This window comes from Carcharhinus amblyrhynchos, chromosome 4 (assembly GCF_965287045.1).
Source record: "Carcharhinus amblyrhynchos chromosome 4, sCarAmb.v2.hapA, whole genome shotgun sequence".
Taxonomy (NCBI): Eukaryota; Metazoa; Chordata; class Chondrichthyes; order Carcharhiniformes; family Carcharhinidae; genus Carcharhinus; species Carcharhinus amblyrhynchos.
This window is the reverse complement of record NC_137327.1, coordinates 139613194-139856986: the sequence shown is the minus strand read 5'-3', so window position 1 is coordinate 139856986 and position 243793 is coordinate 139613194. Positions and strand designations below refer to the sequence as shown.

The window sequence follows — 243793 nt, the reverse complement described above, 5'->3', positions numbered from 1 at the left end:
TAGGAAGAATGTGATTAAATTAGAAAGGATGCAAAGGAGATTCATCAGGATGTTGCCTGGGCTGGAAATGTTCAGCTATGAAGAGAGGCTGGTTAGGCTGGGGTTGTCTTCCTTAGAGTAGAGAAGGCTGAGGGGGGACTTTGAACATAGAACGTGGAAAAACTACAGCACAAACAGGCCCTTTGGCCCACAAGTTGCGCCGATTATATCTCTACCTACTAGGCTTACCTATAAGAACATAAGAAACACGAGCAGGAGTAGGCCATCTAACCTTCGAGCCTGCCCCACCATTCAATAAGATCATGGCTGATCTGAACTGGATCAGTTCCACTCAATCTTACTAAGTCCCATGTACTCATCCAGAAGTCTCTTAAAAGACCCGATTGAATTTGCCTCCACCACCACTGACGGCAGCCGATTCCACTCACCCACCACCCTCTGAGTGAAAAACTTACCCCTGACATCTCCTCTGTACCTACTCCCCAGCTCCTTAAACCTGTGTCCTCTCGTAGCGACCATTTCAGCCCTTGGAAAAAGCCTCTGAGAATCCACTCGATCAATACCTCTCATCATCTTATACACCTCTATCAGGTCACCCTCATCCTTTGTCTCTCCAAGGAGAAAAGACCGAGTTTCCTCAACCTATCCTCATAACGCATGCCTCCCAATCCAGACAACATCCTTGTAAATCTCCTTTGCACCCTTCCTATGGCTTCCACATCCTTCCTGTAATGAGGCGACCAGAACTGAGCACAGTACTCCAAGTGGGGTCTGACCAGGGTCTTATACAGCTGCAGCATTATCTCCCGACTCCTAAACTCAATTCCTCGATTGATGAAGGCCACTACACCATATGCCTTCTTAACCACATCCTCTACCTGCGATTTGATTGAGGTGAACAAAATTATGAGGGTCACAGATATGGTAGATAGGAAGAAGAGGCATCAATAACCAGAGGCCATAGATTAAAAGTAAAGGAGCAGGAAATTTAAATGGTATTTGAGGAAAATCTTTTCACCCAAGGGTGGTACGAATCTGGAACTCACTGCCTGAGAGGGTGTGGGAGGCGCAAACCCTCACAACATTTAAGAAGCATTCAGATGAGTATCTGAAACACTTGCCCACAAGACCACAGGCCAGGTGCTGACAAATGGAATTAATATAGATCAGTGTTCAATGAGCTGCAGTGACCACCCCCTGGTCCACCACCCCCTGGTCCATCACCCCCTGGGCCGTTACCCCCTGGTCCATCACCCCCTGGGCCGTTACCCCCTGGGCCGTTACCCCCTGGGCCGTTACCCCCTGGTCCATCACCCCCTGGGCCGTTACCCCCTGGTCCATCACCCCCTGGGCCGTTACCCCCTGGTCCATCACCCCCTGGGCCGTTACCCCCTGGTCCATCACCCCCTGGGCCGTTACCCCCTGGTCCATCACCCCCTGGGCCGTTACCCCCTGGGCCGTTACCCCCTGGGCCGTCACCCCCTGGGCCGTCACCCCCTGGGCCGTTACCCCCTGGGCCATCACCCCCTGGGCCGTTACCCCCTGGTCCATCACCCCCTGGGCCGTTACCCCCTGGGCCATCACCCCCTGGGCCATCAGCCCCTCGGCCATCACCCCCTGGGCCATCACCCCCTGAGCTGCAGTGACCACCCCCCGGGTCACACTGTCTTCAGTGATTTGGTTTTGGGACAGACTGAGTCACTCCCTCAGGATTGAGGAGGTTGGGACTGGTTTGTGAACCCGTTGCAGCCATAACACACTCACACCAACGAAGCAGCAACTCCTCCTGGCCGCAGGGGGCGCTGACCCTGGTTCCCGGGGAAAGGCTGAAGACCCGCCCACCCTGCTCTGATTGGCTATTCACTCCAACAGTCGATTGGTCTGTTTTCCCCGTTGATTGGTGTTTGCCTCACTGATTGGTTACTCTGGAACGCTGCCAGTTTCTCTCTCTTCTATTGGTTAGTTTTGCTGTGGCTCAGCTGTTTTCTCTTTCTCATTGGCCAACCTGACTGCCTGTCAGCAGCTGGCACTCTGATTGGTTATTGTGACAACGGTGCTCTCTCTGATTGGCCAGCCAGACTGTCCCTCAGCTCCTCTCTCTTTCTGATTGGTCAATGGCAGCGGAGGGCGGGCTCTGCTTCAGAGCGGTTGGAGCGGGAACCGGAGCCGGGCCTTTGCTGTGGTTTCTCGGCCGGGGATGTGGGCGAGGCCGAGGCCCAGGCCGCAGGTGTGTGTGTCAGGCCCAAGCGGCTGCTGGTTGCTCGTCGGCATGTCGTGCCCCAGCTCTGGAGCCCCGGTGTCGGTATGAGCGGCTGAGCCTCTGTCCCATGGCCCAGGAGAAGATGGAGCTGGAGCTGTCGCTCCCCCCGGCTCCCAGCGACGGCGGCGGCCTCAGGAGGTCCAACAGCGCGCCCATGATCAACGGCCTGAGGTAGGCCCAGGGCCCGGGTCCTGCTGCTGTCGTTATGGAAACAGAGTAGCTCGGGTGCACAACAAGATCCCACTCCATTGCTGAGTCCAGGAGGACAATTGGAAAAGAGCGGGGGAGCTTCTCCCCTTTCCCCCAGACCAATGTCAATCCCTCAACCAGTTGCACTAACATTAATTATCACATCCCTGTTTGTTGGTTCTTTCTGTGCACAAATTGGCAGCTGCATTTCCCACATTAAACAGTGACTGCACCTCAAATAATTCAGTTGGTATGAAGTCAGGAGCGTCCAGGAGGGTTTCTTGAAACAATGTAAATAGGCCAACTGGGGAAGGAGCCATATTAGGCCTGGTATTGGGGAATGAGTCCGGCCAGGTGATCAAAGTTTCAGTAGGAGAGCATTTTGGGAACAGTGATCATAATTCCGTAAGTTTTAAGGTGCTTGTGGATAAGGACAAGAGTGGTCATCGGGCAAAGGTGTTAAATTGGGGGAAGACTAACTACAACAACATTAGGCAGGATCTGGAGAGGGTAGATTGGGAGAAGCTGTTTGAGGATAAATCAACATCTGACATATGGGAATCTTTCAAATATCAGTTGATTGAAATCCAGGACCGGCATGTACCTGTGAAGATGAAGGATAAGTGTGGCAAGTATTGGGAATCCTGGATACTGAGGGATATTATGAGCCTTGTCAAAAAGGAAAAGGAAGCATTTGTAAGGTCTAAAAGGCTTAGGACAGGTGAAGCTCTTGAGGAATATAAAGAACGTAGGAAGAAACTTAAGGAAGGAGTTAGGAGGTCTAAAAGGGGTCAGGAAAAGTCCTTAGCAAACAGGAGGATTAAGGAAAATCCTAAGGCATTTTGTAAGTATGTAAAGAGCAAGAAGGTAGCCAGGGAAAGGGTTGGTTCACTCAAGGATAGTGGAGGCAACTTATGCTTGGAACCAGAGAAAATGGTCGAAATACTAAATGAATACTTTTTGATATTCACCAAAGAGAAGGACTTGGTGGATAAGGATTCTGGGTCATGTCAATATCAAAAAGTAGGTGGTGTTGGGCATCTTAAAAAGCTTTAAGTAGATAAGTCCCCAGGGCCTGATGAGATCTACCCCAGAGGGAGGCAAGGGCAGAAATTGCTGGGGCCTTGACAGAAATCTTTGTATCATCATTGGCTACAGATGAAATTCCAGAAGACTGAATAATAGCCAGTGTTGTCCATTGTTTAAAAAGGTCCCAGGAATAATCCAGGAAATTATAGGCTGGTGATCTTTATGTCAGTGATAGGGAAATTATTGGAAAAGATTGGCAGGTCATGCTGCAGCTGTACAGAACCTTAGATAGGCCTCATTTGGAATATTGTGTACAATTCTGGTTGTCACACGACTGGAAAACTGTGGATACTTTGGAGAGGGTATAGAAGAGGTTTACCAGCATGTTGCCTGGTTTGGAGGGTGTTAGCTATGAGGAGAGGTTGGATAAACTTGGTTTGTTCTCACAATGGTGAGGGAGGTTGAGGGGCGACCTGATAGAGGTCCACAAGATTATGAGTGGCAAGGACAGAGTGGATAGTCAGATGCTCTCTCCTAGAGTAGAAGAGTCAGGCACTAGGGGGCATAGATTTAATGTGTATGGGGAAAAGTTTAGAGGAGATGTATGAGGCAGGTTTTTTACACAGGCGATGGTGAATGTCTGGAACATGCCATCCGGGGAGGTGGTGGGAGCTGGTATGATAGTGGCATTTAAGGGGCAACTCGACAATACATGGAATGGAAGGATATGGACTCTATAGGTGCACATGGTTTTAGTTTAGGCAGACATCATGATCGGTGCAGGCCTGGACAGCCGAAGGGCCTGTTCCTGTGCTATACCGTTCTTTGTTATTCTAGAGATTGTGAAATATGTTTCTTATTTTCTCGATCTGATAGTTAACTTTTGCTTTACGTAGAAACATAGAAAATAGAAGTAAGAGTAGGTCCTTTGGCCCTTCAAACCTGCTCCGCCATTCATTGTAATCATGGCTGATCATCAGATTCAATACCCTGATCCTGTCTTCCCCTCTGCTTTTGAACTTATCATGACCAACAGAAGGATAGGTAGTAAGCTAACTGACCGTGATCTTTGTGCAACTATCAATTACTCTAGTGGGGAGAACTCAGAACAAGGGAGGGCATTGCTTTCTTCGGTGTTCATTCCAGGGAGTTCACAGGCCAATGGAAATCTGAAACTCTTCCCTCAAAATGCTGGAGGTTAATTGAAAATTTCTAGCCTGTAATTTTTGTTTATTAAAGATATTAACTTGCTTCACATAACAGTAAGTAGAAACAAATGACAAGGTTAACTTCAAAGAGGGGGTTAAAGGAGGAACTAATTGGTGGAGAGGTTCAGGAAAAGAATTCCAAAGTATAGTGCCCTGATTGTTGAAGGCAAGGTGGCCAATGTTGAAGAAGCGTTTGGTATGCACAAGAGGCCAAAATTAGAGAGCACAAAAGTCTTGAAGTACTGTAGGTGTTGTCCAAATTGTGGAATTGTATCTAATGTTGGACATTATGTAAGTGCAAACTGGTTGGGTACAGCCAAAGGAACACACAGTTTGATATGATTCGCCATCCATTGAGACATACAGCCTATATACCCGGCATCATAACAGCACTGAAATTCTCATACCACATTACTCACTTGTGTGACAGACAAACATCTTCCCCCATGCAGTATAGATTGTTGTTCCTTTTACTATTCACATTCTAGCAAATTTTGTTCTGTTGCATGCAAGGCAAATAGCTTCAATAGCATGTCTTGTTTCAGCATTCTAGTTTCAATTAATTTTTAAGGTTTTAAAGGGCGGCATGATAGCCCAATGGTTAGCATTTCTGCCTCACAGCACCAGGGACCCAGGTTCGATTCCTGGCTTGGATCACTGTGTGGAGTTTGCATGTTCTCCTCGTGTCTGCAGGTTTCCTCCGGGTGCTCTGGTTTCCTCCTACAGTCTGAAAGATGTGCTGGTAGGGTGCATTGACCCGACAGGCGCCTGAGTGTGGTAACTAGGGGAATTTCACAGTAACTTCTGTAACTTCATTGCAATGTTAATGTAAGCCTTACTTGTGACAAATAAGTTTCTACTTTGTTCTATAGCCTGGTAGGTAGGGATATGATCGGCGCAACTTGTGGGCCGAAGGGCCTGTTTGTGCTTTAGTTTTTCAATGTTCTATGTACTTTATCATTATCATCACAAGTAGGTTTACATTATCACTGCAATGAAGTTACTGTGAAAATCCCCTAGTCGCCACACTCCAGTGCCTGTTCGGGTACACTGAGGGAGAACTTAGTAGGGCCAATGCTCCTAACGTCTTTCAGCATTTTCAAACTGCATCCTAATTCAATACTTTGTTCATTCATAAGAACATAAGAACATAAGAAATAGGAGCAGGAGTAGGCCATCTGGCCCTTCGAGCCTGCCCCGCCATTCAATAAGATCATGGCTGATCTGTCGTGGCTCAGTTCCACTTTCCCGCCCTCTCCCCATAACCCTTAATCCCCTCTCTTATCAAAAACCCATCAACCCGCTTCTTAAAAATATTTAGCGAGGCAGCCTCCACCACTTCAACGGGCAGAGAATTCCAGAGATTCACCACCCTTTGAGTGAAGAAGTTCCTCCTCAACTCCGTTCTGAACCGCCCCCCCTTTATCTTGAGGCTGTGCCCCCTAGTCCTACTGTCTTTTTTGAGCGGGAAGAGTCTTTCCACCTCTATCCTATCCATCCCATTCATCATCTTATACGTCTCAATGAGATCTCCCCTCATTCTTCTAAACTCTAACGAGTACAAGCCTAGTTTATTCAGCCTCTCCTCATAGCTCAACCCCCTCAACTCCGGTATCAGCCTAGTAAACCTCCTCTGCACTCCCTCCAGGGCCAAAATATCCTTGCGCAGGTGCGGCGCCCAAAACTGCACACAGTACTCCAGCTGCGGCCTCACCAATGCCCTATACAGCTGCAGCAAGACCTCCCTACTTTTATATTCAATCCCCCTCGCTATGAAGGCCAGCATCCCATTCGCCTTCCTGACCACCTGCTGCACTTGCAGGCTGGGTTTTTGCGACTCATGCACAAGGACCCCGAGGTCCCTCTGCACCGTCGCCTGCTGCAGTTTTTCGCCACGTAAGTAATAGTCCTTCCTACCATTCTTCCTACCAAAGTGGACCACCTCACACTTGCCAACATTAAATTCCATTTGCCATTTCCTGGCCCATTCGCCCAGCCTATCTAGATCCTTCTGCAGACTCTCCACACCCTCCGCACAATTTGCCTTTCCCCCAATCTTGGTGTCATCAGCAAATTTCGACACCCTACACTCGGTTCCCTCCTCCAGATCATCTATATAAATGGTAAATAGCTGAGGCCCCAGCACCGACCCCTGGGGCACCCCACTAGTCACCAACCGCCAATCCGAATAGCACCCATTGACCCCCACTCTCTGCCTCCTATTTGACAACCAATCCTCTATCCACGCTAACACCCTACCCCCAACTCCATGTCCTCTGACCTTCTGCAGTAACCTCTTGTGAGGTACCTTATCAAACGCCTTCTGAAAATCCAGAAAGACCACATCCACCGGCTCTCCTCTATCCACCGCCCTAGACACATCCTCATAGAACTCCAGTAAATTTGTCAGACACGACTTCCCTTTAATGAAACCGTGTTGCGTCTGCCCTATCAAGCAATTCCCTTCAAGATGCCTCGCAATTTCCTCCTTAATGACGGATTCTAACATTTTACCTACCACAGACGTTAAACTAACCGGCCTGTAATTCCCCGCCTTTTGCCTGGCACCCTTCTTAAACAACGGCGTAACATTAGCCGTTTTCCAATCCTCCGGCACTTCCCCGGAATCCAGCGACGTCTGGAAAATAACCACCAAGGCATCCACTATCACCTCCGCCATTTCTTTCAGAACCCTCGGATGCATTCCATCCGGTCCTGGGGACTTGTCCACAATCAGCCCCTCCAGTCTGTCGCGCACCACCTCTCTAGTAACAGTAATGTCATTAAGACCCTCCAGTCCTACCACCTTTCCATCGCTAACACCCGGCAAATTATTCACGTCCTCCTCCGTGAAGACAGAAACAAAAAAGTTATTCAAGACCTTAGCCATATCCCCATCCCCTACCACTAGGTCCCCTTTCTCATCCGCTAAGGGACCAACGTTCACCCTAGCCAGCCTCTTCCTTTTTATATATTTATAAAAACTCTTGCTATCCTTTTTTATATTAAGCGCTAGCCCAGCTTCATAGTGTGAGAAACGGTCAGATACTCACTTTATGATTCCCCCCTTGAATCAAATACACGGATGAGTTCAGCTAACTGTCGGTTTATTCGATCTTGCAAGAAAGGGTGCCGTCCCGTGGGTACACACACCTTGCTTTACACAATCATAGTTTATATACATTTTTCCTAGATAACAATAGGACAGCCCTCCTTTCTTTATTGGTTACCACTCCTTAATCTCTTTACTGAGTGATCTCCTCCCTTGTTGACATCCCATTAACTCTAATCCAATCACCCCTTTTAAGGCTTAAATCGTTTTACCTCTCATCAATTCAGCTAACTCTTTTTCATTGTCCCGTAAATTGCTTACACATTTATTTTATATGGTGTAAATCTCTTTTAGGCTATGCTGAAGACCCCGGGCGCCTGCCAGTCTCATGTTTTTTTTCTTCTTTTTCTGCGTGTTTCATCATCTGCTGGTCTTAGCGTTTAACCCCTCAGGTTACACTAACGGTTCTGTCATGGTTTCCGCCCCAGATGGCTTGACTCAAAAATTACACTACCGCTACCATCCCTCACAATCCCCCCTGTTTTTCTTACGCTTTGTAATTTTTGACATTCTTCTGGTGTTCCAGGCGTTCCAGCAGGTCGAGGGCCTGTTCATCCAGAGTTTTATCGCCTAAGAGGCTTATCCTCTCTTCCGTCTCTAAATTCATATTTATCACTTTTCCATTCAGGACATCCCCCCTAGTCAGGGCTGTTTCGATTAGCCGCTGAGCCAACCCCCGAACACAAGGGATGATACAACACCCTAGGGCGGCCAATACCCCTGCCGTTACCATGAAAGAGACAAGGACGGACATTACTACTCCTTTCCATTTGCCGAACCAAGCTTCCAACCACCTAGTGAGATCTAGGTCTGTTCTCAGCTAGTTCATTAGCTAGGGTCGTTAGCCCTTCGAGGGCTCGGGTAATTGACCCATCGGGAGCTGTGTTATTTGGGATAAAGGTGCAGCATTCAGTTCCTATCATGACGCATACCCCCCCTTTCTCTGCTAGAATCATGTCCAGGGCTAACCTATTTTCCCAGGCCATTCTGCTGGTTGCGTCCAATTGTTCCGCTATCCCGCTTATCGCATTTCGGGTATAATTAACAAACCTCTGTTGATTATAATAGATATAGTTGATCCAATCTACATTCTTGTTGACAGTCACCCACCAGAACGGGGATTCAAATCCTGCTGCTATCTGGCTCCTGGCTTTGTACTCATCGGGGACCCCCCTAGGGACCCCTATGGCGTCCAGATATATTCGTTCATCAAAAGAACCCGGGAGGCTCCTTTTCCCTCGTTCTTTTCCACGGGGTCCCTGATGTTCGAATGCCAGGGTAAAGGGTACGGCCAATTGGATAAGTGCACAAGTGCCCTTCCATTTCTGAGGTAAAATGGGTCTCAAAGTCCTCCCCCCACAGTACCACCATAGATCAGCTCTAGGTACCTGGATTTGGGAGTAGTTTCCTCCCTCGGTGGTGTCGCTGACTTCCTTAACTGTTCCACACCTATCGAAGCTTCCCACTTCCCTGTCCAATCCATCCCCAGTCCGGGTGATACAGGTGTGATGTATCCCCGTTACTCCGGAAAAAGCGGGGGGGTTGAGACGCCCTGTTCAGTTTGATTGTGGGAAATGTCAGGCTCAAGGAGCGACAAGTGGGGTCTCCCCAAGCCTCTCTGTTTTGATACAGTTTCACCATACACTCCATTTCAGCTGGTTCTTTATCCCATCCCAGCGGGAATGGGACCACCTGGGGAGTTGGCCGGCTACTGGTGCACGCATAACAGTTACCTTTTCCGACACTTTGTACCGTATATTTGACCCATTCTATCCAGGTGTTCGCTTCCCTGAATCCCGTTTCTATTTCAATGGTCTCTCTTAAATCCTTTACCTCCACTACCCTGACTTCTCCCGAGACTCCCCGGCTAGGGGCGGAGGAGTTCCTGGTTTCGGCATTTTTGACTGTAACCCGCACACAACACAGGGCCGCCCCCACCCTCCCTGTGTGTTCCTTGATCTTGACCCCAAAAACTTGTCCGTCGAGGCCCTCCGTCCCACCGTCGTCTGACTTTTTTATGGTGAGGTAGAGGGGGTTACATTGGTTTAGCTTACAGTCTCTGGGAAAGATCTTCCGTGGAACCAGTGATACTTTCTCGCGAATCCTTAACTTAACGTCTTCATTTAACCCCCCTACTTGACAAGATTCTACTTTCCCCTGTTCATTTTTAGTACACTTTGGGTTCTTATCGAAGACAAGTAATTCTATTTCCCTCCCCTGGTATCCCTTCTGCCCCGTAAGGTCGTCTTTGCAGGGTACCATTCGACAGAGGTCGATCTCAATTACCTGTGCCTGGGGTGATTGGATTATAGTAAGGGAGTACACTTGGGCCGCCTGCCCAACACCTATGCCCCCATAGAGTAAACATATTATTAGTAACATCCCGCTATTGCCGTATATTGCCCAAATTAACATATCAAAAATCAAGTCCAATCAGTTCTTCGCGGTGTGGTGGCCAGGAGTAGACACTTCTTCTGCTGGTTCTGGCACCGGTCCTTTCACTCGAGTGTAATGCGTCCAGCCTTTCTCAGCCGTGCGGATAGCCGTTTCCGTGGTCAGAAGTACTAAGTAGGGACCATCCCAGATCGGTTCTAAAGTCCGGAGTTTCCAGTTCTTGATTAGGACCCAATGCCCTGGCTTGATGATGTGTATCGCAAACTCGAGAGGTGGTGTCTGTGCCAGGAGTCCCTGTTGGCGTAAATGAGATAGAGCAGACCCCAGGACCTCAACATATTTATGCACAAATACATCGCGGGACTCGAATGTGGGGAGTTCCCCTTTTGGCCCATTAAAGGGGAGACCGAACATTATTTCGTATGGGGACACCCCCAAGTCCCGCCGTGACTGCGTTCGTATTTGCAGCAAGGCAAGGGGAAGGCACTTGGTCCAGGGCAACCCGGTCTCCGTCCTGAGTTTTGTCAGCTGTTTTTTTAATAGTCTGATTCATTCTTTCCACCTTGCCCGAGGACGGGGGATGCCAAGGGGTGTGGAAATCCCAGCTTACCCCCACTGCCCGCACTATGTTCTGTAGGACAGTGGACGTAAACTGGCTCCCCTGGTCTGAATCGATGGCCCGGGGGAGTCCATATCGTGGGATAATTTGTTCGAGAAGGACCTTGCTAACCTGTGTCGCCGAGGCTATGGCGGTTGGGTACGCCTCAACCCACCCTGTCAAGTGGTCCACTATTACCAAAAGATATTTCAGGCGCCCTATGGGGGGGAGTTCGGTATAATCCACTTGGATATACTCGAAGGGCCTATAGGCTGGGCTTCTCCCTCCTTGCTTCGTATTCTGTCTCAGTCCTTTTTTATTTATCTTCCGACAAATTACACAATCTTTCGTGACTTGCTTAGCCACAGTGTATAAACCGGGATGTGCGTACTGACGCAGAAATGCATCGCACATCGCCTGTGTCCCCCAGTGTCCTCCCCGATGGAGATGACTAATTATGTCTCTGGTCATCGGTCGGTTTAATAGTTGTCGACCATCGGGTAATGTCCATTTCCCTCTTTCATCTTTCTGACCCCCAAGTGATTTTAGCTCGGCTTCTTCCTTTTCGCTAAATGCTGGTGTTTCTATTACTTCAGACACTTGGGGCACCCAGACCAAGCAGTCCACTATCTCCTCCTCCGTCCCTGCCAATTTTGCTTGTTCGTCCGCCAACTGGTTCCCCTTTGTCTCTATCCCATTGTCTCTCTGGTGTCCTTTTACATGGACCACAGCAATTTCCCGTGGCCCCAGCAGGTCTTTTAATATTTTAGTAACCAATTCCTCATGTATCAATTCTTTTCCCCTACTATTTATCATTCCCCTTTCCTTCCAAATTTTTCCAAAAGTGTGTACCACCCCGAACGCATACTTGGAGTCGGTGTAGATGGTCCCTATCAATCCCTCTAAGCCCTTGAGAGCCCGGTGTACAGCATATAATTCACATGTCTGGGCAGACCAGACATTAGGCAGTCGCCCCCTTTCTACCAAATTCCAGCCAGCTTCACTAATGATCGCGTATCCATTATGCCTTTTTCCGTTTACCACCCGGGAGGATCCATCTATATACCATCGCTTTCCAGTGTGAAGAGGGGAGTCCCTTAGATCCTCCCTTACCTTACTCTGGAGATCTATTATGTCCGAACAGCAATGTTCGAGTCCCTCGCCTTCTTCCCCCTTCCAGAGGAATTCAGCTGGGTTCTGACAGGAATTGACCTCTATCTTAAGATCGTCCCGATCTAGCAAAATGGCCTCATACTTCAAGATTCTTGAGTCCGTCAGCCATCTTCCAGCCCTCTGATTTAAAATGGTCCTAACCTGGTGGGGGGTAATGACCGTCAAGGGTGCCCCAAATGTCAGCTTCCTACTTTCTTCCACCAATTTGGCCGTGGCAGCCACCGCCTGGACACATTCTGGCCAGCCTCGGGAAACTGGGTCCAGTATCTTTGATAAGAATGCCACTGGCTTCCTTTTTCCCCCCCAATCTTGGGTTAAAACTCCGAGGGCGGTTCCCTGTTTGGCATTTACAAAGAGTCTGAATGTCTTACTGAAATCTGGCAAGCTCAAGACTGGCGCGGTCATCAATTTCTGTTTCAGGGTCTCAATTAGTTCCTCCTCTTTCTCGTCCCACTGGATTTTGTTAGGAGCCCCCTCTACAAGTTTTAGGTACAGACCCTTGGTTAGGGGGGCATAGTCGTCTATCCATAATCGGCAATAACCTAAGAGTCCCAAAAACATTCGTAGCTCTCTCTTAGTTCCCGGGAGTCCCAGTTCAACTATTCCCCTCACCCTTTCCGGACTTATTCTCTTCTGTCCCTGGCTTATCAAGTGTCCCAGATACTTAACCTCTCTTTCTGCATATTGGAGCTTCTTCTGGCTCACCCTTAGTCCCTGTCCTGCCAAATAATTCAGAAGGGTATTTGTTCCCGCTACGACCTCCGCTTCTGTGGGTCCGGACAACAGGAGGTCATCCACATACTGTATGAGTTTTAGGGCTGGGGAAAGGATCAGTCCCTCTAATACCTGCTCTAAAATCTGACCGAACAAATTTGGCGATTCGGTGAACCCCTGGGGAAGCACTGTCCAGCAGTATTGCTGCTTCCTGCCCATGTCAGGGTCCTCCCACTCGAAGGCGAATAAGTCTCTACTGGCCTCGTCCAACGGGCAGGCCCAGAAGGCGTCCTTTAAATCCACTACACTGAACCATTCAAGTCCTGGGAGTATCCGCCCTAGTATAGTGTATGGGTTCGGCACCACCGGGTGTCGTACCTGTACAATCTTATTGATTTCCCTCAAGTCTTGGACCATTCTGTAACTGCCGTCGGACTTTCGGACTGGCAAAATGGGAGAGTTATATCTCGACATACATGGTTCCACCAGCCCATCACTTATCAGATCTTTCATCACTTCTTTCAGGCCCTGTCTCCCTTCCCGGGAAATAGGATACTGACGTATCTTGACAGAGGGGCTCTGGGGCTTAAGATCAATTTTTACAGGCTGAATCGAGAGTCGCCCTCTGTTTCCCTTGGCCGTCCATACTCTAGAGTCTATACCCGTGAGTCGGTCCTCGCTAAGGTATGACATAGTTACCACCAGGTCTTCGTCGTCCCCTACATTTATTTGGAGCCCGAAGCGGATTATCAGGTCCCGCCCCAACAGACCATAGGGGAGATGAGGGAGGTGGAGGAGCTCTGCTAAAAGCTCCTCTTCCTCCCATTGTAGTACCTGTGGTTCAAATAGTTTCGCCCTAAATACCCCTCCCTTTACTCCTGATATGTTCAACATTTTAGTCTGGTACTTGGCTCCTGTAGGATAGATTGGGATTGAGGATCTGCCTGCCCGTGTCGACTAAAAATGTAACATCTTCCTTTTGTGGACCCACCTTTAAATTTACCAGGGGTTCTTGGTAGGTCCTTTTTCCGATTCTCCCCTGACCCCTCTAATCAACCTCACATTCCATTTCATAAATCCCTTCTCGTTCCTTCTTAAATTCAGGACACTCTCTTTTGAAGTGTCCCGGTTTCCCACAGTGGTAACACCCGGCCGCCCGGGGCCGCTCACCACCGTAAAATTCTCCTCGTCCTCTACCTCGGCCCCTCCTGGCCCCCCTTTCCTTCCAACCTCCCCTTGACCTTCCCCTACCTACTGTATATCCTTCATCCGTTATCCCGGTGGACTTACATACTTCCCTAACGGCTGCCACCATCATCTTTGCCTTCTGCTTTTCCTTTACAACCTCTCTCTGAACAAAGACCTTCTGCGCCTCCCGCAATAATTCCACCATGTCCTTCCCACTCCAATCCTCAATCTTTTGTAGTTTTCTCAGGATATCTGGCCAGGATTTCGTTACAAAATTAATTTTTAGCATTCCCTTTCCAATTTCATCATCAGGATCGATTCCTGAATATTTGCGGACAGACTCTCTCAGTCTGTCTAAGAACGTGCTGGGTGATTCATCTTTTCCTTGCCTAATATCAAATGCTTTTGCCACATTCTGCTGCTTGGGGACGCATGTCTGGATCCCCCGAATTATAAGATTCCGGAGATCCGACATGTTTGTCCGCCCTTCCTGGGTATTATGATTCCAATTTGGATCCTCAAGAGGGTATTTTTGATCTCCCCTGAGTTGTTCTTGCTGTTGGTGATCCCTATCCCAAATTTCCATGGCCCTATTTCGGATCATAACTCCTTCATCGTAGTTGAATAATATGCTCATTATGGCCCGGAGTTCCCCCCAAGTATACATGCTTGGACCCAGGAATTGGTCAAGTTGTGTCGCTACCGCAACAGGGTCCTCTAGGAGAGGGGGCAACTCCTTCCTAAGTTGTCGGATGTCTGCCGAGTTAAGAGGCACCACCACGAACCCTGTCTCTCTTTGTCCGAAGGGAACCTCCCTGAGAGGATGCATTTCCACCTCGGGCGCTGAAGCCCCATTATTCTGCTGTTGTTCCAGGGACTGTTTTATTACCAACCTCTCGGACCTTCGCAGACCCTCAACTGGGGGTCCGCCTCCTGTGCCGTTCTCAAGATTTATGAGATCTTCCCCTCGGGGCCCTTGGGCCCCATTATTATTTGGTTGATATGCAGGGGGTACATTTGGTACAGGAGGGGGTGGCGGCGGGAGGTTGTCAAGAGGGTCCCATTGCCCCGGTCTGCTCTGTGGGATCATTGGATACAGGGAGACTGGCTGTGGCGATCTACTCATCGCGCCCACCCAACAGGCAGCGTACTTACTTTCCTCGGGGTTAAAGGGTTGTTTACCATTAACATATAAATTTAATATCTGACAGACCCAATCCTCATCCGATCCATATTTTGGCCACAATACAGATGGTTTCCGGATTGGTTCCTTCATCCACACAAAACAACAATATTTTATCATAACCTTCTTTTTTAAGTCCTTAGTCTTTCGGTCCCCATCCCAATTTTCTAACTGTATCCCCAGAGGACTGTCGGGGGGTATTCCCTTTTCATCATTATTATTTCCCGGTTTCCCATCCTTACTCTTGGACGGTTTACCTCCCATGGTTAGTCTTCAGTTGTCGTCTTGGACACAAGTTAATTTATATGTGCCCTCAGATCAAACTGTCATAACCATAAAGTCGTCAAGGAAGAAAATGACTCTCACCCTTAATCAGCCGAATTCCCGGGAGAGAAATTTCTTACCTTGATCCGTGCACGGAGTTGTCCGACTTCTTCCAATGATGTGTATACCCCCTCACAGATTTCAGTCACAGTCCTAGCAGTCCTAGTGTATAGAAGTCATCCGTGTGATTTCCAGGGTCCAGAATTATCTCAACTGAGTGGTTTCAGATTCCCCTCCTCCCAGACCAAAACGACGTTTTTACGTGTAAATATACACTAGACGCGTCTTATTCCATCGATTTGGTCTAGTCGAGGGAAACCCCCGTTATAATTCCAGATCCCGGACGAGCCCCCAATTGTGAGAAACGGTCAGATACTCACTTTATGATTCCCCCCTTGAATCAAATACACGGATGAGTTCAGCTAACTGTCGGTTTATTCGATCTTGCAAGAAAGGGTGCCGTCCCGTGGGTACACACACCTTGCTTTACACAATCATAGTTTATATACATTTTTCCTAGATAACAATAGGACAGCCCTCCTTTCTTTATTGGTTACCACTCCTTAATCTCTTTACTGAGTGATCTCCTCCCTTGTTGACATCCCATTAACTCTAATCCAATCACCCCTTTTAAGGCTTAAATCGTTTTACCTCTCATCAATTCAGCTAACTCTTTTTCATTGTCCCGTAAATTGCTTACACATTTATTTTATATGGTGTAAATCTCTTTTAGGCTATGCTGAAGACCCCGGGCGCCTGCCAGTCTCATGTTTTTTTTCTTCTTTTTCTGCGTGTTTCATCATCTGCTGGTCTTAGCGTTTAACCCCTCAGGTTACACTAACGGTTCTGTCATGGTTTCCGCCCCAGATGGCTTGACTCAAAAATTACACTACCGCTACCATCCCTCACAATAGCTTCTTCTACCCTCCTTTATCAACTTTTTTGTCAATCTTTGTTGACATTTAAACCTTTCCCAATCCTCTTCTCGCCCACTGCTCTTAGCTACTCTAAATCATTCATGAGGGTGGATGAATTTTGGACTATTTCACTCCTCTCACTCTCTGGCTAGTATTTGGTAGTGAGCAGTATGTGGATAAACTGGATTATTCTTGTGGCAGAGAAGATTAAAAGGAGATTTGGCAAAGGTGTCCAAAATCATAAAGGATTTTTATAAAGTAAATGAGCAGAAACTTTTGACTGGTAGGAGATTAAACAAATTTAAGTTAAATTAAATTTTAATTTTAAAAAAAAAAGAATTTTGTTTTCTGCAGAGAGTTATAATTTGGAATGTAGTGGAAGCAGATTCGAAAGGAACGTCAAAAGATAATTATATAAATATTTGAAAGAGAGAATTTCAGGGCTGTGGGAAAAAGTAGTAGAACTGCACAGGTTCAGTGAGCCAAATGGCCTCTTAACGCTTTATAATTCTATGAATCCATATTTTGCAGTGCTGTATGAGGGAGCATACTGCAAATGATTGTTTGTGGGATGACCATCTTCATTGCTTTCATTTTCAGTTCATCCATTTGATGTTTTAAAGTTCATGTCAAGTGTAGTTAAGAATAATGTGTGATTTTAAGGCAGTTTTTGAACTTTTGCATCTGATGTTTGTAACGAGCAGTGCATCATATGTTGTTTGTGATGTCAGAACTGCCAAATTGCTGTATTGTTATGCAGCACCAATCTGCTTGAATATAGTTTCATGTATTTCACTGGAGGACGATTCTGTGAAGTGCTTCAAATAATTGACTGCAAAATGAAAGCTGAGCCCCAAAGAGAGTGAGTTACTCATAGTTTTGTCATAGCAGTGGGTTTAAGATTGGTTTTGAATGAGTGATGTGGAAGGGGTTTGAGGGTGGAGGGTTTTGGGAGGGTATTGCAGAAATGTAAAGGAAGTTTAGGGTGGCTGAGCTTAGAGCAGAGGATCTGGAGGTATTCAGGGCTGAGTAGACAAAGGGGTTAATGGTGAAGGGGCTTGGGACAGAGGGTGTTTAGGTGTAGCAGAGTTGAGAGGTTTGGGGGTTTAGGAAGGTAAACAGAGAAACCAGAAGCAGGAGTGGGCTGTTTGGCCCTTCGAGCTTTTCATTTTGAGCATGGCTAATCGTTGAATTCAATGTCCTGGTTTCCCCCCTTCCCTCCCTATATCCTTTGATCCTTTAGCCTGGAGAGCTATATCTAATTGTTTCTTGAAATCAGGCAATGTTTTGGCCTCAACTACATTCTGCGGTAGTGAATTCCACACATTCACCACCCACCAGGTGAAGAAATTTCTTCTCACCTCAGTTCTAAAATATTTACCTCATCCTCAAACTTTACCCCTAGTTCTGGAGTCCCCCCACCGTTGGGAACATTTTTCCTGAATCTACCCTGTCTAACCCTGTTGGAATTTTATAAGTTTCTATGTGATCCCCTCTCACTCTTCTAAACTCTAGTGAATATAATTCTAACCAATTTAGACTCTCCTATGCCAGGCCTGCCGTCCCAGGAATTAGCCTGGTAAACCTTCGCTGTACTCCCTCTATAGCAAAGACATCCTTCCTCAGATAAGAACACCAAAACTGCACACAGTACTGCAGGTGTGGCCTCACCAACTCCCTATAGAATTGCAGTAAAACATCCCTATTCCTGTACTCAAATCATCTCGCTATGAAGCCAACATACCATTTGCCTTCTTTACTGCCTGCTGTACCTGCGTGCTTATTTTCAGTGACTGATGCATGAGGACACCAAGATGTCACTGAGTATCTACTTCTCTAAGTTTACACCCAGTCAAGTAATAATCCGTTTTCCTATTGTTGTTGCCAATAACTCACATTTATCCCTGCAGAACCCCACTACCCCACTAGTCACTGACTGCCAATTAGAACAAGACCCATTTATGCCAACTCTTTGCTTCCTATCTGCTAACCAGCTTTCTATCCATCTCAAGATATTTACCTGCAATCCCATGTGCTTTAGCTTTACATAGTAGCTCGTTATGTGAAACCTTGTCGCAAGTCTAAATAAACCTCATCCGCTGGTTCTCCTCGGTCAACTCTACTAATTACATTCTCAAAGAATTCCAATAGATTCTTCAAACATGATTTTTCCCTTTGTAAATCCAGGCTTCGTCTGATTAAACTAATAAGGGAATTAAGGGTTATGGGGAGCGGGCGGGTAAGTGGAACTGAGCCCACTATCAGATCAGCCATGATCTAATTGAATGGCAGAGCAGGCTTAAGGGGCTAGATGGCCTACTCCTGCTCCTATTTCTTATATTTTTATGTAAACCACTGCCTTCTAAATGCTGAGTTATGAAATCCTTTATCAAGGAGCATTTGGGCTGGCCTGCTTGAAAGTGCAGCTTCTGGTGGGAGGGCATGTGCAAGTAGTTTTCATCAAAGGAAGTGTTTTGGTCGATAGTGCTGGAGACAGTTACAAAAATAATAATTCAAACATGAGGTTGGGATTTTAAATTTGTCCCTTGCGAACTGAGGTTCGTGAGGCTGGTTGGTGGATGAATGTAACTTGGTCCTAAACAGAGGGAAGGCACATTGAGTTGGGGATGGTACTTTGCACGGGTTGGTATGGAGCTGGATTTGGAAAGTTGATTCACATTTCTTGCTCAGGTTCTCTAAATAATTCAGCATGGTGGGGAAAATTCTATCTTTCTTTGGCATTTGATAAGGTACCTTAAAGATTATTACAAAAAATATTTGATTTGATTTATTATTGTTGTCACATATATTAACATACAGTGAAAAGTATTGTTTCTTGCGTGCTATACACACAAAACATACCGTTCATAGAGAAGGAAAGGAGGGGGTGCAGAATGTAGTGTTACAGTCATAGTTAGGGTGTAGAGAAAGATCAACTTAATGCAAGATAAGTCCATTCAAAAGTCTGATAGCAGCAGGGAAGAAGCTGTTCTTGAATCCATTGGTAAGTGACCTCTGACTTTTGTATCTTTTTCCCAAAGGAAGAAGATAGAAGAGAGAATATCCAGGGTGCGTGGGGTCCTTAATTATGCTGGCTGCTTTGTTGAGGCAGTGGGAAGTATAGACAGAGTCAATGGATGGGAGGATGGAATTGGAATTCAGTATGGGATAACATATCAGCATGGATAGAATTTTGACTGGCTATTAGAAAACACAAAGTAGACAGAAATGAGTCATTTTCTGATTGGCAGCATGTGTCAAGTTGTTTGACAGAAGGAACAGTGCTCTGGCCTCAACATTTTACAATTGTGAGGTTATGGGGATAAGGCCTGGGTAAGATGCTCTGTCAGAGAGTTGGTGCGGGCTTGATGGGCTGAATGGCCTCCTTCTGCATTGAAGGGTTTCTGTGATTCTATATAAATCATTTGGATGAAGGGACCAAAGTATGTATTCTACATTTACTGAATGCACAAAGATAGGGAGGAAAATAAAATTGTGAGGCCAGCAGGATTAAGGAAAATCCCAAATCTTTTTATATATGTATAAAAAAGAGGGAGAGGATTGGCCCACTCAAGGTCAGGGGAGGGAATCTGTGGAGCTGGAGGAAATTGGTGCGGTATTAAATGAGTACTTTGCATCAGTATTCACCAAAGGTAGGGACTTGATGAGTGATGTGTCTGGCAAAGGGTGTGTAGATAGGCTGATACTAGGAGATCACTAGGCTGATACTGGAGATGAGGGGGTTGGACTATGAAGAGAGACTAAATAGACTGGGTCTGTACTCGTTGGAGTTTAGAAGGATGAGGGGGATCTTATAGAGAAGTATAGGATAATGAAGGGGATGGATAGGGTAGAGGTCGAGAGACTCTTCCTGCTCAGAAAGGATAGCAGGACTAGAGGGCACAGCCTCAAGATAAGGTGGGGGGGGCTGCAGTTTAGAACGGAGTTGAGGAGGAACTTCTTCACTCAAAGGGTGGTGAATCTCTGGAATTCTCTGCCCATTGAAGTGGCGGAGGTTACCTCGCTAAATATATTTAAGACACGGGTAGCTAGGTTTTTGGTAGGCAAGGGAATTAAGGGTTATGGGGAGAAAGCAGGAAAGTGGAACTGAGCCACTTCAGATCAGCCATGATCTTATTGAATGGTGGGGCAGGCTCGAAGGGCTAGATGGCCTACTCCTGCACCTACTTCTTATGCTCTTATGTTCTGACTAGATGGTTTGAGTCATGTTGAGATCAAAAAGGAGGAGATATTAGGGGCCTTAAAAAGCATTAAGGTTGACAAGTCCCTAGGCCCTAATGGGATATAGTCTAGAATACTGAGAGGGGCAAGGGAGGAAATTGCTGGGCCTTGAGAGAAATCTTTGTATCCTCATTGGCTACAGGGGAGATCCCAGAGGACTGGAGAATAACCAAAGTTGTTCCTTTGTTTAAGAAGGGTTGCAAAGATAATCCAGGTGATTACAGGTCGGTGAGCCTTATATCAGTGGTAGGGAAATGATTGGAACGCATTTTTTGAGACAGGATTTACTTCCACTTGGAAATAAGTGGACATATTCGCGAGAGGCATAGTGAGTATAATCAAGGACCCCATGCACCCTGGACATTCTCTCTTCCACCTTCTTCTGCCAGGAAAAAGACGCAAAAGCCTGAGGTCACATACCGACCGACTCAAGAACAGCTTTTTCCCTGCTGCCATCAGATTTTTGAATGAACCTAGCTCGCACTAAGTTGATCTTTCTCTACATCCTAGCTATGACTGTAACACTACAACCTGCACCCTTTCCTTCTCCCCTGTGTACTGTATGAAACAGTGTGCTTTGTCTGCATTGTGTGCAAGAAACAATACTATAAGCTAATACATGTGACAATAATAAATCAAATCAAAATGTTGATTTGGCTGTTGTGCTGACAGGTGATTGTGGTTCCATCCTGTTACATGCAAGGTGGACGAGCATGCTCAGGATACTCTCTCTTGTTTAAGCTCTCGGGAACTTGTAGATCTGTATAATTTGCAGCATTGGTGGTCTTGACATCTACCGCATTGAGGAGATTCAGGGCTGCACAAGCGTCTCTTATCAAGCCCGAAAAAGACTGGGTTACAGATGATGTAAATTAGTGAGAAGATTTGTTTTCCATTGTTCCAGAGTAGTTCCAGAATCATGCCTATTACCGGAAGTCAGATTTCTCTCCGCCCATAGAGTGGTACATCCGCTGTTTGAAGCCAGATGTCTCTCAGCCACGGCACTTTGTGCGCCAGGGTCATAACACTGACTCTTGTGTCTCATTCCAAAGTGAAATCCAGGATCTTTGACAATATGTAATAAGCGTGGCTTTCTGTTGCCTTGGTGTGCAGTCTCGACCTTCTGAATCATCTTTGGGTACTTTGTGTGTTGAGATGTCTTGGCCTTGCACAGTTTGCCAAAGGGACCATTCTGTTGTGCTGAAAGTGTTAGTGAAATTGCAGGACCTTGATGTCCACAACACTGGCATAGTTGCTGTATGGGTCAATTGCTTCGTTTGACCTGGAGTGTCCTTGTTTCTGTGCTGACAACTAATTGGATTGTGGGGTTCTCTTTGTACTATGGTTTACTTTTGCCTCTTAAAGTACACCCATGCTGTCCTGTTCAGACTGCCAAACTTTCTGGATAGTGCTTTTGAGGATTAGATATTTTCAATTGCAGCATGCCTGAGTGTATCATCTGCTGTCTCTGTGACTATTTAACCTTGATAACAGATTTTAGATCTTTTATTCACACTCTTTAGCCATCCTGTACACATTATTAGTAAATGAGACAACAGGTTCTCCTGACTGCTGGATGTGTTTATTAAATTTAGCCCTTTCGATGATTTTGTTACTGATGTTCAAATAAACATCAAATGATTTTAGTACTTCAAATTTAGCAGATGAGTCATTGCTGTCCAACAATAATGTCATCTGCTACCGAGTAATGTGTTGAGCTTCTGTGTCTTTATTCAAACCTGAAGGAATCATATATCTAAGAAATCTTTTTCTCCAAGTTCCAAATCAAATGATTGATCTACATCTTGGTTAGGTCCAAATTGATCTGGAAGAGTGGATTTCTAATCCATGGTTAAAAAATTTTGAAGCATAGGTTCAGTTTTAGGAAGGTGCCGAAATTCAGTTTTGGTGTTATTGTCCCTTTGGAAACAAAGGGTTCGTCCATGCCCAACTACTCTTACAGGCTTCCACTGCAATGCTACTTATGTTAAAATTATTAAAAAATGGCTATTTGGATCAACTAGCCACAGACTTCTCCGTTTCAGCATTATGCTTCTGGAGTGTGAATGGGCAGAATGCTGGCCTATGCAGGTCTTCAAAGCTGATTGTTTAGTAATGATTTTTCTGAATTAATTCATTCATTTTACCCTTTTTTGGACTGAGCTCAGGCGCCACATGTTCAGGCATTGACTCAAGAATCTGTTATTTCCAGCAAAGTTTTTAAATGGTAATTTCTGACATTTGACCTATTTAAAAGATTCTCAGAACTTGTTTTATCTTGGAATTTTAAAGTTTTAACTCACCCCTGCTTGGTCTGCTGACTCTGTGCTCTGGGAATTGAAGCTGGATTTCAGTGAGGAATTTTACATTTCTGCTTTCAGCTTCCAAATCTTTCTTTGGAGATTTTCCCTAACAATTTTCCTCTGTGTTTCTGCTTCGAGCTTTTCTTCAGGTCAGAGGGCTTCATGGAATTTCTCTTATGCTCCTTGGGATTTCAGTTTTTCTCTTTATTTTTTGCAAGGTTTTGGGTTTTTCCAATTGCTGCCACCATTTTTTAGGGTGTTGAATACTTTTGGTACGTCTTTATGAAGTCTTAAGTAGATTAGCTGTATATATTTATTAACTACAAAAACTATGTACACACATATAAGAAAGAGGTATCACAGTTCGCTCAGAGGAGGTTTATTAGATTGTTACCTGAAATCAGATGATTGTCTTTTTGAGGAAATGTTGGACAGGCTGTGCTTGTTTTCACTGGAGTCTAGAAGAGCGAGGAATGACTTAATTGAAGTATGTGAGGTCCTGAGTGATTTTGAAAAAGTGGATGCAGAAATGATGGAGACAGTTCTCCCAAAAGTGCTGAATTGGCGAGAAAACTGGTCTCGATCATGATTGTTTTCCCGGAGTGCCCTGATGCACAGTCCAGACCCCAGCAGTGGTGAATCCCACCCCCGCCCCCCCCCCCCGCACCCTTCTTCCCTTCTCCCACCACAGCAGACCCCTGACCCCCCTCCCACCCCAGCCTGCCTCAGTCGCTGGCCTTACTCAAACCCAGATTGGTGCCCGTGCAGAATGGCAGTGGGACCTCCCATCCCCACCAATCACCCCCTAGGCCCAGCCCACAACTGGCCGCAACCCGTTGGCACTGCCCAATGCCTGACGGTCAGTGCCAAAGTGCCCCTTGGCATGGGCACTTTGTCTCTAGGGCAGTGATGTGGGCAGAGGCTGACACTGCCGGGGTGCCTATGCCCAGGAGGACCACACATCCGCCCAGACCGCCTGGGGGACCCTGATTGCCACCCCTTCAATCCGGCGAGGTCACCTGCTAGTTTCTTGAACGTGGGGAGCTATGTATTAGCAATTTTGAAAAACCTGAGGGTCGATAAGTCCTCTTGGCCAGATGGGATATATCCTAGGATTCTTTGGGAGGCAGGGGATGAGACTGCAGAGGCTTTGGCTTTGCTCTTTGATCACTGTCCATGGGGATAGTGCCAGAGGACTGGACAGTGGCGAATGTTGTTCCTCTGCTCAAGAAAGGAAATAGGAATGACTCTGGTAGTTATAGGCCAGTTAGTCTTACTTTGCTGGTCAGTAAGTTAATGGAAAAGATCCTGAGGAATAGGATTTACGACCATTTGGAAAGATGCAGCTTAATGCGGGATAGTCAGCACGGGTTCGTGAAGGGTAAGTCTTGCCTCACAAATTTGATTGAATTCTTTGAGGAGGAGCTAAGTGTGTACAAAGAACAAAGAACAACCCAGCATGGGAAACAGGCCCTTCGGCCCAACAAGCCCGCGCCGCCGCATCACCCTACACCTATTCTACCCTGCGTGTCTACGAATAGAACCCCTGACTTAGCCAGATTCAGGGGAGAATAGTGTCAATTTGGTAAAACCAATCAGCCTAAGAGCACATCTTTGGGGTGTGGGAGGAAACCGGAGCGCCCGGAGGAAACCCACGCATCCACAGGGAGAATGCACAAACTCCCACAGACACAGGCCCAAATCCATGTATCTGCACAGCTAGCAGTGCTAGTCACCGAGCTGTTGCGGCGCCCTTCTACCGGTCCAGGATCAAGCACACACACCGACACGAAGTACTAGGCCACTCCTGGAACCTCCAAGAGCAGCCCACGCACGACCCACCGTGTGCATGCCCCTCGTTTGACAACGAGGTGGACCTCCACCTGCGGAACAAAAGATAAAAACGTTAATCACAAGCCTGCCTTTCCGGTGTCTCCCGAGGTTCTAACCCTTATTTAATAACCCCTACCATAACCCTCCATCCTCGTTTCACTCATGTGCCTATCTAACTGAACCTTAAACGAGTCCAATGTTCCTGCCTCCACCACCCTACTCGGTAGCGCGTTCCATACCCCCACAACTCTCTGCGTAAAGAACCTTCCTCTCATATCCAAATTATATCTCTCCCCCCCTCACCCTTAAATCATGTCCTCATGATTTAGATGAAGGTAGAGCAGTTGATGTCATATACATGGATTTTAGTGAGTTGTTTGATAAGGTTCCCCATGGTCGGCTCATTGAAGAAAGTAAGGAGATGTGGGATAGAAGGAAATTTGTCAGATTGGATAAGTAACTGGCTATCTCATAGAAGACAGAGGGTGGTGGCGGTGGATGGAAAATTTTCAGACGTGCTGGGCCCTCTGCTGTTTGTGATTTTTATCAGTGACTTGGAGGAGGGGGCTGAAGGGTGGGTCAGTAAATTTGCTGATGACACCAAGATTGGTGGAGTATCGGTTGAGGTGGAGGCTGTTGTAGGCTGCAAAGAGACATTGATAGAATGCAGAGCTGGGTCGAAAAGTGGCAGATGGAGTTTAACCCAGATAAGTGCGAGGTGATTCATCTTGGTAGGACAAATTTGAATGTGGATTACAGAGCCAAGGCAGGATTCTGAGTAATGTAGAGGAACAGAGAGATCTTGGGGTTCATATCCACAGATCTCCGAAGGTTGCCACTCGAGTGGATAGAGCAGTGAAGAAGTCCCATAGTGTGTTAGCGTTTATTAACAGAGGGTTAGAGTTTAAGAGCTGTGGGGTTATGCTGCAACTGTACAGGAACTTGGTGAGACCACATTTGGAATATTGTGTTCAGTTCTGGTCACCTCACTAAAAGAAAGATGTGGAAGCATTGGAGAGAGTGCAGAGGAGATTTACCAGGATGCTGCCTGGTTTGGAGGGTAGGTCTTATGAGGAAGGGTTGAGGGAGCTGGGGCTTTTCTCTTTGGAGCGGACGAGGATGAGAAGCGACTTAATAGAGGTTTATTAGATGATGAAGGGGATTGATAGAGTGGACGCTCAGAGACTATTTCCTTGGGTGGATGTAGCTGTTACTAGGGGGCATAACTATAAGGTTCATAATGGGAGATATAGGAGGGATGTCCGAGTAGGATCTTTACTCAGCGAGTGGTTGGGGTGTGGAATGGACTGCCTGCTGTGAGAGTAGAGTTGGACACTTTAGGAACTTTCAAGTGGTTATTGGATAGGCACATGGAGCACTCCAGAATGATAGGGAGTGGGATAGCTTGATCTTGGTTTCGGACAAAGCTCGGCACAACATTGAGGGTAGAAGGGCCTGTACTGTTCTATGTTCTATGAGGCACTGGAGGCAGGGTCATTGAATATCTTGAGGAAGATGTAGCTAATCTTTTGATCTGCAAGGGAACCAAAGGTTATTAAGATTAGACTGGAATTAGAAACAGATCAGCTATGATCTTATTGAATGTTGGAGCAGGTGCGAGGGGCTGAATAGTCTACTTCTATTTTGTATATTCATAACTAGGAGCTGTCATTGTTTATCACCATCTGGGCAATGCTGTATTCACCTAATATGTGCCAAACTATTATACAACTCTTTTCAATTCTTAGATATACCGACTCCCTGAAGGTAAGGAAAGATTGTTTGAATTCTGACCAAAATGGCCTTTTCTGGACAGCAGAATTTGGAGTGTTGCAAACACACCAGTTGTACAGGTCCTGCAATGGAAGTCAGCAGTGAGGAGACTACAGTAACTTGTGATGGAGAACCCTGCAATTGATTGTCACACTAATAACCTTTTACATTTAGATTTGGTAGTGAAGGAATGTTGGTACTTGTGGATTGTAGTGTATAAGGATGTCTTGTTACATTTCTGCTAGTTGACTCATGTCCTGTCAAGTTTTATCCCTTCTATGGAACTAAACTGTCTCGCCTTCATCTAAGTAAGAAGCACCTCCAGTCTTTAGAACCAAATTTGATGCCTTTAAGAGCCCTTAATTATGCTGGCTTTTCATTCAAATTACATTCTTGCAATTTGACTAATAGCCTGAGCTGGTTGTGATTTTTGTCAAGCTTCCTGCTACCACTGTTTTTAAATGCAGATTTATATTGCCAGAAAAAAATACCATTAGAATGTTGTGTACCACATTCGAGCTGATCTAAGTGAGAACATTGGTGTGGAAGTTCCTTTGCCCTGCTCTGCACTCTGAAACTGGCAGATAACAAAGTGCCTCACAGTTTCGATGGCAGCAGGGAAGAAGCTGTTCTTGAATCGGTTGGTACGTGACCTCAGACTTTTGTATTTTTTTCCCGATGGAAGAAGGTGGAAGAGAGACTATCCGGGGCATATATGGTGCTTGATTATGCTGGCTGCTTTGCCGAGGCAACAAAAAGTGTAGACAGAGTCGATGGATGAGAGGCTGATTTGTGTGACGGACTGAGCTACATTCACAACCTTTTGTAGATTCTTGTAGTGGCCTTGGTCAGAACAGGAGCCATACCAAGCTGTGGTACATCTGTAAAGGACGCTCTCGATGGCGCATCTGTCAAAATTGGTGAGAGTCGCAGTGGACATGCCAAATTTCCTTAGCCTCCTAAGGAAAGTAGAGGCTTTGGTGGGCTTTCTTAACTATAGTATCAGCATGGGGGACCAGGACAGGTTGTTGGTGATTTGGATATCCAGAAACTTGAAGCACTCATTTCCACTTCATTCTCATTAATATAGACAGGGGCATATCTCCATTACGCTTCCTGAAGTTGATGACTATCTCCTTCATTTCACTGACATTGAAGGAGAGATTATTGCACTATTTCACAAGATTCTCTGTCTCTTTTCTGTGCTCTGTCTCATGGGCGGCATGGTAGCACAGTGGTGGGTGGCATGGTAGCACAGTGGTTAGCACTGCTGCTTCACGGCTCCAGGGTTCTGGGTTCGATTCCCGGCTCGGGTCGTGTCTGTGTGGAGTTTGCACATTCTCCTTGTGTCTGTGTGAGTTTCTTCCGGCTACTCCGATTTCCTCCCACAGTCCGAAGATGTGCAGGTTAGGTTGATTGGTCATGCTAAGAAATTGCCCCTTAGTGTCCTGGGATGATTAGGTTAGAAGGATTAGTGGGTACAATACATAGGCATATGGGGGTAGGGCCTAGGGTGGGATTATGTTCGGTGCAGACTCGATGGGTCAGAGGGCCTCTTTCTGCACTGTAGAGTTCTATGATTCTATGATTCATCATTTTTTAAGAACTGACCCACTATTGTGGTGGCATCAGCAAACTTGAGAATGGAATTTGAGTGGAATTTCAATAATACTTAGAAGGCTTTGGAAAAGTTCCCAAGTGGGAGACTGAAAGCGAAGGTAAGAGCCCATGGGACCCAAGGAAGTTTGGCAAGAAGCAAGATGCTGATGGTCGAGGGGCGTTTTTTGGACAGGAGGATTGTGTCCAGGGGGTCCTGCAAGGATCAGTGTTGAGGCCCTTCCTGTTTGTAGTTTATATAAATGCTTTTTTAGACTGGCCCAGATCAGGTAGAATCATAGAAAAATTACACCACAAACAGGCCCTTCGGCCCACAAGTTAAGAACTTAAGAACATAAGAAATAGGAGCAGGAGTAGGCCATCTAGCCCTTCGAGCCTGCCCCGCCATTCAATAAGATCATGGCTGATCTGAAGTGGATCAGTTCCACTTTCCCGCTTTTTCCCCATAACCTTTAATTCCCTTGTCTATCAGAAACCTACCTACCCGTGACTTAAATATATTCAGCGAGGTAGCCTCCACCACTCCAACGGGCAGAGAATTCCAGAGATTCACCACCCTTTGAGTGAAGAAGTTCCTCCTCAACTCTGATCTAAACTGCACCCCCCTTATCTTGAGGCTGTGCCCTCTAGTCCTGCTAAACTTTCAAAGCGGGAAGAATCTCTCTACCTCTACCCTATCTGTCCCCTTCATTATCTTATGTGTCTCTATAAGATTCCCCCCCTCAGCCTTCTAAACTCCAAAGAGTACAGACCCAGTCTATTCAGTCTCTCTTCATAGTCCAACCCCCTCATCTCCGGTATCAGCCTAGTGAACCTCCTCTGCACTCCCTCCAAGGTCAATATATACTTCCGCAAGTGCGGCGACCAAAACTGCACACAGTACTCCAGCTGTGGCCTCACCAGTACCCTGTACAGTTGCAGCAAGACCTCCCTACTTTTATATTCTATCCCCCTCGCTATAAAGGCCAACATTCCATTCGCCTTCTTGATCACCTGCTGCACCTGCAGACTAGGTTTTTGTGATTCGTGCACAAGGACCCCCAGGTCCCTCTGCACCGTAGCATGCTGCAGCTTTTCGCCTTTTAAATAATAATCCCTCCTACTATTATTTCTGCCAAAGTGGATAACTTCACACTTGCTAACATTATACTCAGCCAGGTCCTCGCCTACTCGCTCAGCCTATCCAGATCTCTCTGCAGACTTTCCACACCCTCCACGCAATTTGCTTTTCCACTCATCTTCGTGTCGTCAGCAAATTTTGTCACCCTACACTCAGCCCCCTCCTCCAGATCATCTGTGTAAATGGTAAACAGTTGAGGCCCCAGCACCGATCCCTGCGGCACTCCACTAGTCACCAACTGCCAACCAGAATAACACCCATTGAGGTTAGTTTAACGTCTGTTGTAGGTAAAATGTTAGAATCCGTCATCAAGGAGGAAATAGCGAGGCATCTTGAGGGGAATTGCTTGATAGAGCAGACGCAGCACGGTTTCGTTAAGGGGAAGTCGTGTCTGATGAATTTATTGGAGTTCTATGAGGATGTGTCCAGGGAGGTGGATAGAGGAGAGTCGGTGGACGTGGTCTTTCTTGATTTTCAGAAGGCGTTTGACAAGGTACCTCACAAGAGGTTATTGCAGAAGGTAAGGGGGCATGGAGTTGGGGGTAGGGTGTTAGCGTGGATAGAGGACTGGTTGTCAAATAGGAGGCAGAGAGTGGGGGTTAATGGGTGCTATTCGGATTGGCGGTTGGTGACTAGTGGAGTGCCTCAGGGGTCGGTGCTGGGGCCTCAGCTATTTACCATTTATATAGATGATCTGGAGGAGGGAACCGAGTGTATGGTGTCGAAATTTGCTGATGACACCAAGATTGGTGGAACGGCAAATTGCGCGGAGGGTGTGGAGAGTCTGCAGAAGGATCTAGATAGGCTGGGCGAATGGACCAGGAACTGGCAAATGGAATTTAATGTTGGCAAGTGCGAGGTGGTCCACTTTGGTAGGAATAATGGTAGGAAGGACTATTACTTACGTGGCGAAAAACTGCAGCAGGTGACGGTGCGGAGGGACCTTGGCGTCCTTGTGCATGAGTCACAAAAACCCAGCCTGCAGGTGCAGCAGGTGGTCAGGAAGGCTGATGGGATGCTGGCCTTCATAGCGAGGGGGATTGAATATAAAAGTAGGGAGGTCTTGCTGCAGCTGTATAGGGCATTGGTGAGGCCGCAGCTGGAGTACTGAGTGCAGTTTTGGTCGCCGCACTTACGCAAGGATATTTTGGCCTTGGAGGGAGTGCAGAGGAGGTTTACTAGGCTGATACCGGAGTTGAGGGGGTTGAGCTATGAGGAGAGGCTGAATAAACTAGGCTTGTACTCGTTAGAGTTTAGAAGAATGAGGGGAGATCTCATTGAGACATATAAGATGATGAATGGGATGGATAGGATAGAGGTGGAGAGACTCTTCCTGCTCAGAAAGGACAGTAGGACTAGGGGGCACAGCCTCAAGATAAAGCGGGGGTGGTTTAGAACTGAGTTAAGGAGGAACTTCTTCACTCAAAGGGTGGTGAATCTCTGGAATTCTCTGCCCGTTGAAGTGGTGGAGGCTGCCTCGCTAAATATTTTTAAGACACGGGTTGATGGGTTTTTGATAAGCGAGGGGATTAAGGGTTATGGGGAGAGGGCGGGAATGTGGAACTGAGCCACGACAGATCAGCCATGATCTTATTGAATGGCGGGGCAGGCTTGAAGGGCCAAATGGCCTACTCCTGCTCCTAGTTCTTATGTTCTTATTCCAACTCTCTGCTTCCTATTAGACAGCCAATCCTCTATCCACGCTAACATCTTACCCCCAACTCCATGCACCCTAACCTTCTGCAGCAACCTTTTGTGAGGCACCTTATCAAACGCGTTTTGGAAATCTAAAAACACCACATCCACTGGTTCCCCTCTATCTACCGCAAGTTGCGCTGATCATATCCCTACCTACTAGGCTTACCTAAAACCCTCAATCCTATTAAGTCCCATGTACTCATTCAGAAGTCTGTTAAAAGACCCTAACGAATTTGCCTCCTCCACCACCGATGACAGCTGATTCCACTCACCTACCACCCTCTGAGTGAAAAACTTACCCCTGACATCTCCTCTGTACCTACTCCCTAGTACCTTAAACCTGTGTCCTCTTGTGGCAGTCATTTCAGCCCTGGGGAAAAGCCTCTGAGAATCCACCTGATTAATACCCCTCATTATCTTATACACCTCTATCAGGTCTCCTCTCATCCTTTGTCTCTCTAAGAAAAGACCGAGCTCCCTCAGCCTGTCCTCATAAGGCATGCCACCCAACCCAGGCAACATCCTTGTAAATCTCCTCTGCACCCTTTCAATGGCTCCCACATCCTTCCTGAAGAATGAACGACCAGAACTGAGCACAGTACTCCAAGTGGGGTCTGACCAGGGTCTTATACAGCTGCAGCATTATCTCCCGACTCCTAAACTCAATTCCTCAATTGATGAAGGCCGGTACACCATATGCCTTCTTAACCACATCCTCTACCTGCGAGGCTGAATTGAGAGTCCTATGAACCCCGACCCCAAGTTCCTTCTGATCTTCCACACTGCTAAGAGTCTTACCCTTAATATTATATTCCTTCATCCCATGTGACCTGCCAAAATGTACCACCACACACTTATCTGCGTTGAAGTCCATCTGCCACTTCTCCGCCCAGTCTTGCATCCTATCTATATCACGCTGCAACTTCTGACATCCCTCCAAACTATCCACGACACCTCTGACCTGTTGAAGTGGTGGAGGCTACCTCGCTAAATATTTTTAAGAAGAGGGTTGATGGGTTTTTGATAAGAGAGGGGATTAAGGGTTATGGGGAGAGGGCGGGAATGTGGAACTGAGCCACGACAGATCAGCCATGATCTTATTGAATGGCGGGGCAGGCTCGAAGGGCCAGATGGCCTACTCCTGCTCCTATTTCTTATGTTCTTATGACCTTCGTGTCATCAGCAAACTTAGCAACTGTGAGAGGTATGGGGGTAGGGCCTGGTGGGATTGTGTTCGGTGCAGACTCAATGCGCCAAAGGGCCTCTCTCTGCACTGTAGGGTTCTATGATCTATGATCTTCTAACCCATCCCTCCACTTCCTCATCCAGGTCATTTATAAAAATCACAAACAGCAAGGGACCCAGAACAGATCCCTGGGGCACTCCACTGGTGACCGACCTCCATGCAGAAAAAGACCCATCTACAACCACTCTCTACCTTCTGCGGGCAAGCCAGTTCAGGATCCACAAGGCAACGTCCTCTTGGATCCCATGCCCCCTCACTTTCTCAGTAAGCCTTGCATGGGGGACCGTATTGAATGCCTTGCTGAAGCCCATATAAACTACATCCACCGCTATTTCTTCATCAAAGTGTTTAGTCACATTTTCAAAAAACTCAACCAGGCTTGTAAGACACGATCTGCCTTTAACAAAGCCGTGCTGACTACTTTTGATCATGCTATACTTCTCTAAATGTTCATAAATCCTGTCTCTCAGGATCTTTTCCATCAACTTACCAACCACTGAGGTTAGACTCACCAGTCAATAATTTCCTGGGCTATCTCTATTCCCTTTCTTGAATAAAGGAACCACATCCACAATCCTCCGGAACCTCTCCAGTCTCCATTGATGACACAAAGATCATTGCCAGGGGCTCTGCAATCTCCTCCCTCACCTCCCACAGTAACCTGGGGTACATCCCGTCCGGTCCCAGCGACTTATCTGTCTTGATGCTATTCAAAAGCTCCAACACATCTTCTTTCTTAATGTCCACATACTCAAGCTTTTAAGTTGGCCGCAAGCCTGCAGAACAACCACCAAGATCTTTTTCCACCGTGAATACCGAGGTAAAGTATTCTTTGAGCACCTCTGCTATTTCTACCGGTTCTATACAAACTTTCCCATGTCACATTTTATAGGTCCTATTCCTTCGTATCTCATCCTTTTACTCTTCACATATTTGTAGAACGCCTGAGGGTTTTCCTTAATCTTACAGCCAAGGTCTTCTCATGACCCGGACGAGCACTCAGATCCTATGCAAATCAACTGGTGGGGGTATTCATGGACATCTTTTATCCCTCCTTACACCGATCTGAAGTCCCTACTTCAAGAACATGGCCATCATCTCTGTACCAAAGAAAAGCCAGGCAGGGTGCCTTAATGACTATCCCCCAGTGGCTCTGACATCCGTCATTATGAAATGCTTTGAAAGGTTCATCATGGCATGAATCAATTCTGGCCTCTCAGATTGCCTGGATCACTACAATTCACCTTTCGCCACAACAGGTTCACAGCAGATGCCATCTCCCTGGCCCTGCTCTCAACCCTGGAAGATCTGAATGACAGACACTATGTCAGACTCCTATTTATTGACACAGAAACAAAAATGCTGGAAAACCTCAGCAGGTCTATCAGCATCTGTGGAGAGAGAATAGAGATGACGTTTCGAGTCTGGGTGACCCTTCATCAGAGCGGAGACCCTCTGTCAAAAGAACTGTCTCCAAGGATGCCGTCAGACTTACTAAGGTTATCCAGATTTTTCTGTTTTTGTTTCAGATTCCAGCATCTGCAGTATCTTGTCTTTATTCCTATTTATTGACCACAGCTCAGCCTTCAACACAATTATTTCTACCAAACTCATCTTCAAACTCCGTGGCCTAGGACTTGGCCCCTCCCTCTGAATTGGATCCTAGACTTCCTAACCCATGGGCTGATCAGTGGTAAATGGAATTCAATCCAGATAAGTATGAGATGATGCACTTTGCAGGACAAATAAGGAGGTTTAACCTTGATTGGCAGGGCGGAGGGGTGGGATTCTCAGTAGCAGGGAAGCAAATGAGGGTCTTACAGTCATAGAGTTGTACAGCACGGGTAAGAGGTCCTTCGGCCCAACTTGTCCATGCTGCCTCTTTTTTTTAAACCCCTAAGCTGTCCCAATTGCCTGCATTTGGCCTGTATCTCTCTATAACCATCTTACCCATGTAACTATCTAGTTGCTTTTTAAAAGACAAAATTGTACCTGCTCCTCCTACTACCTCTGGCAGCTTGTTCCAGACATTCAACATCCTGTGTGTGAAAAAATTGTTCCTCTGGACCCTTTTGTATCTCTTTCCTCTCACCTTAAACCTATGCCCTCTAGTTTTAGACTCCCCTACCTCTGGGAAAAGATATTGACTATCTAGTTGAGGAGCGATCTTACAGAGGTCTATAAGATCACTCTGTCCACCTGTGACACCACTTGCAAGGAGCTATGAACCTGTATTCCAAGAGCTCTTTGTTTTATAACTCTCCCCAATGCTCTACCATGAACTGAGTGAGTCTTGCCCTGGTTCAGTTTACCAAAATGCATCACCTCGCGTTTATCTAAATTAAACTCTCTCTGCCATTTATCAGCCCACTGGCCCAATTGATCAAGATCTCATTGCAGTCCGAGATAACCTTCTTCACTGTCCACTATGCCACCAATCTTGGTGTCATCTGCAAACTTACTAACCGTGTCTCCTAAATTCTCGTCCAAATCGTTAATATAAATGATAAATAACAGTGGACCAGCACCGATCCCTGAGGCACATTGATGGTCACAGGCCTCCAATTTGAAAAACAACCCTCTACAACCACCAAAAGGAAAAATGCTGGAAAATCTCAGCAGTTCTGGCAACATTTATAAGGAGAAAGAAGAGCTGATGTTTCAAGTCCAGATGAGCCTTTGTCGAAGAACCCCAGTCATCACTGACTGCCAATCTGAACAAGCTATATTTATGCCAACTCTTTGCTTCCTATTTGCTAACCAACTTTCTATCCATTTCAAGACATTACCTACAATCCCATGTGAGTTTAACTTTATAGTCTGTTATGTGAGACCTTGTTGAAAGACTTATGAAAGTCTAAATAAGCCACATCCACTGGTTCTCCTCCGTCACATCCTCAAAACAGTCCAATAGATTCATCAAGCATGATTTCCCTGTTGTAAATCCATGCTGACTTTGTCTGATTATACCACTGCCTTCCAAATGCTGAGATGTGAAATCCTTGATAATGGACTCTAGCAGTTTTCCCAGTACTGACGATAGGCTCACTGTCTATAATTCGCTGTTTTCTTTCTACCTCCCTTTTTGAACTGCAGGCTTACATTAGCTACTCTGCAATCTGTAGGAACTATTCTAGAGTTCAAGGAATTTTGAAAAATAACCACCAATGGATCTACCATTTCCAGGGCCACTTACTTAAGTACTCTGGGATGAAGATGATCAGGACCTGGAGATATATCCACCTACAATCTCATCAATTTTCCTAAAACCATTTGAGATATTGATAGGATGCAGAGCTGGGCAGAAAAGTGGCAGATGGAGTTTAACCCTGATAAGTGCGAGGTGATTCATTTTGGTAGGACAAACTTGAATGCAGATTACAGGGCCAACAGCAGGGTTCTAAGGAACGTGGAGGAACAGAGAGATCTTGGGGTTCATATCCACAAATCTCTGAAGGGTGCCACTCAAGTGGACAGAGCCATGAAGAAGGCTTATAGTGTGTTAGCGTTTATTAACAGGGGGTTTGAGTTTAAGAGCTGTGGGGTTATGCTGCAACTATACAGGACCTTGGTGAGACCACATTTGGAATATTGTGCTCAGTTCTGGTCACCTCACTATACGAAGGGTGTGGAAGCATTGGAGAGAATGCAGAGGAGATTTACCAGGATGCTGCCTGGTTTGGAGGGTAGATCTTATGCGGAAAGGTTGAGGGAGCTGGGGCTTTTCTCTTTGGAGCAGCGGAGGATGAGAGGCGACTTAATAGAGGTTTATAAGAAGATGAGAGGGATTGATGGAGTGGACGTGCAGAGACTATTTCCTCGGGTGGATGTAGCTGTTACTAGAGGGCATAACTATAAGGTTCATGGTGGGAGATATAGGAGGGATGTCTGAGGTAGATTCTTTACTCAGAGAGCGTTGGGATGTGGAAAAGACTGCCTGCTGTGATTGTGGAGTTAGACACTTTAGGAACTTTCAAGCGGTTATTGGATAGGCACATGGAGCACTCCAGACTTATAGGAAGGGGATAGCTTGATCTTGGGACTGGACGTAACTCGGCACAATATCGAGGGCCGAAGGGCCTGTACTGTGCTGTACTGTTCTATGTTCTATTTCTCTACTAATGCTGATTTCCTTCAGCTCCTCACTAAAACTTGTTTCTCTCAGCATTTCTTCTGACACGTTATTCATATCTTCCTTTGTGATGACTGAAGCAAAGTAGAAATTTAATTCCTTAGCCATTTCTTTATTCCCCATTACGAATTCTCCTGTTTCTGACTGCATGGGGTTATATTCTGTCTTGCTGGAGATGATGTGGGTATGCCGGCGTTGGACTGGCGTAAACACAGTAAAAAGTCTGACAACACCAGGTTTTAGTCCAACGTATTTATTTGATAATATACTCGCAAGCTTTCGGGTTAGCCCCTTCGTCAGGTGAATGGAGAGTTCTGGCCTCAGACAGAGCATATGCTTTATATGCTCTGTCTGAGGCCAGAACTCTCCATTCACCTGATGAAGGGGCTAACCCGAAAGCTTGCGAGTATATTATCAAATAAATAGGTTGGACTAAAACCTGGTGTTGTCAGACTTTTTGCTGGAGATGTTCATTGTCTGGTACTTACATGGTGTGAATGTTACTTGCTGCAAATCAAATTGAATAGCAGATCAAGCTCGAGAGGCTGAATGATCTCATGTTCCTATTTCTTTGTATTTGTATTTTTATTTGTATTCCTATTTGTGTCCTTTTTGCACCATTCATTTGGCTCTGGAGTGAATCCAGAATTTTAGGCTTCACTTTATGGAACCATAGAACATTACAGCACAGAAACAGGCCTTTTGGCCCTTCTTGGCTGTGCCAAACCATTTTTCTTCCTAGTCCCACTGACCTGCACCTGGACTGTATCCCTTCACACTCCTCTCATCCATGTACCCATCCAAGTTTTTCTTAAATGTTAAAAGTGAGCCCACATTTACCACTTCATATGGCAGCTCATTCCACACTCCCACCACTCTCTGTGTGAAGAAGCCCCCCCTAATATTCCTTTAAACTTTTCCCCTTCACCCTTAACCCGTGCCCTCTGGTTCTTTCCTCCCCTAGCCTCAGTGGAAAAAGCCTGCTTGCATTCACTCTATCTATACCCTCATAATTTTATTCACCACTATCAAATCTCCCCTCATTCTTCTACGCTCCAGGGAATAAAGTCCTAATCTATTCAACCTTTCTCTCTAACTCAGTTTCTCAAGTTCCGGCAACATCCTTGTAAACCTTCCCTGCACTCTTTCAACCTTATTAATATCCTTCCTGTAACTAGGTGACCAAAACTGCACGCAATATTCTAAATTCAGCCTCACCAATGCCTTATACAACCTCAACCCCAGTCCAACGTCAGCACATCCACATCATTATACAACCTCACCATAACATTCCAACTCTCATACTCAACACTTTGATTTATAAAGGCCAATGTTCCAAAAGCACTCTTTACGATCCTATCTACCTGTGACGCCACTTTTAGGGAATTATGTTTCTGTATTCCCAGATCCCTCTGTTCTGCTGCATTCTTCAGAGTCCTACCATTTAACTTGTATGTTTGACCTTGGTTTGTTCTTCCAAAGTGCAATACCTCACATTGTCTGCATTAAACTCCATCTGCCATTTTTCAGCCCATTTTTCTAGCTGGTCCAAATTCCTCTGCAAGCTTTGAACACCTTCCTCACTGTCCACTACACCTCCAATCTTTGTATCATCCGCAAATTTGCTGATCCAATTTACCACATTATCATCCAGATCATTGATATAGATGACAAACAACAATGGACCCAGCACTGATCCCTGTGGCACACCGCTAGTCACTGGCCTCCACTCAGAGAAGCAATTCTGTACAACCACTCTCTGGCTTCTTCCATTGAGCCAGTGTCTAATCCAATTTACTACCTCCCCATGTATACTTAGCGACTGAACCTTCCTAACTAACCTCCCATGCGGGACCTTCTCAAAGGCTTTGCTGAAATCCATGTAGACAACATCCACCGCCTTCTCTTCATCCACTTTCCTGGTAACCTCCTTGAAAAACTCTAATAGATTGGTCAAACATGACCTACCACGCACAAAGCCATGTTGACTCTCCCTAATAAGTGCCTGTCCATCCAAATATTTGTAGATCCTATCTCTTAGTACTCTTTCCAATAATTTACCTACTACTGACATCAAACTTACCAGCCTATAATTTCCTGGATTACTTTTTGAGTCTTTTTTAAACAACGGAACAACATGAGCTGTCCTCCAATCATCTGCCACCTCACCTGTGGATACCGACATTTTAAATATATCTGCCAGAGCCCCTGCAACTTCAACACTAGTCTCCTTCAAGGCCCGAGGGAATACCTTGTCCGGTCCTGGGAATTTGCTTCATGACAGCCAGCACCTCCTCCTCTTTAATCTGTATAGGTTCCATGACCTCCCTGCTTGTTTGCCTTATTTCATAGACTCCATGCCAGTTTCCTTAGTAAATATGGATATAAAAAACCCATTTAATATCTCCCCCATTTCTTTTGGTTCCATACATAGCTGACCACTCTGATCTTCAAGAGGACCAATTTTGTCCCTTACTATCCTTTTGCTGTTAATATACCTGGAGAAGCTTTTAGGATTATCCTTCACCTTGAATGCCAAAGCAACCTCATGTCTTTTAGCCCTCCTGATTTCTTTCTTAAGTAGTTTCTTGTACTTTTTATACTCCTCAAGCATCTTATTTGCTCCCTATTGCCAATAAATGTCATACATCTTTCTCTTCTTCTTTATCAGAGTTCCAATATCCCTCGAGAACCAAGGTTCCTTATTCCTATTCACTTGCCTTTAACTTTTTGAAGAAGTCTGTTCCAAACATTGTCTTTGAATGAGGAAGAACTGCCTATTAATAATTTGAACATGGCCTCTCGTCTTACACTTTTAATTTAATTGGAGGTGACTTTCTATACCTTTTCTATCTCTTATAGAACATAGAACAGTGCAGCACAGTACAGGCCCTTCAGCCCTCGATGTTGTGCTGAGCTATGTCCGAACCCAAGATCAAGCTGTCCTGCTCCCTGTCATTCTGGTGTGCTCCATGTGCCTATCCAATAACCACTTGAAAGTTCCTAAAGTGTCTGACTCCACTGTCACAGCAGGCAGTGCATCCCACACCCCAACCATTCTCTGAACAAAGAATCTTCCTCGGACATCCCTCCTATATCTCCCACCACGAACCTTATAGTTATGCCCCCTAGTAACAGCTACATCCACCCAAGGAAATAGAGTGGACATGCGGAGACTATCTATCCTCCTCATCATCTCATAAACCTCTGTTAAGTCGCTGCTCATCCTCCTCTGCTCTAAAGAGAAAAGCCCCAGCTCCCTCAACCTTTTCTCATAAGACCTACCCTCCAAACCAGGCAGCATCCTGGTAAATCTCCTCTGCACTCTCTCCAGTGCTCCCACATTCTTACTACAGTGAGGTGACCAGAACATAGAACATTACAGCGCAGAACAGGCCCTTCGGCCCACGATGTTGCGCCGACCAGTTAAAAAACAATGACCCACTAACCTAAACCAATCCCTTTTCGTCCATAAACCTATCCACGGATCTCTTAAACGCCCCCAAACTAGGCGCATTTACAACCGCAGCAGGCAGGGCATTCCAATCCCTCACCACCCTCTGGGTAAAGAACCTACCCCTGACATCCGTCCTATAACTACCCCCCCTTAATTTAAAGCCATGCCCCCTCGTGCTAGCTTTCTCCATCCGAGGAAAAAGGCTATCACTGTGCACCCTATCTAAACCTCTAATCATCTTATATGTTTCAATAAGATCCCCTCTTAGCCGCCTTCTTTCCAGCGAAAACAACCCCAAATCCCTCAGTCTCTCCTCATAGGACCTCCCCTCCATACCAGGCAACATCCTGGTAAACCTCCTCTGCACCCTCTCCAAAGCCTCCACATCCTTCCTGTAATGTGGGGACCAGAACTGCACACAATACTCCAAGTGCGGCCGCACCAGAGTTGTGTACAGTTGCAATGTGACGCTGCGACTCCTAAATTCAATCCCCCTACCAATAAACGCCAAGACACCGTATGCCTTCTTAACCACCCTATCTACTTGATTCCCAACTTTCAGGGATCTATGTACACATACACCTAGATCCCTCTGTTCATCCACACTATTCAAAGTCCTCCCGTTAGCCCTATACTCGACACATCTGTTATTCCTGCCAAAGTGAATTACCTCACACTTCTCCGCATTAAACTCCATCTGCCACTTCTCGGCCCAGCTCTGCAACCTGTCCAAGTCTTCCTGCAAACTATGACACCCTTCCTCACAATCTACCACACCTCCAACTTTGGTGTCATCAGCAAATTTACTAATCCACCCAACTATACCCTCATCCAGATCATTAATAAAAATTACAAACAGCAGTGGCCCCAAAACAGATCCCTGAGGCACACCACTCGTAACCGAACTCCATGACGAATATTTACCATCAACCACCACCCTCTGTCTCCTATCTGCTAGCCAATTCCTGATCCAAGTACCTAGATTACCCCCAATCCCATACATCTGCATTTTCTGCAGAAGCCTACCGTGGTGAACCTTATCAAACGCCTTACTAAAATCCATATATACCACGTCCACTGCCTTACCCCCATCCACCTCTTTGGTCACTTTTTCAAAAAACTCAATAAGGTTAGTAAGGCACGACCTACCCGCTACAAAACCATGCTGACTATCTCCAATCAATTCATTACTCTCCAAATAACTATAAATCCTATCCCTAATAATTTTTTCTAAAACCTTGCCCACAACAGAAGTGAGACTGCACACAATATTCCAAATGTGGTCTCACCAAGGTCCTGTATAGTTGCAGCATAACCCCACGGCTCTTAAACTCAAACCCCCGTTAATAAACGCCAACACTCTATAAGCCTTCTTCATGGCTCTATCAACTCGAGTGGTAACCTTCAGAGATCTGTGGATATGCTATCTATTCCTCCACATTCCCCAGAACCCTGCTGTTGACCCTGTTATCTGCATTCAAGTTTGTCCTCCCAAAATTAATCTCTCATTCCTCTCTGATGTCAAATTTTCAACCACTCAGTCCCAGACTGCAAAGACCATGCTTATGTGGAGTCAGCCTTCACACTGCTCTTGCTCCAGCATTAGAATCCTTTCCTTTTGTCATCTCCATGACCAAAACTGGGTACAGTGCTCATTTATAATTTTGTGACTTTGACTTGTATCGTGTTGTGGCTGTGTAGTTTAATGCTCCATTGTCTTTATTGAATGCAACTCTGTACTGGTTGGATGTGTTTGGTCTGAGGTGTTTATTTACTGTTTTATTATCATTATCCATCTTTGGGAAACAGTTTCAGTAAGTAACCGGTTAGCATTTACACAACAGGTTAAAGTCCAACAGGTTTGTTTGGTAGCACAAACGTTCGGAGCACTGCTCCTTCATCAGGTGAAAGCTCGTGCTACCAAACAAACCTGTTGGACTTTATCCTGGTGTTTTGAGACTTCTTACTGTGCCCACCCCGTCCAATGCCGGCAACTCAACGTCATGGTTAGCATTTAATCTCACATGTCAATGATTTCATTTTAAGCAGATATGACACAGTATTTTAAAAATCCTTTCTGTAAAGAATGATTAAGAAATGCTGAAACTTGAGCATTTTCTCTGAGGGTTAGTGTCTGATGTTAGTGGAATCTCACTCAGATTATTTCTGTTTGGCTGTTGTTTTATTTTAGTGACAACTCTCAGGTTTTTCAACCAGATGTCCTGCGCAATCGGAGGAACAGCACCACTGTCATGAACCGGCACAGTCAGGTAAAGACAATGTGTGTGTGTGTGACGGGGTGGGCGCGTGTGTGTGTGTGACGGGGTGGGCGCGTGTGTGTGTGTGACGGGGTGGGCGTGTGTGTCTGTGTGTGTGACGGGGTGGGCGCGTGTGTGTGTGTGTGTGTGACGGGGTGGGCGTGTGTGTGTGTGTGTGTGACGGGGTGGGCGCGTGTGTGTGTGTGTGACGGGGTGGGCGCGCGTGTGTGTGTGTGTGACGGGGTGGGCGCGCGTGTGTGTGTGTGTGACGGGGTGGGCGCGTGTGTGTGTGTGTGTGTGTGTGACGGGGTGGGCGTGTGTGTGACGGGGTGGGTGTGTGTGTGACGGGGTGGGCGTGTGTGTGTGTGACGTGGCGGGCGCGTGTGTGTGTGTGACGGGGTGGGCGCGTGTGTGTGTGTGACGGGGTGGGTGTGTGTGTGTGTGTGTGTGACGGGGTGGGCGTGTGTGTGTGTGTGTGTGACGGGGTGGGCGTGTGTGTGTGTGTGTGTGACGGGGTGGGCGTGTGTGTGTGTGTGTGACGGGGTGGGCGTGTGTGTGTGTGACGGGGTGGGCGTGTGTGTGTGTGACGTGGCAGGCGCGTGTGTGTGTGTGACGGGGCGGGCGCGTGTGTGTGTGTGTGACGGGGTGGGTGTGTGTGTGTGAGACGGGGTGGGTGTGTGTGTGTGACGGGGTGGGTGTGTGTGTGTGACGGGGTGGGCGCGTGTGTGTGTGACGGGGTGGGCGCGTGTGTGTGTGTGTGACGGGGTGGGCGCGTGTGTGTGACGGGGTGGGCGCGTGTGTGTGACGGGGTGGGCGCGTGTGTGTGTGTGTGACGGGGTGGGCGCGCGTGTGTGTGTGTGTGACGGGGTGGGCGCGCGTGTGTGTGTGTGTGACGGGGTGGGCGCGCGTGTGTGTGTGTGTGACGGGGTGGGCGCGCGTGTGTGTGTGTGTGACGGGGTGGGCGCGCGTGTGTGTGTGTGTGACGGGGTGGGCGCGCGTGTGTGTGTGTGTGACGGGGTGGGCGCGTGTGTGTGTGTGACGGGGTGGGCGTGTGTGTGTGACGGGGTGGGCGTGTGTGTGTGACGGGGTGGGCGTGTGTGTGTGACGGGGTGGGCGTGTGTGTGTGACGGGGTGGGCGTGTGTGTGTGACGGGGTGGACGTGTGTGTGTGTGACGGTGGGCGTGTGTGTGTGTGACGTGGTAGGTGTGTGTGTGTGACGGGGTGGGCGTGTGTGTGTGTGTGTGACAGGGTGGGCGTGTGTGTGTGTGACGTGGCAGGCGTGTGTGTGTGTGTGTGTGACGGGGTGGGCGCGTGTGTGTGTGTGACGGGGTGGGCGCGTGTGTGTGTGTGACGGGGTGGGCGCGTGTGTGTGTGACGGGGTGGGCGCGTGTGTGTGTGTGTGACGGGGTGGGCGCGTGTGTGTGTGACGGGGTGGGCGCGTGTGTGTGTGTGTGTGTGACGGGGTGGGCGCGTGTGTGTGTGTGTGTGACGGGGTGGGCGCGTGTGTGTGTGTGTGTGACGGGGTGGGCGTGTGTGTGTGACGGGGTGGGCGTGTGTGTGTGACGGGGTGGGCGTGTGTGTGTGACGGGGTGGGCGTGTGTGTGACGGGGTGGGCGTGTGTGTGACGGGGTGGGCGTGTGTGTGACGGGGTGGGCGTGTGTGTGTGACGGTGGGCGTGTGTGTGTGTGTGACGTGGTAGGCGTGTGTGTGTGAGTGTGACGGGGTGGGCGTGTGTGTGTGTGTGTGTGACGGGGTGGGCGTGTGTGTGTGTGTGACGGGGTGGGCGTGTGTGTGTGTGTGTGACGGGGTGGGCGTGTGTGTGTGTGTGTGACGGGGTGGGCGTGTGTGTGTGTGTGACGGGGTGGGCGTGTGTGTGTGTGACGTGGTAGGCGTGTGTGTGTGTGTGTGACGGGGTGGGCGTGTGTGTGTGTGTGACGTGGTAGGCGTGTGTGTGTGTGTGTGTGTGACGGGGTGGGCGTGTGTGTGTGTGACGGGGTGGGCGTGTGTGTGTGTGACGGGGTGGGCGTGTGTGTGTGTGACGGGGTGGGCGTGTGTGTGTGTGACGGGGCGGGCGTGTGTGTGTGAGACGGTGTGTGTGTGTGTGACGGGGTGGGCGTGTGTGTGTGTGTGTGTGACGGGGTGGGCGTGTGTGTGTGTGTGACGGGGTGGGCGTGTGTGTGTGTGTGACGGGGTGGGCGTGTGTGTGTGTGTGACGGGGTGGGCGTGTGTGTGTGTGACGGGTTGGGCGTGTGTGTGTGAGACGGTGTGTGTGTGTGTGACGGGGTGGGCGTGTGTGTGTGACGGGGTGGGCGTGTGTGTGTGTGTGACGGGGTGGGCGTGTGTGTGTGTGTGACGGGGTGGGCGTGTGTGTGTGTGTGACGGGGTGGGCGTGTGTGTGTGTGTGTGACGGGGTGGGCGCGTGTGTGTGTGTGACGGGGTGGGCGCGTGTGTGTGTGACGGGGTGGGCGCGTGTGTGTGTGACGGGGTGGGCGCGTGTGTGTGTGACGGGGTGGGCGCGTGTGTGTGTGACGGGGTGGGCGCGTGTGTGTGTGACGGGGTGGGCGCGTGTGTGTGTGTGACGGGGTGGGCGCGTGTGTGTGTGACGGGGTGGGCGCGTGTGTGTGTGTGACGGGGTGGGCGCGTGTGTGTGTGTGTGTGTGACGGGGTGGGCGTGTGTGTGTGACGGGGTGGGCGTGTGTGTGTGACGGGGTGGGCGTGTGTGTGTGTGTGTGTGACGGGGTGGGCGTGTGTGTGTGTGTGTGACGGGGTGGGCGTGTGTGTGTGTGTGTGACGGGGTGGGCGTGTGTGTGTGTGTGACGGGGTGGGCGTGTGTGTGTGTGTGACGGGGTGGGCGTGTGTGTGTGTGTGTGTGTGTGTGTGTGTGTGTGTGTGTGACGGGGTGGGCGTGTGTGTGTGTGTGTGTGTGTGACGGGGTGGGCGTGTGTGTGTGTGTGTGTGAGACGGGGTGGGTGTGTGTGTGTGACGGGGTGGGCGTGTGTGTGTGTGTCTGACGGGGCGTGCGTGTGTGACGGGGTGGGCGTGCGTGTGTGATGGGGTGGGCGTGTGTGTGTGTGTGACGGGGTGGGCGTGTGTGTGTGTGTGTGTGTGACGGGGTGGGCGTGTGTGTGTGTGTGTGACGGGGTGGGCGTGTGTGTGTGTGTGACGGGGTGGGGTGGGCGTGTGTGTGTGTGTGACGGGGGGGGCGTGTGTGTGTGTGTGTGTGACGGGGTGGGCGTGTGTGTGTGTGTGTGACGGGGTGGGCGCGTGTGTGTGTGTGACGGGGTGGGCGCGTGTGTGTGACGGGGTGGGCGCGTGTGTGTGACGGGGTGGGCGCGTGTGTGTGTGACGGGGTGGGCGTGTGTGTGTGACGGGGTGGGCGTGTGTGTGTGACGGGGTGGGCGTGTGTGTGTGACGGGGTGGGCGTGTGTGTGTGACGGGGTGGGCGTGTGTGTGTGACGGGGTGGGCGTGTGTGTGTGACGGGGTGGGCGTGTGTGTGTGACGGGGTGGGCGTGTGTGTGTGACGGGGTGGGCGTGTGTGTGTGACGGGGTGGGCGTGTGTGTGTGACGGGGTGGGCGTGTGTGTGTGACGGGGTGGGCGTGTGTGTGTGACGGGGTGGGCGTGTGTGTGACGGGGTGGGCGTGTGTGTGTGTGTGTGACGGGGTGGGCGTGTGTGTGTGTGTGACGGGGTGGGCGTGTGTGTGTGTGTGACGGGGTGGGCGTGTGTGTGTGTGTGTGTGACGGGGTGGGCGTGTGTGTGTGTGTGACGGGGTGGGCGTGTGTGTGTGTGTGACGGGGTGGGCGTGTGTGTGTGTGTGACGGGGTGGGCGTGTGTGTGTGTGTGACGGGGTGGGCGTGTGTGTGTGTGTGACGGGGTGGGCGTGTGTGTGTGACGGGGTGGGCGTGTGTGTGTGTGTGACGGGGTGGGCGTGTGTGTGTGTGTGACGGGGTGGGCGTGTGTGTGTGTGTGACGGGGTGGGCGTGTGTGTGTGACGGGGTGGGCGTGTGTGTGTGACGGGGTGGGCGTGTGTGTGTGACGGGGTGGGCGTGTGTGTGTGACGGGGTGGGCGTGTGTGTGTGTGTGACGGGGTGGGCGTGTGTGTGTGTGACGGGGTGGGCGTGTGTGTGTGACGGGGTGGGCGTGTGTGTGTGACGGGGTGGGCGCGTGTGTGTGTGTGTGTGACGGGGCGGGCGTGTGTGTGTGTGACGGGGCGGGCGTGTGTGTGTGTGACGGGGCGGGCGTGTGTGTGTGACGGGGCGGGCGTGTGTGTGTGACGGGGCGGGCGTGTGTGTGTGACGGGGTGGGCGTGTGTGTGTGACGGGGTGGGCGTGTGTGTGTGACGGGGTGGGCGTGTGTGTGTGACGGGGTGGGCGTGTGTGTGTGACGGGGTGGGCGTGTGTGTGTGACGGGGTGGGCGTGTGTGTGTCTGACGGGGCGTGCGTGTGTGTGACGGGGTGGGCGTGTGCGTGTGTGTGACGGGGCGGGCGTGTGCGTGTGTGTGACGGGGCGGGCGTGTGCGTGTGTGTGACGGGGCGGGCGTGTGCGTGTGTGTGACGGGGCGGGCGTGTGCGTGTGTGTGACGGGGCGGGCGTGTGTGTGTCTGACGGGGCGTGTGTGTGTGACGGGGTGGGCGTGTGCGTGTGTGTGACGGGGCGGGCGTGTGTGTGTGTGTCTGACGGGGCGTGTGTGTGTGACGGGGTGGGCGTGTGCGTGTGTGTGACGGGGCGGGCGTGTGCGTGTGTGTGACGGGGCGGGCGTGTGCGTGTGTGTGACGGGGCGGGCGTGTGTGTGTCTGACGGGGCGTGTGTGTGTGACGGGGTGGGCGTGTGCGTGTGTGTGACGGGGCGGGCGTGTGTGTGTGTGTCTGACGGGGCGTGTGTGTGTGACGGGGTGGGCGTGTGCGTGTGTGTGACGGGGCGGGCGTGTGCGTGTGTGTGACGGGGCGGGCGTGTGCGTGTGTGTGACGGGGCGGGCGTGTGCGTGTGTGTGACGGGGCGGGCGTGTGCGTGTGTGTGACGGGGCGGGCGTGTGCGTGTGTGTGACGGGGCGGGCGTGTGCGTGTGTGTGACGGGGCGGGCGTGTGCGTGTGTGTGACGGGGCGGGCGTGTGCGTGTGTGTGACGGGGCGGGCGTGTGCGTGTGTGTGACGGGGCGGGCGTGTGCGTGTGTGTGACGGGGCGGGCGTGTGCGTGTGTCTGACGGGGCGGGCGTGTGCGTGTGTCTGACGGGGCGGGCGTGTGCGTGTGTCTGACGGGGCGGGCGTGTGCGTGTGTGTGACGGGGCGGGCGTGTGCGTGTGTCTGACGGGGCGGGCGTGTGTGTGTATGTCTGACGGGGCGTGCGTGTGTGACGGGGCGGGCGTGTGCGTGTGTGTGACGGGGCGGGCGTGTGCGTGTGTGTGACGGGGCGGGCGTGTGCGTGTGTGTGACGGGGCGGGCGGGCGTGTGTGTGTGTGTGAGACGGCGTGCGTCCGTGCGCGCGCGCGACGGCGGGTGCGTGCGCGTGTGTGTGTGTGTGTGACGACGTGTATGTGTGCGCGCGCAATGACGGCTGTGTGTGTATGTGCTTGCACACATGCACGGCCAAGATTCCCCTGCTCAGGAAAATAAATTTTCAGATTAAATTTTCAGTTTCTGACCTGTCAAGCCCCTTCAATGGAATCATCTAAATTCCAGAAAATATCCACTCTGTTTACACAGCCTCCCATCCTAAGCCAACTCTCTCAGAAACATTTGCTGTCATATCCAATAGAATCACTCCAGTATAAGAGGAAGCCATTAAGCTGATGCCACTGCCTGTGGAGCAACCCAGTCAACCCTATTCACCTGGTTTATCCCTGTCGCCTTGCAAATTTATTTTCCTCGACTTTATTTTTAGTCTTTCATGGGATCATTGCCCATCCCTAATTGCCCTTGAGTAGGTGGTGAAGTACCTATTCAATTTTTTTTCCTCCGCCCTCGGAGGCAGTGAGTTCCGGTTCATAGAATCCATAGAATTACGGAATATAAGTGAAGAAGGATTTCCATTAATATCGAGACTGTATTGACCACAATCCCACCCAGGTCCTATCCCCATAACCCTATGCATTTACCCTCCTAGTCCCCCTAACACTATGGGGCAATTTTAGCATTGCCAATCCACCTAAATCGCACATCTTTGGACTGTGGGAGGAAACCCACACTGACACGAGGAGAACGTGCAAACTCCATACAGACAGTGACCCAAGCCGGGAATTGAACCCAGGTCTTTGGTGTTGGGAGGCAGCAGTGCTTACCACTCTGCCACCGAATTATTGCTACTCTGTGAAGGAAATAAAGTTTTCGCATTTCCCCTGCATCTCTTGCCTAAAACTGTAAATCTGCATCTCCTAGTTCTTGTATTATCAGCTAATGGGTATAGCATTTTTTACATAGAAACATAGAAGATAGGAGCAGGAAGACATCATTTGGCCCTTCCAGCCTGCTCCACCATTCATTACGATCGTGGCTGATCATCCAACTCAATAGCCTAATCCTGCTTTCTCCCATAACCTTTGATCCCATTCAATCCAAGTGTGTATTCAGCTGCCTCTTGGACTACTTCATCTAAACCTGTCATCATCATGTACAAGTATAACAAATTTATCCCCAATTTCCTTCAAGGTAAACCATCTCAGCTTCTTCAACCGAACCATATAGCTAAAATCTTTCATCTCAAATGCTTCTGTGGTAATTTCCTTTCACTCTGAAAGGACCTTGACATCCGTCCTAAAGTTTGGTGATCCAAGCTGGTTTTAATACTCTCCTATTACTCTGGCCTAACCAGAGTTTTATAAAGTTCAGCATAGCTTCCCTGCTTTTGTACTTAGTAATCCCATTTATAAAGCCAAATCTTGTATGTTTTGCTTGCTATCCTTCCAATATATCCTGCTGCCTTCAAAGATCGTTGCACATGAATTCCCGGCCTCTCTGCACCTGTACATTGAGATTGAGGATCAGCCATGATCATTTTGAATGACAGAACAGGCTCTGCATTAGCATTAGGGTTCCCAGACTTCTCTATTAAATTTCCTCTGCTGCTTGTCTGCCCATGGGGCATGGTGGTACAGTGGTTAGCACTGCTGCCTCACAGCACCAGTGACCTGAGATCGACTCATGGCTTGGGTGACTGTCTGTGTGGAGTCTGTATGTTCTCCCCGTAACTATGTGGGTTTCCTCTGGGTGCTCAGGTTTGCTTTGATCTGGAGCCACGCACATAGACCAGGTAAGGACAGCGTATTTCCTTCCCTAAAGGACAACAGTGAACCAGATGGATAAGTGATTGGTATCACCCTCACTGTTCATTGCACCTCTAGCTTTAAAGTTTATATTTTTAGTGTCACAAGAAGGGTTATGCTAAATGAAGTTACTGTGAAAATCCCCTAGTCACCACACTCCAGCTGGCACCTGTTTTGGTACACTGAGGGAGAATTTAGCATGGCCACCGCACCTAACCAGCGAGTCTTTTGGATTGTAGGCGGGAACCGGAGCGCGCACACAAGGAGAATGTGCAAACTCCGCACAGACAGTGACCCAAACTGGGAATCGATCCTGGGTTCCTGGTGTTGAGAGGCAGCAGTACTAACCACTGTGCCACCGTGCCACTGGTATTATCAGCAAATTTAAAAACTTTATACTGTATTTCAGTGCTCAGGTCATTTACCTAATCAAAATAGCATTGACCTTATCATTGGTTCTTGGGGGGAAATCAGTATTTTCAATCCTCCAGCCTGCAGAACAACCAATTATTGCTACTCGCTGTTTTCTCTCCCTAAACAGATGCTGATTCTCCTGTTCCATAAACCTCAGTTTTGTTCTTCAGTTTTTAAGGTGGTTCTTTGTCAGACACTTTCTTAAGGTCCATGTAGACAATGTCGACTTTATTCTCTGCATCCACCTTCTCTGTTGATTTGATTTATTATCGTCAAAAATATCAATTAGATTGGTCATGGTAGGCCTTTTACAAATCAATGCTAACTCTCCTTAGTTAATTCAAATTTCTCCAACCCCCATTTTTTAAATAAAACTTTAGTGGAAACAGTCTGACTAAATTTGAAATTGGCAAATGTCTTTACCTCGTCTGGCTTTTGCGTGACTCAAGACCAACAGCTTTTCATGAAAGAAGGGAGATTCTATGTGAGAGAAAATAATGAACTACAGAGTGGTTAGTCTAACTTCAGTTACTGGGAAATGCTGCAGCCTGTTATTAAGGAAGTTGTAACAATGCACACAAAAGCAAAGTATGATTCAAACAAGTAAAGATGATTCAACTAAAGGAAGATCCTGATTCACAAACTTATCGAGCTTTTTGAGGCTGTTTGCTGTTCCCCAGGGTTGACATTTAGTAATTTAAAAAATGGAATGTTAAAGTATTATATTTGTAATAAACTGCTTGCGTTCATCCCTCTACACTTCCATTCCCACCAGGAAGGCCTGAGAGCTCTTTGCTTTTTCCTCGAGCAGAGGCTTGAACAAACCCCATCCGTCACCACTCGCGTCCAAATGGCTGAACTTGTTTATAGTTTTTACAAATATGTAAAAAGGAAAAGAGTGGCAAAAGTGAATGTTGGACCTTTAAAAGATGAGAGGGGGGATTTAGTGGTGGTAAACGAGGAAATGGCTGAGGCCTTAAACAAATTTTTTGTGTCGGTCTTCACAGTGGAGGACACAAATAGCTTACCGAAAATTGACAGTCGTGGGACTGTAGGGGGTGAGGCCCTTAAAACAGTCACTATTACTGAAGAGGTAGTGCTGGGTAGGCTAATGGGACTAAAAGTTGACAAGTCCCTGGGCCCGGCTGGAATGCATCTCAGGGTACTGAAAGAAATGGCAGAAGTAATAGCAGATGCATTAGTTGTAATTTATGAAAATTCGCTGGACTCTGGGGAAGTGCCGGCTGAATGGAAAACAGCTAATGTGACGCTGCTGTTTGAAAAAGGAGGTAGACAAAAGGCGGGTAGCTACAGGCCGGTTAGCTTAATGTCTGTAGTTGGGAAAATGCTGGAATCCATCATTAAAGAAGAAATAGCAGGACCCCTGGAAAAGAATGGTTTGATCAAGCAGATGCAGCATGGATTCATGAAGGGAAAGTTCTGTTTGAAGAACTTACTGGATTTTTATGAAGATGTAACGAGTGCAGTTGACAGAAGGTGGATGTGGTGTTTTTAGATTTCCAGGAGGCATTCGATAAGGTGCCTCACAAAAGGTTGCTGCAGAAGATTAAGGTGCACAGAGTTGGGGGTAAAGTGTTAGCGTGGATTGAGGATTGACTATCTAAAAGGAAGCAGAGAGTTGGAATAAATGGGTGCTTTTCTGGTTGGCTGTTGGTGACTGGTGGCGTGCCGCAGGGATTGATGCTGGGGCCTCAACTGTTTACCATGTATGTAGATGATCTGGAGGAGGGGACCAAGTGTAGGGTAACAAAATTTGCTGATAACCCAAAGATGAGTGGGAAAGCAAATTGCATGGAGGACGTGGAAAGTCTGAAGAGAGATTTGGAAAGGCAGAGTGAGGAGGCGAGGATGTGGCAGATGGAGTATAACGTTGGCAAGTGTGAGGTTATCTGCTTTGGAAGGAATAGTAGTAAAGTGGACTATTATTTAAATGGTGATAAATTACAACATGCTACGGTGCAGAGGGACCTGGGGGTCCTTGTGCATGAATCGCAAAAACCCAGTCTGCAGGTGCAGCAGGTGATCAAGAAGGCAAATAGATTGTTGAACTTTATAGCGAGGGGGATAGAATATAAAAGCGGGGAGGTCTTGCTGCAATTGTACAGGGTACTGGTGAGGCTACAACTGGAGTACTATGTAGTTTTGGTCCCCTTACTTGTGAAAGGATATATTGGCCTTGGAGGGAGTACAGAGAAGTTTCACCAGATTGATACCGGAGATGAGGGGGTTAGCTTATGAAGAGAGATTGAGTAGATTCGGCCTGTACTCGTTGGAGTTTAGAAGGCTGAGGGGTGATGTTATAGAGACGTCTAAGATAATGAAGGGGCTTGATGGGGTGGAGGCAGAGAGATTCTTTCCACTTAGAAAAGAAACAAGAACTAGAGGGCACAGCCTCAAAATAAGAGAGAGTCAGTTCAGAACAGAGTTCAGAACTTCTTCTGTCAGAGGGTAGTGAATCTCTGGAATTCTCTGTCCATTGAAGCAGTGGAGGCTACCTCGTTGAAAATGTTTAAGTCACAGGTGGATAGATTTCTGATCAATAAGGGAATTAAGAGTTATGGGGAGCAGGCGGGAAGGTGGAACTGAACCACTGCAAGATCAGCCATGATTTTATTGAATGGCGGGACAGGCTCGAGGGGCTGGGTGGCCTACTCCTGCTCCTATTTCTTATGTTCTTATTTTTATTATCAGTGTCACAATAAAGCTTTCATTAATGAAATTCTCCTAGTTGCCATGCTCCAGCATCTGATGGGCCACACTTTGGAAGCATAGCACATAACAGCACAGAAACAGACCTTTTGGCCCTTCTAGGCTGTGCCAAGCCATTTTTTTGCCTAATCCCACTGGACCATATCCCTCCACACCCCTCTCATCCAAGTACCTGTCCAAGTTTTTCTTAAATGTTAAAAGTGAGCCCACATTTATCACTTCATCTGGCAGCTCATTCCACGCTCCCACCACTCTCTGTGTGAAGAAGCCTCTCCCTAATATTCCTTTAAACTTTTCCCCCTTCTTCCTTAACCCATGTCCTCTAGTTTTTTTCTCCCCTAGCCTCAGTGGAAAAAGCCTGCTTGCATTCACTCTACCTATACCCGTCATAATTTTATACACCTCTATCAAATCTCCCCTCATTCTTCTACGCTCCAGGGAATGAAGTCCTAGCCTATTCAACCTTTCTCTGTAACTCAGTTTCTCAAGTCCCGGCAACATCCTTGTAAACCTTCCCTGCACTCTTTCAACCTTATTAATATCCTTCCTGTAATTAGGTGACCAAAACTGTACACAATACTCTAAATTCGGCCTCACCAATGGCGGGGCAGGCTCGGGGGGCTGGATGGCCTGTTCCTGCTCCGATTTCTTATGTTCTTATGTTCTTATACAACCTCACCGTAACATTCTAACTCTTATACTCAATACTTTGATTTATAAAGGCCAATGTTCCAAAAGCACTCTTTACGACCCTATCTACCTGTGACGCCACTTTTAGGGAATTATGTATCTGTATTCCCAGATCCCTCTTTTCTACTGCACTCTCAGTGTCCCGCCATTTATTGAGGTACTGATCGGGTGGATTCTCAGAGGCTTTTTCCGAGGGCTGAAATGGTTGCCACGAGAGGACACAGATTTAAGGTGCTGGGGAGTAAATACAGAGGTGTCAGGGGTAAGTTTTTCACTCAGAGGATGGTAGGTGAGTGGAATCGGCTGCCGTCGGTGGTGGTGGAGGCAAATTCGATAGAGTCTTTTAAGAGACTTCTGTATGAGTACATGGGACTTAAAAGGATTGAGGGTTATACATACTAGGTTTACCTATAACCGTCAATTCTATTAAGTTCCATGTACAAATCCAGAAATCTCTTGAAAGACCCGATCGAATTTGCCTCTACCACCACCGACATAGAACATAGAACACTACAGCGCAGAACAGGCCCTTTGGCCCACGATGTTGCGCCGACCAGTTACAAAACAATGACCCACTAACCTAAACCAATCCCTTTTCGTCCATAAACCTATCCACGGATCTCTTAAACGCCCCCAAACTAGGCACATTTACAACTGCAGCAGGCAGGGCATTCCAATCCCTCACCACCCTCTGGGTAAAGAACCTACCCCTGACATCTGTCCTATAACTACCACCCCTTAATTTAAAGCCATGCCCCCTCGTGCTAGATTTCTCCATCAGAGGAAAAAGGCTATTACTATCAACCCTATCTAAACCTCTAATCATCTTATATGTTTCAATAAGATCCCCTCTTAGCTGCCTTCTTTCCAGCGAAAACAACCCCAAATCCCTCAGCCTCTCCTCATAGGACCTCCCCTCCATACCAGGCAACATCCTGGTAAACCTCCTCTGCACCCTCTCCAAAGACTCCACATCCTTCCTGTAATGTGGGGACCAGAACTGCACACAGTACTCCAAGTGCGGCCGCACCAGAGTTGTGTACAGTTGCAACATGACGCTGCGACTCCTAAATTCAATCCCCTTACCAATAAACGCCAAGACACCGTATGCCTTCTTAACTACCTTATCTACTTGACTCCCAACTTTCAGGGATCTATGTACACATACACCTAGATCCCTCTGCTCCTCCACACTATTCAAAGTCCTCCCGTTAGCCCTATACTCGACACATCTGTTATTCCTACCAAAGTGAATTACCTCACACTTCTCCGCATTAAACTCCATCCGCCACCTCTCGGCCCAGCTCTGCAACCTGTCTAAGTCTTCCTGCAAACTATGACACCCTTCATCACTATCTACCACACCTCCGACTTTGGTGTCATCAGCAAATTTACTAATCCACCCAACTATACCCTCATCCAGATCATTAATAAAAATTACAAACAGCAGTGGCCCCAAAACAGATCCCTGAGGCACACCACTCGTAACCGAACTCCATGATGAATATTTATCATCAACCACCACCCTCTGTCTCCTATCTGCTAGCCAATTCCTGATCCAATTCCCTAGATCACCCCCAATCCCATACATCTGCATTTTCTGCGGAAGCCTACCATGGTGAACCTTATCAAACGCCTTACTAAAATCCATATACACCATGTCCACTGCCTTACCCCCATCCACCTCTTTGGTCACTTTCTCAAAGAACTCAATAAGGTTAGTAAGGCACGACCTACCCTCCACAAAACCATGCTGACTATCTCCAATCAATTCATTACTCTCCAAATAACTATAAATCCTATCCCGAATAATTTTTTCTAAAACCTTGCCCACAACAGAAGTGAGACTTACCGGTCTATAATTCCCGGGGAAGTCTCTGTTCCCCTTCTTAAACAATGGGACAACATTCGCTAACCTCCAATCTTCCGGTACTATACCAGAGGCCAACGACGACCTGAAGATCAGAGCCAGAGGCTCAGCAATCACTTCTCTTGCCTCCCAGAGAATCCTGGGGTAAATCCCATCCGGACCAGGGGACTTATCTATTTTCAGACCCTCCAGAATATCTAGCACATCCTCCTTATCAACTGCAACACTGTCAATTCTACTCCCCTGCAACCCAGTGTCCTCCTCAGCTATATCCATGTCCCCCTGCGTGAACACCGAAGAGAAATATTGGTTCAATGCCTCTCCAATCTCCTCCGGTTCCACACATAACTTCCCTCTGCTGTCTATAACTGGCCCTAATCTTGCCCTAACCAACCTTCTGTTCTTGACATACCTATAGAACGCCTTAGGATTCTCCTTAACCCTATCAGCCAAAGTCTTCTCATGTCCTCTTTTAGCCCTTCTTAGCTCACTCTTCAACTCCCTCCTAGCCAATCGGCAGCTGTTTCCACTCACCCACCACCCTCTGAGTGAAAAACATATCCCTGACATCTCCTCTGTACCTACTCCCCAGCACCTTAAACCTGTGTCCTCTCATAGCAACCATTCCAGCCCTTGGAAATAGCCTCTGAGAATCCACCTGATCTATACCTCTCAACATCTTATACAATTCTATCAGGTCACCTCTCACGCTTTGTCTCTCTAAGGAGAAAAGACAGCTCCCTCAACCTATCCTCATAAGGCATGCCACCCTATCCAGACAACATCCTTGTAAATCCCTCCTGCATCCTTTCAATAGCTTCCATATCCTTCCTGTAATGAGGTGACCAGAACTGATCACAGTATTCCAAGAGAGGTCTGACTAGGACCATATAAAGCTGCAGCATTATCTCCCGACTCCTAAACTCAATCCCTCGATTGATGAAGGCCAGTACACCATATGCCTCTGATCTACGGGTAAGCGTTCTCCAAGACGGCCTTCACAACACATGACAGCGCAGAGTCACTAAGCAGAGACTGATAGCCAAGTTCTGCACACGTGAGAACGGCCTCAACCGGAATCTTGGGTTCATTCACACTACCTGAAGCCCCCAAAATGACTTGCCTGGGCTTGCAAAAACTCACTAACTGTCCTGGCTGGAGACAGTACACATCTCTTTAACCTGTGCTTAACTTCTCTCCACCCACATTGTCTGTACCTTTAAGACTTGATTACCTGTAAACACTCACATTCCAACATTATTTTGTCAATTGACTTTGTGTCTTTGTATGCCCTGTTTGTGAACATAGAACATAGAACATTACAGCGCAGAGCAGGCCCTTCGGCCCACGATGTTGCGCCGACCAGCTTTTTTTTAAAAAAAACACTGACCCACTAATCTAAACCAATCCCTTTTCGTCCATAAACCTATCCACAGATCTCTTAAACGCCCCCAAACTAGGCGCATTTACAACTGCAGCAGGCAGGGCATTCCAGTCCCTCACCACCCTCTGGGTAAAGAACCAACCCCTGACATCCGTCCTATAACTACCCCCCCTTAATTTAAAGCCATGCCCCCTTGTGCTAGCTTTCTCCATCCGAGGAAAAAGGCTATCACTATCCATCCTATCTAAACCTCTAATCATCTTATATGTTTCAATAAGATCCCCTCTTAGCCTCCTTCTTTCCAGCGAAAACAACCCCAAATCCCTCAGTCTCTCCTCATAGGACCTCCCCTCCATACCAGGCAACATCCTGGTAAACCTCCTCTGCACCCTCTCCAAAGCCTCCACGTCCTTCCTGTAATGTGGGGACCAGAACTGCACACAATACTCCAAGTGCGGCCGCACCAGAGTTGTGTACAGTTGCAACATGACGCTGCGACTCCTAAATTCAATCCCCCTACCAATAAACGCCAAGACACCGTATGCCTTCTTAACCACCTTATCTACTTGATTCCCAACTTTCAGGGATCTATGTACACATACACCTAGGTCCCTCTGCTCCTCCACACTATTCAAAGTCCTCCCGTTAGCCCTATACTCAACACATCTGTTACTCCTACCGAAATGAATTACCTCACACTTCTCCACATTCAACTCCATCCGCCACCTCGTGGCCCAGCTCTGCAACCTGTCTAAGTCACCCTGCAAACTATGACACCCTTCCTCACAATCTACCACACCTCTGACTTTGGTGTCATCAGCAAACTTACTAATCCACCCAACTATACCCTCATCCAGATCATTAATAAAAATTACAAACAGCAGTGGCCCCAAAACAGATCCCTGAGGCACACCACTCGTAACCGAACTCCATGACGAATATTTGCCATCAACCACCACCCTCTGTCTCCTATCTGCTAGCCAATTCCTGATCCAAGTACCTAGATTGCCCCCAATCCCATACATCTGCATTTTCTGCAGAAGCCTACCATGGTGAACCTTATCAAACGCCTTACTAAAATCCATATATACCACGTCAACTGCCTTACCCCCATCCACCTCTTTGGTCACTTTCTCAAAGAACTCAATAAGGTTAGTAAGGCACGACCTACCTGCTACAAAACCATGCTGACTGTCTCTAATCAATTCATTACTCTCCAAATAACTATAAATCCTATCCCTAATAATTCTTTCTAAAACCTTGCCCACAACAGAAGTAAGACTCACCGGTCTATAATTCCCAGGGAAGTCTCTGTTCCCCTTCTTAAACAATGGGACAACATTCGCTGTCCTCCAATCTTCCGGTACTATACCAGAGACCAACGATGACCTGAAGATCAGAGCCAGAGGCTCTGCAATCACCTCTCTTGCCTCCCAGAGAATCCTAGGGTAAATCCCGTCCGGCCCAGGGGACTTATCTATTTTCAAGCCCTCTAGAATATCCAGCACATCCCCGGTATCAACTGCAATACTGTCTATTTTACACCCCTGCACCCCAGTGTCCTCCTCAGCTACATTCGTGTCCCCCTGCGTGAACACCGAAGAGAAATATTGGTTCAATGCCTCTCCAATCTCTTCCGGTTCCACACACAACTTCCCTCTACTGTCTGTAACTGGCCCTAATCTTGCCCTAACCAACCTTCTGTTCTTGACATACCTATAGAACGCCTTAGGATTCTCCTTAATCCTATCAGCCAAAGTCATCTCATGTCCTCTTTTAGCCCTTCTTAACTCCCTCTTCAACTCCCTCCTAGCCAATCTAAAGCTTTCTAATGCACTACCTGAGTCCTCAAGCCTCATCCGAACATAAGCCTCCTTTTTCTTCCTAACCAACGAATCAACTTTTTTAGTACACCACGGTTCCCTAGCCCTACCAATTCCTCCTTGCCTGACAGGGACATACCTATCAGAGACCCGCAGTAGCTGCTCCTTGAAAAAACTCCACATTTCGGACGTTCCCAGTCCCTGTAATCTCCTCGTCCAACCTATGCTTCCTAATTCTCTCCTAATAGCCTCATAATTACCCTTCCCCCAGCTGAAACTACTGACCCGAGGTTCATGCCTATCCCTTTCCATCACTAAGGTGAACGTAACCGAATTGTGGTCACTATCACCAAAATGCACCCCAACTTCCAAGTCTAGCACCTGGTCTGGCTCATTACCCAACACCAAATCCAATATAGCCACACCTCTAGTTGGCCTATCTACATACTGAGTCAAAAAACCTTCCTGCACACTTTGAACAAAAACTGATCCCTCTAACGAGCTACAGCTATAGCAATTCCAATCAATATTAGTAAAGTTAAAGTCCCCCATAACAATTACCCTATTACTTTCACTCCTAACCAGGATCGTCTCCGCAATCCTTTCCTCAACCTCTCTAGAACTTTTAGGAGGTCTATAAAAGACTCCCAACAGGGTGACCTCTCCTCTCCTATTTCTAATCTCCGTCCATACTACCTCAACAGACAAGTCCTCATCAAACTTCCTCTCTGACACTGTGATACAGTCCTTGACCAATAATGCTACCCCTCCCCCCCTTCTACCTCCTTCTCTACTCCGACTAAAGCATTTGTACCCCGGGACCTGCAACATCCATTCCTGACCCTGCTCTATCCATGTCTCTGAAATGGCCACAACATCAAAGTCCCAGGTACTGATCCACGCTGCAAGTTCATCCACTTTATTGCGAATACTCCTCGCATTAAAGTATACGCATTTCAAACCCTGCTCTGCCCCACCCCCACAATGCCGTGCATTGCAGGCCCCATCTATGCCCCCCTCACTTTCACCCCCTCTACTCAGGATCCCACCCCCCCTCTGAATCAGGTTAAAACACTCAGCACAGCCTTCACAAAATTACCCCCCAGGATATTTGTTCCCCTCTGGTTCAGGTGTAAACCATCACTCTTATAGAGGTCCCACCTTACCCAGAATGAGCCCCAATTGCTCAAGTACTTGAACCCCTCCCTCCTGCACCATCCCCTCAGCCACAAGTTCAAACTTTCCCTCTCTCTATTCCTCTCTAAACTATCCCATGGCACAGGCAAGAGTCCAGAGATAACCACTCTGTCTGACTTGGCCTTTAGTTTCCACCCCAAATCCATGAATCTCTGCTTAATATCCCCTTCCCTTAGCCTCCCTATGTCATGTGTCCCCACATGAATTATAACTTGGGGTTGATCTCCCTCTCCCCTAAGAGTCTTGAATATCCTCTCTGATACATCCCGGACCCCAGCCCCGGTAGGCAACACACCAGCCCTGAGTCCCTACCATTACTACCGACTCTCCTATCCGTCCCCTTAACTGTGGAGTCCCCAATCACGAGGCCCAATCTTTTGCATCCCCTAACCACCTGAGCTTTTACAATAGGCTCACCCCCAGAGACCTGCTCCCTTTGGCTATCCCCAGTTGATTCCTCCTCAACTGTAGCATCCAGGGTCGAAAACCTATTTTGGAGGGGAACAGCCCCAGGGGATTGTCCCCCCACTTGCTTCTTTCCCCTCCTCTTGGCAGTGACCCAAGACTGATTTCTAGGAGTGACTATCTCCTTATAACTCCTATCAATGTCCACCTCTGCCTCCCGAATTATGCGGAGTTCCTCTAATTCCACCTCCAGCTCCTTTACACGCTCCTCCAGAAGCTTCAATCTAACACACTTCTTACAAGTAAAATCCCCTGAAACACTACTGGAGTCCCCTCACCACATACATCCCACAGGAGATGCAGCACACTGCCTGAACTGCCATCCCTGAAACAATTACCAGCAGAAAAAAAAACTTTCCCACACTTATAATTTAACAGAACTCCCGCTCACCTGACGAAGGAGCAGCGTTCCGAAAACTAGTGGCTTGTGCTACCAAATAAACCTGTTGGACTTTAACCTGGTGTTGTAAGATTTCTTACTGTGTTTATCCTAGTCCAACGCCGGCATCTTCACATCACTTCTATACCGAGCCAGTTCTGTTTTCATCTAGTTGGCCCACCCCGAATCCCACGTGATTTTAGTTTTTGTACCAGTCTGCCACGTGGGACCTTGGCAAATACCCTACTAAAGTCCACATAAACTACATCCGCAGCCATTCCATCAATTATCCTTGTCACCTCTTCAAAAAATTCACTCAAGTTGGTGAGACATGCTCTTTCCCATATAAAACCATTCTGCCTGTCACAAACTAGTCCATTTTCTCCCAAATGCGCAAATATCATGTCCCTCAGTTTCTTCTGCAAAAGCTCCCCCACCACTGACTTCAGGCTCACCGGGCTATAATTTCCTGGATTATCCCTGCTTCCTTTCTTAAACAGGGGAACAACATTGGTTATTCTCCAGTCCTCACTTGTGGTCAAAGAGGATTGCATCAATCCTAACTATGCCTGTCTCTTTATGAGCTATGTGGAACATCCCTGTTCCAGTTCTACTCCAGCCCCCTCCCGCAACTCTTCCATCGGTACATCGACAACTATTTCAGAGCCGCTTCAGGCTCTTGTCTGGACCTTGAAAAATTTATCAATTTCGCTTCCAATTTACGTTTCTCTATCACGTCCACACGGTCCATGGCTGATTCTTCTCTTTCCTTCCATGATCTCTGAGCCCATTTCTGGTGATAAACTGTCCACCAGTATCCATTTACAAGCCCATCGACTCCCACAGCTACTTTGAATACAGCTCTTCACACTCATATTCTGTAAGGAGTCCATCCCATTCTCTCGGTCCCTTTGCCTCTGCCACATCTGTTCTGATGATGTCACTTTCCAAAATAGCGTTGCTGATACGTCTTCCTTAATTGTGGTTTTCCGCCAACTGTGGTTGACGGGGCCTTCAACCACGTCCAATGCATCACTCGGACCACTGTTCTCACTCCCTCTCCTTCATCCCAGAACCAGGACAAGATCCCCCTTGGCCGCATGTTTCACCTCACCAGCCTCTGTGCTCAAAGGATTGTCCTCTGCCATGTCTGCCAACTCCAGCATGGTGCCACCACTCAACGCATCTTCCCCTCCCACCCACTGTTAGCATTCCACAGGGGCCATTATGGTCAATTCCTCCATTCCACCCAAAACTTCACCCACCACCCACAGCACGTTCCTATGCAATAGCAGAAGGTGTAACACCTGCCCCTTTGGCTCCTCCCTGCTCACCATCGCACAGCCCTTTCAAGTAAAGCAGTGTTTCACATGCACCTCCTTTAATTTGTTCTATTGCTGCTCCCAATGTGATCTTCCCTACATCGGACAGACCAAACGCAGACTGGATGACCACTTTGCAGAACATCTTCTGTCCATTCACTAGCAGGCCCCAGATCTTCCTGTCCCTTGCCATTTCAACACACCATCCTGCTCTCTTGTCCACATGTCCATCTTTGGTCTATTGCAATGTTTTAGTGAATCCAAAAGTAAACTGGAGGAACAGTATCTTGTCTTCTCAGGCACCTTGTAGCCTTCTAGACTGAACGTTGCATTCAACAACTTCAGGGCATGAATTCTCCTCGACCTCCACTCCATTGCCACTTGTTTCATTTCTTCTTTTCATCTTTTTAAACGATTTTTCTTATTTAATGTAATTTTTTTTTAAATTTCTTCCATCGTTTCATTTATCCACTTCTAAAATTTCACTTTTTATCTTCCTTCACAACCCCCCTGCCCCTACCTCCCCCACCCCATCAGGGCCATCTGCCATATTCCTCAGGCTGTCCTTTGACGTTCTGTCATTTACACATTCCGATCTTTTAATGGATGCTTTTAGCACCATTCCTAGCCTTTACCATCACCATTTATGTTTCCTTTGTCTTTTTGTCTCTGCCACCCCCATTAATTACAGCCTCTTCCCCGCCAACCACGACCCCCCCCCCGCACCCTTACAGAATGACTCGTTCTATTTCTCTTGTTTTAGCTCTGACTCAAAACATTAGCTGAATTCTCTCTTCACAGATAATGTCAGACGTGCTGAGATATTCCAGCATTTTCTGTTTCCTTTTTCAGATTCCGGCATCTGCGGTATTTTGCTGTTATTTTTGCATTTATCAGTGTTTATCTTTCTTTTGTTTTGTAGATTGTTCCTTCATCACCAGTTCGTATCCCCAGCAGCAGGCTGCATCAGATCAAACAGGTAATGCAGGTGCGCATGCACTTATTATCATTAAATTTGAGATCAGAGGGAACCTTCAGTACAAAGGGTCATTGGAACTGAAATGTTGGTTCGTTTCTTTCCGTACAGATGCTGCCAGACCTGCTGAGATTTTCTAGTATTTCCTGTTTTTATTTCAAAACTTTAACTTCTGCTTTACCTCTATCCTTTTCCATGGTAATGATATCTGGCTGCCAGCTGTCACTTCAGCCACTTGCCCTTCTTTGTTCTCATGACTAGGCCGAGAATTGCATGTGTTGTGATAGGGTTTGTCGCTAATTGGTTTAAAAGTTTTCCTGGACACGTTAAGCAGCACAGTGAGGTTGTGAGCGTGAGCAGGGGAAGAGAGCCTGGGTAAGATACTATGTCAAAGAGTTGGTGCAGAGTCAATGGGCCAAATGTCCTCTTCTGCATTACAGGGATTCTATAATTCTATGATTGCATGACTTTTTCTCCCTCAGTGTCCCTTGAATTTTTTGAGCCTCAGATGATATTGGGATAGTTAAAGTCTCCTACTGTTATTGCCCTCCTTTGCTCACAGGCAGAAAATCAATCTTCCTTTCACTATTTGTGGGGTCTGTAGTATATTCTTAGTAATGTGACTACTCTTTTTTTAATTTCTAAACTCAATCCATAAAGCCTCATTTGTTGACCTGTTTTAGTACATCGTCCCTTCTCACAACTGAAATTGATTCTTTAGTCATTGGTGCTATGCCCCCTCCTTTTTTGTCTCCGACTCTATCAAGTCTGAAGACTCTGTAACCAGGGATATTGAGCTGCCAAGTTTGCCTCCTTTAGCCAGGTTTCCATTATAGCAGTGGCATTGTGCTACCATATGTTTATCTGTGCCCTTAACTAATCTGCCTTGCTTATAATACTGCTTGCTTTGAAGTATTAACAGTTTAACCCTGTCAATTTCTGGATACTTTTCAAACATTGTTTCTCCTGTAGTTTCAAGTCTGTCACTACATCTTCTACATCAGTAACTAATGTTCTACTTCCATTTTCCTGATCTGATTTTGACCTATCTGAACCTATTCCTGGGATCACATATCCCATACTGGTTTAAATATTTCCCAGCACAACTAACAAAAGTCCTCGCTGTGCCTGAGTGCAGCCCATCCAGTTTGTACAGATCTCACATTCCCCAGAACTGGTCCCAGCACCTCAAGAATCTGAATCCTTTCTGATTACACCATCCTTCCAGCCATGCCTATCCTAGTTAGTCTATCCTCTTATTCCTGCTCTTGCTAGCACGTGGACCTGGGAGTAATCCTGTGATTACTACATTTGAGGTCCTGCATTTTAATTTATCTCCTAACTGCCTTTACTCAGCTTGCAGATCCTCATCCCTTAGTTTACCTGAGTCATGTACCAATGTGTACAAGGGCCATTGGGCTTTCCTATTCAACAACTCATTTTATAATAAACTAATAATTTTGCTGTTTCTTGAAGAAACTTGGTCATCAGATGTTCATTTTTAGATTGACCGTTTCAGAATGCCCTACCTGTGCTCCGTGACAATCCTGGACCCTGGCACCGAGGAGCAAACATACCATCCTTGATTCACATTTACTGCTACAGAATGTCTGCCTTCAACCCTAACTACTGAATCCCCTGTCACTATAGCCTCTCTGGGCAGCAGAGCTACTCACAGTGCTGTGAACTTGGCTGCTCGACTTTCCCTGAGAGGCCATCCTTCCAGCAATATCCAAAGTGGTATATCTGTTTGAGAGGCAGAGGGCCGCAAAGGTCTTCTATACTCACTTCCTGAGTCTTCTCCTATTCCTGATGATCACCCATTCCCTTTCTGCTTGTGGAATCCTCGCCTGCAGTGTGACAGTCTTGCTAAACATGTTATCTACAACTTGCTCAGTATCTCAGATGGTCCACAGTGAGTCCGCCTGCAGCACCAGCTCTGAAATTCAGTTAAAACAAAATTACAGCACAGGAACAGGCCCTTTGGCCCTCCAAGCCTGTACTGACCATGCTACCCGACTGAACTAAAACCCCCTACTCTTCCGGGGACCATATCCCTCTGTTTCCATCCTATTCATGTATTTGCCCAGTCGTCACTCTTAAAACTCATCGTCGTATCTGCTTCCACTACCTCCCCCGGCAGTGAGTTCCAGGCACCCACCACCCTCCATGTGAAACAAAAAACTTGCCTCGTACATCTTCTTTAAACCTTGCCCTTGCATCTTAAACCTTTGTTCCCGAGTAATTGACTCTTCCACCCTGGGAAAAAGCTTCTGACTATCCACTCTATCCATTCCCCTCATAATCTTGTAGACTTCTATCAGGGCACCCTCAACCTCTGTCGTTCCAGTGAGAACAAACCAAGTTCCTCCAACCTGTTCTCATAGCAAATGCCCTCCATACCAGGGCAACATCCTGGTAAATCTTTTCTGTATCCTCTCCAAAGTCTCCACATCCTGGTAGTGTGGTGACCAGAATTGAACACTATATTCCAAGTGCGGCCTAACAAAGGTTCTATAAAGCTGCAACATGACTTACCAATTTTTAAATTCAATGCTCTGACCAATAAAGGGAATCATGTCATATGCCTTTTTGACTACCTTCTCCACCCATGTTGCCACACTCAGTCCCTTTGCTTATCAATACTCTTAAGAGTTCTGCCATTTACTATATATTTTCAATCTGCATTACCTCACATTTGTCCGGATTAAACTCCATCTGCCATCTCTGCGCCCAAGTCTCCAACTGATATATATCCTGCTGTATCCTCTGACAGTCCTCCTTGCTGTACAAAATCCACCAACCTTTGTGTCATCTGCAAACGTACTAATCAAATCAGTTATATTTTCTTCCAAATTCTTTATACATATTACAAACAGCAAAGGTCCTGCACCGATCCCTGAGGAATGCCACTTGTCATGATGTGGAGATACTGGCGTTGGACTGGAGTGGAGAGTTCTCCACTCACCTGACGAAGGGGCAAACCCCAAAAGCTTACGGGTTTACTATCAAATAAACCTGTTGGACTTCAACCTGGTGTTGTGAGACTTCTTACTGTGAATGCCACTTGTCATAGCCCTCCATTCAGAAACGCACCCTTTTACTGCTACCCGATGTCTTCTATAACCGAGCCAGTATTTTATCCATCTTGCCAGCTCATCTCTGATCCTGTGCGACTTCACCTTCTGCACCAGTCTGCCATGAGGGACCTTGTCAAAGGCCTTACTGAAGTCCATGTAGACAATGTCCACTGCCCTACTCTCATCAAGTAACTTCATCACCTCCTTGAAAAATTTGATCATGTAAGCTAGAAGCTGCATTTGGCACATTTCCCGCACGCCCAGGAGGAGCATGTAATGGGTCTGAAGTCTCCTGCCACGATATCCCGCTCCATTAAGCTAATTACATTAGCTTAAAAAAAATTACATCGGCTAGGGGGCTTATTTACATTAGCTAGGAACATTGTTTCTTCTCAAACACATACATTACAATTGTACAGTACTATTCTGTGCTGCTTTTAAGAACATAAGAACATAAGAAATAGGAGCAGGAGTAGGCCATCTGGCCCTTCGAGCCTGCCCCGCCATTCAATAAGATCATGGCTGATCTGTCGTGGCTCAGTTCCACTTTCCCGCCCTCTCCCCATAACCCTTAATCCCCTCTCTTATCAAAAACCAATCAACCCGCTTCTTAAAAATATTTAGCGAGGCAGCCTCCACCACTTCAACGGGCAGAGAATTCCAGAGATTCACCACCCTTTGAGTGAAGAAGTTCCTCCTCAACTCCGTTCTGAACTGCCCCCCCTTTATCTTGAGGCTGTGCCCCCTAGTCCTACTGTCTTTTTTGAGCGGGAAGAGTCTTTCCACCTCTATCCTATCCATCCCATTCATCATCTTATACGTCTCAATGAGATCTCCCCTCATTCTTCTAAACTCTAACGAGTACAAGCCTAGTTTATTCAGCCTCTCCTCATAGCTCAACCCCCTCAACTCCGGTATCAGCCTAGTAAATTCATCCCTACCTCAATATTAAGCAATGAATTACTTTAATAAATTGAAAATACTCACCAGGGCTTACTCATCAATCTGCTGCTTTTTTTGGTCCCATGTCACTTTCTGAACTCCATACTCAAAACAATATCCTTCAGGAGTGCAGTGCAGTACTCCAGAGGTATTTCCAGTTAGCTTCACGGCCAAGAATGAGCTTTCCTGATCCATGTCAAAATGAGCACTTGACCACAAATTTAAACAAAAGGGCTGAGGAGAGCTAGGAGGGGGCATGAGAAGTCCTTGGCAGCTCGGATCAAGGAAAACCCTCCAGGCTTTTTACTCTTATGTGAGAAATAAAAGAATGACCAGGGTGCGGTTAGGGCCGGTCAAGGATAGTAGTGGGAATTTGTGTATGGAGTCAGAAGGGATAGGTGAGGATTGAATGAATACTTTACTCCAGTGTTCACTAAGGAGAGGGGTCATGTTTTTGAGGATGAGTGTGTGATTCTGGCTAATAGGATGGAGGAGGTAGATGTTCTGAGGGAAGATGTATTAGCAATTTTGAAAAACCTGAGGGTTGGTAAGTCCGCTAGGCCAGATGGAATATATTCTAGGATACTTTGGGAGGCAAGGGATGAGATTGCAGAGCCTTTGGCTTTGATCTTTGGGTCCTCACTGTCCACGGGGATTGTGCCAGAGGACTGGAGAGTGGCAAATGTTGTTCTTCTCTTCAAGAAAGGAAATAGGAATGATGCTGGTAATTATAGGCCAGTTAGTCTTATTTCAGTGGTCAGTAAGTTAATGGAAAAGGTCCTGAGGGATAGGATTTATGACCATTTGGAAAGATGCAGCTTAATGCGGGATAGTCAGCACAGTTTCATGAGGGGTAAGTCCTGCCTCACAAATTAAATTGAATTCTTTGAGGAGGTAACTAAGTATGTGGACGAAGGTAGAGCAGTTGATGTCATATACATGGATTTTAGTAAAGCGTTTGATAAGGTTCCCTATGGGAGGCTCATGAAGCTAAGGATGTGTGGGATTGAAGGAAATTTGGCCCATTGGATAAGTAACTGGCTATCTCATAGACAGAGAATGGCAGTGGAGGGGAAGTTTTCAGACTGGAGGCCAGTTACCAGCAGTGTACCACAGGGGTCAGTGCTGGGTCCTCTGCTATTTGTGATTTTTATCAATGACTTGGAAGAGGGGACTGAAGGGTGGGTTAGTAAATTTGCTGATGACACCAAGATTGGTGCAGTAGTGGATGAGGTAGGGGGCTCTTGCAGGCTGCAAAGAGACATTGACAGGATGCAGAGCTGGGCCGAAAAGTGGCAGATGGAGTTTAACCCTGATAAGTGCGAGGTGATTCATTTTGGTAGGACAAACTTGAATGCGGATTACAGGGTCAAAGGCAGGGTTCTGAGGAATGTGGAGGAACAGAGAGATCTTGGGGTTCATATTCTCAGATCTCTGAAGGTTGCCACTCAAGTGGATAGAGCCGTGAAGAAGGCTTATAGTGTGTTAGTGTTTATTAACAGGAGGTTTGAGTTTAAGAGCCGTGGGCTTATGCTGCAACTATACCAGATGTTGGTGAGAGCACATTTGGAATATTGTGTTCAGTTCTGGTCACCTCACTATAAGAAGGATGTGGAAACATTGGAGAGAGTGCAGAGGAGATTTACCAGGATGCTGCCTGGTTTGGAGGGTAGGTCTTATGAGGAAAGGTTGAGGGAGCTGGGGTTTTTCTCTTTGGAGCAGAGGAGGATGAGAGGTGACTTAATAGAAGTTTATAAGATGATGAGGGGGATAGATAGAGTGGACGTTCAGAGACTATTTCCTCGGGTGGATGTAGCTGTTACTGGGGGGCATAACTATAAGGTTCGTGGTGGGAGATGTAGGAATAATGTCCAAGGTAGGTGTTGGGATGTGGAATGCACTGCCTGCTGTGAGAGTGGAGTCGGGTACTTCAGGAACTTTCAAGCGGTTATTGATAGGCACATGGAGCACACCAGAATGATAGGGAGTGGGATAGTTCGATCTTGGGTTTGGACGTAGCTCGGCACAACATTGAGGGCTGAAGGGCCTGTACTGTGCTGTACTGTTCTATATGTTCTATGTGAATTATTAGTTTATTATAAAATGAGTCTTGTTGAATAGGAAAGCAAAGCTTATTAACATGTAATATGAAATGTGAAAGTACACTCATGCAAACACACTCAACAATGATAAATAAAAATAAAGGAGTTCTGCAATGATTAGAAGTCAGTGGTTCAAAGGGAAAAAGGATAGATTCTGGGGATAGCAAAACGAACGTATGAGAGATCGACTAGGTTAGGGTTGTTTTCACTGGAGTTCAGACGAATGAGGAGGAATCTCATAGAGATGTATAAAATTCTAACAAGACTAGACAGGGTAGATGCAGGGAGGATGTCCCCGATGGTGGGGGGGGCGGGCGTGTTCAGAATCAGGAGTCACAGTCTGAGGATTCGGGGTAGAACATTTAGGATGGAGGTGAGGAGACATTTCTTCACCCAAAGAGTGTTGAGACTGTGAAATTCATTACCACAGGAAGTAGTTGATGCCAAAACATTGAATATATTAAGGAGACAGCTGGATATAGCAGTTGGGCGAATGGGATCAGTGGTTATGGGGAGAAAACAGGATTAGGCTAGTGAGTTGGACGATCAGCCATGAATGTGATGAATGGCGGAGCAGGCTCAAAGGGCCAAATTGCCTCCTCCTTCTTCTATCTTCTGTGTTTCTCTATGCATATAGCTAGAGTCCTCGAGGTAGCATCTGGGTTACATGGTTGACCTGTCAGTCAGCAGTGATCCGCAAAACAGTCGATGACTTTTGCACTACCTTTCAGGTGATCTCATTGACACACCTAGTCACGTCCTCGAAAATTCAACTAAATTTGTTAGACCAACAGGACAGGTTCATATACAATGGAATTTTTTATGCAACTTTGTGAAGCCTGAAGTGTGATTATACATGCTCAAAACTGCAGACTGCCCTGTATAAAATGATCACTTTATTATAGATTTTGCTTGCAATCCTGCACCATTAACCCCCGTTTTAATCCTGGTACCAAAATTGACTCCAGTGCTTGGATTTTTCTTTGACTAGGAAGAAGGAATGGATCTCATGAACAGAGAGACAGCCCATGAGAGGTAAGATCGGAGCAGTATTTCTTCAGAATCAAAGTCTGAACCTTTGGCGCCATTTGTTAGTTTGCAACTATATTTTTGGATATTCTAGCTGGCCTCTATTTCAAAAAAATTTTACTTAGCGCAGCTACAATAAAGAACAATACAGCATAGGAAACAGGCCCTTCGGCCCTCCAAGCCTACGCCACTCATGCACCCAGCTAGACCATTCATTTGTATCCCTCTACTCCCAGTCTGTTCATGTGGCTATCTAGATAAGTCTTAAACGATCCCAGTGTGTCCGCCTCAACCACCTTGCTTGGCAGCGCATTCCAGCCCCCACCACCCTCTGTGTAAAATACGTTCCCCCGACTTCGGTTGAACCTTGCCCCCCCTCACGTTGAACTTGTGATCTCTTGTGTTTGTAACCTCCGATCTGTGAAAAAGCTCCCCACTGTTCACCCTATCTATGCCCTTTATAATTTTACACACCTCTATCAGGTCACCTCTCCTTCTCCATCTTTCCAGGGAGAACAACTCCAGGGAGAACAACCCCAGTTTATCCAATCTCTCCTCATAGCTAACTGTGACATAAGGGAAGGTGTTTTACAAGTGGCATTTATTGCTGAATTAATACTTTGCTATTGCTCTGTTTTGTGTTTTCACATTTCATGTAGAATATATATATTACCCCCTCTTAACACCAATTAATAGTCTCTGGACTTTCCATGTTAATTATGAATTTGTGTTTTAAACAGGGGAGTACAGGCAGCAATGCAGATGAGTGTTTCATGGGAAGAGAGCTTGAACCTGGTGAGTGATCAATCAATGTACATGATGAGAAATATCCTTAGTTATTCAACTCGCATAGGTGGTTCTAACCACAGCTGATTCCAGTTCTCTGATGGAGTGACGTGCTCCTTGAGAAAGTTCTTGCTTCAGTATCTGTAAAATCTCCAATTGTGATCAGACATGGCAGGAAAAAAAACCTTTGAGCGTTTCTTACTTCAATCTCTTGGAATAAATTGACCAATTAATCCAGACCACGTGATTTCATCATGGACACAGCTTTGTGAGCAGTGTCCAATAAAAGTGGCGCACAAACTCCAAATGATTGTAAACTAAGTGGATGTACAACTTAAAAAATGTGTACAGTGTACAGTTTAATCATAGAAACCTACAATGCAGAAGGAGGCCATTCGGCCTCTTGAGCCTGCAGTGACAACAATCCTACCCAGGCCCTATCTCCTTAACTCCATGTACTTACCCATTAATCCCTTTGACACTAAGGGGCAATTTAGCATGGCCAATCAACTTAATTTGTCAGTGAAGAAACTGATTGTACTTGTGTATCTCACTGAGGTGATAATAGAACAAAGAACAAAGAAAATTACAGCACAGGAATAGGCCCTTCAGCCTTCCAAGCCTGCACCGACCATGCTGCCCGACTTAACTTAAACCCCCTACCCTTCCAGAAGCCATATCCCTCTAGTCCCATCCTATTCATGTACTTGTCAAGATGCCCCTTAAAAGTCACTATCGTATCCGCTTCCACTACCTCCCCTGGCAACAAGTTCCAGGCACCCACTATTCTCTATAAAAAATCTGCCTCTTACATCTCGTTTAAACCTTGTCCCTCGCACCTTAAACTTATGCACCCTAGTAATTGACACTTGCACCCTGGGAAAAAGCTTTTGACTATCCACTCTGTCATGTCTCTCATAATTTTGTATCAGGTCTCCCGTCAACCTCCGTCGCTCCAGTGAGAACAAACCAAGTTTCTCCAACCTATCCTCATAGCTAATGCCGTCCATGCCAGGCAACATCCTGGTAAATCTTTTCTGTACCCTCTCCAAAGCCTCCACATCCCTCTGGTAATGCGGCGATCAAAGGATTGGAGGATTGCAGATGTGGTTCCTATTTTCAAGAAAGAAAACAGGGATAGCCTGGGAAATTACCGATCCGTGAGTCTGACCTCAGCGGTTGGTAAGTTGATGGAGAGGATACCGAAGGACAGGATTTATGAACATTTAGAGAAGTTTAGTATGATCAAAAGTAGTCAGCACGGCTTTGTCAAGGGCGGGTCGTGCCTTACGAGCTTAGTTGAGTTCTTTGAAAATGTGACTAAACACATTGATGAAGGAAGAGCGGTGGATGTGGTTTATGTGGACTTCAGCAATGCATTTGATAAGGTCCCCCATGCAAGACTTCTTGAAAAAGTAAGAGGGCGTGGGATCCAAGGGGCTTTGGCCTTGTGGATCCAGAACTGGCTTGCTGCAGAAGGCAGAGAGTGGTTGTGGATGGGTCTTTTTCTGCATGGAGGTCAGTCACCAGTGGAGTGCCCCAGGGATCTGTTCTAGGACCCTTGCTGTTTGTCATTTTCATAAATGACCTGGATGAGGAAGTGCAGGGATGGATTGGTAAGTTTGCCAATGTTGCAAAGGCTGGTGGTGTTGTGGATAGTCTGGAGGGATGTCAGAAGTTGCAGCTAGACATAGATAGGATGCAAGACTGGGCGCAGAAGTGGCAGATGGACTTCAACGCAGATAAATGTGTAGTGGTCCATTTTGGCAGGTCCAGTGGGATGAAGGAATATAATATCAAGGGTAGGACTCTTAGCAATGTAGAGGATCAGAAGGACCTTGGGGTATGGGTCCATAGGACTCTTAAATTGGCCTCGCAGGTGGAGGATGTGGTCAAGAAGGCATATGAACATAGAACACTACAGCACAAACAGGCCCTTCGGCCCACGAGTTGCGCCGATCACATCAACACCTATCTATAACCCCCAATCCCATAAAACCCCATATACTCATCCAGAAGTCTTTTAAAAGACCCCAGCGAGTTCGCCTCCACCACCACTGACGGCAGCCGATTCCATTCACTCACCACCCTCTGAGTGAAAAACTTACCCCTAACATCACTTCTGTACTTTCCTCCCCGCACCTTAAACCTGTGCATATGGTATACTAGCTTTCGTTAATTGAGGGATTGAGTTTAGGAGTCAGGAGATAATGCTGCAACTTTATAAGACCCTAGTCAGACCCCACTTGGAGTACTGTGCGCAGTGCTGGTCACCTCACTACAAGAAGGATGTGGAAGCTATTGAAAGGGTGCAGAGGAGATTTACAAGGATGTTACCTGGATTGGGTGGCATGCCTTATGAGGATAGGTTGAGGGAGCTCGGTCTTTTCTCCCTGGAGAGACGAAGGATGAGAGGCGACCTGATAGAGCTTTATAAGATGTTGGGAGGTATAGATAGGGTGGATTCTCGGAGGCTATTTCCCAGGACTGAAATAGTCGCTACGAGAAGACACAGGTTTAAGGTGCTGGGGAGTAGGTACAGAGGAGATGTCAGGGGTATGTTTTTCACTCAGAGGGTGGTGAGTGAGTGGAATCCGCTGCTGTTGGTGGTGGTCAAGGCGAACTTGTTGGGGTCTTTTAAGAGACTTCTGGATGAGTACATGGGATTTAATGGGATTGAGAGTTATAGATAGGCCTGGGAGATATGGATATGATCGGCGCAACTTGTGGGCTGAAGGGCCTGTTTGAGCTGTGGTGTTCTATGTTAAAATTGAACACTATATTCCAAGTGCGGCCTAGCTAAGGTTCTATAAAGCTGCAACATGACTTGCCACTTTTTAAACTCAGTACCAATGCCAATGAAGGCAAGCATGTCGTATGCCTTCTTGCCAACCTTCTCCACCTGCATTGCCACTTTCAGTGACTTGTGACCCTGTACACCCAGATCCCTTTGCCTATCAATATTCCTAAGTGTTCTGCCATTTACTGTGTATTTCCTATCTGTATTAGACCTTCCAAAATGCATTACCTCAGATTTGTCTGGATTAAACTTTACCTGCCATCTCTCTGCCCAAGTCTCCAACCAATCTATATCCTGATGTATCCTCTGATGGTCCTCATCGCTATCCACAAATCCACCAACCTTTGTGTTGTCTGCAAACTTACCAATCGATCCAGTTACATTTTCCTCCAAATCATTTATATATATATATATCACAAACAGCAATAATGTAACTGTACCTCACTGAGGGGACAGTTGTAGTAACCCCTGTGTTCTCCATGCAATCTGTTGAAGATGATAGATTTGCTATATTTTCTTTAAACTGCTTGTGAGGGGACTGTGAATTGGACAGAATGTTAGTTTCAATGAGTGCCTTTACTGCATTATATAGAACATAGAACATTACAGCGCAGAACAGGCCCTTCGGCCCACGATGTTGCGCCGACCAGCTTTTAAAAAAAAAACAACACTAACCCACTAATCTAAACCAATCCCATTTCGTCCATAAACCTATCCACAGATCTCTTAAACGCCCCCAAACTAGGCGCATTTACAACTGCAGCTGGCAGGGCATTCCAGTCCCTCACCACCCTCTGGGTAAAGAACCTACCCCTGACATCAGTCCTATAACTACCCCCCCTTAATTTAAAGTCGTGCCCCCTCATGCTAGCTTTCTCCATCCGGGGAAAAAGGCTATCACTATCTACCCTGTCTAAACCTCTAATCATCTTATATGTTTCAATAAGGTCCCCTCTTAGCCGCCTTCTTTCCAGCGAAAACAACCCCAAATCTCTCAGTCTCTCCTCATAGGATCTCCCCTCCATACCAGGCAACATCCTGGTAAACCTCCTCTGCACCCTCTCCAAAGCCTCTACATCCTTCCTGTAATGTGGGGACCAGAACTGCACACAATACTCAAGTGCGGCCGCACCAGAGTTGTGTACAGTTGCATCATGACGCTACGACTCCTAAATTCAATCCCCCTACCAATAAACGCCAAGACACCGTATGCCTTCTTAACAACCTTATCTACTTGATTCCCAACTTTCAGGGATCTATGTACACATACACCTAGATCCCTCTGCTCCTCCACACTATTCAAAGTCCTCCCGTTAGCCCTATACTCAACACATCTGTTATTCCTACCGAAATGAATTACCTCACACTTCTCCACATTAAACTCCATCCGCCACCTCGCGGCCCAGCTCTGCAACCTGTCTAAGTCACCCTGCAAACTATGACACCCTTCCTCACAATCTACCACACCTCCGACTTTGGTGTCATCAGCAAACTTACTAATCCACCCAACTATACCCTCATCCAGATCATTAATAAAAATTACAAACAGCAGTGGCCCCAAAACAGATCCCTGAGGCACACCACTCGTAACCGAACTCCATGACGAATATTTACCATCAACCACCACCCTCTGTCTCCTATCTGCTAGCCAATTCCTGATCCAATTACCTAGATCACCCCCAATCCCATACATCTGCATTTTCTGCAGAAGCCTACCATGGTGAACCTTATCAAACGCCTTACTAAAATCCATATACACCACGTCAACTGCCTTACCCCTATCCACCTCTTTGGTCATTTTCTCAAAGAACTCGATAAGGTTAGTAAGGCACGACCTACCCGCTACAAAACCATGCTGACTGTCTCTAATCAATTCATTACTCTCCAAATAACTATAAATCCTGTCTCTAATAATCCTTTCCAAAACCTTACCCACCACAGAAGTAAGACTCACCGGTCTATAATTCCCAGGGAAGTCTCTTCTCCCCTTCTTAAACAATGGGACAACATTTGCTGTCCTCCAATCTTCCGGTACTATACCAGAGACCAACGACGACCTGAAGATCAGAGCCAGAGGCTCCGCGATCACCTCTCTTGCCTCCCAGAGAATCCTAGGGTAAATCCCATCCGGACCAGGGGACTTGTCTATTTTCAAACCCTCTAAAATATCCAGCACATCCCCCGTATCAACTGCAATACTATCTATTTTACACCCCTGCACCCCAGTGTCCTCCTCAGCTACATTCATGTCCCCTTGCGTGAACACCGAAGAGAAATATTGGTTCAACGCCTCTCCAATCTCTTCCGGTTCCACACACAACTTCCCTCTACTGTCTGTAACTGGCCCTAATCTTGCCCTAACCAACCTTCTGTTCTTGACATACCTGTAAAACGCCTTAGGGTTCTCCTTAATCCTATCAGCCAAAGTCATCTCATGTCCTCTTTTAGCCCTTCTTAACTCCCTCTTCAACTCCCTCCTAGCCAATCTAAAACTTTCTAATGCACTACCTGAGCCCTCAAGCCTCATCCGAACATAAGCCTCCTTTTTCTTCCTAACCAACGAATCAACTTTTTTAGTGCACCATGGTTCCCTGGGCCTACCAAATCCTCCTTGCCTGACAGGGATATACCTATCACAGACCCGCAGTAGCTGCTCCTTGAAAAAACTCCACATTTCGGACGTTCCCAGTCCCTGTAATCTCCTAGTCCAACCAATGCTTCCTAATTCTCTCCTAATAGCCTCATAATTACCCTTCCCCCAGCTGAAACTACTGACCCGAGGTTCATGCCTATCCCTTTCCATCACTAAGGTGAACGTAATCGAATTGTGGTCACTATCCCCAAAATGCACACCAACTTCCAAGTCTAGCACCTGGTCTGGCTCATTACCCAGCACCAAATCCAATATAGCCACACCTCTAGTCGGCCTATCTACATACTGAGTCAAAAAACCTTCCTGCACACTTTGAACAAAAACTGACCCCTCTAACGAGCTAGAGCTATAGCAATTCCAACCAACATGAGTAAAGTTAAAGTCCCCCATAACATTTACCGTATTACTTTCACTCCTAACAAGGATCGTCTCCGCAATCCTTTCCTCAACCTCTCTAGAACTTTTTGGAGGTCTATAAAAGACTCCCAACAGGGTGACCTCTCCTCTCCTATTTCTAATCTCCGCCCATACTACCTCAACAGACAAGTCCTCATCAAACTTCCTCTCTGACACTGTGATACAGTCCTTGACCAATAATGCTACCCCACCCCCCCTTCTACCTCCTTCTCTACTCCGACTAAAGCATTTGTACCCCGGGACCTGCAACATCCATTCCTGACCCTGCTCTATCCATGTCTCTGAAATGGCCACAACATCAAAGTCCCAGGTACTGGTCCACGCTGCAAGTTCATCCACTTTATTGCGAATACTCCTCGCATTAAAGTATACGCATTTCAAACCCTGCTCCGCCCCACCCCCACAATGCCGTGCATTGCAGTCCCCATCTATGCCCCCCTCACTTTCACCCACTCTACTTATATTGTAATATAGAGAGCATGTATGTGCTGCAACCTAATTATTGCCATCTCATCCAAGTAGAATATTGAACTGTGTTCGAGCCTGCTCTTTGCTAAAGTAATTGAGAACGAGTGTTGTTCTGTTCACCCAGAGTGACAATGACCTGGATAAATCTGCCTCGCCAAAGCGTATTGACTTCATTCCAGTGTCACCAGCTCCTTCACCAACCAGAGGAATCGGGAAGGTAGGAGTCATTACACAAGTAACTTGTTCTGGTCAGAAAGAGAAAGTATTGTAATTTTTCAAAGAGTGAACCTAGCTTCCCTAATGGGAAGTCATTGTGAAGAAACCAACTTGAGCAGGAGTTTGATGTCATATGGATAATACTGATCTCAATGCTCCTGGTATTTGCATCCCAATTATTGTACAGAAATCGGAGTTTGAAAGAGAATTGAGGCAATAGGGTAGAGCGGGGCGATGCAGGCAACATCCTGGTAAACCTCCTCTGCACCCTCTCCAAAGCCTCCACATCCTTCCTATAATGGGACCAGAACTGCACACAATACTCCAAGTGCGGCCGCACCAGAGTCTTGTACAGTTGCAACATGACTGGGCATGGGATCCAAGGGCCTTTGGCCTTGTGGATCCAGAACTGGCTTGCCTGCAGAAGGCAGAGAGTGGTTGTGGATAGGTCTTTTTCGGCATTGAGGTCAGTCACCAGTGGAGTGCCCTAGGGATCTGTTCTAGGACCCTTGCTGTTTGTCATTTTCATAAATGCCCTAGATGAGGAAGTGGAGGGATGGGTAAGTAAGTTCGCTGATGACACGAAGGTCGGTGGTGTTGTGGATGGTCTGGAAGGATGGCAAAAGTTGCAGCAGGACATAAATAGGATGCAGGACTGGGCGGAGAAGTGGCAGATGGACTTCAACGCGGATAAATGTGTAGTCGTCCATTTTGGCAGAACCAACGGGATGAACGAGTACACTATCAAGGGCAGGAGTCTTAGTAGTGTTGAAGAGCAGAAGGATCTTGGGGTCCGGGTCCACAGGACTCTTAAATCGGCCTTGCAGGTGGAGGATGTGGTCAAGAAGGCGTATGGTGTACTGGCCTTCATTAATCGAGGGATTGAGTTTAGGAATCGGGAGTTAATGCTGCAACTTTATAAGACCCTTGTCAGGCCTCATTTGGAGTACTGTGCGCAGTTCTGGTCGCCTCACTATAGGAAGGACGTAGAAACTATTGAAAGGGTACAGAGGAGATTTACAAGGATGTTGCCTGGATTGGGAGGCATGCCTTATGAAGTTGGGTTGAGGGAGCTGGGACTCTTTTCCCTGGAGAGACGAAGGTTGAGAGGCGACCTGATAGAAGTTTATAAAATGTTGAGAGGAATAGATTGGGTGGATTCTCAGAGGCTATTTCTCCGGGTTGAATTGGTCGCTACGAGAGGACACAGATTTAAGGTGCTGGGAGGCAAGTACAGAAGTGATGTTAGGGGTAAGTTTTTCACTCAGAGGGTGGTGAGTGAATGGAATCGGCTGCCGTCAGTGGTGGTGGAGGCGAATTCGCTGGGGTCTTTTAAAAGACTTCTGGATGAATATATGGAATTTAATGGGATTGGGGGTTATAGATAGGTCTATGGATTGGTAGATGTTGATGTGATCGGCGCAACCCGTGGGCTGAAGGGCCTGTTTGTGCTGTAGTGTTCTATGTTCTATGACGCTGCAGCTCCTAAATTCAATCCCCCTACCAATAAACGCCAAGACACCGTATGCCTTCCTAACAACCCTATCTACTTGATTCCCAACTTTGAGGGATCTATGTACACATACACCTAGATCCCTCTGTTCATCCACACTATTCAGAGTCCTACCGTTAGCCCTATACTCTACACATCTGTTATTCCTGCCAAAGTGAATTACCTCACACTTTTCCACATTAAACTCCATCCACCACCTCTCGGCCCAGCTCTGCAACTTGTCCAAGTCCCCCTGTAAACTAAGACACCCGTCCTCACTATCTACCACACCTCTGACTTTGGTGTCATCAGCAAATTTACTAATCCATCCAACTATACCCTCATCCAGATCATTTATAAAAATTACAAACAGCAGTGGCCCCAAAACAGATCCCTGAGGCACACCACTTGTAACTGAACTCCATGACGAATACTTACCATCAACCACCACCCTCTGTCTCCTATCTGCTAGCCAATTCCTGATCCAATTACCTAAATCACCCTCAATCCCATACATCTGCATTTTCTGCAGAAGCCTTCCATGGTGAACCTTATCAAACGCCTTACTAAAGTCCATATATACCACATCAACTGCCTTACCCCCATCCACCTCTTTGGTCACTTTCTCAAAAAACTCAATAAGGTTAGTAAGGCACGACCTACCCTCCACAAAACCATGCTGGCTATCTCCAATCAATTCATTACTCTCTAAATAACTATAAATCCTATCCCTAATAATTTTTTCTAAAACTTTGCCCACAACAGAAGTAAGACTCACCGGTCTATAATTCCCGGGGTAGTCTCTGTTCCCCTTCTTAAACAATGGGACAACATTCGCTATCCTCCAATCTTCTGGCACTATACCTGTGACCAACGACGACCTGAAGATCAGAGCCAGAGGCTCTGCAATCGCCTCTCTTGCCTCCCAGAGAATCCTACGGTAAATCCCGTCCGGCCCAGGGGACTTATCTATTTTCAAACCCTCAAGAATATCTAGCACATCCTCCTTATCAACTGCAATACTATCCAGTTTACAACCCTGTAACCCAGTGTTCTCCACAGCTACATTTATGTCTCCCTGCATGAATACCGAAGAGAAATATTGGTTCAATGCCTCTCCAATCTCTTCCGGTTCCACACATAACTTCCCACTGCTGTCTCTAACTGGCCCTAATCTTGCCCTAACCAATCTTCTGTTCTTAACATATCTATAGAATGCCTTAGGATTCTCCTTTATCCTATCAGCCAAAGTCTTCTCATGTCCTCTTTTAGCCCTTCTTAACTCACTCTTTAACTCCCTTCTAGCCAATCTAAAGCTTTCCAGTGCACTACCTGAGCCCTCAAGTCTCATCCTGACATAAGCCTCCTTTTTCCTTTTAACCAGCGACTCAACTTTTTTAGTGCACCACGGTTCCCTAGCTCGACCATTTCCTCCTTGCCTGTCAGGGACATACATATCAAGGACTCGCAGTAGCTGCTCCTTGAAAAAGATAGGAGGGTGATGTAGGCAATGGGGGTGGCGGGGGCTGAGTCAGGCAATGCGAGTGAGCCACAATAGTTATTGGAATATTAAGGAACTGTTATTAATTGAGAATAGCAGTGCATTTGTAAAGTGATAATCTGATCCAGCAGATTGAGCATGGTTTCATAGCGGGGATTATTATTTAAATGGAGAGAGACCGCAGAAATCTGTAGCACAAAGGGACTATGGGCTCTTTGTTCATGAAATCCAGAAAATTAGCATATAGGTGCAGAAGCTAGAAGGGAAGGCAAATGAAAAACTGGCTTTTATTTCAAGGGGGCTGGAGTCTAAAAGTAAAGAGATGTTGATGCAACTGTACAAAATATCACTGAGACAATGTTTAGAATACTGTGTACAGTTTTGGTCCCCATATTTAAGGAAAGATACATTATCTTTGGAGACAGCTCCAGGGACCTGGGTTCGATTCCCGGCTTGGCCACTGTGTGGAGTTTGCACATTCTCCTTGTGTCTGCGTGGGTTTCCTTCAAGTACTCTGGTTTCCTCCCACAGTCCAAAGATGTGCAGGTTAGATTGATTGGCCATGTCAAAAATTGCCCCTTAGAGTCCTAAGATTAGGTTAGAGGGATTAGCGGGTAAATATGTAGGGATATCGGAGTAGGGCCTGGTTGACCTGATAGAGGTTTATAAGATGTTGAGAGGTATAGATCAGGTGGATTCTCAGAGGCTATTTCCCAGGGCTGAAATGGTTCCTACGAGAGGACACAGGTTTAAGGTGCTTGGGGAGTAGGTGCAGAGGAGATATCAGGGGTAAGTTTTTCACTCAGAGGGTGGTGAGTGAGTGGAATCGGCTGCCGTTGGTGGTGGTAGAGGCGAACTCGTTGGGGTCTTTTAAGAGACTTCTGGATAAATACATGGGATTTAATGGGATTGAGGGTTATAGGTAGGCCTAGTAGGTAGGGATATGATCAGTGCAACTTGTGGGCTGAAGGGCCTGTTTGTACTGTAGTTTTCTATGTTCTATGTTCATTTTGCTGTAATTCCTACCAAAATGGATGACCTCACATTTACCAACATTGTACTCCATCTGCCAGACCCTCGCCCACTCATTTAGACTATCTATATCCCTTTGCAGACTTTCAGCGTCCTCTGTACACTTTGTTCTTCCACCCATCTTAGTGTCATCTGCGAATTTTGATACACTACACTTGGTCCCCAACTCCAAATCATCTGTGTAAATCATAAAACATTTGCGGTCCCGACACTGATCCCTGAGGCACACCACTAGTCACTGATCGCCAACCAGAAAAACACCCATTTACCCACACTGTTTGCTTTCTGTTTGTTAACCAATCTTCTACCCATGCTAATACATTCCTGTAACACTGTGCAATCTTTGGTGTGGCATCTTGTCAAATGCCTTCTGGAAATCCAGATACACCACATCCACAGATTCCCCATTGTCCACTGCACATGTAACGTTCTTAAAGAATTTCAGCAAATTAGTCAAACATGACCTTCCCTTCATGAACTCATGCTGCGTCTTACCAATGGGACAATTTATATCCAGATGTCTCGCTATTTCTTCCTTGATGAGAAATTCAAGCATCTTCCCTGATGAGAAATTCAAGCATCTTCCTTACTACAGAAGTTAAGCTAACTGGCCTATAGTTACCTGCTTTTTGTCTACCTCCTTTTTTAAACAGTGGCGTCACATTTGTGGTTTTCCAATCTGCGGGAACCACCCAGAGTCCAGTGAATTTTGGTAAATTACCACTAGTGCATTTGCTATTTCTCCCGCCATCTCTTTTAGTACCCTGGGATGCATTCCATCAGGACCAGGAGACTTGTCTACCTGTAGCCCCATTAACTTGCCCAACATTATCTCTTTCGTGATAATGATTGTTTCTAGTTTCTCACTGGCCATAGCCTTCCTGTCATCAATTTTTGGGATGTTATTTGTGCCTTTCACTCTGAAGACCGGCACAAAATACCTGTTCAATGCCTCAGCCATTTTCTCATTTCCAGTTATTACATCCCCCTTCTCATTCTTTAAAGGACCCATGTTTATTTTTGCCACTCTTTTTTGTTTTATGTATTTGTAGAAACATTTGCTGTCTGTTTTTATTTTCTGAGCTAGTTTACTCTCATAATCCATCTTGCCTTTCTTTATAACTTTTTTCATGGCTTTCTGCTGACCTTTAAAGATTTCCCAATCCTCTAGGTTCCCACTAATCTTTGCCATTTTGTATGCATTTTCTTTCAATTTGATACCCTCCTTTATTTCCTTAGATATCCATGGCTGATTATCTCTCTTTCTGCATTCCTCCCTTATTACTGGTATATACTTTTGCTGAGCACTGTGAAAGATCACTTTGAAGGTCCTCCACTGTTCTTCAATTGTCCCATCATAAAGTTTTTGCTCCCAGTCTACTTTAATCAACTCCTCCTTCATCACTTTACAATCTCCTTTGATTAAGCAACGGGATGGGATGATACTGAACCATGGCAGACAACATCAGACAGTGTTTTACTGCTGAACGATTCTGAACCTATTCATATCCAGGCAACTAGACTATTGAGAATTTGGGAAACTTCTGTACCAGTAGGAGAGCAGTTTTCTCTTGATGACTCGTTCTGTGATGAAGGAGCTGCTGATTGCATTTTCTTCAGTTTGATACATGAGGGTATTATGCCAGTGAGGGTAAGAGTAGGATGCTTGGGCAGATGAACACGTGACTAAGGAACTGGTGTAGGGGGCAGGGTTTCCGATTCTTGGATCATTGGGACCTCTTCTGGGGCAGGTGGGACCTGTACAAGAGAGACGGGTTACACCTAAACTACAAGGGGACCAATATACTAGGCTGATACCAGAGTTGAGGGGGTTGAGCTATGAAGAGAGGCTGAATAGACTGGGCTTGTACTCATTAGAGTTTAGAAGGATGAGGGGAGATCTTATTGAGACAATAATGATGAAAGGGATGGATAGGGTAGAGGTGGAGAGGTTCTTCCCGCTCAGAAAGGACAGCAGGACTAGAGGGCACAGCCTCAAAATAAGGGGGGGGGGGACAGTTTAGAACAGAGTTGAGGAGGAACTTCTTCACTCAAAGGGTGGTGAATCTCTGGAATTCTCTGCCCGTTGAAGTGGTGGAGGCTACCTCGCTAATATATTAAAGACGCGGGTAGATAGGTTTTTGGTAGGCAAGGGAATTAAGGGTTATAGGGAGAAAGCGGGAAAGTGGAACTGAGCCACTTCAGATCAGCCATGATCTTATTGAATGGCGGGGCAGGCTCGAGGGGCTAGATGGCCTACTCCTGCTCCTATTTCTTATGTTCTTAAACTTGCAGGTTTACTAGCGTTATTGGGGAGCGTTTAAGCTAGATTTGCAGGGGGATGGGAACCAGAATGCCAGAGCAGATAGTGGAGCGGGGAGAAAAGACAGGTTAGTTGAAGCAAAATCACAAATGGAGGGGTTGAGTGTGGTGGAAATAATCTGTTGAGGTGTGTCTATTTCAATGCCAGGAGTATTGTGGGGAAGGCAGATGAGCTGATGGCATGGATTGACACGTGGAAATATGACATTATAGCCATTGTGAAACTTGGCTACAGGAGGGGCAGGACTGGCAGCTCAATGTTCCAGGGTTCCAGTGTTTCAGGCATGATAGAGACAGAGGAATAAGAATTAAGGGGGTGGCAATGTTGGTCAGGGAAAATGTTACAGCGGTACTCAGGCAGGATAGATTAGGGAGCTTGTCTACAGAGGCCCTATGGGTGGAGCTGAGAAACAGGAAAGGTATGACCACATTAAAGGGGTTGTATTATAGACCGCCCAATAGTCAGTGAGAATTGGAGGAGCAAATCGGCAGAGAGATAGCTGACAACTGCAAGAAACACAAAGTTGTGATAGTAGGGGATTTTAATTTTCCATGTATAGATTGGGACTCGCATACTGTTAAAGGTTTAGACAGGATAGAGTTTGTAAAATGTGTTCAGGAGAATTTTCAACATCAGTATATAGAGGTGCCAACTAGAGAGGATGCGATATTGGATCTCCTATTGGGAAATGAGTTAGGGCAGGTGATGGATGTGAGTGTGAGGGATCATAATGCCATTAGTTTCAACCTGATGATGGATCGGGCGAGGAGGAAATGGTCGAGCAAGGGAACCGTGGTGCACTAAAAAAGTTGATTCGCTGGTTAAAAGGAAAAAGGAGGCTTATGTCAGGATGAGACTTGAGGGCTCAGGTAGTGCACTGGAAAGCTTTAGATTGGCTAGGAGGGAGTTAAAGAGTGAGTTAAGAAGAGCTAAAAGAGGACACGAGAAGACTTTGGCTGATAGGATTAAGGAGAATCCTAAGGCGTCCTATAGATATGTTAAGAACAGAAGATTGGTTAGGACAAGATTAGGGCCAGTTAGAGACAGCAGTGGGAAGTTATGTGTGGAACCGGAAGAGATTGGAGAGGCATTGAACCAATATTTCTCTTCGGTATTCACGCAGGGTGACATAAATGTAGCTGTGGAGAACACTGGGTTACAGGGTTGTAAACTGGATAGTATTGCAGTTGATAAGGAGGATGTGCTAGATATTCTTGAGGGTTTGAAAATAGATAAGTCCCCTGGGCCGGACTGGATTTACCGTAGGATTCTCTGGGAGGCAAGAGAGGCGATTGCAGAGCCTCTGGCTCTGATCTTCAGGTCGTCGTTGGTCACAGGTATAGTGCCAGAAGATTGGAGGATAGCGAATGTTGTCCCATTGTTTAAGAAGGGGAACAGAGACTTCCCCGGGAATTATAGACCGGTGAGTCTTACTTCTGTTGTGGGCAAAGTTTTAGAAAAAATTATTAGGGATAGGATTTATAGTTATTTAGAGAGTAATGAATTGATTGGAGATAGCCAGCACGGTTTTGTGAAGGGTAGGTCATGCCTTACTAACCTTATTGAGTTTTTTGAGAAAGTGACCAAAGAGGTGGATGGGGGTAGGGCAGTTGATGTGGTATATATGGACTTTAGTAAGGCGTTTGATAAGGTTCACCATGGAAGGCTTCTGCAGAAAATGCAGATGTATGGGATTGAGGGTGATTTAGGTAATTGGATCAGGAATTGGCTAGCAGATAGGAGACAGAGGGTGGTGGTTGATGGTAAATATTCGTCATGGAGTTCGGTTTCGAGTGGTGTGCCTCAGGGATCTGTTTTGGGGCCACTGCTGTTTGTAATTTTTATAAATGATCTGGATGAGGGTATAGTTGGGTGGATTAGTAAGTTTGCTGATGACACCAAAGTCGGAGGAGTGGTAGATAGTGAGGAAGGGTGTCGTAGTTTACAGGGGGACTTGGACAGGTTGCAGAGCTGGGCCGAGAGGTGGCGGATGGAGTTTAATGTGGAGAAGTGTGAGGTAATTCACTTTGGCAGGAATAACAGATGTGTAGAGTATAGGGCTAACAGTAGGACTCTGAATAGTGTTGATGAACAGAGGGATCTAGGTGTATGTGTACATAGATCCCTGAAAGTTGGGAATCAAGTAGATAGGGTTGTTAGGAAGGCATACGGTGTCTTGGCGTTTATTGGTAGGGGGATTGAATTTAGGAGTCGCAGCGTCATGTTGCAACTGTACACAACTCTGGTGCGGCCGCACTTGGAGTACTGTGTGCAGTTCTGGTCCCCACATTATAGGAAGGATGTGGAGGCATTGGAGAGGGTGCAGAGGAGGTTTACCAGGATGTTGCCTGGTATGGAGGGGAGGTCCTATGAGGAGAGACTGAGGGATTTGAGGTTGTTTCGTTAGAAAGAAGGCGGCTAAGAGGGGACGTCACTGCTGCCCAGTGATTGGCTGCGGCGTCAGTGCCAAATGTCCGCTTCCCATTGGCTCCCACAAAGGTGAAAGGGTGAGCGGGAAAACCGATTTAAATCTTCAACGGTCAGTATCCCTGATACCCCCTAACCCCCCCCCCCAGATACCCCCAAATACCCCCTAAACTCCCCAGATACCCCCTAACCGCCCCCCCCCCCCCCCAAATACCCCCAAACATACAAGATGATTAGAGGTTTAGATAGGGTGGACAGTGATAGCCTTTTTCCTCGGATGGAGAAAGCTAGCACGAGGGGGCATGGCTTTAAATTAAGGGGTGGTAGTTATAGGACGGATGTCAGAGGTAGGTTCTTTACCCAGAGGGTGGTGAGGGATTGGAATGCCCTGCCTGCTGCAGTTGTAGATGCGCCTAGTTTGGGGGCGTTTAAGAGATCCGTGGATAGGTTTATGGATGGAAAGGGATTGGTTTAGGTTAGAGGGTCATTGCTTTTTAATTGGTCGGCGCAACATCATTGGCCGAAGGGCCTGTTCTGCGCTGTAATGTTCTATGTTCTATGTATAAGGATAAACCTGGTCCTCGGGTTGATGTTCTGAAGTGGAAAAAGGCCAAATTTGATGAAATGAGAAGGGATGTGGGAAGTGTGGATTGGTAAGGATGTAAATGGAAAGTGGGAGGCCTTCAAAGGAGAAATTTTGAGAGTGCAGAGTTTGTATGTTCCTGTCAGGATTAAAGGCAAAGTAAATAGGAATAAGGAACCTTGGTTCTCGAGGGAGATTGTAACACTGATTAAGAGGAAGAGAGAGTTGTATGAAATGTACAGGCAGCAAGGAACAGATCAGATGCTCGTGGAGTATAAAAAGTGCAAGAAGCTACTTAAGAGGGAAATCAGGAGGGCTAAAAGAAGACATGAGGTTACTTTGGCAGACAGAGTGAAGGAAAATCCAAGGAGCTTCTATAGGTATGTAAGGAGCAAAAGGATAATGAGGGATAAAATTGGTCCTCTTGAAGACCAGAGTGGTAGACTGTGTATGGAACCAAAAGAGATAGGGGAGATACTAAATGGTTTTTTTGCATCCATATTTACTGAGGAAAAGGGCATGGAGTGTATGGAAATAGGGCAAACAGGTAGGGAGGCCATGGAACCTTTACAGATTAAAGAGTAGGAGGTGCTGGCTGTCTAGAGGCAAATCAGAGTGGATAAATCCCCAGGACCAGACAGGGTATTCCCATGGACCTTGAGGGAGGCTAGTGTTGAACTTGCAGAGGCCCTGGCAGACATACTTAAAATGTCAGTATTCACGGGGGAGGTGTCGGATGATTGGAGGGTGGCTCATGTTGTTCCGTTGTTTAAAAAAGGTTCCAAAAGAAATCCGGGAAATTATAGGCCGGTAAGTTTGACGTCGGTGATGGGCAAGTTATTGGAAAGTGTGACAAGGGATAGGATCTACAAATAATTGGATAGACAGGGACTTATTAGAACATAGAACATTACAGCGCAGTACAGGCCCTTCGGCCCTTGATGTTGCGCCGACCAGTACAACCAATCTAATGACCCTCTAACCGAAACTATTCCAGCAGGCGACGGTGCAGAGGGACCTCGGGGTCCTTGTGCATGAGTCGCAAAAACCCAGCTTGCAGGTGCAGCAGGTGGTCAGGAAGGCGAATGGGATGCTGGCCTTCATAGCGAGGGGGATTGAATATAAAAGTAGGGAGGTCTTGCTGCAGCTGTATAGGGCATTGGTGAGGCCGCAGCTGGAGTACTGTGTGCAGTTTTGGTCGCCGTACTTACGCAAGGATATTTTGGCCTTGGAGGGAGTGCAGAGGAGGTTTACTACGCTGATACCGGAGATGAGGGGGTTGAGCTATGAGGAGAGGCTGAATAAACTAGGCTTGTACTCGTTAGAGTTTAGAAGAATGAGGGGAGATCTCATTGAGACATATATGATGAATGGGATGGATAGGATAGAGGCGGAGAGACTCTTCCCACTCAGAAAGGACAGTAGGACTAGGGGGCACAGCCTCAAGATAAAAGGGGGGCGGTTTAGAACGGAGTTGAGGAGAAACTTCTTCACTCAAAGGGTGGTGAATCTCTGGAATTCTCTGCCCGTTGAAGTGGTGGAGGCTGCCTCGCTAAATATTTCTAAGACGCGGGTTGATGGGTTTTTGATAAACGAGGGGATTATGGGTTATGGGGAGAGGGCGGGAAGGTGGAACTGAGCCACGACAGATCAGCCATGATCTTACTGAATGGCGGGGCAGGCTCGAAGGGCTAGATGGCCCACTCCTGCTCCTATTTCTTATGTTCTTTATTCCCTGGAGTGTAGAAGAATGCGGGGAGATTTGATAGAGGTGTATAAGATTTTGATGGGTATAGATAGAGTGAATGCAAGCAGGCTTTTTCCACTGAGACTAGGGGAGAAAAAAACCAGAAGGCACGGGTTAAGGGTGAAAGGAGAAAAGTTTAAAGGGAATATTAGGGGGGAATTCTTCACGCAGAGAGTGGTGGGAGTGTGGAATGAGCTGCTGGATAAAGTGGGAAATGCAGGGTCACTTTTAACATTTTAAGAAAATCTTGGACAGGTACATAGATGAGAGAGGTGTGGAGGGATATGGTTCAAGTGCGGGTCAGTGGGACTAGGCAGAAAAATGGTTTGGCACAGACAAGAAGGGACAAAAGTTTGTAATTTTTATTAATGATCTGGATGAGGGTATAGTTGGGTGGATTAGTAAATTTGCTGATGACACCAAAGTCGGAGGTGTGGTAGATAGTGAGGAGGGGTTCCATAGTTTACAGAGAGACTTGGACAAGTTGCAGAGCTGGGCCGAGAGGTGGCGGATGGAGTTTAATGCGGAAAAGTGTGAGGTAATTCACTTTGGCAGGAATAACAGATGTGTAGAGTATAGGGCTAACGGTAGGATTCTGAATAGTGTGGATGAACAGAGGGATCTAGGTGTATGTGTACATAGATCCCTGAAAGTTGGGAATCAAGTAGATAAGGTTGTTAGGAAGGCATACGGTGTCTTGGCGTTTATTGGTAGGGGGATTGAATTTAGGAGCCACAGCGTCATGTTGCAACTGTACACAACTCTGGTGCGGCCGCACTTGGAGTATTGTGTGCAGTTCTGGTCCCCACATTATAGGAAGGATGTGGAGGCATTGGAGAGGGTGCAGAGGAGGTTTACCAGGATGTTGCCTGGTATGGAGGGGAGGTCCTATGAGGAGAGACTGAGGGATTTGAGGTTGTTTTTGTTAGAAAGAAGGTGGCTAAGAGGGGATCTTATTGAAACATATAAGATGATTAGAGGTTTAAATAGGGTGGACAGTGATAGCCTTTTTCCTCGGATGGAGAAAGCTAGCACAAGGGGGCATGGCTTTAAATTAAGGGGTGGTAGTTATAGGACGGATGTCAGGGGTAGGTTCTTTACCCAGAGGGTGGTGAGGGATTGGAATGCCCTGCCTGCTGCAGTTGTAGATGCGCCTAGTTTGGGGGCGTTTAAGAGATCCGTGGATAGGTTTATGGATGGAAAGGGATTGGTTTAGGTTAGAGGATCATTGCTTTTTAATTGGTCGGCGCAACATCGTGGGCCGAAGGGCCTGTTCTGCGCTGTAATGTTCTACGTTCTAAAGGCCTGTTTCTGAGCTGTAATTTTCTATGGTTCTAAAGAAATCCAGCTTAAATCTCGAGCTCTCTTCATCTGCTTTAGCTTAATCTCCCCTGTTGTTTAAATATAGTTAAGTTCCTACACTTTCACACACAACAGCCTTCCTACTTGCTGCTGACAGGTCATGAATTTGTGTTCCGATATTGACCATTTGTTATTTTTCCCTCTCCAGCAATGCTTCTCACCTTCCTTGCAGATTTTTGTGAGTAGCAATGGGCTCCCTCCAAGCCCCACCCCCAGCCCAACAAGGAGGTTTGCCACGTAAGTGCTATTTTAGAATTATGTTGTGTTGGAAATGTTTTTTGATGTGTGGGGAATGCAGTGTTGCCTGAACTGTGTTTTGGTGGTTTTTAAAAAATATTACATTCGCTACTGTAAACTCCTATTGTTCATGATTCCCTCTTATTGTGATCCCTCTATCGTGAAGTTGCTTATTCTCGTGAATATATTTGTACATGTGGCCCCTAAACAACTTGCAGTTTAGAATGTTGAACACTCACCTTTCCTTCATGGGCAGGGCGCACTGTGCAGGCACCAACTCTGCATATGCATTGAGAACGTGTACTGAGAAAGCACTGACACTGTGAACAAAGAACAGTACTTGTGCATGGGCAAGTTTGCTGTTCATGTTTTTGCATGCAGAGAGAAGTCATGGAAAACCCTGCCAGTGGTGGGAGTTTATTGTGTCTAGGTGTGGGCATTGCTGATAAGACTAACATTTACTGCCTGTTCCCTCAGGGTGAAGCTGACTGTTAGAAACACTAAATTGCATTGTTAAAGACAACATAAGTAGACTTGGCACTCAATAGGGAGTTGGGCTATTAACTGAAAAGGAAGAAGTTGCGGGTTTATGGGGAAAAGACAGGAGAATGACACTGAGTTGAATGGTCACTTGCACTGAAATAACTCTTATTGCTGTTTATAGTGGGCTTTCCTCTGGTTCACTGACTCATTTATAGACAAAAATTATGAGAAAAAAACAAGACTTGGGGGGTAAGATTAGTAAGTTTGTGGATGGTGTAAAGATTGGATGGATGGTTAACAGTGAGGCTGCAGGAAGATATAGATGGAATGGTCAAATGGGCAGATGGAATTTAACCCTGAAAAGTATGAGGTGATACACTTTGAAAGGAGTAATTTGACAAGAAAATACTCAACAATTGGTGGGACACCAGGAGGTTCTGTGGAACGCGGAACCTTGGTATGTTTGTCCGCGGATCTCTGAAGACATATCCATTTAGAAATGCAAGGACTGATTAGGGACAGTCAGCATGGCTTTGTGAGTGGAAAATCATGGAGCGTAAAAATCTCTGGAGCGTAGGAGGTTGAGGAGTGATCTTATAGAGGTTTATAAAATAATGAGGGGCACAGATCAGCTAAATAATCAATATCTTTTCCCAAAGGTAGGGGAGTCTAAAACTAGAGGGCATAGGTATAAGGTGAGAGGGGAGAGATACAGAAGTGTCCAGAGGGACAATTTTTTCACACAGAGGGTGGTGAGTGTCTGGAACAAGCTGTCAGAGGCAGTAGTAGAGGCGGGTACAATTTTGTCTTTTAAAAAGCATTTAGATAGTTTCAGGGGTACGATGGAAATAAAGAAACATGGGCCAAATGTGGGCAGTTGGGATTTAGAACATAGAACACTACAGCACAAACAGGCCCTTCGGCCCACGAGTTGCGCCGATCACATCAACACCTATCTATAACCCCCAATCCCATAAAACCCCATATACTCATCCAGAAGTCTTTTAAAAGACCCCAGCGAGTTCGCCTCCACCACCACTGACGGCAGCCGATTCCATTCACTCACCACCCTCTGAGTGAAAAACTTACCCCTAACATCACTTCTGTACTTTCCCCCCCGCACCTTAAACCTGTGTCCTCTCGTAGCGACCATTTCAACCCGGGGAAATAGCCTCTGAGAATCCACCCTATCTATTCCTCTCAACATTTTATAAACCTCTATCAGGTCGCCTCTCAACCTACGTCTCTCCAGGGAAAAGAGACCCAGTTCCCTCAACCTAACTTCATAAGGCATGCCTCCCAGTCCAGGCAACATCCTTGTAAATCTCCTCTGTACCCTTTCAATAGCTTCTACGTCCTTCCTATAGTGAGACGACCAGAACTGCGCACAGTACTCCAAGTGAGGCCTGACAAGGGTCTTATAAAGTTGCAGCATTACCTCCCGACTCCTAAACTCAATCCCTCGATTTATGAAGGCCAGTACACCATACGCCTTCTTGACCACCTCTTCCACCTGCGAGGCCGATTTAAGAGTCCTGTGGACCCGGACCCCAAGATCCTTCTGCTCCTCAACACTACCAAGACTCCTGCCCTTGATAGTGTACTCGTTCATCCCGTTGGTTCTGCCAAAATGGACGACTACGCATTTATCCGCGTTAAAGTCCATCTGCCACTTCTCCGCCCAGTCCTGCATCCTATTTATGTCCTGCTGCAACTTTTGCCATCCTTCCAGACCATCCACAACACCACCGACCTTCGTGTCATCAGCGAACTTACTTACCCATCCCTCCACTTCCTCATCCAGGTCATTTATGAAAATGACAAACAGCAAGGGTCCTAGAACAGATCCCTGGGGCACTCCACTGGTGACTGACCTCCATTCAGAAGAAGACCCATCCACAACCACTCTCTGCCTTCTGCAGGCAAGCCAGTTCTTGATCCACAAGGCCAAAGGCCCTTGGATCCCATGCCCTCTCACCTCCTCAAGAAATTTGCTTAGGGGTTTTAAAAAAATAGGCAGCATGGACAAGTTGGGCCGAAGGGCCTGTTTCCACGCTGTAAACCTCTGTGACTCTATGTTAATTGGACGATGAAAAAGGCATGTGGGACACTTGCCTTTATCAACTGAGGCAAAGATTACAAAAGCAGGGAAGTCATGTTGGAGTTGTATAGAACTTTGGTGAGGCCACAGCTGAAGTACTGTGTGCAGTTCTGGTCGTCACATTATAGGAAGGATGTAATTGCATTGGAGGAGATTCACTAGCATGCTGCCTGGGATGGAACATTTAAGTTATGGAGAGAAGTTGGATAGGCTTGGGTTATTTTCGTTGGAGCAGAGAAGATCAGGGTGTACAAGTTATGAGAGACATGGACAGAGTGGATAAGGGACAGCTGTTCCCCTCAGTTGAAGGGTCAGTCATGAGGAGACATAGGCTCAAGATAAGGGCTCGGGGCTTTAGGGGGGGATTTGAGAAAAACATTTTTTATGCAGAGGTTGGTGACGGTCTGGAATGCGCTGCCTGGGAGGGTAATATGATGCGTTGCCTCACGTCCTTTAAAAAGTACTTGGATGAGCACTTGGGATATCATAACATTCAAGACTATGGACGAAGTGCTGATAAATGGGATTAGTTGGGAGTCAGGTTTTTCTCTTGCGGTGGTGCAGACTTGATGGGTCGAAGGGCCTCTTCTGTGCTGTGTGATTCTGTGTTGCAATTGTACAAGTTCTTGGTGAGGTCTCATCTGCAATACTGAGTGTGGATTTGGTCCCTTTATCTGGAAAACTGAGTGTAGTTTTGGTCCCTTTATCTGGAATACTGAGTGGGGGTCAATGGGTGCTATTCAGATTGGCGGTTGGTGACTAGTGGAGTGCCCCAGGGATCGGTGCTGGGGCCTCAGCTATTTACCATTTATATAGATGATCTGGAGGAGGGAACCGAGTGTATGGTGACGAAATTTGCTGATGACACCAAGATTGGTGAAACAGCAAATTGTGCGGAAGGTGTGGAAAGTCTGCAGAAGGATCTAGATAGGCTGGGCGAATGGGCCAGGAACTGGCAAATGGAATTTACTGTTGGCAAGTGTGAAGTTGTCCACTTTGGTAGGAATAATGGTAGGAAGGACTGTTACTTACATGGCGAAAAACTGCAGCAGGCGACGGTGCAGAGGGACCTCGGGGTCCTTGTGCATGAGTCTCAAAAACCCAGCCTGCAGGTGCAGCAGGTGGTCAAGAACACTAATGGGATGCTGGCCTTTATAGCGAGGGGGATTGAATATAAAAGTAGGGAGGTCTTGCTGCAACTGTATAGGGCACTGGTGAGGCCGCAGCTGGAGTACTGTGTGCAGTTTTGGTCACTGCACTTACGCAACGATATTTTGGCCTTGGAGGGAGTGCAGAGGAGGTTTACTAGGCTGATACCGGAGTTGAGGGGGTTGAACTATGAGGAGAGGCTGAATAAACTTGGCTTGTACTCGTTAGAGTTTAGAAGAATGAGGGGAGATCTCATTGAGACATATAAGATGATGAATGGGATGGATAGGATAGAGGTGGAGAGGCTCTTCCCGCTCAGAAAGGACAGCAGGACTAGAGGGCACAGCCTCAAGATAAAGGGGGGGTGGTTTAGAACGGAGTTGAGGAGGAACTTCTTCACTCAAAGGGTGGTGAATCTCTGGAATTCTCTGCCCGTTGAAGTGGTGGAGGCTGCCTCGCTAAATATATTTGAGATGCGGGTTGATAGGTTTTTGATAAGCGAGGGGATTAAGGGTTATGGGGAGAGGGCGGGAAGGTGGAACTGAGCCACGACAGATCAGCGATGATCTTATTGAATGGCGGGGCAGGCTTGAAGGGCTAGATGGCCTACTCCTGCTCCTATTTCTTATGTTCTTAAAGCAATTGACAAGATCCCTTATGGCAGATTGGTGCAAAAGATTCAATCTCACAGGATCAGAAGTGAGCTGGCTAGATGGATTCAGAACTGGCTTGGCCAAGAAGACAGAGGGTAGCGGCGAAAAAGAGTGTTTTTCTGAATGGAGGTCTGTAACTAGTGGTGTTCTGAAGGGATTAGTGCTGGGATCTCTGCTGTTTGTAATATATATAAATGACTTGGAAGAAAACGTAGCTGGTCTGATTAGCAAGTTTGTGAATGATGCTATGATTGCTGGAGTTGCAGATAGTGATGATGATAGTGGCGCAGCATGGTGGCTCAGTGATTAGCACCGCTGCCTCACAGCACCAGGGATCTGGGTTTGATTACTGGCTTGGGTCACTGTCTGTGTAGAGTTTGTATGTTCTCCCTGTGTCTGCGTGGGTTTCCTCCAAGTGCTCCAGTTTCCTCTCTCAGTCTGAAAGACATGCTGGTTAGGTGTCTTGACCCGAAGAGGTGCGGAAGTGTGGCGACTAGGGGAATTTCACAATAACTTCATTGCAGTGTAAATATAAGCCTTACTTGTGACTAATAAATAAATAAAAGGTTGTCAGAGAATACAGTAGGATATTGATAAGCTCAAAGAATGGGCAGGGAAATGGCAGATGGAATTTAATCTGGACAAATGCGAGGTGATCCATTTTGGTAGATCCAGTTCAGGTGGGAACTATAAAATAAATGGGGTATAGATATACAGAGAGATCTGGAAGTACAGGTCCACAGTTTCTTAAAAGCGGCAGCACAGATGGAAAAGATGGTGAAGAAAGCATGTGGCATGCTTGCCTTCATTGGCCGGGGCATTAAGCATAAAAGTTGGCAAATTATGTTACAGTTATATCAAACATTGGTTAGGCCACATTTGGAATACTGTGTCCAGTTCTGATCATCACACTCCTAGGACGTGGAGGCTTTGGAGGGAGTAGAGAAAATGTTTACCAGGATATTGCCTGGTATGGAGGATATTAGCCGTGAGGAGACATTCAGTAAACTAGGATTGATCTCCCTGGAAAGACGGAGGCTGAGGGGTGACCTGATAGAAGTTTATAAAATTATGAGGGGTGTGATAGGGTGAATAGTTGAAAATTTTTTCCAGGGCAGAAATGACAATTACAAGGGGGACAGGTTCAAGATAAGAGGGGAAAGATTCAGTGGAGATGTGCGACGGAAGTTTTTACACAGAGGGTGGCGGGGGCATGGAATGCATTGCCAAGTGAGGTGGTTGAGACAGATATGTTAGTGACATTTAAGACTTAACTGGAAAGGCACGTGAACAAGCGAGGTATAGAGCGATATAAGTGGTTGGTTGAGATAGGTTAACAGATCGGCACAGGCTTGGAGGGCCGAAGGGCCTGTTCCTGTGCTGTACTGTTCTTTGTTCTACATGATATTTCCTCCAATTATAAAAGCATAATGGGGTGTAAGGCGTGTTGACAGTGTGAGTGATTCCCATTTATTTAATAGATCGAAATTGTTCCGATTCCATGTTCTGAGTAGCTGCTTTTCTCACTGGGAACCGTGGAGCTGAACTTGTTCTTGTTTCTCCTGGCCTGGGGTTCATCAGAAATATTGTAACATAAAGTTTCTGTGTAAATTATGCATTTTCTGTGTTATGTCAAAGAATATGATTCCTTTTTTGCGGAAGTGTTGTTGAATTTAATATTCTGAAGAAAAAACCTAACTGCTTTGCTCTTGTGTGTTGTCTTGTGATCTTGGGTATTCCTCCAGCTGACATTACTGAAACTCAGAGGCAGTTGTTCCTGTTAATCACTTGGTTTTGTTCTTGCCATTGGTTAAGAAAGGAATTTTGAAATTATTGATGAGAGTTTTATTAACGTCCATTGTGATTCCAGTAGGAGGAGCCAGAGCCCAATCAACTGTATCAGACCGAGTGCACTGGGGCCTTTGAAAAGAAAAGGTAACCACATTATCAACTAAATATCGTTTTTACTTCTAAACAAGATGATCATATTAGATGGGCAGCATGGTGGCACAGTGGTTAGCACTGTTGTCTCACAGCTCCAGGGACCCAGGTTCAATTCCTGGCCTTGGGTTACTGTCCAATCTCCCCCCCACACTCCCCTGTCTTGAGCCCATTCCCAATCCTTCTGAATCTGCCACCCTCAATCTCTCACCCACAAATTCCTCTCTTCCCCCCCTGCCTCCACGTTTCCCCCCCCCCCTCCAAACACACTGTCTGTGTGGTGTCTGCACGTTCTCCCCGTGGGTTTCCTCTGGGTGCTCTGGTTTCCTCCCACAATCCGAAAGATGTGCAGGTTAGGGGGATTGGCCATGCTAAATTCTCCCTCACTGTACCTGAACAGGTGCCTGAGTGTGGCGACTAGAGGATTTTCACAGTAACTTCATTGCAGTGTGAATGCAAGCCTACTTATGACACTAATAAACTTTAAACTTTGTTCCGTAAAGGTGCCATGAAAAATATAATCATTGTTTCTGGCTTAAAAAGTCACGGGATCAAACCCCACTCCTAACACCTAGATTCAGAATGCAATCAGACACCTTCAGAGAATCCCTACAGTGCAGGAGGAGGCTATTTGGCCCATTGAGTCTGCACCAACCACAATCCCATCCTGGCCCTATTCCCGTAACCCCATGCTTTATCCTAGCTAGTCCCCCTGATACTAAGGGCAATTTAGAACATAGAAAAAGTACAGCACAAACAGGCCCTTCGGCCAACAAGTTGCGCCGATCATATCCCCACCTACTAGGCTTACCTATAACCCTCAATCCTATTAAGTCCCATGTACTCATCCAGAAGTCTCTTGAAAGACCTTATTGAATTTGCCTCCACCACCACTGATGGCAGCCGATTCCACTCACCCAGCACCCTCTGAGTGAAAAACGTATCCCTGACATCTCCTCTGTACCTACTCCCCAGCACCTTAAACCTGTGTCCTCTCGTAGCAATCATTTCAGCCCTGGGAAAAAGTCTCTGAGAATCCACCCGATCTATACCTCTCAACATCTTATACACCTCTATCAGGTCACCTCTCATCCTTCGTCTCTCCAGGGAGAAAAGACTGAGCTCCCTCAACCTATCCTCTTAAGGCATGCCACCCTATCCAGGCAACATCTCCTCTACACCCTTTCAATAGCTTCCACATCCTTCCTGTAATGAGACGACTGGAACTGTACGCAATACTCCAAGTGCGGCCGCACCAGAGTTTTGTAGAGCTGCAAAATGACCTCATGGCTCTGAAACTCAATCCCTCTACCAATAAAAGCTAACACATCATACGCCTTCTTAACAACCCTGTCAACCTGGGTGCCAACTTTCAGGGATCTATGCGCATGTACCCCGAGATCTCTCTGCTCATCCAGATTACCGAGTAACTTACCATTAGCCTAGTACTTTGTATTCCTGTTACTCTTTCCAAAGTGAATCACCTCACACTTTTCGACATTAAACTCCATTTGCCACCTCTCAGCCCAGCTCTGCAGCTTATCTATGTCCGTCTGTAACCTGCAACATCCTTCCACATTGTCCACAATTCCACGGACTTTAGTGTCATCCACAAATTTACTAACCTATCCTTCTACGCCCTCATCCAGATCATTTATAAAAATGACAAACAGCAGTGGCCCCAAAACAGATCCTTGCGGTTCACCACTAGTAACTGAACTCAGGATGAATATTTCCCATCAACCACCACCCTCTGTCTTCTTACAGCTAGCCAACTTCTGATCCAAACTGCTAAATCACCCTCAATTCCATGCCTTTGTATTTCCTGCAATAGCCTACCGTGGGGAACCTTATCAAACGCTTTACTGAAATCCATATACACCACATCAACTGCTTTATCCTCATCCATCTCTTTGGTCACCTTCTCAAAGAACTCGATAAGGTTTGTGGGGCACAACCTACCCTTCACAAAACCGTGCTGACTATCCCTAATCAAATTATTCCTTTCTAGATGATTATAAATCCTGTCTCTTATAATCCTTTCCAAAACTTTGCCCACAACAGAAGTAAGGCTCACCGGTCTATAATTCCCAGGGTTGTCTCTACTCCCCTTCTTGAACAAGGGGACAACATTTACTATCCTCCAGTCTTCTGGCACTACTCCTGTAGACAATGACAACATCAATCTGGATGGCCATAAAACATTAGACAGGGGTCGTGGGTGGAGAGGGGGACTGGTGGTGTTGAGATGGCGGTGCGGGTTTGTTGGGCCGAAGGGCCTGTTTCCCGGGCTGATTTTGTTCTTTGTTCTTTATAAAGATCAAAGCCAAAGGCTCTGCAATCTCCTGCCTAGCTTCCCAGAGAATCCTAGGGTAAATGCCATCCAGCCCAGGGGACTTATCCATTTTCATACTTTCCAGAATTGCCTACACCTCCTCCTTATGACCCTCAATCCCGTCTAGTCTAATAGCCTGTATCTCAGTATTCTCCTCAACAACATTGTCTTTTTATTGTGTGAATACTGACGAAAAATATTCATTTAGTGCCTCTCCTATCTCTTCAGACTCCATGCGCAACTTCCCACTGCTGCCCTTGAATGGCCCTAATCTTAACCCTAGTCATTCTGTTATTCCTGACGTACCTATAGAAAGCTTTAGGATTTTCCTTGCTCCAACCTGCCAAAGACTTCTCATGTCCCCTCCTGGCTCTTCTTAGCTCTCTCTTTAGGTCCTTCCTGGCTAACTTGTAACTCTCAAGCGCCCTAACTGAGCCTTCACATCTCACCTTTGCATAAGTCTCCTTCCTCTTCACAAGAGATTCAACTTCTTTAGTAAACCACAGTTCCCGCGCTCGATTGCTTCCTCCCTGCCTGACAGGCACATACTTATCAAGGACACGCAGTAGCTGTTCCTTGAACGAGCTCCCCCGGAGATGAGGGGGTTGGACTATGAAGAGAGACTAAATAGACTGGGTCTGTACTCGTTGGAGTTTAGAAGGATATGGGGGGATCCTATAGAGACGTATAAGATAATGAAAGGGATGGATAGGGTAGAGGTAGAGAGATTCTTCCCGCGTAGAAAGGACAGCAAGACTAGAGGGCACAGCCTCAAGATAAGGGGGGGCCAGTTTAGAACGGAGTTGAGGAGGAACTTCTTCACTCAAAGGGTGGTGAATCTCTGGAATTCTTTGCCCGTTGAAGTGGTGGAGGCTACCTCGCTAAATATATTTAAGTCACGGGTAGGTAGGTTTTTGACAGACAAGGGAATTAAGGGTTATGAGTAGAAAGCGGGAAAGTGGAACTGATCCACTTCAGATCAGCCATGATCTTATTGAATGGTGGGGCAGGCTCGAAGGGCTCGATGGCCTACTCCTGCTCCTATTTCTTATGTTCTTATTTCAATTATGCCCATCCCCTGCAGTTTCGTTCCACATCCTATGCATCCTAAATCTCGCCTATTGAATCATAATTTCCTTTCCCCCAGCTATAACTCTTGGCCTGCGGTATATACCTATCCCTTTCCATCGCTAAAGTAAATGTAAGCGAATTGTGGTCACTATCACCAAAGTGCTCACCTACCTCCAAATCTGACACCATTACCCAGTACCAAATTCAATGTGGCCTCGCCTCTTGTTGGCCTATCTACATATTGTGTCAGGAAACCCTCCTGCACACATTGGACAAAAACTGACCCATCTAAGGTACTCAAACTATACAAATCTGAAAGTAAATCAGCAGATAAGGCTAGAGATTACAAAAATCATAAGAGGATAAAACTTAAGGCTCTGTATCTCAATTCAAAAGCTTTCAATACAAAACAGATTGTTTATCTCAGTTTACACTAATGACCATTACAGGGACATGATAGCAGGATGATGTGCATCACCTTTTGTGTTAAAAGGAGGGTGATTTTTCTGAAGGACAGGAAACTGGGAAAATGTGGAAGGGGTGCCTTTGTTAATTAAAGATTACATTAGCTTAATAAAGAGAGATGATGAAATGAAGATATAGAAAATAGAACACTACAGCACAAACAGGCCCTTCGGCCCACAAGTTGCGCCGATCGTATCCATACCTACCAGGCCTATCTATAACTCTCAATCTCATTAAATCCCATGTACTCATCAGATATAGAACATAGAACATTACAGCGCAGAACAGGCCCTTCGGCCCACGATGTTGCGCCGACCAGTTACAAAACAATGACCCACTAACCTAAACCAATCCCTTCTCGTCCATAAACCTATCCACGGATATAGCAGTAGTTTGGATACAGATCAGGAATGATAAACTTGGGAGTGCTGTACAGGCGCTTCAGTTTAACCACGCGGTAGGACAGAAATAATGGAGCTTTTCAAAAGGGCTGGTCAGAAGCTGGGAATTCTTTGGAGAGTAACTCACTTCTGACTCTCCAAGCCTGTTCCACCATCAACAAGGCACAAGTCAGGAGATGAAATATTTTCCATCTGCAGCTGCAACAACACTTAAGAAAAACGCCATCCAGGACAAAGAACCCACTTGATTGGCATCCCATCCACAAACATTCAGTCCCTCCATATTGACGGCATGGTGACAGTGTGTACTGTTTGCTGGATACAGTGCAGCAATTTATTTTTCAACAACATCTCCCAAACCCATGACCCCTCTCGCCTAAACAGGCAAAGGTCATAGATGCATGGGAATACTACCACATGCAAATTGCCCTCCAAGACATATACCATCCAGACTTGGAACTATGTCGCTGTTCTTTCATTGTCACTGGTTCAAAATCCTGGAACTGCACTCCTGACAACACTGTGGGTGCACCTACATCACGTGGTCTGTCGTGGTTCCTCCTCAGAGGGATTTCTGGATGGGTAAAAATTCTCACTTTACCAGCGATGCTAACATCCCGAGAGAGTTTTTTTAAAAATAATCTTTAATTCACTCTGCAATTGTGGCTTGTCACATTGCATCTTTCTACATTGGCCCATTGAAAAACAAAACTTGTAATTACAGTTTCTCTTTGTTAGAAACTGTGGTTCCTGAAAAATGCAATTTTAAATCAAACCACTTTAAACAAATCAGTTTTTCCCATTACAATTAAAATGTTATAACTTGAAATACTATATGTTAATAGATGTCAACATACATATATTAATCTTCAAAATAAAACAAATTTTAAAATATAGAAGAAATACAGAATTAATGTAAAATAAATTGCACTCGCAGCTCCATCCTGTGGCAGAGCAGCAAGCAGCTGAACAAACTCCAGGGCATTGGTGCTTGCTCAGAGTAGGAGTGGGGGAAAGGTGACATCCTCCCCCCTCTCCCTCCCTCCCACACTGGCAACAGGGTCTTGAACTACTGTACTTTGCAAGAGGACAACATAACAGGTCTCTAGCAGTGGTGCACTGATTCCATCAGTGCTGGGAAACGGCAGCAAACCATGTGTGTGTCTTCATATTAAATGGCTTTTATAGTCCCTTTTATACCCAATGTTACAGCAAAACAGTAATCTCTAAGGTGGGGACATGTTCGGCACAATTTTGTGGGTCGAAGGGCCTGTATTGTGCTGTAATTTTTCTATGTTTCTATGTTAAAACAACGTTGACTGAGTCAGTGTTACACAGAGGCCTGTCAGCATTACCCAGTGCCAGTGACGTCCTTTTGAAGTGCAGTTGCTGCTACAATGTAGGAAATGGAGCAGCCAGTTTGCACAAAGTAAGCTCCCATACAAAGCAATCTGATAATCACCAGATAATCTGTTTTGCGAATATTGATTGAGGGATAAATATTGGGCAGGACACAAGGAGGAACTCCCCTGCTCTTCACTGAAATTTTGCTCTGGTAGTGCTGCACCACCTTGCAGGGCAGGTGAGGTCTGGGTTTAACAGCGTAACTGACTGGCGGCATCTCCAACACTGCTTCTCAGTGCTGCCTTGGGAATATCAGCCTGGACTTTTTTCTCCAGTTTCTGGAGGTCTTGAACTCTTAATTTTGTGAGAGTGCTACCCACTAAGCCATAGCCAACACTGTTTTGCAGGAAAAGACAATGTCTGCAGCTCCAACAGTTAATCTTTATTTGCAATTTCAGGTGAGATGGAATCTGAAAGCCAACCAAAGCGACTTTTCCAAGGAACCACAAACATGCTGTCCTCAGATTCCTCGCAACTGCCAGAACTTGGCACCTGGTGAGCAACCAGCTCAGTAACTTCACTCTGTATAGTACTCACTGTTCCTGAACCTCTTTCAGAATGTACTACTTTCCTCTGCAGGTTTATGCGAGAATGAGCTTTCATGAGTTAATCTGTCTCCCTCAATGATATCTCTGTGTCTGCAAACCACACTCAACAACAGGACAAATTGTACCTGTGTTCTGTAATTCCTGTAAAACAGCTTGCAAGTGTGTACACAAGTGTACATGAATTACTGCAGGTGTACATCGCCTGCCACATGCACACTCAGTCACTCTCACACACACTCTCTCACTCACACTCACTTTCTCACTCTCACACACACACACACAAGAACATCTGGGGAAGATGTGGGCATCACTAGCTGAGCCAGCATTTATTGCCCATCTTTAATTGCCCCTTGAGAAGGTGGTGAGGAGCTGCATTCTTGAACCGCTGCAGTGCCTGTGGTGTAGGTACACTCACAGTGCTGTTAGAAAGATGGTTCCAGTGACAGTGAAGTAACAGCGATATATTTCCAGAACAGAATCATAGAATTACACAGTGCAGAAGAAGCCCTTTTGGCCCATGAAGACTGCACTGACATGTGAGAAACACCCATCCTACCTACCCAATCCCATCTATCAGCATTTGGCCCATAGCTTTGAATGTTATGATGTGCCAAGTGCTCATCCAGATACTTGTTAAAGGATGTGAGACATCACGCCTCCACCACCCTCCCAGGCAGCACATTCCAGACCCTCACCACCCTCTGAGTAAAAATGTTTTTCCTTACATCCCCCCTAAACCTCCTGCCACCCACTTTGAACCTATATCCCCTAGTAACTGACTCTTCAACTAAGGGGAACTGCTGTTCCTTATTTACTCTGTCCATGTATCTCATAATCTACATCTTGACCAGTTCTCTGCTCCAATGAAAACAACCCAAGCCTATCCAACTTCTCTTCATAACTTAAATATTCCATCCCAGGCAACATCCTGGTGAATCTCCTCTGCACCCCCTCCAGTGCAATCACATCCTTCTGTGGTGTGGTGACCAGAACTGCACACAATACTCTAGCTGTGGCCTCACCAAACTTCTATACAACTCCAACATGGCTCCCCTGGTGAGTGACTTGAAGGGGAACTTGACGGTGGTCTTTAAAGTTTATTTATTAATGTCACCAGTTGGCTTACATTAACACTGCAATGATTACTGTGATAATCCTCTGGCGCCTGTTTAGGTACACTGAGGGAGAATTTAGCATGGCCAATCAATCTAACCAGCACGTCTTTCAGACTGTGGGAGGAAACTGGAGCATCTGAAGGAAACCCACGCTGACGCAGGGTGAATGTGCAAACTCTGCACAGACAGTAACCCAAACCGGAAATCGAGCCCGGATCCCTAGCACTGTGAGGCAGCAGTGCTAACCAGTGTGCCGCCGTGCCACCGCATTCTCATGTATCTGTTGCCCTTGCCTTTCTAGTCAGGCCAGTCAACGGGTTCCATTTGACCCACCAACCAATATTCAAAATACATGTAAGTGGAAGTGATAGAGTGTTTCAGGAGCTGTTCCTCCACTCAGCTAGTTTCTCTCCTGTGTATACACTAATGAGCTTATCAGCAGAAAAATGTAGGACAGAGACAGTTTATGATTGGAGGAGCAGCAAGCAGTGGGAAGCTGAGAGTGACAGAGTTCAGCCTGAGGAGCAGAGTGGCAGCATCGAGTAGGGAGACTGTAAGCCCTGAGTGTCTGCTCAGAGAGTGTGTCTGTCTGATTGGGGAAAGGGGCAGTGTGAGAGACTAAGAAGAAATGGGTCTGCCGGTTAGGGAGGAAGAGACTGCGTGGCAGCATTTAACTGCTGGGGATGAATCACTTGAACAAATCCTGGATTATTCTGTCAATTTTCTGTAATTTCTGAATTGAAATTTTGGAATTACAGGAAATTGTTTTCATTTCCAAATTGCTGCAGTGGTTCTTTTTACATGTGGATATTTGAATTAGGGGCAGGAGTAGGTCATTTGCCCCATAGAGCCTACTCTGCCATTCAATTAATCACAGAATTGTTACAGCACAGAACGAGGCCATTCAGCCCATCATGTTTGCACTGACTCTTCAAATAAACGTTATTACTCAATGCCATTCCCCTGCCTTTTGCCTGTACTCCTGACATTGGTTCTATTTTCACCCTAATGTAATCTTTCTCGGGTGGGTCACGGAATGTTGAAGAGTTCTTGGAATGCTGCCGGGATTGTTTCCTTGAACAGTGTGTGTTGGAGCCGATGAGAGAGCGAGCTATCTTAAATCTAGTGTTATGTAATGAAGCAGGTCGAATTAGGGACCTTGATGTGAGGAATCCTCTTGGGAAGAGTGATCATTGTATGGTGGAGTTTCTGATGCAGATGGAGGAGGAGAAAGTAGGATCCCGGACCTGTGTTCTTTGTTTGAACAGAGGGGAGTACGATAGGATGAGAGAGGAATTGGCGAATGTAGATTGGGGGCACAGATTGGTCGGTAGGTCTGCTGTGGAACAGTGGAGGATCTTTAAGGAGATCTTTCTTGGTGCTCAGCAGAAATTTATTCCGATGGTAAAGAAGGACAGTAGGAGAAGAGATAATCAGCCGTGGATAACGAAGGAGATAAAGGAGAGTATTAAATTAAAAGCTGATGCGTTTAGAGTGGCTAAAAGTAGTGGGCGAGAAGAGGATTGGGAGAGGTTTAAATATCAACAAAGAATGACGAAGAAGTTGATATAGAAAGGAAGGATAGACTATGAATCTAGGCTAGCACTAAATATAAAAAAGCACAGTAAGAGTTTTTATAAATATATGAAAAGGAGGAGGCTGGCTAGGGTGAATGTTGGACCCTTAGAGGATGAGAGGGGGGATTTAGTCGTAGGGGATGAGGAAATGGCTGAGGCCTTGAATAACTTCTTTGCTTCAGTCTTCACGGAGGAGGACGTGAATAGTTTGCCGGGTGTTAGCGATGGAAAGATGGTAGGAGTGGAAGGCCTGAATGAGATCATTGTTACTAGAGAGGCAGTGCTCGACAGGCTAGAGGGACTGATGGTGGACAAGTCCCCAGGACCGGATGGAATGCATCCAAGGGTTCTGAAGGAAATGGCAGAGGTGATAGTGGATGCCTTGGTGATTATTTTCCAAACCTCACTGGATTCCGGGGAAGTGCCGGAAGATTGGAAAACAGCTAATGTTACGCCGCTGTTTAAAAAGGGTAGCAGGCAAAAGGCAGGGAATTATAGGCCGGTTAGTTTAACGTCTGTTGTAGGAAAAATGCTTGAATCCGTAATCAAAGAGGAAATAGCGAGGCATCTTGAGTAGAATTGTTTAATAGAGCAGACGCAGCACGGATTCATTAAGGGGAAGTCGTATCTGACAAATTTATTGGAGTTCTATGAGGATGTGTCTAGTGCGGTGGATAGAGGGGAACCGGTGGATGTGGTGTTTCTCGATTTTCAGAAGGCGTTTGATAAGATGCCGCACAAAAGGTTGTTACAGAAGGTAGGGGGCATGGAGTTGGGGGTAGGGTGTTAGCGTGGATAGGGGATTGGCTGTCAAATAGGAGGCAGAGAGTGGGTGTCAATGGGTGCTATTTAGATTGGCAGTTGGTGACTAGTGGAGTGCTGCAGGGATCGGTGCTGGGGCCTCAGCTATTTACCATTTATATAGATGATCTGGAGGAGGGAGCCGAGGGTAAGATGTCGAAATTTGCTGATGACACAAAGATAAGTGGAACAGCAAATTGTGCGAAGGGTGTGGAAAGTCTGCAGAGGGATCTAGATAGGCTGAGTGAGTGGGCGAGGACCTGGCAGATGGAATACAATGTTGGCAAGTGTGAGGTTATCCACTTTGGCAGGAATAATAGTAGGAAGGACTACTACTTACAGGGCGAAAAGCTGCAGCATGCTACAGTGCAGAGGGACCTCGGGGTCCTTGTGCATGAGTCGCAAAAACCCAGCCTACAGGTGCAGCAGGTGGTCAGGAAGGCAAATGGGATGCTGGCCTTCGTAGTGAGGGGGATTGAATATAAAAGCAGGGAGGTCTTGCTGCAACTGTACAGGGCACTGGTGAGGCCGCAGCTGGAGTACTGTATACAGTTTTGGTCGCCGCACTTGCGCAAGGATATTTTGGCCTTGGAGGGAGTGCAGAGGAGGTTCACTAGGCTAATACTGGAGTTGAGGGGGTTGAGCTATGAGGAGAGGCTGACTAAACTAGTCGAAGACTATTAGGAGAGAATTAGGAAGCATAGGTTGGACTAGGAGATTACAGGGACTGGGAACGTCCGAAATGTGGAGTTTTTTCAAGGAGCAGCCACTGTGAGTCCATGATAGGTATGTCCCTGTCAGGCAAGGAGGAATTGGTAGGGCTAGGGAACCGTGGTGCACTAAAAAAGTTGATTCGTTGGTTAAAAAGAGAAAGGAGGCTTATGTTCGGATGAGGCTTGAGGGCTCAGGTAGTGCACTAGAAAGCTTTAGATTGGCTAGGAGGGAGTTGAAGAGTGAGTTAAGAAGGGCTAAAAGAGGACATGAGATGACTTTGGCTGATAGGATTAAGGAGAATCCTAAGGCGTTCTATAGGTATGTCAAGAACAGAAGGTTGGTTAGGGCAAGATTAGGGCCAGTTACAGACAGCAGAGGGAAGTTGTGTGTGAAACCGGAAGAGATTGGAGAGGCATTGAACCAATATTTCTCTTCGGTGTTCATGCAGGGGGACATGAATATAGCTGAGGAGGACACTGGGTTGCAGGGGTGTAAAATAGACAGTATTGCAGTTGATAAGGGGGATGTGCTGGATATTCTTGAGGGTTTGAAAATAGATAAGTCCCCTGGTCCGGATGGGATTTACCCTAGGATTCTCTGGGAGGCAAGAGAGGTGATTGCAGAGCCTTTGGCTCTGATCTTCAGGTCGTCGTTGGTCTCTGGTATAGTACCGGAAGATTGGAGGATAGCGAATGTTGTCCCATTGTTTAAGAAGGGGAACAGAGACTTCCCCGGGAGTTATAGACCGGTGAGTCTTACTTCTGTTGTGGGCAAGGTTTTAGAAAAAATTATTAGGGATAGGATTTATAGTTATTTGGAGAGTAATGAATTGATTGGAGATAGCCAGCATGGTTTTGTGGAGGGTAGGTCGTGCCTTACTAACCTTATTGAGTTTTTTGAGAAAGTTACCAAAGAGGTGGATGGGGGTAAGGCAGTTGATGTGGTATATATGGACTTTAGTAAGGCGTTTGATAAGGTTCACCATGGAAGGCTTCTGCAGAAAATGCAGATGTATGGGATTGGGGGTGATCTAGGGAATTGGATCAGGAATTGGCTAGCGGATAGGAGACAGAGGGTGGTGGTTGATGGTAAATATTCGTCATGGAGTTCGGTTACGAGTGGTGTGCCTCAGGGATCTGTTTTGGGGCCACTGCTGTTTGTAATTTTTATTAATGATCTGGATGAGGGTATAGTTGGGTGGATTAGTAAATTTGCTGATGACACCAAAGTCAGTGGTGTGGTAGATTTTGAGGAAGGGTGTCATAGTTTGCAGGGAGACTTAGACAGGTTGCAGAGCTGGGCTGAGAGGTGGCGGATGGAGTTTAATGCAGAGAAGTGTGAGGTAATTCACTTTGGCAGGAATAACAGATGTGTTGAGTATAGGGCTAACGGGAGGACTTTGAATAGCGTGGATGAACAGAGGGATCTAGGTGTATGTGTACATAGATCCCTGAAAGTTGGGAATCAAGTAGATAAGGTTGTTAAGAAGGCATACGGTGTCTTGGCGTTTATTGGTAGGGGGATTGAATTTAGGTGTCGCAGCGTCACATTGCAACTGTACACAACTCTGGTGCGGCTGCACTTGGAGTATTGTGTGCAGTTCTGGTCCCCACATTACAGGAAGGATGTGGAGGCTTTGGAGAGGGTGCAGAGGAGGTTTACCAGGATGTTGCCTGGTATGGAGGGGAGGTCCTATGAGGAGAGACTGAGGGATTTGGGGTTGTTTTCGCTAGAAAGAAGGCGGCTAAGAGGGGATCTTATTGAAACATATAAGATGATTAGAGGTTTAGATAGGGTGGATAGTGATAGCCTTTTTCCTCGGATGGAGAAAGCTAGCACGAGGGGGCATGGCTTTAAATTAAGGGGGGGTAGTTATAGGACGGATGTCAGGGGTAGGTTCTTTACCCAGAGGGTGGTGAAGGATTGGAATGCCCTGCCTGCTGCAGTTGTAAATGCGCCTAGTTTGGGGGCGTTTAAGAGATCTGTGGATAGGTTTATGGACGAAAAGGGATTGGTTTAGGTTAGTGGGTCATTGTTTTTTAACCGGTCGGCGCAACATCGTGGGCCGAAGGGCCTGTTCTGCGCTGTAGTGTTCTATGTTCTATGAAAGGGATGGATAGGGTAGAGGTGGAGAGGTTCTTCCCGCTCAGAAAGGACAGCAGGACTAGAGGGCACAGCCTCAAGATAAGAGGGGGACAGTTCGGAACAGAGTTGAGAAGGAACTTCTTCACTCAAAGGGTGGTGAACCTCTGGAATTCTCTGCCCGTTGAAGTGGTTGAGGCTACCTCGCTAAATATATTTAAGTCACGGGTAGATAGGTTTTTGATAGGCAAGGGGATTAAGGGTTATGGGGAGACAGCGGGAAAGTGGAACTGATCCACTTCAGATCAGCCATGATCTTATTGAATGGCGGGGCAGGCTCGAAGGTCTAGATGGCCTATTCCTGCTCCTATTTCTTATGTTCTTACGAAAAATGGGTTGGCAAAAATGATCCCCAAAGATTGTCTTAAATTCTCACTGAAGTACTCTGTATGACCACATGAGGCAAGAATAAATAGGTCAGTGCAGTCTGTAATTGCACTTTGTCAGTAATTCTCTTTCGCTTTCTAGTAAGCAAATTGTATACATGGATTGTTTGTTACGTGGAACAGAGGACCAGAGGTAACAGTCGGGCAGCACGGTGGCACAGTGGTTAGCACTGCTGCCTCACAGCGCCAGGACCCAGGTTTGATTCCTGGCTTGGAGTTTGTGTGGGGTTTACACATTCTCCCCATGACTGCGTGGGTTTCCTCCCACACTGCAAAGATCTGCAGATTAGGTGGATTCTCCATACTAAATCACTACTTAGAATCCAAAAATGCGTAGGTTAGGTGGATTAGCTATGGGAAGTGTGGGGTTACAGGCATAGGGCAGGGAAAATAGCCTGGGTAGATTACTCTGTCAGAGAGTTGGTGAGGACTAGATGGGCCAAATGGCCCCTCATGCACTGTAGGGAATGTGGCATTGGTCACTGGAAAATAGTTTGAAAAACATTGATCTAATGCCTCAATTGGAGCTGCCTGCACCACACTCCCAGGCAGAATATACCAGACCCTGAACCACTCGCTGGGTGAAAAAAAGTTTTTCTCACATCACAATTGTTTCTTTTGCAAATCATTTTAAACCTGTGCCCTTTCATTCTCGATCCTTTCACCAGTGGGAACAGTTTATTCATATAGTCATACAGATTTACAGCATGGAATCAGGCCCTTCGGCCCAACTTCTCCATGCCACCCAATTTTTAACCGCCAAACTAGTCCTAATTGCCCGCATTTGGCCCACATCCCTCTATACCCATCATACCCATGCAACTGTCTAAATGCTTTTTAAAGACAAAATTGTACCCGCCTCTACTACTACCTCTGGCAGCTTGTTCCAGACACTCACCACCCTCTGTGTGGAAAAAAATGCCCCTCTGGATCCTTTTGTATCTCTCCCCTCTCACCTTAAACCTATGCCCTCTAGTTTTAGACTCTTCTGCCTTTGGGAAAAGATATTGACTATCTAGCTGATCTGTGCCCCTCATTATTTTATAGACCTCTATAAGATCACTCCTAAACCTTCTATGTTCCAGGAAAAAAAAGTTGCAGTCTTCCCACCCTCTCCTTTTTTTAACTCAAACCACCAGGTCCCAATAGCATCCTAGTAAATCTTTTCTGCACTCGTTCTAGCTTAATAATATTCTTTCTATAATAGGGTGACCAGAACTGTGAACAGTATTCCAAGTCTGGCCCTACTAATGTCATGTGCAACTTCAACAAAATGTCCCAACTCTTGTATTCAATGTTTTGACCAATGATAGTTTCTCCCTATCTGGTCTGTCCAGCCCCCTCATGATTTTGAACATCTTTATCAAATCTCCTCTTAGCCACCTTCTCCCTAAGGAGAACAGTCCCAACCTCTCCCATCTATCCTCGTAACTGAAGTTTCTCATTCCTGGAACCATTCTGGTAAACCTCTTCTGCACTCTCTCCAATGCGTTCACAACCTTCCTGTAGCATGGCACCCCGAACTGTACACAATATTCCAGTTTAACTAGTGTCTAGTATAAGTTCAGCATAATTTTCTTCCTCCTGTACTCTATGGCCCAGCAAATATGCCCCACCACCAAAATAGACCCCATCAGTCTTGCAGAGGACGCAGAGGAATTCATCAGGTGAATGAGTCGGCGGGAGTTCTTCCATAAACCCCAAGAGGCCAACAGCGAAAACAATGAGACAGCCAATGAACCGGAACAGCTGACAGAGAGATCCGCAGTGCAGCAACCGAAGAGGAAAGAGTTGAATTGGACTCCTCCAGAAGGCTGCTGCCCTCGACTGGACATGTATGCCCAAGCCATCAGGAGGTGTGTCAACACCTGATTCATCAACCACACTCATGAGACAGTCCCAAACATCACCCAAGTGCAACGCAACGCCATACGCACTCTCAAGACAATCGCAACATTGTCATCAAACCAGCAAAGGAGGGGCCACCATCATCCTGAACAGAACGGATTATTGCAAAGAAGTGCGCCGACAACTGAACAACGAAGAACACTACAGACAGTTCCCTGCAAATCTGACCAAAGAACACACCCGTCAGCTCAACACTCTGATCAAGACATTTGATCCTGACCTTCAGAGCACCCTCCGTGCTCTCATCCCATGTACTCTCTGCGTTGGACTGTCTCCCGAAGATACACAAGGCCAACACACCCGTCCGTCCCATCGTATCGGGCAATGGGACCCTGTGTGAGAATCTTTCCAGCTACGTTGAGGGCATCCTGAAACACATCATACAAAGAACCCCCAGCTTTTGTCATGACACTACGGACTTCCTACAGAAACTCAGCACACGTGGAGCAGTTGAACCAGGGACACTCCTCGTCACAATGGATGTCTCGGCGCTCTACACCAACATTCCCCACGACGATGACATTGCTGTGACTGCCTCAGTACTCAATGCCGACAACTGCCAATCTCCAGATGCAATTTTACAACTCATCTGCTTCATCCTGGACCACAACGTCTTCACCTTCAACAACCAGTTCTTCATCCAGACACACGGAACAGCCATGGGGACCAAATTCACACCTCAATATGCCAACATCTTCATGCACAGGTTCGAACAAGACCTCTTCACCACACAGGATCTTCAACCGATGCTATACACTAGATACATCGATGACATTTTCTTCCTTTGGACTCATGGTGAACAATCACTGAAACAACTATATGATGACATCAACAAGTTCCACCCCACCATCAGACTCACCATGGACTACTCTCCTGAATCTGTTGCATTCTTGGACACACGCATCTCTATTAAGGACGGTCACCTCAGCATTTCACTGTACCGCAAGCCCACGGATAATCTCACGATGCTCCACTTCTCCAGCTTCCACCCTAAACATGTTAAAGAAGCCAAGCCCTCCGTATACACAGGTTCTGCTTAGATGAGGAGGATCGCCACAGACGCCTCCAGATGTTGAAAGATAGCCTCATAAGAATAGGATATGACTCATCGAACGACAGTTCTGATGTGCCACAGCGAAAAACCGCACCAACCTCTTCAGACGACAAACACGGGACATGGTGGACAGAGTAACTTTTGTCGTCCAGTACTTCCCTGGGGCGAAGAAGCTTCGACATTTTCTCCGGAGCCTTCAACACGTCATTGATGAAGACGAACATCTCGCCAGGGCCATCCCCACACCCCCACTTCTAGCCTTCAAACAATCGCACAACCTCAAACAGACCATTGTCTGCAACAAATTATCCAGCCTTCAGGAGAACAGTGACCATGACACCACACAACCCTGCCACAGCAACCTCCGCAAAACCTGCTGGATCATCGACACGGATGCCATCATCTCACGTGAGAACACCATCCACCAGGTACACGGCACATACTCTTGCAACTTGGCCAATGTTGTCTACCTGATACGCTGCAGGAAAGGATGTCCCGAGGCATGGTACATTGGGGAGACTGTGCAGACGCTATGACAACAGATGAATGAACATCACTCGACAATCACCAGGCAAGAGTGTTATCTTCCTGTTGGGGAACACTTCAGCAGTCACAGGCATTCAGCCTCTGATCTTCGGGTAAATGTTCTCCAAGGCGGCCTTCACGACACACAATGCAGAATCGCTGAGCAGAGACTGAAAGCCAAGTTCCACACACATGAGGACGGTTCATCTATCTGTAAACCCCATGATTTGTCTGGGCTTGCAAAATCTCTCTCACTATCCTGGCTGGAGATAATATACATCTCTTTAAGCTGGGCTTAACCCTCTTTCCACTCACATTGTCTGCACCTTTAAGACTTGATTACCTGTAAAGACTTGCATTCCAACCATTATTTTGTAAATTGAGTTTGTCTTAATATGCCCTGTTTGTGAACAGAACTCCCACTCACCTGGTGAAGGAGCAGCGCTCCGAAGCTTGTGGCTTGTGCTACCAAATAAAGCTGTTGGACTTTAATCTGTTGTTGTGAGACCTCTTACCCGATAAATAAAGCCCAGAATACGATGTGCTTTATTAACAGCTCTCTCCACCTGTCCTGCCACCTTCAATGATCTCTGCATGGATATATCCAGCTCCCCCTGCTCCTGTACCCCTTTATTTATATCGTCTCATAACGAAACTGACCCCTCATGATTTTTGAGCTGCTCTGCCATTCATTTTGATCATGGCTGCTCATCATATTCAATATACTGATCCTCCCTACTCCTATATCCCTCGATTCCTTTAGATCCTAGAGCTATATCTAATTTCTTCTTGAAATCAGACAAGATTTTGGCATTTACTACATTCTGTGGTAGTGAATTCCACACATTCACCACCCTGTGGGTCAAGAAATTTCTCCTCACCGCAGTCCTAAAGGTTTACCCCTTATCCTCAAACCCCCCCCCACCGCCGTATTCCCCCGTCATCGGGAACATTCTGAATCTACTCTGCGAAACCCTGTTAGAATTTTACAGGTTTTTCTGAGATCCAAACTCCAGTGGATATAATCCTAACTGGAATAGTCTCTCCTCATATTAACAGATCTGCCATCCCAGGAATCAGCCTGGTAAACATTCGCTGTACTCCCTCTATGGCAAGGATATCCTTCCTCAAATAAGGACACCAAAACTGCACATCGATTCAAATAATCATCTGTCTTCCTATTATTGCTACCAAAGTGGATAACCTCCCATTTATCCTCATTATCCTGCATCTGCCATGCAGATGCCCACACACTCAGCCTGTTCAAATCACACTACACGAATCAAAACCCATTTCTTCTTTGAGGCCACATATTTAACTCCCTGACATTATTTACATTACACTGGTTTCCTTCTTGCTCAAGTAGTAATCCAGAGATTGTTATCTTTGAGTACTTGATTTTTAATTTAGCCCCTAGATGCTCATGGTCCCTCAGCAGAACCTCTTTCCTTGTTCTCCCAAGGCCATTGGTACCCATATGGATCACGACCATTGGATCCTCCCCCTCCCACTGCAAGTTCCTCTCCAGTCCAGAGTCGATGTTGCAAACCTTGGCACTGGGCAGATAACCCATTCGTCTGGATTCTTGCTTTCAGCTGTAGAGAACTGTGTCTATACCTCTGATAATACTGGTTTCCTATGCCCATTTCAGTAGTTCCCTGTATCATGGTGCCAAGGTCAGTTAACATATCTATTTGGTAGCCCTTGCTTTTGTCCGTACAGGCTGCAAGGACTTAAGCCTCTTGGACAATTGCAAAGGCTGAGGTTCCTCCACTTTTACCTTCTGGTTCCCCATACCTGCCTCACTCCTGGCCTTGAGCACTGACCAAATCAGAAGACCTAAGGGGCGTTCCTACCTCCTGAAACGAAATATCCATATAACTCTTACACCGCAGTGTCTGCAGCTTGGCCCCCAGCTGTCTGAGCCAAAGTTCCTGAAGCCGCAAATGTTTTCCCTGGATCACAGTGGCCTCCAGCAGCTCCCACACCCTGCGGTCACATCTCCTGTCCTGTTATTATTTTTTAACCAAAAATGGGATGCTGACATTGTTGGCTAATTCAGTGTTTGTTGCCCATCCCTTATTGATCCTGAGTGCTGCCTCTTAAACCATCATAGGTGCATCCACAGTGCTGTTAGAAAGCAGTTCCAGGATTTCGACCCAGTGACAGTGAATAATAGTGATATATTATGGAGAGGTGATGGCCCAATGACATTATCATTAATAATAGTATTATTAACTCAGTTAATGTTGGCGGATCCAGGTTCAAATCATGACAGATGGTGGAATTTCAATTCAATTAAAAATATCTGGAATTAAAAGTCTACTGATGACCACAAAACCATTGTTGACTATTGGAAAAACCCATCTGGTTCATTAATGTCCTTTCAGGAAAGAAATCTGCCATCCTTATCCGGTCTGGCCTACATGTGACTCCAGAGTCACAGCAATGTGGTCGACTCAACTGCCCTCCAATGCAACGAGGGATGGGCAGTAAATGCTGGCCAGCCAGCGACATGCATGTCCCACAAATGAACGAAAAATCTATTTCCAAGTCAGGAAGGTGTATGCCTAGATAGGAGCTTGCAGGTGGTAGTGTCCTCATGGAATTGCTGCCCTTATCCTGCGTGATAGTGACAATGGGTTTGGAAAGTGCTGTTGGAGGAATTGTTGCAATACAGCTTTTAGATGGTACACAATTAAAGAAATTAGCACAGAAAGAGAGGAGCTTCTGAATGGTCTGGTAGGCTAAGTAGATAAATCTCCAGGGCCAGATGAAATGTATCCCAGGCTGTTGAGTGAGGCAAGGGAGGAAATAGTAGGATGAATTTTCAATTCATCTCTGGCCACAGGAAAGATGCCGGAGGACTAGAGGGCAGCCAATATGGTAGCATTATTCAAGAAGGGAGACAGCAATAAAGGAGGAAACTACAGGAAGCAATTCTGAGAACCAGAATTATTCAACATTTGGAGAGGCAGGGATTAATCAAGAACAGTCAGCATGGTTTTGTTAAATGGAGGTCACGATTGACCAACTTGACTGAATTTTTCGAAGAGGTGACTAGGTGTATAGATGAGGGCAATGCATTTGACGTAGTCTACTTGGACTTCAGTGAGGTGTCTGATGAGGTCCCCCATGGGAGACTGATAGCAAAAGGTAGGAGCCGATGGGATCCAAGAAAATTTGGCAAATTGGATCCAAAATTGACAGAGTCGCAGGAAGCAGAGGGTAACAGTCAGTCCGTGTTTTTCAGACTGGAAGACTTGTGTTCAGTGAGGTCCCAAAGGGATCAATGTTGGGGGCCTTGTTTGTGGTTTCTGATTTAGACTAGAATGTAGGAGGGTTGATTTGTAAGTTTACGGATGATAAGAAAATTGGTAGGGTCGTAAATAGTGAGGAGGATAGTCTTAAGATTATAGGAGGATTCTAGATGGGCTGGTCAGTGCTAAATGGAATTCAATTTGAATCAGTGTGGTGTGATGCAGTGGGCAGGACGAATAAGACAAGGGAATACATGATGAGCGTTAGGACTCTGGGAAGTACCAACGATACCAACGATTAGGTGGTGTTTGGTGTGCATGTATACCAGTCCCTTAAAGTAGCAGGACAGCTGAATCAAGTAGTTAAGAAGGTATATGGTATACTTGCCTTTATTAGCCGAGGCATAGAGATTAAGAGCAGGGGGTTTATCATCCTACATCTTACAATACAGTGATCAGTGTCTTCTAAATGTTTCCCCACTGACACTTGATCTGTTTGACCAGCTCCTTTGCAAGTTCCAGGTTTAACAGTGGATCCTTTCTTGTTGGATCAGACAAGTCCTGCTGTAGGAAAGTGTCCTGAACACTATCTGGGAACATTTGGGTATTGGACTAAAATGGATAACAATTAAACAATTCTGCAATGAGACTGGTTAATTTGTAACGACTAATCTTCTGTTTTTGTCACTGATAACTGTTTTTGATTTTTCAGTGCGATCCGGAGCGGTGATCTGTTTCTCAGTCTGTCAGCAGACTGCCTTGATGGCAGCAGCAGCAATGGGAGTTCAAGTCAGGATTCACCAGCAAAGTCTTGTACAGTAAGAGAGTCTCCAGTGACGACATCTGATTCCTGCTCATCTTTCACTGCGGGAGCTGGACTTTCACCAAAATAACTCTCCCTCTTTGGAAGGAATGTTGGAAGTGGGGAGAATTTGGGAACAGAGTCTACATCAATTAGAAGCTGGTGTAAAATGTGTGGTGCCATTAATATATGTAATTGTGTAGAAGAATGTCAGTGTTAATGAACTGGTTGTAGTAATTCTGAGGAATATTTTCTCCCTTTTTAATTTCCTCCCTTGAAATTGTCATTTAGTTTTTGCACCAACACTTGGAATCTGAAAAATTCTGAAAAGTCACCTGCCAGAATTATAAATGTTTGGCTTTGATGTTTATTTTCACAGCAGATTCTAAGTGCAGCACAGGTTTGTCCTTTTCAGATCCTTTTGAGCTTTACTTTCTCCGAATAGCACTAAACAGAAATGGTTCTCGACTTGAATTTATTTTTAAGCTGTTGTTGAATAGATTTTTGTGCTTAGCTTAAATGAGCGCAAATGTTAGTGGTAAACAAAAGCAACCTTGAGTTGGCTGCTGGTTTCTTTGCTGTAATGGAAGAATTGGGAGCATGGATTAATGGCTCTCATGACTTCCATTAGTCCTTTGTACAGATTCAGTTACTTTAGTTATTTCTTTATTGAATGATTGTTGCAGAAGCACCTTTTACAGAGTCTCGCAGTTACCTGTAATATCAGGCACCTGTGGAGTGTTCATAGCTATTAACAAACATGTGCATAGTGTAACATACCAGAAAAAAGGAGACATTTGCCTAATTTAATATTGTATTTCATAACCGCATCACAGCATGACTTGTGTGTATAATCCATAGAGCTCTATAAACAGTTTCACAAGCTTCTGGGGAAATAAATTATTAGTTACATAGAACTCTGTTATTTTCCCATAAACTTGATTTTTTTTGTTTTATTAACTTTTTATTGCCATGTATAGTGATAGAGTGCTGTGTAAACACATTATTTTGCTTTGTGTGGAATTATCAGTGGATTTACACCTGACTTGCCTGAAATCTCCTGCTTATCAAAATCCTTATTTTTCCATCTTTGTGCAAAAAGAAAAATCAGGCTTTAGAACAAAGGGGAACTTATGAGCATTTGGTTCTGGAATACTGTATGGAATGAAAATTTATATTTGTGTGTATATATATATTATATATATATATAAAAGTTCTGTAACATCATTTTCCTCTGCATTTGTGAAAATCTGTCAGTAGGTGGTTAATGAACTGCAAAATGTTGATTTGTCACAAACCTTCATAATGTCGAGCTGCTGTTGTGTAAACCCTTCTTGTTATCCATCAGTGTTCCAAACATTTCTGTCTTCAATCAGAATTACTAGAGGGATGTTGCTGACACAAAATCTGCAAATTGCAATTCATCACACAATGTAGATAATATTCTGAGCAAACCCAAGGATTATTACAGTTGAATCCTGTGATTGCAAGTCATTGAAGAAATTAGAAGTAAATTGGTAAAAAGTACAAATATTAGCTGCACAGGTCGATAAACGGATGACTGAGGGTCAAGGGGGCTTACAGGGATTTCAATTCTAGTCTTTTCAACTAGTCATCCTGAGAGCAGCTTTCCCTCCATTGCTACCACTCTGCCAGTGTTTTTGCTGTTGCCCTTGGGAATTCAGTCCAAAGCTGAACCCTTGAGGCCCAGAGCTGCCCGAGACCATCCTGCAAGGCCATTTGTTTTATCCTCTAGTGATCATTAACTCAGCATTGCTGCAGCCACTGAGGTAACACAAGAGAGAGCACTAGGCTAGAGAAATGAACAAGCACTAAAGGAATGCACAAGGGTGAGTAGTTATATTTTCTGTAAATTATAACTATTGGCTGAGGTGCTGGAATTTATGTTTATACTGGTGGGGATGAGGGAAACATGGAGGGAAGGAATGCAAAGTCGTGGTGATTGGGAACTGGAAAGGGTGCCAATAATAGGAGAAAATCAGGGGGACAGAGCGAAGTATTTGAAACAATTACTCTCATTAGAAAAAAATACTAGGAAAGCTAAGGGGATTAAAGACTGAAGTTTCCAGGATCTGATGTCCTGCATAGTAGGGTCTTATTAGAAGTGGCCGCAGACATCTCTAGATTCTAGAAAGACTCCAGTAGATTAGAAAACCACAAATGCAATGTCTGTTCAAGAAAGGTATGAAACTAAATCAGTCAGCTTAATGTCATTGGGAAAATGCTGCAATCCATTGTTAAGGAAGTAATAGCATTCTAAAAATCAAAATACAATCAGGCAGAGTCAACATGATTTTTATTAAAGGAAAATCATGTTTTGCAAATGTATTATTGTTCTTTATGTAAAAGGTGGCTAATAGGGAATCTGTAAATATAGAGTATTTGGATTTCCAAAAGCATTTGATAAAAGGTTACTGCAGAAGGTAGTAGCTTCTGGTGTTATTGGGTATATATTAGCAGGGAAAAGGATTGACTAACTGGAAATGGAGTTGGAATGAATGGGGTTATTTTCAGATTGGCAAACAGTAGCTGTGCTGGGACTATTATTCACAATCTGTATTAATGACTTGAATGAAGGGACTGACTATTGTAGCCAAATATGCTAATGAACAAAGATAGAAAGGAAATTGTGAAGCGGATACAAAGTGTGCAAAGGGATTAGGGATAAATTGAGTGAGCAAAAAGTTAGATGGAGTAAAATGTGAGATGCACTTTGGTAGAAAAAAATAACGGCAGAATATTATTTACAAGCACAGAGAGGCATTACAAAATACTATGGTACAGAGGGATCTGACTTATATATAAAACAGAAAATGTTAATATGTAGGCACAGCAGGTCATTAAAATGGCAAATAGCCTGGCATAAATGAAAGACGTGACTGCCAGAATACCAATATTGTGCTTTGTGTGATCACAAACAAGTTGCATATTGAGGGAGTGGTATTCCTGGGTAAATTAGGTTGTTAATGTATGAGCAGTCAATGGCACCTTGCAGTAGGGGTTGGATGCCGGGTAGGTTAAATTAAGAAGGCACTTTGAATAAACCAAGCTTGTTTTCTCTTTCACATTTAGGGTCCACCTGTCCTAGTTTCTTAACATTACAGATAGCTGGAATAGTTGGGAGTGTGATTCTGCAAAACACAAGTGCTTCATTTTAACAGTAGGTGTCTTTTTATTAAAAGTTGATTCAATCACCAATATTTTCAACACACCACTTACTTTACAATCGAACAAAACCAATTCTCGGAGTCAATTTAACTGCTGCCGAGCCTGTTTGGTGTTGTAAGTGACAATTTTATCTTAAAACGTCAGAGTTGATTTGATTTTTCCCCTTTGTGTTTAGATCAAAAACAAAGTTTTTGCTTTTTAGAAGGGTCCTGTGTGAGATTGAATATCTGATCCTCTGCATTTTGCTGAGATCTCCAGCTTGTGGTTATGTTGAGTGATGCAAGTCGATCAAAGTAGCAAGTTTTTTTTTTCCATTCATTTCAAGGTCGAACATTCATAGTTTACATTGTCTGAATTTACAACGTGAAGGCCTGAATGGTAAAAGGTTGGGTTTATTATGGACAAAGTCATAATATGGAGCAGGAGATCATGGGTGACATTGGTATTTCTCCATAATTTATGTTGCATATTCCAGTGCACTCCTGCCTGGCCTCCCATAATCTATATTACATAAACATTAAGGCATCCAAAACTCATTTACCAATGTCTTACCTCGCACCAAGTCCTGTTCACCTATCACAGCTGCACTCACTGACCCACATTGGTCAAGCAATGCTTTGATTTTAAAATTCTCATCCTTGTTTTCAAATCCCTCCTTATCTCTGAAATCAACTCCAATTTTTTTATTATGTAAATACAAACATATGAATTAGGAATAGGCCATTCAGCCCTTTGAGCCTGCTCTGCCATTCAGTAAGATTATGACTGAACAATTTGTGACCTCCCCTCCACAGCCTGTCTATTCTTGAATATCTTTGATTCCCTTGTTAGTCAAGAATTTAGCCATCTCTGCCTTAAAAATACTTGACCTGCCTACTCCACTCTGGGGGAAAAAGACTCATGACCTGCAGAGAAAATCATTTCTAAATACAGGTTGTCCCCGAACCATGGTTTTGGTACATGGGGCCCCTAAATCTCTGCTCACCTACAATTTCTAGCTACCATTTAGAAAATACTTTGATCTAAAGTTGAAGTGGATGACCCTCACACCAAACACCACCTACCAGTTTAGAAACTTGTATCCTATTCTTTCATCCAAGTCACTTATGAAAACTGGAAGAGGTCACCAACAGTAACCAAGCATTGGTCAGGTTAGTCCCAGATGCAGACTACTCATTAACACCTTCTGCAAATGATCACTGTTATCATAGAAACCTTGGTGGTTGAGGATCCAGTACATTAGGTAGAAATGAGTGTCTGTATATATTTAATTGCTCATTAACTGCATGAACTTAATTTGTTGTTTTAATTTAACAATTATTTGGCTCTGCCATGTAGAATAATGGAATCACGTGCATTGTATAACAGACAATGTGAGGGCCATGCACTAGTTACGCACGTAAGTTAAACGAGTCAGAAATTGTAAAGTGTCATTCTCACAATGGAAAAAACAGCAAATGTTAAAATCTGTTCTCAAAAATAACTTTATTAAAATGTTTAAATAAATTGTATAAATCATGATGTAAACATTTACAAATTGTCATACTGGTACTGCTTTTTAAAAACATAAATGACCTTTAAACACACAAAATCTGCAGAATGTAAGTTTACACAGCACATTTCACTGGCAGAGGCAGTGTCCCACTGCTTGTAGTTTGCCCCCTCATTTATTTCCAGTGGTCGCAATCTGCTTGCTGTTTCCAGAAGTTTAAATACAATTTAACTCACATTCAGTAATTCATTTTCTTTGCAGAAGACCTGACAATTGTTTTAAACAATTTATTTTTTAAATACATTTATTGTTTTGTGGAGAAGCCTTCAACAACGTAGCAGCCTTGGCATTCAGGTAATTTCTGTTTGACACAATCCGCTGCCCTGCTCCAAGAGAGCAGTTAGAGGTTTAGATACAGGCCCGTGCAGGAAAACAGACAAACAATTCTTCAACTCCATCCTCAACACACAGGGCAGTGGGGAAAGGGGGAGATGACACTGATTATAAACTAATCATTTCATTTATTACCCTGTTTTTTTCACTTGATGTGCTGCTTGCTACAATATAATTCTGTTGGCAGTATTAACCAAGCCCTCATGTCTCAACCAAGTGGCCATACTGTGCGTGTTCAGACAGTTGACATGCTATTTAACTATGGAAGGTAGTTGCTCCTGCTACTTTGAATCCAGCTTTCCCTTAGGGCTCTGTAGATTTAGACCCCTGGCCCTGAATGATTTTTTTTTAGTTGAGGGGGTCTGATACCCCATTATTAAATCTGAAGGACTGCTGCTCAGTGTGAGGAGAAAAGAGAGCAGATCGAACCACTTTGGGCAGCACTGGTCAATGTGAATGCCATTCACTGATGTATATAACTGTATGACCCTAAGAAGGGGGAAGGGTGGGATAGATGACTCCTCCAGTAACTGTGCTATGTTCTAGATCATTGCTGAGCTTCACCAACTTGGAAGGCAACTCCTGCAACAATTCAGAACTTCCTGAGACGATCATCGATCATCTACAACCAAGCCTCTGGCTACCTAAGCTATTAGCATATGTCGTGCACTGACCTAATCTTATACCTAGTACTGGCTTTCACAAAACTAACTGCACATTAAACCTAATCTTAAAATCAGCTAACTAAGGTGGAACTATTGCAACAATCTATGAGGAAAATTAATGTTCCCTTTAAAACACCTAATGTTTGCACTTGGTATGTGATACAGTTTGGTAGGGCTGGCTGCTGTGTGAACTTGTCAGTCCCAATGTCTGCTTCCAAAAGGAGGAAACTACAAAGTGTTTTACAGCAACTGAAGTAACTCTGAGGTATAGTCACTCCTGTAATGAAGGAAATGCTGCAGTCAGTTCCTGCATACATACTCCCACAAGAAGCAGTGTGATAAATGACCAGTTCATCAGTTTTTGCTGGGGCCAATTCAGGAACAAACAATAGAAAGGCGATCTTGCTCGACTGGAATTGAGCTATCCACCTCAGCAGTTCAACATTCAAATTGAAAATAAATCCTCTGACAGTGCAGCACTCCCTCAGTACTGATCCTCTGACTGTGCGGCACTCCCTCAGTACTGACCCTCTGACAGTGCGGCACTCCCTCAGTACTGATCCTCTGACTGTGCAGCACTCCCTCAGTACTGACCCTCTGACAGTGCAGCACTCCCTCAGTACTGACCCCCTCTGACAGTGTGGCATTTCCTCAGTACTGCACTGAGTGCCACCTTGGATAATGTACTCAAGTCTTTGGACTGTGGCTTGAATCCATGACCTTCTGATTCAGAGGGGACCATTTTGCCCACTGAGCCACAACTGGCATTGTGGATTAAAATAGAAATTTAGGCATTTTGAAAACCATCCAAATTGAAGTTTGACAAATGCACTTGTTAAAATAAAGACTAAATCTGGAATTAAAGATTGGCTAGAATCTGTGGAGAGAAGGGACAGGTTACAGTATTGTGTGTGTACCCATTGCTCCAATAGCATACAGTGCTTTGCACTGCTAAGGGCTTGTTATTAAATCAGTTTTATCACTTTACACTGAATTGGATGTCACCAATTCCTGGCACTATCCAGGTGCAGTTCATGGATACTCACTGGCTTTGCAAGGGACCAAAGCTTTTCCTCAGGATCTCACCTGTCATGGAACACACATGATTGCATAGCAAAGCTGAACAAGGAGTAAAAAGTAACAAATATTCTATTTAATAAAAGTTCTATGCAGATGTGAAATCGTTTATCCAAACTGTTCAGAGCAATTAAAACAAAGAAAGCTTATTGACTTGGTGTTTTGGGACAACGAGACTGCACTCTTATGTCTGGCGATCTTGTCCCAAAGTCTTGCGTAAACAATAAAATGCACAAAGTTTGATAAATCCATGCTGCTTGCTCCTGCCAGCTGTTTTCAGATTCTGAAGACGGTATTACAGCGCCCTAGAGGACCAGCCTGTGCCCAGAGTAACAAGTGATCAGTCCCCACTCTCCCTCCTTCATTTCACTTTTTCATGTTCGCAGGATTACCATGGTCACAAGACCTGAAATAAAGAAGATTCTGTTTGTTTGGGAATGTGCATTTATACAGAACACCCAATGTCCTCAGGACATCTCAAAGGCTGTGCATTCAATGAAATATTTTTCACTATTAGTCACTTATTTAGGAAAACCTGTAAATAGCAAGATTCCACAATCAGTTAATGAATCAACTGACCACAATCTGTCTTGCTGCTGCTTGGGGAGAAAATGTTCTGGAAGCAGAAGGAACACCACCTCTCCCTGAATGTGGACAGGGAGACCAGGCCTCCCTTCAACTCATATGAAGGAAAACACAGATAGGAATGGTTTGAACTCCACAGGGAGATTAAAGAGTAGCCACACTTTCTCATTCCCTTCTGTTTGAGATGAAATATGCTGACTGATCAGTTAACTGGTGACTTTGATTTGCAGTGATCAAATGTTGAGAATTCTCTGTGGCAATGTGTGGGACAGGACCTGTAGCTAAAGCAACTCAAAGAAATCTTAATAAAGCAAAATACCACAGACGCAAATGTCAGGAATCTGAAATTGAGACATAATGTTGGAAATATTCAGCAATTCTGCCCTGGCAGATGTCTCAACACTGACCTGGTCCACAGTTTATTTCATCCTTCACCTCATTTAGCGCTTTTAACAAAAAAATCTTTGATCTTCCTTTTAGGTGTGATGAATCTCAAACTTCACAATAACTAATCAATACAAAGATTCTCCAGATCCTCCCTCTGACCCCATAACTTCTTTGAATTTCACCTCTTGTTGTATATTCACGATATCTGCTTACTGATTCTGAATAATGTCCTCAGAAACGCCCTCAAGTTCACCCCTTCTGCCAACTTGACCTGACCCAATTCAGGAATAGAACCCAGCTCCCTTACACAAGCACCCCTCAGGGATTCAGGCACTTCAAGCTGAACTGTCCCATTAACTTGTTCTTCCCTGTACCCATTTCAATATTTATAGTGACAACATCACCATGGAACTTACAGCACATTCAGACCATCCTGTCAATGCTACCTCTGCATCTGGACCCAACTACTCCAAACCCATTTTCCCAGCACTCTTTTCCCATCTATATCTAATTTCCTTTGATAAATTACAGTTTCTACCTCAATAAGTTAGGCACCATTCTTCTCCTCAGTCCCTGAATAAAGTTTATTTATTAGTGTCACAAGTAAGGCTTACATTAACACTGCAATTAAGTTGCTGTGAAAATTCCCTAGTCGCCACCCTCTGGCATCTTTTCAGATACAAGGAAGGAGAATTTAGCATGGCCAATGCACCTAACTGTTGGAGAGGATTCTTAGCGATAGGATGCATGCACATTTAGAACGGAATAATCTCATTAGTGATAGACAGCATGGTTTTGTAACAGGGAGGTCATGCCTCAAATTTAGTTGAGTTTTTTGAGGAGGTGACAAAGAAGATTGACGAGGGAAGAGCCATGGATGTCGTCTATATGGATTTCAGTAAAGCATTTGACAAAGTCCCCAGTGGCAGGTTTGTGCAAAATGTTAACTCTTATGGGATAAAAGGAGAGCTAGCTAGATGGGTGGAGAACTGGCTTGGCTATAGAGGGTAGCAGCGGAGGGTCTTTTTCTGGTTGGAGGTCTGTGAACTAGTGGTGTTCCACAGGGCTCTGTATCGGGATATCTGCTGTTTGTCATTTATACAAATGATTTGGAAGATGATGTAGCTGGTGTGATCAGTAAGTTTGCTGACGACACAAAGATGGTTGGACTTGCGGATAGCGATGAACATTGTCAGAGAATACAGCAGGATATAGATAGGCTGGAAAATTGAGCAGAGAAATGGCAGATGGAATTTAATCCAGATAAATGCGGTGATGCATTTTGGTAGAACTAATATAGAGGGGAGCTATACGATAAATGGCAGAACCATCAGGAGTATAGACACACAGAGGGACCTGGGTGTGCATGTTCACAGATCCTTAAAGGTGGCAATGCAGGTGGACAGGGTGGTGAAGAAGGCATATGGCATGCTTGCCTTTATAGGACGGGGCATAGAGTATAAAAGTTGGCATATGATGTTGTAGCTATATAGAACGTTGGTTAGGCCACATTTGGAGTACTGCGTCTAGTTCTGGTCACCACACTACCAGAAGGACGTGGAGGCTTTGGAGAGAGTACAGAAAAGGTTTACCAGGATGTTGCCTGGTATGGAGGGTCTTAGCTATGAGGAGAGATTGGGTAAACTGGGGTTGTTCTCCCTGGAAAGACAGAGGATGAGGGGCGATTTAATAGAGGTGTATAAAATTATGAAGGACGTAGAAAGGGTGAACAGTGGGAAACTTTTTCCCAGGTCGGAGGTGACAAACACAAGGGGTCACAGATTCAAGGTGAGGGGGGCAAGGTTTAACACAGATGTCAGACGGACGTATTTTACACAACGGATTCTGGGGGCCTGGAATGCGCTGCCAAGCAAGGTGGTTGAGGCAGACACGCTGGGATCGTTTAAGACTTATCTGGATAGCCACATGAACAGACTGGGAATAGAGGGATACAAACGAATAGTCTAGTAGGGCGCATGAGTGGCGCAGGCTTGGAGGGCCAAAGGGCCTGTTCCTTTGCTGTCTTGTTCTTTGTTCTAACCAGCACATCTTTTAGAATGTGGGAGGAAACCACAGCATCCAGAGGAAGCCCATATGGGCAATGGGGAGAATGTGTGACTCCACACAGGCACTCACCCGAGCTGGGAATCGAACTCAGGTCCCTGATGTCGTGAGCTAGCAGTGCAAACCACTGTACCACCCTACTTGAGATAGGGTTGGGAGTTTGTGCTTGCTAGTGAGAGATGATTTTGGCAAAGGTTTCTAAGAGTTGTATAATAGAAAAAAGCTGGAAGTAGCAAATAAACAAGGAGAACTAATGCCAACTTTTGTGATGAAAATGATTATAGTCAGAGGTTTACAGCATGGAAACAGGCCCTTCAGCCCAACTTGTCTATGCCGCCCTTTTTTAAAAACCCCTAAGCTAATCCCAATTGCCTGCATTTAGCCCATAGCCCTCTATACCCATCTTATCTATGTAACTGTTTAAATGCTTTTTAAAAGTCCCAGTCTATCCAGCCTCTCCTTATAACTCAAACCACCAAGTCCCGGTACCATCCTAGTAAATCTTTTCTGTGGTCTCTCTAGTTTAATAATAGCTTTTCTATAATAGGATGCAAGACTGGTCGGAGAAGTGGCAGATGGAATTCAACGCAGATAAACGTGTAGTGGTCTATTTTGGCAGGTCCAATGGGATGAAGGAGTATAATATCAAGGGTAAGACTCTTAGCAGTGTAGAGAATCAGAAGGACCTTGGGGTCTGGGGCCATAGGACTTTTAAATCAGCCTCGCAGGTGGAGGATGTGGTCAAGAAGGCGTATGGTGTACTGGCCTTCAGTAATCAAGGGACTGAGTTTAGGAGTCGGGAGGTAATGCTGCAATTTTATAAGACCCTGTCAGACCCCACTTGGAGTACTGTGCGCAGTTCTGGTCACCTCACTACGAGGAGGATGTGGAAGCTATTGAGAGGGTGCAGAGGAGATTTACAAGGATGTTGCCTGGATTGAGAGGCATGCCTTATGAAGATAGGTTGAGGGAGCTCGGTCTCTTCTCCCTGGAGAGACGAAGGTTGAGAGGTGACCTGATAGAGGTTTATAAAATGTTGAGAGGTATAGATAGGGTGGATTCTCGGAGGCTATTTCCCAGGGCTGAAATGGTCACTACGAGAGGACACAGGTTTAAGGTGCTGGGGAGCAGATACAAAGGAGATGTTAGGGCTAAGTTTTTCACTCAGAGGGTGGTGAGTGAGTGAAATCAGCTGCCGTCGGTGGTGGTAGAGGCAAACTCACTGGGGTCTTTTAAAAGACTTCTGGATGAGTATATAGGATCTAATGGGATTGGGGGTTATAGATAGTTCTATGGCCTGGTAGGTATGGATATGATCGGCGCAACTTGTGGGCCGAAGGGCCTGTTTGTGTTGTAGTGTTCTATGTTCTATCTATGCCTCGCTGCAACTTCTGACATCCCTCCAGACTATCCACAACACCACCAATCTTTGTGTTGTCGGCAAACTTACCAACCCATCCCTCCATTTCCTCATCCAGGTCATTTATGAAAATGACAAACAGCAAGGGTCCTAGAACAGATCCCTGGGGCACTCCACTGGTGACTGACCTCCATGCAGAAAAAGACCCATTCACAACCACTCTCTGCCTTCTGCAGGCAAGCCAGTTCTGGATCCACAAGGCAACAGCCCCTTGGATCCCATGCCCTCTCACTTTCTCCAGAAGTCTTGCACGGGGGACCTTATCAAACGCCTTGCTGAAGTCCATGTAAACCACATCCACCGCTCTTCCTTCATCAATGTGTTTAGTCACATTTTCAAAGAACTCAATTAGGCTCGTAAGGCACGACCCGCCCTTGACAAAGCTGTGCTGACTATTTCTGATCATACTAAACTTCTCTAAATGTTCATAATTTCAAAACATGTTCCTTTCACAACAGTCTAAAAAATGCCCAGTTGAACTGAGATGGGCCAAATGGCCTCTTTGCACTGCAAAATTCCTAGAACACGTCATGAAAAGCAAATGTGATAAAACCTACTGTGCAGAGTATTGCATTATCACTGAAATTGCAATGGTGGTCAATACTGTAACTTTGTATTCACAGCATCACAGCAGATAAACATTTCCAATTGAAATCAATACCCTCAATATAGAGAAAAGTGGCAGTAACATATATATTACATTTCTGTATCGCCAGAGTTTCAGTCATTGAAGCAAAAGCTATTCATGTTTACTCAGGGAATGATTGAGAAATGTAGAACCATAGACGTAGGAGCCTCCTCAATGGAATCCCTGACTTTAAACACAGTCTCAGTGTCACTCAGCACGTGATTCAATGATTAATGTACTTACCTAAAACATAAGCAGCAACTAATTTCTGATTGACACTCAAGTGGAGGTAGACAGGCACCAAAGATTCTGCTTCTCCAAGTGTTGGTAACATTAATGCTACAATGCAGATGATTCCCAGGAAGACAGTAAGTAAACTCGGTCCCGAAGAAGCAGTTCTGGATTCTGAAAATTAATGAGATGTTCTCAAGTGATGTATAGAGTAATCTGTTCAGGAGCTATTATTTAAACTCAAGAGACAAAAAGAGATAAAGCAGAAACTTTCAGCTAGGACCTCAATCTTTTCATTGCAAAATGTGCCAGCTGGGTCTAAAATGGTTTCCCACCCACTGATATCAGATAATTAGTATATTGCACAAACTCAATGTTTAAAGTCCCCACTGTTTTTATTGAAGTGCTGTTCTGATACAGAAAAAAGCTGAAGGTGCACTTACACATTACTCTCCTGATGTTCAGCTGCTGAGTCCAGGCAAGTGTTAACTAACAATACAGATGCCTCAAAGTAGCTGATGTAGAGACACAATTGCTAAGCTCAATCCCATGACTCCTGCACACAAGGCAATGTCAGACAAGGGCCAGACCTGTGCAGCTGTTGCGTCCTGTAGTCAAATACTGTTGTCCAAGATTCAGCCATGAAGTCACTTACGTGAAGCACAGGACAGCTGCGAGTGCCAGTGGAGCAGCACCCAGAGGGAAATGGCAAGCCTATAGTTAGTGAGATTTATCATCAGCTATGGACATTAATCACTTAAGTTGGACAGAGAGTTCCTGGAAAGAATAAAAGTAACGATAGCTTCCAAAAACATCACCAAGGGAATTTTTATGGAACAATCTAAATACAAGTCCCAGGAATCTGATGGTGCACACTCATTTCTCAGCAAGATAACAGGTAGCTGAGCCTCTGATGTGCAGTGATCATTATGAGCTGTTAGAATTCTGTCCACCATATTTGTAAAGGCAGAAAATAAAAGACACACAGGGCTCATAAAATACCAGTTACCAGAATATAGGAACAGTTGGAAGTCATTTCACCCCTTAAGCCGATTCTATTATCCATTGAATTCATACCTGACCTGCAGCCAAATTCCATGTTTCCACTATTCCATATCCCTTAATACCTCTGGTTAACCAAAAGCTATCATTCTCCAAATTAAAACTTGCAAGAGGCCGAGGATGTCCCAATTGGTGGCGTTACGGCAAATAGGGTCCAGGTGAAGGCTGGGATGAAAGCGCTTTATCTGAATGCACGAAGCATTCGGAATAAAGTGGATGAGCTGGTGGCGCAGATCGACACAAATGGATACGATCTGGTGGCCATTACAGAGACGTGGCTGCAAGGTGACAGGGACTGGGAGATGAATGTACGGGGCTATCAAGTGTTTAGGAAGGATAGGCAGGAGGAAAGAGGGGGTGGCGTAGCTCTGCTGATTAAGGATAGTATCAAGGTGGTAGCAAGGGATGATATCGGAGCCAAAGAGCAGAAAGTGGAATCGTTGTGGGTGGAGATTAGGAACAGCAAAGGGAGGAAGACGCTGGTGGGTGTCGTCTATAGGCCCCCGAATAATGATCTGGAGGTGGGGCGGGCTGTTAACGCGCAAATAAGTGCGGCATGCAGGAATGGGACGGCCGTAGTTATGGGAGATTTCAATCTGCATATTGATTGGTCGACCCATGTTGGACGAGGTGGGCTCGAGGAGGAGTTCTTGGAATGCTGCCGGGATAATTTCCTTGAACAGTGTGTGTTGGAGCCGACGAGGGAGCGAGCTATCTTGGATCTGGTGCTATGTAATGAGGCGGGTAGAATTAGGGACCTTGCGGTGAAGGATCCTCTTGGAGAGAGTGATCATTGCATGGTGGAGTTTCTGTTGCAGATGGAGGAGGAGAAAGTGGGTTCCCGGACACGCGTCCTTTGTTTGAATAGAGGGGAGTATGGTAGGATGAGAGAAGAATTGGCGAATGTGGACTGGGGGAGCGCGTTGGAAGGTAGGTCTGCTGAGGAGCAGTGGAGGATCTTTAAGGAGATCTTTCTTGGTGCTCAGCAGAAATTTATTCCGATGGTCAAAAAGGACAGTAGGAGGAGAGGTAATAAGCCGTGGATAACGAAGGAGGTGAAGGAAAGTGTTAAATTAAAAGCGGAGGAATTTAGAGTAGCTAAGAGCAGTGGGCGAGAAGAGGATTGGGAAAGGTTTAAATGTCAACAAAGATTGACAAAGAAGTTGATAAAGGAGGGTAGGAGAAGCTATGAAGCTGGGCTAGCGCTTAATATAAAAAAGGATAGCAAGAGTTTTTATAAATATATAAAAAGGAAGAGGCTGGCTAGGGTGAACGTTGGTCCTTTAGAGGATGAGAAAGGGGAGCTAGTGGTAGGGGATGGGGATATGGCTAAGGTATTGAATAACTTTTTTGTTTCTGTCTTCACGGAGGAGGACGTGAATAATTTGCCGGGTGTTAGCGATGGAAAGGTGGTAGGACTGGAGGGTCTTAATGACATTACTGTTACTAGAGAGGTGGTGCTCGACAGACTGGAGGGGCTGATTGTGGACAAGTCCCCAGGACCGGATGGAATGCATCCGAGGGTTCTGAAAGAAATGGCGGAGGTTATAGTGGATGCCTTGGTGGTTATTTTCCAGACGTCGCTGGATTCCGGGGAAGTGCCGGAAGATTGGAAAACGGCTAATGTTACGCCGTTGTTTAAGAAGGGTGCCAGGCAAAAGGCGGGGAATTATAGGCCGGTTAGTTTAACGTCTGTGGTAGGTAAAATGTTGGAATCCGTCATTAAGGAGGAAATTGCGAGGCATCTTGAAGGGAATTGCTTGATAGGGCAGACGCAACACGGTTTCATTAAAGGGAAGTCGTGTCTGACAAATTTACTGGAGTTCTATGAGGATGTGTCTAGGGCAGTGGATAGAGGAGAGCCGGTGGATGTGGTCTTTCTGGATTTTCAGAAGGCGTTTGACAAGGTACCTCACAAGAGGTTATTGCAGAAGGTCAGGGGACATGGAGTTGGGGGTAGGGTGTTAGCGTGGATAGAGGATTGGTTGTCAAATAGGAGGCAGAGAGTGGGGGTCAATGGGTGCTATTCGGATTGGCGGTTGGTGACTAGTGGGGTGCCCCAGGGGTCGGTGCTGGGGCCTCAGCTATTTACCATTTATATAGATGATCTGGAGGAGGGAACCGAGTGCAGGGTGTCGAAATTTGCTGATGACACCAAGATTGGGGGAAAGGCAAATTGTGCGGAGGGTGTGGAGAGTCTGCAGAAGGATCTAGATAGGCTGGGCGAATGGGCCAGGAAATGGCAAATGGAATTTAATGTTGGCAAGTGTGAGGTGGTCCACTTTGGTAGGAAGAATGGTAGGAAGGACTATTACTTACGTGGCGAAAAACTGCAGCAGGCGACGGTGCAGAGGGACCTCGGGGTCCTTGTGCATGAGTCGCAAAAACCCAGCTTGCAGGTGCAGCAGGTGGTCAGGAAGGCGAATGGCATGCTGGCCTTCATAGCGAGGGGGATTGAATATAAAAGTAGGGAGGTCTTGCTGCAGCTGTATAGGGCATTGGTGAGGCCGCAGCTGGAATACTGTGTGCAGTTTTGGGCGCCGCACCTGCGCAAGGATATTTTGGCCCTGGAGGGAGTGCAGAGGAGGTTTACTAGGCTGATACCGGAGTTGAGGGGGTTGAGCTATGAGGAGAGGCTGAATAAACTAGGCTTGTACTCGTTAGAGTTTAGAAGAATGAGGGGAGATCTCATTGAGACGTATAAGATGATGAATGGGATGGATAGGATAGAGGTGGAGAGACTCTTCCCGCTCAAAAAAGACAGTAGGACTAGGGGGCACAGCCTCAAGATAAAGGGGAGGCGGTTTAGAACGGAGTTGAGGAGGAACTTCTTCACTCAAAGGGTGGTGAATCTCTGGAATTCTCTGCCCGTTGAAGTGGTGGAGGCTGCCTCGCTAAATATTTTTAAGAAGCGGGTTGATGGGTTCTTGATAAAAGAGGGGATTAAGGGTTATGGGGAGAGGGCGGGAAAGTGGAACTGAGCCACGACAGATCAGCCATGATCTTATTGAATGGCGGGGCAGGCTCGAAGGGCTAGATGGCCTACTCCTGCTCCTATTTCTTATGTTCTTATGTTCTTATGTTCAAAGCTAACAGTGGTTGCTGTTTGTGGAAGAAAGTTTCAAATTTCTATCAACATTTTCATTTAAATGTTTCCTTGGATCATTTGATTTATTGTCACACATATTGGGATACAATGAAAAGTAAGGTTTCTTGCACCACGTATAGACAAAGCATACCATTCATAGAGAAGGAAAGAAAAAGAATGTGCAGAATGTAGGGTTACAGTCATTGCTAGGGTGTAGCGAAAGATCAGCTTAATATAAGGTAGACCCATTCAAAAGTCTGAAGGCTGCAGGGAAGAAGCTGTTTTTGAGTCGGTTGGTACATAACTTCAGAGTTTTGTATCTTTTCCCCAACAAAATAAGGTGGGAGAGAGAATGTCCGGGGTGCATGGGGTCCTTAATTATGCCGGCTGCTTTGCCGAGGTAGTGGGAAGTGTAGACAGAGTCAATGGATGGGAGGCTGGTTTGAGTGATGGATTGGGCTACATTCACGACTTTTTGTAGTTCCTTGCAGTCATGGGCAGAGCAGGAGCCCAGACCAAGCAATGATACAGCCAGAAAGAATGCTTTCTACTGGTGCATCTGTAAAGGTTGGTGAGAGTCATAGTGGACATGCCAAATTTCCTTAGTCTTCTGAGAAAGTAGAGGCTTTGGTAGGCTTTCTTAATTATAATGTCGGCATGGGGAGACCAGAACAGTTGTTGGTGATCTAGACACCTAAAAACCTCAAGGATTATAGAATGTTTCCTGTACAGAAGGGGCCATTCAGCCCCCTGTGTTTCTGCTGACTCTCTTTTAAAACAACTTACCAATCCCACTATCTCGATCCTTCTGCTAGCCATGGACATTTTCCCTTCTCTGGTGCTTACCTAATCTCCTTGTGAAACCCTCCACCACATTCTCAGGTAGTGCAGTCACTGTGTAAACTTTTCTTCATGGCACTTTTGGTTTTTTGTCAATCACTTGAAATTGGTATTTCTCTGATTGCCAACCCTTCGGCCAATGGAAACTTTATTGACTCCATCCGCAGTCCCCATACATCTGAACACCTCAGAGAATGAAAGAACCCCTACAGTGCAGGTCACTTGGCCCACCGGATCTACACCGACTCAGCATCTTACCCAGGCCTACATTAAGAGAGAATTTAGCATAGCCCATTCATCTAATCTGCACATCTTTGGACTGTGGAAACAGGAAATGGGAGTACCTGGAGGAAACCCACGCAGATACAGGGAGATAAAAGGACAGTGAAAGCCTTTTACCTCGGATGGTGATGGCTAACACGAGGGGACATAGCTTTAGATTAAGGGGTGGTAATTATAGGACGGATGCCAGAGGTAGGTTCTTTACTCAGAGGGTAGTACGGGCGTGGAAGGCCCTGCCTGCAGTAGTTGTGGACTCGCCAACTTTAAGGGCGTTCAAATGGTCAGTGGATAGGCATATGGATAACATTGGAATAGTTTAGGTTAGAGGGTCATTAGATTGGTTCCACTGGTCGGCGCAACATCGAGGGCCGAAGGGCCTGTACTGCGCTGTAATAAGAACATAAGAAATAGGAGCAGGAGTCGGCCATCTAGCCCTTCGAGCCTGCCCCGCCATTCAATAAGATCATGGCTGATCTGTCTTGGCTCAGTTCCACATTCCCACCCTCTCCCCATAACCCTTAATCCCCTCTCTTATCAAAAACCCATCAACCCGCGTCTTAAAAATATTTAGCGAGGCAGCCTCCACCACTTCAACGGGCAGAGAATTCCAGAGATTCACCACCCTTTGAGTGAAGAAATTCTTCCTCAACTCCGTTCTAAACCGCCCCCCCTTTATCTTGAGGCTGTGCCCCCTAGTCCTACTGTCCTTTCTGAGCGGGAAGAGCCTCTCCACCTCTATCCTATCCAACCCATTCATCATCTTATACGTCTCAATGAGATCTCCCCTCATTCTTCTAAACTCTAACGAGTACAAGCCTAGTTTATTCAGCCTCTCCTCATAGCTCAACCCCCTCAACTTCGGCATCAGCATAGTAAACCTTCTCTGCACTCCCTCCAAGACCAAAATATCCTTGCGTAAGTACGGCGCCCAAAACTGCACACAGTATTCCAGCTGCGGCCTCACCAATGCCCTATACAGCTGCAGCAAGACCTCCCTACTTTTATATTCAATCCCCCTCGCTATGAAGGCCAGCATCCCATTCACCTTCCTGACCACCTGCTGCACCTGCAAGCTGGGTTTTTGCGACTCATGCACAAGGACCCCGAGGTCCCTCTGCACCGTATGTTCTAACATGTAGACTCCACACAAACAGTGACCCAAGTTGGGAACTGAACCCGGGTCCCTGGTGCTGTGAAGCAGCAGTGTTAACCACTGTGCCGTTCTAAACCTCTATCAATTCTCTTCTCAACCTTCTCTTCTCAAAGTTGAACAACCCTAGCTTCTCCAACCTATCCATGGTACTGGAGTTTTTAATTCCTGGAACTATTCTTGTGAACCCGCTCTGCACCCTCTTTATTGCTTCTTTCACATCCCTCCCAATGTGTGATGCTCGGAACGGGACATAATACTCCAGTTGTAGCCAAACTAGTGTTTTTGGCAGGTTCATCATAACTTCTTGCTTTTGTACTCTGTGCCAATATATATAAAGCCAAGGATCCTGCATACCTTTATGACCACTTTCTCAATCTGTCGACGTGGACGTGGAGGCTTTGGAGAGAGTACAGAAAAGGTTTACCGGGATGTTGCCTGGTATGGAGGGTCTTAGCTATGAGGAGAGATTGGGTAAACTGGGGTTGTTCTCCCTGGAAAGACGGAGGATGAGGGGCAACCTAATAGAGGTGTATAAAATTATGAAGGGCATAGTTGGGTGAACAGTGAGAAGCTTTTTCCCAGGCCGGAGGTGACGATCACGAGGGGTCACAAGTTCAAAGGTGAGGGAGGGTGAGGTTTAACTCAAATATCAGAGGGACATATTTTACACAGAGGGTGGGTGAGGGCCTGGAATGCACTGCCAAGCAAGGTGGTAGAGGCGGACATGCTGGGATCGATTAAGAACATAAGAAAATAAGAAATAGGAGCAGGAGTAGGCCATCTAGCCCTTCGAGCCTGCCCCGCCGTTCAATAAGATCATGGCTGATCTGTCGCTGCTCAGTTCCACTTTCCCGCTTTCTCCCCATAACCCTCAATCCCCTCTCTTATCAAAAACCCATCAACCTGCGTCTTAAAAATATTTAGCGAGGCAGCCTCCACCACTTCAACGGGCAGAGAATTCCAGAGATTCACCACCCTTTGAGTGAAGAAGTTCCTCCTCAACTCCGTTCTAAACCGCCCCCCTTTTATCTTGAGGCTGTGCCCCCTCGTCCTACTGTCTTTTTTGAGCTTATCTAGATAGCCACATGAACAGACTGGGAATAGAGGGATACAAATGAATGGTCTAGTCGGGTGCATGAGCAGGCTTGGAGAGCCGAAGGGCCTGTTCCTGTGCTGTATTGTTCTTTGTTTTTGTTCTTTGTCCTGCCACAATTTGTGCACATTTACTCAGTTCCCTCTGCTCCTGCACTCCCCCTTTGGAATTGTATCCTTTATTTTATATCACCTCTCATTCAACATACAAAATATATCTTTTCACACTTCTCATGAAGGATAGAGCCACTTACCATACAAGAGGCCAATCAGCTCATCGAATCAGCCCATACTAGCTCTCTGCAGAGGAATCCATTCAGTCCAATTATCACACTTTATCCCTGTAGCCCTGAAAGTTTTATTCCCATCCAACTTCCTTTAGAAATAATTGTTAATCCCTGCTTCTACCTTGTCAGCAGTGAGTTCAAGATCAATATCACCCATAAGAACATAAGAACATAAGAAATAGGAGCAGGAGTAGGCCATCTAGCCCTTCGAGCCTGCCCCGCCATTCAATAAGATCATGGCTGATCTGTCGTGGCTCAGTTCCACTTTCCAGCTCTCTCCCCATAACCCTTAATCCCCTCTCTTATCAAAAACCCATCAACCCGCTTCTTGAAAATATTTAGCGAGGTAGCCTCCACCACTTCAACGGGTAGAGAATTCCAGAGATTCACCACCCTTTGAGTGAAGAAGTTCCTCCTCAACTCCGTTCTAAACCGCCTCCCCTTTATCTTGAGGCTGTGCCCCCTAGTCCTACTGTCTTTTTTGAGCGGGAAGAGTCTCTCCACCTCTATCCTATCCATCCCATTCATCATCTTATACGTCTCAATGAGATCTCCCCTCATTCTTCTAAACTCTAACGAGTACAAGCCTAGTTTATTCAGCCTCTCCTCATAGCTCAACCCCCTCAACTCCGGTATCAGCCTAGTAAACCTCCTCTGCACTCCCTCCAAGGCCAAAATATCTTTGCGCAGGTGCGGCGCCCAAAACTGCACACAGTATTCCAGCTGCGGCCTCACCAATGCCCTATACAGCTGCAGCAAGACCTCCCTACTTTTATATTCAATCCCCTTCGCTATGAAGGCCAGCATCCCATTCGCCTTCCTGACCACCTGCTGCAACTGCAAGCTGGGTTTTTGTGACTCATGCACAAGGACCCCGAGGTCCCTCTGCACCATCGCCTGCTGCAGTTTTCGCCACGTAAGTAATAGTCCTTCCTACCATTCTTCCTTCCAAAGTGGACCACCTCGTACTTGCCAACATTAAATTCCATTTGCCATTTCCTGGCCCATTCGCCCAGCCTATCTAGATCCTTCTGCAGACTCTCCACACCCTCCGCACAATTTGCCGTTCCCCCAATCTTGGTGACATCCGCAAATTTCGACACCCTACACTCGGTTCCCTCCTCCAGATCATCTATATAAATGGTAAAAAGCTGAGGCCCCAGCACCGACCCCTGGGGCACTCCACTAGTCACCATCCGCCAATCCGAATAGCACCCGTTGACCCCCACTCTCTGCCTCCTATTTGACAACCAATCCTCTATCCACGCTAACACCCTACCCCCAACTCCAAGTCCCCTGACCTTCTGCAATAACCTCTTGTGAGGTACTTTGTCAAATGTCTTCTGAAAATCCAGAAAGACCACATCCACCGGCTCTCCTCTATCCACCGCCCTAGACACATCCTCATAGAACTCCAGTAAATTTGTCAGACACGACTTCCCTTTAATGAAACCGTGCTGCGTCTGCTCTATCAAGCAATTCCCTTCAAGATGCCTCACAATTTCCTCCTTAATGACGGATTCTAACATTTTACCTACCACAGACGTTAAACTAACCGGCCTATAATTCCCTGCCTTTTGCCTGGCACCCTTCTTAAACAACGCCTCTAATCATCTTATATGTTTCAATAAGATCCCCTCTTAGCCTCCTTCTTTCCAGCGAAAACAACCCCAAATCCCTCAGTCTCTCCTCATAGGACCTCCCCTCCATACCAGGCAACATCCTGGTAAACCTCCTCTGCACCCTCTCCAAAGCCTCCACGTCCTTCCTGTAATGTGGGGACCAGAACTGCACACAGTACTCCAAGTGCGGCCGCACCAGAGTTGTGTACAGTTGCAACATAACGCTGCGACTCCTAAATTCAATCCCCCTACCAATAAACGCCAAGACACCGTATGCCTTCTTAACAACCTTATCTACTTGATTCCCAACTTTCAGGGATCTATGTACACATACACCTAGATCCCTCTGCTCCTCCACACTATTCAAAGTCCTCCCGTTAGCCCTATACTCAACACATCTGTTACTCCTACTGAAATGAATTACCTCACACTTCTCCGCATTAAACTCCATCCGCCACCTCGCGGCCCAGCTCTGCAACCTGTCTAAGTCTCCCTGCAAACTATGACACCCTTCCTCACAATCTACCACACCTCCGACTTTGGTGTCATCAGCAAACTTACTAATCCACCCAACTATACCCTCATCCAGATCATTAATAAAAATTACAAACAGCAGTGGCCCCAAAACAGATCCCTGAGGCACACCACTCATAACCGAACTCCATGACGAATATTCACCATCAACCACCACCCTCTGTCTCCTATCTGCTAACCAATTCCTGATCCAAGTACCTAGATTACCCCCAATCCCATACATCTGCATTTTCTGCAGAAGCCGACCATGGTGAACCTTATCAAACGCCTTACTAAAATCCATATATACGTCAACTGCCTTACCCCCATCCACCTCTTTGGTCACTTTCTCAAAGAACTCAATAAGGTTAGTAAGGCACGACCTACCTGCTACAAAACCATGCTGACTGTCTCTAATCAATTCATTACTCTCCAAATAACTATAAATCCTATCCCTAATAATTCTTTCTAAAACCTTGCCCACAACAGAAGTAAGACTCACCGGTCTATAATTCCCAGGGAAGTCTCTGTTCCCCTTCTTAAACAATGGGTGCAGTTCTGGTCACCACAATACAGGAAGGACATAATTGTTCTGGAGAGGGTAGAGGGTGCAGAGGAGATTTACTAAAACGTTGTCAGGGCTGGAGAATTGCAGCTATGAAGAGAGGTTAAAGAGGTTTGGATTGTTATCATTGGAACAAAAAAGATTGAGGGGTGACATGATCAAGGTGTACAGCACTGTGAGGGGAAGAGATAGTTTCTCTTGGCAGAAAGTTTGAAAACCAGGGGTCATAAGTGAGAGAAAGAGTAGAGGGAGCTTGAGGAAAAACCATTATATGCAAAGGGTGGTGGGTGTCTGGAATTCACTGCCTACGGTGGTGGTGGAGTCAGAGACCCTAAATTACCTGGATCTGCACATCAAGTGCTGTAAGCAACAGGACTATGGGTCATATGCAGGAAGATGGAATCGGAAAGGTTACTGGGATGTATTTGGATCAGCATGGACAAGATGGGCCAAATGGCCTCCTTCTGTGCAGCATCGTTTCCATCGTTCTATGGTTCTTATTACATTCTAGCCCAAAACCTCAAATCTGTGTTCCCTATTCCTTGTACCATTAGCTAATGGGAACAGCTTTTCTCTTGTCTACCTTATTCAAACTTGCCACAGTCTTCTACATATGACCTGGCGAGGTCCCAGAGGGCTGAACAATGGTCAAAATTGTTCCTTTGTTTAAGAATGAAAACAGAGATAATCCGGGTGATTACAGGCAAGTGAGCCTGACGTCAGTGGTGGGGATTAAAGGGAAGTCGTGTCTGACAAATTTACTGGAGTTCTATGAGGATGTGTCTAGGGCGGTGGATAGAGGAGAGCCGGTGGATGTGGTCTTTCTGGATTTTCAGAAGGCGTTTGACAAGGTACCTCACAAGAGGTTATTGCAGAAGGTCGAGGGGCATGGAGTTGGGGGTAGGGTGTTAGCGTGGATAGAGGATTGGTTGTCAAATAGGAGGCAGAGAGTGGGGGTCAATGGGTGCTATTCGGATTGGCGGTTGGTGACTAGTGGGGTGCCCCAGGGGTCGGTGCTGGGGCCTCAGCTATTTACCATTTATATAGATGATCTGGAGGAGGGAACCGAGTGCAGGGTGTCGAAATTTGCTGATGACACCAAGATTGGGGGAAAGGCAAATTGTGCGGAGGGTGTGGAGAGTCTGCAGAAGGATCTAGATAGGCTGGGCGAATGGGCCAGGAAATGGCAAATGGAATTTAATGTTGGCAAGTGTGAGGTGGTCCACTTTGGTAGGAAGAACTATTACTTACGTGGCGAAAAACTGCAGCAGGCGACGGTGCAGAGGGACCTCGGGGTCCTTGTGCATGAGTCGCAAAAACCCAGCTTGCAGGTGCAGCAGGTGGTCAGGAAGGCGAATGGGATGCTGGCCTTCATAGCGAGGGGGATTGAATATAAAAGTAGGGAGGTCTTGCTGCAGCTGTATAGGGCATTGGTGAGGCCGCAGCTGGAGTACTGTGTGCAGTTTTGGGCGCCGCACCTGCGCAAGGATATTTTGGCCCTGGAGGGAGTGCAGAGGAGGTTTACTAGGCTGATACCGGAGTTGAGGGGATTGAGCTATGAGGAGAGGCTGAATAAACTAGGCTTGTACTCGTTAGAGTTTAGAAGAATGAGGGGAGATCTCATTGAGACGTATATGATGATGAATGGGATGGATAGGATAGAGGTGGAGAGACTCTTCCCGCTCAAAAAAGACAGTAGGACTAGGGGGCACAGCCTCAAGATAAAGGGGAGGCGGTTTAGAACGGAGTTGAGGAGGAACTTCTTCACTCAAAGGGTGGTGAATCTCTGGAATTCTCTGCCCGTTGAAGTGGTGGAGGCTGCCTCGCTAAATATTTTTAAGAAGCGGGTTGATGGGTTCTTGATAAGAGAGGGGATTAAGGGTTATGGGGAGAGGGCGGGAAAGTGGAACTGAGCCACAACAGATCAGCCATGATCTTATTGAATGGCGGGGCAGGCTCGAAGGGCTAGATGGCCTACTCCTGCTCCTATTTCTTATGTTCTTATTTCTTATGAAGCTTTTAGAGAAGATACTGAGAGGCAGGATTTATTCGCATTTGGAAATGAATGGACTTGTTAGTGACAGGGAGCATGGTTTTGTATGGGGAAGGTCATGTCTCACCAACTTGATTCAGTTTTTTGAGGACGTGACAAGAATAATTGCTGAGGGAAGGGCTGTGGATGTAGTTTATATGGACTTTAATAAAGCATTTGTTAAGGTTCCACATGGCAGATAGGTACAAAAGGTAAATTTTCAGGGAAGCAGGATGGGCTGGCTAGATGAATACAGAACTGGCTTGGTTATAGAAGGTAGGGGGTAGTGGTGGAAGGGTGTTTTCAGAATGAAGATTGCGGTATTCCATGGGGATCACTGCTGAATCAGCGCTTGTAATATTTATAAAAGATCTGGAGGAAAATGTAGGTTGTCCAATTAGTAAGCTTGCGGATGATACATAAATAAGCAGAACTGCAGATAGTGATGAGGAATGTCAAAGGATACAGAAGGATATAGATAGATTGGAGACTTGGGGAGAGAAATGGTAGATGGTGTTTAATCCAGACAAATACAAGGTGATGCATTTTGGAAGATCAAATTCACTTGCGAACTATACAGTAACTGGCAGAACTTTTAGGAGCATTGCCAGAGGAATCTGGGCATGTAGGTTCACAGATTCCAGAAAATGGCAACACAGGTAGATGAGATGGTCAAGAAGTCACACAGCCATCGGCCAGAGTATCGGATTTAAAAGTTGGCAACTTTTGTTATGGCAGTATAAAACTTCACTTTAGCCACATTTGGAATATTGCATGCAATTCTGTTAGCCACACTATCAGAAGGATCTGAATGATCTGGGGAGAGTGCAAGGATTTACCATGATGTTGCCTGGTTTAGGTACAAGAAGAGGTTAGAAAAACTTGGATTGTTTTCACTTGAACGTCGGAGGCTGAGGGCGACCTGACAGAGATCTATAAAATTATGAGAGGCATAGATAGGGTGGATAGTCAGACGCTTTTTCCCAGGATGGAAAGGTCACCTACAAGAGAGCACAGGTTCAAGATGAAGAGGGGTAAATTTAGGGAGATGTGTGAGGAATGTTTTTCATGCAGAGGATGGCGAGTAGGTGGAATACACTGCCAGTAGAAATGGTGGAAGCAAGCACATTAGCAACTTTCAAGGTGAATCTTGATAAGATCCATGAGTGGGAAGTGAAGAGGGATAAATACATAAGAACTAGGAGCAGGAGGAGGCCATCTGCCCCCTCGAGCCTGCTCCATCATTCAATAAGATCATGGCTGATCTTTTCGTGGACTCAGCTCCACTTACCCGCCCGCTCACCATAACCCTTAATTCCTTGACTGTTCAAAGACGTGTCTATCCTTGCCTTAAAAACATTCAATGAGGTGGCCTCAACTGCTTCACTGGGCAGGGAATTCCACAGATTCACAACCCTTTGTGTGAAGAAGTTCCTCCTCAACTCAGTCCTAAATCTGCTTCCCCTTATTTTGAGGCCATTCCCCCTAGTTCTAGTTTCACCCACCAGTGGAAACAATTTCCCTGCTTCTATCTTCTCTATTCCCTTCATAATCTTATAGAAACATATAAGATCTCCCCTCATTCTTCTGAATTCCAATGAGTATAGCCCCAGTCTACTCAGTCTCTCCTCATAAGCCATCCCTCTCAACTCCAGAATAGACCTAGTGCATCTTCTCTGCCTGTATATCCTTTCTACCAATGCCAGTATATCCTTCCTCAAGTAAGGAGGCCAAAACTGTACACAGTACTCCCAGTATGGCTTCACCAGCACTTTATACAGCTGCAACATAATCTCATTGTTTTTAAGCTCCATCCCTCTAGCAATGAAGGATAAAATTCCATTTGCCTTTTTAATTACCTGCTGCACCTGCAAACCAACTCCTTGAGATTCCTGCACAAGGTTACCCAGGTCCCTCTGCACAGCAGCATGCTGCAATTTTTTACCATTTAAATAATAGTCCATTTTGCTGTTATTCTTAGCAAAATGGATGACCTCACATTTATCAACATTGGGCGAGGGTCTGGCGGTTGGAGTACACTCACTTAGATTATCTATATCCCTTTGCAGACTTTCAGCGTCCTCTGCACATTTTGCTCTTCCACCCATCTTAGTGTCATCTGCAAATTTTGACACATTACACTTGGTCCCCAACTCCAAATCATCTATGTAAATCGTACACAATTGCAGTCCCAACACCGATCCCTGAGGCACACCACTAATCACCAACCAAAAAAACATGCATTTACCCCCACCCTTTGCTTTTTGTTAGTTAACCAATCGTCTATCCATACATTACCCATAACACTGTGCATCTTTATCTTACGCGGCAGTCTTTAGTGCGGCACCTTTTCAAATGCCTTCTGGAAATCCAGATACACCACATCCACAGGCTCTCCACAGTCCACTGCACATGTAATGTCCTCAAAGAATTCCACCAAATTAGTCAAATATGAACCCATGCTGCGTCTTACTAATAGGACAATTTATATCCAGTTATCTCGCTATTTCTTCCTTGATGATAGATTCAAGTATTTTCCCTACTGCAGAAGTTAAGCTAACCGGCCTATAGTTACCTGCCTTTTGTCTACCTCCTTTTTTTAAACAGTGGCATCACATTTGCTGTTTTCCAATCTGCGGGAACCACCCAGAGTCCAGTGAATTTTGGTAAATTACCACTAGTGCATTTGCTGTTTCTTCCGCCATCTCTTTTAGTACCCTGGGATGCATTCCATCAGGACCAGGAGACTTGTCTACCTTTAGCCCCATTAACTTGCCCAACACTACCTCTTTCGTGATAACGATAGGTTCTAGGTTTTCACCTGCCATAGCTTTCCTGTCATCAATTTTTGGGATGTTATTTGTGTCTTCCACTGTGAAAACCAACACAAAATACCTGTTCAATGCCTCAGCCATTTTCTCATTTCCAGTTATTAGATCCCTCTTCTCGTCCTCTAAAGGACCAATGTTTACTTTAGCCACTCTGCGCGGCACAGTAGCACAGTGGTTAGCACTGCTGCTTCACAGCTCCAGGGACCTGGGTTCAATTCCCGGCTCAGGTCACTGTCCGTGTGGAGTTTGCACATTCTCCTTGTTTCCTCCGGGTGCTCCAGTTTCCTCCCACAGTCCAAAGCTGTGCGGGTCAGGTCGATTGACTATGCTAAAATTGCCCTTAGTGTCCTGACATGTATAGGTTAGAGAGATTAGTGGGTAAATATGTAGGGATATGCCAGTAGGGCCTGGGTGGGATTGTGGTCGGTACAGACTCGATGGGCCGAATGACCTCTTTCTGTACTGTAGGGATTCTAAGGATTCTTTTTCGTTTTATATATTTATAGAAACTTTTGCTGTTTTTATTTTCTGGGCTAGTTTACTCTCATAATCCATCTTATCTTTCTTTATTGCTTTTTCCATGGCTTTTTGTTGATCTTTAAAGATTTCCCAATCCTCTAGTTTCCCACTAATCTTTGCCACTTTGTATGCATTTTCTTTCAATTTGATACCCTCCTTTATTTCCTTAGATATCCATGGCTGATTATCTCTTTTTCTATGGTCCTTCCTAATCACTGGTATGTAAGTTTGTTGAGCACTGTGAAAGATCCCTTTGAAAGTCCCCCACTGTTCCTCAATTGTCCCACCATAAAGTTTTTGCTCCCAGTCTACCTTAGCCAATGTCTTCCTCATCCCTTTATAGTCTCCTTTGTTTAAGCACAAGACACTGGTATTGGATTTAACCTTCTCACGTTCCATCTGTATTTTATATTCAACCATACTGTGATTGCTGCTTCCAAGAGGATCTCTAACTGCAAGATTATTAATTATTCCCATCTCATTACACATGACCAGATCTAGGATAGCTTGCTCCCTTGAGGGTTCCTCGATAGAAACTGTGTATAGGCAATAAGCACCTAGATAACAAGGACACCTATGTCAGACTCCTATTTATTGACTACAGCTCAGCCTTCAACACTGTTATTCCTACAAAACTCATCTCCAAACTCTGTGGCCTGGGCCTCGGCACCTCCCTCTGCGACTGGATCCTGAACATCCTAACCCACAGACTGCAATCAGTAAGGATCGGCAACAACACCTCCTCCACGATCATCCTCAACGCCAGTGCCCCACAAGGCTGTGTTCTCAGCCCCCTACTATACTCCTTATACATCTGTGACTGCGTGGCCAAATTCCCCTCCAACTCAGTAATGAAGTTTGTTGATGACACCACCATAGTGGGGTCGGATCTCAAAAAATGAAGAGGCAAAGTACAGGAATGAGATAGAGAATCTGTCGAACTGGTGCGGTGACAATTATCTCTCCCTCAATGTCAACAAAACAAAGGAGATTGTCATCAGAAAGCATAAAGGAGAACATGCCCCTGTCTATGTCAACAGGGGTGAAACGGAAATGGTCAAGAACTTCAAGTTTCTAGGTACCCGGATCATCAACAGCCTGTCCTGATCCCTCCACACCGACAATATAGTTAAAAAACCACCAAAGCCTTTATTTTCTCAGGAGACTAAGGACATTTGGCATATCTGCTATGACTGTCACCAAATTTTACAGATGCACCACAGAAAGCACTCTTTCTGGTTGTATCACAGATTGGTATGGCTCCTGCTCTGCCCAAGACCACAGGAAACTACAAAGGTCATGAACAAAGCCCAGTCCATCACTCAAACCAGCTGCCTATCCACTGACACTGTCTGCATTTCCCACTGCCTCGGAAATGCAGCCAGCATAATTAAGGACCCCATGCACCTTGGAAGTACTCTCTCCCACCTTCTTCTGTCGGGGAACAGAAGTCACGTACTGACTCAAGAACAGCTTCTTCCCTGCTGCTATCAGACTTTTGGATGGACTTACCTTGCATTAAGTTGATCTTTCTCTACACCCCAGCTATGACTATAACACTACATTCTGCACCCTGTCCTTTCCTTCCCTATGTTTTCATCTGTGTAGCATGCAAGAAACAATACTTTTCACTGTATACTAATACGTGTGACAATAATAAATCAAATCACAAAAGTATTTTTCAGAATTTCTGCATTTTTTTTGTATTTATAATCTTTCTCTGTCATACATACTTTCTTTTTGCTTTATCTTACTCCCATACTCTTTTGTCATCTAGAGAGTTTTGGATTTGTTTACCCTGCCTTTACCCTTCCTGGGAATGTACATTGGACTGTACTCCTCTTTAACTCTCACTGGAACGACGGAGGTTGAGGGGTGACCCGATAGAAGTCTATGAGACTATGAGAGGCATGGACAGAGTGAATAGTCAGAAGCTTTTTCCCAGGGTGGAAGAGTCAATTACCAGGGGGCACAGGTTTAAGGTGTGAGGGGCAAGGTTTAAAGATGTACGAGGCAGATTTTTTTAGACGGTAGTGAGTGCCTGGAACTTGTTGCTGGGGGAGGTATTGGAAGCAGATACGATAGTGATTTTTAAGAGGCATCTTGACAAATACATGAATAGGATGGGAATAGAGGGATATGGTCCCTGGAAGGGTAGGGGGTTTTAGTTAAATCAGGCAGCGTGGTTGGTGCAGGCTTGGTGGGCCGAAGGGCCTGTTCCTGTGCTGTAATTTTCTTTTTTCTTTGTTCTTAAAGGCAGCCCATTGTTCTGTTAGTTTTACATGATTTCAATGTACCAGGGCCAGATCCTTTTCTACCCATTTAATTATTTTTACTTTGGATTGATCCTTGCCCTTTTCCATAGCTAACTCAGATCTACTATAATCATTAGGACAAAAGCAAAATACTGCAGATGCAGTAAATGCTGGAAAATCTCAGCAGGTTTGACAGTGTCAGTGGAGAAAGAACAGAGCCAATATTTTGAGTTTGGATGAGCTTTTGTCAGAGCTAAAAGCCAACTATAATCACTGTCTCTTAAATGTTCCCCTCATGACACAATTGATCCACTTGTATCAACTCATTCCTGCGAACTACAGTCAGCAATCTCTCCACCTTGCTGCAATGATATTGAACATTCTCTTGAACACACTTCAGAAATTCTTCCCCCTCTCTGCTCTCTACACCATTACTATCCCAGCTTACATTAGAATAATTGGAGTCCTCCATTATAACTACAGTTTATGTACCACTCTACAATTTCTTTGGTTTATAGAATGCACCCATAATGTAATGTTATCACTGCTGTTTCTTAACTGTAACTTAGCAGATTGTATCCTGGACCCTTTCCAGCACTGTAATATTTGCCTTAATCAATACCGTCAACCCCAATCCTCTCTTTCCTTCCCTATTTATCCTGAACATCTAGACAGCACTAGAGGGCACTCAGGACTAGAGGGCACACCCTCAAGATAAGTGGGGGGCAGTTTAGAACAGAGTTGAGGAGCAACTTCTTCACTCAAAGGATGGTGAATCTCTGGAATTCTCTGCCCGTTGATGTGGTGGAGGCTACCTCACTAAATATATTTAAGTCACGGGTAGATAGGTTTTGATAGACAAGGGAATTAAGGGTTATGGGGAGAAAGCAAGAAAGTGGAACTGATCCACTTCAGATCAGCCATGATCTTACTGAATGGCTGGGCAGGCTCGAAGGGCTAGCTGGCCGACTCCTGCTCCTATTTCTTATGTTCTTATGTTTATCTCGTATCCAGGGATATTTAGTACCCAGTCCAGCCCTTCTCTGAGCCAGGGCTACCACTATCATCTCATCCATCTACTTATCAGCACCTGCAGTTCACCACTCTAATCAAATTGAACTATTTTCTGAACACCTCGCATTGATCTTCTGTCGTTTTACCAATTAACAGATTTTCGCAGTTTACTGTGGACAGTCTGTCTCCTCCAATTGAACAATAACTTGTATTTATAAACTTTGTCAGTAGTAATGCATCACCTAGGCCTCCTCCTATAAGACCCTAAGATATAGGAGCAGAATTAGGCCACTTGGCCTACTGAATCTGCTCCACCATTCAATCATGGCTGATACTTTTCTCATAGAACATAGAACAGTACAGCACTGTACAGTACAGGCCCTTCGGCCCTCAAAGTTGTGCTGAGTTATGTCCAAACCCAAGATCAAGCTGTCCCACTCTCTATCATTCTGGTGTGCTCCATGTGCCTATCCAATAACCTCTTGAAAGTTCCTAAAATGTCCGACTCCACTATCACAGCAGGATTTCTCATCCCCATTCTCCTGCCTTTTCGCCATTATCCCTGATCTCCTAATTAATCAAGAACCTATCTATCTCTGTCTTAAAGACACTCAATGATTTGGCCTCCACCGCCTTCTGCGACAAAGAGTTCCATAGATTCACCACCCTCTGGCTGAAGAAATTCCTCCTCATCTCTGTTTTAAAGGATCATCCCTTTAGCCTGAGGTTGTGCCCACTAGTTCTAATTTTTCCTACTAGTGGAAACATCCTTTCCACGTCCAATCTATCCAGGCCTCGTAGTATCCTGTAAGTTTCAATAAGATCCCCCTCATCCTTCTAAACTCCAATGAAGACAGACCCAGAGTCCTCAACCGTTTCTCATACGACAAGCTCTTCATTCCGGGGATCATTCTTGTGCCCTTCAGCATAACTTTCCAATTCTTGCTTCCGCATGTGTCTATCCTTAAAAGTATCTATTCATCTCAACCTCCTCCATGGTACTGAGTTGAAAAATTGATAGGTGAAGCTACAGTAAAATTCACCTACCCTGCTGAAATGAGGTTTGTTCAAAGAACACAGCTTCTGCCAGGTGCTCTTTGATGTGTTTGTCCTCCTCCTCCTTCTGTTGTTGCTCCTTTGTAGATGGGAGGAGAACAGAAATGACCTCCTTTTTACCTAGTGCTTTCCGCTGGCTTTGTTCCGACACTTGCAATCGGAATTTGTCTATGACACCATAATGGCAAGGCCGCACATCTCTGTGGCGAATAACACTGGGGGTGGAAAAAGAGACAGAAAACAGTCTGTCATAACTACTGCATCCGAGCAACCCTCAACATACTGGCACTACACTGAGGTCAACTGTGAGTTAAAGGCCTCAATCTTTAGGCATGCCGTCAAAGACAGCACAGTCGCACAGTGGTTAACACTGCTGCCTCATAGCGCCACGGACCCAGGTTTGATTCCCAGCTTTGGTCATTGTCTGTGTGGAGTCTGCACATCCTCCTCATGTCTGCATGGGTTTCCTCTGGGTGCTTCGATTTCCTCCCACATATGCTGATTAGGTGGATTGGCCATGCTTAATTACCCCTTAGTGTCAGGGGGGCTAGCAGGGTAAGTATCTGCGGTTACAGCGATAGGGACTGTAAAAACAGGTTTTACTCCTTTGGTGTTTATTTCTGTTTAGCGCAAGAGTGGTAAGGGAATTGTGACCAAACCCGTGGATTCCAAGGGAAATTACAGATAGTAACAGATTCAAGGAAGAAGCATACAAATTGACAAGAAAATGCAATAAGCCTGAGGATTGGGAGCAGTTTAAAATTCAGCAAAGGAGGACAAAGGGATTGATTAAGGAGGGAAAAATGGAATATGAAAAGTGGGGAACATAAAAACTGACTGTAAAAGTTTCTATAGCTATGGAAAGAGAAAAAGAATTGCAAAAACGAATGTAGGCCCTTTACAGTCAGAAATGGGACAATTCCTAATGGGAAATAAGGAAATGGCACATGAATTAAATCTGTATTTTGCTTCAGTCTTCATAAAGGAAGACATGAATAATGTACCAGAAGTACTGAGAGAAACATGTTTTATTGAGGAGCTAAAGGAAATCAGTATTAGTAAAGAAATGGTTTAGGGAAATTGATGGGATTGAAGGTAGATAAATCTCCAGGTCCTGATAACTAAAAAGTAGGGCCTCAAAGGTAGTAATCTCAGGATTTCTCCCAGTGCCACGTGTTAGTCACAGTAGGAATGCCAGGATAGCAAAGATGAATATGTGGCTTGAGGGACGGTGCAAGAGGGAGGGGTTCAAATTCCTGGGACATTGGAACCAGTCTTGGGAGAGATGGGAACAGTACAAATCGGACAGTCTGCACCTGGGCAGGACTGGAACCAATGTTCTGGGGGGAGTGTTTGCTAGTGCTGTTGGGGAGGGTTTAAATTAATGTGGCAGGGGATAGGGACCGGTGCAGGAAGTCAGAAGGAAATAAAGTGGGGACAGAAACAAAAGACAGTAAGGGGACAAGTGGGAGGCAGAGAAACCAAAGACGAAAATTATAAAGGGCCACAGTACAGAGTACAGAGACTGTGGAGAGTTCAGTGAATGGGTCCAGTAAGGCTAAGAGAAATAAGACAAGGGAGAGTGTACAAAACATGACAGGACAGATGGTTTGAGAAAGCAGGATGGAAAGCAAGGAAAGTCTAAATTAAACTGCATTTATTTCAATGCAAGAGGCCTGACAGGCAAAGCAGATAAACTCAGGGCATGGATGGGTACACGATATTATAGCAATTACTGAAACATGGCTAAGGGAGGGACACGCTGGCAGCTCAATATTCCAGGGTACAGATGTTATAGGGGAGATAGAATTGGAGGTAAGAAAGAACGGGGAGTTTCATTTTTGATCAGAGAGAACGTCATGGCAGTGTTGAGAAGAGGCATGTCCAAGGATTCGCCCACTGAGTCTATATGGGTAGAATAGAAAAATGAGAAAGGAGAGATCATTTTGATAGGGTTCTACTACAGGCCCCCAAATAGTCGGCGGGAAATTGAAGAGTCAGTATGTAAGGAGATTACAGATACCAGCAAGGAAAATAGGGTAGTAATAGAGGGGACTTTAACTTTCTTAATGCTGATTGTGACAGCCATAGTACTAGGGGTTTAGATGGAGAGAAATTTGTTGAGTGTATTCAGGAGGAATTTCTCATTTAGTATGTGGATGGCCCGACCAGAGAGGGGGACAAAACTTGACCTCCTCTTGGTAAATAAGGAAGGGCAGGTGACAGAAGTGTTAGTGAGGGATCACTTTGGGACAGTGACCATACTTTCATTAGTTTTAAGATAGCTATGGAGAATGATAGGTCTGTTCCAAAAGTTAAAATTCTAAATTGGGACAAGGCCAATTTTGATGGTATTAGACAAGAACTTTCACAAGTTAACTGGGGGAGTCTGTTGGCAGACAAAGGGGCGGCTGGTAAGTGTGTGGCTTTCAAAAGTGTGTTAACCAGGGTTCAGGGTTAGCACATTCCTTACAGAGTGAAGGGCAAGGCTGGTAGAAGTAGGGAATCCTGGATGACTCGGGATATTGAGACACTGGTCAAAAAGGAAGAGGCAGCACAAGACATGCATGGGTAGCTTGGATCAAGTGGATTCCCTGAAGAGTATAGAGATTGTCAGACTAGAGTTAAGAGACAAAGTAGGAGGGCAAAAAAAGGACATGGGATTGCTTTGGCAGTTAAGGCAAAAGAGAATCCAAAGAGCTTCTACAAATACATAAAGGGCAAAAGAGTAACAAGGAAGAGAGTAGGGCCTGTGAGGAGCAACAAGGTCATCTATGTGCGGATCCACAAGAGATGGGTGAGATTCTAAATGAATATTTCTCATTAGTATTCATTGTTGAGAAAGCATGGACGGTAGGGAGCTTGGGGAAATAAACAGTGATGTCTTGAGGAGTGTACATATAACCAAAAAGAAGGTGCTGGAAGTCTTAAAGCGCATTAAGGTAAATAAATTCCTGGGACCTGATGAAACGTATCCCAGGACATCGTGAGAGGAAATTGTGGGTCCCCTAGTAGAGATATCTGAATCATTGACAGCACAAATGAGGTGCTTGAAGATTGGAAGGTGGCAAACGTTGTGTCTTTGTTTAAAAAAGGGCTGCAGGGAAAAGTCGGGGAACTACAGGCTGATGAGCCTCACATCTGTACTGGGTATGCTGTCGGAAGATATTTTGAGAGACAGGATCTACAGGCATTTAGAGAGGCAAGGACTGATTAGGGACAGTCAGCATGGTTTTGTGAGTGGAAATTCATGACTTACAAATTTGATTGAGTTTTTTAAAGGGGTAACCAAGAAGGTAGATGAGAGCCGTGCAGTTTATGTTGTCTACATGGACTTTAGCAAGGCCTTTGACAAGGTACGACATGGCAGGTTGTTGCATAAGGTTAAAACTCACGGGAGCCAGGGTGAGGCAGCCAAATGGACACAAAATTGGCTTGACGACAGAAGACAGAGCTTGATTGTAGAGGGTTGTTTTTCAAACAGGAGGTCTGTAACCAGCGTGTGGCTCAGAGATCGGTGCTGGGTACACTGTTATTTACATTAATGATTTGGATGAGAATTTAGGAGGTATGGGGTTAGTAAATTTGCAGATGGCAATGAAGAAGGTTATCTAGGATTGCAACAGGATCTTGATCAATTGGGACAGTGGACTGACGAATAGATTTGAATATTGGAACGGGATGTTTTGCTGCAATTGTATAGGGCAATTGTACACCTGGAGCATTGTGTGCAGTTTTGGTATCCTTATTTGAGGACGTCCTTGCCACAGACGGAGTACGGTGAAGATTTACCAGGCTGGTTCCTCAGATGGCAGGACTGTCATATAAGGAGAGACGAAGTTGTTTAGGATTCTATTCACTGGAGTTTAGAAGCGTGAGAGGGGATCTCACAGAAACTTATACAATTCTAACAGGGTTAGACGGGGAGATTCGGAAAGAATGTTCCCCATGGTGGAGGATTCCAAAACTAGGGGTCATAGTTTGAGGATAAGGGATAAACCTTTTAGAACTGAGGTGAGGAGAAACTTCTTCATCCAGGGGTAGTGAATGTGTGGAATTCACTACCACAGAATGTAGCTGAGGCCAAAACATTGTGTGATTTCAAGAAGAAATTAGATATAACTCTTGGGGCTAAAGGGATCAAGGGATATGGGAGGAAGGGGGATCAGGATATTGAATTCAATGAACAGCCATGATCAGATGAATGGCAGAGCAACTCAAAGGGCTAAATGGCTTACTTCTGTCTCTAGTTTCTATGTTTTGGAACAGTTCACTTCCTTAGCTTTAACATTTACCCAAAGCTAATGACAAAGGACTATTTGCCTCCATACAGTAACAGTTTAATGTCACTAACACCCTTCACTTACATGTCAACACAGCACTGAGGCTTCACTGCACCTGCAGCATCAACAACAATATACTTGTTTGGAGCTGTGCACAGAACTGAAAGAAGAAGAAAGGAAATGTCAGCATGTAAAAGAAACTTTACCACTAAAGGGCGTTTACTGTAAATCAATGTAAAGATACAGATGTACCTTTGAATTTTAAGGCAAACTCGTAAGGATTGTAGAGAGTCAACACTTGTTTGTGTGTTGACTGATCATCTGCATAAAATATCAGTTCTGTTGGAAATACAAAGACAGGAAGATTTCCTTCCACTAATTCTGGCTGTCGCCTGTGTTGCTGCATTGGCACTGAATATTTTGGGTGTTCTTGATCACTTAAACCCTTTTAGGACACTTTACTCTTTTTACAGTCCTCTCAGCATTTTGCCATACCTGTAAAGACAAATAAAAACTTCATTCAGGGCATGTGTGTTATAAGATTCCATCACCAAGACACTGATTAATTTGTTCTGCCTTTTGATGCAGTTCCTTGGCACTAACTCATGAATGAACTGACTACATAAACATTCAATTGCTTGCAAACAAGCAGACCTTCTCCTTCGATCTACCAACTCCCGTGTTGAACATATAGCAGTTTCTCTCAATTTACCAGACTACAAAAATGCAAGCGAATGTCAAGTGTCATTAGATTGATCTAAGCTTCTTCCTCTCAGTACTACATTCAAAGTCACCCAACTGGGCAGCAACTGAATAAAGCAGCCTGTGTATTAGCTCCAACTGATCTGGTAGATCATTTCAAACACATGGTAGGTATCCTTTGAGTAACAAACTTCCTAATATAAATGATATCCTGTAACATTATACATAGTGAGTCAAGGCCAAGGTAGAGGCAAGGAAAAATAGGCAGCAGGAAACACAAACTCAAGAGGAGAATATTCAGCCTTTCAAGAAATTAAAGGAGTTAAAGATGGCATCAAACTTTAAGAAAAACATATAATTGCACAAATATGAGTCGCAGGTCAGAAGATTGGATTGAATATAAAAAGCAGCAAAGAGTGATTAAGAACACAAGAAATAGGAGCAGGAGGAGGCCATTTAGCCCTTCGAGCCTGCCCCACCATTCAATAAGATCATGGCTGATCTGTCGTGGCTCAGTTCCACATTCCCACCCTCTCCCCATAACCCTTAATCCCCTCTCTTATCAAAAACCCATCAACCCGCGTCTTAAAAATATTTAGCGAGGCAACCTCCACCACTTCAACGGGCAGAGAATTCCAGAGATTCACCACCCTTTGAGTGAAGAAGTTCCTCCTCAACTCCGTTCTAAACCACCCCCCCTTTACCTTGAGGCTGTGCCCCCTAGTCCTACTATCCTTTCTGAGCGGGAAGAGTCTCTCCACCTCTATCCTATCCATCCCATTCATCATCTTATACGTCTCAATGAGATCTCCCCTCATTCTTCTAAACTCTAACGAGTACAAGCCTAATTTATTCAGCCTCTCCTTATAGCTCAACCCCCTCATCTCCGGAATCAGCCTAGTAAACCTCCTCTGCACTCCCTCCAAGGCCAAAATATCCTTGCGTAAGTACGGCGACCAAAACTGCACACAGTACTCCAGCTGCGGCCTCACCAATGCCCTATACAGCCGCAGCAAGACCTCCCTACTTTTATATTCAATCCCCCTCGCTATGAAGGCCAGCATCCCTTTCGCCTTCCTGACCACCTGCTGCACCTGCAAGCTGGGTTTTTGAGACTCATGCACAAGGACCCCGAGGTCCCTCTGCACCATCGCCTGCTGCAGTTTTTCGCCACGTAAGTAATAATCCTTCCTACCGTTATTCCTACCAAAGTGGACCACCTCGCACTTGCCAACATTAAATTCCATTTGCCAGTTCCTTGCCCATTCGCCCAGCCTATCTAGATCCTTCTGCAGACTCTCCACACCCTCCGCACAATTTGCCATTCCACCAATCTTGGTGTCATCAGCAAATTTCGACACCATACACTCGGTTCCCTCCTCCAGATCATCTATATAAATGGTAAATAGCTGAGGCCCCAGCACCGACCCCTGGGGCACTCCACTAGTCACCATCCGCCAATCCGAATAGCACCCATTGACCCCCACCCTCTGCCTCCTATTTGACAACCAATCCTCTATCCACGCTAACACCCTACCCCCAACTCCATGTCCCCTGACCTTCTGCAATAACCTCTTGTGAGGTACCTTGTCAAACGCCTTCTGAAAATCAAGAAAGACCACAACCGCCGCTCTCCTCTATCCACCGCCCTAGACACATCCTCATAGAACTCCAGTAAATTTGTCAGACACGACTTCCCTTTAACGAAACCGTGCTGCGTCTGCTCTATCAAGCAATTCCTCTCAAGATGCCTCGCTATTTCCTCCTTGATGACGGATTCTAACATTTTACCTACAACAGACGTTAAACTAACCGGCCTATAATTCCCTGCCTTTTGCCTGGCACCCTTCTTAAACAACGGCGTAACATTAGCCGTTTTCCAATCTTCCGGCACTTCCCCGGAATCCAGCGACGTCTGGAAAATAACCACCAAGGCATCCACTATCACCTCCGCCATTTCTTTCAGAACCCTCGGATGCATTCCTTCCAGTCCTGGCGACTTGTCCACAATCAGCCCCTCCAGTCTTTCGAGCACCGCCTCTCTAGTAACAGTAATGTCATTAAGACCCTCCAGTCCTGCCACCTTTCCATTTCTAACACCCGGCAAATTATTCACGTCCTCCTCCGTGTTAACGCGCAAATAAGTGCGGCGTGCAGGAATGGGACGGTCGTAGTTATGGGGGATTTCAATCTACATATAGATTGGTCGACCCATGTTGGACGCGGTGGGCTCAAGGAGGAGTCCTTGGAATGCTGCCGGGATAGTTTCCTGGAACAGTGTGTGTTGGAGCCGATGAGGGAGCGAGCTATCTTGGATCTGGTGTTATGTAATGAGGCGGGTAGAATTAGGGACCTTGCGGTGAAGGATCCTCTTGGGGAGAGTGATCATTGTATGGTGGAGTTTCTGGTGCAGATGGAGGAGGAGAAAGTGGGTTCCCGGACACGCGTCCTTTGTTTGAACAGAGGGGAGTACGATAGGATGAGAGAAGAATTGGCGAATGTGGACTGGGGGAGCACGTTGGAAGGTAGGTCTGCTGAGGAGCAGTGGAAGATCTTTAAGGAGATCTTTCTTGGTGCTCAGCAGAAATTTATTCCGATGGTCAAAAAGGACAGTAGGAGGAGAGGTAATAAGCCGTGGATAACGAAGGAGGTGAAGGAAAGTGTTAAATTAAAAGCGGAGGCGTTTAGAGTAGCTAAGAGTAGTGGGCGAGAAGAGGATTGGGAGAGGTTTAAATGTCAACAAAGATTGACAAAGAAGTTGATAAAGAAGGGTAGGAGAAACTATGAAGCTGGGCTAGCGCTTAATATAAAAAAGGATAGCAAGAGTTTTTATAAATATATAAAAAGGAAGAGGCTGGCTAGGGTGAACGTTGGTCCCTTAGAGGATGAGAAGGGGGACTTAGTGGTAGGGGATGGGGATATGGCTAAGGTCTTAATAAGTAGGAAAGAATTTGAATACAAAAGCTAGCTAGAAATAGCAAAGCAGGCAGTAAGAGTTTCCACAGATATTTTAAAAAGAGTTGAAATGAATGTTGGTTCTATAGAAAGTGAGTGTGGGAGTTAGTAATGGAAAACAGGGAGATGGAAGATGAATTGAACAGATATTTTGCATTGGTTTTCACTATAGACAACAGTAACAGCCCAGAAAGAGCTGTAAATTGGGAAATGGAAGGGAGGAAGGAACCCAGGAAAATAATACACAATCGCCAGGTAAGTGATACTTAGCAAAATGTCGGAAATGCGGGTTGACAAGTTCTTAGATCCTGATGGATATCATCCTTGGGTGTTGCAAAAAATTTTGCTGCAGTTAAAGTAAAGCTTTAGATGCATTTATATTTATTTGTGTTTCATTGAGTTGCCCCAATAGCCATGGAGACCACTAGTAATCTCCCAATACCCACTGTGATTGGAAATTTTTCTCACAGACCACTCGAGCAACAGCCTGACATAGCCATACTCACTGAATCACACTTTACAACATCTCAGTTAACACCACCTCCATCTCTGGGTATGTTCTGTCCCACCAGCAGAGATGGTGGCACAGTGATATGCAAATGGGAGGGGGTTATGCAGGGGATCCTCAACATCAACGGTGGACCTCATGAGAACACACTGCATCAGGTCAAACACAGGCAATGAAATCTCCTGCTGGTTACCACCTACGGCGACAGGGCCACCCCCACCTCCTCAGGTATGAACCTCCATTTAAACATCCTCTGAGGGTGACAGGGACACAGAATGTACTCTGGGTGGAGATTTCAATGTTCATCACTAAGAGGCACTCGGTATTACCATCACAGATTGAGCTGGTCCAGCCTTAAGGACATAGCTGCCAGATTGTGATTGCGGAAGATAACAAGGGAACCAACAAGGAAAAACTATAGATTCTACAATAGAGGCCACTGTTTAAAAATAAGGGATTACCCATTTAAGACGAAAGGACTCTCTTGAGGGTTATAAGAGTTTAGAGTTTTCTTCCCTAAATTTCTTATCAGGGTTCACCTCATCAATGGAATTTATTACTTCATGCATGATGTACATTGTCAAGGTCACCACAACAAACAACCTCCAATTATCTCATCTTTCCTCATTTTTTCCAAATAAGCTAGAACAACTATTCATTACAAACTGCAAACAGTGATTCTTTTTAGCAAAACAATGATGCTAAATATATCAATTTAGAAAATTATTTCAACAAATTATTCAGAACTTCATCAATTTATTGGGCCATTCAGTCCATTGCACCTTTGCTCATTCTTGATAGAACAATTTAAGACTAATTCCACTACCCCACTCTCCTCTTCCATAGCTCTGTATCAATCCCAAACTAATCCCACTACCCCACTCTCCCCTTCCATAGCTCTGTATCAATCCCAAACTAATCCCACTACCCCACTCCCCCTCCATAGCTCTGTATCAATCCCAAACTAATCCCACTACCCCACTCCCCCTCCATAGCTCTGTATCAATCCCAAACTAAATCCACTACCCCACTCTCACCCCCACCATAGCTCTGTATCAATCCCAAACTAATTCCACTACCCCACTCTCCCCCCCACAGCTCTGTATCAATCCCAAACTAATTCCACTGCCCCACTCTCCCCCCATAGCTCTGTATCAATCCCAAAGTAATCTCACTGCCCCACACTCTCCATAGTGCAGTATCAATTGCAAACTAATCCCACTGCTCCACTCTCTCCCCCTACCCCTGTATTAATCGCAAACTAATTCCACTGCTCCACTCTCTCCCCATAGCCCTGTATTAATCCTAAACTAATTCCACTGCCCCACTCTCTCCCCACAAAATAGTATCAATCCCAAAATGATCCCACTGCCCTGCTCTCCCTATAGCCCTGTATCAATCCCAAAATGATGATCCCATTACCACTCTCTCTCCATAGCCTTCTATCAATTCCCAGGAAAAAGATACTAGTCTGAGGTCACATACCAATCAACTCATGAACAGCTTCTTCCCTGCTACCATCAGACTTTTGAATGGACCTACGTCACATTAAGTTGATCTCTCTCTATACCCTTGCTATGACTGTAACACTATATTCTGCACTCTCCTTTTCTTCTCTATGCACAGTATGCTTTGTCTGGATAGCATGCATGAAACAATACTTTTCACTGTATACTCATACATATGACCGTAATAAATCAAAAGAAATCTAATTAAATGTTCCCACTGCCACACTCTCTCCACACAGCCTGTATCAATCCCAAATTAATCCCACTGTCTCATTCTCCCCATAGCCCTGCATCAAAGAGCAAAGAAAATTATAGCACAGGAACAGGCCCTTCAGCCCTCCAAGCCTGCACCGACCATGTTGCCCGACTGAACTAAAACCCCTACCCTTCCGGGGACCATAACCCTTTATTCCCATCCTATTCATGTATTTATCCAGACGCCCCTGAAAACTCACTATTGTATCTGCTTCCACTACCTTCCCCAGCACTGAATTCCAGGTACCCACTACCCTTCATGTAAAAAACTTGCCTCGTACATCTCCTTTAAACTTTGTCCCTCACACATTAAACCCGTGCCCCAGTAATTCACTCTTCCAACCTGGGAAAAAGCTTTTGACTATCCACTCTGTCCATGTCCCTCATAATCATGTGGACTTCTATCAGGTCTCCCCTCCACCTCCGTTGTTCCATTGAGAACAAACCAAGTTTCTCCAACGTCTCCTCATAACTAATGCCCTCCGTACCAGGTAACATGCTGGTAAATCTTTTCTGTGCCCTTTCCAAAGCCTCCACATCCTTCTGGTAGTGTGGCGACCAGAATTGAACATAAGAACATAAGAAATAGGAGCAGGAGTAGGCCATCTAGCCCCTCGAGCCTGCCCCGCCATTCAATAAGATCATGGCTGATCTGTCGTGGCTCAGTTCCACATTCCCACCCTCTCCCCATAACCCTTAATCCCCTTGCCTATCAAAAACCTATCAACCCGTGTCTTAAAAATATTGAGCGAGGCAGCCTCCACCACCTCAACGGGCAGAGAATTCCAGAGATTCACCACCCTTTGAGTGAAGAAGTTCCTCCTCAACTCCGTTCTAAACCACCCCCCCTTTATCTTGAGGCTGTGCCCCCTAGTCCTACTGTCCTTTCTGAGCGGGAAGAGCCTCTCCACCTCTATCCTACTCATCCCATTCAACATCTTATACGTCTCAATGAGATCTCCCCTCATTCTTCTAAACTCTAACGACTACAAGCCTAGTTTATTCAGCCTCTCCTCATAGTTCAACCCCCTCAACTCCGGAATCAGCCTAGTAAACCTCCTCTGCACTCCCTCCAAGGCCAAAATATCTTTGCGTAAGTGCGGCGACCAAAACTGCACACAGTACTCCAGCTGCGGCCTCACCAGTGCCCTATACAGCTGCAGCAAGACCTCCCTACTTTTATATTCAATCCCCCTCGCTATGAAGGCCAGCATCCCATTAGCCTTCCTGACCACCTGCTGCACCTGCAGGCTGGGTTTTTGCGACTCATGCACAAGGACCCCGAGGTCCCTCTGCACCGTCGCATGCTGCAGTTTCTCGCCACGTAAGTAATAGTCCTTCCTACCATTATTCCTACCAAAGTGGACAACCTCACATTTGCCAACATTAAATTCCATTTGCCAGTTCCTAGCCCATTCGCCCAGCTTATCTAGATCCTTCTGCAGACTTTCCACACCCTCTGCACAATTTGCCGTTCCACCAATCTTGGTGTCATCAGCAAATTTCGACACCATACACTCGGTTCCCTCTTCCAGATCATCTATATAAATGGTAAATAGCTGAGGCCCCAGCACCGACCCCTGGGGCACTCCACTAGTCACCAACCACCAATCCGAATAGCACCCATTGACCCCCACTCTCTGCCTCCTATTTGACAGCCAATCCTCTATCCACGCTAACACCCTACCCCCAACTCCATGCCCCCTGACCTTCTGTAATAACCTCTTGTGAGGCAACATTATATTCCAAGTGCGGCCTAACTAAGATTCTATAAAACTTCAACATGACTTTCCAATTTTTAAACTCTGCCCTGGCTGACGAAGGCAAGCATGCCGTATGCCTTTTTAATTACCTTCTCCAACTATGTTGCCACTTTCAGTGACCTGTGTACTTGTACACTCAGATCCCTTTGCCTATCAATACGCTTATTGATATTTACTGTACGTTTCCTATCTGTATTAGACTTTCTAAAATGCATTACCTCACATTTGCCTGGATTAAACTCCATCCCACATCTCTCCGTCCAAACCTCCAAGTGATCTATATCCTGCTGTATCCTCTGTTGTTCCTCATCACTATCTGCAAACCTTTGTGTCGTCCGCAAACTTATCAAACCAATTACATTCTCCACCAAATCATTCATATATATTACAAACAGCACTGATCCCTGAGGAACGCTATTTGTCACAGCCCTCCATTCAGAAACACACCCTTCCACTACTCTATGTCTCCCCCTGTCTTCTATGATCGAGCCAGTTCTGTATCCACTGTGTGATCCCATGCGACTTCATCTTCTGCACCAGTCTGCCACGAAGGAGCTTGTCAAAGGCCTCAATGAAGTCCATGTCGACAACATCCATTGCCCTACCTTTATCAATCACCTTTGTCACTTCCTCGAAAAACTCAATCAAGTTAGTGAGACAACATCTCCTCTTCACAAAACCATATTCCTTCTCACTAATATGTCCACTTATTTCCAAATAGTAAATCCTGTCTCGAAGAATCCTCTCCAATAATTTCTCTACCACTGACGTAAGGCTCACTGCCTGTAATTACCTGGATTATTCTTGCTACCCTTCTTAAACAAAGGAACAACATTGGCTAGTCTCTTATCCTCTGAGACCTCCCCTGTAGCCAATGAAAATACAAAGATTTCTCTCAAAGCCCCAGCAATTTCCTCCCTTGCCTCTCTCAGTATTTTGGGGTATATCCCATCAGGCTTTGGGGATTTGTCTACCTTAATGTTTCTCAATAACCCCAATATTTCCTCCTTTTTGATCTCAACATGACTCTTAAGAACATAAGAAATAGGAGCAGGAGTAGGCCATCTAGCCCTTTGAGCCTGCCCCGCCACTCAATAAGATCATGGCTAATCTGAAGTGGATTAGTTCCACTTTCCCGCTTTCTCCCCATAACCCTTAATTCTCTTGTCCATCAGAAACCTACCTACCCGTGACTTAAATATATTTAGCAAGGTAGTCTCCACCACTTCAACAGGCAGAGAATTCCAGAGATTCACCACCCTTTGAGTGAAGAAGTTCCTCCTCAACTCCGATCTAAACTGCAACCCCCCCCCTTATTTTGAGGCTGTGCCCTCTAGTCCTGCTATCCTTTCTAGGCAGGAAGAATCTCTCTACCTCTACCCTATCCATCCCTTTCATTATCTTATACGTCTCTGTAAGATCCCCCCTCAGCCTTCTAAACTCCAACGAGTACAGACCCAGTCTATTCAGTCTCTCTTCATAGGCTAACCCCCTCATCTCCAGTATCAGCCTAGTGAACCTCTTCTGCACTCCCTCCAAGGCCAATATATCCTTCTGCAAGAGCGGCAACCAAAACTGCACACAGTACTCCAGCTGCGGCCTCACCAGTGCCCTGTACAGTTGCAGCAAGACCTCCCTGCTTTTATATTCAATCCCCCTCGCTATAAAGGCCAACATTCCATTTGCCTTCCTGATCACCTGCTGCACCTGCAGACTGGGTTTTTGCAATTTGTGCACAAGGACCCTCAGGTCCCTCTGCACCGTAGCATGCTGCAGCTTTTCGCCTTTTAAATAATAATCCCTCCTACTATTATTTCAACCAAAGTGGATAACCTCACATTACCATAACCTCACAAGACTCAAACTATCTACACACCCTTTCATCACCCCAATTCATGATCCACCCAAATCCTTCTCTTTGGTGGATACTGACTCAAAGTACTCATTTAATACCTCACACATTTCCTCTGGCTCCATGCATAGATTTCCTCTCCTGTCCTTGAGTGGGCCAACCCTGTCCTCTCCCTGGCTACACTCTTGTTCTATATATATGTATAAAAAGCCTTGGGATTTTCATTAATCCTGCTGGCCAATGATTTTTCGTCACCCCTTTTAGCCCTCCTTACTCCTTGCTTAAGTTTATTTCTTCTTTCCTTGTATTCCATACTTGCTTCATGTGTTCCCAGCCTCCAGCCTTCACAAATGCTTCCTTTTTCTCTTTGACTAGACTCACAATATCTCTCATTATCCAAGATTCCCAAAACTTGCCATACTTATCCTTCACCCTTACAGGAATGTGTCGGTCCTGAATCCCTATCAACTTACATTTGAAAGCCTCCCACATGCTAGATGTTGATTTGCCATCAAACATCTGCCCCCAATCAACATTCTTCAGTTCCTGCTTAATATTGTTATAATTAGCCTTCCCCCAGTTTAGCACCTTAACTTGAGGACTACACTTATCTTTATCCATCAGCACCTTAAAGCTTACTGAATTGTGGTCACTGTTTCCGAACTGCTCCCCTACTGAAATGTCAACCTGGCTGGGCTCATTCCCCAATACCAGGTCCAGTACGGCTCCTTCCCTAGTTGGATATCTACATACTGTTTCAAGAAGCCCCCTCAGATGCTCCTTACAAACTCTGCCCCATTCGTGCCCCTACCACTAAGTGAGTCCCGGTCAATATAGGGGAAGTTAAAATCTCCCACCACGACAACCGTACTTTTACACCTTGCCAAAATCTGCCTACATATCTGTTCCTCTATCTCCCGCTGGCTGTAGTAAACATTGTGACTACACCTTTCCTATTCCTGAGCTCTACCCATATTACCTCGCTCTTTGAGAGCCCCCCCACCGCTCTGAGATGTCCTCCCTCAGTACAGCTGTGAGATTCTCCTTAACCAGTAGTGCAACTCCCCCACCTCTTTTACATCCCCCTCTATCCCACTTGAAACATCTGTATCCTGGAATGTTAAGCTGCCAATCTTGTCCTTCCCTTAACCAAATCTCTGTAATAGCAACAACATCATAGTTCCAAGTACTAATCCAAGCTCTAAATTAATTTGCCTTACCTGTTACACTTCTCACATTAAAACAAATGTACTTCAGTCCACCAGGCGCTCTTTGATTCGCAACCACACCTTGCCTGTGCTTTCTCTGAGTTTTACTGGCCCTGCTCTCTGGTTCCCTTTCAGTTAATTCACCTTTGCTTTGGTTCCCAATCCCAAACTAATCTCACTCCCAATAGCTCTGTATCAATCCCTAAACTAGGATTGTCATGTTAGGAGAGATTGGGTTGACTGGGCCTTTATTCACTAGAGTTTAGAAGAATGAGAGGGGATCTAATTGAAATGTAAACAATTCTTATAGGGTTGGACAGACTGGATGCAGGGATATTGTTTCCTCTGGTGGGGGGTGATCCAACAACAAGATGACAGAGTCTCAGGATATGGAATAGGCCATTTGGGACTGAGATGAGGAGAAATTTCTTACCCCAGAGGATGGTTGAACCTGTGGAACTCTCTACCAAGAAGGTTGTGGAGGCCAAATCACTGAGTATATTTAAGAAGGAATTAGATTTCTAGGCTCCAAGGCCAGAACTCTACCACATCGCCTGCCATGGAATCGGAGTGGGTGAGGGTCCGACAACAGAAATCTCCATTGACCTTGGACGGGAATTTCCAGTCTCACCTGAGCGAGGCCATAAAATACGTCGTAAAGGTTTCAAGGGTATAGGGAGAACACTGAAGTATGGTATTGAGATAGCGTTTCAATCATGATCATATTAAATGGCAGAGCAGGCTCAAAGGGCCAAATAGGAACACAGAAAATAGGAGTGGGAGTTGGCCATTCTGAGGAAGGATATCTTTGCTATACAGTTTAGTTTATTTATTAGCATCACAAGTAGGCTTTCATTAACACTGCAATGAAGTTACTGTGAAAAGAAGGGGTGCAGGTTTACCAGGCTGAATCCTGGGATGGCAGGTCTGTCATATGAAGAGACACCAAGTCAATTAGGATTACATTCACTGGAGTTTAGAAGAGTGAGAGGGGATCTCATAGAAACCCATAAAATTCTAACAGAATTAGACAGGGTAGATTCAGAAAGAATGTTCTCAATGGTGGGGGAGTTTAGAACTAGGGGTCATAGTTTGAGGATAAGGGGTAAAGCTTTTAGAACTGAGGTGAAGAGAAATTTCTTCACTCAGAGGGTGGTGAATGTGCGGAATTCACTATCACAGAATGTAGTTGAGGCCAAAACATTACCTGATTTCAAGAAGAAATTAGATATAGTTCTTGGTGCTAAAGAAATCAAGGGATACAGGAGGAAGGGGAAATCAGGATATTGAATTTGATAATCAGTCATGATCAAAATGAATGACAGGCTCGAAGGGCTGAATGGCCTCCTCCTGCTTCTATTTTCTATGTTTCTATGGCACCTAGATCTCGCTGCACATTCCCTCTCATAATTTATCGTCATTTAGAGAGTAATCGACCTTTCCGTTTTTACTACCAAAGTGGATAACCTCACATTTTATCCATATTTTACTGCATCTGCCGACTCACTCAACTTGTCCAAATAACACTGAAGGATCGCCGCACCCTCCTCACTGATTCCACTTCCCACCCAGTTTTGTGTCATCTGCAAATTTCAAGATAATACATTTTGTTCCCTCAGATTGTATGTTCTCTCTATGCACAATGAACTATCTTACATAGCATTTCCTCTGAGTTGAATTCTTCCGAGTCTCTATCCAAAACTGACATCAGAAACCAGCTTTGTGCCTACTTACTGCTGTGCTCCAGTGTTGATTTTCCCCCAGAGGCACAGAGTATAAAAGCAAGGAAGTGATACTACACCTCCTCAAATCATTGGTCTGATCACATTTGGCATATTGTGTTCTGTTCTATGTTATTTAGATGTTAAAGTCCGAGAGACAGCGCAAAGGAAATTTGCTACAATGATGCCAGGAATGAGGAATTTTAGATAGAAGGATAGAATAGAGTATTCTCCTTGGAACAGAGATTAAGAAGTGACCATCATGAACAATTGTGACAGAGCAAAGGAGGATATTCTGTTTCCATGAGGGGCAATTTTTGCTCTCAGAGGGTGGTGAGTGTCTGGAATGAGCTGCCAGAGGCAGTAGTAGAGGTGGGTACAGTTTTACTTTTTAAAAAGCATTTAGATGGTTACATGGGTAAAATGAGTATAGAGGCAAATGGGCCAAATGTGGGCAATTGGGACTAGCTTGTGGTGTGGTGTGAGCAAGCTGAGCCAAAGAGCCTGTTTCCACACTGTAAACCTCTATGACTCAACTAGTTGGTATGTCAGTGATTAAGGTTATTAGGGTGATTATGGATCACAGTATCAAGAGGGTCAGCAAGAGAGCTAGGAGTAAGATGAGGAGAAACTTCTTTACTCAGAGGGCTGTGACTTGGAATGTGCTGCCTGGGAGAGTGGTGGAGGCGGATTCCATAGATTTCAGAGGAGCTGGAAACAAATTTGAAAGTGATGAATTTAGAGGGCTATGGAGATAAAGCTGGATAATGGCTCCAGCTAGGTAACTCTTTTAGGAGCCAGTACAGACATGATGGGCCGAATGGTCTCTTTTTCTGCTATAAAATTCTGAGATTCAAAAAAAGAGACACAGGTCTGAAAAGACTAAGCGAAACGATGGAGGGAAGGATTTCAGAATAAGATGCATGTTAAAATTGATGGGCTAGGAGACATGGAACTGGGAACTGTCTAATTGTACGAACTTTCCAATTCCTGAAAGGTCATGCACATAAGAGGATATCTAGAATTGATAATCATGTTAATCATGATAATCAGTACTGAGGGAGTGCCGCACTGTCAGGGGGTCAGTGCTGAGGGAGCGCTGCACTGTCAGAGGGTCAGTGCTGAGGGAGTGCCGCACTGTCAGAGGGTCAGTGCTGAGGGAGCGCTGCACTGTCAGAGGGTCAGTGCTGAGGGAGTGCCGCACTGTCAGAGGGTCAGTGCTGAGGGAGCGCCGCACTATCAGAGGGTCAGTGCTGAGGGAGCGCCGCACTGTCAGAGGGTCAGTGCTGAGGGAGCGCCGCACTGTCAGAGGGTCAGTGCTGAGGGAGCGCCGCACTGTCAGAGGGTCAGTACTGAGTGAGTGCCGCACTGTCAGAGGGTCAGTGCTGAGGGAGTGCCGCACTGTCAGAGGGTCAGTGCTGAGGGAGCGCCGCACTGTCAGAGGGTCAGTACTGAGTGAGTGCCGCACTGTCAGAGGGTCAGTGCTGAGGGAGTGCCGCACTGTCAGAGGGTCAGTACTGAGGGAGCGCCGCACTGTCAGAGGGTCAGTACTGAGGGAGTGCCGCACTGTCAGAGGGTCAGTGCTGAGGGAGCGCCGCACTGTCAGAGGGTCAGTGCTGAGGGAGTGCCGCACTGTCAGAGGGTCAGTGCTGAGGGAGCGCCGCACTGTCAGAGGGTCAGTGCTGAGGGAGTGCCGCAGTGTCAGAGGGTCAGTGCTGAGGGAGTGCCGCACTGTCAGAGGGTCAGTTTTGTCACTGCAGCCTTACTGTCACGATCTCTCCCCCGCGATCGGAATCATCTCCCACCGCCCTCTCACTAATTCGTTCGGCGCTCCCACCATCGCGGCTCGTTATCGTTGCCACGGTGGCGGCCGCATCCCAGGCCCAGCGCCTCCGGCCCCCTTACCCAGATCCACCGCCACTCTGACCGCTCCGCAGCGCGGGGCCCGCCGGGATACAGGAGGAACCGAGCACAGGCCTCCAGCAGTGACGTCAGCGGGATCTCGGGGGAGGGGAGAAGGGGGAGGAGAAGGGGGAGAAGGGGGGGGGGGAGGGGGAGGGAAGAAGTGGGGGGAGAAGGGGGGGGGAGGGGGAGGGGGAGGGGGAGGGGAGAAGGAGGGGGAGGGGGAGGGGAGAAGGGAGGGGGAGGGGGAGGGGAGAAGGGGGGGGGAGGGGGAGGGGAGAAGGGGGGGGAGGGGGAGGGGAGAAGGGGGGGGGAGGGGGAGGGAAGAAGTGGGGGGTGGAGGGAGGAAATGGGGGGTGGAGGGGGAGGGGTGGAGGGAGGAAATGGGGGGGAGGGGGGGAGGGGTGGAGGGAGGAAATGGGGGGGTGGAGGGGGAGGGGGTGGGGGGCGGAGGGGGGGTGGGGAGGGGAGGGAAAGGGGGGCTATTTGGGGGGAGATTGGGAGGGAGGGGGAGCAGGAAGTGGGGAGGGGAGGAGGGGGGGGAGGAGGGTGGGTGGGGGGGAAGGGGAGGGAGAGGGGGGAGGGACAGAGGGGGGATGGGGGTTGGGATGGAGGGGGGAGTGCAGGAGGGGGAAGGCAGGAGGGGGAAGGCAGGAGGGGGGAACGGGGGAGGTGTCTGAAGATTGGAGAGTGACTTTAGCAAGGCCTTTGACAGTGTACCGCATGGTAGGATATTGCATATCCTAAACAGGGGGATTCAGCAGATGAATGCATGGCTTGAGAGCTGGTGCAGGGGCCAGTGATTTAGGTTTTTGGATCACTGGGATCTCTTCTGGGGAAAGGCTGACCTGTTCAAGAGGGACGGGTTACACATGAACTGGAAAGGACAAACATCTTGCTGGGGAGATTTGCCAGAGCCACTCGGGAGGGTTTAAATTAGTTTGGCAGGAGGGGTGGGACCCAAAGCAGTAGGGAGACAAAAGAGAAGTTTGAGGACAGCACAGAAGTTAAAGAGAGCACATTAATTAGTAAAGGCAGTGTCAGTAATCCTAGTACCAGACAGATCAGGCAGTAGCAAGACAGCGAGCAAGGGAAGTCCAGATTAAACTGCATTTATTTCAGTGCAAGAGGCCTGACGGGCAAGGCAGATAAACTGAGGGCGTGGATGGGTACATGGGACTGGGATATTGTAGCAATTACTGTAACATGGCCAAGGGAGGGACAGGACTGACAGCTCATGTTCCAGGGTACAGATGCTATAGCAAAGATAGAAGAGGAGATAAGAGAGGATGGGGAGTTGCACTTTTGATTAAGGAAAACATCACAGCAGCACTGAAAGGGGATATAGCTGAGGGTTCGCCGACTAAGTATATATGGGTTGAACTGAGAAATACGGAGGGGGAAGTCACTTTGATAGGGTTATACTATAGGTCCCCAAATAGTCGGCAGGAAATTGAGGAGCAAAATATTTAAGGAGATGACAGATAGCTCCAAGAAAAATCGGATAGTAATAGGGATTTTAACTTTCCCAACATTGACTGGGACAGCCATAGTATTCGAGGGTTGGATGGAGAGAAATTTGTTGAGAGTATTCAGGAGGAATTTCTCATTCAGTACGTGGATGGCCCGACCAGAGAGGGGGGCAAAACCTGACCTCCTCTTGGGAAATAAGGAAGGGCAAGTGACAGAAGTGTTAGTGAGGGATCACTTTGGGACCAGTGACCATAATTCCATTAGTTTTAAGATAGCTATGGAGAATGATAGGTCTGGCCCAAAAGTTAATATTCTAAATTGGGGCAAGGCCAATTTTAATGGTATCAGGCAGCAACTTTCAACAGTTAATTGGGGGATTCTGTGGGAAGGTAAAGGGATGTCTGGTAAGTGGGAGGCTTTCAGAAGTGTGTTAACCAGGGTTCAGGGTAAGCCCATTCCTCTTAGAGTGAAGGGCAAGGCTGGCAAAAATAGGGAACCCCGGATGACTCGGGATATTGAGGCCCTGGTCGAGAAGAAGAACATGAGAACATAAGAAATAGGAGCAGGAGTCGGCCATCTAGCCCCTCGAGCCTGCCCCGCCATTCAATAAGATCATGGCTGATCTGAAGTGGATCAGTTCCACTTTCCCGCTTTCTCCCCATAACCCTTAATTCCCTTGTCTATCAAAAACCTATCTACCCGTGACTTGAATATATTCAGCGAGGTAGCCTCCACCACTTCAACGGGCAGAGAATTCCAGAGATTCACCACCCTTTGAGTGAAGAAGTTCCTCCTCAACTCCGTTCTAAACTGCCCCCCCTTATCTTGAGGCTGTGCCCCCTAGTCCTGCTGTCCTTTCTGAGCGGGAAGAATCTCTTGACCTCTACCCTATCCATCCCTTTCATTATCTTATACGTCTCTATAAGATCCCCCCTCATCCTTCTAAACTCCAACGAGTACAGACCCAGTCTATTTAGTCTTTCTTCATAATCCAACCCCCTCATCTCCGGTATCAGCCTAGAGGGGTCAGTTTTTGTTCAAAGTGTGCAGGAAGGTTTTTTGACTCAATATGTAGATAGGCCAACTAGAGGTGAGGCTATATTGGACTTGGTGCTGGGAAATGAGCCAGACCAGGTGCTAGACTTGGAAGTTGGGGTGCTTTTTGGTGATAGTGACCACAATTCGGTTACGTTCACCTTAGTGATGGAAAGGGATAGGCATGAACCTCGGGTCAGTAGTTTTAGCTGGGGGAAGGGTAATTATGAGGCCATTAGGAGAGAATTAGGAAGCATTGGTTGGACTAGGAGATTACAGGGACTAGGAACGTCTGAAATGTGGAGTTTTTTCAAGGAGCAGCTACTGTGGGTCTGTGATAGGTATGTCCCTGTCAGGCAAGGAGGAATTGGTAGGGCTAGGGAACCGTGGTGCACAAAAAAAGTTGATTTGTTGGTTAGGAAGAAGAAGGAGGCTTATGTTCGGATGAGGCTTGAGGGCTCGGGTAGTGCAGTAGAAAGCTTTAGATTGGCTAGGAGGGAGTTGAAGAGGGAGTTAAGAAGGGCTAGAAGAGGGCATGAGATGACTTTGGCTGATAGGATTAAGGAGAATCCTAAGGCGTTCTATAGGTATGTCAAGAACAGAAGGTTGGTCAGGGCAAGATTAGGGCCAGTTACAGACAGTAGGGGGAAGTTGTGTGTGGAACCGGAAGAGATTGGAGAGGCATTGAACCATTATTTCTCTTCGGTGTTCACGCAGGACGATATGAATGTAGCTGAGGAGGTCACTGGGGTGAAGGGGTGTAAAATAGAAAGTATTGTAGTTGATACAGAGGATGTGTTGGATATTCTAGATGGGTTGAAAATAGATAAGTCCCCTGGTCCAGACGGGATTTACCCTAGGATTCTATGGGAGGCAAGAGAGGTGATTGCAGAGCCACTGGCTCTGATCTTCAGGTCGTCGTTGGTCTCTGGTATAGTACCGAAAGATTGGAGGACAGCGAATGTTGTCCCATTGTTTAAGAAGGGGAGCAGAGACTTCCCTGGGAATTACAGACCAGTGAGTCTTACTTCTGTAGTGGGCAAGGTTGTAGAAAGAATTATTAGGGATAGGATTTATAGTTATTTGGAGAGTAATGAATTGATTAGAGATAGTCAGCATGGTTTTGTAGCGGGAAGGTCGTGCCTTACTAACCTTATTGAGTTCTTTGAGAAGGTGACCAAAGAGGTGGATAGGGGTAAGGCAGTAGATGTGGTATATATGGATTTTAGTAAGGCGTTTGATAAGGTTCACCATGGTATGCTTCTGCAGAAAATGCAGATGTATGGGATTGGTGGTAATTTAGGTACTTGGATCAGGAATTGGCTAGCAGATAGGAGACAGAGGGTGGTGGTTGATGGTAATTATTCATCATGGAGTTCGGTTACGAGTGGTGTGCCTCAGGGATCTGTTTTGGGGCCACTGCTGTTTGTAATCTTTATTAATGATCTGGATGAGGGTATAGTTGGGTGGATTAGTAAGTTTGCTGATGACACCAAAGTCGGAGGTGTGGTAGATTGTGAGGAAGGGTGTCGAAGTTTGCAGGGTGACTTCGACAGGTTGCAGAGCTGGGCCGAGAGGTGGCGGATGGAGTTTAATGCGGAGAAGTGTGAGGTAATCCATTTCGGTAGGAATAACAGATGTGTTGAGTATAGGGCTAACGGGAGGACTTTGAATAGAGTGGAGGAGCAGAGGGATCTAGGTGTATGTGTACATAGATCCCTGAAAGTTGGGAATCAAGTAGATAAGGTTGTTAAGAAGGCGTACGGTGTCTTGGCGTTTATTGGTAGGGGGATTGAATTTAGGAGTCGCAGCGTCATGTTGCAACTGTACACAACTCTGATGCGGCCGCACTTGGAGTACTGTGTGCAGTTCTGGTCCCCACATTACAGGAAGGATGTGGAGGCTTTGGAGAGGGTGCAGAGGAGGTTTACCAGGATGTTGCCTGGTATGGAGGGGAGGTCCTATGAGGAGAGACTGAGGGATTTGGGGTTGTTTTCGCTGGAAAGAAGGCGGCTAAGAGGGGATCTTATAGAAACATATAAGATGATTAGAGGTTTAGATAGGGTGGATGGTGATAGCCTGTTTCCTCGGATGGAGAAATCTAGCACGAGGGGGCATGGCTTTAAATTAAGGGGGGGTAGTTATAGGACGGATGTCAGGGGCAGGTTCTTTACCCAGAGGGTGGTGAGGGACTGGAATGCCCTGCCTGCTGCAGTTGTAAATGCGCCTAGTTTGAGGGCGTTTAAGAGATTGGTGGATAGGTTTATGGACGAAAAGGGATTGGTTTAGATTAGTGGGTCAATGTTTTTTTTTAAAAATAAGACTGGTCGGCGCAACATTGTGGGCCGAAGGGCCTGTTCCGCGCTGTAATGTTCTATGTTCTATGAACCTCCTCTGCATTCCCTCCAAGGCCAATATATCCTCCCGCAAGTGTGGCCACCAAAACTGCACACAGTACTCCAGCTGTGGCCTCACCAGTGCCCTGTACAGTTGCAGCAAGACCTCCCTGCTTTTATATTCTATCCCCCTCGCTATAAAGGCCAGCATCCCATTCACCTTCTTGATCACCTGCTGCACCTGCAGGCTGGGTTTTTGCGATTCGTGCACAAGGACCCCCAGGTCCCTCTGCACCGTAGCATGCTGCAGCTTTTCGCCTTTTAAATAATAATCCCTCCTACTATTATTTCTGCCAAAGTGGATAACCTCACACTTGCTAACATTATACTCAGCCAGGTCCTCGCCCACTCGCTCAGCCTATCCAGATCTCTCTGCAGACTTTCCACACCCTCCACGCAATTTGCTTTTCCACTTATCTTCGTGTCATCAGCAAATTTCGTCACCCTACACTCAGCTCCCTCCTCCAGATCATCTATATAAATGGTAAATAGCTGAGGCCCCAGCACCGATCCCTGTGGCACTCCACTAGTCACCAACTGCCAACCAGAATAACACCCATTGATTCCAACTCTCTGCTTCCTATTAGACAGCCAGTCCTCTATCCACGCTAACACCTTACCCCCAACTCCGTGCACCCTAACCTTCTGTAGCAACCTTTTGTGAGGCACCTTATCAAACGCCTTTTGGAAATCGAAAAACACCACATCCACCGGTTCCCCTCTGTCTACCACACTAGTCACATCCTCATAGAAATCGGAACCCTGGGATGCATTCCATCCGGTCCTGGAAGAAAGAGGTACATAACATGCATACATAGAACATAGAACATTACAGCGCAGAACAGGCCCTTCGGCCCACGATGTTGCGCCGACCAGTTAAAAAACAATGACCCTCTAACCTAAACCAATCCCTTTCCATCCATAAACCTATCCACGGATCTCTTAAACGCCCCCAAACTAGGCGCATTTACAACTGCAGCAGGCAGGGCATTCCAATCCCTCACCACCCTCTGGGTAAAGAACCTACCCCTGACATCCGTCCTATAACTACCACCCCTTAATTTAAAGCTATGCCCCCTCGTGCTAGCTTTCTCCATCCGAGGAAAAAGGCTATCGCTGTCCACCCTATCTAAACCTCTAATCATCTTATATGTTTCAATAAGATCCCCTCTTAGCCGCCTTCTTTCTAATGAAAACAACCCCAAATCCCTCAGTCTCTCCTCATTGGACCTCCCCTCCATACCAGGCAACATCCTGGTAAACCTCCTCTGCACCCTCTCCAAAGCCTCCACATCCTTCCTATAATGTGGGGACCAGAACTGCACACAGTACTCCAAGTGCGGCCGCACCAGAGTTGTGTACAGTTGCAACATGACGCTGCGGCTCCTAAATTCAATCCCCCTACCAATAAACGCCAAGACACCGTATGCCTTCCTAACAACCCTATCTACTTGATTCCCAACTTTCAGGGATCTATGTACACATACACCTAGATCCCTCTGCTCATCCACACTATTCAGAGTCCTACCGTTAGCCCTATACTCTACACATCCGTTATTCCTACCAAAGTGAATTACCTCACACTTTTCCGCATTAAACTCCATCCGCCACCTCTCGGCCCAGCTCTGCAACCTGTCGAAGTCACCCTGCAAACTTCGACACCCTTCCTCACAATCTACCACACCTCCGACTTTGGTGTCATCAGCAAACTTACTAATCCACCCAACTATACCCTAATCCAGATCATTTATAAAAATTACAAACAGCAGTGGCCCCAAAACAGATCCCTGAGGCACACCACTCGTAACTGAACTCCATGAAGAATATTTACCATCAACCACCACCCTCTGTCTCCTATCTGCTAGCCAATTCCTGATCCAATTTCCTAGATCACCCTCAATCCCATACATCTGCAATTTCTGCAGAAGCCTACCATGGTGAACCTTATCAAACGCCTTACTAAAATCCATATATACCACGTCAACTGCCTTACCCCCATCCACCTCTTTGGTCACTCACTTTCTCAAAAAACTCAATAAGGTTAGTAAGGCATGACCTACCCTCCACAAAACCATGCTGACTATCTCCAATCAATTCATTACTCTCTAAATAACTATAAATCCTATCCCTAATAATTTTTTCTAAAACCTTGCCCACAACAGAAGTAAGACTCACTGGTCTATAATTCCCGGGGAAGTCTCTGTTCCCCTTCTTAAACAATGGGACAACATTCGCTAACCTCCAATCTTCTGGCACTATACCGGTGACCAACGACGACCTGAAGATCAGAGCCAGAGGCTCTGCAATCGCCTCCCTTGCCTCCCAGAGAATCCTAGGGTAAATCCCGTCCGGCCCAGGGGACTTATCTATTTTCAAACCCTCAAGAATATCTAGCACATCCTCCTTATCAACTGCAATACTGTCCAGTTTACAACCCTGTAACCCAGTGTTCTCCACAGCTACATTTATGTCTCCCTGCGTGAACACCAAAGAGAAATATTGATTCAATGCCTCTCCAATCTCTTCTGGTTCCACACATAACTTCCCTCTGCTGTCTATAACTGGCCCTAATCTTGCCCTAACCAACCTTCTGTTCTTGACATACCTATAGAACGCCTTAGGATTCTCCTTAATCCTATCAGCCAAAGTCTTCTCATGTCCTCTTTTAGCCCTTCTTAACTCCCTCTTCAACTCCCTCCTAGCCAATCTAAAGCTTTCTAGTGCACTACCTGAGCCCTCAAGTCTCATCCGAACATAAGCCTCCTTTTTCTTTTTAACCAACGAATCAACTTTTTTAGTGCACCACGGTTCCCTAGCTCTACCAAATCCTCCTTGCCTGACAGGGACATACCTATCACAGACCCGCAGTAGCTGCTCCTTGAAAAAACTCCACATTTCGGACGTTCCCAGTCCCTGTAATCTCCTAGTCCAACCTATGCTTCCTAATTCTCTCCTAATAGCCTCATAATTACCCTTCCCCCAGCTAAAACTACTGACCCGAGGTTCATGCCTATTCCTTTCCATCACTAAGGTGAACGTAACCGAATTGTGGTCACTATCACCAAAATGCACCCCAACTTCCAAGTCCAGCACCTGGTCTGGCTCATTACCCAACACCAAATCCAATATAGCCACACCTCTAGTTGGCCTATCTACATACTGAGTCAAAAAACCTTCCTGCACGCTTTGTACAAAAACTGACCCCTTTGTACAAAAACTGATAGGCAGCTGGGATCAAGTAAATCGCTTGAAGAGTATAGCGGGGTGTAGGAGTAGAGCTAAGAGAGAAATCAGGAGGGCAAAAAGGGGACATGAGATTGTTTTGGCAGATAAGGCAAAGAAGATTCCAAAGAGCTTCTATAAATCCATAAAGGACAAAAGAGTATCTAGGGAGGGAGTAGGGCCTCTTAAAAATCAACAAGGTCATCTATGTGCAGATCCACAAGAGATGCTTGAGGTCCTAAATGAATATTTCTCATCAGTATTTACTGTTGAGAAACACATGGATGTTCGGGAACTTGGGGAAATAAATAGTGATGTCTTGAGGAGTGTACATATTACAGAGAAGGAGGTGCTGGAAGTCTTAAAGCGCATCAAGGTAGATAAATCCCTGGGACCTGATGAAGTGTATCCCAGGATATCGTGAGAGGCTAGGGAGGAAATTGCAGGTCCCCTAGCTGAGATATTTGAATCATTGATAGTCACGGGTGAGGTGCCTGAAGATTGGAGAGTGGCAAATGTTGTGCCTTTGTTTAAAAAGGGCTGCAGGGAAAAGCCTGGGAACTACAGGCCAGTGAGCCTCACATCTGTGGTGGGTAAATTGTTGGACGGTATTTTGAGAGACAGAATCTACAGGCATTTGGAGACGAAGGGACTAATTAGGGACAGTCAGCATGGCTCTGTGAGTGGAAAATCATGTCTAATAAATTTGATTTTAGTTTTTTGAAGGAGTAACCAAGAAGGTAGATGAGGGCAGTGCAGTTGATGTTGTCTACATGGACTTTAGGTACCACATGGTAGGTTGTTGCATAAAATTAAATCTCATAGGATCCAGGGTGAGGTATCTAAATGGATACAAAATTGGCTTCTTGACAGAAGCCACAGGGTGGTTATAGAGGGTTATTTTTCAAACTGGAGGCCTGTGACCAGCGGTGTGCCTCAGGGATCAGTGCTGGGCCCACTGTTATTTGTCATTTATATTAATGATTTGGATGAGAATATAGGAGGCAGGGTTAGTAAGTTTGCAGATGACACTAAAATTGGTGGCATAGTGGACAGTGAAGAAAGTTATCTCCAATTGCAATGGGATCTTGATCAATTGGGCCAGTGGGCTGGTGAATGGCAGATGGAGTTTAATTTACACAAATGCGAAGTGATGCATTGTGGTAGACTGAACCAACGGAGGACTTACTCAGTTAATGGTAGGATGTTGGGGAGAGTTACAGAACAAAGAGATCTAGGGGTACTTGTTCATAGCTCCTTGAAAGAGGAGTCACAGGTGGACAGAGTGGTGAAGAAGGCATTCGGTATGTTTGGTTTCATCGGTCAGAACATTGAATATAGGAGTTGGAATGTCTTGTTGAAGTTGTACAAGACATTGGTAAGGTCACACTTGGAATACTGTGTACAATTCTGGTCACTTATTATAGAAAATATATTATTAAACCAGAAAGAGTGCAGAAAAGATTTACTAGGATGCTACCAAGACTTGATGGATTGAGTTATAAGGAGAGGCTGAATAGATTTGGACTGAGGGGGTGATCTTATAGAGTTCCATAAAATAATGAGGGGCACAGATCAGCTAGATAGTCAATATCTTTTCCCAAAGGTAGGGGAGTCTAAAACTAGAGGGCAGAGGTTTAAGGTGAGAGGGGAGAGATACGAAAGTGTCCAGAGGGGCAATTTTTTCACACAGAGGGTGGTGAGTGTCTGGAACAAGCTGCCAGAGGTAACAGTAGAGGCGGGTACAATTTTGTCTTCTGAAAAGCGTTTAGATAATTAAATGGGGAAGATCAGTGTGGAGGGATAGGGACCAAATACAGGCAATTGGGACTCGCTTCAGAGTTTAAATAAAAAGGGCGGCTTGAAGGAGTTGGGCTGAAGGGCCTGTTTCCATGCTGTAATCCTGTATGACTCTAATTATAACTGTAGCATCATCCTTAATCATTTCTTCTTCTACTTTTCTTTATCATCCCTGAACACTTAGGAACCAGGAAAACTGAGAATGCATTCCTTGCCCCGCCTGAACAATGAGTGGAATCTTACCCACTGTACAATAATTCCTGGTTGGAAGCCTTCCTGAGCCCCCTCTGGCTGGCAGCCTGCCTGTTCATGTGATTTTACTGGGGAAAGCCACCTTACTGTTCACCACCCAGTTAAAGGCTGCTTCCTGAGGCTGCAGATCCCAGCAGAAGGATTCCAATTCCATTAGGAGAAAGAGGATGCTGCTGTGATAGGATGTAGACCATGAGGGCCTCTCCATCTTGAAGTGCCCTCTGAAGATGTTTCCATTGTTTACAAAATAAGCTGTGGCCATGGCTGAGTGCCCCTGTGAAAAACAGACCTGTCCACAGAATGCTAAACATGCCTACCTTAAAATTAGGAGCAGCAGGAGGCCATTTTGTCCCTCAAACCTGTCCCACAATCCCATCAGTCCCATTGTGACTGATCGGATTGTGACTATTCCACCTACTCTGATGCAATTTAACACCCTCGAATAATCTGTCTGTCTCTGCCTTAAATATATTCAATGACCTTACCTCTACCACTGTCTTGGGAAAAGAACTCACAAGCCTCTGAAAGAAAAAAAAACTCTTCATTTATAACTTAAATGGTCTTGAAGGGTTACCAAAGCAGCAAGTCCTATACCTACCATCCAGCTGATGAAGGTTGCATTTGCCACTTGACATCTATTGATCATCATCTTCTTTGGAATTGTGATGCTTTAAGGTAAATTCTTCAGAATCAAGTCAAAGTTCCATAACAGTAGACGTGGTAATCTTATGAGGTTCACAATATTCTAGGAAAATTGGACTTGGCTTGCTTCAACATGGTATAAATCATTCACATTTAACTATAGAGAACATAACCCTGACATAAATACCTAACTGAAAGAGAACACAGAACATAGAACATTACAGCACAGTACAGGCCCTTCGGCCCTCGATGTTGTGCCAAACTTTGTCCAAAACCAAGATCAAGCTATCCCACTCCCTATCATTCTGGAGTGCTCCATGTGCCTATCCAATAACCGCTTGAAAGTTCCTAAAGTGTCCGACTCCACTATCACAGCAGGCAGTCCATTCCACACCCCAACCACTCTCTGAGTAAAGAATCTACCTCAGACATCCCTCCTATATCTCCCACCATGAACCTTATAGTTATGCCCCCTAGTAACAGCTACATCCACCCAAGGAAATAGTCTCTGTACGTCCACTCTATCAATCCCTCTCATCATCTTATAAATGTCTATTAAGTCGCCTCTCATCCTCCTCCGCTCCAAAGAGAAAAGCCCCAGCTCCCTCAACCTTTCCTCATAAGATAATAAGAACATAAGAAATAGGAGCAGGAGTGGGCCATCTAGCCCCTCGAGCCTGCCCCGCCATTCAATAAGATCATGGCTGATCTGTCGTGGCTCAGTTCCACATTCCTGCCCTCTCCCCATAACCCTTAATCCCCTCGCTTATCAAAAACCTATCAACCCGCGTCTTAAATATATTTAGCAAGGCAGCCTCCACCACTTCAACGGGCAGAGAATTCCAGAGATTCACCACCCTTTGAGTGAAGAAGTTCCTCCTCAACTCTGTTCTAAACCGCCCCCCCCTTTATCTTGAGGCTGTGCCCCCTAGTCCTACTGTCCTTTCTGAGCGGGAAGAGTCTCTCCACCTCTATCCTATCCATCCCATTCATCATCTTTTCCGTCTCAATGAGATCTCCCCTCACTCTTCTAAACGCTAATGACTACAAGCCTAGTTTATTCAGCCTCTCCTCATAGTTCAACCCCCTCAACTCCGGTATCAGCCTAGTAAACCTCCTCTGCACTCCCTCCAAGGCCAAAATATCCTTGCGTAAGTGCGGTGACCAAAACTGCACACAGTACTCCAGCTGCGGCCTCACCAATGCCCTATACAGCCACAGCAAGACCTCCCTACTTTTATATTCAATCCCCCTCTCTATGAAGGCCAGCATCCCATTCGCCTTCCTGACCACCTGCTGCACCTGCAAGCTGGGTTTTTGCGACTCATGCACAAGGACCCCGAGGTCCCTCTGCACCGTCGCATGCTGCCGTTTTTCGCCATGTAAGTAATAGTCCTTCCTACCATTATTCCTACCAAAGTGGACAACCTCACACTTGCCAACATTAAATTCCATTTGCCATTTCGTGACCCATTCGCCCAGCCTATCTAGATCCTTCTGCAGACTCTCCACACCCTCCGCACAATTTGCCGTTCCACCAATCTTGGTGTCATCAGCAAATTTCGACACCATACACTCGGTTCCCTCCTCCAGATCATCTATATAAATGGTAAATAGCTGAGGCCCCAGCACCGACCCCTGGGGCACCCCACTAGTCACCAACCGCCAATCCGAATAGCACCCATTAACCCCCACTCTCTGCCTCCTTTTTGACAGCCAATCCCCTATCCACGCTAACACCCTACCCCCAACTCCATGCCCCCTAACCTTCTGTAATAACCTATTGTACGGCACCTTATCAAACACCTTCTGAAAATCAAGAAACACCACATCCACCGGCTCTCCTCTATCCACCGCCCTAGACACATCCTCATAGAACTCTAATAAATTCGTCAGACACGACTTCCCCTTAACGAAACCGTGCTGCGTCTGCTCTATCAAACAATTCTCCTCAAGGTGCCTCGCTATTTTCTCCTTGATGACGGATTCAAGCATTTTACCTACAACAGATGTTAAACTAACCGGCCTATAATTCCCTGCCTTTTGCCTGCCACCCTTCTTAAACAACGGCGTAATATTAGCTGTTTTCCAATCTTCCGGCACTTCCCCGGAATCCAGCGAGGTTTGGAAAATAATCATCAAGGCATCCACTATCACCTCCGCCATTTCTTTCAGAACCCTCGGATGCATTCCATCTGGTCCTGGGGACTTGTCCACAATCAGCCCCTCCAGTCTGTTGAGCACCGCCTCTCTAGTAACAATAATGTCATTCGGGCCCTCCAGTCCTACCACCTTTCCATCGCTAACACCCGGCAAATTATTCACGTCCTCCTCCGTGAAGACCGAAATAAAAAAGTTATTCAGGACCTCAGCCATTTCCCCATCCCCTACCACTAAGTCCCCCCTCTCATCCTCTAAGGGTCCAACGTTCACCCTAGCCAGCCTCTTCCTTTTTTATATACTTATAAAAACTCTTGCTATCCTTTTTTATATTAAGCGCTAGCCCAGCTTCATAGTTTATCCTACCCTTCTTTATCAACTTCTTTGTCAATCTTTGTTGACATTTAAACCTCTCCCAATCCTCTTCTCGCCCACTACTCTTAGCTACTCTAAACGCATCTGCTTTTAATTTAATACTCTTTAATACTGTTTAATACTGCGGAGTGTTACACATGTAACATTAGATTTCCAGGAACATCCTGAGGCTCTGATCCTTATTTAAAACAGTCTCCTATAACCCTGCATCCCTATTTCGCTCATGTGTCTATCTAAGTAAACCTTAAACAAGTCCAGCGTGCCTGCGTCCACCACCTTACTTGGCAGTGCATTCCATACCTCCACAACCCTCTGTGTGAAAAACCTCCCTCTAGCATCCAAATTATACCTCTCCCCCCTCACCTTAAGCCCGTGACCCCTCATGATATTTGTCTCCAATCTGGGAAAAAGCCTGCCACTGTTTACTCTATCTATACCCTTCATTATCTTATAAACCTCTATTAGATCCCCCCTCAATCTCCGTCTTTCTAAGGAGGCCCAATTTACCCAATCTTTCCTCATACCTCAGTCCTTCCATACCAGGCAGCTTCCTGGTAAACCTCCTCTGCACTCTCTCCAGGGTCTCCACGTCCTTCCGATAGTAAGGTGACCAGAACTGGACGCAGTACTCCAAATGCGGTCTAACCAATGTTCTGTGCAACTGAAGCATTAGACGACAGCTCTTGTACTCTATACCCCTTCCTATAAAGGCTAGCGTTCCATAAGCTTTCTTCGCAACCTTCTCCACCTGTGTTGCCACCTTCAGAGACTTGTACACTTGCACTCCCAGGTCCCTCTGCATTTCTATACTCTTTATCGGTCCACCCTTTATCATGTAACTCCTCTCTGCATTATTCCTTCCAAAATGCATCACCTCGCATTTATCAGGATTAAATTCCATCTGCCATCTATCTGCCCAATGCACCAACCTAGCTATATCCTGCTGTGTCACCTGACACTCCTCCTCACTATCCGCCAATCCTGCCAACTTTGTGTCATCTGCAAACTTGCTGATCACACCACGTACACCCTCTTCCAAGTCATTTATATGTATTACGAATAGAAGAGGTCCCAGTACTGAGCCCTGCGGCACACCACTGGTGACAGACCTCCAGCTAGAAAAGGACCCTTCCACTACTACTCTCTGTCTCCTGTTGCCTAGTACAGTAAGAAGTCTGACAACACCAGGTTTTAGTCCAACTGATTTATTTCTAAAACTTGGTGTTGTCAGACTTTTTACTGTGTTTACACCAGTCCAACGCCGGCATACCCACATCCTGTTACCTAGCCAGTTTTCAATCCATCTCGATACCTGTCCCTGTATCCCATGAGCCTTAACCTTTTCTATCAGCCTACCATGAGGGACTTTGTCAAACGCCTTACTGAAATCCATATAGACGACATCAACAGCTCGTCCTTCGTCAACCGTTTTTGTCCCTCCTCAAAAAATTCTACCAGATTCGTAAGGCAAGACCTCCCCTTAACAAAGCCATGCTGCGTATCCCTAATCAGATTGCAATGCTCTCAATGCGTATACATCCTATCCCCAAGAATTTTTTCCAACAACTTTCCTACCACTGATGTCAAACTCACCGGCCTATAATTACCTGTTGGACTGGGGTAAAAACAGTAAGAAGTTTCACAACACCAGGCTAAAGTCCAACAGGTTTATTTGGTAGCAAATGCCACTAGCTTTTGGGCCTTTGACCCTTCGTCAGGTGAGTGGAGAGTTCTGAACTCTGAATTCCATGGGGAATCTTATCAAACACCTTACTGAAATCCATGTATATGACAGGGTCATTCCTATTTCCTTTCTTGGACAGAGGAACAACATTCACCACTCTCCAATCCTCTGGCACTATCCCCGTGGACAGCGAGCACCCAAAGATCAAAGCCAAAGACTCTGCAATCTCATCCCTTGCCTCCCAAAGAATCCTAGGGTATATCCCATCTGGTCCAGGGGACTTATCGACCCTCAGGTTTTTCAAAATTGCTAATACATCTTCCCTCAGAACATCTACCTCCTCCATCCTATCAGCCTGTATCTCACACTCATCCTCAAAAACATGACCCCTCTTCTTAGTGAACACTGGAGTAAAGTATTCACTCAACCCCTCTCCTATCCCTTCTGACTCCAGGCACAAGTTCCCACTACTATCCTTGACCGGCCCTAACCGCACACTGGTCATTCTTTTATTTCTCATAAGAGTAAAAAGCCTTGGGGTTTTCCTTGATCCGAGCTGCCAAGGACTTCTCATGTCCCCTCCTAGCTCTCCTCAGCCCTTTTTTCTTAGCTCAATCCTTGCTATCTTGTAACCCTCAAGTGACCCATCTGAATGTGCAATTCTGTTTAATTTCAAACCGCAGCCCAATTCACTGGCAACCAAGCTCTCGGGGTGTACGCAGACTTCCAACAAGTAGGTGATGCTTATGTGCATTCACTCATAAACAGTGAAATATCCAGCAAACCTAAGGCCTCTTCCATCGAACTTTCACAGAACACTTCCCTCTATAGATTAAGATCACCTGTGAGATCCTGGAAAAAATGGACCATTTTTCGCATTTTGGGCATCTCCTTTCGACAAAGGCAGATATTGATGATGCATTCAAGTGCCAACCAGCCCTTGGCCAATGGAGGAAGAAAGCATTTGAGGACCAGGATTGCAAACCAGAGACCAAGGTCATAGTTTACTGGGTAGTAGTAATTACCATGTTTCATAAACTTGGATGACATTACAACAGGCATCTCAGTGGACTGGAGAATTGCCACCAGCAGTGACTTCACAACATTCTCCAAATAAACGGTAAGAAAATCAACAGAGCTATCTTCTCCCAAGCCACACCTGACACGACACTTTAGAAGCACTGCTCTACTCAGAACTCTGATATGGCAGAAGATACCCAGGATAATAATGGAAATAGTTTAGGAATATTTGAGGTCAAACATCCCCACCATTCAACTGACCAAAATAAGGAAGGTACTGACCAAAGAGACTTCAATGGGTACAAACAGAGGCTTAGTTGAGGTATTGGAAAGAGCGCCCAACAACCCCATCTGCCCAACTCTCAAGCACCACCTGCCCCACCTGTGACGGTCTGCAGATTAGGCTTTGAACATACTGGCCATCTCAAAATTCACCAAACTGGAATGGAAACAAATCATCCATGATCCTGAGGGACTGTAGATTGGAGACGGGACATACTCTTGCAACTTGGCTGAGTTGCAAGAGTATGTGCTGTGTACCTGGTGGATGGTATTCTCACATGTGATGATGGCATCCATATCGATGATCTTGCACATCTTGCAGAGGTTGCTGTGGCAGGGTTGTGTGGTGTCATGGTCACTGTTCTCCTGAAGGCTGGGTTGTTTGTTGCGGACATTGATCTTTTGAGGTTATAACATAGAACATAGAAAAACTACAGCACAAACAGGCCCTTTGGCCCACAAGTTGCGTCGACCATATCCCTACCTACGAGGCTTACCTATAACCCTCAATCCTATTAAATCCCGTGTACTCATCCAGAAGTCTCTTAAAAGACCCTAACGAATTTGCCTCCACCACCACTGACGGCAGCCAATTCCACTCACCCAGCACCCTCTGAGTGAAAAACATATCCCTGACATCTCCTCTGTACCTACTCCCCAGCACCTTAAACCTGTGTCCTCTTGTAGCAACCATTCCAGCCCTGGGAAATAGCCTCTGAGAATCCACCTGATCTATACCTCTCAACATCTTATACAATTCTATCAGGTCACCTCTCACGCTTTGTCTCTCTAAGGAGAAAAGACAGCTCCCTCAACCTATCCTCATAAGGCATGCCACCCTATCCAGACAACATCCTTGTAAATCCCTCCTGCATCCTTTCAATAGCTTCCATATCCGCAGCTGGAGTACTGTGTGCAGTTTTGGGCGCTGCACCTGCGCAAAGATATTTTGGCCTTGGAGGGAGTGCAGAGGAGGTTTACTAGGCTGATACCGGAGTTGAGGGGAATGAACTATGAGGAGAGGCTGAATAAACTGGGCTTGTACTCGTTAGAGTTTAGAAGAATGAGGGGAGATCTCATTGAGACGTATAAGATGATGAATGGGATGGATAGGATAGAGGTGGAGAGACTCTTCCCGCTCAAAAAAGACAGTAGGACTAGGGGGCACAGCCTCAAGATAAAAGGGGAGCGGTTTAGAACGGAGTTGAGGAGGAACTTCTTCACTCAAAGGGTGGTGAATCTCTGGAATTCTCTGCCCGTTGAAGTAGTGGAGGCTGCCTCGCTAAATATTTTTAAGACGCGGGTTGATGGGTTTTTGGTGAGAGAGGGGATTAAGAGTTATGGGGAGAGGGCGGGAATGTGGAACTGAGCCACGACAGATCAGCCATGATCTTATTGAATGGCGGGGCAGGCTCGAAGGGCTAGTTGGCCTACTCCTGCTCCTATTTCTTATGTTCTTATGTAATGAGGCGACCAGAACTGATCACAGTATTCCAAGAGAGGTCTGACTAGGACCATATAAAGCTGCAGCATTATCTCCCGACTCCTAAACTCAATCCCTCGATTGATGAAGCCCAGTACACCATACGCATTCTTAGCCACATTCTCTACCTGCGAGGTCAATTTAAGAGTCCTATGGCCCTTCTGATAGAACATAGAACAGTGCGGCACAGTACAGGCCCTTCAGTCCACGATGTTGTGCTGAGCTATGTCCAAACTGAAGATCAAGCTATCCCAGTCCCTATCATTCTGGTTGTGCAGTTGTTTGAAGGCAAGAAGTGAGGGTGTGGGGAATGGCCCTGGCGAGATGTTTGTCTTCATCAATGACGTGTTGAAGGCTCTGGAGAAGATGGCATAGCTTCTCTCACTGCGACGAAGGGTACTCTGAGCGCCGTGTCCTGTGTTTGTCTTCCGAGGAGGTCAGTGTGGATTTTCGCAGTGGTGTGTTGGAACTGTCGATCGATGAGTTGAGCGTCATATCTTATTCTTAGGAGAGCATCTTTCAGCGTCTGGAGGCGTCTGTTGCGATCCTCCTCATCTGAGCAGATCCTGTGTATATGGAGAGCTTGTCCGTAGGGGATAGCTTCTTTAACACGCTTGGGCTGGAAACTGGAGAAGTGAAGCATCATGAAGTTATCTGTGGACTTGCAGTACAGTGAAGTGCTGAGGTGACCGTCCGTGTTCTCATCCCATGTACTCCCCGTGTTGGAGATCTCTACTGCCTCCCAAAGATGCACAAGACAAATACACCCGCTCATCTCATCATATCGGGCAATGGGACCCTGTGCGAAAACCTCTCCAGCTATGTCAAGGGCATCCTGACACCCATTGTACAAAGAACCCCCAGCTTTTGTCATGACACTATGGACTTCCTACAGAAGCTCAGCACACATGGAGCAGTTGAACCAGGAGCACTCCTCATCACAATGGATGTCTCAGCGCTCTACACCAGTATCCCCCATGACAATGGCATTGCTGCAACTGCCTCAGTACTCAACGCCGACAACTGCCAGTCTCCAGATGCAATTTTACGAAGAACAAAGAACAATACAGCACAGGAAACAGGCCCTTCGGCCCTCCAAGCCTGCACCGCTCATTGGTCCAACTAGACCATTCTTCTGTAACTCTCCATTCCCAGACTGCTCATGTGACTATCCAGATAAGTCTTAAACGATCCCAGTGTGTCTGCCTCCATCACCCTGCTTAGCAGTGCATTCCAGGCCCCCACCACCCTCTGTGTAAAATACATCCCTCTGATACTGAGTTAAACCTCGCCCCCCTCACCTTGAATCTCTGACCCATCATGATCGTCACCTCCGACCTGAGAAAAAGCTTCCCACTGATCACCCTATCCATACCCCTCATAATTTTATACACCTCTATTAGGTCTCCCCTCATTCTCTGTCTTCCCAGGGAGAAGTCATCAGCTTCATCCTGGGCCACAATGTCTTCATCATCAACAACCAGTTCTTCATCCAGACACACGGAACAGCCATGGGGACCAAATTCGCACCTCAGTATGACAACAACTTCATGCACAGGTTTGAACAAGACTTCTTCACTGCACAGGACCTTCAACTGATGTTATACACTAGATACATCAATGCCATTTTCTTCCTTTGGACTCATAGTTGTTGCAATGATTGATGTCATCACATGGTGAACAAGTTTAGACAGGTTGCAGAGCTGGGCCGAGAGGTGGCGGATGGAGTTTAATGCGGAGAAGTGTGAGGTAATTCACTTTGGTAGGAATAACAGATGTGTCGAGTATAGGGCTAACGGGAGGACTTTGAATAGTGTGGAGGAGCAGAGGGAGCTAGGTGTATGTGTACATAGATCCCTGAAAGTTGGGAATCAAGTAGATAAGGTTGTTAAGAAGGCATATGGTGTCTTGGCGTTTATTGGTAGGGGGATTGAATTTAGGAGTCGCAGCGTCATGTTGCAACTGTACACAACTCTGGTGCGGCCGCCCTTGGAGTACTGTGTGCAGTTCTGGTCCCCACATTACAGGAAGGATGTGGAGGCTTTGGAGAGGGTGCAGAGGAGGTTTACCAGGATGTTGCCTGGTATGGTGGGGAGGTCCTATGAGGAGAGACTGAGGGATTTGGGGTTGTTTTCGCTGGAAAGAAGGCGGCTAAGAGGGGATCTTATTGAAACGTATAAGATGATTAGAGGTTTAGATAGGGTGGACAGTGATAGCCTTTTTCCCCGGATGGAGAAAGCTAGCACGAGGGGGCGTGGCTTTAAATTAAGGGGGGGTAGTTATAGGACGGATGTCAGGGGTAGGTTCTTTACCCAGAGGGTGGTGAGGGATTGGAATGCCCTGCCTGCTGCAGTTGTAAATGCGCCTAGTTTGGGGGCGTTTAAGAGATCCGTGGATAGGTTTATGGACGAAAAGGGATTGGTTTAGGTTAGTGGGTCATTGTTTTGTAACTGGTCGGCGCAACATCGTGGGCCGAAGGGCCTGTTCTGCGCTGTAATGTTCTATGTTCTAAGTTTAATTCCACCATCAGACTCACCCTGGACAACTCTCCGGAATCGGTTGCATTCTTGGACACAGGGTACAAACTCTTGCAACTCGGCCAACCTGGTCTACCTCATACGCTGCAGGAAAGGATGTCCTGAGGCGTGGTACATCGGGGAGACCACGCAGACGCTATGACAACAAATGAATGAAACCTGCTCGACAATCACCAGGCAAGAGTGTTCTCTTACTATTGGGGAACACTTCAGCAGCCATGGGCATTTGGCCTCTAATCTTTGGGTAAGCGTTCTCCAAAGCAGCCTTCACAACACACAATGCAGAGTTGTTGAGCAGAGACTGACAGCCAAGTTCTGCTCACGAAGACGGTCTCAACTGAGATTTTGGGTTCATGTCACACTATCTGTAACCTCCACGCCTTGCCTGGGCTTGCAAAATCTCACTAACTGTCCTGTCTGGTGACAATACACATCTCTTTAATCTGTGCTTAATGCTCTCCCCACTCACATTGTCTGTATCTGATCCTTGATTACTTGTAAAGACTCGCATTCCAACCATTATTTTGTAAATTGAGTTTGTGTCTTTATATGCCCTGTTTGTGAACAGAACTCCCACTCACCTGCTGAAGCAATAGTGAGCGCTCTGAAAGCTAGTGGCTTTTGCTACCAAATAAATCTATTGGACTCTAACCTGGTGCTTTGACACTTCTTACTGTGTTTATCCCAGTCCAACACTGGCATCTCCACATCTTCTTCCCATCACATTCAATCTGTGTTATGTATTTCTCAATGCTTCTGGAACAATTTACTCAATCACTAGACCCCTTATGATTTTGAGCAGTTACAGATTGGTAACATGGTTCAATTGGAAAATATCCTTTGCTTCCAGCTACTTAGTTCAATAAGATAGATTGGGGTATGAAGCAGTGATTTCAAGCCACATATTTGAAGTAGGGCCCAAAAGTGGCCTTAAATTAATAAGCTGTACCACAGAAATTCATTAACCAGAGAAATCACTTGTAGAGAGGAAATGTGCATCTTGATGTTTTGTTCTGGATTAATGAACGATGGTCATCTGTTCAGACACATTGCATGTATTTCCAGCACTCCACATAAAGTAGGAGGTACAATTTGTTCCTACTTTCAGATAAGGTGAACTAACCTCGAAACTACAGATCCATTAACAATTGATTATAAATGGTGTTTAAAATAAGTTTCAAGAAACTCACATTGTACAAGAATCTAGCTTCTCGTTTTCAATTTTCCTCAGGTGAGCAATTGTTGCCACAGAAATTATAGGAAGGTTTGTGAAATTAATTTGATTTATACTGTAATAACCTGATAAGAGCTTGAATTGTGTGAAGTTGTAAAATTTTGAAAACAGGTGAGCCAAAGATTTACCAACATTCACTTTGAGGGATCCCATGTAAGCTTAGCTGTTTGCTTTGTTTATGTAAAGACTTCATTTTAAGATATTTCTGCCTATGCAATTACATTTAAATGCTAAGATTTTAAAGTTAACTTGACCACATTTTAAAACTTTGCAGGCATACTGGATTAGCTTAGAAATTGACTGTATTTTTGAAAGGTAACAGACTTTCTCATAAGCCAAAACAAAGCTTTTCATGGCCACAGCTGCAAATTATTTATGAAAGTTAGAGATAGCCTGTACAAAACAATTTCAATATGAGAAAACAAAAAACTTGTATTCAGCCCTATGTTTTCAGTTTGGGTCACGTTTGCTTTAAGATCTGTTCAGTTCAGAGTATGTTTTGAGTTACTTGACCAGCACAGGACTGGCTCTTACAGAATCTCCCTCTGTCCAGTCTTTTTTTAGTTTCTATAATGTATTAATTTTAAATTGTACTCAATAAGAGGAATTCAACGCATCAGTGCTGTCGTCATCTATTTTGAGCGAACGGACCCTACACAAGTTTACTGCTTTTAATTCTTAAAAGATGCTGACGTAGAACTAAATTTCATTGTCAGTTTATAGCTGAATAAAATGATTGCTTAAATCGAGATATCTAGGGCAGAACTTTAATGATCAAGTTTTCAGCCATGAAAAATCACATTTAACGCTTATGCTGTGCAATTCCAAATGGATAGCATTTTACAGTGCATATCTCAGAACAGCATTCTGATAAACTAACTTTTCTGGTTTAACAGGGAACAGAAAAATAACAGGCTGCAGTAATTTTAAAGACATTTAATAAAGGTTACAATATTCAAAAGATATCAAATTCTCCACAGGGTTAGTAATTCAAATAACCTTAACAATTAGATAGCCCCTAGTTCAATACATTTGCTGCTAAAGAAACTATGCAGTACTGTCCAATTTGAATATTGTTCCAATTTTTTCCACCTTATGTCAAATCAGACGAAATCAAAGCGTGGCACCCTGAAAACTTTTAGGTACATGAATTTACTTATTACATTCTAAGCATTAGAAGTAACCACAACTGATAAGTATCTAAAATATGAAATTTTTGTTGAGTGGATTGTCCACTAATGCAATACTGTTACACATGTGCAAACATCAACCTACTCCATGATTCTTTTAATACAGATCATTTACAGATTTAAACAGCGCCATTATGCAGCAGCCACATGACAAATTACAGGATTCAATACATCACAAAACACAAGGCAAATCACACTTTCAAATGTTTACATTACAAAATTGATAACCTCAGTACAGTAGCTGCACAAATGTTTAATTTTGCTAAGCTAGTAAATGTCAATCCTTAGAAGTATACCATAAAGATACATTGACTTTCCATTCTCTGACATCAGTATGTTATGGCTTCCTTTAAGCAGTCTCAGTACATCAAGGATAAAAATTACATTGCAAATTTGTAAGAACAGATGTTGATAAATCTATTGAATAAACAATGCAAACAGATGTCACATTTCGAAAGCCTTTTAGTGAAGCAACAGTATTTCCACTGGAATACAGACTGCAAAAGCAAAGCTAATAAGGCTTTTGATTGTCACACATTACTTATAGGTTGCGTATACTGCACATGGAAAGCCTCAATAGTCAGCTGGTAAAAATAGCATCCCTCTTACTGAAACTCCTTATGGTTCACAGATCAAGGTATCAACGACAAAATTATTGGCAAAGTGCTTGATTCTGTGACAGTTTTCCGTTGAGCGTTTCTGGATGCCTGTTGAAGTTAAAAAAAAGTTAATCACTCAGCATTTGACAAACAGTGCAATGCAAATTTGCTAGTTCCACATAAATTAATGGGGTTTATAGCTTGATCAATATTAAATCCAGTAATTTCAATGATAGAACTATACCTTTCAGGGTATTTCTGTGCTGCAATCTGTAGGTCTTTTTCCCTGAACAGAGATGGTTGATGAAGTAACCCAATTGGTCAACATTGTCAATACGCTCAGTCACCATCAGATTTTCATGAACAAGGTAGGTCCGATACAAGTATTCACCTGTCTGTTGAGAAATTGTAATTTTCAAAATGTTATATGAAATTGCAATCAAATTCCACTATATACTGCTCAGGGACTTCTCAAGAGGATTTTCCCTTGGTGTGAATGATTCTTTTATTTACTTCCTTTACAACTTTCCATTTAAGGTAGAGAGGATTGTTCAAAATATCAGTTTTAGGGTTAAAGATTAAACTCTAATTATTACCTGAGCCACATGCAAATCGGCATAGGGCAAATAAGTTAAAGAGAATTTAATGCATGGGTCAATGAAGCAGTACAAGTGGGTTCTGGTTATTGGGATACTAATGAGGTAAAGTGGGGGCCACAACGTTGGGACAGACTACACCTCAACGCGAGTTGCATTACTAGGGAAGTAGAGACGATTTTGAACTAAATTGTGGGGTAAGGGGTCAAATTTGGGAAGATGTGGCAAACCATGTGGAGAGGCAAGGGAAGAGAGAAAAGTAAATAATAAGACGTGATAAACAGACCGGCAGAAAGGGACAGAGAATCTAGGGATAAATCAGCATCATTAAAATGATAACAGAAAGGGGCTAAGGGCTCAGCATCTGAAATGCAGATAGCATTCAAAACAAAAGAACTGTACAGATAGAAATAAGAGACTTGCCATAGAATGACAGTTTGGAACCCAAATAATGAAGGATAGTGACATATAGGAGGCATAGGAAGCTAGGAAAATGAGGAGGTGTGGCTCTGCTAATTAACAAGGGTATTAGCAGATTAGAAGGGAGTCACCCAAATTCAGGAAATCAGGAGTGGAAGTGGTTTGGATTGAGCTGAGAAATGAAGGCGGCAAGAAATCACATAAGAACATAAGAAATAGGAGCAGGAGTAGGCCATCTGGCCCTTCGAGCCTGCCCCGCCATTCAATAAGATCATGGCTGATCTGTCGTGGCTCAGTTCCACATTCCCGCCCTCTCCCCATAACCCTTAATCCCCTCTCTTATCAAAAACCCATCAACCCGCGTCTTAAAAATATTTAGCGAGGTAGCCTCCACTACTTCAACGGGCAGAGAATTCCAGAGATTCACCACCCTTTGAGTGAAGAAGTTCTTCCTCAACTCCGTTCTAAACCGCCCCCCCTTTATCTTGAGGCTGTGCCCCCTAGTCCTACTGTCCTTTGAGCAGGAAGAGCCTCTCCACCTCTATCCTATCCATCCCATTCATCATCTTATACGTCTCAAGGAGATCTCCCCTCATTCTTCTAAACTCTAACGAGTACAAGCCTAGTTTATAGAACATAGAACATAGAACACTACAGCACAAACAGGCCCTTCGGCCCACAAGTTGCGCCGACCACATCACCTACCAACCTACAGACCTATCTATAACCCTCAATCTCATTAAACCCCATATACTCATCCAGAAGTCTTTTAAAAGACCCCAGCGAGTTCGCCTCCACCACCACTGACGGCAGCCGATTCCATTCACTCACCACCCTCTGAGTGAAAAACTTACCCCTAACATCACTTCTGAACCTCCCTCCCCGCACCTTAAATCTGTGTCCTCTCGTAGCGACCATTTCAAACCGGGGAAATAGCCTCTGAGAGTCCACCCTATCTATCCCTCTCAACATTTTGTAAACTTCTATCAGGTCGCCTCTCAACCTTCGTCTCTCCAGGGAAAAGAGTCCCAGCTCCCTCAACCTAACTTCATAAGGCATGCCTCCCAGTCCAGGCAACATCCTTGTAAATCTCCTCTGCACCCTTTCAATAGCTTCTACATCTTTCCTATAGTGAGGCGACCAGAACTGCGCACAATACTCCAAATGAGGCCTGACAAGGGTCTTATAAAGTTCCAGCATTACCTCCCGACTCCTAAACTCAATCCCTCGATTAATGAAGGCCAGTACACCATACGCCTTCTTGACCACCTCCTCCACCTGCGAGGCCGATTTAAGAGTCCTGTGGACCCGGACCCCAAGATCCTTCTGCTCCTCAACACTACTCAGACTTCTGCCCTTAATAGTGTACTCGTTCATCCCGTTGGTTCTGCCAAAATGGACGACAACACATTTATCCGCGTTGAAGTCCATCTGCCACTTCTCCGCCCAGTCCTGCATCCTATCTATGTCCTGCTGCAACTTTTGCCATCCTTCCAGATCATCCACAACACCACCGACCTTCGTGTCATCAGCGAACTTACTTACCCATCCCTCCACTTCCTCATCCAGTTTATTCAGCCTCTCCTCATAGCTCAACCCCCTCAACTCCGGCATCAGCCTAGTAAACCTCCTCTGCACTCCCTCCAAGGCCAAAATATCCTTGCGTAAGTACGGCGCCCAAAACTGCACACAGTACTCCAGCTGCGGCCTCACCAATGCCCTATATAGCCGCAGCAAGACCTCCCTACTTTTATATTCAATCCCCCTCGCTATGAAGGCCAGCATCCCATTCGCCTTCCTGACCACCTGCTGCACCTGCAGGCTGGGTTTTTGCGACTCATGCACAAGGACCCCGAGGTCCCTCTGCACCGTCGCCTGCTGCAGCTTTTCTCCACGTAAGTAATAGTCCTTCCTACCATTATTCCTACCAAAGTGGACCACCTCGCACTTGCCAACATTAAATTCCATTTGCCAGTTCCTGGCCCAATCGCCCAGCCTATCTAGATCCTTCTGCAGACTCTCCACACCCTCCGCACTATTTGCCTTTCCACCAATCTTGGTGTCATCAGCAAATTTCGCCACCATACACTCGGTTCCCTCCTCCAGATCATCTATATAAATGGTAAATAGCTGAGGCTCCAGCACCGACCCCTGAGGCACTCCACCGCCAATCCGAATAGCACCCATTGACCCCCACTCTCTGCCTCCTATTTGACAACCTGTCCTCTATCCACGCTAACACCCTACCCCCAACTCCATGTCCCCTGACCTTCTGCAGTAACCTCTTGTGAGGTACCTTGTCAAACGCCTTCTGAAAATCAAGAAAGACCACATCCACCGGCTCTCCTCTATCCACCGCCCTAGACACATCCTCATAGAACTCAAGTAAATTTGTCAGACATGACTTCCCCTTAACGAAACCATGCTGCGTCTGCTCTATCAAGCAATTCCCCTCAAGATGCCTCGCTATTTTCTCCTTGATGACGGATTCTAACATTTTACCTACCACAGACGTTAAACTAACCGGCCTATAATTCCCCACCTTTTGCCTGGCACCCTTCTTAAACAACGGCGTAACATTAGCCGTTTTCCAATCTTCCGGCACTTCCCCGGAATCCAGCGACGTCTGGAAAATAACCACCAAGGCATCCACTATCACCTCCACCATTTCTTTCAGAACCCTCGGATGCATTCCATCCGGTCCTGGGGACTTGTCCACAATCAGCCCCTCCAGTCTGTCGAGCACCACCTCTCTAGTAACAGTAATGTCATCGAGACCCTCCAGTCCTACCACCTTTCCATCTCTAACACCCGGCAAATTATTCACGTCCTCCTCCGTGAAGACCGAAACAAAAAAGTTATTCAAGACCTCAGCCATTTCCCCATCCCCTACCACTAAGTCCCCCTTCTCATCCTCTAAGGCTCCAACGTTCACCCTAGCCAGCCTCTTTCTTTTTATATACTTGTAAAAACTCTTGCTATCCTTTTTTATATTAAGCGCTAGCCCAGCTTCATAGGTTATCCTACCCTTCTTTATCAATTTCTTTGTCAATCTTTGTTGACATTTAAACCTCTCCCAATCCTCTTCTCGCCCACTACTCTTAGCTACTCTAAACGCCTCCGCTTTTAATTTAACACTTTCCTTCACCTCCCTCGGTATCCACGGCTGATTACCTCTCCTCCTACGGTCCTTTTTGACCATCGGAATAAATTTCTGCTGAGCACCAAGAAAGATCTCCTTTAAAAATCCTCCACTGCTCCTCAGCAGACCTACCTTCCAACGCGCTCCCCTAGTCCACATTCGCCAATTCCTCTCTCATCCTACCGTACTCCCCTCTGTTCAAACAAAGGACGCGTGTCCGGGAACCCATTTTGTCGTTCTCCATCTGCACCAGAAACTCCACCATACAACGATCACTCTCCCCAAGAGGATCCTTCACCGCAACGTCCCTGATTCTACCCACCTCATTACATAACATCAGATCCAAGACAGCTCGCTCCCTCGTCGGCTCTAACACACACAGAAAAGTACAGCACAGTACAGGCCCTTCAGCCCTCAATGTTGTGCCGAGCTTTGTCCAAAACCAAGATCAAGCTATCCCACTCCCTATCATTCTGGTGTGTTCCATGTGCCTATCCAATAACTGCTTGAAAGTTCCCAAAGTGTCCGACTCCACTATCACAGCAGGCAGTCTATTCCACACTCCAACCACTCTGCGTAAAGAACCTACCTCGGACATCGCTCTTATATCTCCCACCATGAACCTTATAGTTATGCCCCCTAGTAACAGCTACATCCACCGAGGAAATAGTCTCTGAACATCCACTATCTATCCCCCTCATCTTATAAATCTCTATTAAGTCAACTCTCATCCTCCTCCACTCCAAAGAGAAAAGCCCCAGCTCCCTCAACCTTTCCTCATAAGACCTACCCTCCTCTGCACTCTCTCCAATGCTTCCACATCCTTCTTATAGTGAGGTGACCAGAACGGAACACAATATTCCAGATGTGGTCTCACCAAGGTCCTGTGCAGTCGCAACATAACCCCACGGCTCTTAAACTCAAACCCCGTTAATACTTGTAGGGTTGGTGATCACCCCCTCTAAGCGTAATTACATGGTGGCACAGAGTTTAAAGGAAGAGATAATGGGAGCTTATCAAAAAGGTGCTAATTATGGGGTCAAAACTGTAATAACCATGGAGGTGGTAGAACTTATTTTAAAACCCGAGGATGAAGTAGATAGTTAATGCATTGGTTTTAACTTTCCATAATTCTCTAGATTAAGGGTACCATTAGCTTGGAAAATAGCAAAAGTAACTCCTTTATTCAAATACAGGAGAAGACAAATCAAAAGTGCAGGCCAACACACTATAAGCCTTCTTCAAGGCTCTGTGCACTTGAGTGGCAACCTTCAGAGATCTCTGGATATGAACCCCAAGATCTCTGTTCCCCTACATTACTCAGAACCCTGCCCTTGACCCTGTAATCTGCATTCAAATTTATCCTACCAAAATGAATCACCTCACACTTATCAGGGTTCAACTCCATCTGACATTTTTCTGCCCAGCTCTGCATCCTATCAATGTCTCTTTGCAGCCCACAACAGCCCTCCACCTCATCCACTACTCCATCAATCTTGGTGTCACATCAGCAATTTTACTAACCCACCCTTCAGCCCCCTCCTCCAAGTCATTGATAAAAATCACAAATAGCAGAGGACCCAGCACTGACCCCTGTGGTACACTGCTGATAACTGGTGGTCTTCAGTCTGAAAATTTTCCCTCCACCACCACCTTCTGTCTTCTATGAGATAACCAGTTACTTATCCAATCGGCCAAATTTCCTTCTATCCCACACCTTCTTACTTTCTTCATGAGCAGACCATGGGGAACCTTATCAAACACCTTACTAAAATCCATGTATATGACATCAACTGCTCTACCTTCATCTACATACTCAGTTACCTCCTCAAAGAATTCAATCAAATTTGTGAGGCAAGACCTACCCCCTCATGAATCCGTGCCGACTATCCCGGATTAAGCTGCATCTTTCCAAATGGTCACAAATCCTATCCCTCAGGACCTTTTCCATTAACTTACCGACCACTGAAGTAAGACTAACCGGCTTATAATTACCAGGGTCATTCGTATTTCCTCTCTTGAAGAGAGGAACAACATTCGCCACTCTTCAGTCCTCTGCACTATCCCCGTGGATAGTGAGGACCCAAAGATCAAAGGCTCTGCAATCCTGTCCCTTGCCTCCCAAAGGATCCTAGGATATATCCCATCTGGCCCAGGGGACTTAGTGACTCGGGTTTTTCAAAATTGCTAACACATCTTCCCTCAGAATGCTACCTCCTCAGCCTATCAGCTTGTATCACACTCTCATCCTCAAAAACATGGCCCCTCTCCTTGGTGAACACTGAAGAAAATAACTTGTGTTTACAGCCATGACAATGTGAGCATTAGGAAAAACTAGACTCAGTGGGCAAGGGGAAAGGGGCATTTACTGATACCTACAGCAAGTCTCAGGAACAGCTCCACTAAGTTGCGTGGAGGCAGGACGACAGAAGTATTCATCGCAATCACATAGCAGTTATCCAATTTCAAATCAAGATAAGCAGTCAAAACCTAGAAGGAGAAAACCACATATTTACAAGGAGAAAAACTTAAGAAACCAGAATCATGGATACTTATTAAAATATCAGTTTTGACAAGTATGAAATTTAATTAATTTATTTAGAGTCATAAAGGTTTACAGCATGGAAACAGGTGCTTCAGCCCAACTTGATCCATGCTGCCCTTTTTTGAAAGCCCCTCAGCTAATCCCAATTGCCCGCATTTGGCCCAAATCCCTCTATACCCATTGTAGCCATGTAACTATTTAAATGCTTTTTAAAAGACAAAATTGTACCTCCTCTATTACTGCCTTTGGCAGCTTGTTCCAGACACTCACCACCCTCTGTGTGGAAAAATTGCTCCATGAACCTTCTAGTTCATTGTTGCGACCAGAGCAAGTTTGAGAGGGAGAGATTTGTGGTGAGGGTAAGGCAGCTTGCGTTTTCTTATTTATTTAACTAATTTATTTATTCGTTAAGTTTAAGTTTCTTTGCAGGCTTTTTTCCTTTTAAAAGTTTTTTTTTTAAACTGGGAAAACTGCGCAGGTGCCTGACACCAACTAGTGGTGATAGGGAACTATAAACAGCAGACCACTCTATACAGCAGGCAGTGGAGTGAGAAGGAGCAGAGTGAAGACTGAAGGGCTTTGGCTCAACAGGCTTCAGCAAGAACAGGCAGAGGCGAAAGTTGTTTCTTTTTTTCTTTTTGGAAAGTTTATTCTTGTTTCTTCCCCACCCCCGAGGCAAAAAATTGCCAGGCAAGATGTTGGAATGCTCCTCTTGCAGGATGTGGGAGATCAGGGAGACCGCCGATATCCCTGACGACAACACCTGCAAGAGATGCATCCAGCTGCAGCTGCTAGCAAAGCATGTTAGGGAACTGGAGAAGGAGCTTGATGACCTGTTTAATTCGGGAGAATGAGAAGTATATAGACAGTAGCTTTAGGGAGGTAGTTACACCTAAGCAGCAGAGCACAGGAAATTGGGTTACTGTAAGGAGAGGGAATGCAAATGTGAAAGGACAGGCAGAGCACAGTTCCCATGTGGCCATTCCCCTCCAAAACAGGTATACTGAATTAGATACTGTTGCGGAGGATGCTTTACCTGGGACAAGCTGTGACAGCCAGAACTCTAATACTGAGTCTGGTTCTGCAGTGCAAAAGGGTGGGAGGAAGAAGAGGAGAGCGGCAGTGATAGGGGACTCAATGGTCAGAGGTACGGACAGGAGGATCTGTGGTCGGGACAGTGACTCCCGCATGGTTTGTTGCCTCCTGGGTGCCAAGGTCAGGGATGTCCCTGATCGCGTGCATAGTGTTCTGAAGTGGGAAGGTGATCACCAGATGTCATGGTACACATCGGTACCGATGACGGAGATAGGAAGAGTGAGGAGGTCCTAAAGAGAGTATAGAGAGCTTGGAAGGAAGTTAAAAAGCAGGACCCCGAGGGTAGTAATCTCAGGATTGCTACCTGTACCACGTGCCGCTGAGGGTAAGAGTAGGATGCCTGGGTGGATGAACACGTGGCCGAGGAACTGGTGTAGGGGGCAGGGTTTCTGATTCTTGGATCATTGGGACCTCTTCTGGGGCAGGTGGGATCTGCACAAGAGGGATGGGTTACACCTAAACTATAAGGGGACCGATATACTTCAGGGAGGTTTGCTCGTATTATTGGGGAGCGTTTAAGCTAGATTTGTAGGGCGATGGGAACCAGAGTGCCAGAGCAGATAGTGGAGCAGGGGTAAAAAGACAGGTTAGTTCAAGCAAAATCACAAATGGAAGGGTTGAGTGTGGTGGAAATAATCTTTTGAGGTGCGTCTATTTCAATGCCAGGAGTATTGTGGGGAAGGCAGATGAGCTGAAGGCATGGATTGACATGTGGAAATATGACATTAGTGAAACTTGGCTACAGGAGGGGCAGGACTGGCAGCTCAATGTTCCAGGGTTCCAATGTTTCAGTCGTGATAGAGGCGGGGGGTGGTTTGGCAGCATTGTTGGTCAGGGTAAGTGTTACAGCGGTACTCAGGCAGGATAGATTAGGGAGCTTGTCTACAGAGGCCCTGTGGGTGGAGCTGAGAAACAGGAAAGGTATGACCACATTAAAGGGGTTGTATTATAGACCAAATAGTCAGTCAGAGAGAATTGGAGGAGCAAATCAGCAGAGAGATAGCTGACAACTGCAAGAAACACAAAGTTGTGATAGTAGGGGATTTTAATTTTCCATATATAGATTGGGACTCGCATACTGTTAAAGGTTTAGACAGGATAGAGTTTGTAAAATGTGTTCAGGAGAATTTTCTACATCAGTATATAGAGGTGCCAACTAGAGAGGATGTGATATTGGATCTCCTATTGGGAAATGAGTTCGGGCAGGTGATGGATGTGAGTGTGAGGGATCATAATGCCATTAGTTTCAACCTGATCATGGATCTGGTCCTCGGGTTGAAGTTCTGAACTGGAAAAAGGCCAAATTTGATGAAATGAGAAGGGATGTGGGAAGTGTGGATTGGCACAAGCTGTTCTCTGGTAAGGATGTAAATGAAAAGTGGGAGGCCTTCAAAAGGAGAAATTTTGAGAGTGCAGAGTTTGTATGTTCCTGTCAGGATTGAAGGCAAAGTAAATAGGAATAAGGAACCTTGGTTCTCGAGGGAGATTGTAACACTGATTAAGAGGAAGAGAGAGTTGTATGAAATGTACAGGCAGCAAGGAACAGATCAGATGCTCGAGGAGTATAAAATGTGCAAGGAGCTACTTAAGAGGGAAATCAGGAGGGCTAAAAGACATGAGGTTACTTTGGCAGACAGAGTGAAGGAAAATCCAAAGAGCTTCTATAGGTATGTAAGGAGCAAAAGGATAGTGAGGGATAAAATTGGTCCTCTTGAAGACCAGAGTGGTAGACTGTGTATGGAACCAAAAGAAATGGGGGAGATACTAAATGTTTTTTTTGCATCCGTATTTACTGAGGAAATGGGCATGGAGTGTACAGAAATAGGGCAAACAGGTAGGGAGGTCACGGAACCTTTACAGATTAAAGAGGAGGAGGTGGTGCTGGCTGTCTTGAGGCAAATCGGAGTGGATAAATCCCCAGGACCAGACAGGGTATTCCCATGGACCTTGGGAGAGGCTAGTAGTGAACTTGCAGGGGCCTTGGCAGACATATTTTAAATATCAGTATTCACGGGGAGATGCCGGATGATTAGAGGGTGGCTCATGTCGTTCTGTTGTTTAAAAAACGTTCCAAAAGAAATGTGGGAAATTATAGGCCAGTAAGTTTGACGTCGGTAGTGGGCAAGTTATTGGAAGGTATGATAAGGGATAGGATCTACAAATATTTGGTTAGACAGGGACTTATTAGGGACAGTCCACATGGCTTTGTGCGTGGTAGGTCATGTTTGACCAATTAGAGCTTTGAGGAGGTCACCAGGAAAGTGCATGAAGGGAAGGCAGTGGATGTTGTCTACCTGGATTTTAGCAAGGTCTTTGATAAGGTCCCTCATGGGAGGTTAGTTAGGAAGGTTCAGTTGCTAGGTATACGTGGGGAGGCAGTAAATTGGATTAGGCACTGGCTCAATGGAAGAAGCCAGAGAGTGGTTGTGGAAGATTGCTTCTCTGGGTGGAGGCCTGTGACTAGTGGTGTGCCACAGGGATCAGTGCTGGGTCCATTGTTGTTTGTCATCTATATCAATGATCTGGATGATAATGTAGTAAATTGGATCAGCAAATTTGCTGATGAAACAAAAATTGGAGGTGTAGAGGACAGTGAGGAAGGTTTTCAAAGCTTGCAGAGGGATTTGGACCAACTAGAAAAATGGGCTGAAAAATGGCAAATGGAATTTAACACAGACAAGTGTGAGGTACTACACTGCTCTCCCATCATCTATACACTTAGTTACCTCCTCAAAAGAATTCAATCAAATTTGTGAGGAAAGACTTACCCCTCATGAATCCGTGCCGATTTCTGATTTCTCTTAACTCTAATCTCAAGTTACTCCTTTAAAGTTATGAATTCAACGTTGCACTCACTCAAGAATCAAAATGTATCTCAAATTATTTCAGTGTAATTTTCAGGGGAAAATCCCATTAAGTAATATTCACGATTATATTTTTTTGACCATTACTAAGCAGCTGAGGTACAAATAAATAAAATTGGTACGCACACAAGATGTAGATATAAACAAATCTTGATGTTCTGATCGAGTAGTTATCTGATGATCTAAAAGATCCAAGAATCTTTTTTGCAAATTTCTCAGCTGATCATCCAAGACAACCAACATCTGTTACCTCGATTTGTGCCTAAGTCACGGGTAGATAGATTTCTGATCGATAAGGGAATTAAGGGTTACGGGGAGCAGGCAGGCAAGTGGAACTGATCCACTTCAGATCAGCCATGATCTTATTGAATGGTGGGGCAGGCTCGAGGGGCGAGATGGCCTACTCCTGCTCCTATTTCTTATGTTCTAATTTGCCAAGGGTTTTTAACCACACTTCCAGATGGTTCATCCACTACCACTGGGCCAACTTAAGGTCCTAAACTCTCAGCTTTTATTATTCAACATGTTGATGTTGTAACAAGATCAGATTATAGAACAAACAACGAAAATTTGATCAGTCCTGGAGAGGTAGTTGGCACGCTTGTCCATTTCTTTACATGTAATCTAATCTGCAGATTGTCCAACTAAGATTTAACTAACAAAGGGTTTATGTCATCCATTCTACTCTGACAGGAATCCGATGTGCAATGAATGTTTTGTCTAAACCCCCATCTGTGTTATTTTACTCTAAAACCACCAAGTTTTTGGAAGGAAAGCAAGCATTCAGTAGATCATCAGCCTTTCTCCTTTCCAAAGTGGTATTATGGTATTCAAGCACATTTTTCAAATTTCAAGTGTTCCAAAATACAACGGTAATCATATCCAAGGAGGATGTGAACTTAGTTAACCTTTAGATTCTGAATTTATACCATTTGGCATGGAAATGAAATACTTGTTCATCCCCATTACAAAAATCCCACTCTTGTGCCAATCCTAATTAGAACTTCAGAGCTTACAACCAAGGATCCAGTCCTTAACCGAGACAAATCTGTTGGACTCATGAAGATGTACTATTGACTACTATGTTAAAATGGGCAAAATATCAAATCAATCTGGGCAGCAATTAGTAATAGCAAGAGAAAGAAGTCACTGGTGTGAAGAGGCTACAGTAATCTCCCCCGCCACAAAAAAAAGTAGCTAAAATAGAATATAAATTCAAAAAACAGATTCATAAGAACATAACTACAATTAAGGTAACCCACAATTAGTGGGTTACCTTAATCTTAATTATAGGTAGGGCAAATCAAATTGGCAGAAATAATGCAAAAAGGGTGCTTGGGGCAGTTTCTTAAAACAATATGATGTGGAACCACTAGACATCAGGCTATGTTAGATCTGATATTATTGAATGAAACAGATTAATGATCTCTAAATTAACCGATTAAAGATATAAAAGATCCTATAGAAAGTGATCATACTCCAGTGTGACATTCAGTTTGAGGATGAGAAACTTGAGTCCGAATCTAAAATAAAGGCAATTACAACAGAATGAAGAGAAGTTAAGGTGCACTGGGAAAAGTCTTTATAGGTGGCAGATAACAAATATTATATTAGGAGTGTGAAATAGTTTTAAGTTGCATTTGTGGATGTTAAGAATAAGCTATAGCTTTAAGTTCAATTTTTATACTGAAAATATAAATTCAATTTATATTTCTGGATGTGTTGAGAAAGATGTAACTGGAGTTTGGGTTTCACTTTAAAAGATTCCTAGTAAGCTTACCTGCATTTTAATAAGATTTTATGACATTAGTTGGGAGTTGTGTTATCAAAGTGGGTAGTGATTTAGGGAAGTGAAATAAAATTAGAGAAAATACTGGGTTGTTGCCTGGGAACAGGGGATCTGCACAGTCAGAGAAACAGAAAATAGTTCTAATTTAGCTGGAAGAAGAAGCCAGGAGGAACTGGACACAGGAGTTAAATATAGAAAGCTGAAATCCTAAAAGAACAGAAGTTGCAGAAACCAGGGAGTGGAACGAAAAGAAAGCCTGTGGAAGGTACACAAGTCAGGGAGCAAAGTTCTGTTCAGTGAAGTTAAAAGACCAGAGGAAAAGGCACCAAATTAAGGGGAAGAAGCTGTGGGGATCAGGGATCAAGACAAAGTGGGTTTGTGAGAAGTCAGAATATCCAAGATTGGACTACCTAATACAGGCCTTTAAAGCAGTGGTGTTCTGTTAGCATGGCTGAATATCTGAGGGAGTGAAGATGACAAAGCTTAAATGCATGTGGCAATCCAGGGGAGGGGAACACCAAGCAAAATCAAAACCCTGGAGGTGGATCCTTGTGGCAGATGAGAGAGACAAAGCACTGTTTGGGAGAAGATTCCAAAACATTGAGATTTGAAATCCTTGAAGAAAGATGGCATTCTGAGACACCAGTTGGTTCGGCCTGACAAATGTCTGGGGAGGAATTTGAGGAGAGATCCACACAAGTTGCTTTGGGGTGGCATCTGTCACTTGGTTTCAGAGTGTGGTGTGCTGGACCATAAGGTTGCCTTAAGGTTTACAAACAGTGTATTTACTGTGGCCAAGTACAAGACAGATTTTGTAACTTTTTTTATCCTTACATGCCTAAACATATCTGTAAAAGTCTAGTTGTGGAGTAGCACAGTGTAGCTCATCTTTTCTTGTTTAATAAATGCTCTTGTTAAAAGTTCTGATATGTCCAGTAGTAACATGTTCAGCTGGGATCACATCATTAAATGCTGTGAGGATCTTACAGGTCAGATTCTCACCGCAACACCACCCCCCCCAAAAATTCCAAGCCGTTTGCCATCTTTTAGCTTGAGAAATTTAAATTAACAAGTAGCGTAAACCATATAATTCTAAAAATTGGAGGAAACATTTATGCTCCCAAACAACGTGTCAAGCAAAGCGTACTGCTATTAGTTCTCAGACCAGAACATGCATTTCCACAAAATGAGGATCTTTGCAGGATCTCCTTTTGGTAGAGAACCTTCCACACTTTGAAGCTACATACTTGGAATTTTAAAGTATAAACTTACCAACTCAAAATCATGAATGATGACTGCTGGATCAGCATCGTCAAATTCTGGAACAGGGACATCAATCAGTGCCACATTCTCATCACTTCCCAAGAACTGTATGTCTTCTGTAGCAAGGAAGTAAGGAGCCTCTGTTTCCTGGGCATCTGGCAGGATATTAGAATCCAAGTATTGCATTTGGCCATGGAACACTCTGTTCTAAGAGAAAACCAAAAAATTAATTTTGATGCGCATAAAAAGGAAAATCAGTACAATTTTACGTCACGATTTCACGTTAAGACATTTGCAAGCAAGATACAAAGATGTTAGACACTGACAACTGGGACACAGTAGTTGGCAGTCACAGTTTCTGTAGGCTAACTATTTGTAAGCACATGGGAAGAAGCAGAAATGATTAAGTTCAGCTAGCTAAAAGAGGATCCAGAGAAAATGGAGGGTAGAGAGTGTTGCATCTTCTCAGCCTATTGTCTTCCTCTGTGTATCAGAGGCTGCCATTCCAAAGTGGGACACATGAGCTAGATCAGGTGATATTTAACACAGTTGACCACCATCGTGCAAACAATCATAACAAGTTGCAGAGCAGCCAAAGCATTAAGCTGGTATTCCAGGAAAAAACACATACGAATTGGAATAGCGCTCAATTTTCACAATTACCCTGGGTTAAAATGCTGAATTTTCCCCCCTGAAATCAAAGGCATACAGCATACAAAGGAGTTGAAAATATTATAGTGACCTTGCAACTGAGGAGCACCTACATAAGAACATAAGAAATAGGAGCAGGAGTAGGCCATCTAGCCCCTCGAGCCTGCCCCGCCATACAATAAGATCATGGCTGATCTGTCGTGGCTCAGTTCCACATTCCCGCCCTCTCCCCATAACCCTTAATCCCCTTGCCTATCAAAAACCTATCAACCCGCGTCTTAAAAATATTGAGCGAGGCAGCCTCCACCACTTCAACAGGCAGAGAATTCCAGAGATTCACCACCCTTTGGGTGAAGAAGTTCCTCCTCAACTCCGTTCTAAACCGCCCCCCCTTTATCTTGAGGCTGTGCCCTCTAGTCCTTCTGTCCTTTCTGAGTGGGAAGAGCCTCTCCACCTCTATCCTATCCATCTTATATGTCTCAGTGAGATCTCCCCTCATTCTTCTAAACTCTAACGAGTACAAGCCTAGTTTATTCAGCCTCTCCTCATAGTTCAACCCCCTCAACTCCGGAATCAGCCTAGTGAACCTCCTCTGCACTCCCTCCAAGGCCAAAATATCCTTGCGTAAGTGCGGCGACCAAAACTGCACACAGTACTCCAGCTGCGGCCTCACCAGTGCCCTATACAACTGTAGCAAGACCTCCCTACTTTTATATTCAATCCCCCTCGCTATGAAGGCCAGCATCCCATTTGCCTTCCTGACCACCTGCTGCACCTGCAGGCTGGGTTTTTGCGACTCATGCACAAGGACCCTGAGGTCCCTCTGCACCGTCGCATGCTGCAGTTTTTCGCCACGTAAGTAATAGTCCTTCCTACCATTATTCCTACCAAAGTGGACAACCTCACATTTGCCAACATTAAATTCCATTTGCCAGTTCCTGGCCCATTCGCCCAGCCTATCTAGATCCTTCTGCAGACTCTCCACACCCTCCGCACAATTTGCCGTTCCACCAATCTTGGTGTCATCAGCAAATTTCGACACCATACACTCGGTTCCCTCCTCCAGATCATCTATATAAATGGCAAATAGCTGAGGCCCCAGCACCGACCCCTGGGGCACTCCACTAGTCACCAAACGCCAATCCGAATAGCACCCATTGACCCCCACTCTCTGCCTCCTATTTGACAGCCAATCCTCTATCCACGCTAACACCCTACCCACAACTCCATGCCCCCTGAAGACCACCTACACACTACAGATTATTTTCTTAAATTTATTTGCTGACCAAAGGCTTAATGTAAATTCAAAATGTTCAGAGTTTCAAATATTTCAGTAATTCCTTGCATTTATTCCTAACACATGCCACTTAAATGCCCACAAAAATGTTTGACCTAGTTTTGAAAGAAGAGCAGAGGCAGACTTAACCATATAATTTCTTGTGCAAATACGTGTGCAACTTCCAAAAGATTGTAATGCAGCAATATACCTCCCTTGAGAAGTGGAAAAAGACAGAGGTTAGCTAACACCACTCTTGCATGCGCAACATTGCTCATTGTATTATGCATTGTTTGCACCCAACAAAAATGGCTCAGTAAAGGGCTTGCATGTACCAATTCTTTAGTTATGCCATTAAGAACGCAAGCCTGTATGTGATCTGCTGGACAAGAGAACGGTAAAAATATTATGCACATTACATTGCAGTCCTTGATGCAAGCCAAAATAAGTAGTTCACTAAGATAATTGAGCCATCGGTCAAGCTAATTATTTCAAAGTAATTTTGGCACATAGTTCAGAAAGGCACTTTAAAAAATTTCAATTCTTAAATTCAATTTCCTTTTCAAAACTGTACTGTATCGTACTGTAATGGGAAAAGTGAAAAGCAAAAAGCACCTATGGCATTGGCTCAATATTTGTCTAATTAACTTCCACTAAAAAAAAAATCAGATTTTCATTCCTATCCCTCAGGTGACTTAGAGATATGCACCTTTTCAAAAAGTCCATTGCAAGGGGAATTAGGTGCAACAAAACAATTATTTCAAATTTCACTGATTAGTTAACAGTACAAATATTGTGAAAAGACAGCATAGACATCTGTTTCACACTGTTACATCAACGATTGGCTATAAGACAATAGACCATATTTGTTTCACTCATTTCACTCAACTTAAACTGCCACAAAAGTTATGTGCTGTCCAGCCATGATCAAATATGTTAGTGTCATCACCTATAGGGAAACACACATTCTCATTAATTGGGATTTACTCAACTTCACAAGTCAGAGGTCAAATGTAACACATAAGAACATAAGAAATAGGAACAGGAGTAGGCCATCTAGCCCTTCGAGCCTGCCCCAGATCACCAACTCCTTGGTAATAGCCATTAAAACTAAACACTTGCTAGAGGTTAGCATCAGCTGGTTGTTACACGTGCAGGTAATCTTCTAATAAGATTGTCTTTCCAAAAAGAACACAAACGTTTCATTAAGAGCAGTACACAAGGAAGAGGGAAAACATTACAAAACATCTTCATATGCAATAATCCGAAGCTAAAAATCCTATATTATGGAAAACTTACACAGATACATATTTGTAGGCACCCCTACAGAAAAATCTAGTGTTTCATTAATTTTACACGTTGCAAAATTGCATAACAAATAATGAGAAAGAAATTACCTTTGGCACAATGAATCGATACAGACAGGCTCCTCCAATTATTAATCCAGATAGAATGAAAGCCAGTCCAAGAAGCATAAACAAACATCTTCCTGTGGAGCTCTCACCTCCATCCGCTGCAGCAATTTCTGGATCCTGCCAAATGAGTTGGTTTATTAAGTTACTTAAATACATTTAACAAAGTGGAGCAATTTACCTCCAAAAATATCTTATATAACGTTGACATCAGGATTCAGGGAGAAAATTTTACAAAATGAACGATTGTTCCACTAGTTACAACAGCAGCAGTTGTAATAATTCTGCTGCAAAACAGTCCTTAAAAAGGTAAAATTAAGATTGTCGAAATTTTCAGTCCAAATACTAAAATGCTTGGCACTGTTTAAAAATGAACACAGCCTAATATGGATTTGTTGCAGACTAATAGCCATCAGTTAGCAAAGTGGAACGTAGCCCTAAGTGGAAGCTACTTCTACCCATTACCAGAGATCAGTGTGTACTTCAACATCAGAAACCATTTTATATGAAAATGAATGGGAAATAAATTTGGGTGTCCATATTCATAAGAGTGTCTCAAAGTCTTGTAAGTTGTACATAAACTAAATTCAGTGCTGTATATTTGCGGAAATGTGCACTTACACACTTCTGCCACTATCTACTTCGGTTGTCATTAAGTTAATATGTCACTGCTAAATTCCTAACCTGCACACCTCAGTAGCAGTAGTTGTTTGACATCTTTTAAAATGAGGGGCAGTATTGTTCTTGCAATTCATGTCAGCAAATTAAAATAACTGGCTATCGCCAAATATTAATTGAATTTAATTGTCGTGTTTGGTGACTGTTTTAAAAACTATGGTAACTTTCGCCTGAAAGGGAGTGCTCTCTTGCCACAAATGGTTTAATGCCTTCCTGTACATAATAATGAAGGGAAAACCTTTGATGATTTGTTGCCAGCAGGTTGCAGCACATTGTTCCCTTTAACATTATACACTTGTTACAAATAAACGAAAGACAAAGCTCTTACTGTCAAATATATCTTCAACATTGATGCAATTTAGTTTTCATGGTGCTTGAGATCTCAAAATTGTGACGTTGAACTCAAGACTACGAAACATGTGCATGAGTCGCAAAAACCCAGCCTGCAGGTGCAGCAGGTGGTCAGGAAGGCAAATGGGATGCTGGCCTTCATAGCGAGGGGGATTGAATATAAAAGTAGGGAGGTCTTGCTGCAGCTGTATAGGGCACTGGTGAGGCCGCAGCTGGAGTACTGTGTGCAGTTTTGGTCGCTGCACTTACGCAAGGATATTTTGGCCTTGGAGGGAGTGCAGAGGAGGTTTACTAGGCTGATACCGGAGTTGAGGGGGTTGAACTATGAGGAGAGGCTGAATAAACTAGGCTTGTACTCGTTAGAGTTTAGAAGAATGAGGGGAGATCTCATTGAGACGTATAAGATGATGAATGGGATGGATAGGAGAGGTGGAGAGACTCTTCCCGCTCAGAAAGGACAGTAGGACTAGGGGGCACAGCCTCAAGATAAAAGGGGGGCGGTTTAGAACAGAGTTGAGGAGGAACTTCTCCACTCAAAGGGTGGTGAATCTCTGGAATTCTCTGCCCGTTGAGGTAGTGGAGGCTGCCTCGCTAAATATTTTTAAGACGCGGGTTGATGGGTTTTTGATAAGCGAGGGGATTAAGGGTTATGGGGAGAGGGCGGGAATGTGGAATTGAGCCACGACAGATCAGCCATGATCTTATTGAATGGCGGGGCAGGCTCGAAGGGCTGGATGGCCTACTTCTGCTCCTATTTCTTATGTTCTTATGTTATGACACACACACACACACACACACGAGAGGGCGCGAGCCCACATGCAGGCACACACTCAGCTTTAAGATAACCATCATTCCAGTACCAAAGAAAAACCACACAGTTGTCTTAAATGACTATCATCTAATGGATATGACATCCATTACGAACTGCTTTGAAAGATTAGTCATGGAAAGAATCAATTCTGGCCTCCCAGGTTGCCTGGATCCGCTACAACTAGCCTACCGCCGCAATAGCTCTGTAGCGAACACCACTTCCCTGGCCCTACACTCAACCCTGGAACACCTACATAGCATAGACACCTATGTTAGACTACAATTAATTAACTACAACTCATCCTTCAACACCATTATTCCTAGAAAACGCATCTCCAAACTCTGTGACCTCAGGCTTGGCTCCTCCCTCTGCAACCGGATCCTAGACTTCTTAACCCACCGACCGCAGTCAATAAGGATAGTCAACAACACCTCTATGATACTTAAGAACATAAGAAATAGGAGCAGGAATAGGCCATCTAGCCCTTCGAGCCTGCCCCACCATTCAATAAGATCATGGCTGATCTGAAGTGGATCAGTTCCAGTTTCCCGCTTTCTCCCCATAACCCTTAATTCCCTTGTCTGTCAAAAACCTATCTACCCGTGTCTTAAATATATTTAGCGAGGTAGCCTCCACCACTTCAACTGGCAGAGAATTCCAGAGTTTCACCACCCTCTGAGTGAAGACGTTCCTCCTCAACTCCGTTCTAAACTGACCCCCCCTTATCTTGAGGCTGTGCCCTCTAGTCCTGCTGTCCTTTCTGAGCGGGAAGAATCTCCCTACCTCTACCCTATCCATCCCTTTCATTATCTTATATGTCTCTATAAGATCCCCCCTCATCCTTCTAAACTCCGAGTACAGACCCAGTCTATTCAGTCTCTCTTCATAGTCTAACCCCCTCATCTCTGGTATCAGCCTAGTGAACCTCCTCTGCACTCCCTCCAAGGCCAAAATATCCTTGTGCAAGTGCAGCGACCAAAACTGCACACAGTACTCCAGCTGTGGCCTCACCAGTGCCCTGTACAGTTGCAGCAAGACCTCCCTACTTTTATATTCTATCCCCCTCGCTATAAAGGCCAGCATCCCATTCGCCTTCTTGATCACCTGCTGCACCTGCAGACTGGGTTTTTGCGATTCATGCACAAGGACCCTCAGGTCCCTCTGCACCGTAGCATGCTGCAGCTTTTCTCCCTTTAAATAGTAATCCCTCCTACGATTATTCCTGCCAAAGTGGATAACCTCACACTTGCTAACATAGTACCCCATCTGCCAGGTCCTCGCCCATTCGCTCAGCCTATCCAGATCCCTCTGCAGACTTTTCACACCCTCCACACAATTTGCTTTTCCACTCATCTTCGTGTCATCAGCAAATTTCGTTACCCTACACTCAGCCCCCTCCTCCAGATCATCTATATAAATGGTAAATAGCTGAGGCCCCAGCACCGATCCCTGCGGCACTCCACTAGTCACCAACCGCCAGAGTAGCACCCATTTATACCAACTCTCTGCCTCCTATTAGACAACCAATCCTCAATCCACGCTAACACCTTACCCCCAACTCCATGCCCCCTAACGTTCTGAAGCAACCTTTTGTGCGGCACCTTATCAAATGCCTTTTGAAAGTCGAGAAACACCACATCCACCGGCTCCCCTGTCTACCGCACTACTCACATCCTCATACAAATCCAATAAATTTGTCAAACACGACTTCCCCGTAACGAATCTGCGCTGCATCTGCTCTATCAAACCATTCTTTTCTAGGTGCCTCGCTATTTCTTCTTTGATGACAGATTCAAGCATTTTTCCAACTATAGACGTTAAACTAACCGGCCTACAATTCCCTGCCTTTTGCCTGCTACCTTTTTTGAACAGCGGCATAACATTAGCCGTTTTCCAATCTTCTGGCATTTCCCCGGAATCCACTGAAGTTTGGTAAATAATCACTAAGGCATCTACTATCAGCTCTGCCATTTCCTTCAGAACCCTGGGATGCATTCCATTCAGTTCTGGGGACTTGTCCACCATCAGTCCCATTAGTCTATCAAGCACTACCTCTCTAGTGACAGTAATCGCATTCAGGCCCTCAGCTCCTACCATCCTTCTATCTTTAATATCCGGCAAACTATTCGCGTCCTATTTGCAAACTATTACTTACGTGGTGAAAAACTGCAGCAGGCGACGGTGCAGAGGGACCTTGGGGTCCTTGTGCATGAGTCGCAAAAACCCAGCTTGCAGGTGCAGCAGGTTGTCAGGAAGGTGAATGGGATGCTGGCCTTCATTGCGAGGGGGATTGAATATAAAAGTAGGGAGGTCTTGCTGCGGCTGTATAGGGCATTGGTGAGGCCGCAGCTGGAATACTGAGTGCAGTTTTGGGCGCCGCACTTACGCAAGGATATTTTGGCCTTGGAGGGAGTGCAGAGGAGGTTTACTAGGCTGATGCCGGAGTTTAGGGGGTTGAGCTATGAGGAGAGGCTGAATAAACTAGGCTTGTACTCGTTAGAGTTTAGAAGAATGAGGGGAGATCTCATTGAGACATATAAGATGATGAATGGGATGGATAGGATAGAGGTGAAGAGACTCTTCCCACTCAGAAAGGATAGTAGGACTAGGGGGCACAGCCTCAAGATAAAGGGGGGGGGGAGCGGTTTAGAATGGAGTTGAGGAGGAACTTCTTCACTCAAAGGGTGGTGAATCTCTGGAATTCTCTGCCCGTTGAAGTGGTGGAGGCTACCTTGCTAAATATTTTTAAGACGCGGGTTGATGGGTTTTTGATAAGAGAGGGGATTAAGGGTTATGGGAAGAGGGCGGGAATGTGGAACTGAGCCACGACAGATCAGCCATGATCTTACTGAATGGCGGGGCAGGCTCGAAGGGCTAGATGGCCTACTTCTGCTCCTATTTCTTATGCTCCTTTTCCGTGAAGACCGAGGCAAAAAACTTATTTAAGGCCTCCGCCATTTTCTCATCTCCCACCACTAAATCCCCCCTCTCATCCTCTAAGGGTCCAACATTCACTCTAGCCAGCATCCTCTTTATATATTTGTAAAAACTCTTACTGTCCTTTTTTATATTTAGTGCTAGTTTAGCTTCATAGTCTATCCTTCCTTTCTTTATCAACTTCTTAGTCATTCTTTGTTGATTTTTAAACCTCTCCCAATCTTCTAATCGCCCACTACTTTTAGCCACTCTAAACACATCAGCTTTTAATTTAATACTCTCCTTGACTTCCTTCAATAACCACGGCTGGTTATCCCTTCTCCTACATTTCTTCTTTACCATTGGAATATATTTCTGCTGAGCACTGAAAAAGATCTCCTTAAAGATCCTCCACTGTTCCTCAGCAGTCATACCGTCCAATCTGCGTCCCCAATCTACATTTGCCAATTCCTCTCTCATCCTATCGTATTCCCCTCTGTTCAAACAGAGGACACAGGTTTGGGACCCTACTTTCTCATCCTCCATCTGCATCAAAAACTCAACCAATGATCGCTCGTCCCAAGAGGATCCCTCACAACAAGATCTCTCATTCTTCCTGCCTTGTTACACAATGTGGATGTGCCGGCGTTGGACTGGGGTAAACACAGTAAAAAGTCCGACAACACCAGGTTTTAGTCCAACCGAAATCGGTTGGACCAAAACCTGGTGTTGTCAGACTTTTTACTGTTGTTACACAACACCAGATATAAGATAGCTCGCTCCCTCGTTGGTTCCGTCACACACTGTTCAAGGAAACTATCCCGACAGCATTCCAAGAACTCTTGCTCAAGCCCACCGCGTCCGACTTGGGTCAACCAATTAATATGCAGACTGAAATCCCCCATAATTATTGCCGCTCCATTTCTGCACGCATCATTTATTTGCTTGTTCATAGCCCGCCCCACCTCCAAGTTATTATTTGGGGGCCTATAGGCCACACCCACCAGCATCTTCCTCCACTTACTGTTCCTTATCTCCACCCACAACGATTCCACGTTCTGCTCTTTGGAGCCTATATCTTCCCTTACTACCACCCTGATATTATCCTTAAACAGCAGAGCTACCCCACCCCCTTTTTCCTCCTGTCTATCCTTCCTAAACACTTGATACCCCTGGACATTCAGCTCCCAGTCCCTGTCACCCTGCAACCACGTTTCCGTAATGGCCACCAGATCATATCCATTTGTGCTGATCTGCGCCACCAGCTCATTCACTTTGTTCCGAATGCTACGTGCATTCAGGTAAAGTGTCTTTATCCCAGCCTTTATCTGGACCCTATTTGCAGGAACGCTACCAACCTTTCTCATGCCCCCTACTCCCTTTATTATTGGGACATCCTCAACATTTTCCTGTGCCCGTACCCTCTCTTTTACTTTAGATATTGTAATTTCTCCCGCCCCTGCACCCCCCCCCCACTGCACACACACCACTACCGGCACCCCCCCCCCTGCACACACCACCACCGGCACCACCCCCCTGCACACACCACCACCGGCAATTAGTTTAAAGCCCTATCTACAGTCCTAGTTATACGATTCGCCAGGACTCGTTTCCAGCACAGTTCAGACGAAGACCATCCCATCTGAACAAGTCCCACCTGCCCTAATACTGGTGCCAATGCCCCATAAATTCAAACCCATTCCTCCCACACCAATCGCTGAGCCACCCATTCATCTCTTTAATCCTATGCCCATCTGCACGCGGTTCAGGTAATAATCCAGAGATAACCACCTTGTCGGTTCTGCTTTTTAATTTGATTCCCAGCTTTGTATACTCCCTCTGCAGATCCTTAGTTCCCACTTTGCCTATGTCATTGGCGCCCACATGTACCACAACAGGCGGATTCTCACCCTCCCACTCCAAGTTCCTCTGCAGCTCAGATGAGACATCCTGGACCTGAGCACCAGGCAGACAACACACCCTTCTGTATTCTTTATCATTGTGACAAAAGACAGTGTCTATACCCCTAACTACACTATCCACAATTACCACTACATTCCTCTTCTTCCCCTTTGTCCTGTGTCTGCATCACTGTACTGTGGGCTGTTTGCTAATCAACCTTACAGCCCTCATTCTTGTCCAAGCTGGGAGCAAGAACCTCAAACCTGTTGTGCAGATTGAGAGGCTGAGACCTTTGGGACCCCCCTCCTTCCTCCCCGCTCCCCCCCACTTCCTCCCCACTCCTTCCTCCCCTCAGCAGCACCCTCTTGTTCCTGACTCTCTCCCTCAACACTGGTGCTCCACTGGTGCTGTGTTCTCAGCCCCTAACTATACTCCTTATACACTTATGACTGTGGCCAAATTCCCCTCCAACTCGATTTTTAAGTTTGCTGATGACACCACCATAGTGTGTCATATCTCAAACAATGATGAGACAGAGAACAGGAATGAGATAGAGAATCTGGTGAACTGGTGTGGCAATAATAATCTCTCCTTCAATACCAATAAAACGAAGGAGATCGTCATCGACTTCAGAAATTCTAGTGCAGAACATGCCCCTGTCTACATCAATGGGGACGAAGTAGAAATTGTAAACAGCTTCGTGATTTTATGTGTCCAGATCACCAGCAATTTGTACTGGTCCCCCCTCGCCGATGCTATACTTAAAGCCCATCAGCACCTCTACTTTCTCAGAAGACTAAGGAAATTTGGCATGTCAGCTACGACTCACCAACTTTTAGAGGTGCATCATAGAAAGCATTCTTTCTGGTTGTATCACAGCTTGGTATGGGCTCCTGCTCTGCTCAAGACCACAGGAACTACAAAAGGTCGTGAATGTAGCCCAATCCATCACTCAAACCATCCTCCCATCCATTGACTCTGTCTACACTTCCTGTTGCCTCAACAAAGCGGCCAGCATAATTAAGGACCCCATGCAACCCCTGACATTCTCTCATTTACCTTCTTCTTTCAGGAAAAAGATACAAAAGTCTGAGGTCACGTACAAACTGACTCAAAAACAGCTTCTTCCCTGCTGCTGTCAGACTTTTGAACGGACCTCACATTACATTGATCTTTCCCTACACCCAAGCTACAACTAATACTACATCCTGTGTATGATGTGGAAAAAACATTTTAAAAATCGGGCTCTGACACACACACACACACACACACACACACACACAGACCCAGGGCTCTGACACACACACACACACACACACACACAGACCCAGGGCTCTGACACACACACACACACACACACACAGACCCAGGGCTCTGACACACACACACACACACACAGACCCAGGGCTCTGACACACACACACACACACACACACAGACCCAGGGCTCTGACACACACACACACACACACACACAGACCCAGGGCTCTGACACACACACACACAGACCCAGGGCTCTGACACACACACACACACACACAGACCCAGGGCTCTGACACACACACACACACACACACAGACCCAGGGCTCTGACACACACACACACACACACACACAGACCCAGGGCTCTGACACACACACACACACACACACACACACAGGGCTCTGACACACACACACACACACACACACACAGGGCTCTGACACACACACACACACACACACACACACAGGGCTCTGACACACACACACACACACAGGGCTCTGACACACACACACACACACAGGGCTCTGACACACACACACACACACACAGGGCTCTGACACACACACACACACACAGGGCTCTGACACACACACACACACACACACACAGGGCTCTGACACACACACACACACACAGGGCTCTGACACACACACACACACACACACACAGGGCTCTGACACACACACACACACACACACACAGGGCTCTGACACACACACACACACACACACACAGGGCTCTGACACACACACACACACACACACACAGGGCTCTGACACACACACACACACACACACACACAGGGCTCTGACACACACACACACACACACACACACACAGGGCTCTGACACACACACACACACACAGGGCTCTGACACACACACACACACACACACAGGGCTCTGACACACACACACACACACACACACACACACAGGGCTCTGACACACACACACACACAGGGCTCTGACACACACACACACACAGGGCTCTGACACACACACACACACACACAGACCCAGGGCGCAGCCTAATCCGGGGATCAGCTGCTCTCTCGAACGGCTCCCCATCGTCTTCCCTCTCGCTCCCACTTACCGGCTCGGAGACTAGCAGAGCCCCTTTCCCATCCTTCGGGGCGGCGGGTGAGTTGAATCCGATCTTGACCATGTCGGCCTGTGATGGTGGTTTTGTCCTGGGCTGACTCTGGGCCGCTGTGACGCACTCTCTCTAACGGCTGCTGCTGTCCCGGAACCACCGCGCGCAAACTCCCTGCCACCCCACTCCACGAGCCGCCGCCGCGCAGACTCCCTGCCGCCCCGCTCCGCGAGCCGCCGCGCAGACTCCCTGCCGCCCCCTCCGCGAGCAGACTCCCTGCCGCCCCCTCCGCGAACCGCAGCCGCGCAGACTCCCTGCCGCCCCCTCCGCGAACCGCAGCCGCGCAGACTCCCTGCCGCCCCGCTCCGCGAGCCGCCGCGCAGACTCCCTGCCGCCCCGCTCCGCGAGCCGCCGCGCAGACTCCCTGCCGCCCCCTCCGCGAGCCGCCGCGCGCAGACTCCCTGCCGCCCCCTCCGCGAGCAGACTCCCTACCGCCCCCTCCGCGAACCGCAGCCGCGCAGACTCCCTGCCGTCCCGCTCCGCGAGCCGCCGCGCAGACTCCCTGCCGCCCCCTCCGCGAGCCGACTCGCTGCCGCCTCTCCGCTCTTCCAACCTGACCAACAGCCAAGCAAAGGTGAAAGGTCACAGTCCGCACTGTCCTGGGGAAATGGCGGTTTGTGGCTGGCAGCGCCGCTGAGCTGGAGTCGCTTTATTCGCAGATGTACTTGGGAGGGTGAGGTAGCAATCACGTCATATGTTTTCATGCGGTCTCGCTGTAAGAAAAATAAACACACCCTCCGCGCATTGGCAAAGACGTCCCAGCCTTTAAAATTATAAACCCCACTCAAAACATATCCCCGGCGCTGACAGTCTGTTCCAGCCCTGCAATTTATACATTCGTGATGTCTCAGATCACTAAACCCGTTATCAGATCACACAGTGGTGTCAAAATGTGGTTTATTTTAAATAAACACAGTTAAAGCTGATCGGTTTTATTCTGCATATACTTTTGTCACAACCTCCCCATGGTAACAGTAAACATTAACTCCATTCTGCTGGACCCTCAACATTTGTTTATTCTTAAATGACATTGTGAAATTAAATCACAGCAGTGAGCATTATTACAAGCGTTAATGAGACGTCTGTTGTGGTGATCACAGGTAATCACAAGCTTTAATACCTCTTTCCAGGCAACATAACATTATGGAAACAAATCTCTGCAAGACTTGAGACAATCTTGCTCATTCTCACTGTAAAAACAGGTTTAGATAGTCTGCTTTCTTTAATGGACATTATCTGCAGATAAACTATCAGGTTATGAAATTGACAGTCTGGTAATTCATCAGGATGTTAAAAGGAAAAATTAGCTGAAGTGAGATGTTTTGGTATCATCCAACCAAAGCATTTTGATTGAGCCTGAAGGTTACTGAACACATTGGATCAATAACATGTTTCATTCACACTATAGTTAAGAAAGCCCACCTACTTTCTCAGAAGACTAAGGAAATTTAGTATGTCAGCTACGACTCTCGCCAACTTTTACAGATACACCATAGGAAGCATTCTTTCTGGTTGTATCACAGCTTGGTATGGCTCCTGCTCTGCCCAAGACCACAAGAAACTAGAAAAGACTATAAATGCAGCCCAATCCATCACACAAACCAGCTTCCCATCCATTGACTCTCTACACTTCCCACTGCCTCAGAAAAGCAGCATAATTAAAGACCCCATGCACTCCAGACATTCTGTCTTCCACCTGCTTCCTTCGGGAAAAGAGTACAAAAGTCTGAGGTAACGTACCGACTGACTCAAGAACAGCTTCTTCCCTGCTGCTGTCAGACTTTTGAATGGACTTACCTTGCATTAAGTTGATCTTTCTCTACATCTAGCTAATGACTGTAACACTACATTCTTTGAATGATATGCTCTGTCTGTGTAGCACGTAAGAAACAATACTTTTCACTGTGTTAATACATGAGAATAATAAATCAAATCATTCTCTGTCAGGTAGCTGTGTTCCAAATTGAGGCAGAAGCATTAATACATGAGTAAAATTCAGCAAGTCTGCAATTTAAGTTGCCCCATTTTAGGCCATTTCAATTTAATGTTGTATTTTTAATGATGACATTACTTGTGTTTAGTATGGTGCATCTGTATTAATATTGTTTTGTGCTGTACGTGATGTAGGATCATATGACCTAACTGGTGCCATTTTCGAGCAGCCTCAATTGTTCCCATCCTACCTCTTGCATTCTGATTCAGCCATTCACTGCCTCTCCAGCCAGTTTCACTTTCTTTCTATTCCTGTCTGCATCTCGTGTGTGTACTTATATGTGCGTATGTGCATTTCACACTTCTTAGACAATCCCTCATGATTGAGGAGCATAGAACCAAACAGTGCAAAAGAGGGTTTTTGGTTCATCAAACTACACTGACATATGGGAAACACCTGCCCTCCCACCTAATCCCATTTCCCAGCACTTAGCTCATAACCTTGAATGTTATGACATTTCAAGTGCTCATCCAGCTTTTTAAAGGATGTGAGGCAACTTACCTCCACCACCCTCCCAGGCAGTGCATTGCAGACCATCGCCACTCTCTGGGTAAAAATGTTTTTCCTTACATCTTGCTTTAAGCCTCCTGGCTCCTCACCTTGAACCTATATCCCCTTGTGGCTGATCCTTCAATGAAGGGGAACAGCTGTTTCTTATCCACTCAGTCCATGATTCTCATAATCTTGTGCATCTTCATCAGGTAGGTCCTCAGTCTTCTCTGCTCTAATGAAAACAAACCAAGCTAATCCAACTTATCTTCATAACATAAATGTTCCATCCTAGGCAACATCTTCTCTGCACCTTCTCCAGTGCAATCACATCTTTCCTGTAATGTGGCGACCAGAACTACACATAGTACTCTAGCTGTGACCTCACCAAAGTTCTATACAATGCCAACATGACTTCCCTGCTTTTGTAATCTATGCCTCAATTGGATGATGTAATTTCACAAAATTTGATTGGTTCTGAGATGTTAAGTCTCATGCACAATCCCCAGACCCCGCCACATATGGGACAAGTGGTGTTTGGAGGGTCAGGTAGATAAGTTGTTGGGATGTTTGTGTGTTCTTTCCGACCCTCAACTTTGTCACTGCATGTTACTGAAGAAGTATGACAATGTGCTCCATATCTTCCCAAATGAATATTTTCCAATTTAGTTAGTCACAAACTGTAGTCTTCCATGAGTCGGTAGGGATGTTTAGAGGACATCCCTACATCTTTACTGGTGTCGTCCTTGGCGTCTTCTGCCACAATCAAGTCCTGAGTAGATTAGTTGCTTTGGGAATCTGATGTTGGTACATGAACAACATGTCCTGCCCAGTGAAACTGTTTTTGAGTGTTTAGTGCCTCAATGGTGGATAAGTTTGCTATTGGACTGCCTATTGTACTACAGGATTTGGAAGCACTGCTGCTGCTACTTCTCCACTGTTTTGAGGAGCTTACTGTAGGTTGTCCTTGTCTCTGAGCCTGGAGATCAGTGCTGCCTGGCAAGCCATGACCTTAGTCAGTGCTTTGGGATCTTGGTGTCCTACTATTTCCCTGTATGATGTCAGAGTTGGCACATTGGAGTTGATATGTAAACTATATATCTTTTATACAGATACACATTTCTTTCTTATAATCTATTTTAACTAGTTAGTCTATGTCACTTTATCTTATGAAGAGTTCACTCTATGTATTGATACTTCAGCTTAATTGATCGCTTAACTGTAAAATTAAGTCGGGTGAATTTCCCTTGGGATTTTCCTCCTCATCCTTCATATCATGAGCAAACATGTCTCAGAAATAAAACAATTATTTTGGCTTAATTGTCGTAAAATGTCTCAAAGTGCCTCACATGAGCATAATCAGACAAAAATTGGCACTAAACCACATAAGGAGGTTTTGTGATATGGACAAAGCTTGACCAAATGGATTCTTCAAGGAGAGGTTTATGGAAGAGAGAATTGGAGAGGTTTAAGAAGGGCACTCCAGAACTTTAGGACCTTCGCAACTGTATCAAAGGGATTTTGGAATGCATAAGAGGCCAGAATTGGAGGAATGCAGAAGTCTTAGCAGAGGCTAAAAAAGGTTGCACAGATGGGATGGTGGCTGGGTGGGTGGTCTGCAAATTATTGGAGCTTTTAAAAACAAAGATGAAAATTTTAAAGTTGAGTTGTTGCCAGACTGGGAGCTGATATAGGTAAGTGAACACATGAGTATCAGGTGAACTGAAACTGTGCAATTTAGAATATGATCAGTAGAGTTTTTGATGAGTTTAAGCTTAAGAAGGATTCAAACTGGGAGGCTGGCCAGGACAGCATTGGAATGGTCAAGTCCAGAAGTAACAGAGTCATGAAGCAGATTTCTGCAGCTCCTCTATTAAAGTTACAATAGTTAGCAGCAGAATCTCTGGAAATTCGCTCCCACAGTTTAACGCATTTGTTCATTGTTCAAACTTTCAGGCAAACTAAACATTGTTTTGGTTGAAATAAATTAAGCTTGGGCCAAATTCATAAACATAGATTATATCTTATTTCAAATACCTTGGGTTTAAAATTGGGCTGGGTAGTCATTTGGGGACCAATATGGTGTTCACTGCATCTGCACACACTTCTGCCGTAAATTGGACCAAATCGTAGAATCCCTACAGTACAGAAGGAGGCTATTCAGCCCATCAAGGCTGCACAGAAAACTATCCCATCCTATCCCTGTAATCTCACATATTGACCCTGCTAATCCTCCAGAAACTAGAGTCAATTAATCGTGGCCAATCAACCTAACCTGCACATCTTTGGACTAAATTGCTATATTGGTGAGGGGAAGTAGTAACTAATGTTGGTTGGAAGTTTGCAAATCAAATAGATCGTGATGTTAATCAGTATGCAAAGCCAATTTGACACCAGCAGTGCCATTTTGGGGCTCCATGCTTCAGATGACACCCTCTGTGAACCTTACACAACTGAACATTTACAAGTGTTTGGTGCTTTCTGTGGTCACTTCAAGTTGCAAATATTGACAGGAAGTGGTGTAACACAAGCTAAAGTTGATCTCACTGTGCCAGGCTTCTGCACAAACCAGCTGCTCCTAGACATGGGTGGCTGAGCAAAGCTTTCTCTTGACATGAATGGGAGATTGAGCGACTGGCATGAAAGGCAGGAGAACCTGTTAATAAAGTGAGGAGGAAGAGGGGTAGAAAGATTTTTAGCAGGAGAACAGATTTGCAGAAGATCTTTGTGGAGTAGATTTAGAATCCCTACAGTGCAGAAAGAGGCCATTTGGCCCATCGAGTCTGTACCGACCACAATCCACCCAGGCCTGACCCCCATATTCTTACATATTTACCCATTAATCCCTCTAATCTGTGCATCTCAATTCGCTAAGGGGCAATTTTAGCACGGCCAATCAACCTAGCCCACACATCTTTGGGCACATTTGTTAGCCAATAGATTATGTGATGCCTTGGGACCCACACATCTTTGGGCACATTTGTTAGCCAGTAGATTATGTGATGCCTTGGGACCCTTTGAATACTGGTATCCAGAATTGTGATGGCAGCAGTCTGATCTTGTGCTGTATCTACATTCAAATGTCCTGTGAATGCTATCTGTGCTACAATGGAAGCTGAGACATTGGCCGTTGGACTCTGCATTGTAGTTTGGGCCCATAGGATTGCAGTTGGAATTGACCACCCTTTCCAAATTGGAAAGAATAGACTCCAATCACGGCACAAAGCTTTATGCCTAGTTGGTGCTGGATTCCACCTTAAAATTCCCATTCTCACACATCTGGTGTCCACGAAAGATCTCAAAGCAACTGCTTTACTCAGTCAGAGGAAGATAGCTGAAACACCTGAGGGAAGTCCTTAAAGCATCCATGAAGAAGTCAACGTCTCTGCTGACTCACAAGAGTGACCAACCAAAATGAAGATGTGGAAGCATTAGAGATAGCGCAGAGGAGATTTACCAGGATGCTGCCTGGTTTGGAAGGTAGGTCTTTTGAGGAAAGGTTGAGGGAGCTGGGGTTTTTTTCTTTAGAGCGGAGGAGGATAAGAGTTGACTTAATAGAGGTTTATAAGATGATGAGGGGAATAGGTAGAGTGGACGTGCAGAGACTATTTCCTTGGATGGATGTAGCTGTTATTAGGGGGCATAACTATAAGGTTCACGGTGGGAGATATAAGAGGGATGTCTGAGGTAGATTCTTTACTCAGAGATTGGTTGGAGTGTGGAATGCACTGCCTGCTGTGATAGTGGAGTTGGACACTTTAGGAACTTCCAAGCAGTTATTGGATAGGCACCAATATGCACACCAGAATGATAGGGAGTGGGATAGCTTGATTCAGACATAGCTCGGCACAACATCGAGGGCCGAAGGGCCTGTACTGTGCTGTACTGTTCTATGTTCTATTAAGAAAGGTATGTTGGGAAGACATCGAGCACATCAAAAGACTTCACTGAGAAAACACAGAGGAAACGATGAGGCATCGGAGAGAGTGCACAAACCTCCAAAATGTTCATCTACTTGACCCTTTAAGAACCACCTGCCCTACAAATGGCTTTATCAGCCATCGCGGAACCCATCAATCAAGCATGGAAGCAAGTCACCCTTGATCTTGATTCTGCCTGAGGAGAATTGATCCTCAGTCCTCTCCAGTTTCTCATCTACATGCTGTCCCTCGACATCATCTGAAAATGTCAGTTTCCATATGTATAATGTCCTGTGGTACCTCACCACAATCTTTCTCAACCCCTCCACTGTCTCCAAATTGTCAGACTACTTCTATCCAGAACTGGTTTAAGCAGAAATTTTGTCCGATTACATAGTGGGAAGCCACTGGCCGGAATTTTCCAGCGGCGGACGCAGCACACCATTGGCCATGGGGGTGGGTTGGGGCCTTCTCATCCTGCTGATTAAAGGATATGGGGGGAAGCCGTGATCAGGCTGTTGAGTTGGATGAACAGTCATGATCATAATGAATGGTGGAGCAGGTTTGAAGGGCTGAATGGCCTACTCCTATTTTCTATGTAACTTGTAATTATTTAGCACATTCAATACAATAAAGAAATCCAAGGTGGTCATTGGTGCTGTTCACTGGCTGTGCCGCAATGGGTCATCGCTGGTGGGAAGGGCTGGAAAATCCCGGCCTTTACCTTTTGTTTCCATCAGAAATTCTGCTTCCTAGCACCTGATTTCATCCTTTCTCTGATAACTGAGGCAGAACCAGGCTGCATGTAACTTTAGTATCATATTTGATCCCAGGATGAGCCTATGACTACAAAAGTGCACTATTGCTAAGGCTGCGTATTTTCACCTTTGTAACATCACTGGACTGCACCCCACCTCACTAATCTGCTGCTGAACCCTATATCTCTCTGCTTTTCTATTTTTGTTTTTCTCCTTCAACACACTCCTTAAACCTACTTTGCCCAAGCTTTTTCTCCTCTGCCCTGATATCTCCTTACATGGCTCACTGTCATATTTTGATTTATAATGCTCCTGTGAAGCATCTTGGAATGTTTTATTGTTTTCAAGACACTATATTACTGAATCCCTACAGTGCAGAAAGAGGCTTTTCAGCCATCGAGTCTGTACCAGTTCTCTGAAAAAGCACTCTACCTAAGCCCACGCTCTCATTTTATCCTCACAACCCATGGCTAATCCACTCAATCTCCACATCTTTGGACACTAAGGAGGAATTTAGCATGACCAGTCCATTTAACCTGCATACCTTTGGACTGGGGAGGAAACTGGAGCACCTAGAGGAAATTCACAAAGACAAGGTGACCAAAGAGGTGGATGGGGGCAAGGCAGTTGACGTGGTATATATGGATTTTAGTAAGGCGTTCGATAAGGTTCACCATGGTAGGCTTCTGCAGAAAATGCAGATGTATGGGATTGTGGGTAATCTAGGGAGTTGGATCAGGAATTGGCTAGCAGATAGGAGACAGAGGGTGGTGGTGGATGGTAAATATTCATCATGGAGTTCGGTTACGAGTGGTGTGCCTCAGGGATCTGTTTTGGGGCCACTGTTGTTTGTAATCTTTATTAATGATCTGGATGAGGGTATAGTTGGGTGGATTAGTAAATTTGCTGATGACACCAAAGTCGGAGGTGTGGTAGATTGTGAGGAAGGGTGTCATAGTCTGCAGGGAGACTTAGATAGGTTGCAGAGCTGGGCCGAGAGGTGGCGGATGGAATTTAATGCGGAGAAGTGCGAGGTAATTCACTTTGGTAGGAGCAACAGATGTGTCGAGTATAGGGCTAACGGGAGGACTTTGAATAGTGTGGATGAACAGAGGGATCTAGGTGTATGTGTACATAGATCCCTGAAAGTTGGGAATCAAGTAGATAAGGTTGTTAAGAAGGCGTACGGTGTCTTGGCGTTTATTGGTAGGGGGATTGAATTTAGGAGTCGCTGCGTAATGTTGCAACTGTACACTACTCTGGTGCGGCCGCACTTGGAGTACTGTGTGCAGTTCTGGTCCCCACATTACAGGAAGGATGTGGAGGCTTTGGAGAGGGTGCAGAGGAGGTTTACTAGGATGTTGCCCGGTATGGTGGGGAGGTCCTATGAGGAGAGACTGAGGGATTTAGGGTTGTTTTCGTTGGAAAGAAGGCGGCTAAGAGGGGATCTTATTGAAACATATAAGATGATTAGAGGTTTAGATAGGGTGGATAGTGATAGCCTTTTTCCTCGGATGGAGAAAGCTAGCACGAGGGGGCATGGCTTTAAATTAAGGGGGGGTAGCTACAGGACGGATGTCAGGGGTAGGTTCTTTACTCAGCGGGTGGTGAGGGATTGGAATGCCCTGCCTGCTGCAGTTGTAAATGCGCCTAGTTTGGGGGCGTTTAAGAGATCTATGGATAGGTTTATGGACGAAAAGGGATTGGTATAGGCTAGTGGGTCATTGTTTTTGTAACTGGTCGGCGCAACATCGTGGGCCGAAGGGCCTGTTCTGCGCTGTAATGTTCTATGTTTCTATGTTTCTATGTTTCTACATGGGAACAACTTGCAAACTTTACACAATCACCCAAGCCTGGTGCCTGATATTGTGAGACAGCAGTGCTATCCACTATACTACTGTACATATAAGTATGCAATATAATTGCAAGTTACAAAGAAGTATAGAAACATAGAAAGTAGGAGTAGGGCCCTTTGATCCTGTTCTGCTATTTGTAATGATCGTGGCTGATCATCCAACTCAGTAGCCTGATCCCATCTTCTCCCCATACCCTTTGATTCCCTTCACTTCAAGAACTATGTCTGACTCCTACTTGAAAACATACATTGTTTTGGCCTCAACTGCTTTCAGTGGGACTAAATCATTTCTGGATTTTTGAAGATGCTCCCAAGTCAGGGCTGAGGGTTGGTGGGTCAGGGTGAAGGTCAGTGAGCCACTTTGCTTTCTTTTTAAAGCAGCTATCCATAACTGCTGTTCCACTGCAGGCTTCTTTCCAAGATGAGTACCCTGTATGCAACCATGAGGAACTGTCTTCAAAAGTGAACCACTGCTATGAAGGCAGCTGATCTATTTTGCCACATAGAGTTGATATATCTCAAGAACTGGACGGGCCAATCCCATTATGGCCTAAGCGCGCTGCATGGCAAATCTATCAAAAACACCTCCAAGTCTTTTGGATACAATAATTTACTCTTGAAGTACATTGGTTATTGATACTAAGGTACAACTTCCCAATATTGAGGATTTTTGTCACATTCAATGGCAACACCATCACTGAATGTTGAACCACCTTCCTCTTATTTTCTTTCTTCTTCTAAGGCAGTCTCTCGGTATGATGGAATTGTCAGAAATTTGTATGGTAGAGGAAAATCTTAATATGCAGCAGTAAATTTTCTCTGGATGGATCCTTGTCTGATATTCTAGTTTCACTGGAAATGTGTCAGAAGCCCTGTATACGTGGGTGGATGGGATTCTTGCCACACTTTCGGAATGTCCATGGTGAGGGAATAGGAAATTCCAGGCCCTGCAGATGTCTGAAATTGAGGAAGAATCTTCAAACTGATGCACAATGAGGAACTTAATGTACCTTCAGCTATACAAATGAAAGAAAACTCCTGCAAGTATCACTTTCAAAGCTGACGAGGGGAGTTTTCGATTCAGAATAGTTTCATCAAAAAAGGTCAAAATTATCCTGAGAATCACATAGATCCAGAACGGTAGATCACCAATACTTGGCTACATTGCCCTTTTCTAAATTAGAATATAGAACACTACAGCACAAACAGGCCGTTCGGCCCACAAGTTGCGCCGATCACATCTATACCTACTAAGCTATAGACCTATCTATAACCCCCAATCCCATTAGATCCCATATACTCATCCAGAAGTCTTTTAAAAGACCCCAGCTAGTTCGCCTCCACCACCACCGACGGCAGCCGATTCCATTCACTCACCACCCTCTGAGTGAAAAACTTACCCCTAACATCTCCTCTGTACTTGCTTCCCTGCACCTTAAATCTGTGTCCTCTCGTAGCGACCATTTCAGCCCGGGGAAATAGCCTCTGAGAATCCACCCTATCTATTCCCCTCAACATCTTAGAAACCTCTATCAAGTCGCCTCTCAACCTTCGTCTCTCCAGGGAGAAGAGTCCCAGCTCCCTCAACCTATCTTCATAAGGCATGCCTCCCAATCCAGGCAACATCCTTGTAAATCTCCTCTGTACCCTTTCAATAGCTTTCACGTCCTTCCTATAGTGAGGCGACCAGAACTGCGCACAGTACTCCAACTATTATTATTATTATTAATATTAGATGTAAAAAAAATTTGAAAAAATGTAATGTCAACAGCTATGTGAACTGCAGCATGATCCATAACTTCTGTTTTTATATAATAATCTTAATGGATGTCTGCAGGCTTATCAGACCATCAGCTTCAGGCAAACTTAATTTTACTTCTGTGAAAGAAAAGAAAAATGTGCAATCGTCATCTCAAAACACTTTACAATCAATGAAATACTTCTAAAGTGAACTGTTTCAATGTAGGAAAATGGCAGTCTATTTGGTCCCACATACATCAGTGGAGGACTGGATAATCTATTTTGTCGATATTGGTTGTGGGATAAATATTGGTCAAGACACAGGGGAACGTTTCTGTGTTCAAGTGACACAATGGCAAGAACTCAGGTTCAATTCCAGCTTTGGGTGACTGTGTGGAGTTTGCATATTCTCCCCATGTCTTCCTGGTTTCCTCAGGGTGCTCCGGTTTCTTCCCACAGTCCAAAGAAGTGCAGATTAGGTTGACTGGCCCTTTAGTGTCCCTAGTGTAGGTTTGCGGGATTAACGGGGTAAATATATAGAGTTATGGGGATAGGGCCTGAATAAATTGCTTGTTGCAGAGTTGATGCAGACTCTATCGGCCTAATGGCTTCCTGCTGCACTGTAGGAATTCTATGATTTAAATAGTTCACACCTATTTAAGAGAACAATGGACCATCATCCCAGAGATGGTACCTTCAATAGTGCTGCATTCCCTCAGTACTACACTAGAGCAGTGGCCTGCATTTATTGTAATCCCACACTCCAAACAAAGCATAAGTGGTTTTCAGCATATTCTTTTTAGATTCATATACTTCTGGAGTAACTGGCCTCTGTGATACCATCTGCATAGCTGCGATAATGTTGCTTCCTGATTTGTTTACTGTGAAAAATTGTCATTTATTTTGTTTGACTTGTGTTAAAGAATGCCTTGTTCTACAGGATTGGAAATACTCTTTGTGTACAATTCTTGGTGTCATCCCCAACATTTTTCATGAATAACATTTCCTTCGACATCAAAATAAAAATAAGTCTTTGGTTGAAAAAGGTGGATAATTTTACTTTCAACATAAGACCCAGCTGAGCAGGGTGTCACCTTTTATCAATGCCAAACCAGACATCAGGTGGGACAAGAGCTAGGGAAGATGGTGGCATAGAGATATTGTTACTTTACTGGTAAACCAAAGCACCAGGAAAATGCTCTGGGTGGTAGAATCTGAATTTAATTAATAAACCTGCAACTTCAAACTAGTCATCAGTAATGTTGACCATGAAACTATCATTGATTACTGTAAAATCCCATCTGGTTCATTAATGTCCTTTAGGGAAGGAAATCTGCCATCATATCTGGTCTGGCCTACATGTGATTCCAGAGCCACAGCAATGTGGTTGACTCTTAAATGTCCTCTGAAATTGCCTGGCAAGCCAATTGGTTCGAAAGTAATTAGGGATGATGTCCACTTACCAGCGATGATAACATTCCATGAAAAAATATATTTTTAAAAAGGAAGGGAAGGTGATGAAGTCATGGTTTAATGCCAGATGTCTGTTTTATTGATGGAGAAATTTATAAAAACCTCATGAAACCTTAATAACAGATGTATTGTCATCATGAGACAGAAATGAGTGAAAAAAGAATGTGCTTCTGTTTTTAAAAACGTGTTCTTGATGTTTGGTTAATCCATAGGAATTTCTAACCAACTCACTAAAAAAAACTAAGCAAAACAAGTTGTGTGAGAATATTACAGAAAAGTGCTGTGTGGTGAGAGATAATGTTTCAGACATTTAATTAGCACCAAAATCATGAGCCACCCTGTGCCAACTTATTTTTCAGTTATCTTGCATCAGCATACTGGAGGAACATGCATTTAAACGGAACTGGTAGAAAGGGGTGTGGGATGTTGAGAGCTGATCTAGATAACAAACAAGATAGGTTTGCACACGGGCTGCTATTGAGACCAAAGCAACAGCAATAAACTTCCAGTTTATTTCCTGTAAAAAAAACAAACCTACTCCCATTTTCAAACAGGCCTTAATTCAGAGGGGTGTGTGTAAAAGGGGAGGGGAGGCAATGTCTGGAGAGATTAGGTGGACATAAATCCAGGATGATATGTTACCTTCCTGATGCCAGGGTCAAGATGCCTCTGTGCAGCGGCAGAACACTCTGAGGATGTACCAATGTACCAATAAGATAGGTGCAAGGAGGGATGAGGTCCTGCAAGCAAATGTATAGGCAGAAAGTCTTAGAGGTATGGAACCAAAAGAAAAGAAATTGGGGAGATATTAAATGGGTTTTTTACATCTGTACTTAGTAAGGAAACTGGCATGGAGTCTACAGGAATAAGGCAAACAAGTAGGGAGGTTATGGAACCTTTACATATTAAAGGGGAGGAGGTGCTTGCTGTCTTGAGGCAAATCAGAGTAGATAAATCCCCAGGTCTGGACAGGGATCCCTTGGATCTTGAAGGAGATTGTGTTGAAACTGCAGGGGCCCTGGCAGATATATTTAAAATGTCAGTATCCACGGTTGAGGTGCTGGATGATTGGAGGACAGCTCATGTTGTTCCGTTGTTTAAAAAAGGCTCAAAAAATAATCCGGGAAATTATAGGCTGGTAAATTTGATGTCAGTAGTAGGTAAATTATTGGTAGGAGTACTAAGAGATAGGATCTACAAATACTTGGACAGACAGGGACTTATTAGGGAGAGGCAACATGGCTTTGTGTGTGGTAGGTCATGTTTGACCAATCTATTACAGTTTTTTGAAGGGGTTACCAGGAAAGTAGATGAAGGGAAGGCGGTGGATGTTGACTACATGGACTTCAGTAAGGCCTTTGACAAGGTCCCGCATGGGAGGTTAGTTAGGAAGGTTCAGTCGCTTAGGTATACATGGGGAGGTAGTAAATTATAAGAAATAAGAACATAGGAACATAAGAACATAAGAAATAAGAGCAGGAGTAGGCCATCTAGCCCCTCGAGCCTGCCCCGCCATTCAATAAGATCATGGCTGATCTGTCGCTGCTCAGTTCCACTTTCCCGCCCTCTCCCCATAACCCTTAATCCCCTCTCTTATCAAAAACCCATCAACCCGCGTCTTAAAAATATTTAGCGAGGCAGCCTCCACCACTTCAACGGGCAGAGAATTCCAGAGATTCACCACCCTTTGAGTGAAGAAGTTCCTCCTCAACTCCGTTCTAAACCGCCCCCCTTTTATCTTGAGGCTGTGCCCCCTAGTCCTACTGTCTTTTTTGAGCGGGAAGAGTCTCTCCACCTCTATCCTATCCATCCCATTCATCATCTTATACGTCTCAATGAGATCTCCCCTCATTCTTCTAAACTCTAACAAGTACAAGCCTAGTTTATTCAGCCTCTCCTCATAGCTCAACCCCCTCAACTCCGGTATCAGCCTAGTAAACCTCCTCTGCACTCCCTCCAAGGCCAAAATATCTTTGCGCCGGTGCGGCGCCCAAAACTGCACACAGTACCCCAGCTGCGGCCTCACCAATGCCCTATACAGCTGCAGCAAGACCTCCCTACTTTTATATTCAATCCCCCTCGCTATGAAGGCCAGCATCCCATTCGCCTTCCTGACCACCTGCTGCACCTGCAAGCTGGGTTTTTGCGACTCATGCACAAGGACACAAGGACAAATTGGATTAGACATTGGCTCAATGGAAGAAGCCAGAGAGTGGTTGTGGAGGATTGCTTCTCTGAGTGGAGGCCTGTGACTAGTGGTGTGCCATAGGGATCAGTGCTGGGTCCATTGTTGTTTGTCATCTATATCAATGATCTGGATGATAATGTGGTAAATTGGATCAGTAAATTTGCTGGTGATACAAAGATTGGAGGTGTAGTGGACAATGAGGAAGGTTTTCAAAGCTTGCAGAAGCATTTGGACCAACTAGAAAAATGGGCTGAAAAATGGCAGATGGAGTTTAATGCAGACAAGTGTGAGGTATTGCACCTTGGAAGGACAAACCAAGGTAGAACATACAAGGTAAATGGTAGGACACTAAAGAGTGTAATTGAACAGTGGGATCTGGGATTACAGATACATAATTCCCTAAAAGTGGCGTCACAGCTAGATAGGGTCGTAAAGAGTGCTTTTGGAACATTGGCCTTTATAAATCAAAGTATTGAGTATAAGAGTTGGAATGTTATGGTGAGGTTGTATAAGGCATTGGTGAGACCGCATTTAGAGTATTGTGTGCAGTTTTGGTCACCTAATTACAGGAAGGATATTAATAAAGTTGAAAGAGTGCAGAGAAGGTTTACAAGGATGTTGCCGGGACTTGAGAAGCTGAGTTACAGAGAAAGGTTGAATAGGCTAGGACTTTATTCCCAGGAGCGTAGAAGAATGAGGGCAGATTTGATAGAGGTGTATAAAATTATGATGGGGGTATAGATAGAGTGAATGCAAGCAGACTTTTTCCATTGAGGCTAGGGGAGAAAAAAACTAGAGGACATGGGTTAAGTGTGAAAGGGGAAAAGTTTAAAGGGAATATGGGGGGGGGGGCTTCTTCACACGGAGTGTGGAATGAGCTGCCAGATGAAGTGGTAAATGTGGGCTCACTTTTAACATTTAAGAAAAACTTGGACGGGTTCATGGATGAGAGGGGTGTGGAGGGATATGGTCCAAGTGCAGGTCAGTGGGACTAGGCAAAAAAATGGTTTGGCACAGCCAAGAAGGGCCAAAAGGCCTGTTTCTGAGCTGTAAATTTTCTATGGCTCTATATGGTAATCACCAGATTACTCCCAGCACCACTTGTAAGTGCATAAAGAAATGAAAAGATATAGCAGATGAATGCTTGGCTGGAGAATTGGTCCAAGAGGGAGTGCTTTAGAATCCTCGGACAATGGGTGGAATTTTCCCTGAGATCAGCAAAGTCACCATTGGGCAGGGAAATTGACATTTGATCTATTGATAGCAATGGCTGAATTTCACTTTGCGTAGGGTGTAGTTTTAAAAAATCCAGGGCAATGGTTTTGCTTTGGATTGCTGATGGATTGGCTGCTCAGTCGTCTGCCTTGCCATGCCCTCAAATCTTCAGTAACCTATGCAGCACATTGAAAGACCGCCCCTGCTCAGAGCTAGCACAATCTGAATGATAGGAAGCCACTAGGAACTGACAACTGTCAAAGCTACGAAACATGTTGCTTCCAAATTTAGCAACGCCTCCCTCAAGTGCCTACAGATGCAGTGAAGGACTACCATGGTGTCCTTTACCCCAGTTCTGACCAAAGAGCGCCAAGCAAGAACACCAATTCAGCACAGGAGGCGGAGGTTGCATTGGTCAGTGCCAATGTACTCCAAAAGAAGACAGTCACCCAGTGCCAAAAGAGGATGAAAGATCTTCTGCATTCTGCCAGGGCACTCTTGCTTATCACTCCCAACTCCCACACTCACAAACCCCCAACACACATCGACAGGGATCTCATTCACTGCCAGCTCAACAGACCCCACTACTCATTCTCTCAGACACACCTTCAGTTGTGCAGTGGGTCATATTCTCATCCTGTCCATTGCATCACTCACTATCCACACTTGCCATGCATCCCTCACATCTGGCCTGGCAGGTGTCTTGTTTTCATTCTCTCATCTCTCTTCATGCAGGACAAGCTGGCACACAACAAAAGGGAGATGTCGTAGACCAGTGGAGCAATGGCCAAACTTAAGGGCCTGACTGACATTGAAAATGGAGCAATTCAGCTGGCCAGTGAGGATTTGGACACTTTGAGTGCTGATGGTGAAGATTGGGAGAGCTCCTCCACCATGGCCACATCAAGAATACCTTCTTTCCCACTCCAACTTCTTGTCTTTCATACTTTTGAGCCATTACCTTTTTATTAAAACCACTATTGCCTCACTTGTGAGCAGTCAATAAATATTGTAATGGTACATTTTATGCTTCAAACTACAACCACACAGACTGAAAAAAATAGAGCAACAAGATTTGAACATAGGTCTTCCGAATCATGACGTGTTTAGGTGGAGAAAAGAACTGTTTCCAAGCAGAAGGACTGGTATCCAAGGGATACAGATTTAAGGTAATTGGAAAAAGCACTAAAAGGGACATGAGGAGGTTTTTCAAATCTGCCTGGTGGAAATAGAAAAGAGAAAAAGAAAGTCTTGCATTTATATCGCACCTTTCTTGACCACAGGACATCACAAAGTGCTTTACAACCAAGAAAGTATAAGCCTCTGTTGTACTTTAGGAATCAACAGGAGCCAGTTTAAACACCTCAATCTCCCAGAAAAGCAATGTAATAATGACAAGATAATCTGTTTTTGGGATATTAAATGGCCAGCACATCAGGGAAAACTCTTCCTCTCAACTTTGAAATAGTGCAGAGGGAGCCTTTTATGTCCACCTGAGAGGGCAGATGGGACATCTGTTTAAGGTTAAAGACTGCACCTCCACCAGGCAGTGTGGTGCTCCCTCAGTACTGCACCAGAGTACCAGCTTTTGGTTTTTACACTGCTTTTGTCTTTTTTTACAGTGGGAGTGGGACTTGGTTAAGAAGATATATGGTGTACTGGCCTTCATCAATCGAGGAATTGAGTTTAGGAGTCGGAAGATAATGCTGCAGCTGTATAAGACCCTGGTCAGACCCCACTTGGAGTACTGTGCTCAGTTCTGGTTGCTTCATTACAGGAAGGATGTGGAAGCCATTGAAAGGGTACAGAGGAGATTTACAAGGGTGTTGCCTGGGTTGGGTGGCATGCCTTGTGAGGATAAGTTGAGAGAGCTCGGTCTTTTCTCCTTGGAGAGACAAAGGATGAGAGGAGACCTGATAGAGGTGTATAAGATGTTGAGAGGTATTGATCAGGTGGATTCTCGGAGGCTTTTTCCGAGGGCTGAAATGGTCACTACAAGAGACACAGGGTTAGGGTGCTGGGGGAGTAGGTACAGAGAAGATGTCAGGGGTAAGTTTTTCGCTCAGAGGGTGGTGGGTGAGTGGAATCGGCTGCCGTCGGTGGTGGTGGAGGCAGATTCGATAAGGTCTTAAGAGACTTCTGGATGAGTACGTGAGATTTAATAGGATTGAGGGTTATAGGTAAGATGAGTCGGTAGAGATATGATCGGCGCAACTTGTGGGCCGAAGGGCTTGTTTGTGCTGTAGTTTTTCTATGTTCTATGTTCTATGAATTCACAACATTTTGACAGTGAGGTAACAGCGGTACCAACAGAGCCATGGCTAACACACATCGTTTTCAATAATAAGTTTCAGAAGGGAACTGATATGTACATGAAGAGGAAAAATTTGCAGAGTTATTGGGAAAGAGCAGGGAGATGTGCTAATTAAATAACTCTTAAAGAACTGGCAGAGATGCACAGAAACTAGAAACAGGAGTAGGCCATTTGGCCCTTCGAGTCTGCTGCACCATTCATTTTGATCAAGGCTGATCATCAAATTCAATATCCTGATCTCATCTTCTCCCCATATACCTCCAAGAGCTATACGTAATTTCTTCTTGAAATCACACAACATTTTGACCTCAACTACATTCTGTGGTAGTGAATTCCACTGATTCACTACTCGTTGGGTGAAGAAATTTCTCCTCACCTCATTCCAAAAAGATTTACCCTTTATCCCTTTTTCCTTGGATGGTGATGGCTAACACGAGGGGACATAGCTTTAAATTAAGGGGTGGTAATTATAGGACGGATGTCAGAGGTAGGTTCTTTATTCAGAGGGTAGTAAGGGCATGGAATGCCCTGTCTGCAGCAGTTGTGGACTCGCCAACTTTAAGGACGTTCAAATGGTCAGTGGATAGGCATATGGATAACATTGGAATAGTTTAGGTTAGAGGATCATAAGAACATAAGAACATAAGAAATAGGAGCAGGAGTAGGCCATCTAGCCCTTCGAGCCTGCCCTGCCATTCAGTAAGACCATGGCTGATCTGTCTTGGCTCAGTTCCGCATTCCCGCCCTCTCCCCATAACCCTTAATCCCCTCGCTTATCAAAAACCCATCAACCCGCGTCTTAAAAATATTTAGCAAGGCAGCCTCCACTACTTCAACGGGCAGAGAATTCCAGAGATTCACCACCCTTTGAGTGAAGAAGTTCCTCCTCAACTCCATTCTAAACCACCCCCCCCTTTATCTTGAGGCTGTGCCCCCTAGTCCTACTGTCCTTTCTGAGCGGGAAGAGTCTCTCCACCTCTATCCCATTCATCATCTTATATGTCTTAATGAGATCTCCCCTCGTTCTTCTAAACTCTAACGAGTACAAGCCTAGTTTATTCAGCCTCTCTGCATAGCTCAACCCCCTCAACTCCGGTATCAGCCTAGTAAACGTCCTCTGCACTCCCTCCAATGCCAAAATATCCTTGCGTAAGTGCGGCGACCAAAACTGCACACAGTACTCCAGCTGCGGCCTCACCAATGCCCTATACAGCCGCAGCAAGACCTCCCTACTTTTATATTCAATCCCCCTCGCTATGAAGGCCAGCATCCCATTAGCCTTCCTGACCACCTGCTGCATCTGCAAGCTGGGTTTTTGCGACTCATGCACAAGGACCCCGAGGTCCCTCTGCACCGTCGCCTGCTGCAGTTTTTCGCCACGTAAGTAATAGTCCTTCCTACCATTATTCCTACCAAAGTGGACCACCTCGCACTTGCCAACATTAAATTCTATTTGCCAGTTCCTGGCCCATTCGCCCAGCCTATCTAGATCCTTCTGCAGACTCTCCACATCCTCCGCGCAATTTGCTGTTCCACCAATCTTGGTGGAATCATTAGATTGGTTCCACTGGTCGGCGCAACATCGAGGCCCGAAGGGCCTGTACTGCGCTGTAATGTTCTATGTTATCCTCAAATTATGACCCCTCATTCTGGACTCCCCCACCATCAGGAACATTCTTTCTGAATCTACCCACTCTAATCCTGTTAGAATTTTATAAGTTTCTATGAGATCCCCCCTCATTCTTCTAAACTCCAGTAAATATAATCTTAACTGATTTAGTCTGTCCTCATAGACAGACCTGCCATCCCAGGGATCAGTTTTGTAAACCTTCGCTGTACTTCCTCTCTAGCAAGGACATCCTTCCTCAGATAACAGCACCAAAACTGCTCACAATACTTCAGATGTAGTCTCACCAGCATCCCTATCTCTATACTCAAATCCTCTCGATATGAAGGCCAAGTTACCATTTACTTTTTTTAACCATCTGCTGTACCTGCGCATTAATTTCAGTAACTGATGCACAAGGACAGCAAGGTGTCACTGAGTATCCACCTCTCAATTTACAGTCATTCAAATAGTAATCTGTCTTCCTATTATTACTATCAAAGTGAATAATCTCACATTTATTCACGTTATATTGCATCTGCCATGCATTGGCCCACACACTCATCCTGTCCAAATCACACTGAAGCATCTCTACATCCTCCTCACAGCTCACCCTCCCACCCAACTTTGTATCATTTGCAAATTTTGAGATAATACGTTTAGTTCCCTCTTCCAAATTATTAATATATAATGTGAACAGTTGGGGTCCTAGCACAGATCCCTGCACAACCGCACTTGTCACTGATTACCTATCAGAAAATGACCCATTTGTGCCAATTCTTGCTTCCTATCTGCTAACCAGCTTTCTATTCATCTCAAGACATTCCCTGCAATCCCATGTGCTTTAGCTTTACATAGTAGATGGCATGATGAGCCAAATGTCCTTGTTTCATTCCATATCATTCTATGCCAGAGATCATTGGAAAGATGTTTTGAATTATACATAGCATCTGTATTTTCAGAATTCAGTCCAAATATACATGTTGAGCTCATTGTGATGACCTCTGGCATAAATAGGCCCAAGGGTAGTAAAATACATTTATTTCAAGGGCTCTGCCTACATAGATTCAGGAGATATAGAAGAAGGAAATCATCCTAAAGCATCTAAAGATAACAAATCAATTCAGCATATACTTTACATTGTATATTCGGGGGTTACAGGCATGATCTAAGAGAGCAGTCATTAAACTATCAATCTTTGTGTTAGCATGACATTATGACCAAAATTTTACCACCCTGCCCTCCTTGACTTCAGAGTGGGCAAGGGGCAGACACTGGGAAGGTCCGTTGGCCTCAGGCAGGACTTTATGGTTTTGGGGCAAGCGAGCCTGTAGAACCCTGCCCATTGTTATTATTCAGCTTAATCACCAGCTGATGGCAGAATGACCAGCAATTATGAATGAGGGTGTGGCAGGGCCATTTGCCCACATGTGACAGGTAGCTAATTAATGTAATTAATGACCAACTAAGGACAGTTAATAGAGATTGACTGGCATTTTGCAGTTAGCCTCTCGTCCCTGAAGAAGGTGAAGGTGGTAGGACCAATCCAGCTACGCTGGCTGGAGGTGGCCTCTTTGTGACCAGTCAGAGGGTCAGAGGATGAAAGGTCACAAATTTGAAATATTCACTCTGCTTCTCCACAGGTGCTGTCTGACCTGCTGAATATTTGCAGCATTTTCTGTTTTGACTTCAGATCTGCTGCATCCATATTTTTCTTTTGTAATAAACTAGAAGCCAGGACTTAGGATTCAGAGACACAAGTTTAAATCCCTTAAAGGCAGCTAGAGAATTTAAATCCAATTAAAAAAAAAAGTATCCTCAATGGTGACAGTGAAACTACTGGATTGTTATAAAATCCATTTGATTTAATCAATGCCCTTTTAGAAAAGAAAACCTGTCACCTTTACCCAGTTGGTCTATATGTGACTCCAGACTCACACCAATGTGGTTGATATTTAACTCTGAAATAGCCTGACAAGCCACTCAATTGCATTCAAGAATATTTTTCACCACTACCTTCTCAGAGCCAATAAGAGATGTGCAATAAATTCTGGCCTAACCAGAAATGCTCACACCTTATGAATAACAAAATAACATTCAATGATCCTAAAGACATAGGTTTCCTTTCATAAGTCATTCAAAAAGTCACTGTTTATATTTCAAAGAGAACTATTGGATCACAGATGACACAGATTCATATTTATAGAACCATTGCAGGAGTACCAAGTACTCATCAGCGGCCAATTTTGTGAAAAGCAGTGAAGAAAATGTTAAGAATGGGAATGAAAGGGAGATATAATTTTTGCTTCTGCTAATTCAATATATCATGTCATTCAAGAGAAAGAAAATTCCAGTCTGTTTAGTTTCTGAGAATGGGACAATCTTAATTATTCAGCCAAAGGTCACGTGCATGGCAGTCTGTTTCAAAGGTAAATTAACGGGTGAATGTGAGAGCCAATGGTGACTACGTATGCTAAAGTGTCACATTATTAGGAAGATGTGCCAGAGATCCAGTGCAGGCTGAAACTTGGAGATTTTTGGGAACCATAAGCCGTATTGTTTATAGCAATGGATAATGTTTCACATATATTTGATTTACTTAAATGGATACCTTAATATACCTTTAGAGTATTGTGCGCAGTTCTGGTCGCCTCACTATAGGAAAGATGTAGAAGCTATTGAGAGGGTACAGAGGAGATTTACAAGGATGTTGCCTGGACTGGGAGGCATGCCTTATGAAGTTAGGTTGAGGGAGCTGGGACTCTTTTCCCTGGAGAGACGAAGGTTGAGAGGCGACCTGATAGAAGTTTACAAAATGTTGAGAGGAATAGATAGGGTGGACTCTCAGAGGCTATTTCCCCGGGTTGAAATGGTTGCTACGAGAGGACACAGATTTAAGGTGCAAGGAGGGAAGTTCAGAAGTGATGTTAGGGGTAAGTTTTTCACTCAGAGGGTGGTGAGTGAATGGAATCGGCTGCCGTCAGTGGTGGTGGAGGCAAACTCGCTGGGGTCTTTTAAAAGACTTCTGGATGAGTATATGGGGTTTAATGAGATTGAGGGTTATAGATAGGTCTGTAGGTTGGTAGGTGTTGATGTGATCGGCGCAACTCGTGGGCCGAAGGGCCTGTTTGTGCTGTAGTGTTCTATGTTCTATATCAAGATTCTCATGAAGTTAATAGATTTGAATGGCGGGGCAGGCTCGAAGGGCTAGATGGCCTACTCCTGCTCCTATTTCTTATGTTCTTATGTTCTTATTTGTCCCTAAATCTAAAGTAAAATTCTAGTTGTTTGGCAAAGTTTTTGTTACAGCTTGCAATGTGACAAAACAAAAAATAAATTCTAGTTGAATTGAGTGACACAAATTTGTAAGTAAGGCACCAGATACTTTATTACCACAAAAGACAAGTGAACAAACACTTATCTCTGATGTGCCTTGTGAGCAATAGGTAAAGATGTTGTTAACACATATATTTGTAGAGCATAGAGAAATAGCTTGAAGTTAAATAGATTGGATATAGTTAGGCATATTGATAACCCACTTTATGGAAACAACTGTGAGTTTAGTCACAAACATAGGACATAGGGTTCGATGCTGCTAACACAGCAATAATTAGGGATAATAAAAAGACTGCCTGTAATGTAGAGATAACATCAGAGATGTGATGTGCAGTGAAGCATACACCACATCCTGCAGGAATGTAAGAGGCCCACGTTATAAAAAGCAAATGGTCTGCAAGATGTGTTGTTTCTACAACTAAGCATAAAAGGGGAAAAGGTCACTGAGATGGTTGGGACAGCAGTGATTAAGTTGGCAAAGGATTGATTACCGCCAATCTGAACTGGACATGTAACAGTATTGGATAAGATGGATGAGTTTGCTAATGCACTCTTGTGATAACAGGAGACATTGTTAGATGGGATAGGAACTTAGGGCACCTCGAGCCAATAGGAGAATGTCAACACATAGATGGGACAGGGACCACCAATTAGGAGAGAACATCACATTGCAAAGCCATCACAATGCTTGTAAAAAAGGTATAAAATGTGCTGTAAATCTATGTGAGGTGTGCCTATTTCGCTAGACACCCGGTCTTGCAAGAACGTCAAATAAAATCTTGCTCCTTCAGAACTTGACTTGACTAAATTGTTTAACTGTGAGCTGTGTTTCTCACAATTGGGGGCTCGTCCGGGATCCTAACATCCCTGGTAGGGAGGTTGCCGGTGGCAACTGGGAAGACGCGTCCCGTTCCAAATTGAACGGTCCCAGGTGCTCATCGGTGGGCTTCTCTGCCACTGACTGTTAAGAATCCTAGGAAAGTTGTTCTGAACGAGTAAGTGGGATACGATAGGCACCGTCGTGTGGTCGGGCAACGCTGTGCACGGACCAAGGTAAGAAAAGTGACTTTTAAGTATTGCCTTGGCGACCGGGTCGTGGTCGGTAAACCATGGAAAAATGGGGGTAGTTGGAAGAAGTCCCCCGGGAAAGGTGTCAGGATTGGGGCCCCAGGTAACATCCCTCCAGAAAGTCCGTTGGGAAGGATGTTGGAAGGTTGGAGCACTAGTAGCTGTACTAGGGATAAAAACAAGACGACAATGAGAGGATATTGTTGTCTTGTTTGGGTGAAAGAAGCAATCCGGAGTCCGTCTGTCTTCTGGCCAAAGTACAGATCGGAGGAGGATTGGGTTTGTCATATTCTTAATGAATATGTGAGACAGAAGCAGCCGGTGTCCCAGAAAGGAATTGACTATGCAAGTTGCTGGATAATGTTAATTTCGGGGCTGCGGGGGAGGTTATGTGATGAGGAAGCAGAAAGAGTAGAGAGAAGTATGTCAGTGGAACTGGGAACCCTGACATAGGCTTTTACTGAGGTGCGGGGTGAACGCTAATAGCAGTTATGTATTTGGAATTGTGCATGACTATATGACTGTTTGAGAGAGAAGGGGATTTGTCACGGCATGGGGCACCCAAATCAAACAGGTCAAATTTATTAGAGGCCAGTGAGCTCCCACCAGTAAAGGGTTAAAAAAAGAGACAAGCAGGCTGACTCTGTATGGTACAGAGAGAGAGAGAGGGTGTAACTGTGTAATTGAGACCCTCATGTGATGTAATAGGTATAGCCAATCAAAGTGAATTGCTTTAAGTTTAATAAATTAGGTAGGGATCAGACAGAGATTTGAATTCTGCCAAGTGGGAAAGGTGGCATTACATTGCATCTTAAAGTTGTGAGGAGAGTTAACCATTTAGGCAAACAGTAGATTTGATTTTGTACTTGCCTGTGTTGGTTACAAAGGCAGAGCTGTAGAAATAATTAAACATGTAGATTGCACATTAGAATGCTTTCAGTATTTCTTCGTGCATCTGTGTTCCAAGTGATGTTTTGTTTTATTGTACCAGAATTGTAAGAATGTGCAAGGGTCTTGATTTAGTGAGGATATTTAAAGGTGATAAAAATAAATCTTATTTTGGATTTTCTGAATCAGGCTTTTGTTAAATAAACTGCTGTACTTTGACTCACAATTGGATTCAGAGGTATCTTTACCTACAAGAATTGGTGCTGAAACCTGGGATCTGTTTACGGGTCCGGTTGAATGGCCACAACCGGAGCTCCGGAATAGATTACCGAATTTAAGGGAGTGAATCAAAGTACAGTAGGTGCTCATCTGTGATGAAAGAGTGTGAGTGTGTGAGAGGTCTGAGCTGAGCACGTGCAGATAAGGAGGTGTCTGTCTTTACACCCAGCCTTAGACCAGTTGTTAAGAGGGGTAGCCCCCTATGCGAAGCTCAGAAGTTTGAAGTGAGTGTAAAGGCTAGAAAAGGATGCCTGGGATGTGATGTTCAGATGAGAGTAAGAAAGAATCTGAGAGATTGCCAGAGTAGAAGGGAAAGCCGGCTTAATAGTGTGAGCTTAAGGGTGTAAGCCCACGAGTGTAAGCGGTGGTACGGAGGGGACTGATCACCCCTGATAGGTATCACCGGACTGTGATAAGAGCGACCTAGGGGTGGGATCCATTTCACCCACTAGATCAACAATGGAAATGATTGGGAAAAAAAAAGGATGGAACTAAGATAATTGGAATTCTCTTAGTTTGAATTAATTAAACAGGTTTAAACTGGATTAATTGAACACATCTCAGTCTTGGGTAAAAAAATTGGGCTGACGACAAGGAGAGAATTGAAACGTCAGAATCACAGATTAGAGAGTTAGAAAAGAGAAACCAAACAAAGAAAATAGCAGTATTGTTAATACATCAGTTAGCTGGACTAATTGAACAAGTAGTCACTTCCACTAAGAAGTGGAGTGGGGATAAAAAAAAAATTCAGAAAATAGAAGGGTGGAGTGAGAAGCCACTTGATGAATTGTTAAGAGAAGCACAGAAGGTATTTGTGAAGAGAGATAATGAGACAGAGAAACAGAATGCAAAGATAATGGTAGCGACCGTAGATGAGATTGTGAGAAAGAGGGTAAATCCCCTAACTGAGGAAAGGACACGAGGGTATCAGTATGTTGAACGGAAGGTGCGCGGAAGTAGAAAAGGTGGGGCACTAAAAGGTGGGGTAACACAAAAAACCCAAAAGGGGTGTTATCACTGTGGAATGGTTGGACATTTTAGAAGACAGTGCCCTGCATTACAAAGAGAAGAGAGGGTAGTGCCTCTCATGAGTATGGATGAAGATTAGGGAGGTCAGGGGTTCCTACCCCCGGGAATCCACCGGGAACCCTTGATAAATCTGCAGGTGGGTCCCCAACAAGAAGATGCGGTGTTTCTGGTGGATACGGGGGCCACTAGATCCTCTCTGAATTTTATACCGAGAGGAATAAAGTTAATCGATAAAAAATTAACGGTATCAGGAGTGAAAGGGGAAGGTTTTACAGTCCCCATGTTTGAACCAATTATGCTTAAATATCAGACTGAGAGGATGGAGGGTCAACTCTTATACATACCAGCAGTTGGCAGTAATTTATTAGGCAGAGACTTAATAATTAAATTGAGTTTGGCAATTGGAGTAGAAAAGAACCAATTAACAGTAACCATTGGCAGTATTAACAGACGAACAGGAACAGCAAATAGACCCGATAGTCTGGGCAGGGGAGGGAAACCGAGGGGGATTAGACGTTCCTCCTCTGCAAATAAATTTAAAAAAGGAGAGACGGTGTGTGTTAAGCAATACCCTATACCTTTGCAAGGAAAAAAAAAGGATTACAGCCAGTAATTGAAGGATTG

At 45.6% G+C, this 243793-nt stretch overlaps 3 protein-coding genes across 5 annotated transcripts; 1 reads left to right on the top strand and 2 right to left on the bottom strand.

Annotated features, from left to right (window-relative positions):
* Positions 1 to 2131: 2131 nt before the first annotated feature.
* pabir2 (PABIR family member 2) lies at positions 2132 to 117730 on the top strand. The gene is made up of 10 exons (XM_080187963.1): positions 2132 to 2431; positions 41902 to 41980; positions 62418 to 62474; positions 69587 to 69630; positions 70365 to 70419; positions 76873 to 76965; positions 89580 to 89668; positions 95925 to 95989; positions 102070 to 102166; positions 116414 to 117730. Exons 1-10 carry the CDS (start codon positions 2328 to 2330, stop codon positions 116592 to 116594), a joined length of 864 nt encoding a protein of 287 aa, XP_080044089.1. The 5' UTR covers positions 2132 to 2327; the 3' UTR covers positions 116595 to 117730.
* Positions 117731 to 119545: 1815 nt separating this feature from the next.
* Positions 119546 to 167573, bottom strand: mospd1 (motile sperm domain containing 1). 3 transcript variants are annotated; one of them, XM_080187964.1, is made up of 6 exons: positions 167506 to 167573; positions 153381 to 153623; positions 153213 to 153288; positions 148837 to 149060; positions 128647 to 128808; positions 119546 to 123725 (listed from the first exon to the last, which is right to left on the bottom strand). In XM_080187964.1, exons 2-6 carry the CDS (start codon positions 153532 to 153534, stop codon positions 123694 to 123696), a joined length of 648 nt encoding a protein of 215 aa, XP_080044090.1. In that variant the 5' UTR covers positions 153535 to 153623; positions 167506 to 167573; the 3' UTR covers positions 119546 to 123693. The 3 variants fall into 3 exon arrangements, with proteins under 3 accessions (XP_080044090.1, XP_080044091.1, XP_080044092.1); XM_080187965.1 differs by lacking the exon at positions 167506 to 167573 and adding an exon at positions 167367 to 167477; XM_080187966.1 differs by lacking the exon at positions 167506 to 167573 and adding an exon at positions 167438 to 167456.
* Positions 167574 to 190018: 22445 nt separating this feature from the next.
* On the bottom strand, positions 190019 to 217156 carry LOC145342405 (integral membrane protein 2A-like). The gene is made up of 6 exons (XM_080187962.1): positions 216959 to 217156; positions 207925 to 208059; positions 204610 to 204807; positions 197424 to 197534; positions 191131 to 191281; positions 190019 to 190994 (listed from the first exon to the last, which is right to left on the bottom strand). Exons 1-6 carry the CDS (start codon positions 217028 to 217030, stop codon positions 190906 to 190908), a joined length of 756 nt encoding a protein of 251 aa, XP_080044088.1. The 5' UTR covers positions 217031 to 217156; the 3' UTR covers positions 190019 to 190905.
* Between the last annotated feature and the right edge of the window lie 26637 nt (positions 217157 to 243793).

Coding starts and splice junctions, on each gene's coding strand:
- mospd1 (XM_080187964.1), bottom strand. CDS start 153,534: ATGCAGCAACACAGGCGACAGCCAGAATTAGTGGAAGGAAATCTTCCT. Junction 153,289..153,380: donor GTTTGCCTTAAAATTCAAAG/GTACATCTGTAT, acceptor TTCTTCTTTCAG/TTCTGTGCACAGCTCCAAAC. Junction 149,061..153,212: donor CCTCAGTGCTGTGTTGACAT/GTAAGTGAAGGG, acceptor TTCCACCCCCAG/TGTTATTCGCCACAGAGATG.
- LOC145342405 (XM_080187962.1), bottom strand. CDS start 217,030: ATGGTCAAGATCGGATTCAACTCACCCGCCGCCCCGAAGGATGGGAAA. Junction 208,060..216,958: donor CTCTGCTAGTCTCCGAGCCG/GTAAGTGGGAGC, acceptor CTCATTTGGCAG/GATCCAGAAATTGCTGCAGC. Junction 191,282..197,423: donor AGCTGTTCCTGAGACTTGCT/GTAGGTATCAGT, acceptor ATTTCTCAACAG/ACAGGTGAATACTTGTATCG.
- pabir2 (XM_080187963.1), top strand. CDS start 2,328: ATGGCCCAGGAGAAGATGGAGCTGGAGCTGTCGCTCCCCCCGGCTCCC. Junction 62,475..69,586: donor GGCTGCATCAGATCAAACAG/GTAATGCAGGTG, acceptor TTCTTTGACTAG/GAAGAAGGAATGGATCTCAT. Junction 95,990..102,069: donor GGGGCCTTTGAAAAGAAAAG/GTAACCACATTA, acceptor TTGCAATTTCAG/GTGAGATGGAATCTGAAAGC.